This window comes from Engystomops pustulosus, chromosome 11 (assembly GCF_040894005.1).
Source record: "Engystomops pustulosus chromosome 11, aEngPut4.maternal, whole genome shotgun sequence".
NCBI lineage: Eukaryota > Metazoa > Chordata > Amphibia > Anura > Leptodactylidae > Engystomops > Engystomops pustulosus.
The window spans coordinates 75,958,414-76,242,614 of record NC_092421.1 but is presented as its reverse complement, the minus strand read 5'-3'; the positions used below and the strand labels follow the sequence as shown (position 1 = coordinate 76,242,614).

The following is a 284,201-nucleotide window of genomic DNA, read 5'->3' as shown; positions in this document are numbered from 1 at the left end:
TTAAATGCGGCGCCGAGGCGCCACAATCCGATCGTGTGCGCCAAAATCCCGGGGCAATTCAGGGAAAATCGGCGCAAATGGGAAATATTCGGGTAACATGTCGGGAAAACGCGAATCAGGCCCTTAGTAAATGACCCCCAATAAGTCCCTCGCATGATTGGCCCCACAATAATACATTATAATGAGGTGGAGAATAATTTAATTATATGCAAAACAGGAAGCGTATACATTTGATAATGCATAAAAAGCTCAAAAGTGTGAAGGGAGAAAGTTTGGATTTTTACCTGGTGCTGAGGGTGTTTATATCCAGCCCAGAGCGTGTGAGGAGCGCGGGGAAGTGCAGTATTAACCCCTTATGGGCTCATTTCTCGCTCTCCACCTTCAAAAATCCATAACTTTTTCATTTTTCCGTGTACAGACCTGTGTGAGGGCTTATTTTGTGCGTAACAAATTTTACTTTCCCGTGATGTTATTTATTATTCCATGCCGTGTACTGCGAAGCTGGAAAAAAATTCCAAATGTGGAAAAGTTGAAACAAAATGCATGTGCGTCACGTTCTTGTGGGCTCAACTTTTTTTTTTACGACTTTCACTGTGCACCCCAGATAACACGTCTACTTTATTCTTTGGTTCGGTGCGATCGCGGTGATACCACATTTATACAGGTTTTATTGTGTTTTAATACATTTTCAAAAATGAAACGAATGTGTACGAAAAAGAAAAATCTTCTGACGCTAAGAACTTTTTCATACTATGGGGTACGGAGCTCGGGGAGGTGTCATTTTTTTGCCGACGTTTTCATTGCTACCATTTTGAAGACTGTGCAACATTTTGATCACTTTTTATCAAATTTTTTATGTCATGTAAAAAGGTGTAAAAGTCGCATTTCGGACATTTGGGCGCCATTTCCTGTCTCGGAGGTCACCGCCGGTTAAAACGGGTTTTATATATTTTGATAGATCGGGCATTTTGGGATGCAGTGATACCTAGTGGGGCTCATTTACTTACCCGGTCCTGTCGCGATCCCGCAGCGCATTGTCCGACGTGGATTCGGGTCTGCCGGGATTCACTAAGGTCTGTGCGCCCGATATCCAGTATATGTGGCTGCTGCGCTGAGGTCCGCCGGAGTTCACCATCTTCTCCCCGGTGCATGTAAGTGCTGATCTTGCGACACTTTTTGTTCTTTAAATTCCGCGGTTTTTCCGAATCCGTTGGGTTGTCCGACGGCCACACCCTGACCCCATTTCTGTCGCGTGAAAGCCCTTAGTAAATGAGCCCCAGTGTGTTTGTGATTTTTACTGTTTATTATGTTTTATATCAGTTCTAGGGAAAGGGGGGTGATTTGAACTTTTAATATTTTATTAATTTTTTACATTTTTTTAACTTTTTTTTTTTTCACTATTTCTTAGACCCTCAGGGTACATTAACCCTAGATGGTCAGATCATTCCTACCATATACTGCAATACAACAATGAGCCACTGGCTCATTGTAATGGATATGCAGAAGCCATGTAGCCTTCGGGTCAAACGAAGACCCGAGGCTACCATGGCAACCGAACGCCGCTCCCTGATGAAGTTCGGGGGAGTGACGATCGGAGGTAACATGGCGGTGCCGCCATGATTTCAGTGCCGATGGCGACCGCGGGTGCTAGCGATGGATATTTGCTACAATATGCAGCAAAGCCCATCTCTGTATGAAGAGGACTCAGCACGTGAGTCCTCTTCATACACCCTTCACAGCTCAGTGGTAGATATATCGCAGAGCGTGAAGGGGTTAAATATGGCAGATTAATGAAACTGAATGTTAATGCACAGAGGAGAAGACCCCCTTAATACTGTATAAGGCCTCCTGTTGGAGCTTTCAGGATATTTATTCTAGTTACAAGACATTAAAAGCGAATTTGAGCCCTGCACTCATAATTATGAAACTATGGGGCACATTTACTTACCCGGTGCGTTGTCCGACGAGGATTCGGGTCGCTGCTGCGCTGAGGTCCACCGGAGTTCACCTTCTTTGTCCCGGTGCATGTAATTGCTGATCTTGTGACACAAATTCTTTTTTAAATTCTGCGGTTTTTCCGAATCCATCAGGTTGCCCGACGTGAAAGCCGGCGCCGATGCGACACAATCTGATCGCATGCGCTTAAATCCCGAGGCTATTCGGCGCAAATCGGAAATATTCGGGAAACCCGACGAAAGTGCGCGATTTGGACTCTTAGTAAATGAGCCCCATAATGTAGTGTAATCAGAAACCTGAAGCATAGATGATAGATATCAGGATTGGTAGTCCTCATTCCCTGCCTGGACTTTCTTATAATGTATGAAATGAGATTACCTGGGGCAATATCGATTTGGACCTGAAACAAATCTTACAGCAGAACACGTCCTCTCCGGTAATGTCGTGTTATCCGCTTATATTCTCCCATATCCCCACAGGTAAGATAGAGATCGAGGGGTTCTTTATCATTAGGCTCTACGTCTAATTTTGGAATTCCATTGCCCATCAGATTTATGAGAGAGGCCCTTTGGCCCTTTAATAAATGTTCTTGTGGTCTATTTTCTGTCTGGGATTTTTTTCTTCAAAATGTCACAAAAAAGTCTCAAAATGCATAAAAAGTCTCAGCACATAGACCATCAGGGGACAAGTTTGAGACTTTTTATAAGACTTTTTGCAAAAGTCTCTAGTCATGACTCTGGCTTTGGCTTTGCCCGGTGCTGCACTAGCAGCAGTTCTATGTTTAGGCCGGATTAATGAAGAGGTGTATATAGTCCTGTGAGACTTTTTAGCAGTGAAAAGTCTCAAAAACCCTCAATGTGACTACTTTGAGATTTTTTTACGCCAAAAAAGCCCAGGAAAACCGATGATAAATCACCGTCATGATCATCACCGTCAGCCTAGGGGTCAATATTGTCTTCATCCACATTATTGGATCCCTGTTTAAGTCTATAGAATGATAAAGTGACTCATCTCATGTCAGAATCTGCCCATTACCTGTAACCATTGGAGCACATCACAGCCTATCACTTACCTTCCAGATTACACCATGGATTACACCATGTGTAGTGGGTGCAGGATCTCCAGAAATAATATATAAAGGAACCATATAAAACATTCCAACTATGGGGGGATTTATGTCTTGTACCGTTATTTCCTAATATTGGGCGTAATAAGGTGAAGGAGGGGGAGAGGAGGATGAGGCTTCCTGCACCACATCAGATTTATGCCCGAAAATTAGATAAATTATTGCTAAAATGTCGCCATCTCTTACCGTAATCTGTGAGGATTAGAGATGAAATCACATTGTAATCCAGCACACAGGACGGATTAAAACTGACACATCAAATTGTGATTACAATTAAAACTTTTATAAAAATTGTACAAAATGAGACAAAAATGATGAAAGTGACTTTTGTATATTAAAGCGATAACTTTGTACAATTCACAAAATATTTCAGACAAATTTCTATTCCTTTTACAACCTCAATACTGATCGTTTTACTAATTTATGGATCAATGGGATCCTCAGAAATCCAACATTATTATTATTTAATATATTATTATTTAAGGTAGTTAGGGAGAAGGGCAACTTTGGGGGGAGAGTTATTTTTTATCATTCATTTATTTAATTTTTACAACTTTATTTTTAATTTTTTTAACTGTACAGGCGGTCCCCTACTTAAGGACACCCGACTTACAGACAACCCATAGTTACAGACGGACCCCTCTGCCCACTGTGACCTCTGGTGAAGCTCTCTGGATGCTTTACTATAGTCCCAGACTGCAATGATCAGCTGTAAGATGTCTGTAATGAAGCTTTATTGATTATTCTTGGTCCAATTACACCAATAATTTTGAAACTCCAATTGTCACTGGGGCAAAAGAAAAAAAATTGTCTAGAACTTCCATTATAAAATATACAGTTTCGACTTACATACAAATTCAACTTAAGAACAAACCTCCAGACCCTATCTTGTATGTAACCCGAGGACTGCCTGTACTGGGATATAACACTAACTAGTGCACTGTAATGTATTATAACTGTGAGACCTGGATTGGGCCTAATAGGCTTCCGTAGTTAGAAGTCTCTTCTCTCTCGAATCTCTGTGCAGGGCAGACGCAGCAGGCAGCAGGCTGTTTATAATATTCGGCCTACTGCTGCTGATCAATCCAGCACTATGAGTATGGATGAGTATGATGCTGATGTACCAAGGGCCCACTAATTTGGCCAAGTACAATGTTCTCCCGCCAGAGCCTGACCTTATCATGTAGGGGAAGCTGGATTCCCCTGGCACCTGAGTGGCTGGCTTTAGCTTGGCTTAGCATTAGACTTGTCACCGTCGCTTGGTCCAGGTGGAATAGGCCTTGTCCACGCCAGGCAGATCCAGCGAGGCAATTACCAGAAGAGAAGGAAGCCGCAGTATGGTGAAGGTCTCCCTCTGGGGCACTCCCGGTGTATGCCTGATGTAGGGATCCCCGGGTAGATGGTAGAAGGGAGGCCTGTGATGTTAGTGGCAGCCAGGGATCACACGGAGACAAGGTGAAGAACCTTAAACTCACAGTCTCTTTGTTCCAAGACTTCAATGAAACGGTAACAGGCTGAGGTAGATGGTTGGATGCAGTCTAGTAAAGGAAACTCAAAGCCTGGGTTCAGGAACATGGGGCTGGAGAAGGTAGAAGCCGCGGAGGAAGCAAGTTGCAAGGACATTACTCATAGATCCAGGCACTGTGGTAATATTATATTATGTAAATCAACTTTTAAATTATGCTAAGGAGCCTGATGGGTTGTTACCAGAGCCTTTCACTGCTAGAGATCCACAGGCTGTTATAATGAGCAGGACATTTCTCACACAACCCCCTTCTATCTCCTTCCACCCTGACCATAATACAATTGTATTATACTCTATAAATTCAATACTACCAATCCCAACATGTCTCAATCACTGGACATGACCCTAATACAATTGTAATATACACTATACAAAGAGAACTACAACCCCCAACATGACCTGACCAACCCCTTGACATAAACATCTGCTCATCACTACCCACCAGCCATGTGCTCCCTCTCCAGCAGAGGGTAGTGTACCCTCTGTACCCTCTTAGCTTTCTAGATATAACATCTCCTATTATAACACCCTGGGGATGGGAAATACACAGTCATCTTGGTGCTGGGTCATAAAGTTTGTGTTCCCTTTATTTTAAAATAAAAAATAATGAAAAACAAAAACTAAAAAAATTTATTTTCCCAGGCCCCTCCTTATATGAAGATGTCCAAAAATAAGATATTAGTAGACCTAAGCATGGACCAAAGGGTGCGATAAGTCTTTAGAGAAGGGCAGCGCTGAGCTGAATAACCGTCCCTGTGGTTACCTGCACATAACACTCGTCTAGAAACGTGTGATCTTTCCTATCAGTCGACGCAGAATGAAACCTGATGTGGGTTAAAGTGACATTGAGTAAGTGGACAACCTGCTCATGTAGAGATGTAAAACGGAGGGTTGTGGTCAGGGCCAAAATATACACGTTATACTCATTTACTAAAACATTTATATGTCTAAAAGCGACACGTCTACATATTCCCTCCCGATTACAGGCTTAGACTAGTTTTAGATTTTGGGATAAATATCTTTGAAAAATACACAAAACCATAACATTATGTAAATTTATTTTATTATAAATAGAATAGGTCCTCAAATCTTGCAAATACATGAGGTCTAACTTGTAGTAACCTGGTCTGACCACACCACTGAGAATGGCGCTGCCTGCTTCCCTATTCTCTGTGTGTGGGGGTGCTGGGGGCTGTACCCCGACTGATCCGATATTGAGGAGCTTCTCTATGGACTTGTTATCAATATTTTTACACCTCCTTCGCAGGAGGTGATGCTGAGGGCAGTCAGTGGGCAATGGGTTACATAGTTTTCCTGTCTGACGTGGTCGCTCCTGCCCTTGATGGTGGCGTTAGATGGTGGTCAATGAGGTTCACAATGGGAAAGTGGAATGGAGCGGCCGGATGACAGATGAAAGATGATATACTGGGGCACATTTACTTAGATTGTCGGAAACTGCACTAAAAGTTCTCTGTCCGTGTATAACGTTCGGTGCGACCGATTCATTAAGAACGTGCACCAGAATTCATAATCTGTCACTTCCCCGCACTGGTCTATATACTACTGACATCAGCCACTGCTGGTTAGTCTCCGGCTTGTGAACCACTGCTCCAGCCGATATACAAATGGCTCTGGGGTTTTCTTACCATCTGAGATGCCCACAGCATTGCACATTCGATATCACCTCTGATGATTGTGTTTTGTTACACATGAAACGCGTAGGACACTTGGCACATACATGCAATACAGGGATACTACACCTAGGATGGGGTCAAGTGTGGGACTGTCCTTGTCAGGGCATGAGCAACCAGGAGATTAGGGAACAGGTTAGGATAAGGGTGAGTCTGTGTCGACGAGACCTTTGACCCATTGGGGCACATTTACTAAGGGTCCGAATCAGAATTTTTACGATTTGCGCCAAATTGCCCCGGGATTTTGGCGCACGTGAGTGGATTGTGGAACATCGGCGCTGGCTTTCACGCGATAAAAATCGGGTGTCGTGGCCATCGGAAAACCCGACGGATTCGGAAAAAACGCTGAATTCTTTTAAAAAATGGTGTCGCAATAATCTCACTCACATACACAGGGACGAATGACCTTAGTGAATTGCCGGAAGACCCGAATCCTCGTTGGAGAACGCGCCGCTGGATCGCGACAGGACTGGGTAAGTGAATGACCCCCATTATCTCTTCCCCTACGAGTGCTCCCCTAAAAATGGCTCCTGGTAAGATCTATCCATTTTCTAAACCTTTGTAAAATGATGTGGTGTGGGATGGGGTTTGATGTACATGTTGATTCCGTCTACGTATGATAGATAAACGAATGTTTTAAATAGTCACAGTAAAAGTTACGTTTTATTGATCTCTTTGCTTTATGAATAGTTTGATACGAGAGTTCCAATTGGTTGTCAGCTTAGATCACCTGGTACTTCTCTCTTATTTCCTGCACTGGCCCGACAGAGTACACCAACTTTTTTATGGTGAACCTTTAACATAGGGCGTGCAACAAACTTTGCATTATAAACCTGGTGCATGGTCCGACTGAGCACCAGAACGTCCTCTAATGTGTGTCGCATGGTGGCCAGTGCAGCTGCCCCACAAAAGGGTCGGGTGTGGCACATTTGTGGTGCAGACACTTCTTAAATACCTGTGCAAGCAGTTTACAGCTAAAAGAATGTACAAAGTCCATCAGAAAACTGGTGCAAAACCCTTAGTAAATGTGCCCCATTGTGTCTTGGTTGGGTGGTAGATTGGGGAATCCTTAGGAATCTTGTAAAATACAAGCTTAAGAGTCAGGCAGTGACAATGTAACACATGGCTAAAGGCCACATTCAGATGACCATGTGCTCCCCTGGGGCTCCACTGGTAGCACACAGCCAGGAGGAGGAGGAAGGAGGGGTAAGCACTACTCACCCTTCCCCTCTCCATAGAAGGACTAGTGCTCATGCTGCAAATCCACCCAAATATAGGACACACGGCTTCCTAACTCGGCAGCTAGACACAGTGTGCCAATGGGTTAGAGATCACAGCCTTGTAACTAAGCCCTATGGTCAGGTTGAGCGTGGCAGTTACATATATACAAAATTAAATTGGATTAAATAGGACAAGCGCTATATTTTTTACGTACCCCCTTACGGTAGAGTTCGGTGCGGTGGCCAATGGGGCCATTCTTATGGATGACCATATTGCCCATTGTAGTGAATGTAGATGTGTGCCACCTGTATGAAAATGTTACGGTACGGGAAGTACACATCCGAATTAAGAATTTGCAACCGTTATTGTCATTTTTAAAACCTTGGCTGTTTAGTCATTACCTTCCCCCTCGTCAAATGTGTATCTTCCCACTTCATTTATAAATAGCTGCCCTAATTTTTGCACTAAAAGCTACAGTTTTTTGCATTTTAAAAAAATAATTTGTCCGCCATGCTAAACTACTTTTGTAAAACAAGGGCAAAGCAGGGAGAAGACCATGGTGGGAAAAACTGGGGATGTCTTGGCCGAAGAGATACTAAAACTTGCAATAGAAAGAGGCCTCTTCATAGTTCAAGGCCCACATGTCTGCGGGGGTTGGTATCTGACCGATAGAGCGGCTTCTATTACAGGTAGTCCCCGGGTTACATACAAGATAGGTTCCTTGGGTTTGTTCTTAAGTGGAATTTGTATGTAAGTCGGAACTGTATATTTTACAATTGTAGTTCCAGACAATTTATTTTTTTGGCCCAGTGACTATTGGATTTTCACTTTTTTTTTCTGTAATGGGACCAAGGCTTATCAATATAACTTTATTACAGACTCCTTACAGCTGATCATTGTAGTCTGAGACTATAGTAAATTATTCAGAGAGTTTCACTAAAAATTTCAGTGGGCAGAGGGGTCCGTCTGTAACTAGGGGTCGTCTGTAAGTCAGGTGTCCTTAAGTAGGGAACTGCCTATATAAAGATACAATGAGAAACAAATAGATAAGTGCTTAATGCAGAACATTGATATCAATAATAATACTGACAATAATAATTATTAATAATTAATAATAACAATGGTAATTAAGGTTTATAATTGTCTAGAAGATTATTTTTCTTACTATAAAATCTTCAAATGATCTTCATTTATGAGCAGACGTCACCAATGGCTGCTCAACAAATGTCTAACAAGTCCGACCCCTTTTCTAATTTTAAAAACCACAGAGGAAGTCGTATTATGCTTTTGTGATGAAGCGATTTGCGCATAACCTGGTGAATGTGTCATCTCCTGGGCTATTATAATCCTGCGCAATCTGATTTTTCATACTTTTTTACCATTTGCAAGTAACCGGGGGACGACATTCATTGTATTCACTCTATACGCGGTGATAAGAAGCATTTTATGAGTCGAGATCAGATCAAGGTAAATTTACTGGAAGTTTGACAAACTTTTATACATGTGTGTAGATATTGTGTATATATATTTTATACATTTAAAAAAAAAAAAAAAGTGCTTAGACTGAAGCTTTACATTTATTATTTGTAACTTTAAAATGTATTTTTGTCAATCATTTTGTTCTAGAAAAATCATTGTTAATTTTAGAGTTTTAAAACAGAAACTGTGTAAAAATGTTACATTTATTTATTATTTTTTTTATTTAACCCCTTAAGGACGCAGCCATTTTGCAGCTTAAAGCTCAGCCCCATTTTTTGGATTCTGACCTGCGTCGCTTTATATGGTTATAACTTTTGAACACTGTTACTTATCAAAGCGATTCTGAGAATGTTTTTTCCCCACATGTTGTGCTTCATTTTAGTGGTAAATTTTGGCTGATGAGATTTGCGTTTATTTACAAAAATAAAGAAATAATAATGATTTTTTTTGAGAAATTTGCCATTTTCAAAATTCGAAATCATCGCGTTTTCAGGCAGATAGATTTACCACCTAAATTAGTTGCCGAATAACATTTCCCATATGTCTACTTTACATTTTCATAATTTTTGAAATGGCTAGATAATTTATTTTGATGTCTCCCAGCTTCCAAATCGAATGTCGATTTTCTGTATTTTCAGAATTTACTATTTTGGGGATAAATACTGTTTTGAATTAAATTTTAAATATTTAGCATTAAAAAAAACCAATATAATCAACTCATTTTCAAATCTGCACCCCTCATACTTTCAGAAACAGCTTTTAGGAAGATTGTTAACCCCTTGAGATCTTCATAGTAATTAAATCAAAATGGAGGTGAAATGTAGAATGGTCAAATTTTGTCGGTTATACGTTCATTTAGCCCTAAAATTTACACATTTCCAAAAGATAAAAAGAGAAAACCCACCATACAATTTGTTCTGCAATTTCTACCGAGTACAGAGACCCCCCACATGTGGCCGTTACTCATTTTATGGGCCACAGCGAGGCGCAGAAGGGAATGAGCGCCCTGCAGCTGCCAGGATTTTTGTTTCCTCATTGGCCCCTTTTGTAGGCTATAAAATTTTCGCTTTTCCATTAATGGGGCCATGTGACGGCATTTTTTTTTCCGGGATGAGATGCTTTTTCCAGTGTTACCATTTTGGGGTTGGTATCCGCTATTATTGAAAATTTATCAACTTTTTTTTAGGAAGGGGGGGGGGAGCATCAATTCTGTACTGGATCTTTTACTCTTTTTTTTTTGTAGTTCCCGTTTAGCCTAATAATTCCATTATCTTTATTCTATGGGTCGATACAATTTTGGGGATACCAGACTTGAATATTTTTTCTTTCTAAATTTGCCATATAAAAATGTGGGGGAAAAAATCTATCATTTTTGCATTCCAGTCTTCTGAATGGCATAACATTTTTAAGTTTTTGGCTACAGAGCTGGTTGATGGCTTGTGTTTTGCGGAATATGTTGTACTTTTGCAACACTATCATTCTGGAGTACATATTTTTTTTATCAATTTTTATTGCATTTTTTGTGGGATTAAATAGTAAAAAATCATAACTTTTGGAAGAATTTTAGCAGTTTTTTTTACGGCGTTCATCGTGCGGGTTCAATAATTATTTACTTTTATTCTACAGGTTGTTACGGATGCGGTGATACTAAGTATGTGGGGTTTGTGTTATGATTTAGACTTTTTTTGTGCATAATGTTTCTCTTTATGTGTTTGGGGCTTATGGGAATTTTAATCAATTAATTAGTTAATTTTTATATTTAATAACATTTTTTTTTAACTTTTTTATCAGTTCCACCATGGGACATGAACAAGCAATCATCTTGTTCATGCTCATACATAGGCTGGCACTGTGACTTTAAGATGACGCCATCATACAGGCACTGCCTTCAGTGATTGGACCCCAGGGCTACCATAGGACCGACCGGTGCCCCCCCCCCCCCCCCGAAAGACGGCACGGGGGGCCAAACATGGGGGAATGACCCCCGGAAGGCAGTTTAAATGCCATGGTAGCACTGACCTCAGCATTTAACGGGTTAAACACTCGCAATCTGAGCCCACTCTGACCGCAGGTGTTACACTGGAATGTAGGTTAGTTACAGCCAGCACCTCATGTATCCCGATGCCGTAAAAAAATATGTATATTTCAAGTCCTTTCATCACTAAGCAGAGTGATAAACAGCTCTGTAAGATGATGTGACCTCCATATTTACCAAACCTAAACTCGATTTAGGTGGTTCAGACTGCAGAGTGACAAAAAAGTCTCCAAAAAGTGCTAGATACAAGCAGACCTGACCTTTAGGTTTGGCTCCATTCAGCAGCTACGCCTAACCCAGACATGTTGCTTGATGGGCTGCAGAGCCAATCACGTTCATTCTTAGTTGATAGGGGTGTTAAGCTGCCTGCCTGACTACCCTGCAGCCCATCAAGATACATTTGTGGGTCAGGCGAGGCTGCAGAATGAAAGAAGCTGAACCTAATGTTCAGATCTAGAAATAAGCAGACCCGACATCCAGGATTGAGCCTGGCCGCCCAACTTAGAATTCTGCCGGACCAATCCTAGCCATGGCTAAATGCTTAGGGCATTCCTTTACTGTATTGGCTGTCCGGGCACCAATCCAGAAACACATCCTAGTCGGGAGGGCGAACCCAACCGCCAAAGCCCAAACCTGGATGTCGGGTCAGCTCATCTCTATTTGGGTCCACTCTCTCTACTTTGGCCCCCTAAGAACTGCATCAGGGCCACTGCAGGGGACTACCTTATTGAAGAGATTGAGAGAATTATAAGATTGTGCAAATTTATCATCAGAACAAAATGGGGAAGGAAGCAGGCATTCAAAAGGGGGCTAAGCTGCAGGGATTTGGCCCAGTGACAATACGGAGAACGTATCATCTGCAGTCTATAGTGGATTTGTGGGGTTGCTCGGTTTTGGACTTCCTTTAATCTGTTATTGATGACCTGTCCTTAGCGTAGGGAAATATTTTTAGTATGAAGACCTCCTTAAGCCTTTAATTACAATTCAATATGTAGATAAATTAAGGGAGGAGGTGGAGAAAAAGCAGTTGTGGGGGATCCAGTATTTTCTTAGAACATGTCTATGAGGAGGAGACAGCTGATCGATGCGGGAGATTTTACTCCATCATTGCACTAAGTACAGAAAAGACCTTACCAGATGATTTGAAGACCTCAGCGTAATCACTTCTTACCATGTATCTTATCTATATCATAATGGGATCGACCATGCATATGGATGAACTGCTATTTTTAAAGGAGGGAAGAAGGGTCTTGTGCCTCCTAAAAAAGTAAGGACATATACTGGAATGGAGAGGTCTAACCCTTAAAAATAATTCCTTACATTTGTTTTTATCTCATTTTTTAATTTATGTTTTTATGATTCGCCTTTTAGAAAATTACAACTCACTTTCTGTCCGCAAAGTGAAATTTGGAACAAAATATGGAGAAGGTCACCTACTCTAAAGTAAACCTCAGGATAAACCATGGCCATCCATCCACACGGACACGGACGACCCAAGAAGGTAAAGCGAAATTAATATGAGAGGTTTTGGGAAACCCCAAAGGTCAAAGGTGAATCATGAACAGAATGATTATCATGTAGATTTTTTTCAATATAAAAGTAATTTAGGGCACAGTAATTCCTCGTAGTGTTGGAATACATATCATTTAATTGGTAATAAGAATATAAACTTTTGACTTTGCAAAAATGTGTCTTTCCCATTGGGACTTAGTGGACGGGCATTCCCTCCAACAGCCAATAGAAATGCTGTGATTTCCGGCAGCTGGATAGATTGCATTTTGTTCTTTGATATGTTTATTGTGGTAAGAAAAAAAACTAAAAAAAAGACAACAATATGATGTAATATGAATATCATATGAGTTGGAGCAGAACCTATCCCAGGGCACAGTGCCAACTCCATGTAAATGTAGATCGGAAATGGAATCCCAAAATAACCGGATTCACACTTTGTCAGTGGGCCAAATGTCTTTCCACCAAGTTCCTCTGCTCTATATACAATGTATGTTCCCATAAATTTGGAGAGGTAAATTACCGCTAAGCTGCTTTGCCCGGTAAGTGTCTATGTGATAGAAGATAGCAGATATTCTGCTGTAAGCAGTCTGTGTCCAGGTGAATGTGAATCTACCTAGAGTAGAGTGGATGTAGAGTGTATCTGGATGTACGTGTATGGTTCCTGATGAAGGTCGTAATCAATGGGTGGTGGCAGTGATAATTAGTGTATGGAAGAAGTGTGACTGTGTAGGTGAGCAAAGTGACTCTTTACAGTCGCACCCATAGTCATGTGAGCAGTAGAGGGGATCAGAGGGCTTTGTACGCTCCCCAGGGCTGTGCGTTTGTTTGGATTTTGGAGATTTTTTCTGACAAACTTGGTGGCAACAGTTGGATTGGTGGTGATTACCCTCACAAACTGTTTAGCAGCAATGGGAAACTTTCCGTTTTGTTATAGAACATTAAAGGGGTTGTCCGAGAGTTCTAAAAAAAAACCTAAAGGTTACCTTTCGGCGCCCTCCGGTGTCCCGCGCTGCTGTCGCTCTGGTCCGGGCGCCATGTAAACAAACATGGCCGCCGGAGCAGCCCTGGACTCAGCTTCCGGCTGGACCCGACAACCATCCGGCCCTGCGAAACGGGACGCTGTGAATAGGGACGAATAGGTGTGGCCGGCCACGGCCGTCCAGAAGCTGAATCCAGCGCAGCCGGAAGGTAAGTAGATCTTTATTTTTTAAGCAGCCCCCTCCGGCCACCTTTAGGTTTTTTTTCAGAATTCGGACAACCCCTTTAAGTGCTAGGTGATTAATGTCTTGTGGAATCCACGTGAGGAGTGTCCTCATTCTACAAGGACAAACGTAGGGATGGTTTTAGTAAGACATACATGCAAACAGCTATCCCCTCCTCTTGTTTTCCTTGTCTATCTTTCACTTGGCAAGTAACTGCTAAGATGGCGGCTACTTATAAGAAGCAGGATAAAGCCACCCTGATCAGCCTGTGTGAGAAGGAAGGCCTTGATGGGAATAAGAACATCAAAAAGATTCTTAAACAAAACCTGTTTATTTTTTTTCTCCAGGTTCCCAGTACATTGTATGGAATATTAAAAGCTACTAACATGTGTCCTTATTCAGTTGTACTAAAAAGAATTAAAAAATCCAAAAAGTTATCCTTTATAAAGGCAAAAATTCAAAAACAAAAGCAAATAAACAAACATTTTCTATTTAAAAAATGTGATAAGGTAAATGTCAGGGTCTCCGGTCTAGTTATCTGATAAATCTTGTTTTTACTGTTTTGCAGGAGCGCCCCCTGTGGTTTACGCTGACATACGGACAGCTGGGCCTCAGTATCATGTACCAGTAGATGATCCAGTAACAGGTATGTATATTCACAGTCAATAGAAAATGAAACCTTGCACAGCAGAATACTGCACCAAGTAGAGGTAATAGTCAACACACTCAAAACGAGCAATTCAAGAATCAGAGAAAAAAGTAGTGTGTCACTGACATGATTAGATTAAAAAAATATAACAAATTAAATTAATATTCAACACTGAACACAAACATGCATATAAAATCAATTAAAACTGTACCAAAGTACATACAATTGTCTACCATGTTATGCACTATGGTCGGTGCAAAAACAAGACACCTCCTGAATGGGTGGTATCCACCCAAAACCACCCCTAAACAATGAAAAGACACATATAAAGTGCAAGTGCATCTGTCAAGCTGCCATGGAAGTAAGGGTTAAGTGAATTAATGCCTACAATGTAAACATGGTAAGGAGACAATAGAGGTAATGGAGGCAAACCCTAGTACAGTGATGGCTAACCTATGGCACTGGTGCCAGAGGTGGCACTCAGAGCCCTTTCTGTGGGCAATCAGGCCATCACCGTAGATGACTCCAGATATCTTCCTGCAGTCCCAGACAGCCCAGGACTTGCTGTGCACAGAGCTATATTAAAGTGACAGTTCTACCTGAGACTATTTTCTGCTATATTGGTGTCCTCAGGGGCTGGTATCAATGAAAACTGTGACAGAGAAGGGAGTATAAATCACAAATTACATTTCTGTGTTGGCACTTTGCGATAAATAAGCGGGTCTTTGTTGTAGTTTGGGCACTCGGTCTCTAAAAGGTTTGCCATCACTGCCCTAGTACATATAACAAGTGACCTGGCAAACAAACCAGAGAAATAGCAGCATGCAGGCGGGGTGGTGGAATGATCAGGAGGTGGAGGGTTCCCCACGCGTTACGTCTCCTACTGGAGACTTCCTCAGGGGTATGTATATTCAGTAACAATTTTATGGACGCTTTCACCAGTAAGAGGTATTTTTGTAGACTTAATATTCATAGATTTTTTTTTTTGTTTTAGTAATTTGGATATTCTGTTTCAATTTTATCAATGCTGTGCAGTAACACAGAGGATGTAAGCGGCCATTTTGTTTCTGGAGGATATAATAGACTAATAACCAGAGTAGTAATATACTGTTATAATGGATAGATTTAGCTTTTGGCTTATCTTATGGGCATTATCCGTGTGACCCTGTTGGTATTTGGACTTTACTACAAAAAAGGATCACAAAACCTCAACCTCTTATTTGGGTGCTAATGATTTCTTGCCCTAGCAGGTCAGACACAGGGACCAGTGGGTCAGGCAGGGAGTAGTCACAGACAGGTTGGGGTTAGAGCAGATGGAGAGTAAGTAAAGTCCAAGTACAAGCCAAGGGTCAGGGCAGACAGGTTTGATCCATTCCCATGATAGGGGATAAAATCGGCAAAGGGGTGAAGGTCTGACACATAATTGCCCCAAATACAGCTTCAGGCAAGTACTGAGGATAGAGAGAAAATCTACACACCGGGTGTTCATAGTAACATTACAGAAACTAGAATTAGACCCATTATTAGAACCAGTAGTGCAACCGGTCAGTGTAAATTTATGAAAGTAATCCCCCACCAAAAAAAAGTATCATGGTACCTGTAATGTCCTTCTATGTGAGGTCTATTAACATCTTTTACATTGTATTGTAGGAGATCAGCAAAAAACCTCCACAAGCTGCAGATACAAAACTCTCCTCGTTGTCCTCCTCCTGGTCACTGTTGTCCTTTGTTGTGCTCTCTTCTATATGGGTAGGAGACATATACGATATTTATTATTACCCCGTTATGTTTATCGAATAATAGATATTACAAGGTCTAAATTGCAACACCGATAGAACCCAACAAGGAAATTAGGGTATTAAAGGGGCTCCAGACGTGACCTTCATTGTGGAGACACCTACCCCATATTCTGTAAATAGGGAATGTCTTGTTTAATACTCCGCCCCTTTAGGAGCTATTATCCAGCTAATAGTTATAGCAACAATGTAATTCTTTTTCTTGGTAAGTGATAAAGATATCTCATACATATCAGATCGGTGAAGGTTCGATTTTTAGGACTCCCGACGATAAGGTTTTTCTATCATTTTATGGGACCACAATCAAAACTGAAAGAATAGCTCCGTTCTCCATGTAGTGGCCAGTCCTGGAAACTGCATCATAATTCATAATAATTAAAGGGTTGTTTCAAGGCCCAGATTGTTATGGGTCTGACATGTGATACATGTGATGCCACCACCAATTACCTGATTTTAGCATCAGAATCAAAAGTGAGGATAGAACTTAAAAAACAATTGTTGTTCTTAAAGTCACCGGCCCAAGGAACATCAGTGAATTTCCTATTCAAATGATTATGAATTACGACGCAGTTGCCAGGGCTGACCACCACTTAGAGAATGGAGTTATTCTTTCAGTGTTGATTGTGATGCCATAAAATGATAGAAGAAGTTGATCAGTGGGGGTCCTAAAAGTCAAACCTTCACCAATCAGATACGTATGACCTTTCTTTATCACTTACCCCCCAAAAATAAAAGTGAAAATTGGTAGCAATAACTAACAGCCAAACCGGTTAGAACTATCTAATTGATGAGGGTCTTCAATCTACGACCCCCAGGGTCAGGGGTTATCCAAATACTCTTGAGTGTTCCACGCTCGACCTCATTAGTTCTACAGCGTAACGTATTGAGATGTTCAGTAATATTTGTTATCTTTTGGCGCTTTGGTGATTTTTTATCTTCCAGGTTATGTTCAAGGACCTGACAAGAACCTTTGGTGTGAAAAAATAAATGATTTCTGTCTGATTTCCAGCACCAATCCCGCAGGTAGGAGGAATATTACACTTATTATAGAGTAGCCTACATGGGGATAACCTGAGGGGGGGGGGGCAGAGAGTGCGGTCACACCCAAGTATCAGAGTCTCAGCGGATCCATAGGGTTTCCAGATGAAGAGACCGGTATCACACACAACTGGGGGCCGAGAAGCTTCATGTTATGGCACTGGTGGCCCATTATGTCTACCTGAAGAAGAACCATTTCTCACAGATTTCATGAGATGTTCTGGTTCCTCGATTCCTTGAGAAAGGAATTTCCCTGAGATATAACCTAAGTTCACATGAGGACACTAGAAAATAATACTAAATACTAAAGTTCTCGTTGTTGGAACAAAAAGAAACCACAAGAAGGCAGCACAACTCAAGAAAAACATCCGCAACAATCATTAGGTACGGAATGAGGTCAGGCTAGGCTTCTATACGGCACAGAACTGATTCTATCATCAGAGGAGTCCAGAAAACCCCATGAATGGTGCTTAATGTGGTCTCCACAGGCTATTAGAATACTAGTGCAGTATCTACAAGTGACTAAAATTCTCTTAATTTAACCCATTTGTGACCGAACTATTTTTAACAAATTTTCATTCTTTGTTTAAAGAGGACCTGTCACCCTGGAAAACCCACCCACCAAATGTGCCCCCCCATAATCCTCCCCCCAGCCCCTTTCTCCCTAGCAATTTTAAAAAAAGATTTATGTCCAGTAAATTCATTTAAACCGATCCGTACTTTTACTAAATAAGAGGTCGGACTGTGTATCCCGCGCGCTAGCAGTCGGCGGTATTCATTAGGGGGCGTGCCGACACACCCCCAGCACGCCCCTGCCAGCGGTCACATTGTAGGAGAAGCCGGCAGCATCGATCGCATCGCTGCCGCTGTAAATAAGCCGGCCGGTAATGTAAGTCCAGGCTGCGGCCCCAGCCACTGATGCAATGCTGCCGGCTTCTCCACCAATGTGACCGCTGGCGGGGGCGTGCTGGGGGGTCGGATCGGTTTAAATAAATTTACTGGACATAAATTTAAAAAAAAAAGGCTAGGGAGAAAGGGGCTGGGGGGAGGATTATGGGGGGCACATTTGGTGAGTGGGTTTTCCAGGGTGACAGGTCCTCGTTATGGGTCATAACTTGGTTTTTGTTTTTTTTTGCAATACTGTAAAACATGTTCCAGAATTTTTTTGGTGACACAAAAAAAGATAGTTAAAAATAAAAAGAGTTAAGGGACCTTTTTTTCCAGTTTTAGTTTTTTGGGGAGTTAAAGTTACAAAAACCGGTGAAAAAAATCTTCTTTGTAATCAATAGTTTATTTTTTTTTTCGGTTTTGAAATTATCTCAAAATGACCATTGTAAATTGTGAATTCCCCTGTGTGTGAAGTTTGTTTTGATATATAATATGTATCGTCTTGGAAAAACGGAGCAACTACTGTGATGTTTTTTATAGGGTAGTGGAGGATTTTTCTTATTTTATTGGGGAATGTTAATGTTTATTATTAAATGTTTATTAATATGTAATTTGTGTGTTTGTGTTTTAACTTTTATGTCCCCCATGAGGTCATAAAACACCCCTGGGGGACATTTTTTTAAATTTCTTTCCTTTTTTCACATCTGTTAGAGCCCCAGTTACAGGGGTACATGATCCCCTGTGGGGCCAGATATTGGATCAGAACTGGACCCAGCAGCTCTGATTAACCCTTACAGACCCATATAGGTCTGTAGTGCTGGGGGCAGAGCTAATAACCGCATCTCCCATCTCTCTGGGGTCTCCGGCTGTCTCTGATTACCAGTGTGAACAAATTAATAAAAAGGTTAAAAAAAAAATAAGAAAAACAAAAACTAAACTTACAAATCTTGCAGGGTGTCAGCTGTGTCCTTCTGATTGGATATCACATAAAGACGACTGCCATTACTTTTCACATAAAACAAGCAAGACGTGGGAGCAGAGTCGGGATCATTGTAGGACGATGGGAGGCGATCTAATGGTCATAAAGGATCAGGAGCAGCAGGTCCGGTGTCTGTATCATATACATATAATATCACATCCATTCTAAGTCTCATATCTGGAATGTTCTTCATTGTTACAGGATTTCATAAACAGAAATCTCCAACAGCCGGGATATTGGATCGGACTTCAGATTGATGGAGAAAAGCAGAGTTGGGTGGATGGAACACATTATAACATTAGCCTGTAGGTGATGGATGTTACTTATATGCATCTTATAGGGGACCTGACCATTTACAATACATACAGTCCAGTAACATACAGTATCTAAGGAATGTTCTGGTGAAAATAAGTGAGGGATCTAAAGAAACTCAACCCAAAAGTAGACAGTTCCATCCCTTTAAGGAGTGGGACTAGTTGAAACGTGGGCAGGTCCATGGGCGGGGCTTAAAAGGGTATTACCAATTGAACATTTACATTTAATTTAATTCATCTGCCCTATAGATACTTTTTTTTTAAATAATATTCAATTGAAAAAATGTGTCTGTGTGAAGATAATTTACCAAAAATGTAGTCTTTAGAAATGCTGTCCAGCTGTCCATGGATATGACCTATTTTGCATATGAATGGCCCGTGAGATGTTGCATGTCCTGTGGTGATGATTGCCGAGTCCAGGGGGTCAGAAAAATGTCCTAAGGTTTAATGCTGCACAAGATTCAAGTGTCTGGTGCTGGATGATAAATCTGTTGTAGTTTACGACTGTCTAGTTGTACTTTGCAACTCCTATTAGTTGGCTTACTTTTCACCAGAAAACTAGGACAAATTTATTTCGGGTCAGCAGTATTTTTTTGGCGCATGGTCCTTTCTGGTTTAAGACCACGCCCCTTGTCATAGACCACGCCCCTTTTGAAGTACTTGTCATAGGAGAGCCAGAAACCTGTCTAAACCCCTTTATAAATTAGTTTTTTTTGGCAAATTATGATGAAATAATTGGGTACACATATTAATAAATCTCCCCCCATTGTTTATTAAAAATAGACTAAAATCATAAAAGATTGCATGATCCCCCTGAGGACCTACACGTTTCAGACTTTGTAATTCAGTTCTAACTCGAGATCTGGGGGGTATAAACAGATGCCAAGCTAAAAAGAATAATAACCAGGTGTAACCCAATAATAGCGCATGCGCAGAACAAACATACCAGGCTTATGTTTATTATTATGTTTGTTATTAATTAATTCTCATAAATCAAAACCCTTTTTCAATATATTAATCATAACAAAATAAAAGACCATTTTAATAAGAGAAAAAGTAAAGAAAGGCATAGCAGACATGGCAGGTTTAAAGATAAGAAGCACAACAACTTATAGAATAAGAAAATGATATGGAGCAATGTCCCTCTAATACAAATATATAATATCTGTCCTGTTCTTGAGCCCCTTGGGATTCCTGCTTCCTGGTTATGCAGCTTGCCGGTTCTATTCCAGCCTCTAAAAGAAGCTGTAACCCTTTCAATACCTGTAATAGATAGATTAGACACATCACCTCTGTGTACATGCAAATAGGGAAGGCTGGAGACATTGTTATCTGAGGGTTTAGAGCCCATGAGTAAGAACTGAATTACAAAGTTTGAAAAATGTAGGTCCTTAGCGGGAATAATACAATATTATGTTATTTTAATCTATTTGTTATACAATATACAACATGTTTTAACAGTAAAGAAGCGAATGCCAGATTCCACATCTTCTCTCCAGAGAATAATCTTGTAGTAGTCCACGGAAGAGATGATGAGGTCACAGATTAGCAATTTTATAGACTCTGGATTGAGGAAGGATGGGATTCAGAAGAAGTTCTTGCATTGTATGTTGCACAAATAACTATATACCAGCCAAGAATATAATGCAGATGTAAATATATACCAGCCATGGATATAATGCAATTGTAACTATATATCAGCCATGAATAGAATGCAGATGTAACTATATACCAGCCATGGATAGAATGCATATGTAACTATATAGCAGCCATGAATATAATGCAGATGTAACTATATAGCAGCCATGAATATAATGCAGATGTAACTATATACCAGCCATGAATAGAATGCAGATGTGACTATATACCAGCCATGAATAGAATGCAGATGTAACTATATACCAGCCATGAATAGAATGCAGATGTAACTATATACCAGCCATGAATATAATGCAGATGTAACTATATACCAGCCATGAATATAATACAGATGTAACTATATACCAGCCATGAATATAATGAAGATGTAGCTATATACCAGCCATGAATATGCAGATGTAACTACATACCAGCCATGAATATAATTCAGATGTAACTATATACCAGCCATCAATATAATGCAGATGTAACTATATACCAGTCATGAATAGAATGCAGATGTAACTATATACCAGCAATAAATATGCCATGTGTATAAATATATGCAAGACATTAATATAAATATATACCAGAGCAAACTTTAAATAAATGTGATCATTTAGAGCAAAAAACTAACTGCATCACTTCTCCTAAAAATACCATTAAAGCGTAACAAAATGTTTGTTCTTATTCCTCAGGGTCCAGGTAACGACACAATCTCCCGGACGGTGCGTTGTTCTGAGTAAAACTGGTTATTACAAGGATAAATGCGATGATAACTACGGATGGATATGTCTGAAGAAAGCTCTGCAGATTGGTCCAAGCTGAGGCTCTGTTGCTCTGTTGTTGGTGGGGAGCATAAGATTTTGTGCATACTCCCTCCAGAGTCTTTGGTCCAAATATATAAATTGGGAAGTTGAATGGACTGTTGTCTTCTTCAAGTCAATAAGATCGTGAAGTAAGAGATCTCCTTATGGAGACTTTGCCAATTAAGGCCGCCTTGTAGGCGTATGGAGACTTATAGCCATTGATGCTCCACTAAGGGATTCTGAGAAATATTCAAATAGATATAGATGACCAAAGCAGAATAGATATATTGGTTTGGCTATAATCTCATTAGGCACAATAGGCTTTGTGAAAGTATCTATTGATGTTAATGTTGTTGCCTTTCATGGTAGCAAAAACTGACATTGTTTTCATTGTCCCATCTTGGAAAATGGATTTGCATATTTCCCAGAATCCCCTAGTGAAGCATCAATGACTGTAGGTTTCCACACGCCTACAAGACGGCCTTTATTGGAGGTTTCCATAAGGAGAACTCTTACTTCTTGACCCTAGTCAATAGCCTCTTTCTGAGCCAAGCCAGTTCCCTACCCTCTACTGAAGATATGCAACCACAGTGCATCACTATTTATCTAAATTTAACAACTTCATCACATAGAACCTGTTTCTTTTTTATGTACAACCATCCACCTTCCTACCAGAATAGCACAGAATAACTGTAGAATGTCCTTAGCACCTCTTGATTTGATAAGAAATGCAGAGAGTGAGCTCAGATAAAATATAAGAGTTTTAGTTGAATAAAAATGGTTTAATTAGCACCAAAAAGAAAAATATTACAAAGTATTTAAAGAAATAAAATAACACAGCAAAAAATAAGAGACAATAAGAAATTCAAAAGCAAAAATAAAATAAAGTTTCCCAAAATACAAAAATGTATGTGTGATGTGTGAAGAGAGCTCAGTGTGTGCAAGGTAAAGCTCTCTCCCTGACCCCTTGAATAGGACACTTTTTAACCCCTGAACTCACATAGACTTGTATTGTATGCCAAATTCCTCCATTAGACTTGCTCACATGTCTATATGGTAACATCTAGAGATGTTCGAGCATTAGGGTACTCGTAACTGCTCGTTGCTCGGACGAATACTTCGCCAGCTCGAGAAAATGGCGTTTTGATTTTTGGCGGCCAGAAACAGAGCCAATCACAAGCCAGGAGACTCTGCACTCCACCCAGCATGACGTGGTACCCTTACACGTCGATAGCAGTGGTCGGCTGGCCAGATCAGGTGACCCTGGAATAGACTAGCCCCTGCCTGCGCTGCTCGCATCATTCTCTGTCTGGATGCCGCTAGGGAGAGAGCTGCTGCTGGTCAGGGAAAGCGTTAGGGTGTTATATTAGCTTACTGTTAGGCAGGAGTGATTCTACAAGAACCCAACAGCCCTTGTTAGGGCTAGAATAGCGTTATATATATTTTTATTTTTTTGTTTGCTTGTGGCTGGGCTTGCTGGCACTAGTAGTGCAGCTAGTACCATATTGTGACGAATTTGCAGTGAGACTTGCGAACGTTATATTTAGCTCTTAGTGACACACATATCCATCTCAAACACCTAAGTGGGACAATCTATTAGGGGTTTGATTGAATTAGGCACAGTCTGCTTTTTTTTTTTTTTTCAAACTTAAAGTGACAGGCACACCACAAAATCCAGTTGTGTGCTGTCAGTGTAGGCTAGAAACTAGGCATACAAGAACCCAACCGGCTTTCTTAGGGCTACAATAGCGTTATATATATATATATTTTGTTGATTTGCTTGTGGCTGGGCTTGCTGGCACTAGTAGTGCAGCTAGTACCATATTGTGACGAATTTGCAGGGAGACTTGCGAACGTTATATTTAGATCTTAGTGACACACATATCCATCTCAAACACCTAAGTGGGACAATTTATTAGGGGTTTGATTGAATTAGGCACAGTCTGACAATTTTTATTTTTTTTTCAAAACTTAAAGTGACTTAGAATCTAGTTGTGTGCTGTCAGTGTAGGTTAGAAACTAGGCATACAAGAACCCAACAGGCTTTCTTAGGGCTACAATAGCGTTATATATATATATATATTTTGTTGATTTGCTTGTGGCTGGCCTTGCTGGCACTAGTAGTGCAGCTAGTACCATATTGTGACGAATTTGCAGGGGGACTTGCGAACGTTATATTTAGCTCTTAGTGACACACATATCCATCTCAAACACCTAAGTGGGACAATTTATTAGGGGTTTGATTGAATATGGCACAGTCTGACAATTTTTTTTTTTTTTGTTTCAAAACTTAAAGTGACAGGCACACCACAAAATCCAGTTGTATGCTGTTAGTGTAGGCTAGAAACTAGGCATACAAGAACCCAACCGGCTTTCTTAGGGCTACAATAGCGTTATATATATATTTTGTTGATTTGCTTGTGGCTGGCCTTGCTGGCACTAGTAGTTCAGCTAGTACCATATTGTGATGAATTCGCAGGGAGACTTGCGAACGTTATATTTAGATCTTAGTGACACACATATCCATCTCAAACACCTAAGTGGGACAATTTATTAGGGGTTTGATTGAATTAGGCACAGTCTGACGATTTATTTATTTTTTTTCAAAACTTAAAGTGACAGGCACACCACAAAATCCAGTTGTGTGCTGTCAGTGTAGGCTAGAAACTAGGCATACAAGAACCCAACCGGCTTTCTTAGGGCTACAATAGCGTTATATATATATTTTGTTGATTTGCTTGTGGCTGGCCTTGCTGGCACTAGTAGTGCAGCTAGTACCATATTGTGATGAATTTGCAGGGAGACTTGCGAATGATATATTTAGCTGACACACATATCCATCTCAAACACCCAAGTGGGAAAATTTATTAGGGGTTTGATTGAATTAGGCACAGTCTGACGATTTTTTTTTTTTTTTTCCAAAACTTAAAGTGACTTAAAATCCAGTTTTGTGCTGACAGTGTAGGTTAGAAACTAGGCATACAAGAACCCAACCGGCTTTCTTAGGGCTACAATAACGCTATATATATATTTTTTTTTATTTGCTTGTGGCTGGGCTTGCTGGCACTAGTAGTGCAGCTAGTACCATATTGTGACGAATTTGCAGGGAGACTTGCGAACGTTATATTTAGCGTGGGCGTCCAACTACTGGAGGGGTCAGAGGCCGTGTTCCTGGGCGGGGTGAGACTCCACCTGCTGATGAGGGAGCAGGGGAACGCCGCAGAGCTACACTCCCTAGGTTCATGTCTCAAGTTACTGGGACCAGTGGTAGAGCACTGTTGAGGCCAGAACAGTGCGAACAGGTGATGTCGTGGATTGCGGACAATGCTTCTACCGTTTGTCCACCAGTCAGTCTTCCACGCAGTCCACCCATGTCACCGAAATCAGCACACCTCCACCTCAGCCTCCTTCCCCCCAGTCTGCCCCCTCCCTGGAAAATTTGGCATTTGAACCGGCATACTCTGAGGAACTGTTTTATGGACCCTTCCCAGAGTCACAAACCACTTGTCCGGTTGGTGCTGAGCTCTTTTCCGATGCCCAGGTTTTCCACCGGTCGCAGTCTGTGGGTGATGATGACATTGTTGACGTAGTGGAAGAAGTGTGTAAAGAGGTGTCGGACGATGAGGAGACATGGTTGTCAGACAGTGGTGAAGTTGTTGTCAGGGCAGGAAGTCCGAGGGGGGAGCAGACTGAGGGATCGGAGGATGATGAGGTGACAGACCCAAGCTGGGTTGATAGGCCGGGTGAACACAGTGCTTGTGAGACGGAGGCGAGTCCTCGACGTGAACAGGTTGGAAGAGGCAGTGGTGGGGCCAGACGGAGAGGCAGGGCCAGAGCTGGTGCATCAGCGCCAAATGTTTCACGTAGTGAAGCTCCTGTGGCGAGGGCTAGATTTTCGGAAGTCTGGAGGTTCTTTAAAGAAACACCGGATGACCGACGGACTGTAGTGTGCAACCTGTGCCACACCAGGATCAGCAGGGGTTCCACCACTACCAGCTTAACCACCACCAGTACGCGCAGGCATATGAATGCTAAACACCCCACTCAATGGAACCAAGGCCTTTCACCTCCGGCCGGGCACACCACTGCTCTTTCCACTGTGTCATCTGCTGGCAGCCGCCCCACGGTATTCGGTCCCCAGCCGCCACTACTTTTCCCGATGTGCCGTCCCAGCCCTGCACCAGCACGTGTAAGACAACATCATCCGTGCCCTGACCAACGCCGTTTCTGACAAGGTCCACCTGACCACGGACACGTGGACGAGTGCTGCCGGGCAGGGCCACTCTATATCGCTGACGGCACATTGGGTTAACTCGGTGGAGGCTGGGACCGAGTCTGACCCTGGGGCTGGTCATATACTGCCGACGCCGAGGATTGCGGGGCCTACCTCGGTCCAGGTCTCTCAGGCCTACTATGCCTCATCCTCCTCCTCCCACCCCTCCTCCACCTCCTCCTCCGAATTACCATCCGTGGGCATGGCGCCATCAGTCGGTAGCTCTAGGCACAGCAGCAGTGCCGTCGCTAAGCGACAGCAGGCGGTGCACCAACTGCTGAGCCTAGGCGATAAAAAGCACACCGCCCAAGAGCTATTACAGGGCATCACAGCGCAGACTGATCTGTGGCTGGCACCGCTGAACCTGAAGCCTGGTTGTGTGTGACAACGGCCGTAACCTGGTGGCGGCTCTGCAACTCGGCAGACTGACACATGTGCCATGCCTGGCACATGTGTTAAATCTCATAGTTCAGCGGTTCCTCAAGACATACCCCAATCTCAGGAAGTCCAGCAGAGATGCTGCCACTCTCAGGGCAGCGCAGCGCTGCCTCCAACTGCCCGCTCACCGACTGTTGTGCGACGTGCCCACGAGGTGGAATTCAACATTAACCATGTTATCCAGAGTTTACCAGCAGCGCAGGGCGATTGTAGACTGCCAGATGTCAACTTCCACCAGAACTGGTAGTCAGGTCAGTCAGCTTCCTCAAGTCTACAATGAGGAGTGGACGTGGATGTCTGATATCTTTTAGGTGCTGAGTAACTTTGAGGAGTCAACACAGATGGTCAGTGGCGATGCCGCCATCATGAGCCTCAACATCCCGCTGCTTGGCCTGTTGAAAAACTCTCTGGTCAGCATGAAGTCAGAAGCTTTGCGCTCGTCACAAGAGATGGGGGAAGAAGATTCCCTTGTTGATAGCCAAAGCACCCTCAGGTCTGTTTCTCAGCGCATATCGGAGGAGGTGGAGGAGGATGAGGAGGAAGAGGAGAAGAATGTTGGCGAGACAGAAGAGGGGAGCATTGCTCAGTCCTTCACTGTTCAGCGTGTATGGGCAGAAGAAGAGGAGTTGGAGGAGTTGGAGGAGCAGGAAATGGACAGTCAGGCCAGTGAGGGGAGTGAATTCCTGCGAGTTGGGTCTCTGGCGCATATGGCAGATTTCATGCTAGGCTGCCTATCCCGTGACCCTCGCGTTCAAAGAATTTATTCCAGCACCGATTACTGGGTATTCACTCTCCTGGGTACACGCAAAATTTTCCCTGGAGAGGAAAGGAGTGTGAGAATGCATAAATACCTGCAGGCCCTGGTGCACAAGCTGAAACAGTATTTCCCTTCTGACAGCGCTAGCGGCAGAGGGCGTACTTCTGTGGGACAAGTAGCGAGGGAGAGTAGGCGAGCAGGCAGCTTTTTCAGCACTGGCAGGGGTACGTTTTACAAGGCCTTTGCCAGTTTTATGTCACCCCAGCAAGACACTGTCACCTGTCCCCAGTCTCGGCAGAGTAGGGCTGATCCTTACAGAAAGATGGTGAGGGAGTACGTAGCTGACCATACCATCGTCCTAAATGATCACACAGCTCCCTACAACTACTGGGTTTCAAAGCTGGACATGTGGCACGAACTGGCACTGTACGCCTTGGAAGTTCTTGCCTGCCCTGCCGCTGGCGTGTTTTCTGAGCGGGTTTTCAGTGCAGCTGGTGGCATCATGACCGATAAGCGTACACGCCTGTCGACTGACAGCGCTGACAGGCTGACGCTTATCAAGATGAATAAAGCCTGAATTTCTCAGGATTTCCAATCTCCACCAGGTGAAAAAAGCTCAACCTGAATAATGTATGCCCTCCTCCTCCTCATTGTCCTCCTTCTCCTCCTCTTTGTACACTAAAGCAGAGGAAACTGGCTATTTTTTTTGCCAACTATTGCCAACTGGCTCTAGCTATAGTACTCTATGTATTTAATTTTTTTGGAGGGCCACCTACCCGGTCCTCTGTTTTAAACAATTTTTGGGAGTGCCACATACAGGCACTCAATCTATTTAATTTTTCTGGAGGACCACCCACCTGCTCCTCTGGTTTGAAAACTTTTTTGGACATACAGGCACTATCAAAATTCAATTATCTCCATAGTAGCCTCCACACATCGTCTTTATAGCTTCCTCCACACGTTGTCTCCATTGCTACCTCCACACATCATCTCCATAGCTGCCTCCCAAAGTCGTCCATATAGCTGCCTCTTTACATCGTCCCCTTAGCAAACGAGCTGTGTCAGGCAGAATTTTGAGTTGTTTTCATGGCTTCCACATCAAACTTGTTAACTTTGTCACCACCCTGCTGTGTTATCCACAAAATATACTGGCAAACTTTTATCATTTACCGATATTATTTCAGCGCTTCTTGCGCATCTGTTTACATTCCCCTCACCCGCCATAACCCAAACTTATAAGAACAAGACTACACTTGATCTTATACAAAAGGTTCTTAGAAGTGCTGTTTGGGGAGGAGACGAGAGACAGGGGCTTGGACAGGCGAAAGCTCGCCTGGCAGCGGACCGCCAGCTCCATCCCAAGATCCAACTAACATAATTTTAACTGCAGCACCTTTAATCTACTACTACTTTACTGCCTCCATACATCGTCCCCTTATCAAAAGAGCTGGATCTCAGCCCATCTGTCGCCGCCATGCTGGAGACCTGAAGTTGCAATCATAGCAGCGCAATATGGATGCCCCATACTGTCGCTCTTAATCATGGAACCATTTCTGAAAAAACAATTAAAAATAGAACCGCTATGCTATTCCATTATTCCTAGGTGAAATATTCAAACAACCCCGCCTGCTTTGAAAATTATAATTTTTTCAAATTAAACGCTTCTGGCCCCCAGGCTCATCTTGGGTGGGGAGGAGCTGAGAGTAGGGGCTTGGACAGGCAAAAGCTCGCCTGGCAGCGGACCGCCAGCTCCATCCCAAGATTAGGCAGCCTCAGAGGCATCCATGCATGCTGCCCCTGCTGTTTCCTGTCCATTTTGCCTCCACGATCCTCCACAGCGTCCACCAATGTCTCCATGCTCAACTTTCAACTCTCTATACCCCAAACGCTGGAGCGCGAGAGGATATACAGCACATCATCCCCTTATCAAACGAGCTGTGTCAGGCAGAATTTTCAGGTGTTTCACCAGATACATAGTGGAACTCGGCGCATATGTCGCCGCCATGCTGGAGACCTGAAGTTTCAATCATAGCAGCGCAATATGAATGCCCCATACTGTCACTCTTAATCATGGAAGTCGTCTCCATGGCTGCCTCCCCATGTCGTCACCTTATCAAACGAACTGTGTCAGGCTCATATTTCGGGTGTTTCACCAGATACGTTATGGAACTTGGTCACTATTTGTTATCGACTAAATATACGGTCAACCTTTTGTTCACAGAGGAAATCATTTCAGCGCTTCTTGCTCACCTCCTTTGGTTCCTCTCTGCCACCCATTGGTTTGAAGCCTGAGTCCATTTAGGGTATGTCGCCATGACACTCTCTAGCCTGCCGCTGCTGCCGCTGCCTCTGCATGCCGTCCCCTATAGTGTCAGGGTCAATTATTGGATGTTTTAGATGCTATCTAGCCTCATTCAGTCACTCTGTAATGGCCATGCTGTTGCCCATAATTTTGGCTTAATGGTGCAATTAAGCAGCCTCAGAGGCATCCATGCATGCTGCCCCTGCTGTTTCCTGTCCATTTCCGTGGTGTTTCCACAATTTTCTGAGGTTCCCAGGTGTTTGGCCAAGCTTCCCTGTGCAGACCCTTGGTCCCCTTGAAAAATGCTCGAGTCTCCCATTGACTTCAATGGGGTTCGTTATTCGAGACGAGCACTCGAGCATCGGGAAAAGTTTGTCTCGAATAACGAGCACCCGAGCATTTTAGTGCTCGCTCATCTCTAGTTTTTATATATTAAATTCTTTTAATGCTAAACTCAAAAATATAATAACCGTTGCTGTACATTTTTATTGTGAAAAAATTATGAAGATTACATTATACTGAACAATTTGCAATAATTAATAAATTAAGAATTAATAAACAAGATGGCTGGCTCACATTAACAGGTTTCATAAACTAGTTATGTAGAAATCGTGTAACTACACATATGTCTCAAGGCTTCTCAATCACTTATTTTTCGCTTTCTCCAGTGGGGGGTGCATTACTTGTCTGATAACTCTTAATATAATATTCACTGTGTCAGCTCTCTGACAAAATATTCTAAAGTATTCATGATCTATAATACATGTATGATTAGTGACGTAAGGGATTACATTCTCAACTACACGGCAGCAAATTGACTCAATCCAACACCACCCCCACCCACAATTGTAAAACAAACTCGGCAGAGGCTTCAGAAAATACATTATACACTGCCCATTTATTACACCTGTTACCTCTCTGCAAGACAAGTCCGCAATGAGTGTCAAACAAAGTTTTCCACTCATTGCGAGTTGTCACAGTCTCTGGGGATTAGTCCCTTAGGACTAAGTAAGTGGACTCCCTGGACCACCGTGGGGGATAACAACACTAGCCGAAACCCGGGAGCGGAGTCTAAGTGAACTCCTGGTGTTCACCAGAGCCCGCCACAAAGCAGGATGGTCTTGCTGGGGCGGGGAGTCACCAGATCGCTCCGCGGGTGCGACTAGGCCCGCGGTGGCAGCCAAGGTAATGACACGGGGACCACGGGAAGGCAGGACCACGGGAAGGCAGGCAGGACCACGGGAAGGCAGGCAGGACCACAGGAAGGCAGGCAGGACCTCGGGATGGCAGACAGGACCTCGGATGGCAGGCAGGACCGCCACAGGACACCAGGACCGCCACAGGACACCAGGAACACGGGAACACCACAGAACACGGAAACAACACGGAACACGGGAATCACCATAGGAACACGAAAACACAGAGGGGTCTGGAAAGGCTCAGGAAGGCTTTCTCTCCAGTAGAATGACCTGAAGATCCGGCAGGGGATGCTGGGAGTCGCCAGGCTATATATCCGAGCCAGGAATGCCAGAGCCAATAAGGAGGACGCTGGCCCTTTAAGGCTGGGAGAAGTCACCCCTAGTGGCGGGAGCGCACGACTGCAGGGAAGAAGCATGCGGCCTACATGCTGGGAGCCAGAGTACAGGCCGGAGCCAGGAGAGGTAAGTGAGGACTGGGGGAGCGGGGACCGCGGCAGCAGGCAAGGGTGCACCCTCAATCCGTACCGAGGATCGCGGGTGTAACCGTGACACGAGTACAGTGTCTAGACAGAGAGGCGCCGGACGAGAGATACGCAAACTCCGTAGGGAGTTGCGTATACCTCAGTGCTAAGCAACAAAGGCCGGCGGCTTTGGCGGGCACTACGATGCTCTCTGTGCATGACGGAAGTGCGCAGGCGCAAGAACTCGGCCGAGTAGCCGAGTGACTAGAGACGCGTGTACAAACGGAGGTGGAGGAGGGAGGAATTTGGCGGGAGGGAGGAATTTGGCGGATAAGATACACCCCTTGCTTCCATCCATAGTTACCAGGTACCTGATAAAAAGTGTTTTTCTGCTTTTGTGAGGATCGATCTTGCTAACTGAACTAGGGGTGAGTGTGGGAAGTAAGGGCTCTATTGGAAACTGTCCTCAGCTCATTTTTTTGTAACAATGGTGAAAGGTTCCATTTAATCTCAGTTTCCGTCCTATTTTTAGCTGTCTATGGGTTACCACATTTTTGCAGATTGCATTCAGATTTACTTGTTTTTGTGGACGGTTTTTGCGTTCTGTTGTTTAGATACAATACACGTCCAGAAAATCATCGCAAGATTAAGTTTAAAGAAGACCTGTCACGAGACTTTTACCACCCAGAATAACAAAGCCTGCTCAGAAAGGGTTACGAGTCCTCCCCATATCACGTAAAATTATGTGCCAGTGGGGGACTGTACCTTAATTACAGTCGCTTTTCTGATATGCAAATTAGCTTTCCTGACTCATGTCTCCAGGCTTTTACTATTCTCTCTCCTGGGCTGTCAGTAAACTTTGCCCCATTATTCTGACTTGCATTACATTCATGTCGTGTGACCAGAGTGACATTATCGCAGGTCCTTTAGCCTCCTAATATTAGCAAACTGTACTCCATGTATGTGATCACATGAAATCACATAGTAAGGATGCATGAGGCATGTGGAGGAGTAGATGGGAGGGGCTGGCCAAGCAAGACACACACCCTCTGATTCCAGGCAATATAAAATAAAATTATAACTGGAGACCTGCTCCACCTGAACACCCCTGGTGCCTCATATTCCGCTCCCTTCGGAAACTAATCACCATATATTTTATTTTTGTTAGATTCATTTCCAGTCCATTCACTCCATGCCGATATGAAAATGAGTCTATGGTTGACCTGTACTCCACCAAATCCCCCTGCTTTATGCACCCTATTATAGCAGTGTCATCCAAGTAGTTTTGCATAAAACACTGACTTTAGTTAGTCAGCAGTATAAATGGGGAACAAAAACGGAGCCAGAACAGTTCCCTGAGAGGCACCAATATTACTCACAGCAACGTCAGACATGATGGGGCAAATTTACTTACCCGGTCCGGAGGAGATCCCAAAATGCACTGTGTCGCAATTCATGAAGATCGTGCGCCCGATATCCTGCATGTGTCGCTTCCTCTATCAGGTCTGACAGAGTTCACCTTCTTCTTCCCGGTGCATGTAAGTGCATTGCTTGCGACACAATTTGAAAGTTAAAACCTGTGGTTTGTCCGAATCCGTTGGATTGTCCAACGGCCCGGCCCCCGATTTGTGTCGGATGAAAGCTGGCGCGATTGCGCCAAAATCCGATCCCGTGCGACACAATTGCCTGCTAAATATTTGTCCCAGCGGTCCGATCCCTGGAAATGTTGGAATACCCGACGGAAATGCGGCCGCGGGACCCTTAGTAAACAAGCCCCGATGTTCCCAATTTGCAGTGACTGGAGGGACTATGAGACTCTTATGAGACTTTTTGCAAAAGTCCCAAGTCATGGATCTGGCTTTGCCCGGTGCTGCACTCGCAGTAGTTTTATGTTTACACCAGATTAATGAAGAGGTGTATATAGTCCTGTGAGACTTTTTAGCAGTGAAAAGTCTCAAAAAAAGGTTGAGACTTTTTTATGCAAATATGGCCAGGAATAGTAGTTCCTCCACTCCTGGCTTATCCTCCTGCTGCTCCTCCGGTAACATCCCCTCATGGACCACTCAATCATCCAAGATCAGCAACTCCCCCAAATATCATGATCATGTCCAGTGGTTGTGTCATGACCCCGATTCTGGTAGCACCCCCTCCAGGGCCACTCAATAGAATATAATAGAACAATACAGAGTAATATAATAACTCAGTTCATTCTCAAAGTTTCTATTCTTAAGAAATGGGGGAGATGTGGCTGGAAACTCTTGTGTTCTGCAGCAACAGCGACATCGCACTGACCACATAACACTATGGAGATGGGCGACACTGCAGACAGCACAGAGGAAGGACAAACCCACTTCTAACAAGTGTGACCTGAGACTCTGACCAACAAAGAAACAATAAAACTGGTAAATATAAGAAAACGAGAAAATTTAACAAAGTTGTGACCAGATAATATCTTAAAAGTCTTTGAAGGAAAGTATCACCCAACTTCACTCCTTTCTCTATCCACCGGTCAATGTCATTACACTGCACACAATTTTGAGCAGCGATGAGCAAAAAAAGGATGTGATAAGTGGAGACCTGTTATGGAAATGAAACTTCTCAATCTCCCGTAGATCACCGTGCGCCAGCATATGATAGCCCCCGCAGCTGCAAGTTCGCAGCCCGATACATCAAGAGGCTTCCTTCCGCCTCTTGATGTATCGGGGTAGACGGCTGCGCAACGATTTACCTACGCCGGCAGCATGAGTGCGCAGGCACGGGGACAGTAACGCCTCGCGCCGGCCCACTCCTGGCAGGCCGTGCCCTCGGCTCGGCCGGCTGCGCCCCCCTTTCACACCCCACTAGCGTGAAGGTGGCGGATCGGGGCAAATAATCACAAAAGCTAGCAATAAGCTAGCATTTGCGATTATTTCAGGGCCTCTGCACCACTGGCTTTGCACAGAGGTCCTGATAAATATGCCCCTGTATCTTTAAAGGAAATCTATCATTTGTTTTCATGCATTGTGAACCACACATAGAATCTATAGAATGCTGTAGCTACACTGATGCAGAAACATATCTTGCTCAATTCCAGTGCTGAGTGGTTTTGCTGAAAACAAACAATTATTAAATTAAGATAATGAGGCTCTGGTGCTCCTGTGACTGCCCCAGCGCTTCTCCTCTTACCCTAATTATGCCCTGCTCCAGAGAATGCTGTATTTACATCATTCAGCTGTGAGTCATCCAGCTCAGGTTGATTAGTCTGGACAGTTCAGGAAGCTCCATGTAATGTGTTTTTATAGGCAGCCTGCATGCCACCCAGATTTCCCAAGGTCCTGAAAACCACTCAGTTCAGGGATTGAACAAGATATGTTTCTGCATCAATGTAGCTACAGCATTCTCAAGATATGTTTGATTCACAATGCATAAAATCAAATTGTAGATTTCCTTTAGGAAAAGGAAATTTTTTCAGTAATTTATATGCATGAGCTAAGTATGACAGGCCAGAACTAAATTGCAGTCATGAGACATTCAGTTTATATGTAAATATTGTACATTCAATCAAGAATTCACCATCCAATAAGAGATTAACACAAAATATCAATACATCATTAAAACCCAATCAAAAGTAAGGGGCGTAAACATGGTGTTGTGGAAAATAAGGTACCTGACTACCCTACATTATCAGTTGTGGCCCCAGTTAGTCTTGGCATTAATTCTTCAAATTAAACAGAAACTGGGTTTTCCAGGTCTTGGTCAGTGACCTTGACCTCTTATGGGGTCAAAAGCAAATAATGAGAAAAGCTTAAGTAAGTATATTCGATAATATAGTATAAATGATCACAGCGCAAAAACAAGCGGTTACACAACAGAAAGTTATTTACATCAAAAGCATCCGGCAAATAACCAAAGGTCTACGCTAAGATCATTTGGAAACCTATTCTGTTGACTGTCATTGCCCTGAGAAAGCGCAGAGTGGCACGAAACGGCCCATCAGCTTTGCGGCACTACGTGCCTCCCTGTGTACCTGTTATATGAATAAAGAACACTGTTTACACCATTGCTGAGTGCCACTTTGTTTCTCTCCTTTTTGCGGATTCTACCTGTGATACTTGGAAGTTTTAGCACAAACACGGTGAAAGTATATAACTCCGCACTCATCCGCCATCTCCACTGTGCTGTGCTGTCCGACCCTGGTGCTAGCTGTGCCCATGCAGTCTCTGCCTCTATTTCTTGATCCTATTTTGTTGACAGTTACAGCGTCCACTGGTGTCCGGAGTCGGGCCGAACCAGATAAAATGGAGTATTGAAATGGAGGAAAATTACCAGAAATATACAGACGCACAACATTCAGTTGTGCGTCTGAAGTGAAAAAGTGAATTGGAAGTACAACACGTTTTGGGGGCGATCCATTCCCTTCATCAGGTCCAAATGACAACAGTCAAGCTAAATGACATGTGAAATGTAAAAGTGTAAAAAAAAACTAGTAAAAATATATAAATTAATAAAAATATATAAATATATATATATAAATAAATAAAAATATGCAAAAATGGAAAACATTAATTAGCTAAAATACAAAATATCTGTTGTATTCATATATTTTTATTAGCGTTTGACAGTTTTAGATTACATTTGTCTTTTACCTTGATTGCTGCCTTTTGGACCTGATGAAGGGAGCCGATCGCCCCTGAAACGCGTTGTACTTCCAATTCACTTTTTGAGAAATAAAATGTTTTGTATAACATTCAGTAGCGCATCCGTATATTTCTAGTAATTTTCCTCCATTTTAATAAAGGAAATATAGTCAGATATAACAGATATGAGAAATCAGATGTTTCCTGTCTTTCATCCTATACAAGATAGGAGGCTAAAATACTTATAAGTTTCAAGCATAAAGTGTTATTATATGCTAAAGCAGAAAGTTATGTTATTTTATAATTCAGTACATGGACTTATTCCATATCAGGACCAACTCTACATTATCCTGCAGGAAATATACTCTAGAAGCCTCCAGTTTAGGTTGTTTTCTGATGGACCTCTTGGGTTCAGTATTGGGTTAAACCAGGATCCTCTGGTACTCTGCTGGGGGAGTCTGACACGGGGTCTAGAGTTTCCTTCCATCTATAGAGATACAACCTCACACTGCTCTCTCTGCCTCCTGCTTGTAAGAGCTGACGCGGAAGTATCGAACTCACAGCCGGGACAGGGTGTAAGCTACATCCCATACTGTCCGATACATTGAGACTCTGCAGGACAGTATAGGAGGATGTTGGATAAGACAAAATACAATATACACAAATAATTTATTTCTTATGTATAGTCTACACAGCCTTCCAGATAAACTATTCCATCACAATGGGTTACCCGAATATTTCCGATTTGCGCCGATTGTACCTGAATTGCCCCGGGATTTTGGCGCACGCAATCTGATTGTGACACATTGGCACCGGCATGCGCGCGACGGAAATCGGGGGGCGTGGCCGAACAAAAACCCGAAAAAGTGTCGCTTGGGAAGCGCTTACCTTCACCTGGTCCAGCTCGGTGCATTCCGGCGCGTTGAGATGATTTTCAGCGCAGCAGCGCCACCTGGTGGACGGCGGAGGAACTACCTTCATAAATCCCGGACGGACCCGAATCCTGTGCAGAGAACGCGCCGCTGGATCGCGAATGGGCCGGGTAAGTAAATCTGCCCCATTATGTTAAACTTTATGTAGCTGAAAAAATTCCAATAATGGCAGCACAATATATTCAGAGATTCTGCTCCCTGCTGGTGATAGGAGACGGTGGAAGTGGACATTTCATATGGTTATTCTGTGCTATTCTGGTAGGAAGGTGGGTCAAGAATAGAGATGAGCGAGCACTAAAATGCTCGGGTTCTCGTTATTCGAGACGAACTTTTCCAGATGCTCGAGTGCTCGTCTCGAATAATGAGCCCCATTGAAGTCAATGGGAGACCCGAGCATTTTTTTAATAAAACTGAACAGTAAAAGAACAGTGCAAAAAAAAAAAAATCCAGATGTTTGCAGATGTTTTACTTGTAAGAACACATTGAAATAACACTATTCTTCACTTTCCAGGTGTTCGCGCGTGTCTCCCGCTAAGTTAGGAGATGTTCGGAACATCTGGAATGTGAAGAATAGTGTTCTTTCAATGTGTTCTGCACTTAAATGCTCCTGTGTTCACTGTTTTTAATGTTTTAATTCTATTCTTCACATTGCAGGTGTGCGCGCGTGTCTCCCGATAGGTTCGGAGATACGCGCGCACAGCTGCAAAGTGAAGAATAGAATTAAAACATTAAAAACAGTGAATACAGGACCATTTAAGTGCAGAACACATTGAAAGAACAATATTCTTCACATTCCAGATGGTCCGAACATCTCCGAACCTAGCGGGAGACACGCGCGAACACCTGGAAAGTGAAGAATAGTGTTATTTCAATGTGTTCTTACAAGTAAAACATCTGCAAACATGTGTAATATTTTTTTTTTACAATAAAAATACTTTTATTCAATTTATTTTATTAATTTACTGCTCGATCTCGAGCCGGCGAGATACTCGTCCGAGTAACGAGCCGGTCCGAGTATGCTAATACTCGACCGAGCAGTATACTCGGACGAGTATACTCGCTCATCTCTAGTCAAGAAGTAAGAGTTCTCCTTACGGAGACTTCCAATTAAGGCCGCCTTGTAGGCGTGTGGAAACCTACAGTCATTGATGCTTCACCAGGGGGTTCTGGGAAATATGCAAATACATTTTCCAAGATGGGACAATGAAAACGATGTCAGTTATTGCTACCATGAAAGGCAACAACATTAACATCAATAGATACTTTCACAAAGCCTATTGCGCCTAATGAGATTATAGCCAAACCAATATATCTATTCTGCTTTGGTCATCTATATCTATTTGAATATTTCTCAGAATCCCTTAGTGGAGCATCAATGGCTATAAGTCTCCTTACGCCTACAAGGCGGCCTCAATTGGCAAAGTCTCCATAAGGAGATCTCTTACTTCCCGATCTTTTTGTCTTGAAGAAGACAAAAATACATTCAACTTCCCAATTTATATATTTGGACCAAAGACTCTGGAGGGAGTATGCAAAAAATCTTATGCTCCCCACCAACAACAGAGCAACAGAGCCTCAGCTTGGACCAATCTGCAGAGCTTTCTTCAGACATATCCATCCGTAGCTATCATCGCATTTATCCTTGTAATAACCAGTTTTACCCAGAACAACGCACCGTCCGGGAGATTGTGTCGTTACCTGGACCCTGAGGAATAAGAACAAACATTTTGTTACGCTTTAATGGTATTTTTGGGAGAAGTGATGCAGTTAGTTTTTTGCTCTAAATTACAACATTTATTTAAAGTTTGCTCTGGTATATATTTATATTAATGTCTTGCATGTATTTATGCACATGGCATATTTATTGCTGGTATAAAGTTACATCTGCATTCTATTCATGGCTGTTATATAGTTACATCTGCATTCTATTCATGGCTGGTATATAGTTACATCTGAATTATATTCATGGCTGGTATGTAGTTACATCTGCATTCTATTCATGGCTGGTATATAGTTACATCTGCATTATATTTATGGCTGGTATATAGTTACATCTGCATTGTATTCATGGCTGGTATATAGTTACATCTGCATTCTATTCATGGCTGGTATATAGTTACATCTGCATTATATTCATGGCTGGTATATAGTTACATCTGCATTATATTCATGGCTGGTATATAGTTACATCTGCATTATATTCATGGCTGGTATATAGTTACATCTGCATTATATTCATGGCTGCTATATAGTTACATCTGCATTATATTCATGGCTGGTATATATTTACATCTGCATTATTATATTCATGGCTGGTATATAATACATTTGCATAATATTCATGGCTGGTATATATTTACATCTGCATTATATTCATGGCTGGTATATAGTTATTTGTGCAACATACAGTGCAAGAACTTCTTCTGAATCCCATCCTTCCTCAATCCAGAGTTTATAAAATTGCTAATCTGTGACCTCATCATCTCTTCCGTGTACTACTACAAGATTATTCTCTGGAGAGAAGATGTGGAATCTGGCATTCAAATAGATTAAAATAACATATTATTGTTTTATTCCCGCTAAGGACCTACATTTTTCAAACTTTTTAATTCAGTTCTTACTCATGGGCTCTAAACCCTCAGATAACAATGTATCCAGCCTTCCCTATTTGCATGTACACAGAGGTGATGTGTCTAATCTATCTATTACAGGTATTGAAAGGGTTACAGCTTCTTTTAGAGGCTGGAATAGAACCGGCAAGCTGCATAACCAGGAAGCAGCTGCACCAAATTTATAAAGGGGTTTAGACAGGTTTCTGGCTCTCCTATGACAAGTACTTCAAAAGGGGCGTGGTCTATGACAAGGGGCGTGGTCTTTGGCAAGGGGCGTGGTCTTTGGCAAGGGGCGTGGTCTTAAACCATAAAGGAACATGCGGCAAAAAAATACTGCTGACCCGAAATAAATTTGTCCTAGTTTTCTGGTGAAAAGTAAGCCAACTAATAGGAGTTGAAAATACAACTAGACAGTCGTAAACTACAACAGATTTATCATCCAGAACCAGACACTTGAATCTTGTGCAGCATTAAACCTTAGGACAATTTTCTGACCCCCTGGACTCGGCAATCATCACCACAGGATGGATGGAACTGTCTACTTTTGGATCGAGTTTCTTTAGATCCCTCACTTATTTTCACCAGAACATTCCTTAGATACTGTATGTTACTGGACTGTATAATATGTATGTATTGTAAATGGTCAGGTCCCCTATAAGATGCATATAAGTAACATCCATCACCTACAGGCTAATGTTATAATGTGTTCCATCCACCCAACTCTGCTTTTCTCCATCAATCTGAAGTCCGATTCAATATCCCGGCTGTTGGAGATTTCTGTTTATGAAATCCTGTAACAATGAAGAACATTCCAGATATGAGACTTAGAATGGATGTGATATTATATGTATATGATACAGACACCGGACCTGCTGCTCCTGATCCTTTATGACCATTAGATCGGCTCCCATCGTCCTACAATGATCCCGACTCTGCTCCCACATCTTGCGTGTTACATGTGAAAAGTAATGGCAGTCGTCTTTATGTGATATCCAATCAGAAGGACACAGCTGACACCCTGCAAGATTTTTAAGTTTGGTTTTTATTTTTCTTATTTTTTTTAGCATTTTTAAAAATTTGTTCACATGAATAATCAGAGACAGCCGGAGACCCCAGAGAGATGGGAGATGCGGTTATTAGCGCATCTTACTTCTCCGAGCCTCACACCATCGGGCTGCCCCCGGCACTACAGACCTATATGGGTCTGCAAGGGTTAATCAGAGCTGCTGGGTCCAGTTCTGATCCGATATCTGGCCCCACAGGGGATCATGTACCCCTGTAACTGGGGCTCTTACAGATGTCCCAGTTACAGGTAAAAAAAAAAAATGTGAAAAAAGGAAAGAAATTAAAAAAAAATGTCCCCCAGGGGTGTTTTATGACCTCATGGGGGGGGGGGATATAAAGTTAAAACACAAACACACAAATTACATATTACGGTAATAAATATTTAAAAATACACATTAATTTTGCCCAATAAAATAAGAAGAATCCCCACTACACTATAAAAAAACATCGCCGTAGTCTCTCCGTTGACGAGGGGAATTCATTTACAATGGTCCTTTTGAGTTAAATTGAAAACTGAAAAAAAAATACTATTCTTTACAAAGAAGATTTTTCTTTTCTCCAGTTTTTGTAACTTAACCCCCCCCCCCCAAAAAAAACTGTGAAAAATGGCAAAAAGGTCCATTAAGTTTTTTTTTATTTTTAACTACCACTATGTGTCACCAAAAAAATTCTGCAACATTTTTTACAGTATTGCAAAAAAACAAAAACAAAGTTATGACCCTTAAACCAAATATGAAAATGTGTTAAAAATAGTCCGTTCACAAATGGGTTAAATTAAAAGAATTTTAGTCACTTGTAGATACTGCACTAGTATTCTAATAGCCTGTGGAGACCACATTAAGCACCATTCATGGGGTTTTCTGGACTCCTCTGATGATAGAATCAGTTCTGTGCCGTATAGAAGCCTAGCCTGACCTCATTCCGTACCTAATGATTGTTGCGGATGTTTTTCTTGAGTTGTGCTGCCTTCTTGTGGTTTCTTTTTGTTCCAACAACGAGAACTTTAGTATTTAGTATTATTTTCTAGTGTCCTCATGTGAACTTAGGTTATATCTCAGGGAAATTCCTTTCTCAAAGAATCGAGGAACCAGAACATCTCATGAAATCTGTGAGAAACGGTTCTTCTTCAGGTAGACATAATGGGCCACCAGTGCCATAACATGAAGCTTCTCGGCCCCCAGTTGTGTGTGATACCGGTCTCTTCATCTGGAAACCCTATGGATCCGCTGAGACTCTGATACTTGGGTGTGACCGCACTCTCTGCCCCCCCCTCAGGTTATCCCCATGTAGGCTACTCTATAATAAGTGTAATATTCCTCCTACCTGCGGGATTGGTGCTGGAAGTCAGACAGAAATCTTTTATTTTTCCACACAAAAGGTTCTTGTCAGGTCCTTGAACATAACCTGGAAGATATAAAATCACCAGAGGGATAAAAGATAACAAATATTACTGAACATCTCAATACGTTACGCTGTAGAACTAATGAGGTCGAGCTTGGAACACTCAAGAGTATTTGGATAACCCCTGACCCTGGGGGTCGTAGAGTGAAGACCCTCATCAATTAGATAGTTCTAACCGGTTTGGCTGTTAGTAATTGCTACCAATTTTCACTTTTATTTTTTGGGGGGTAAGTGATAAAGAAAGGTCGTACATGTCAGATTAGTGAAGGTTTGACTTTTAGGACCCCCACTGATCAACTTCTTCTATCATTTTATGGCATCACAATCAACACTGAAAGAATAGCTCCATTCTCTAAGTGGTGGTCAGCCCTGGCAACTGCGTCGTAATTCATAATCATTTGAATAGGAAATTCACTGATGTTCCTTGGGCCGGTGACTTTAAGAACAGAATTGTTTTTTAAGTTCTATCCTCACTTTTGATTCTGATGCCAAAATCAGGTAATTGGTGGTGGCATCACATGTATCACATGTCAGACCCATAACAATTTGGGCCTTGAAACAACCCTTTAATTATTATGAATTATGATGCAGTTTCCAGGACTGGCCACTACATGGAGAACGGAGCTATTCTTTCAGTGTTGATGGTGGTCCCATAAAATGATAGAAAAACCTTATCGTCGGGAGTCCTAAAAATCGAACCTTCACCGATCTGATATGTATGAGATACCTTTATCACTTACCAAGAAAAAGAATTACATTGTTGCTATAACTATTAGCTGGATAATAGCTCCTAAAGGGGCGGAGTATTAAACAAGACATTCCCTATTTACAGAATATGGGGTAGGTGTCTCCACAATGAAGGTCACGTCTGGAGCCCCTTTAACACCCTAATTTCCTTGTTGGGTTCTATCGGTGTTGCAATTTAGACCTTGTAATATCTATTATTCAGTAAACATAACGGCGTAATAATGAATATCGTATATGTCTCCTACCCATATAGAAGAGAGCACAACAAAGGACAACAGTGACCAGGAGGAGGACAACGAGGAGAGTTTTGTATCTGCAGCTTGTGGAGGTTTTTTGCTGATCTCCTACAATACAATGTAAAAGATGTTAATAGACAGCACAGAGTAGAACATCACAGGTACCATGATACTCCAGCAGCTCATACAATAGATAGGAATATTTTTACACTCACCGGCCCAAGGTTGGAGGCTGCACTACTGGTTCTAATAATGTTTAAACCAAAAAGCAGAAATTCCACCACATTGCAATCATATGATAGTTAAAAAGTTAATTTTATTGTACAAATATCATAAAAATATCTATCCATTTAGACATATGCTCAGGGGGTCATAACCCTGGCTAGAAACGGCGAGGGTATGAATAAAAATGTGTTTTTATATTAATCAAGTGAGACAACATACATTAGAGTGATATATGGGAAGGAGCACAAAAAATTAATTAATCCAATAGTAAATGTTCTTGTGAGAAAGTGGAATGTTGAAAGCAGGTGCATCAGACCTTACCCATGAATAAAAGTCCCCACGCTGACCCCGACGTACGTTTCAGAAGGCTTGACGGCTGAAATGTACGTCGGGGTCGGCGTGGGGCCTTTTATTCATGGGTAAGGTCTGATGCACCTGCTTTCAACATTCCACTTTCTCACAAGAACATTTACTATTGGATTAATTAATTTTTTGTGCTCCTTCCCATATATCACTCTAATGTATGTTGTCTCACTTGATTAATATAAAAACACATTTTTATTCATACCCTCGCCGTTGCTAGCCAGGGTTATGACCCCCTGAGCATATGTCTAAATGGATAGATATTTTTATGATATTTGTACAATAAAATTAACTTTTTAACTATCATATGATTGCAATGTGGTGGAATTTCTGCTTTTTGGTTTAATTATTGTTTATGTATTCCACATCTCTGATATAATTCTTTGTATTGGCGGCAACTTTTTGCAAGGGATATAATTGTTGGGTTTCCTGGTTCTAATAATGTGTCTATTTCTAGTTTCTGTGATGTTACTATGAAGACCTGGTGTGCAGATATTCTCTATATCCTCAGTACTTATCTGAAGCTGTAATGGCGGCAATTATGTGTCAGACTTTCACCGATTTTATCCCCTATCATGGGGATGGATCAAACCTGTCTGCCCTGACCCTTGGCTTGTACTTGGACTTTACTAACTCTCCATCTGCTCTAACCCCAACTGTCTGTGACTACTCCCTGCCTGACCCACTGGTGCTTTTGTCCCTGTGTCTGACCTGCTAGGGCAAGTAATCATTAGGACCCAAATAAGAGGTTGAGGTTTTGTGATACTTTTTGTAGTAAAGTCCAAATGTTCTCACTGGGGTTAAGGACAAAATACCAACAGGGTCACACAGATAATGCCCGTAAGATTAGCCAGAAGCTAAATCCATCCATTATAACAATATATTGCTACTCGGGTTATTAGTCTATTAATTGGCCGCTTACATCCTCTGTGTTACGGCACAGCATTGACAAAATTGAAACAGAATACCCAAATACTGAAAAAAAAATAATTCTATGAATCTAAAGTGTAAAAAAATCCCTCTCACGGATGAAAGTGTCCATAAAATCCTTACCGTACCTGTTACTGGATCATCTACTGGTACATGATACTGAGGCCCAGCTGTCCGTATGTCAGCGTAAACCACAGGGCGCGCTCCTGCAAAACAGTAAAAACGAGATTTATCAGATGATAAGACCGGAGACCCTGACATTCAATAGAAAATGTTTGTTTATTTGCTTTTGTTTTTGAATTTTTGCCTTTATAAAGGATAACTTTTTAGATTTTTTTAATTCTCTTAGTACAACTGAATAAGGACAAATGTTAGTAGCTTTTAATATTCCATACAATGTACTGGGAACCTGGAGAAAAAAAATAAACAGGTTTTGTTTAAGAATCTTTTTGATGTTCTTATTCCCATCAAGGCCTTCCTGCTCACACAGGCGGATCAGAGTGGCTTTATCCTGCTTCTTATAAGTAGCCGCCATCTTAGCAGTTACTTGCCAAGTGAAAGATAGACAAGGAAAACAAGAGGAGGGGATAGCTGTTTGCATGTTGTAGAATGAAGACACTCCTCACGTGGATTCCAATAGACATTCATTACTTAAGCCAAGCACTTAAGCCAACAAATGGAAAGTTTCCCATTGCTGCCAAAAAGTTTGTCAGGGAAATCACCACCACTCTGACTGCGGCCACCAAGTTTGTCAGAAAAAATCTCCAAAATCCACACAAACGCACAGCCCTGGGGAGCGTACAAAGCCCTCTGATCCCCTCTACTGCTCAAATGACTATGGATGCGACTGTAAAGAGTCACTTTGCTCACCTACACAGTCACACTTCTTCCATACACTAATTATCGCTGCCACCACCCATTGATTACGACCTTCATCAGGAACCATACACGTACATCCAGATACACTGTACTCTAGGTAGATTCACATTCACCTGGACATAGACTGCTTAAAGCAGAATACTATCTTCTAGCACATAGACACTTACCGGGCAAAGCAGCTTAGCGGTAATTTACCTCTCCAAATTTATGGGAACATACATTGTATATAGAGCAGAGGAACTTGGTGGAAAGACATTTGGCCCACTGACAAAGTGTAAATTCGGTTATTTTGGGATTCCATTTCCGGTCTACATTTACATGGAGGTGCCTGTAAAGTGGAGAAAGAAGCACTGTGCCCTGGTGATAGGTTCTGCTCCAACTCATATCATATTCATATTACATCATATTGTTGTCTTTTTTTAGTTTTTTTTCTTACCACAATAAATATATCAAAGAACAAAATGCAATCTATCCAGCTGCCGGAAATCACAGCATTTCTATTGGCTGTTGGAGGGAATGCCCGTCCACTAAGTCCCAATGGGAAAGAGTCAAAAGTTTATATTCTTATTACCAATTAAATGATATGTATTCCAACACTAGGAGGAATTACTGTGCCCTAAATTACTTTTATATTGAAAAAATCTACATGATAATCATTCTGTTCATGATTCACCTTTGACCTTTGGGGTTTCCTAAAACCTCTCAGATTTATTTTGCATTACCTTCTTGGGTCGTCCTTGTTCTTGTGGATGGATGGCCATGGTTTATCCTGAGGTTTACTTTAGAATAGGTGACCTTCTCCATATTTTGTCTCAAATTTCACTTTGCGGACAGAAAGTGAGTTGTAATTTTCTAAAAGGCAAATCATAAAAACATTAATTAAAAAATGAGATAAAAACAAATGTAAGAAATTATTTTTAAGGGTTAGACCTCCCCATTCCAGTATATGTCCTTACTTTTTTAGGAGGCACAAGCCCCTCCTTTAAAAATAGCAATTCATCCATATGCATGGTCGATCCCATTATGATATACATAAGATACATAGTAAGAAGTGATTACGCGGAGGTCTTCAAATCATCTGGTTAGGTCTTTTCTGTACTTAGTGCAATGATGGAGTAAAATCTCCCCCATCGCTCCGCTGTCTCCTCCTCATAGACATGTTCTAAGAAAATACTGGATCCCCCACAACTGCTTTTTCTCCACCTCCTCCCTGACTTTATTTACATATTGAATTGTAATTGAAAGCTTAAGGAGGTCTTCACACTAAAAATATTACCCTACGCTAAGGATAGGTCATTAATATCAGGATCAATACCAGATTAGTGGAGGTCAAACAACGAGCAGCCCCACAAATCCACTGTAGTCTTCAGATGATACGTTCTCCGTATAGTCGCTGAGCCAAATCCCTGCAGCTTAGCCCCCTTTTGAATGCCTGTTTCTTTCCCCATTTTGTTCTGATGATAAATTTGCACAATCTTGTAGTTCTCGCAATCTCTTCAATAAGGTAGTCCCCTGCAGTGGCCCTGAAGCAGTTCCTAGGGACCCAAAGTAGAGATGAGCTGACCCGACATTCAGGTTTGGCTTTTGGCTTTTGGGTTCAACCTCCGACTTGGATGTGTTTCTGGATTGGTGGCCAGTAGAGATGAGCGAACATGCTTGTCCGAGCTTGATGCTCGGTCGAGCATTAGGGTACTCGAAACTGCTCGTTGCTCGGACGAATACTTCGCCCGCTCGAGAAAATGGCAGCTCCCGCCGTTTTGCTTTTTGGCGGCCAGAAACAGAGCCAATCACAAGCCAGGAGACTCTGCACTCCACCCAGCATGGCGTGGTACCCTTACACGTCGATAGCAGTGGTTGGCTGGCCTGATCAGGTGACCCTGGAATAGACTAGCCCCTGCCCGCGCTGCTCGGATCATTCTGTGTCTGGATGCCGCTAGGGAGAGAGCTGCTGCTGGTCAGGGAAAGCGTTAGGGTGTTCTATTAGAATAGTGTTAGGCAGGAGTGATTCTCCAAGAACCCAACAGCCCTTCTTAGGGCTACAATAACGTTATACTTTTTTTTTTTTTATTTGCAGCTAGTACCATATTGTGAGGAATTTGCAGGGGGACTTGCTACCGTTGTGTTTAGCTCTTAGTGACACACATATCCACCAAAGTGGGAAAATTTATTAGGGGTTGGATTTCAATTAGGCACAGTCTGCCATTTCCTTTTTTATTTTACGTTGATTTTGTTTAATAACTCAGCGTCATCTCATCTGGCATAGTAGTGTGCTTTCATACTTGGCTAGAAAATAGCCATAGGAGAATCCAAACGGCTTACTTACGCCTACAGTAGCGTTATATATATTTGATTTCTGGTTGATCTGCTGGTGGCTGTACTTGCTGCAGTGCATCTACTAGCAAATTGTGAGCAATTTGTAGTGAGACTTGCGACCGCTGTGTTTTGCGCTTAGTGACGCACATATCCATTGCAAAGACCGAAGTGGGAAAATTTATTAGGGGTTGGATTTCAATTAGGCACAGTCTGCCATTTCCTTTTTTATTTTACGTTGATTTAGTTTAATAACTCAGCGTCATCTCATCTGGCATAGTAGTGTGCTTTCATACTTGGCTAGAAAATAGCCATAGCAATAGGATAGCATCGTTTGGTTTTAAAAACTAAAAAACACAAAAAAAACCAAAAAAACACAAAAAAAGTTAAAAAAAAATTAAAGTTATAACTCTCATTTTAAAAATGTTTAACCCGAGGGCTAGGGGTAGAGGACGAGGGCGGGGACGTGGGCGTCCAACTACTGCAGGGGTCAGAGGCCGTGGTCCTGGGCGGGGTGAGACACCACCTGCTGATGAGGGAGCAGGGGAACGCCGCAGAGCTACACTCCCTAGGTTCATGTCTGAAGTTACTGGGACTCGTGGTAGAGCAATGTTGAGGCCAGAACAGTGCGAACAGGTGATGTCGTGGATTGCCGACAATGCTTCGAGCAATTTGTCCACCAGTCAGTCTTCCACGCAGTCCACCCATGTCACCGAAATCGGCACTCCTCCAGCTCCTGCACCTCAGCCTCCTCCCCCCCAGTCTGCCCCCTCCCAGGAAAATTTGCCATTTGAACCGGCATACTCTGAGGAACTGTTTTCTGGACCCTTCCCACAGTCACAAACCACTTGTCCGGTTGCTGCTGAGCAATTTTCCGATGCCCAGGTTTTCCACCAGTCGCAGTCTGTGGGTGATGATGACCTTCTTGACGTAGTGGAAGAAGTGTCTAAAGAGGTGTCCGACGATGAGGAGACATGGTTGTCAGACAGTGGGGAAGTTGTTGTCAGGGCAGGAAGTCCGAGGGGGGAGCAGACTGAGGGATCGGAGGATGATGAGGTGACAGACCCAAGCTGGGTTGATAGGCCGGGTGAACACAGTGCTTCTGAGACAGAGGAGAGTCCTCGACCAGAACAGGTTGGAAGAGGCAGTGGTGGGGCCAGACGGAGAGGCAGGGCCAGAGCTGGTGCATCAGCGCCAAATGTGTCAACTAGTGAAGCTCCCGTGGCGAGGGCTCTTGCGGCGAGGGCTAGATTTTCAGAAGTCTGGAGGTTCTTTAAGGAAACACCGGATGACCGACGGACTGTGGTGTGCAACATTTGCCAAACCAGGCTCAGCAGGGGTTCCACCACTACTAGCTTAACTACCACCAGTATGCGCAGGCATATGAATGCTAAACACCCCACTCAGTGGCAACAAGCCCGTTCACCTCCGGCCGTGCACACCACTGCTCCTTCCCCTGTGTCAGCTGATAGTCAGCCCCCTGCCCAGGACCCTGCCACAAAAACCCCATCGTCGCCTCCACGATCCTCCACAGCATCCACCAGCGTTCAGCTCTCCATACCCCAGACGCTGGAGCGAAAACGCAAATATAGTGCAACCCACCCGCACGCCCAAGCCCTTAATGTCCACATCTCCAGATTGCTTAGCCTGGAGATGCTGCCCTATAGGCTAGTAGAGACCGAGGCCTTTCGCAACCTCATGGCGGCGGCCGCCCCTCGGTATTCGGTCCCCAGCCGCCACTACTTTTCCCGATGTGCCGTCCCAGCCCTGCACCAGCACGTGTCAGACAACATCATCCGTGCCCTGACCAACGCCGTTTCTGACAAGGTCCACCTGACCACGGACACGTGGACGAGTGCTGCCGGGCAGGGCCACTATATATCGCTGACGGCACATTGGGTTAACTTGGTGGAGGCTGGGACCGAGTCTGACCCTGCGGCTGGTCATATACAGGATTGCGGGGCCTACCTCGGTCCAGGTGTTTCAGGCCTACTATGCCTCCTCCTCCTCCCACCCCTCCTCCACCTCCTCCTCCTCCGAATTACCATCCGTGGGCATGGCGCCATCAGTCGGTAGCTCTAGGCACAGCAGCAGTGCCGTCGCTAAGCGACAGCAGGCGGTGCTCAAACTGCTGAGCCTAGGCGATAAAAGGCACACCGCCCAAGAGCTATTACAGGGCATCACGGCGCAGACTGATCTGTGGCTGGCACCGCTGAACCTGAAGCCAGGCATGGTTGTGTGTGACAACGGCCGTAACCTGGTGGCGGCTCTGCAACTCGGCAGACTGACACATGTGCCATGCCTGGCCCATGTGTTAAATCTGATAGTTCAGCGTTTCCTCAAGACATACCCCAATCTGTCTGGTTTGCTCACGAAGGTGCGCCGCATCTGTGCGCATTTCAGGAAGTCCAGCACAGATGCTGCCACTCTCAGGGCAGCGCAGCGCCGCCTCCAACTGCCCGCTCACCGACTGTTGTGCGACGTGCCCACGAGGTGGAATTCAACACTGACCATGTTATCCAGAGTTTACCAGCAGCGCCGAGCCATTGTAGACTGCCAGATGTCAACTTCCACCAGAACTGGTAGTCAGGTCAGTCAGCTTCCTCAAGTCTACAATGAGGAGTGGACGTGGATGTCTGATATCTGTCAGGTGCTGAGTAACTTTGAGGAGTCAACACAGATGGTCAGTGGCGATGCCGCCATCATCAGCCTCACCATCCCGCTGCTTGGCCTGTTGAAAAACTCTCTGATCAGCATGAAGTCGGAAGCTTTGCGCTCGTCACAAGAGACGGGGGAAGAAGATTCCCTTGTTGATAGCCAAAGCACCCTTAGGTCTGTTTCTCAGCGCATATCGGAGGAGGTGGAGGTGGAGGAGGATGAGGAGGAAGAGGAGGAGAATGTTGGCGAGACACAAGAGGGGACCATTGTTGAGTCCTTCACTGTTCAGCGTGTATGGGCAGAAGAAGAGGAGTTGGAGGAGTTGGAGGAGGAGGAAATGGACAGTCAGGCCAGTGAGGGGAGTGAATTCTTACGCGTTGGTACTCTGGCGCATATGGCAGATTTCATGCTAGGCTGCCTATCCCGTGACCCTCGCGTTCAAAGAATTTATTCCAGCACCGATTACTGGGTGTTCACTCTCCTGGACCCACGGTACAAGCAAAATCTTTCCACTCTCATCCCTGGAGAGGAAAGGAGTGTGAGAATGCATGAATACCAGCAGGCCCTGGTTCACAAGCTAAAACAGTATTTCTCTTCTGACAGCGCTAGCGGCAGAGTGCGTAGTTCTGCGGGACAAGTAGCGAGGGAGAGTAGGCGAGCAGGCAGCTTGTCCAGCACTGGCAAGGGTACGCTTTACAAGGCTTTTGCCAGCTCTATGTCACCCCAGCAAGACACTGTCACCTGTCCCCAGTCTCGGCAGAGTAGGGCTGATCTTTACAGAAAGATGGTGAGGGAGTACGTAGCTCACCATACCATCATCCTAAATGATCACACAGCTCCCTACAACTACTGGGTTTCAAAGCTGGACATGTGGCACGAACTGGCGCTGTACGCCTTGGAGGTTCTTGCCTGCCCTGCCGCTAGCGTCTTGTCCGAGCGGGTTTTCAGTGCAGCTGGTGGCATCATCACCGATAAGCGTACACGCCTGTCGACTGACAGCGCTGACAGGCTGACGCTTATTAAGATGAATAAAGCCTGGATTTCTCATAATTTCCAATCTCCACCAGGTGAAGGAAGCTCAACCTGAATAATTTATCCACTCCTCCTCCTCCTCATTTTCCTCCTTCTCCTCCTCTTTGTACAGTAAAGCAGAGGAAACTGGCTATTTTTTGACAGGGCCCACTGGCTCTAGCTATAGTACTTTATGCATTTAATTTTTCTGGAGGGCCACCTACCCGGTCCTCTGTTTTAAAAAATTTTTGGAAGTGCCACATACAGGCACTCAATCTATTCAATTTTTCTGGAGGGCCACCTACCTGCTCCTCTGGTTTGAAAACTTTTTTGGACTGCCACATACAGGCACTATCCAAATTAAATTGTCTCCATAGCAGCCTCCACACGTTGTCTCCATTGCTACCTCCAAAAGTCGTCCATATAGCTGCCTCCATACATCGTCCCCTTATCAAACGAGGTGTGTCAGGCAGAAATTTGGGTTGTTTTCATGGATTCCACATCAAAGTTGTTAACTTTGTCGCCACCCTGCTGTGTTATCCACAAAATATACTGGCAAACTTTTATCATTTACCAATATTATTTCAGCGCTTCTTGCGCATCTGTTTACATTCCCCTCACCCGGCATATCCTAAACTTATAAGAACGCTACTACACTTGATCTTATACAAAAGGTTCTTAGAAGTGCTGTTTGGGGAGTAGCCTAGAGACAGGGGCTTGGATTGGCGAAAGCTCGCCTGGCAGCGGAGCGCCAGCTCCATGCGCATCATGCGCTTCTTGCGCATCTGTTTACATTCCCCTCACCCGCCATATCCCAAACTTATAAGAACGCTACTACACTTGATCTTTTACAAAAGGTTCTTAGAAGTGCTGTTTGGGGAGTAGCCTAGAGACAGGGGCTTGGATTGGCGAAAGCTCGCCTGGCAGCGGAGCGCCAGCTCCATGCCAAGATCCAACTAACATAGTTTTAACTGCAGCACCTTTAATCTACTACTAGTTCACTGCCTCCATACATGGTCCCCTTATCAAACGAGCTGTGTCAGGCAGAATTTTGGGTTGTTTTCATGGCTTCCATGTTAACTTTGTCGCCACCCTGCTGTGTAATCCACAAAATATACTGGCAAACTTTTATCATGTACCGATATTATTTGAGCGCTTCTTGCTCACCTCCTTTGGTTCCTCTCTGCCACCCATTGGTTTGAAGCCTGAGTCCATTTAGAGTATGTCGCCATGCCACTCTCTAGCCTGCCGCTGCTGCCGCTGCCTCTGCATGCCGTCCCCTATAGTGTCAGGGTCAATTATTGGATGTTTTAGATGCTATCTAGCTTCATTCTGTCACTCTGTCATGGCCATGCTGTTGCCCATAATTTTGGCATAATGGTGCGATTAAGCAGCCTCAGAGGCATCCATGCATGCTGCCCCTGCTGTTTCCTGTCCATTTCCGTGGTGTTTCCATCCTTTTCTGAGGTTCCCAGGTGTTTGGCCAAGCTTCCCTGTGCAGAGCCTTGGTCCCCTTGAAAAATGCTCGAGTCTCCCATTGACTTCAATGGGGCTCGTTATTCGAGACGAGCACTCGAGCATCGGGAAAAGTTTGTCTCGAATAACGAGTACCCGAGCATTTTAGTGCTCGCTCATCTCTAGTGGCCAGACAGCCAATACAGTAAATGAATGCCCTAAGCATTTAGCCATGGCTAGGATTGTCCAGGCAGAATTCTGAGTTGGACAGCTAGACTCAATCCTGGATCTAGCTCTAGATCTGAACATTAGGTTCGGCGTCCTTCATTCTGCAGCCTCCCCTAACCCACATATGTTGCATAATGGGCTGCAGGGCAGTCAGTCAGGCAGCTTTACACCCCTAGCAACCAGGAATGACCGTGATTGTCTCTGCAGCCCATCAAGCTACATGTCCAGGTCAGGCGTAGCTGCTGAACGGAGGAAGCCAGACCTAAAGGTCAGGTCTGCTTGTATCTAGCCCTGAGCACTTTTTGGAGACTTTTTTGTCACTCTGCAGTCCAAACCACCTTAATCGGGTTTAGGTTTGGTAAATATGGAGGTCACATCATCTTACAGAGCTGTTTATCGGGATGCATCGGGATACATGGGGTGCCGGCTGTAACTAACCTACATTCCAGTGTAACACCTGCGGTCAGAGTGGGCTCAGATTGCGAGTGTTTAACCCGTTAAATGCTGAGGTCAGTGCTACCATGGCATTTAAACTGCCTTCCGGGAGTCATTCCCCCACGATTGGCCCCCTGTGCCGTCTTCGGGGGGGCACCGGTCGGTCCTATGGTAGCCCTGGGGTCCAAACACTGAAGGCAGTGCCTGTATGATGGCGTCTATGACGTCATCTTAAAGGCACAGTGCCAGCCTATGTATGAGCATGAACAAGATGATTGCTTGTTCATGTCCCATGGTGGAACTGATAAAAAAGAAAAAAAAAAAATGTTATTAAATATAAAAATTAACTAATTAATTGATTAAAATGCCCATAAGCCCCAAACACATAAAGAGACACATTGGGGTAGATTTACTTACCCGGTCCATTCGCGATCCAGCGGCGCGTTCTCTGCGGTGGATTCGGGTCCGGCCGGGATTCACTAAGGTAGTTCCTCCGCCGTCCACCAGGTGGCGCTGCTGCGCTGAAGTTCGCTGGAATGCCCTGAAATTCACCGGCCAATACCTAGTGAAGGTAAGTGTAATTTTCGCGGCACATTTTTTGTTTTAAATGCGGCGGTTTTTCCGAATCCGTCGGGTTTTTGTTCGGCCATGCCCCCCGATTTCCATCGTGTGCATGTCGGCGCCGATGCGCCAAAATCCGATCGTGCGCGCCAAAATCCCGGGGCAATTCAGGGGAAATCGCCGCAAATCGGAAATATTCGGGTAACACGCCGGGAAAACGCGAATCAGGCGTAAATGACCCCCATTATGCACAAAAAAGACTAAATCATAACACAAACCCCACATACTTAGTATCACCGCATCCGTAACAACCCGTAGAATTAAAGTACCGTATATACTCGAGTATAAGCCAACCCGAGTATAAGCCGAGACCCCTAATTTCAACACAAAAAACTGGGAAAACCTATTGACTTGAGTATAAACCAAGGGTGGGAAATGCATTGGTTACAGCCTCCCAGTATATAGTCTGCCAGCCCCTGTAGCATACAGCCTATCCAGCCCCTGTAGAAGGAAAAAAAATAACACTGTACTCATCTTTCCGACGTCCCCCATAGGTCCTCTTCTGTCTCAGACTGTCTCAGACAGAAGAGGACCTATGGGTGACGTCAGAAAGGTGAATTTTGTCTTTATGTTTTTAGTTGACTCGAGTATAAGCCGAGTTAGGGTTTTTGAGCACAAATTTTGTGCTGAAAAACTAGGCTTATACTCGAGTATATAAGGTAAATAATTATTGAACCCAGACGATGAACGCCGTAAAATAAACTGTTAAAAATCTGCCAAAAGTTATGATTTTTTTCTATTTAATTCCACAAAAAATGCAATGCTCCGTCGCCAATCGGAAGACAGCAATGCAAAAATGATAGATTTTTTCCCCCCACATTTAGGGTTTTATGTGGCAAATTTAGTAAAACATAAGAAAAAAATATGCATGTTTTGTATCCCTGAAATCGTATCGACCCATAGAATAAAGATAATAGAATTATTAGGCTAAACGGGGAACACCAAAAAAAAAGTAAAAGATCCACAGAACAGAATTGATGCTTTCCCCCCTTCCTCAAAAAAAGTTCATAAATTTTCAACAATGGGAGATACCAAACCCAAAATGGTAACACTGGAAAAAGCATCTCATCCCATTAAAAAAAATGCCGTCACATGGCCCCAATAATGGAAAAGCGAAAATTTTATAGCCTACAAAAGGGGGCAACGAGAAAACTAAAATCCTGGCAGCTGCAGGGCGCTCCTTCTCTTCTGCCCCTCGCTGTGCGCCCATAAAACAAGTAACGGTCACTGTACTCGGGAGAAATTGCTGAACAAATTTTAAGGTGAGTTTTCTCTTTTTATCTTTTGTAAATGTGTAAATTTTAGGGCTAAATGAACGTATAACAGACAAAGTTTGACCATTTTAAATTTCACCTCCATTTTGATTTAATTACTATGAAGATCTCAAGGGGTTAACAATCTTCCTAAAAGCTGTTTCTGAAAGTATGAGGGGTGCAGATTTGAAAATGAGTTGATTATATTGGTTTATCAGTATTTATCAGTATTTATCCCCAAAATAGTAAATTCTGAAAATACAGAAAATCGACATTCGATTTGGAAGCTGGGAGACATCAAAATAAATTATCTAGCCATTTCAAAAATTATGAAAATGTAAAGTAGACAAATGGGAAATGTTATTCGGCAACTAATTTAGGTGGTAAATCTATCTGCCTGAAAACGCGATGATTTCGACTTTTGAAAATGGCAAATTTTTCAAAAAAATTCCACATTTTTTTCTTTATTTTTGTAAATAAACGCAAATCTCATCAGCCAAAATTTACCACTACAATGAAGTACAACATGTGGGGAAAAAACAGTCTCAGAATCGCTTTGATAAGTAACAGTGTTCAAAAGTTATAACCATATAAAGAGACGCAAGTCAGAATCCAAAAAATGGCGCTGAGCCTTAAGCTGCAAAATGGCTGCGTCCTTAAGGGGTTGAATAAAAAAAATTATAAATAAATGTAAAGTTTTTTTTACACAGTTTCTATTTTAAAACTCTGAAATACAACACAAGTTTTTTTTTGTTTAAAAAAAAATATATATATTTTAAATTACAAAAATAGAATTTGCACATTAAACCATGAGGTTTCTATTAGATGTGGCGCAGACTGTCACATACTACAAAGCTACAAACATAGAACCCAAACTAACAGACACCCTTCTCCTTCCTCTGGCTGGGGGAACGAGTGTTAACTTTTCACTTTCACAGTGATTTTTTTTCAGAGTGTTTTACCTAAAATTTTTATATCTTATGTGAAATGATAACTTTGCGAATGAGAAAGGGTTAGAAAATCGTTTTCCCGATTCCTCTTGTGGGGTTGGTCCTCATGAGATCAGATTTTTTCATAGCATTAATGTTTTTTATGTTTGTACTAGAAGATATTTTACATTTTGAAAAAAAAATCCCTACTAACTGACCTTTGTGTATGAAGGTACCCGTATATACTCGAGTATAAGCTGACCCGAGTATAAGCCAAGACCCCTAATTTTACCACCAAACACTGGGAAAACCTATTGACTCGAGTATAAGCCGAGGGTGGGAAATGCATTGGTCACAGACTCCCCCACCCCAGTATATAGCTAGCCTGCCCCCAGTAGTATACAGCACTGTCCAGCCTGCCCCCAGTAGTATACAGCACTGCCCAGCCTGCCCCCAGTAGTATACAGCACTGCCCAGCCTGCCCCCAGTAGTATACAGCACAGCCCAGCCAGCTCCCAGTAGTATACAGCAGAGCACAGCCAGCCCCCAGTAGTATACAGCCCAGCCAGCCCCCAGTAGTATACAGCACAGCCCAGCCTGCCCCCAGTAGTATACAGCACTGTCCAGCCTGCCCCCAGTAGTATACAGCACTGCCCAGCCTGCCCCCAGTAGTATACAGCACTGCCCAGCCTGCCCCCAGTAGTATACAGCACAGCCCAGCCAGCTCCCAGTAGTATACAGCACAGCCCAGCCAGCCCCCAGTAGTATACAGCCCAGCCAGCCCCCAGTAGTATACAGCCCAGCCAGCCCACAGTAGCATACAGCACAGCCCAGCATTAAAAAAAATAATAAACTTATATACTCACCCTCCGATGGCCCCGATGTGCAGCGCTGCTCCCCCGATGTCCGCGCGGCTCGTCTTCTGGCTTCCGCGCCCATCTTCTGTACATCGCGGGAGAAAAAACATGGCGGCGCCCAGCACAATGGTGGAGAAGACAGAAGAGGAACCGGGAAGCCAGAAGACGAGCCGCGCGGACATCGGGGGAGCAGCGCTGCACATCGGGGCCACCGGAGGGTGAGTATATAAGTTTATTATTGTTTAAGTATTTTTTGTGGGGCGTATTGACTCGTGTATAAGCTGAGGGGACGTTTGTCAGCACATTTTTTGTGCTGAAAAACTCGGCTTATACATGAGTATATGCGGCCTTTGGTTTACTTACATTGACTACTTCTCCGCAATACGACAGAATAGTGAGTCATGGGTCATTACAAAAATAATTGTGGGAGTGTTATGGGGTTAACTGCCAGGAAAAAAAATAAAACAATTTTCATATTTTAATAGATTGGGATTATTGTAAAGTGACGATGTTCATCATCTGATTTGTTTATTTATTTTATACCATTTATAACAAAAGGGGGTGATTTGAAGTTTTGGTTTTAATTAATTTAAATTTTTTTGTGAATACTTTTTGAAAAGATTTTTAGACCCTTTGTATACTAGAACCCTAGGGGGTCTGATTGATCCTGACTAGAGATGAGCGAGCACTAAAATGCTCGGGTACTCGTTATTCGAGACGAACTTTTCCCGATGCTCGAGTGCTCGTCTCGAATAACGAACCCCATTGAAGTCAATGGGAGACTCGAGCATTTTTCAAGGGGACCAAGGCTCTGCACAGGGAAGCTTGGCCAAACACCTGGGAACCTCAGAAAAGGATGGAAACACCACGGAAATGGACAGGAAACAGCAGGGGCAGCATGCATAGATGCCTCTGAGGCTGCTTAATCGCACCATTATGCCAAAATTATGGGCAACAGCATGGCCATGACAGAGTGACAGAATGAAGCTAGATAGCATCTAAAACATGCAATAATTGACCCTGACACTATAGGGGACGGCATGCAGAGGCAGCGGCAGCAGGCTAGAGAGTGGCATGGCGACATACCCTAAATGGACTCAGGCTTCAAACCAATGGGTGGCAGAGAGGAACCAAAGGAGGTGAGCAAGAAGCGCTCAAATAATATCGGTACATTATAAAAGTTTGCCAGTATATTTTGTGGATTACACAGCAGGGTGGCGACAAAGTTAACATGGAAGCCATGAAAACAACCCAAAATTCTGCCTGACACAGCTCGTTTGATAAGGGGACCATGTATGGAGGCAGTGAACTAGTAGTAGATTAAAGGTTCTGCAGTTAAAACTATGTTAGTTGGATCTTGGCATGGAGTTGGCGCTCCGCTGCCAGGCGAGCTTTCGCCAATCCAAGCCCCTGTCTCTAGGCTACTCCCCAAACAGCACTTCTAAGAACCTTTTGTATAAGATCAAGTGTAGTAGCGTTCTTATAAGTTTAGGATATGGCGGGTGAGGGGAATGTAAACAGATGCGCAAGAAGCGCTGAAATAATATTGGTAAATGATAAAAGTTTATTAGTATATTTTGTGGATAACACAGCTGGGTGGCGACAAAGTTAACAACTTTGATGTGGAATCCATGAAAACAACCCAAATTTCTGCCTGACACACCTCGTTTGATAAAGGGACGATGTATGGAGGCAGCTATATGGACGACTTTTGGAGGTAGCAATGGAGACAACGTGTGGAGGCTGCTATGGAGACAATTTAATTTGGATAGTGCCTGTATGTGGCAGTCCCAAAAATTTTTCAAACCAGAGGAGCAGGTAGGTGGCCCTCCAGAAAAATAGAATAGATTGAGTGCCTGTATGTGGCAGTCCCAAAAAGTTTTCAAACCAGAGGAGCAGGTAGGTGGCCCTCCAGAAAAATTGAATAGATTGAGTGCCTGTATGTGGCAGTCCCAAAAAGTTTTCAAACCAGAGGAGCAGGTAGGTGGCCCTCCAGAAAAATTGAATAGATTGAGTGCCTGTATGTGGCAGTCCCAAAAAGTTTTCAAACCAGAGGAGCAGGTAGGTGGCCCTCCAGAAAAATTGAATAGATTGAGTGCCTGTATGTGGCAGTCCCAAAAAGTTTTCAAACCAGAGGAGCAGGTAGGTGGCCCTCCAGAAAAATTGAATAGATTGAGTGCCTGTATGTGGCAGTCCCAAAAAGTTTTCAAACCAGAGGAGCAGGTAGGTGGCCCTCCAGAAAAATTGAATAGATTGAGTGCCTGTATGTGGCAGTCCCAAAAAGTTTTCAAACCAGAGGAGCAGGTAGGTGGCCCTCCAGAAAAATGGAATCGATTGAGTGCCTGTATGTGGCAGTCCCAAAAAGTTTTCAAACCAGAGGAGCAGGTAGGTGGCCCTCCAGAAAAATAGAATAGATTGAGTGCCTGTATGTGGCACTCCCAAAAATTGTTTAAAACAGAGGAACGGGTCGGTGGCCCTCCAGAAAAATTGAATAGATTGAGTGCCTGTATGTGGCACTCCCAAAAATTGTTTAAAACAGAGGACCGGGTCGGTGGCCCTCCAGAAAAATTAAATGCATAAAGTACTATAGCAAGAGCCAGTGGGCCCTGTCAAAAAATAGCCAGTTTCCTCTGCTTTACTGTACAAAGAGGAGGAGAAGGAGGAAAATGAGGAGGAGGAGGAGTGGATCAATTATTCAGGTTGAGCTTCCTTCACCTGGTGGAGATTGGAAATTATGAGAAATCCAGGCTTTATTCATCTTAATAAGCGTCAGCCTGTCAGCGCTGTCAGTCGACAGGCGTGTACGCTTATCGGTGATGATGCCACCAGCTGCACTGAAAACCTGCTCGGACAAGACGCTAGCGGCAGGGCAGGCAAGAACCTCCAAGGCGTACAGCGCCAGTTCGTGCCACATGTCCAGCTTTGAAACCCAGTAGTTGTAGGGAGCTGTGTGATCATTTAGGACGATGGTATGGTCAGCTACGTACTCCCTCACCATCTTTCTGTAAAGATCAGCCCTACTCTGCCGAGACTGGGGACAGGTGACAGTGTCTTGCTGGGGTGACATAAAGCTGGCAAAAGCCTTGTAAAGCGTACCCTTGCCAGTGCTGGACAAGCTGCCTGCTCGCCTACTCTCCCTCGCTACTTGTCCCGCAGAACTACGCACTCTGCCGCTAGCGCTGTCAGAAGGGAAATACTGTTTCAGCTTGTGCACCAGGGCCTGCTGGTATTCATGCATTCTCACACTCCTTTCCTCTGCAGGGATGAGAGTGGAAAGATTTTGCTTGTACCGTGGGTCCAGGAGAGTGAACACCCAGTAATCGGTGCTGGAATAAATTCTTTGAACGCGAGGGTCACGGGATAGGCAGCCTAGCATGAAATCTGCCATATGCGCCAGAGTACCAACGCGTAAGAATTCACTCCCCTCACTGGCCTGACTGTCCATTTCCTCCTCCTCCAACTCCTCCAACTCCTCTTCTTCTGCCCATGCACGCTGAACAGTAAAGGACTCAACAATGGTCCCCTCTTGTGTCTCGCCAACATTCTCCTCCTCTTCCTCCTCATCCTCCTCCACCTCCTCCGATATGCGCTGAGAAACAGACCTAAGGGTGCTTTGGCTATCAACAAGGGAATCTTCTTCCCCCGTCTCTTGTGACGAGCGCAAAGCTTCCGACTTCATGCTGATCAGAGAGTTTTTCAACAGGCCAAGCAGCGGGATGGTGAGGCTGATGATGGCGGCATCGCCACTGACCATCTGTGTTGACTCCTCAAAGTTACTCAGCACCTGACAGATATCAGACATCCACGTCCACTCCTCATTGTAGACTTGAGGAAGCTGACTGACCTGACTACCAGTTCTGGTGGAAGTTGACATCTGGCAGTCTACAATGGCTCGGCGCTGCTGGTAAACTCTGGATAACATGGTCAGTGTTGAATTCCACCTCGTGGGCACATCGCACAACAGTCGGTGAGCGGGCAGTTGGAGGCGGCGCTGCGCTGCCCTGAGAGTGGCAGCATCTGTGCTGGACTTCCTGAAATGCGCACAGATGCGGCGCACCTTCGTGAGCAAATCTGACAGATTGGGGTATGTCTTGAGGAAACGCTGAACTATCAGATTTAACACATGGGCCAGGCATGGCACATGTGTCAGTCTGCCGAGTTGCAGAGCCGCCACCAGGTTACGGCCGTTGTCACACACAACCATGCCTGGCTTCAGGTTCAGCGGTGCCAGCCACAGATCAGTCTGCGCCGTGATGCCCTGTAATAGCTCTTGGGCGGTGTGCCTTTTATCGCCTAGGCTCAGCAGTTTGAGCACCGCCTGCTGTCGCTTAGCAACGGCACTGCTGCTGTGCCTAGAGCTACCGACTGATGGCGCCGTCCCACGGATGGTAGTTCGGAGGAGGAGGTGGAGGAGGGGTGGGAGGAGGAGGAGGCATAGTAGGCCTGAAACACCTGGACCGAGGTAGGCCCCGCAATCCTCGGCGTCGGCAGTATATGACCAGCCCCAGGGTCAGACTCGGTCCCAGCCTCCACCAAGTTAACCCAATGTGCCGTCAGCGATATATAGTGGCCCTGCCCGGCAGCACTCGTCCACGTGTCCGTGGTCAGGTGGACCTTGTCAGAAACGGCGTTGGTCAGGGCACGGGTGATGTTGTCTGACACGTGCTGGTGCAGGGCTGGGACGGCACATCGGGAAAAGTAGTGGCGGCTGGGGACCGAATACCGAGGGGCGGCCGCCGCCATGAGGTTTGCGAAAGGCCTCGGTCTCTACTAGCCTATAGGGCAGCATCTCCAGGCTAAGCAATCTGGAGATGTGCACATTAAGGGCTTGGGCGTGCGGGTGGGTTGCACTATATTTGCGTTTCCGCTCCAGCGTCTGGGGTATGGAGAGCTGAACGCTGGTGGATGCTGTGGAGGATCGTGGAGGCGACGATGGGGTTTTTGTGGCAGGGTCCTGGGCAGGGGGCTGACTATCAGCTGACACAGGGGAAGGAGCAGTGGTGTGCACGGCCGGAGGTGAACGGGCTTGTTGCCACTGAGTGGGGTGTTTAGCATTCATATGCCTGCGCATACTGGTGGTAGTTAAGCTAGTAGTGGTGGAACCCCTGCTGAGCCTGGTTTGGCAAATGTTGCACACCACAGTCCGTCGGTCATCCGGTGTTTCCTTAAAGAACCTCCAGACTTCTGAAGATCTAGCCCTCGCCGCAAGAGCCCTCGCCACGGGAGCTTCACTAGTTGACACATTTGGCGCTGATGCACCAGCTCTGGCCCTGCCTCTCCGTCTGGCCCCACCACTGCCTCTTCCAACCTGTTCTGGTCGAGGACTCTCCTCCGTCTCAGAAGCACTGTGTTCACCCGGCCTCTCAACCCAGCTTGGGTCTGTCACCTCATCATCCTCCGATCCCTCAGTCTGCTCCCCCCTCGGACTTCCTGCCCTGACAACAACTTCCCCACTGTCTGACAACCGTGTCTCCTCATCGTCGGACACCTCTTTACACACTTCCACTACGTCAAGAAGGTCATCATCACCCACAGACTGTGACTGGTGGAAAACCTGGGCATCGGAAAATTGCTCAGCAGCAACCGGACAAGTGGTTTGTGACTGTGGGAAGGGTCCAGAAAACAGTTCCTCAGAGTATGCCGGTTCAAATGCCAAATTTTCCTGGGAGGGGGCAGACTGGGGGGGAGGAGGCTGAGGTGCAGGAGCTGGAGGAGTGGCGATTTCGGTGACATGGGTGGACTGCGTGGAAGACTGACTGGTGGACAAATTGCTCGAAGCATTGTCAGCAATCCACGACATCACCTGTTCGCACTGTTCTGGCCTCAACAGTGCTCTACCACGAGTCCCAGTAACTTCAGACATGAACCTAGGGAGTGTAGCTCTGCGGCGTTCCCCTGCTCCCTCATAAGCAGGTGGTGTCTCACCCCGGCCAGGACCACGGCCTCTGACCCCTGCAGTAGTTGGACGCCCACGTCCCCGCCCTCGTCCTCTACCCCTAGCCCTCGGGTTAAACATTTTTAAAATGAGAGTTATAGCTTTAATTTTTTTTTTACTTTTTTTTGTGTTTTTTTTTTTTTTTGTGTTTTTGAGTTTTTAAAACCAAACAATGCTATCCTATTGCTATGGCTATTTTCTAGCCAAGTATGAAAGCACACTACTATGCCAGATGAGATGACGCTGAGTTATTAAACAAAATAAACGTAAAATAAAAAAGGACAAATGGCAGACTGTGCCTAATTGAAATCCAACCCCTACTAAATTTTCCCACTTCGGTCTTTGCAATGGATATGTGCGTCACTAAGCGCAAAACACAGCGGTCGCAAGTCTCACTACAAATTGCTCACAATTGGCTAGTAGATGCACTGCAGCAAGTACAGCCACCAGCAGATCAACCAGAAATCAAATATATAACGCTACTGTAGGCGTAAGCCGTTTGGATTCTCCTATGGCTATTTTCTAGCCAAGTATGAAAGCACACTACTATGCCAGATGAGATGACACTGAGTTATTAAACAAAATAAACGTAAAATAAAAAAGGAAAAATGGCAGACTGTGCCTAATTGAAATCCAAGCCCTACTAAATTTTCCCACTTTGGTGTTTGAGGTGGATATGTGTGCCACTAAGAGCTAAACACAACGGTAGCAAGTCCCCCTGCTAATTCCTCACAAAATGGTACTAGATGCAAATAAAAAAAAAAAAAAGTAGAACGTTATTGTAGCCCTAAGAAGGGCTGTTGGGTTCTTGGAGAATCACTCCTGCCTAACAGTAAGCTAATAGAACACCCTAACGCTTTCCCTGACCAGCAGCAGCTCTCTCCCTAGCGGCATCCAGACACAGAATGATCCGAGCAGCGCGGGCAGCGGCTAGTCTATCCCAGGGTCACCTGATCTGGCCAGCCAACCACTGCTATCGACGTGTAAGGGTACCATGTCATGCTGGGTGGAGTGCAGAGTCTCCTGGCTTGTGATTGGCTCTGTTTCTGGCCGCCAAAAAGCAAAACGGCGGGAGCTGCCATTTTCTCGAGCGGGCGAAGTATTCGTCCGAGCAACGAGCAGTTTCGAGTACGCTAATGCTCGAACGAGCATCAAGCTCGGACGAGCATGTTCGCTCATCTCTAATCCTGACATATACTGCATTCCTACAGTATTGCAGGATACGGGGATTTCCCTACCTATTCATGAAATTTTTTTTTACTGACTATCAAACTATATTTTCAGGTTTTCTTAGTAATCTTCAACTTTACTTTAAGGCAACTCTTTCTCTTACACGTTGTAGGCTGTTGTATATAATACAGGCGGTTCCCGAGTTATGTACAATATAGGTTCTTTAGGTTTGTTCTTAAGTTGAATTTGTATGTAAGTCGGAACTGTATATTTTTATAATTGTAGCTCCAGCCAAAAATTTTTTGGTCTCTGTGACACTTGGATTTTAAAACTTTCAGGTTGTCGTAAGAACCAAGATTAACAATAAACTAGGGGTCGTATGTAAGTCGGCTGCTCTTAAGTCGGGGACTGCCTGTAGTTATAAAGTGTAGTGGAGACAGCTTAAAAGTGTAAATTTAATTTTGGAAAACCCAGGATGTATGTGGATTACGCAAACAGAACATTGAGGGACACTTGTGGTCAGAGTACTAGCGTTATGGGAACCTTCAAACTAACAAAAATCTCTAAATAACGACTTTTAGTCTAAAATAGACATTTGTTTTAGTACCTATATTGGTGGGTAGACAAATGCCTTTTTTTTAACTAAAGCCGTACCTCATAAGCACTATAAAGAAGCATTTTATGTGCATTTTTTTTCATATATTAACCCCTTACCGACATGTGACGTAATAGTACGTCACATGTCGGGTCCCGGTGCATGGAGAGGGCTCGCGGGCCGAGCCCTCTCCATAGCTGGTAAGATGTCCTGCTGATCGCCGCCGGCAAAGGGATCTGGGGATCGTCGCTCCCCGTGACATCATCAGGGAGCGACGATCCGTCGCCATGGTAACTTAAGGTCTCACGAAGACCCGAAGCTACTTCGGGTTAACCCATGCTTTACAATGTGCATGGGTTAACCCGAAGTACTGTAATATGGCAGTATATGGTAGGATCGATCAGACAACCTAGGGTTAAAGTACCCTAGGGAGTCTGAAAAATAGTAAAAATAAAAAAAAGTAAAAAAAAAATATATAATAAAAAAAACCTAAAAATTCAAATCACCCCCCTTTCCCTAGAACTGATATAAATATAAATAAACAGTAAAAATCAAAAACACATTAGGTATCGCCGCGTCCAAAAATGCCCGATCTATCAAAATATAATAGCGGTTTTTCACTGCGTTTAGCCCCGTAATGGAAAATCTCGCCCAAAGTCGAAAATGGCACTTTTTTGCCATTTTAAAAAAAATAAAAAATTCTATAAAAAGTGATCTAAAGGTCGTACAGTCCTAAAAATGATAACATTGTAAACGGCATTAAAATCCGCAAAAAACAGCACCATCCACAGCTCGATACACCAAAGTATAAAAAAGTTATTAGCGCCAGAAGATGGTAAAATCCCCAAAAAAACTTATGTACAGGAGGTTTTAATTTTTTTTAAATGTATGAAAACATTATAAAACCTATACAAATTTGGTATCCCCGTAAACGTGCCGACCCAAAGAATAAAGTAGACATGTCATTTGGGGCGCTCAGTGAAATCCATAAAATCCAAGCCCACAAGAAAACGGCACAAATGTGGTTTTTTACCAATCTCACTGCATTTGGAATTTTTTTCCTGCTTCCCAATTACACGGCCTGGAATATTAAATACCATCATTTTGAAGTGTAATTTGTTACGCAGAAAAAAAGCCATCACACAGCTCTTTACGTGGAAAAATAAAAAAGTTACAGTTTTTTGAATGTGGGGAGTGAAAAATGAAAACGCAAAAACGAAAAAGGGCTGCGGCGGGAAGGGGTTAAAATATTTATATACATAAAAACAAAATAATGTTTATTTTTAATTTATTACACTTTCGTTGTGATTAGAGATGAGCGAGCACTAAAATGCTCGGGTACTCGTTATTCGAGACGAACTTTTCCCGATGCTCGAGTGCTCGTTTCGAGTAACGAGCCCCATTGAAGTCAATGGGAGACTCGAGCATTTTTCAAGGGGACCAAGGCTCTGCACAGGGAAGCTTAGCCAAACACCTGGAAACCTCAGAAAAGGATGGAAACACCACGGAAATGGACAGGAAACAGCAGGGGCAGCATGCATGAGGCTCTCTGAGGCTGCTTAATCGCACCATTATGCCAAAATTATGGGCAACAGCATGGCCATGACCAGGGGCGGACTGGCCATTGTACCCACCGGGAATTTTCCCGGTGGGCCGGTCGGTCCTGGGCCGGTCTGGGGCCGGTCCGGAGCTTCTCCGGGGCCGGCCCGCACTCCCTCCCTACAACTTTTGATTTAATCTATAGTACCTGCATCGTACGATCGTACGATGCAGGTACTATTAATTAGTACACAGACGCAGCGCAGCACCGCTGCTTCTGCGTCTGTGTATACATTCAGCTACACAGGTCGCGCAATTGACTTCATTGCGCGACCTGTGTAGTGTGGAGGAGGCTGACTTACCAGCTGTCAGCTGTCCAGTCGCCTGCCTCCGTGTAGCTCCGCGGCTTGGTGTAAGAGGCGCGGAGCAGTGACGTCACTATCCCGCGCCTCTGCACCAAGCCGCCGAAGACCGAGGGAAGACGGGAAGAAACCTGCTCCAAAGAGGTGTGTATTATGTGTTTTTTGTTTTTTTTTAAATTATAGAATGGGGGGCTTTATTGTATATCGGGGAGGGGGGGGGATTCATTATATGACAGGGGGGCTTTATTGTATATCGGGGAGGGGGGTGATTCATTATATGGCAGGGGGGCGCTATTCTATATCTGGGACTGGCAGGGGGAATTAATTATATGGAAGGGGGGCATTTTTCTATATCTGGGGCTGGCAGAGGGCATTAATTTTATGCCTGAGGCGGCCAGGGGGCATTATTGTATATCTGGGGCTGGCAGGGGGGCATTAATTATATGGTGGGGGGCATTATTCTATATCTAGGGCTGGCAGGGGGGCATTAATTATATGGTGGGGGACATTATTCTATATCTGGGGCTGGCAGGGGGCATTAATTATATGTCTGGGGCAGGGGGGGGGGGCATTAGTCCATATCTAGGGCTGGCAGGGGGCATTAATTATATGTCTGAGGCGGGCAGGGGGCATTATTATATGTCTGGGGCGGGCAGGGGGCATTAATTATATGGCGGGGGGCATTATTGTATATCTGGGGCTGACAGCGGGCATTAACTATATGTCTGGGGCGGGGGGCATTATTCTATATCTAGGGCTGGCAGGGGGCATTAATTATATGGCGGGGGCATTAATGTTTATCTGGGCCTGGCAGGGGGCATTTATTATATGTCTGAGGCGGGCAGGGGGCATTATTGTATATCTGGGGCTGGCAGGGGGCATTAATTATACGTCTGGGGTAGGGGTGGGGGGGATTATTCTATATCTGGGGCTGGCAGGGGGCATTAATTATATGTGTGGGGCGGGCAGGGGGTATAATTTCTATGTCTGTGGTAGGTTTGGGGCATAAATTCTATGTCTGGGGTAGGCTGGGGCCATTAATTATATGTCTGGGGTAGGGGTGTTACATTATGGTGCACTATTTGTGTGGTACTAATATTTCAGGGGGCTCTATTACAGTATTTGGGGCACAGTATAGGTGGTAGCAGAAGAAGGGACAATGGGAAAGTGCAGAACATAAGACGTCTGTGTGGTAAACTCTGCAGGAAAGCTGTGTACCTGGAGGAAGAGACAAGGAGATGGTGGAACTAATGGAGAAGATGAGGAACGAGTACAATCCGAGGAAACGTCACCTGATGTCTCTGGATGTAATAGGTGAGGATCTTGTGTGTTTTCTGTAGCTGTATATGGTAAATACTGATTTTTTTCATGTTCGCTTCTGTGTATATATGTAGTATTATAGTAGTTATATTCCTGTACATAGGGGGCAGTATTATAGTAGTTATATTCCTGTACATAGGTGGCAGTATTATAGTAGTTATATTCTTGTACATAGGGGCAGTATTATAGTAGTTATATTCTTGTACATAGGGAGCAGTATTATAGTAGTTATATTCTTGTACATAGGGGCAGTATTATAGTAGTTATATTCCTGTACATAGGGGGCAGTATTATAGTAGTTATATTCCTGTACATAGGTGGCAGTATTATAGTAGTTATATTCTTGTACATAGAGGCAGTATTATAGTAGTTATATTCTTGTACACAGGGGACAGTATTATAGTAGTTATATTCCTGTACATAGGGGGCAGTATTATAGTAGTTATATTCTTGTACATAGGGAGCAGTATTATAGTAGTTATATTCTTGTACATAGGGGCAGTATTATAGTAGTTATATTCTTGTACATAGGGGACAGTATTATAGTAGTTATATTCCTGTACATAGGGGCAGTATTATAGTAGTTATATATATATAGTAGTTGGCTTGTGTATGGGAGAAGGTATTGTAGTAGTTTTATTTTGTATATAGAAGGCAGGATTGAATGTGTTATTGTAGCATTATTCTTGTACATAGGAGGCAGTATCAATATATTATTTCTCTGAATTGTACATGTATGGCACAGGGGAAAGCTATTTAAGGCTTATCGGGTTGTGTGTTTGCATCATTTACTAATCGACAGGTCACATTCTTTGCTCATTAGATTCACTTACTAGCAAAAGATGTTATTGTTTTGCATTAAGGCCATCTACCAACAATTTGTCTGTTATAACCCCACCCACTTTATCTGACCACACCCACTTGTTTTGACTCTGCCCGTTAAATGGGGCCACTTTTATATTTTTTTCCAGGGCCATTTTAAATTCCCAGTCCGCCCCTGGCCATGACAGAGTGACCGAATGAGGCTAGATAGCATCTAAAACATGCAATAATTGACCCTGACACTATAGGGGACGGCATGCAGAGGCAGCAGCGGCAGGCTAGAGAGTGGCATGGCGACATACCCTAAATGGACTCAGGCTTCAAACCAATGGGTGGCAGAGAGGAACCAAAGGAGGTGAGCAAGAAGCGCTCAAATAATATCGGTACATGATAAAAGTTTGCCAGTATATTTTGTGGATTACACAGCAGGGTGGCGACAAAGTTAACATGGAAGCCATGAAAACAATCCAAAATTCTGCCTGACACAGCTCGTTTGATAAGGGGACCATGTATGGAGGCAGTGAACTAGTAGTAGATTAAAGGTGCTGCAGTTAAAACTATGTTAGTTGGATCTTGGCATGGAGCTGGCGCTCCGCTGCCAGGAGAGCTTTTGCCAATCCAAGCCCCTGTCTCTAGGCTACTCCCCAAACAGCACTTCTAAGAACCTTTTGTATAAGATCAAGTGTAGTAGCGTTCTTATAAGTTTGGGATATGGCGGGTGAGGGGAATGTAAACAGATGCGCAAGAAGCGCTGAAATAATATCCGTAAATGAAAAAAGTTTTCCAGTATATTTTGTGGCTTACACAGCACGGTGGCGACAAAGTTAACAAGTTTGATGCGGAATGCCCTGTAATAGCTCTTGGGCGGTGTGCCTTTTATCACCTAGGCTCAGCAGTTTGAGCACCGCCTGCTGTCGCTTAGCGACGGCACTGCTGCTGTGCCTAGAGCTACCGACTGATGGCGCCATGCCCACGGATGGTAATTCGGAGGAGGAGGTGGAGGAGGGGTGGGAGGAGGAGGAGGCATAGTAGGCCTGAAACACCTGGACCGAGGTAGGCCCCGCAATTCTCTGCGTCGGCAGTATATGACCAGCCCCAGGGTCAGACTCGGTCCCAGCCTGCACCAAGTTAAGTGTAGTAGCGTTCTTATAAGTTTGGAATATGGCGGGTGAGGGGAATGTAAACAGATGCGCAAGAAGCGCTGAAATAATATCCGTAAATGGTAAAAGTTTGCCAGTATATTTTGAGGATTACACAGCAGGGTGGTGACAAAGTTAACAAGTTTGTTGTGGAAGCCATGAAAACAACCCAAAATTCTGCCTGACACAGCACGTTTGATAAGGCGGCCATGTATGGAGGCAGTGAACTAGTAGTAGATTAAAGGTGCTGCAGTTAAAACTATGTTAGTTGGTTCTTGGCATGGAGCTGGCGCTCCGCTGCCAGGCGAGCTTTCGCCAATCCAAGCCCCTGTCTCTAGGCTACTCCCCAAACAGCACTTCTAAGAACCTTTTGTATAAGATCAAGTGTAGTAGCGTTCTTATAAGTTTAGGATATGGCGGGTGAGGGGAATGTAAACAGATGCGCAAGAAGCGCTGAAATAATATCCGTAAATGGTAAAAGTTTGCCAGTGTATTTTGTGGATAACACAGCAGGGTGGCGACAAAGTTAACAACTTTGATGTGGAATCCATGAAAACAACCCAAATTTCGGCCTGACACACCTCGTTTGATAAAGGGACGATGTATGGAGGCAGCTATGGAGACAATTCAATTTGGATAGTGCCTGTATGTGGCAGTCCAAAAAAGTTTTCAAACCAGAGGAGCAGGTAGGTGGCCCTCCATAAAAATGGAATAGATTGAGTGCCTGTATGTGGCAGTCCAAAAAAGTTTTCAAACCAGAGGAGCAGGTAGGTGGCCCTCCAGAAAAATGGAATAGATTGAGTGCCTGTATGTGGCAGTCCAAAAAAGTTTTCAAACCAGAGGAGCAGGTAGGTGGCCCTCCATAAAAATGGAATAGATTGAGTGCCTGTATGTGGCAGTCCAAAAAAGTTTTCAAACCAGAGGAGCAGGTAGGTGGCCCTCCAGAAAAATGGAATAGATTGAGTGCCTGTATGTGGCAGTCCAAAAAAGTTTTCAAACCAGAGGAGCAGGTAGGTGGCCCTCCATAAAAATGGAATAGATTGAGTGCCTGTATGTGGCAGTCCAAAAAAGTTTTCAAACCAGAGGAGCAGGTAGGTGGCCCTCCATAAAAATGGAATAGATTGAGTGCCTGTATGTGGCAGTCCAAAAAAGTTTTCAAACCAGAAGAGCAGGTAGGTGGCCCTCCATAAAAATGGAATAGATTGAGTGCCTGTATGTGGCAGTCCAAAAAAGTTTTCAAACCAGAAGAGCAGGTAGGTGGCCCTCCATAAAAATGGAATAGATTGAGTGCCTGTATGTGGCAGTCCAAAAAAGTTTTCAAACCAGAGGAGCAGGTAGGTGGCCCTCCATAAAAATGGAATAGATTGAGTGCCTGTATGTGGCAGTCCAAAAAAGTTTTCAAACCAGAAGAGCAGGTAGGTGGCCCTCCATAAAAATGGAATAGATTGAGTGCCTGTATGTGGCAGTCCAAAAAAGTTTTCAAACCAGAGGAGCAGGTAGGTGGCCCTCCATAAAAATGGAATAGATTGAGTGCCTGTATGTGGCAGTCCAAAAAAGTTTTCAAACCAGAGGAGCAGGTAGGTGGCCCTCCATAAAAATGGAATAGATTGAGTGCCTGTATGTGGCAGTCCAAAAAAGTTTTCAAACCAGAGGAGCAGGTAGGTGGCCCTCCATAAAAATGGAATAGATTGAGTGCCTGTATGTGGCAGTCCAAAAAAGTTTTCAAACCAGAGGAGCAGGTAGGTGGCCCTCCATAAAAATGGAATAGATTGAGTGCCTGTATGTGGCAGTCCAAAAAAGTTTTCAAACCAGAGGAGCAGGTAGGTGGCCCTCCAGAAAAATTGAATAGATTGAGTGCCTGTATGTGGCAGTCCAAAAAAGTTTTCAAACCAGAGGAGCAGGTAGGTGGCCCTCCAGAAAAATTGAATAGATTGAGTGCCTGTATGTGGCACTCCCAAAAATTGTTCAAAACAGAGGACCGGGTCGGTGGCCCTCCATAAAAATTAAATGCATAAAGTACTATAGCTAGAGCCAGTGGGCCCTGTAAAAAAATAGCCAGTTTCCTCTGGTGGAGATTGGAAATTAGGAGAAATCCAGGCTTTATTCATCTTGATAAGCGTCAGCCTGTCAGCGCTGTCAGTCGACAGGCGTGTACGCTTATCGGTGATGATGCCACCAGCTGCACTGAAAACCCGCTCGGACAAGACGCTAGCGGCAGGGCAGGCAAGAACCTCCAAGGCGTACAGCGCCAGTTCGTGCCACATGTCCAGCTTTGAAACCCAGTAGTTGTAGGGAGCTGTGTGATCATTTAGGACGATGGTATGGTCAGCGACGTACTCCCTCACCATCTTTCTGTAAAGATCAGCCCTACTCTGCCGAGACTGGGGACAGGTGACAGTGTCTTGCTGGGGTGACATAAAGCTGGCAAAAGCCTTGTAAAGCGTACCCTTGCCAGTGCTGGACAAGCTGCCTGCTCGCCTACTCTCCCTCGCTACTTGTCCCGCAGAACTACGCACTCTGCCGCTAGCGCTGTCAGAAGGGAAATACTGTTTCAGCTTGTGCACCAGGGCCTGCTGGTATTCATGCATTCTCACACTCCTTTCCTCTCCAGGGATGAGAGTGGAAAGATTTTGCTTGTACCGTGGGTCCAGGAGAGTGAACACCCAGTAATCGGTGCTGGAATAAATTCTTTGAACGCGAGGGTCACGGGATAGGCAGCCTAGCATGAAATCTGCCATATGCGCCAGAGTACCAACGCGTAAGAATTCACTCCCCTCACTGGCCTGACTGTCCATTTCCTCCTCCTCCAACTCCTCCAACTCCTCTTCTTCTGCCCATACACGCTCAACAGTGAAGGACTCAACAATGGTCCCCTCTTGTGTCTCGCCAACATTCTCCTCCTCTTCCTCCTCATCCTCCTCCACCTCCTCCGATATGCGCTGAGAAACAGACCTAAGGGTGCTTTGGCTATCAACAAGGGAATCTTCTTCCCCCGTCTCTTGTGAGGAGCGCAAAGCTTCCGACTTCATGCTGACCAGAGAGTTTTTCAACAGGCCAAGCAGCGGGATGGTGAGGCTGATGATGGCGGCATCGCCACTGACCATCTGTGTTGACTCCTCAAAGTTACTCAGCACCTGACAGATATCAGACATCCACGTCCACTCCTCATTGTAGACTTGAGGAAGCTGACTGACCTGACTACCAGTTCTGGTGGAAGTTGACATCTGGCAGTCTACAATCGCTCGGCGCTGCTGGTAAACTCTGGATAACATGGTCAGTGTTGAATTCCACCTCGTGGGCACGTCGCACAACAGTCGGTGAGCGGGCAGTTGGAGGCGGCGCTGCGCTGCCCTGAGAGTGGCAGCATCTGTGCTGGACTTCCTGAAATGCGCACAGATGCCGCGCACCTTCGTGAGCAAATCAGACAGATTGGGGTATGTCTTGAGGAAACGCTGAACTATCAGATTTAACACATGGGCCAGGCATGGCACATGTGTCAGTCTGCCGAGTTGCAGAGCCGCCACCAGGTTACGGCCGTTGTCACACACAACCATGCCTGGCTTCAGGTTCAGCGGTGCCAGCCACAGATCAGTCTGCGCCGTGATGCCCTGTAATAGTTCTTGGGCGGTGTGCCTTTTATCGCCTAGGCTCAGCAGTTTGAGCACCGCCTGCTGTCGCTTAGCGACGGCACTGCTGCTGTGCCTAGAGCTACCGACTGATGGCGCCGTGCCCACGGATGGTCGTTCGGAGGAGGAGGTGGAGGAGGGGTGGGAGGAGGAGGAGGCATAGTAGGCCTGAAACACCTGGACCGAGGTAGGCCCCGCAATCCTCGGCGTCGGCAGTATATGACCAGCCGCAGGGTCAGACTCGGTCCCAGCCTCCACCAAGTTAACCCAATGTGCCGTCAGCGATATATAGTGGCCCTGCCCGGCAGCACTCGTCCACGTGTCCGTGGTCAGGTGGACCTTGTCAGAAACGGCGTTGGTCAGGGCACGGATTATGTTGTCTGACACGTGCTGGTGCAGGGCTGGGACGGCACATCGGGAAAAGTAGTGGCGGCTGGGGACCGAATACCGAGGGGCGGCCGCCGCCATGAGGCTGCGAAAGGCCTCGGTCTCTACTAGCCTATAGGGCAGCATCTCCAGGCTTAGCAATCTGGAGATGTGCACATTAAGGGCTTGGGCGTGCGGGTGGGTTGCACTATATTTGCGTTTCCGCTCCAGTGTCTGGGGTATGGAGAGCTGAACGCTGGTGGATGCTGTGGAGGATCGTGGAGGCGACGATGGGGTTTTTGTGGCAGGGTCCTGGGCAGGGGGCTGACTATCAGCTGACACAGGGGAAGGAGCAGTGGTGTGCACGGCCGGAGGTGAACGCGCTTGTTGCCACTGAGTGGGGTGTTTAGCATTCATATGCCTGCGCATACTGGTGGTAGTTAAGCTAGTAGTGGTGGAACCCCTGCTGATCCTGGTTTGGCAAATGTGGCACACCACAGTCCGTCGGTCATCCGGTGTTTCCTTAAAGAACCTCCAGACTTCTGAAAATCTAGCCCTCGCCGCAGGAGCCCTCGCCACGGGAGCTTCACTAGTTGACACATTTGGCGCTGATGCACCAGCTCTGGCCCTGCCTCTCCGTCTGGCCCCACCACTGCCTCTTCCAACCTGTTCTGGTCGAGGACTCTCCTCCGTCTCAGAAGCACTGTGTTCACCCGGCCTCTCAACCCAGCTTGGGTCTGTCACCTCATCATCCTCCGATCCCTCAGTCTGCTCCCCCCTCGGACTTCCTGCCCTGACAACAACTTCCCCACTGTCTGACAACCATGTCTCCTCATCGTCGGACACCTCTTTACACACTTCTTCCACTACGTCAACAAGGTCATCATCACCCACAGACTGCGACTGGTGGAAAACCTGGGCATCGGAAAATTGCTCATCAGCAACCGGACAAGTGGTTTGTGACTGTGGGAAGGGTCCAGAAAACAGTTCCTCAGAGTATGCCGGTTCAAATGGCAAATTTTGCTGGGAGGGGACAGACTGGGGGGGAGGAGGCTGAGGTGCAGGAGCTGGAGGAGTGGCGATTTCGGTGACATGGGTGGACTGCGTGGAAGACTGACTGGTGGACAAATTGCTCGAAGCATTGTCGGCAATCCACGACATCACCTGTTCGCACTGTTCTGGCCTCAACAGTGCTCTACCACGAGTCCCAGTAACTTCACACATGAACCTAGGGAGTGTAGCTCTGCGGCGTTCCCCTGCTCCCTTATCAGCAGGTGGTGTCTCACCCCGCCCAGGACCACGGCCTCTGACCCCTGCAGTAGTTGGACGCCCACGTCCCCGCCCTCGTCCTCTACCCCTAGCCCTCGGGTTAAACATTTTGAAAATGAGAGTTATAACTTTAATTTTTTTTTTACCTTTTTTTTGTGTTTTTTTTTTTTTTGTGTGTTTTTTAGTTTTTAAAACCAAACGATGCTATCCTATTGCTATGGCTATTTTCTAGCCAAGTATGAAAGCACACTGCTATGCCAGATGAGATGACGCTGAGTTATGAAAAAAATAAACGTAAAATAAAAAAGGAAATGGCAGACTGTGCCTAATTGAAATCCAACCCCGGGCCCTAATAAATTTTCCCACTTCGGTCTTTGCGATGGATATGTGCGTCACTAAGCGCAAAACACAGTGGTCGCAAGTCTCACTCCAAATTGCTCACAATTTGCTAGTAGATGCACTGCAACAACTACAGCCACCAGCAGATCAACCAGAAATCAAATATATATAACGCTACTGTAGGCGTAAGTAAGCCGTTTGGATTCTCCTATGGCTATTTTCTAGCCAAGTATTAAAGCACACTACTATGCCAGATGAGATGACGCTGAGTTATGAAAAAAATAAACGTAAAATAAAAAAGGAAATGGCAGACTGTGCCTAATTGAAATCCAACCCCGGGCCCTAATAAATTTTCCCACTTCGGTCTTTGCGATGGATATGTGCGTCACTAAGCGCAAAACACAGTGGTCGCAAGTCTCACTCCAAATTGCTCACAATTTGCTAGTAGATGCACTGCAACAACTACAGCCACCAGCAGATCAACCAGAAATCAAATATATATAACGCTACTGTAGGCGTAAGTAAGCCGTTTGGATTCTCCTATGGCTATTTTCTAGCCAAGTATTAAAGCACACTACTATGCCAGATGAGATGACGCTGAGTTATGAAAAAAATAAACGTAAAATAAAAAAGGAAATGGCAGACTGTGCCTAATTGAAATCCAACCCCGGGCCCTAATAAATTTTCCCACTTCGGTCTTTGCGATGGATATGTGCGTCACTAAGCGCAAAACACAGTGGTCGCAAGTCTCACTCCAAATTGCTCACAATTTGCTAGTAGATGCACTGCAGCAACTACAGCCACCAGCAGATCAACCAGAAATCAAATATATATAACGCTACTGTAGGCGTAAGTAAGCCGTTTGGATTCTCCTATGGCTATTTTCTAGCCAAGTATTAAAGCACACTACTATGCCAGATGAGATGACACTGAGTTATGAAAAAAATAAACGTAAAATAAAAAGAAACTGGCAGACTGTGCCTAATTGAAATCAAACCCCTAATAAATTTTCCCACTTTGGTGTTTGAGGTGGATATGTGTGTCACTAAGAGCTAAACACAACGGTAGCAAGTCCCCCTGCTAATTCCTCACAATATGGTACTAGCTGCACTACTAGTGCCAGCAAGCCCAGCCACAAGCAAATAAAAAAAAAAAGGATAACGTTATTGTAGCCCTAAGAAGGGCTGTTGGGTTCTTGTAGAATCACTCCTGCCTAACAGTAAGCTAATAGAACACCCTAACGCTTTCCCTGACCAGCAGCAGCTCTCTCCCTAGCGGCATCCAGACACAGAATGATCCGAGCAGCGCGGGCAGGGGCTAGTCTATCCCAGGGTCACCTGATCTGGCCAGCCAACCACTGCTATCGACGTGTAAGGGTACCACGTCATGCTGGGTGGAGTGCAGAGTCTCCTGGCTTGTGATTGGCTCTGTTTCTGGCCGCCAAAAAGCAAGACGGCGGGAGCTGCCATTTTCTCGAGCGGGCGAAATACTCGTCCGAGCAACGAGCAGTTACGAGTACCCTAATGCTCGACCGAGCATCAAGCTCGGACGAGTATGTTCGCTCATCTCTAGTTATATCTAGAAAGCTAAGAGGGTACAGAGGGTACACTGCCCTCTGCTGGAGAGGGAGCACATGGCTGCTGGGTAGTGATGAGCAGATGTTTATGTCAAGGGGTCAGGTCATGTTAAAAATTGTATAATAAATTGTATTATGGTCATGTCCAGTGGTTGGGACATGTTGGGAGTGGTAGTATTATGCATATTGGGGGACATGTATCTTTATTTCTGCTAGTTAAATTGTCTCATCTTTTGTCGTTATTGCGACTTTTCACTGCGACTTCTGCTGTCATTTTTTTAAGTCCGCCTTGGTCTGCACCTTGTGCCTTATGTATCTTTGTTTTCCAGATGTTCTGTGTAACTTTTCACTTACGTATCACTTATTTCTGTGACTTTTTTGGCGCAAATCTGCACCTAGTCCAGGGCAGGTGCAAAGGAAGGATTTTTTTCATGGACCCTGTTTTAACATGTAAATTGGAATTATTTCACATGCTTTAAATATTTAAAATTTTGCCCATTAACCTCTTTTTTTGAAAATTCCCAAATTTTTGCATTTACATTTTTTTTAAAAAAAAATTATTGGTTACTTCTAAGGGTGAGGTCACACGTTGCATTTTAATTGCAGGGAGGAGAGTTGATTTGCATAATTACATTACTGTTAACATTTGCGTTTACATAACGCTATATAAACGCGACATTAAATGCAAGTATGCTCTTTATAATAGCCTGTGGATCTCTAGCGCTGAAAGGCTCTGGTAACAACCCATCAGGCTCCTTAGCATAATTTTAAAAGTTGATTAAGATAATAAGATTATAAGATGACCACAGTCACGGTGCCTGGATCTATGAGTAATATCCTTGGTGTGTCATGATGGATTTTGATTGTAGATTTCCTTTAAAGGGTATATGAGAGCCATACAGAACCATCATACCCTTGTATATGATTCACTGGAGACTTGTCCTCACACTGCTGTGCTTCTCTGTAAGACTGCAGCCAGTGTTAGGTATCTAGGTAACCAGTGTTAAAGGGGATTTTATGTAAATATATCTTTTTCTATGATGTAAGTAGCAGCAGTACTGTGAAAAACCGTTTTCTATTCTGGGTTTGTACCTTCTCCAGGTGCAATAGGGGTGTGTCCAGATTTATCAATGCATAGAGTATGGTGTGTAATGGGTAAAAAAATGTAACTTTTCTGGTGAAAAAATTTAGTGGAACCGTTACAAGTGTTTATTCAGATACCTCATGTGATTGCTGCCGCACAACTGATTCATGTAGTATTTTGCTTTTTTTTAACAGGTTAAGGATAAAGGAAGAGAATGCTTGTGTAATGGCCCGCTGGTCGTGACATTACGAACCTAAGCTATGTTGGTGAAGTGGATCTAAGAGTTCTGAGAGAGACTTCGCTTAGACTTCTCACTGTGAATACACCACCTGCTACAGTTTCCATCCGAGAGCAACCTCCCTCCATCAGGTCTGCAGCTCTGATTCCGTATATAGAGCTTTCCCTAAGCTTCCACATTCTACAGCCCCATGTTCCTAAATCTAGTGCTAGTTAGTTACAACATATCCTCCACACCCCAAAGTTCTCCCTACTTAACCTTCATCTCATGTCCTGAGATAAGTATATCCTATATGAGGACATTGCTGCTGGTGATGTCAGTACAGGAGTAGGTCTGGCCCTCACAAGGCTTCCATGTTCTGGGTTGATGACCACTAAGGCAATCTACTAAGGACATGGCCACCAGACCTGCTGTTCTTGGGACTTTAAGACCAGTAGATTGGCTCCCATCGTCCTACAATGATCCCGGCTCTGCTCCTGGGATGTTCTGTAGTTTGTTACATGTGAATAGTAATAACAGTCATCTCCATGTTGGATCCAATCACCAGGACACAGAGGAGAACCTACAAATAAAATAGTAAAAATGTAGGGTATCCTCATCATTGCAAAAGTGAAATGTTATTTTCAGAAATAAGTAAGATTCCGATTAGACATACAGGACCACGCATGGGTCCTGTCTCTTTCCTTCCTTCTTGGCTGGAGATGTCCTGATATCAACACAACATGTTAAAGGGGCAGCTGATGCAGCGCTTCTTCGAGTTTTCACTTGTTCGCGCTCCCACTCATTCTCCTTCTCTTACACCTACTGCCGCCATTTTAAAAAACAGAATAAAGGTAGGAGTGTAGGAGGAAACCGGAGGACCCGGAGGAAACCCACGCAAACATGGAGAGAACATACAAACTCTTTGCAGATGTTGACCTGGATAGGGCTTGAACCCAGGACCCCGGCGCTGCAAGGCTGTAATGCCAACCACTGAGTCCCAGTGCTTCTTCATTCCTTCTAAACTAATGCAAACATTATAGGGGCAACAAAAATGAAAGTCTAAGCTATGGATTTAGTACACGTGCAATATGACAGTGTATTGTAGGAAATATGGACGACACATGGTCTGTGTTTCTCAGACTGAACACCTAAAAATTTCTCTAAACAAGGGAAATCCTGGAGATGAATATCTTTTTAGACCTACCAGGAGATGAGTTTACGAGGCTCAGTCTTAGCATATGACATGTCAGCGTCCTGCAGATCCATGGTGTAATCTGGAAGGTAAGGGATAGGCTGTGATGTGCTCCAATGGTTACAGGTAATGGGCAGATTCTGACATGAGATGAGTCACTTTATCATTCTATAGACTTAAACAGGGATCCAATACTGTGGACGAAGACAATATTGACCCCTAGGCTGACGGTGATGATCACACCTGTTCAGGATAGAGCCCAGGGGGGTTATTTATCATCGGTTTTCCTGGGCTTTTTTGGCGTAAAAAAATCTCAAAGTAGTCACATTGAGGGTTTTTGAGACTTTTCACTGCTTATCAGTCTCACAGGACTATATACACCTCTTCATTAATCCGGCCTAAGGATAGAACTGCTGCTAGTGCAGCACCGGGCAAAGCCAAAGCCAGATCCATGACTTGAGACTTTTTATGCATTTTGAGACTTTTTTGTGACATTTTGAAAAAAAAAATCCCAGACAGAAAATAGACCACAAGAACATTTATTAAAGGGCCAAAGCCACTTTCATTAATCTGATTGGCAGATTGTGGGGGTATGGGAGAATATCAGCGGATAACACGACATTACCGGAGAGGACGTGTTCTGCTGTAGGAATTGTTTCAGGTACGAATCCATATTTCTCCAGGTAATCTCATTTCCTACATTATGGGGCTCATTTACTAAGGGCTCCGTGACACTTTAGTCGGGTTTCCCAATGATTTCCGATATGTGCCAAATTGCCCCGGGATTTTGGCACACGCAATCGGATTTTGGCGCATTGGCGCCGGCTTTCACGCTGTCGGACAACGCGACAGATTCGGAAAAACCATGGAACTCCGGCGGACCTCGGCGCAGAAGCGACACCTGCAGGAAATTGGACGCACGACCTTAGTGCATCCCGGCAGACCTGAATCCTCGTCGGACAACACACCGCAGGATCGCGACTGGACCGGGTAAGTAAATGTGCCCCATAGTTCCAGAATTATGAGCGCAGGGCTCAAATTCACTTTTAATGTCTTGTAATTAGAATAAATATCCTGAAAGCTCCAACAGGAGGCCTCATACAGTCTTAAAGGGGTCTTCTCCTCTGGGCATTAATATTCAGTTTCATTAATCTGCCATATTTAACCCCTTCACGCTCTGCGACGGATATATCCACCACGGAGCTATGAAGGGTGTATGAGGAGGGCTCACGGGCTGAGCGCTCTTCCTACAGAGATGGGCTGTACTGCATATCGCAGCAAAGACCCATCGCTAACACCATGTTACCTCCGATCGTCGCTCCCCTGAAAGTCATCAGGGGGCGGCGATCGGTTGCCATGGTAGCCTTGGGTCTTCGTTTGGCTCATTGTAATGTATAGTGTACAGAAATGCCATAAACTGCAATACAGAAGTATTGCAGTATATGGTAGGAACGATCTGACCATCCGGGGTCAATAAACCCTAGAGGGTCTAAGAAATAGTGAAAAAAAAAGTTTAAAAAATGTAAAAAATGTATAAAATATTAAAAGTTCAAATCACCCCCCTTTCGCTAGAACTGATATAAAACATAATAAACAGTAAAAATCACAAACACATTAGGTATCGCCGCGTCCCAAAATGCCCGATCTATCAAAATATAAAACCAGTTACGGCCGGCGGTGACCTCCGAGACGGGAGATGGCGCCCAAATGTCCGAAATGCGACTTTTACACCTTTTTACATCACATAAAAATTGGAATAAAAAATGATCAAAATGTCGCACAGACCTCAGAATGGTAACAATGAAAACGTTGGCAAAAAAATGACACCTCCTCCACCTCCGTACTACATAGTTTGAAAAAGTTCTTAGCGTCTGAAGATGGCAACATTTTTTTTTTACTTTTTCGTACACATTCCTTTAATTTTTAAAAATGTATTAAGACGCAATAAAACCTGTATAAATGTGGTATCACCGCGATCGCACCGAACCAAAGAATAAAGTAGACGTGTTATCTTGAGTGTACAGTGAAAGTCGTAAAAAAAAAAGTTGAGCCCACGTGTGCGTCACGCACATGCGTTTTGTTTCAACTTTTCCACATTTGGAATTTTTTTCCAGCTTCCCAGTAGACGGCATGGAATAATAAATAACATCCCGGGAAAGTAAAATTTGTTGCGCACAAAATAAGCCCTCACACAGGTCTGTACACGGAAAAAATGAAAAAGTTATGGAATTTTGAAGGTGGAGAGCGAGAAATGAGCCCATAAGGGGTTAATAATGCACTTCCCTGCGCTCCTCACACGCTCTGGGCTGGATATAAACACCCCCAGCACCAGGTAAAAATCCAAACTTTCTCCCTTCACACTATTGAGCTTTTTATGCATTATCAAATGTATACGCTTCCTGTTTTGCATATAATTAAATGACTCTCCACCTCATTATAATGTATTATTGTGGGGCCAATCATGCGAGGGACTTATTGGGGGTCATTTACTAAGGGCCCGATTCGCGTTTTCCCGACGTGTTACCCGAATATTTCCGATTCGCACCGATCTTCCCTGAATTGCCCCGGGATTTTGTCGCACGCGACCGCATTGTGGCGCATCAGCGCTGGCATGCACGAGACGGAAATCGGGGGGCGTGGCCGAATGAAAACCCAACGGATTCAGAAAAACCGCCGCATTTAAAGGGGACCTACCACCACGATTCTACCTATAAAGGTAGAAGTGGTGGTAGGTGGATAAATGGGACGTAAGGATAGCCCTTTTTGGGCTAATCCTTACGTCTCGGCTATCCCTTTGTAAACTTTAATGACTTTATATGCTAATTTTTTTAAGCGGCTACTGGGGCGTGGAGTAGCCGGACATGAGGCTACCGTCGCGGCTACTCCACGCCCCAGTAGCCTTGTTCCTCCAACTACCAGGTAATCTTCGGCGCGCAGCTACCAGCTGCGCCCTCGTGCGAATACCCTGCGTTCTGCGCATGCGAGGCCGGCGCTACTGCGCATGTGCAGAACGCCGGGTACTCGGCCGAGGGCGCGCAGCTACCAGGAGCTGCGCGCCGAAGATTACCTGGTAGGCGGAGGAACAAGGCTACTGGGGCGTGGAGTAGCCACGACGGTAGCCTCATGTCTGGCTACTCCACGCCCCAGTAGCCGCTTAAAAAAAATTTGCATATAAAGTCATTAAAGTTTACAAAGGGATAGCCGGGACTTAAGGATTAGCCCAAAAAGGGCTATCCTTACGTCCCATTCATCCACCTACCACCCGTTCTACCTTTATAGGTAGAATCGTGGTGGTAGGTGCCCTTGTGGTGGCAGCGCCACCTGGTGGACGTCGGAGGAACTATCTTAGTGAATCCCGGCCGGACCCAAATCCACCACAGAGAACGCGCCGCTGGATCGCGAATGGACTGGGTAAGTAAATCTACCCCATTGTATATTATGTGTATATCACATAAATTTTACATACAAGCCCCCCCTCCCCTTTACATATCTGTGATAGATTTTTGACCTGTTATTATGAATATATCCATTTTTGCCAGTATCTATTTTTGTTTATATACATATTTTTATGCTACTGCTTATAATTAATCGGATCTTTCATTGCCATTTTTTGGATACGAGGTATTGATTCACTTAATATATTTCATTATTTATTCCATTTTTAGTTTCTCCACTTCCCTATGGCTGCAGGTTGTTTTTGCCTTTTATATCATTTTACTCTGTTATATGTATATTCCTATTTCTGTAGCAGTTGAGAAAGGGGTAGTTCCTCAAAACGCATTGTGACTCTCTATGACATTAGCAATAAATTACTCTTGAACTATCTTCATTGCTCTGAGTGCGGAACCCTGTTATCTCCAAAATCTGAATATCAACTTTTAGTCAAAGGGGAAAATTTATCTTAATTTTTTCTATTTTGAATTTTCTATGTACCCCAGTCGGACCCCTCGTCGCTCCCCGATGTGACCTGAGTAGCCTGCCGCGCATGGTCGGACTGACCGCTGAGTGCCACAATGAGTGATCTGTTAGACCCTTTACTATGGATAGGGCCCATCTCTGTGGGGGGTCCCATCACTGAGTCCCCCACCAATCAGCAAGTTAGACCCTTTACTGTGGATAGGGCCCATCACTATGGGGGTCCCATCACTGAGTCCCCCACCAATCAGCAAGTTAGACCCTTTACTGTGGATAGGGCCCATCACTATGGGAGTCCCATCACTGAGTCCCCCACCAATCAGCAAGTTAGACCCTTTACTGTGGATAGGGCCCATCACTATGGGAGTCCCATCACTGAGTCCCCCACCAATCAGCAAGTTAGACCCTTTACTGTGGATAGGGCCCATCACTATGGGAGTCCCATCACTGAGTCCCCCACCAATCAGCAAGTTAGACCCTTTACTGTGGATAGGGCCTAACTTGTTTTGTGGAAAAACCCCTTTAAACTGGAAGGAAAGGGAAAGTTTAAAAGAATCGTTGAAACTTGAGCCGTAGGATTGGGGGTTCCGCCCGTGTAGGAAATTTTGTTCACACAATGATATTTAACATAAACACAAGACACAATAACGGAATGAATATTTATTAGTTTCTTCATCATATAAACGTCTACAGGAGAGGACGATGAGTATTCAAGTGCTGGAGCTTCATGTATGAAGAGAGGCCACAAATCCTGGAATTATTCTTCATATTTACCTGCAGGCAAAAAATTGGGAAAATGTTATTTTCTGATAGGACCCCACATGTAGCAGAGATAAATATTGCATATAACTGGCTGGACTGCATTTTGGGTACTGGATCTTAAAAATGTTATAAAAATATGGTGCTCTACAAGTTCTTGATCTTCGAGGCTCTGACCGCTGGGATCCTCACCTCTCATTGGTTTCATTGAATTTTGAAGGCAACAGCAAGATTCTAGATCCAACGGATTTATGTTCTGGTTCTGTGTCGTTACGGATATGGAACATATTAAAATATTAGGGGTCCCAGTGATCAGTTGCCCATAAAAATAAAGAATTTACGTGTTCAAGGGTAACAGCATAATGTTAGTGGAATAGCTCCTGTATCTACTGGACTCATGGGCACTTTATGTGATGGACAAAACTTATGGGGTCCAGCTCAATTTCTTTAAAGACCAATCTTTCTATTTGGACATCTCAAATGGACAGTACACATAACATGGACATCCAGCGTGCTTCCAGCGTATCCAAGTGTCCCTAGTTATGGCCATGAGTAAAGGCGCGTGCAGACCCCAGAACACGTTGTTGGTCCATGTTACATGAATTGTCCATTCGAGTCGTATAAATAAAGAGATTGAACTTTAAAGCAATTGATCTGAACTAAGGGCCGGATTAAAAGGGTGGGAATGTGGGGCGTGTGCCCAAGGGCCCCCACCGCTTTGCCCTTCAGGGGCCCCCACCAAGTGTGCTTGATTGAGGCAGGCTGTATATAGATGTATTACTAAGGTAATTACTGATGGGGTGAGGTGGCTGTATGTAAATGTATGTATTTTGGGGGAATTGTGAATAGTGAGCTGAAGGAAGTGTTTGTATGCTACATTCAGTAGGGGCCTCCAGCAAATTTTGCACCCAGGGGCCCCCACCAACCTTAATCCAGCCCTGTCTGAAGCTAATAACTTTTGTCTATATTAGGACCTTGGAGAAGAGGAGTGGTCTGTACTCCAGACAGGAAACCTCTCACCAGATTTTACCCCACTAAACGTCTAGCCTCCTCAGGTAGGGGATGAAATCTCCTTTCTAGAATTCCCTTTTCTTATGTGAAATCACTGTAAAAAAAACTCACCTAAAGTCAGGTAATATGACTCTTCTCACCTCATTTTCACATGAGATGAGTCAAGTTGCATAGTGGTTGCATGGGGTGGGTTATTTCAGATCCCCCTATCTTTGGTTCTGTAGCACCTAGAAACATGCTATTGGTGTCATATTAAAGATAAGAATCTCATCTTTCAGGACTGGCCATACAGGCAGTTAATAAATAGTTGGGGTCTAGATCTTTATCTACAGCTTGCATTTCCAACTGTGTCTATAGCTGTCTGTATCTGTGGTTCTGTAGCTCAAACACGTTGCCCACATTTACTAAGGTCCTGGCGCCAGTTTTCTGTCGGGCTTTGCACGTTCTTTTCAGTGCAAACTGTTTGCACACTTAAAAAGTGTCTGTGCCCCATTTGTGTCGCACGTGACCCTTTTGTGGTGCGGCTGCACTAGGCATTATGCAACACAAATTTCTGCACTGAAGGGGGCGCTCCGGTGCTCAGTTGGACCGTGCAAAGTCTGACAGAATTGTGTTGCACGGCCTATGTAAAAGGTGCCAAAAAAAAAGTTGGCAGACCAGTGCAGGGGACCCCAGATTCATGTAGAACAGGCGCCATAATTACTGAATCTGGCGCCCCCTGCACACAACACAGGACACTGCACACTACACAGGACACTGCACATAGTACACAGGACCCTGCACATAGTACACAGCACACTGCACACTACACAGGACACTGCACTGTTCTTAGTAAATGTGGGTCAAGGTCTCTGAAAGAGGAGATTCTTATCTTCTATATAACATACACAGGATGTTTCTAGGTGCTATGGAACTGAAATGACCCAACCCCTGAAACCATCAAAAGTGACTCATCGGGGCACATTTACTTACCCGGTCCAGTTGCGATCCAGCGGCGGGTTCTCCGGTGCTGATTCGGGTTCTGCCGGGAGTCACTAAGGTCCGTGCGCCGATATTCACCTGGTGTCGCTGCTGCGCCGAGGTCCACCGGAGTTCACCTGCTTTTTTCTGGTGTATGTGAGTGCTTGATCTTGCGACACAAATGGCTTTTTAAATTCCGCGGTTTTTCCGAATCCTTCGGGGTGGCCGTCGGCCACGCCCCCCATTTCTGTCGCGTGAAAGTCGGCGCCGATCGTGTGCGCCAAAAATCTATTGCGTGCGCCACAATCCAGTGAAATACAGCGCAAAGCGGAAATATTCTGGAAAACCCGACGGATTCGCGGCTGCGGACCCTTAGTAAATGTGCCCCATCATGTATAAAATGGGGTGAGAAGAGTCACACCAGATGTCCCTAAATGTCTATGATACTTGATTTTCTCTTCTCATTAGGCATCCATAACTGATATTATATATAGAATTGATTGTATATATGTGATCTATAATCTCCAAGAATCCAGAACTTCGCTAGGATGCGTCTGGCATTAGGATCAGGTGAATGAAGATACTGGTGATACCGGGCATAACCCGGGACAGAGAGATCATGGATTTCATTGAGCGTTTTCCTTTATGCCCTATTGGGGCAATTAGACATCATCCGGGAGGAGGAGGAGGTCCCTGATATAGGAAGGTTTTGGAGAGATCTTGTCACCAGGAAATTTCCTTTCTAGAATTCCCTCTTTTATATCAACTCTCACCCATTTACCTTTAAAAAAATCACCCCCAGAGTCAAGGGAATGTGACCTCACCTCCAGGAGGTCACTGGGTGGAGCAGGGGTGACAGACGACCGCGGCACCAGTCTCCTCTGTAACAAGAAGATCGGAAGATGAGCAAAAATCCAGAATGTACTCTATAGGCACATCTGTAATATAATCTATAATATAATCTGTAATATAATCTGTAATATAATCTATAATATAATCTGTAATATAATCTATTATTTAATCCATAATACAATATCTATATATCTATAACTCCACCACAGTATTATACATGTTATATGTCATATCAGGGCTGGGTGATATAATGAGCCGTGCACCTGTGTGACATCACATGACTAGGGGTATAATGAGCCGTGCACCTGTGTGACATCACATGACCAGGGATATAACAAGCCGTGCACCTGTGTGACATCACATGACCAGGGATATAATGAGCCGTGCACCTGTGTGATATCACATGACCAGGGATATAACAAGCCGTGCACCTGTGTGACATCACATGAACAAGGATATAGCAAGCGGTGCCCCTGTGTTACATACATGACCAGGGATATAACGAGCCGTGCACCTGTATGACATCACATGACCAGGGATATAGCAAGCGGTGTCCCTGTGTTACATCACATGACCAGGGATATAACGAGCCGTGCACCTGTGTGACATCACATGACCAGTGATATAGCAAGCTGTGCACCTGTGTAACATCACATGACTGGGGATATAATGAGCCGTGCACCTGTGTGACATCACATGACCAGGGATAGAGCAAGTTGTGCACCTGTGTGATATCACATGATCAGGGATATAGCAAGCCGTGTACCTGTGTTGCATTGCATGATAAGGGATATAATGAGCCGTGCACATGACCAGGGATCAGTGTTTATCCATAGGAAGTAAGCAATGAAGCTTCCTATAGAATGACAGTTCATGCTTGTGCAGGATATTTCAGTAGGCACAGGCCTCTTGATGTATCCGTCGTGTGTCTGTGCCACTGGGTATAACCACATCAGGTTAGTTGGTGACAGGTTCCAATAGCCTGTGCTACGCTGATTTTCAAAATTGCTTTTGTCATAATTCTGAATCATTTCATTACTTATAAAACTTTATTTTACATTACCTCACTTCCTGCCCACAACATGTGGTGAGTCTCGAGGGGATTGCAGCTGCAGCCTGTGTGCCTGTGTCTCAGTCTCCACATGCATTTTTCTCTCCTCTACGCCATCCCCCTCCCTCAATGCACATGACGGGAAGAAGGGAGGAGGAAGGTAGTGGCATGAGTGTGTAGGAGTGTAGACTGACACAGGCACACACAGGCTGTAGCTGCCACCCCATCTCCCCTCCCCCAGGACTCACCACATGCTGCTGACGTGGATCCAGGTAATGTGAAATAAAATTTTATAAAGTAGCAGAAGTACAGAATGCTAAAAGACATTTTTAAAATCAGCATAGCATAGGAAACTGGAGCCTGTCACCAACATTCCGGGTTACAGGTTTGCTTTATGTTATAGAAAGATTTTCCAAAAGTGATATATCATGAGAAAATGTCTGAAGAGCTGTATGTTAAGATGTTCTGCAGCAGCTGAATTGGTTCTTACCTTGCGCATAGTAGTTCCGGATATAAGCATATGTTGGTTGGAAGTTCTGCACCCTTGTCCCCATCTGCAGGGTTAAACTCAAGTAGATAACATTTCTGGAGACCTGTCAATGGGACGAGCATTATCAGCCGGGCATACAGTGTATCCTGCTCCTTGTACGCACAATGCAGACAGATCTCTATATAACTAGATTCAGATTTCACCATGGATTTAACTTTGCATTTACCGTATATGACATATCATCAATCTAGATACAGCTTAGTGTCTGACCCCGATGTACCGCCATATGGGTATGTCTCCCGGTAGCCCTTCCAGCCAAATCATCGCATCCTGTATATTGTAACCTTCTCATATTTACGTCTATGGAAAGGGAAGATAACTCACCGAGTCCAGATAGATGATGATGTGTTTGTTTCGTGCCTCCACTTTGGGCACCCTTTTTTTCAGCTATAAGAAAAAAAAATACAAAAAAAATTTATGTAAAGGTTCCTTAGAGGGAGAGTCTATTCATTGCGCCAAAGGCACTTGTTGGGAACTCTTTTTGAAAATGTTTGTCAAACAGTTCTATGGAGTTTTGGACCTTGGCCACTCTCTTTATATTGGAATAAAGGGGTCCACGTTTATCATGGCTTGTTGGCCTGAAAACCTGTGCACAATTCCTGGCGCAGAGTGACTCCGCCCTACATGGCAGTTGGACGGGGAGGTGGGTGGTGCTGGGTTGTTCAGTGGGCAGGCGGGTGTTGCTGCCCTGTGCCAGTACACTGCTCATAACCTGTTCCTGTTGAGGCGTGGGCTAGGGTGCACTTCTTTGCAAGGTCGGACTTGGAAGTAGGGCCGGTGTTAGGGGGTGGCAAACTGGGCATTTGCCAAGGGCCCCCTGTCCCAAAGGAGTGGACTTTTGTGGGCAGAGGATGTACTGCTCCTTTAATACCCCTTGGTTGAATGCACGGGTGAAGGTGCTCCTGCCCAGGGCCCCACTTTGTCTAAAATCGTCCCTGCCTGGAAGTAGCTGCCCACTAGGGGTTATTTTTTGGATGTGGCTATCGTTACACTTTACCTTCAGTAATGACTTGTGTAATATACACTCACCGGCCACTTTATTAGGTACACCATGCTAGTAACGGGTTGGACCGCCTTTTGCCTTCAGAACTGCGTCAATTCTTCGTGGCATAGATTCAACAAGGTGCTGGAAGCTCCTCAGAGATTTTGTTCCATATTGACATGATGGCATCACACAGTTGCCGCAGATTTGTCGGCTGCACATCCATGATTCTGCACATCCAGAATCTCCCATTCCACCACATCCCAAAGATGCTCTATTGGATTGAGATCTGGTGACTGTGGAGGCCATTTGTGTCCAGTGACCTCATTGTCATGTTCAAGAAACCAGTCTGAGATGCTTCCAGCTTTATGACATGGCGCATTATCCTGCTGAAAGTAGCCATCAGATGTTACAGGGTACATTGTGCTCATAAAGGGATGGACATGGTCAGCAACAATACTCAGGTAGGCTGTGGCATTGTACCAAGGGGCCCAAAGAGTGCCAAGAAAATATTCCCCACACCATGACACCACCACCACCAGCCTGACCCGCTGATACAAGGCAGGATGGATCCATGCTTTCATGTTGTTGACGCCAAATTCTGACCCTACCATCCGAATGTCGCAGCAGAAATCGAGACTCATCAGACCAGGCAACGTTTTTTCAATCTTCTACTGTCCAATATCGATGAGCTTGTGCAAATTGTAGCCTCAGTTTCCTGTTCTTAGCTGAAAGGAGTGGCACCCAGTGTGGTCTTCTGCTGCTGTAGCCCATCTGCCTCAAAGTTCGACGTACTGTGTGTTCAGAGATGCTCTTCTGCCTACCTTGGTTGTAACGGGTGGAGATTTGAGTCACTGTTGCCTTTCTATCAGCTCGAACCAGTCTGCCCATTCTCCTCTGACCTTTGGCATCAACAAGGCATTTCCGCCCACAGAACTGCCGCTCACTTGATGTTTTTTCTTTTTCGGACCATTCTCTGTAAACCCTAGAGATGGCTGTGCGTGAAAATCCCAGTAGATCAGCAGTTCTGAAATACTCAGACCAGCCCTTCTGGCACCAACAACCATGCCACCTTCAAAGGCACTCAAATCACCTTTCTTCCCCATACTGACGCTCGGTTTGAACTGCAGGAGATTGTATTGACCATGTCTACATGCCTAAATGCACTGAGTTGCCGCCATGTGATTGGCTGATTAGAAATTAAGTATAAGAAATAGGTAAGTACAAGTTTCCTTCTTTCTGGAGAAGAGCTAATTTGCATAGAACACTCCCAACATTCCACAGATCTCCTCAAATCTTGCCTCTACCAGTGACATACAGGGCCGGATTAAGGTTGGTGGGGGCCCCTGGGCACAAAATCTGGTGGAGGCCCCCATTGAGTGTAGCATGTATACACGACCTCCTGCTCACTTTCCACTATCCCAGCTGTAACACAGCTACATACAGCCGCCTCGCCCCCAGTAACACAGCTACATACAGCCGCTTCATCCCCAGTAACACAGCTACATACAGCCGCCTCACCCCCAGTAACACAGCTACATACAGCCGCCTCGCCACCAGTAACACAGCTACATACAGGCGCCTCGCCACCAGTAACACAGCTACATACAGCCGCCTCATCCCCAGTAACACAGCTACATACAGCCGCCTCGCCCCCAGTAACACAGCTACATACAGCCGCCTCACCCCCAGTAACACAGCTACATACAGCCGCCTCGCCACCAGTAACACAGCTACATACAGCCGCCTCGCCACCAGTAACACAGCTACATACAGCCGCCTCATCCCCAGTAACACAGCTACATACAGCCGCCTCGCTCCCAGTAACACAGCTACATACAGCCGCTTCATCCCCAGTAACACAGCTACATACAGCCGCCTTACCCCCAGTAACACAGCTACATACAGCCGCCTCGCCCCCAGTAACACAGCTACATACAGCCGCCTCGCCCTCAGTAACACAGCTACATACAGCCGCCTCGCCCCCAGTAACACAGTTACATACAGCCGCCTCGCCCCCAGTAACACAGCTACATACAGCCGCTTCATCCCCAGTAACACAGCTACATACAGCCGCCTCACCCCCAGTAACACAGCTACATACAGCCGCCTCGCCACCAGTAACACAGCTACATACAGCCGCCTCGCCACCAGTAACACAGCTACATACAGCCGCCTCGCCCCCAGTAACACAGCTACATACAGCCGCCTCGCCCCCAGTAACACAGCTACATACAGCCGCTTCATCCCCAGTAACACAGCTACATACAGCCGCCTCGCCCCCAGTAACACAACTACATACAGCCGCCTCACCCCCAGTAACACAGCTACATACAGCCGCCTCACCCCCAGTAACACCGCTACATACAGCCTCTTCATCCCCAGTAACACAGCTACATACAGCCGCCTCACCCCCAGTAACACATCTTTATATCTACCTTCACCCCTACCAGATATGCAGTCCCATGTAACATACACCTCAGCCCGCACAGCCACACACACACATTCACTGTATAGAGCATATACATACATACCATATACACAGCATATACAAAAACACACATCATATATATACATATATTTTAAGGTGTATATGCTGATATAAATTTATGCGCGTATAAATACAGCATATACATATATACACAACAGATGCATATATACACATATATACACAGCATATACACAGTAGATGCATATATACACATTTATACACAGTATATACATATTTAGGGCTCATTTACACGGCCGTCTGGGGGGACGTACATACGGCCGCAAATTTGCGGCCGCATATATGTCCCCATAGAGGGCAATGGCGGGCCGGCAGCTGTAGGGTGCTGATCCGCGCTGTAAACCGCAAAAAGATAGAGCATGCTCTATCTTTTTACGAGTGTGCGGCCGTGCGCCGCTGTTTTCTATGGAGGGAGAAGGGATCACCTCCTCCTCCTATCCAGCACACGGCGGTATACCCGCATGGCGGACATACCGCGCGTGAATGTACCCATACACAGTATATACACAGTAGATGCACATATACAGAGTATATACACAGTAGATGCACATATACAGAGTATATACGCAGTAGATGCACATATACACAGTATATACACAGTAGATGCACATATACAGAGTATATACGCAGTAGATGCACATATACAGAGTATATAGGCAGTAGATGCACATATACACAGTAAATACACAGTAGATGCACATATACAGAGTATATACGCAGTAGATGCACATATACAGAGTATATACGCCGTAGATGCACAAATACAGAGTATATACGCCGTAGATGCACATATACAGAGTATATACACCGTAGATGCACATATACAGAGTATATACGCCGTAGATGCACATATACAGAGTATATACGCCGTAGATGCACATATACAGAGTATATACGCCGTAGATGCACATTATACACAGTATATACGCAGTAGATGCACATATACAGAGTATATACACAGTAGATGCACATATACAGAGTATATACGCAGTAGATGCACATATACAGAGTATATACACAGTAGATGCACATATACACAGTAAATACACAGTAGATGCACATATACAGAGTATATACGCAGTAGATGCACATATACAGAGTATATACACAGTAGATGCACAAATACAGAGTATATACGCCGTAGATGCACAAATACAGAGTATATACGCCGTAGATGCACATATACAGAGTATATACGCCGTAGATGCACATTATACACGCCGTAGATGCACATTATACACAGTATATATGCAGTAGATGCACATATACAGAGTATATACACAGTAGATGCACATATACAGAGTATATACGCAGTAGATGCACATATACAGAGTATATACACAGTAGATGCACATATACACAGTATATACGCAGTAGATGCACATATGCGCAGTATATACACTGTACATACACATATACACTGTATATACACATATACACTGTATATACATATATATACACCTACATATACACACACAAATGCATATTTACACACAAATACATATTTACACACAAATACATTTTTACACACAAATACATATTTATATACTTACAGTTCCAGCCAGGGACTGTTCGTGGCATCAGACGGGTGTTCAAGCGGGGTGGGGGGGCCGCGGCCCGTACAGCTGCTTGTACGGGCGCGGGGGGAGGTTTAATGCCGCCGGCCGGACTGTTGCTTGTACCGGTGCGGGGGGGTGCCGCGGGCCGGACTCTTGCTTGTAAGGGCGCGCGGGGGGGGGGGGGTGTTTTGTCTGTTGTGGCGCGGGCCGGACGGGGGGGTTGTCGTGCCGCGGGCCGGACGGGGGGGGGGGGGTTCGCATGTTAGGAGGGGCGGGGGGACCGTGTTCGGGTGGGTGGAGTGGCTGAGGGTGGGTGCTTTTTCGGGCGGGGGGCGGCGGGAGTTGCTTGTTCGGCCGGGGGAGGGGAGCGGTGTTCAGCCAGGTGCTTTTTCCGGCGGGGGGAGTTGCGGAGGGCGGGGGTGGCGCAAGTACAAGCGGGGCTACTTGGATGGCCGTGCGTGTGGGCGGGCGTGGAGGCGGTCAACTTTTCCGGGGGGGGGGGCATGTGGCTCAGCGTTGCAGGGGAATTGGCGGAGGGCTGGCATGGGGCGGTAGGGTTGAACATGCAAGCAAATGGGCGGGTGGGGAGGCTGTGACCTGTGCCGGGGGGCGGGAAGGTGGCACTGGCAGTCTCCTGTGCCGGGGTTCAGGGAGATGTCGGCTCAGGAGGGGAGGCGCAGGGGGTGGCAACTGGTGGGGGCCCCCTGGGGGGGCAAGATGGTGGGGGCCCCGGGGCTCGAGCCCCGGGAGCCCCGGCTATAATCCGGCCCTGATGACATAGCTTGAGAAGGTGCAGAGGATGTGGTTGTATCTGGGCCCAGGGGGATTAGCACGTCTCTTCCTCGTATTAGGAGAACTACAGTACCGCAAAGCCCAGTTCCCATTGGAGAAAGTCTCGACTCCATTGTTACATTGAAGCTTTCTCTCAATATACAGAGCAGATCTATAGATGGGGGAGGGTCAGATGTGTTGCTTATTTCATTACAAAGCTGCACGTCAGGACATGAATGGTTCCAGACAGTAAGTTCTGCACATATGTGGGTTGTAAAAAGCGCTGATTCTGGATATTTACCTCCAACATAGACTGGTACTCAGGGGTGTAGCCAGAAGGCAGCGCCAGGTCTATTATAGCCATGTTTGACTCACTGTGAAGACCGTTATAACTGCAAATAGAGAAAATTAAACAAGAACGTGAAGTGTGCGGTAGACTAGTGATATTTAAAGGGGTTGTCCACTTTCAGCAAATAATTGATATTGTTTGAATTGTATAACTTTACATTCCACAAAGTCATTCAATTTTCTGTATCAATTCCTTACACTTTTCTAGATCTCTGCTTGCTGTCCTGCTATAGAAAGCTTTTATGCATATTTCCAGTGGTTAGAAATCTGTCCATGGTCATGTGATGTCACACAGGTGCACGGCTCATTATATCCCTGGTCATGTGCTGTCACACAGGTGCACGGCTCGTTATATCCCTGGTCATGTGATGTCACACAGGTGCATGGTTCATTATATCCCAGGTCATGTGATGTCACACAGGTGCACAGCTCATTATATCCCTGGTCATGTGATGTCACACAGGTGCACGGCTCGTTATATCCCTGGTCATGTGATGTCACACAGGTGCACTGCTCATTATAACACACGGCTCTGGTTACTCTCTGTAATACTAACAAGCAGTGCACCTGTGTGACATCACATGACCATGGACAGATTTCTATCCACTGGAAGCAAGAAGCTTTCTATAGCAGCACAGCAAGCAGAGATCTAGAAAACCGGGAGGAATTGATACAGAAAGTATATTGGAGAATTGTATAAATTTTCATTACACAAACCATATCAATTATTTGCTGAAAGTGGACAACCCCTGATGTAACAATGAGGTATAGTAAATAGAGATGTTTCAGGCTCGTATCTTCTTCTGATGCCAGTAGGATGCGGTATGAAAACTGGTTCAAAGACTCGAGTAAAAACGACCTACCTGCTTTCAGTTGACCATATAACACGAATGTATCCTACCATGATATGACCACACAGTGACACAATTATTTTTATTACTAATAATGATTCTTTATTTATATAGCGCACACAGATTACGCAGCGCTGCACAGAGCTTGCCGAACCAGTCCCTGTCCCCAATGGGGCTCACAATCTAATCAACCTACCAGTATGTTTTAGAGTGTGGGAGGAAACCGGAGGACCCGGAGGAAACCCAAACTGCAAACACAAAGAGAACATACAAACTCTTTGCAGATGTTGACCTGAAAGGGACTTGAAACCAGAACCCCAGCGCTACAAGGCTGTAATACTAACCACTGAGCCACTGTGCTGCCCTAACTATATAACCATAGGGCTGACTATATTTGCTGTATACACGCTGTGACCATTGCACCGGGCTTGCTACGTACCTAACATTTATGTGCAGCGGGATGGTATAGGCCACTCCATCCACACAGCTCTCAGGAGGAGTAGACACCGACATGAGGAAAGCAGAGTCATCGTTCTTCACTGGAATATTGAAGTCCACAGTGGTCTGCAGGAAGACACGGTCACAAGTAGTTAATTCAACTTGAGAAATGTGGGATTCAGCCTGTGGTTGGAAAGTCTTGTCTTGATATTGTAAAGTAAAAGTGAAAAACAAGAAGATAATCCAAAGAAGCAGTAAGAGAAAATAATGTATTGTTAAAGGGAACCTGTCATCAGGAAGGTCAATATGAGTCATCTTCTCCTCAATTACTCCTCCTCACTCGCCCCTCCCCTCCCTCAGACTCTCCCCCAACTTACGCTAGCTCCCTGCCACAAGCAATTCTTGTTTGAACTGGGCCCCTTCTCCCTCTGGACTCACAACACACTGCTTACAGGGAGCCAGGTAATGTGAAAGAAACAATAAAAAAGCAGTGGAATTATTCACAATGCACAACAAAGGCATTTTTTTTTAAATCAACATGCCAGAGGCTATTGGAACCTGTCATCATGTAAAAATGACCTTCTTGATGACAGTTTCCCTTTAAAGGGTGACCAAGATGACTGACCACTCAACCACCAGGCTGCCCACCTTCGTTATGGTGTATACTGGGATATTTGTTATTTTCCTTTTAACAATTATATATACTCGAGTATAAGCCTAGTTTTTCGGCACAAAAATGTGCTGAAACCCCAAACTCGGCTTATACTCGAGTAAAAAAAATTTATATTTTACCAGGTTTTTGTGGTAAAATAAGGGGCCTCGGCTTATACTTGGGTCGGCTTATACTCGAGTATATACGGTACTTACTAAAATTCAAAGAGATCACGAACAACTCAAAGTCTTACGGTAATCCTCCATCGTTATACTATGTTTTAGAGTTGGCTTCGTTTTCGGTGGGTCAAGTTGTGTGTTGAGCAATCGCGGTTTCATGTGGACATTGCCTCCATCCAGCGAAGCTGTTTAAAGGGATCCTGACTCTGCTACTTGAATGACTTGTGCTTTACAATAAAAAAAACTATACATTACCTGAATCAAGACGCAACCCTTCCCACTGACGGTCACGCTGTACTCTCCAGGTGTGGCGAGAGGTTGGCTCTGCGGCAAGATTCTGTTCTCAGAGCCAAGAATGAATTCTTTGACCATCGTATCTCCTGCCTTGACTTGGACAACGTTATTGGCATCTTTTCGGTGCACTGTGGCGCCATAAGCTGTCATGGCCTGAAGAGCCACCGCAGTGTCCTGAAGAAGATCAACACAGGAGGTCAACAAGGGCTAGAACATCACTAGTATAAAACGACCAACATAGAGCAACGACTCCCAACAGTATCTCTATAACATTACGCAGAACATGACTCGATTCATCCTAAACTTGATCTTCATGATTCCGGTTTGATACCAGAACTTGTTTCTGACAATTGTTAGTTCTAAGGATGTTATCGCCAGTATATTACCCATGTGTTACTGTACGCTCCGTCGGCACTTTGATGCTGAGATATCCAGCGAGCAATCTGGGACGTGTAGCTGTCATCTGCGGGGCGTGGTAATCCTCTTGTGTGTAAGGAGAGTAGTACATAGGCAGTGATCTCTATTTGTACAGATAAAGCTCGTTGAGAGAATGTATCAGAGGTCGGCATGTTCGGTTTGTTCTTCTCCTCCCAGTGAATGGTTCCCCCTGGAATATATGGAGTAGGAGGAACATTTTCATATTAGTTCTCCATGTAACACTTCAGGCCATTACATTATCGCACCATAAACTGGTTAGGTTAAAAGTTCTCCTTGCTGTAGATTTAAGAAAATCTAAAGACTGATGTGCAACACCCCTGCCAATGCGCATGGCAGAGGAGTGGTTGCGAATAAGCCCCTTGTTCCATTCAGTACACCAAGAGGTAATATGCAGCGGTAGATACTGCCTGGATAGGCAAGGGTTAATATTATTGCATACTGTTATCATCCAATTACATGCTTCATTGTAAACCAGAATGTGATTGGAGAGTGAGCCACCACCTGACCAGAGGGAACAACAAAACCTCTGGACAGGAAGTGACAAGGTCTCTTGGAACCTAGCTCCTGACAGAGGAGAATCTCTTGGGATCCAGCTCCTGACTAAGGAGCATCTAGATCATCTACCTGAGCACAGGCAGTGAGAGATACCATGTCAGTCCACCATCAGGGTTGACACTCAACCAATCCAGGACTAATGCTGCAGCTTCCAGCAATTGGACACAGCTAAATCCCAGCCTGCATCTGCAACCGGGCTGGTGACCAAACTCCTGTGGTTCACTCTCCAAGATCACTCCCAGTAATCCGACCATCTATAAGGAATCGTTTAGGCCGTTGCCTGCTGTTGGTTCAAATAAAGAACTGTAAGTTATTTTTGCACAACGTTGCCTCCGTCTGGTCCCTGCTACGGCTGTCACCATAAAGGGCGCCCCATCTATCATCCACAGACACTAAGGGGTTGCCCAAGGGAGAACCAGTACATCAGTCTCTCCCTCATCTAATTTCTTGCACACACCACCTGCTGTAGGACAGCCCTCCGATCCCCATACCAAGCACCGTGACATCAGTGTGCCTAGGCCGCAATTGCCAGTCACTCCGGTATTCTGGGCCCTGGCTCCCTCCAGGCCCCAAGAAAAAGGCTAGGCCCCGGTGGGGGACGATGCAGATGTCTGCTGCTGGCCACACTTCTCTATGTCTCCTTGCTTTGTGATTTCTAAATCTTTTTGTTTGTCCTCAACCCCAACCAGCACCTTGAATATTGCCTGTCGGCTGCCTGCACTAACCTATGTCTTGTCTCTTGAAATCTGTTGGATTACCGCCCGCCCTGAACCTGGACTGTCTCTAACTATTTTCTGCTTGATCCCAGGTACTTTGCACCGTTGCCCTTTGACCCACCTGGGTCACCTGTTACTCAACCTGACAACCTACAAACTCATCTACTTCTTTCCTTTTCACCCTAGTCATTTATAATACTGGAAATTTGGAGATGTGCCTGGGGCTTGAGGATTTCCGGGGGGGCCACGACCACCTAAACCAACCACCAAATTATGCCTTGTATATATGATTAGAAGAAGGGCCTACTCGCTTATTTTAATCACCCGATGACACTTTTGGATACAGAAGCCCTTCTAGGATCTCCACGGGACCTCCAAGGGTCTTTAAACATATGTCACAATTTTAAATATAGGGAAAAAGAAATAAAAGTGATGGCCGCTAAGCACAGAATTTTTTGTGTCCTAAGCCAGGCACTATGGGGCAGATTTACCCGGTCCATTCACGATCCAGCGTCGCGCGTTCTCCGTCAAGGTTTTGGGTCTTCTGGCGACTCACTAAGGTAGTGCGCCCTATGTCCACCAGGTGTCGCTGCTGCGCTGAAGTCCGACGGAGTTCGCTGGAGACCACCATCCTATCTTGGGTGCAGGTAAGCGCGTGTCAAGCGGCACATTTTTTTTTTTTTACATTCCGCAGTTTTTCCGAATCCGTCGGGTTTTCCGACGGCCACGCCCCCCGATTTCCGTCACGTGCATGCCAAAAACCCTGCGCAAATCAGTAATTTTGGGGAAACCCGACGAAAAATAGTGATTCGGGCCCTTAGTAAATGACCCCCATTGTCCCATAGATTCTTATCCGATCCTATTCATACAGTGGCCCCTATTATTCTTCCATTTCATATTGTGGCCCCTGTCCTCCTTCCCATTCATATTATAGCTCTTGTCCTTCTGCACTTGACATTTTGGCTCCTTCCTCCTCCTCTGCTGTTGTTATTCGTGGATCTGGAGCGGACGGTCTCGATGAGGTCATCACATAGCACCTTCTGGCCTCTGTTGCCCAATGTTAATATAGGGAGTGGACGGCTTCCTTCATCATCATTGTGATAGACTCTTTATCAGGACGCAGATGGAGTCAAAGTCCCGGGAAGGACCCAAAATCCAGGACCATATGGCAAGATCCAGACCCTTTGTAATAATCAATGCCCTGGTACCATAGGTAAACAATAAATTAGGTAGATTGAAGACACACAATTTTAAGAAAGCCGAATGTTCTCTGCTCCAACCATTGATAGAGCTTAATACAAGAACCATCCATCCAAGAAACTACATGTGCCCGGAAAGCCAATCTACATGAGTGACTACAGCATCATGTAATGGAGGGTTCAGTGACTGTAAGTGACCGTACCTTCCTCCTTCTGCAGACTTTTCAGCTTGTTAAACATTGCGTTGCTCCTCTCCTCATCCTCAGCTGCCCGGAAGATATAGAACATGAATGCAGTATTATAGACCGTTAGATCCCTCTGAGAGGCTTCTCCAAGGAAAGTTAAGGCTTCACGGAGCAGAGTGGCCTTATCATACAACAAATGAAATTCAGGATCAGGATAAAGACAACACTACAGGTGTCCTATACAATTACAATAGGTAACATCCCCAAATCCTCCATGTCATGGCCAACATATACGGTGACACTATGGTGCAGGAATAATACTGCTACGATATCCCCTTTTTTGCCCACGGCATTTGCTATTCTCGATGAAAGTAAATCTTTTTGAAATTTCTTATGCACAATCGTAGTTACGGGGGCGTCGCCTGAGGGGGTCGGAGAGTGCAATCACACATGGGTGCTATCATTCATCCAAGAGGGAGTATCACTGGGCGAGGGAACATTTTTTTAAAAATTAACAAATAGAGGTAGGAGTTTTTCATGAAGAATCTTGGTTTTAGAGGACTACAGGGGAATGTATACTGATTTTCAAGACATCTTTCAGAGTGAAAAGATACCGTCCCACATTGAATCTTTCGAAAAATTTGGCAAGGCTTCTCCGAGGTTTATCCAATTTATTGTAGTTATCTCTGGTACTTGTTCCTTAGGGCCAGACAATGGGGGGATTTATTGCTGGCCTTTTCCCACCAGGCGTAATATATCCCTGGGCAACTCCGCCCTACTTTGTAGCTCTGATGTGATCACCAGTGGCGCAACCTGAAGCTGTCGGGTCCCAGTGCAAAATGTGTGCCAGACCCCCAATGATCTGTTTATAGTACTAGTCCTCTTATATAGAAAATGTACACCATATGGGCCCCTAGACCTCTTGGACCTGGTTGCGACTTTACCCTATACATCCATTCAAGTTACGCCGCTGGTTTTCACCCATAAGCAGAGGATACATACAGAAATACTGTGTAATTCACACCCACAGGTCCAGAATTTCTGTTCAGCAAATATTGGGTAAATATAAAGAAATATCTACAGTGTGTAATGGGATAAAGGAAATAACTTACAGTCCCTGGCAAAGAGGTCTTCATCAAAAATCCTGCCATTGCCGCAGTAAAGCTGATGTCATCATCAGCTCCGTCCTAAAACGTGAAGCAAGAAATATACATAATGGATACATGCAAATGGCAGTTCTTGTAGTGGGGTCCTGTATCAGTGCCCCTTGGATACGGTCATAGACATGCACCTATATATAGACTTATACAGTCCCTTAACCATATTAACTGCATAATATATATTGTGGCACCAAAAAATACTCACCCCCAGTGCAGCGTTAAATCGGTCTCCTTGTGCTGTGAAACCCCCATTTGGATTCTTCAGTCTTTCAAGATAGATTAAGGCTTGGTTCAGTATGCTCTCTTCAACAAAAGTGTAGGGTTTCAGCATCACAAATGCCTCACATACACGGAGAGTCAACCTGAATACACAAAAAAATAGCCAAATGTGAGAGGGCAGGATATAACTGTTACTCCATCCAAAATTACATTTTGCCTTCTCAATAAATAATATTTATATACCTTATATACCTCGATGATACTCTACATTTTCAAAATTTGAATGGATTTTTAGGGTAATGAATACAGAATGCGCTGTCTTATATGAAACACTTGGATAGTCTTAGTACAGATTGTAAATGAGTGCTAAAAGGAGTATGAAAGCTTCAAAGTTGTACTTGGTAGTGCCCCAATACAACTCAAAGAGTGACTAAACCATTGAAGATAATTTTTTTGTTCAAGAAATAAATAGTGCAGGCGATAATAGTAAACTTTGTAACAGACTTTATTAATATAATCTATTGCATTATACTGCTCTTTCTCCTGCAGTGAGCAGTGTATCTGAAAGACTTCAGAAACCTGTCCTTCTCAGACAGATAAGGAGGCTAATAATTAACTGTATCCATACCCAGGGAATAGTTCCCTTGATGTTTCAGTTCTTTGAGGGGCTTACACTGTCCAGGGACAGAGAAAACGGAAAGATAGGGGGAATGGAATTTCTAGCAAGGGTCATGTGAATCAAAGGTTCAAACTCCCGAGCAGGGATTATGCATTTTGAGGGAGAACCTTCCTCTTTGTCAGATCTGTGATACTTGGTGGCAAGTTCCCTACTCGTTGGACCTCATCTATTTCTCCTAAAGATGCCATGGCATGTGTAAGTTTCTGTGGTGAAGACCTCAGTGTACACAGACTTTGTCAACGAGGTACAAAGAGCGGGGAAAGTTACCACCAAGTAGTACAAAGGTCAGCTGACTAAGAGGGAGGTTCTTCCTCAAAATGTATAATCCCTGTTAAGAAAAGGCTCTGTTTCCCGTAATCACTGTTTTATGATCTTCACCTTTGCTCGAATTCCTTTCTGGCCTTCTGGCCCCTATCTGTCCAATTTTGCAAATTATTTGATGACCTCCCACGGGATGAATACTGTAGAAACTGTGCAGCCACTACTATAAATGGCCTCCCTATTGCCCCAAGCCTGCTAACTGCAGGCTAAATTTCTGCTCTGCTCTGATTAAATGACAATGGGAGCACAATATCTACTTGTTATCTCCACATTTTTGTAAAGAGACAAGTCATTAGACCTTTCATCTTGATCAACACAAACTGGATAAGTAAGGAAGAAAGGCAGGGGAAAAGAAGGGCACATGAAAAGATTTCTTTAATAAAGTACATTACAAAGTTTACTATTATCATCTGCATTATTCATTTATAAAATGTTGTCAAATGTTTGGTTACAGTTTTTCCTATTGAAAAACTCCATGAATACATTTACATAACAATCCACTTCCTACTTCATTATCTTACCATGAACTGCCTTTACCTCCGGGAAAATTGCTAAAACTCCCTTCTGGAGTGAGGTAACGAATCTGCCTTCTGTAAGCTAGAACAATGAGAGGAATTTCGTGTTATATAGCAGTACCCATCATTAACCTGAAAAATTTACAGATGTGTCCTCCTCATTGGTCACCCTTGATTGATGTGTCTGTGGTGCCCTTGAGGCACTTTAGGCCCCTCAATTTACTATCCAGGTCTGATGTGCTATATCGTGTTATTCAAATGCTGAAAAATGCTTTTGATGTGCCCAAATAATGCCTTTCATCATGATAGTCAACCCCTACACATATTGTAAAGATTATAGATATGTACATATAGATATAGATGCTATATTACCAGTTCCCATATGGTCCACAATTCTGGATCTAAGCTCCTTTGTCAGACGACCGGTGGTTTCCAGATATTTATGAACATGAATCAATACGATCAAAATGCCAACATTCTGTTCACCAGAACCGATGGGCTCCTTCAACACTGACTCGGGATTGGTCAATGCGTGACCCGAAATGTCTCCTGTGAAGATAAAAGAAAGTTATAAAATGGTGAAACATATGGATTCTATCAGATGGCATATACACAGTATCTGGATATTTAATGCCTAAGCAGGTCTATGTGAAAGCCAGAGCATCAGCCTACTTTTAACCCCTGAAGGACCACTTCTTTTTCCATTTTTTTTTGCTTTTCCATTTTACCTTTCAAGATCGGGGGGGGGGGGGGTGGGAATTATAAATTCTGTCGCAACCTCGACAGTCAGCATCTGAGATCAGACTACGGAAAGCATAGCAATGTGCACCCTCTTTTTAAAATTTTTTTTATTTCAGACCATTTTTTTCCTGGTCTGTTTTGCGCCAAAATTTGCGCCTAAAAATGCCGGCAAACTCCACATAAATGTGGCGGATGATGTGGAAAATATAGGCCACGTCTACTTGCACCAAAAAAGACGGACGAGTCGGGATAGTCGTAAACAACTATTCTTTCTTGCTCCAACTCATTATAAATGATCCGCAACAATTATGTGCCCAAAAAAATTGTGAGTTCCCGACACTTTTTTGGCGCAGATACGGCAATACATCTGCCCCCATATGTTTCATGTATGCCTGCATCATCCTCTGTCCGTCTGCCCTTGAGTGCAGCTGAGGATGATCTGATAGTGTCAGTATGTTTCATTCTGCCTCTTCCTAGTCTGAACACTGGTGTATTCATTCTCCTGGCAACATTAATTGATTTGCACCACACCCATCTGTCTCCTGCAAACTTTGCTCTAGTTCACTAATAGTCGCACGCAATTCTTTTTTGGCGCAGTTGCCCTGGCTTCCATGCAACACAAATTGGGGGCGGGCCGTCGGACAACCCGACTGATTCAGACTGAGCGCGAGATTTAACTTTCAAATTGTGTAGCAAGCCCAAGCACTTAGGGGAACTCCGAGGGCCTGAGCGGGGAAGCAACACATGCAGGATATCGGCGCACAATCTTATTGAATCGCGGCATACACGCATTATACACGGACAATGCACTTTCTGTGAGCTCCAGGGGATGGGTCAGTAAATGAGCCCCAATGTCTCCCAAATCCCACTGCCAACCAGACTGACATCAGAATTCTGATCCAACTACCATACATGAAATCGATTCTTCTATAAGGTCTTCAGAATCAGTACTCTTTTCAGTCTATAGTGTTGTACTTGGCTAGCTTTGTTATCCTGTTCTCTCATTCTTGACTATCCATTTGCCTAGTAATTTTGTACTGCATTGTCCTCTTTCTTTTGACCCATATTTGGCTTCATTGTCTAGTGACAGTGTAGTTCGTACCAGAACCACAAAGTTGAGGTTCATACTGAACCTTTTGAATTTGGATTTCTCCTGGTCTCAAACTTAATCAGAAGTTTGGGTCTGTGTCTAGGTTTGGCTTCCCCTCGCTGCTACACCAGTGATTGATGCTAGCTCTTTAGAAGTCACTGACAAAGCCATAACGGCTTTTAAATGGCTAGTGTCGGCACCAGCATAGTGCTGCTATGATATCATAGGAAACAGCACTCCTCAATCGCCGATGTTACTGGTTGGACCTTTACAGGTGTTTTGAATTTGGGTTTGTCCGAACTTATCCAAACGCAAATTCTAATGGATCTGTTCATCACTAGTGATTAACCTTTTCTCTTTGTATTGTCTTATCTTTATATTTGTGTTTTCCCTTAGTTACAGGTAGGCAACAGTGTGAGTAGGCAAGGTCAGCTGGGAAGGGGATTAGCCTCAGGGCCCACTGTCTGTGGCTGCAGCCTGTGACTCTCTGGTGGATAGTGGGTCGGTGCAGGGCGTTCCTGACCCCACGCCTGCGCACTTGCTACAGCTGGGAAATTTTCACTTGTGGAAAAGTCGCGGGCTGCGTTTATTTCTATGCCAGACAGGGCCTGGCATAGAGATAAGCTCTGCTCAGAACCCGGGCAGATACATTAAGAGGCCGAGCGCCAGCGGATGATAAATAAACCCCCGTGTCTTTAATTTTTTTAGTAATACAAATGTTTGATTAGCCCGTACTAATCTTTTTCTTAAAGTAACAGAGAGCTGTTTTTTTGTGACTAATTTTTTGCAAATGTTAATCAAAAATTTGCGCCATTTTTAGACATCAACATATGGATTCTTCAGATAAATCTGGCACAACAAAGGAGTGAATGTTGTTGAGTTTTTTAGTCGCCAAAAAGTGCAAATCCACAAATTGCGCACAAAAAAGTCATAAAGAGGAGAGCAAGAAAAATGGAAAACAATTGGATAAATCCCCCCTGTAATTATACTCTATAGATGAAAAGAAAGGGTGTAATTTTTGGCGCACGGCTTGGTGCCTATTTCCCTCCTTATGCCACCTCCAAGCCAGGGGGGTGCCCGGCAGTGGAATGGGCCAGCAGGGGAGTGGAGTTTGAGCCCTTGAACTTTTGTTCAACAAATTTTTTTGAAATTATTTTTTAAACCATCAACATTTGAGGGAGAATAGCGGTATATGTGTTTTTTTTTTATTTTTGAATACATTTTTTGTACTGATTGCTTTCCATGGGCAACTAAAACAGTTCTGCTCTCAGACACTTCTAATAAATCCGCCCCCTTGAATTTAAAGGAGTCAATTGTGAAAATAACCCCAACCAAATAAAAAATGATTTAGTTTTCGGGCTAATCAGGGAACATGTGTTTTCACCTCAATGAAATCTTTAGACTAAACAGAAGTCTTTTTCATCCTTATACTCATAGGTTCTAGTGTAATGTGTGGCTGGACTATCCTAGTGAGTGAGAACCAGTGGCTCTTCTGTACTCACCTATTGCAGTAATTTTTGCTTTCACTGAATCTGGCACGGAATTATCAGGAATTGAAATGCTGATGGGAATCACTTCATTTGTATCTGAAAACGAACAGAAATGCATTTGTTCATCTACAGTAATATAAAAACTTACATGTGGCTACATTCACATTACATTTTATGGATACATTCGGGGTATACGCCATGAAAGCTCACGTCTGCCTCTGTGTGTGCAGTGTTCATCATATCCAGCAGGAAACTCGGAATGGAAAGACGCAGACGCATTTTTACTTCCTGCTCCCTCCTGCTGATGGGCTGATACTCAGCAAAAGCCATAATAGCTTATGGGGGACAGATGCAACTGTATGGTATCCATCCCCAGCCTCCACTGAGTGTGCACTCTGGGATGCCCCTAGTTATGCCACTGACCAAGTAAGAACAGTCACATCACTAAAAAAACAACCCGAACAGTGGAAGTAACCAATAACAATTGATGCCGACTTTTACTCCCCCTCCTACTTCCTGGGGGGGGGGGGAGGAGCCAAACCAGACAATTTATCCCACTGTATGAACAAACAGTGGGATATATATATACATCCTAGCCCCCCCCCCCCCTTGTACAGAAATGTCCATAATTCTCCCAATACAGGTTCACAATGTGATGAGAATGTAGCCTTATTATCAAGACCGGAACAGTAGTGACCATGTGAAATGTCCAGGAGAACCTCTATTGTTACTAAAGCTTTATGTCCGAGGTCGGGAGGCTTGTGTAGGAACAATATGCAAAATCAAACATTTGGGCAAGTATCACACATTTTGATAATAATGTTAAAGGGAATCTACCACCATGAATCTACCGATAAAAGGTAGATTGGGTGGTAGGTGGATCTATAGGACGTGAGCTCCGGCTTCGAAACAGTGACCGCACAGACGTGGGCCTGCTCTACTGCGCATGCGAAGACAGCAGGTTTGTCAGACGAGGTAGCTGCGCGCCGAAGATTTCGGGTAGGAGGAACAAAGAGGCTACTGGGGCATGGAGTAGCCGCACTGTGTAGTCTCAGCTCCGGCTACTCCACCCCCCAGTAGCCGCGTTAGAAAATTTACATATTCTGATAATAAAAGTTATAAAAAAAAGTGCAGGGACATGAGGATTAGCCCTTAAAAGGTCTATCCTCACGTCCTATAGATCCACCTACCACCCGATCTACCTTTATAGGTAGATTTGTGGTGGTATGTTCCCTTTTAAGCTCTTTAATATGAATGAGAAGAGGCAATGTATAAAGCAGCTAAACACTGAGAAAGGCGACAGACATTTTCCACTTGACGCATTGCGGAACATGGGAATAGAAAACCATAGAAGTTACGACAAATATAAGCAGATCCCCTAATTCTCATACACTGCCGTTTCCTGCTTTTACGTGAATCTTAGTGGAAGTTATATGTTCTTACCGTGGACACATACAAAGGTGCTCTTGGTGGCTTGTTTGGGCATGCCCTCCGCCTTAAGAAAAAAGGTACAAACATGGTCATTTATGGTAATAAATTTGCATATTTTTAGCAATAACGACCACAGTTAGAAACCTAAGGATCCTAGTACATAGGAGGACATCTATGAGACAATAGAATCTCAGGATTTTCCTATTGGTAAGTCCTTGGCTTAGCGTCCAAGCCTAGTGCCCAAAAAACTCACAGCAGGTCCTATTCTAATCTGTGTTTGAGGATCAAAAAGTCCTATAGAAGTCAACGGGGTTGTGAAAAAACGGATTGCACACAGTTGTACAAGGCTTTACGGACGTTTTTGTGGTTGGTTGGTGGGCAACAATCACATGATCTTAATGGGTCGGCTTCCTGGTAAACACGGATTACACATGGATTACATACGGACCAACTTTGTGGACATACAGCAGTGACACAGGTTAAATACGGATCACACACGGCCCACAAATACGGGGTCATTACAGCCGTAGATTGCGGACGTAGAAAAATAGCTGATCATGTGCGGGAGGGCTATGAAGCAGGATTTTCGGAATTTGTATAAAAATATACGATGCAAACAGTCGAGGTGGAAAGACCCTCCTTTATCCGCTCTTATATCTTATGCTGCACTCTGATAGACAACCTGGCGAAGCCACCATGTCGAGAAGTCATATCATTATGATAGGAATGAAGTATCCAAGACATCATGGTGGACCCCGTCTTCTTTGGGACTACTTCCATTTACTATGGATATTTTGTCTGAAAAATCTCCATAGAAGGCGACAACCATTGGAGACTGTAAAACATCCTGGAATACTTATTTGCATATTTTCCAAGCGTCCCCTAGTGGAGCATCAATGGTTAGAAGTCTCCATAAGGAGAACTCTGACTTCCTGAAACGCGTTTATATAGTGAGTCCTATACAAAACTACATAGTGATTTTTTTTGTATTTTTTTTATAGTATGAATTAGAAATGACCATACCTCTACAATGAGTGGGCGCTCAAAGGTATCTTTTCGTGGGGGTTCGTTAGGGTCAGCTGGACCCTCACATGTATCTCCAATGTGGACAGTTTCTCCTGTCACCCTCATAGGCATCTGACCTGAAGAAAGTGGAAGCATATACATTAGGGGGTTATGTTCTGTAGACCTGACCATAGGATACAGGTTTGGGGTGGTTTTGTCATGGTTAAAAATAAAATGAATTACATAAAAAATAGGAGGGTGGTCCCTCCGGCATTCCACAAAATGAATGATGGGATTATTGATGGGATTGCTTCATAAAGGTCTCATCAAGGACCACAATAGGTCTGGTCTGAATAAAGCAGTAAGCACGGAGTGACTATTCCTTAAGAGACTCTAATTTTATAGTTTTGGGTGACCGGATGTGAGTAGACTGGAACTTACCTACAGAGTTGGCTTTCATTTTATAGATGAATGAGGCTCTTTCCCCGGAGCAAACACATTTCTCATTGTCCTCATCCATTGCTTCCACAGTAAAGTCGTCAGAAGGTTCCATTTGTACGCGCACCTACAAAACCAAATGATGACTACGATGTTATATATGGGTCACATTAAATAAAGAAGCAGCTACTTAGTGCAATACTTAGGGTCTACAATCTTGGTTTGGTTCTGACCAATAATCCCGAAAACTCTACCCAGAAAACAAAATGTGACAATGTATTAGCCATGAAAGGTCAACAACATCTCTGGTTCCCTCCATCGGTGTCTCCATTGTCTTAGTTTCCTCCATCATTGGGAGCTTCCTAATATGGCCTCAGTTTTTGTCACAGAAGCTTCACAGATGCCTCCTCTATTGGCCGCGGTCAGGGGTGCAGGGGGTGCATATTTATGACTTACCGTATAGGCAGTTCCCTAAGGAAAAACCTACAAAAATACATAATTTTGGACACATTCTGAGTTCCTTGTTAGGCAAATTATATATTTAGTGATTACCATAACAATTGATTCATACACTGTGGGTTGTAGTCACTTAAAGGGAACCTGTCACCAGGATTTACCTCACTCACCTACTAGTCCCCTCAGGTAGGTTATAAAGTGTCCTTTCTACAATTACCTCTATTATGTGATTTCTCCCCTGTTTACTTATTAAAAAATCTCTCCCAAAATCAGGAAAATATGACTCTTCTCACAGCATTTTCACATGAGATGTGTCAAGTTTAGTGGCTCCAGGGACAATGTTACTTCACAGGCCTTTATCTATAGGTTCTATAGCACCTATAGTTTTTTAAGTCATATTAAAGATAATAAAAAAAATTTAAACATTAAATCTCTTAGAGGAAACAAAAATTATAGATATTTTCCCCACATTAGATCTTGTTCTGTAATTTTAGTAAAACGTAAGAAAAAATTCCTACGTAAGACATCGCCATAATCATTCTGACCCGGAGAATAAAGATAACATGTTATTCAGGGTGTTTGAGAAACACCAAAAAAAATTTCAAAAATTCAATTACAGAATTAATGTTTTTTTTTTTCTACTCCACCTAAACACAAAAAAAGTTAATACGTTTTCATCTCTAGGGCAGAGCCACCTCAAAATAGTGTCACTGAAAATGCATCTCCTACTGTAAAAAATAAGCCTTCATGTGGACATATTAAGGGAAAAACAAATATTTTATAGTTCACAAAAGTGCAGCATTGAAGAAACAAAAAAAACAAATTGTGTAGGGCAAAACTACAATACTACAATATACAATGGGGCAGATTTACTTACCCGGCCCATTCGTGATCCAGCGGCGGGTTCTCTGCGCTGGATTCAGGTCCGGCCGGGATTTATGATGGTAGTTCCTCCGCCGTCCACCAGGTGGCGCTGCTGCGCTGAAAAGCATCTGAACGCACTTCAATACACTGAGCTGGACAAAGTGAAGGTAAGCGCGTCCTAAGTGACACATTTTCGTTTTTTTAATGCGGCGGTTTTTCCGAATCCTTCGGGTTTTCATTCGGCCACGCCCCCCGATTTCCGTTGCGTGCATGCCAGCGCCGATGCGCCACAATCCGATTGCGTACGCCAAAATCCCGGGGCAATTCAGGGGAAATCACCACAAATCGGAAATATTCGGGTAACACGTCAGGAAAACGCGAATCGGGACCTTAGTAAATGACCCCCATTATGTCACTTATATAAAGTGCAATATCTTACGAAAAAACTTTCAAAATCACTAAGTTGAAGTATTCAAAAGTTCTAACCATACAAAGCGACTGGTCAGATTACAGAAAAATTGGTCTGAACCTTAACGTTGTTGCGTCTTGAAGGGGTTAAAGGAAATCTTCCATGAGGAATCTACCATCACAAATAGACCTGATGATAGATTCCTCCTGCCTCTGCCCTAATCTGTAGTTTAATAATCCTGGAACCTAATCTAAATGGTTAAAAAAAACTTTATTTTAGTAATATGTAAATTAACTACAGGGGCTACTGGGGCGTGTACTAGCCTGGACGGGCAGCGGGAGTCCCCGACCCAGTAGTCTCTGTAGTTAATTTACATATTACTTAAATAAAAGTTTTTAACAGTTTAGTGTCAGGTTCGCATGGGGAGAATGCTGGGACTTCTGGTTCTTCTCGTGGTGCTAGCAGTGTTCTCCAACCTCCGGCGCGTCTCCGTGCAAACTCCACCTCTCATCCGCTACCAGCGGTCTCTGGTGCGCGCTCTGGGCAGCAGCTGCTAAGATCTCGCGCTGTCTAGGGGTTGTGTTCTGAACTGCTGGGACTTGTGGTACCTCTGCATAGTGCCTGCTATTGTGCTTGGTTATTCTGCACCATGAGGGGTTAATTCCCAGAAGTTGTCCAGCTCCTATCAGGTTCTGGAGGTTCTGGCTGCATAAATTGCAGCCTCACTGGTCACCTGTGCCAGTGTCTGAAATCCCTTCATCACTCGCTCTCTGCATTAGGTGTGACTTGCTCTGCATCTGTATTGTTGTGATCTCGGCTAGTTTTTGACGTTGACCCTTTTGCTTACTGATTTTGCTCTTGACGTTCCCTCTCTTTGTGACTCCGGCTAGTTTACTACTCTATTGTGTTTTATGTTTGTCAGTCTGTTTGTGTTTTCCCTTCCCGCACTTATCCAGTGTATTCCGAGTCTTCAAGTAGTCGCCCCACGGTTTAGCGTTGGGGGGGGGGCTATAGGAAGGGACAGAGGTTGGGGCAAGTCTTCTGTGTTACCCAATCCTAACAGTTAGGTTCCAGGGTAACTAAATTACAGATTAGGGCAGAGGCAGGCAGGATGAATCCATCATTATGGTAGGCTTCCTATAAGTGTGCCCCCATTGATTTGGTGCACTGGAGGTGGGATTTGCCAGGTTTAATGATGAGACATTTTGAGTCCAAAATGTCTACTAGATGTCAAAGAGGACCCAATACTGTTCTTCTTCCCCAAGAAGCTTCTAGTACCAGATGTAGGAAGCTCCTCCAGACTTTTAGGGGCTGGAATATTCATACCGCCCAGGGCCAATGGAGGTCTTAATCTTCCCCTGAGTAGACGCCATGGAAGCGTATCAAGTAAATCCACGTGGATGGAAGGTTTACTACAACTGGCCAGACCAATACCATAATCTGTTAGATGTATGGTTGAGCGTGGATTTACCCTTAAAGCAACTTTGGGGGACACACAAAGTGGTGAGGTGCACCCATTTCTCTCTGATCTATTTTTAAAATTAGAAGGACGAATATCGGTATCCTACATATGATGCTGATCCAATTTAAGACTACGCATTAGAAGAAGAAGAAGCTCCCAAAACTAATTCAGGGTCCCAAAAATTAAAAGTTCATCCAAAATATTGTCGTAGGTAAGACAACAATTTAGTATTTGTTGCACAAGTCCTGTAAGACCCCCATCCCTCTGGCTCCGCCCCTGAGGAGCAGAAATTAAATCCTCACCTTCATACAACTTTCCATGTAATTGAACACTGTAGCTTTAAGCATTAGGCTTTCTCCACGAATCATGGAATATGGAGAAGCCATTTCAACGAAAAATGTGAGGAAGGAGGTCATTTTGGCCACTTCTTTGGTCATTCCAAAGCCCTCCGCGGGACTTAAACAGATCAAGTCCCCGTTCCATTGAGTGATGGTGCCAGGAACCACCGTTGGCACGGAGAGTGAACCACTTTCACTGCAAAAGTGTAAAACAATGTATCATATCGGTTCAAGCCTTATTGCAGGGCAAGTTTTTAGATGGCCCCTATTTGGGGTACATACTGTAAATATAATTGATTTATTTTTAAAAAAAGATAAAAAAGAAACACCAGTTCTACCTTTGTTTTTTTGTGTTGTTTCTTTTGTTTTTTTGTGTTTTAAATTTGGTGCCCTTCCCGGTGTGACGTAACAATCATTTAACCTTCATTTTACACATTGCTGTGATTACAGTGATTTTGTATAGTTTTTATGGTTTCTTAGAGTTAGGTTTTTTTAGGTTAATGTTAACCTTTTAATACCTTAAAGGACATCTATCACCAGGATGGAAGACAGTATGCAAATGAGCCTGAGGGGTTCCAGATTACATTAACACATATGGAGCCTGGAGCCCCTTAGGCTTATTTGCATACAGTCCTTCATCCTGGTGGTAGATGCCTTTTAAATGCTGGCCTGTGCATGTGTGCAGCCATATTGGATTAGATAATCTCCCCCATGACCACATAGGGCGGTGGGGGGTCTGTTTTTATGACTCTTGGATGCTTGATGGCTTTCACAGAACGAATTGATCTAATGCAGATGCATCTGGTTGATAATATATTGTAATACACGTATATTGTAGTACATTTGAAGACCAATTAGTCCCCTTGGGGTTCAAACATTGTAAAAATTTTTTTTTTTAAAATATGTAAGATTCAACCCCCTTTTCCCTGGTAGGCACATACAAATGAAAAAAAACATACACATGTTAGGTATAGTCATGAGCCGATACGATAAAATTGGGATTTTGCCAAGGTTGACCGAACCGGAATTTAGGAAATTCTGTTCGGATGTTACCGTAACTGTTTAAATGGAGCTGGCAGAGTCCCCAGTGGCATTTACATTACTCTGCCGGCTGCGCTATATGCCGTCGTTTTGGGGAAGATTCTCCCTCCCGCAGCAATTTAATGGCAACTTTAAAGAGTTGACAACCACCGCAGATCAGTGGCAGCACCAACTGTGGGCTTAAACTGTGGGGGCTGTTACTGGCCCCGTACTTCTACACTAGGTCCACTCAACACTAGTTAGGAAACCATGCAATCCAAAGTTCCAAAATATAAAATATATATCTAAAAAATATCTTTTTCCACATGGTTATACAGTAAATCGATGCTTTTTTCACCATAAATATTTTAATACAAAGTCATCAAGAGGATGTATAGGTCCCAAAATGTTATCACTCAAAACCTCAACCCATTCAGAAGAAATGACACCACACAGTAGAGGAAGTATAAAAAAAAGTTATGGGGGTTAGAATACGGCAATGTGGGGAAAACACTAAATATTACAACCTAAAAAAAATAAAATAAATTGGTAACTCTTTGATTGTATTGACCCAAAGAGTAAAGGGGATGTGTCATATGGAGCGGAGAGAAAACCGTCAAAATTAAACCCTTACGAAAAAAAATGGAGCTTACTGAAGTTCGGTGACTTCTCTCTTTTCTAATTGTGACCCTAAAATAAAGAATATATAGCCCTCCCCCGCCGTGTTGTGCCCGTATCGGCAGGTTTCACTGACCCTGCAGTACCTCCCACAACCTGTGGACATCCATGGCAGAATTTTTTAATTCACTTTCATTATTTCAGTCACTACTGATCAATGTTACCATTGGTTATCACATTCTTACCCAGTCTCTATTATATCAAACTTCCAGACCTCAGGAAAGGATTTCCTCTCACTTTCTATCTGAGTAGCTACCCCACCCTGATCATCAGAGACGCCGTCAGCAACGGCCGCCATAGGTCTCATTACTGGGGAAACAAAATATTTTGAAAGTCATTGAAAATAATAGTTTGCATCTAGTTTTAAAACATATTGGGGTCATTTCTAAAGATTACCTTCCGAGGCGGCAAAGTTCAAGTTCCCAGAAAATCCACCATCGAAAAAAATTGGTGGTCTGATGAAGGAAGACTGTGTACACAATATAGGTTTATTCAGTGTTATATCTGTCATCATAATGACGCCAGCCTCCTGAAAGACAGAAACATGTATCACAGTTATGAAAGGAGACGGCTATAGGGGTCCTCCCCCACATCTCCTCATTGATACTTTGAGCTTTCCAATCTTCCAAGGCTTTTCCATTCTCCTGCAATTTCTTGGAGGCCCCTAGAAAAAAGGGAGACAGGGCAGATTTCCAGAGACAGGTCGAATCAAAGGGGTTGTGTGAGTCTTTAAAATGGGGTTATGCACAATCCCTTATGTCAGTGGGACTTGTGCACAAAACTGTGGGGCAGATTTACTTACACGGTCCATTCGCGATCCAGCGGCGCGTTCTCTGTGGTGGATTCGGGTCTTCCGGCGATTCACTAAGGCAGTTCCTCTGACGTCCACCAGGTGTCGTTGCTGCGCTAAAGTTCCCCGAGGCCCGCCGGAGTTCATGATGCTATACTTGGTGAAGGTAAGCGCGTGTCCCGCGACACTTTCTTTTAAAAAAATGCGGCGGTATCTCCGAATCCGTCGGGTTTTCGTTCGGCCACGCCCCCCCAATTTCCGCCGCGTGCATGCCGACGCCGATGCGCCACAATACGATCGCGTGCGCCAAAATCCCGGGGCAATACAGGAAAAATCGGCGCAAATCGGAAATATTCGGGTAACACGTCGGGAAAAAGCGCATCGGCCCCTTAGTAAATGACCCCCATTGTCCGTGTATAATGCCCTGTGCCGCGGTTCACTAAGATAGTGTGCCCGATATCCTGCATGTGTCGCTCCCCACTCAGGTCCGACAGAATTCACCTTCTTCTTCCTGGTGCATGTAAGTGCTTGGGCTTGCGACACATTTGAAAGTTAAATCCTGCGCTCAGTCAAAATCAGTCGGATCGTCCGGCGGCACGCCCCCCCCTTTTCTGTCGCATGAAAGCCGACGCAGCTGCGCCACAATCCGATCGCATGCGACACAATCCCCTGTTAAATACCTGCCACAATCTTGCAAAACTCTAAAACGTCAAAAAATCCAACGAAAGTGCGGCCACGGGATCTTAGTAAATAAGCCCCATTGTGTTTCATTCTGACACTGCTAGTGATAACACTGGTTTACCCTTGCTGGCTACCTTCAATGATTTTGCACCACATCACATTCATGTTCTTCACTTATGCTCGGGTTCTTCAGTAGTAAACTGTAGTGATTGACAGTCAATCACTTTCCAAACCAGGACTATGATTTTTTTTATAAGCTGCTCCTGGTGAGTATTCTGTGCCTGCTATTGACCCAGTGGACCCAGTCCATTATTCATAACTGGACCCTCTGCTCTATTATTATATATATTACATATAGTGTAAATGGATACAGTATATACTGATAGCAGTCACTGATACTCTGTGGTGAGATGTCAGTGTGTACTGAAGCCATTGGGTCATTAACATATCAAAAGGCTTTGAACAGTAAGAAGCCACCATGAACCAGGTGTGAGATTCCCTGCACACACTGGGGTCTATCCTAAGAGGGTCTTAGGGTGGAGTTATAAGGGGTAGGGAAGGGACTACACACAAGGATATTTAAGCATGGTAAAAACAGAAATCACGCTCTTCTGGCTTTATACGTGTACCTATAGATATTCCAGGTGTTATGTGTTTTACCATATATATACATAGCTAAGTGTTTACAGTGAGTGTGTATATATTAGTGTAACTACATGTATAACCTGTAGCCGTATCCCATTCACGCGTGGATCTGTGCCCTGCATGTGTATTGGAGGAGTAGATATATAGATGCTATTGTGCATGAGTCTCTATATGTACATGTATATGGTCAGGTACTGGATGTGACTCCTGCTTCAGGGTATATCCAGGAGCTTCTGTAGTGTTAGAATATATTGTATATACGTACACATTACTGGGGCCAGGAAAAGAGGTTTGTGTGTAGTTGTGTTCTCTATGTATCTTGTATTGTATTTTATGTAGTTACTTTGTCACATGTATGTTGTTAGTAAAGTCTTTTTGTATATAAGTATCTGCGAGGGTTGTATGTTATTCCTGTGATATATGAAGGACTGGAGTGGGTGCTTATGGTAAATAGCACAGACTAAGGGGCTGGACAGAACCACTGAAGCCTAGAGGAACAGAATAGAAACCCAATCCCCAAATCCCCTTTATCAATGGCGAGCCAGGCCCAAATGTCATGATCCATCTATATTAGGATATAGTGATGAAATTGTTGTTATACTGTGGACTTAGGTTATTAGACTGGGTAGGTTCGGACAGGTAGCACAGTTTCATCTGAGGCCTAGTATGAGTGTGGTTATTGGCAGCGAATCTATATGAGTTCAGTTCTTAGGATTCTGGTTGTTTTCTGTTATCAGACCCTTGTGAGGTGACCCGGGTGTCAGGGTCTTTGCTTTGTATAGTCCTTAGTACAGGAGTAACACAGATCGCAGGGATACAATGACTGGCAAAGTGGAACATGTGACTTTTGAAAAGTTAAGTAAACATACCGTATTTTCCGGACTATAAGGCGCACATAAAAGCCTAGGATTTCCTTAGAAATCCAAAGTGCGCCTTATAGTCCGGTGCGCCCTATGTATGGAGGGGGGCAGCGGGGACCTATGTAAGTGGGGTCCGCTGCCCCCCTCCATACATAGGGCGCACCGGACTATAAGGCAGACCACGCGACACGAACAACTTCTGCCGCGTCGGTCTGCAGTTCCCGCTGGAGATCTGCTGTCTCCGGTAGCGGGGACCTATGTAAGTAGGGTCCGCTGCCCTCCTCCATCCCCCTTCCCCGCTCACCTCTCCGGTCGCTCCGTCTCCGCTCTGCCACGCCCCCGAACCTCCGCCACGCCCCCGGCCACCCTGCGCCTTATAGTCCGATGCGCCTTATATATGCAGGGCCGGTTCTAGACAAAGTGGGGCCCTGGGCAAAACTAAAAGTGGGGCCCCAAAATAAAACTATTTTATGACCAGTCACTGTCAGCAAGAGGCTCCTTTAGTATGGTAAAACAAACTGTAATATGGGAGAATTTTATAGGAGATAGATAAATGATAGGGAGATTTATGGGCAGCATGTTGGCTCCGTGATTAGCACTACAGCCTTGCAGCGCTGGTCAACATCTGCAAAGATTTTGTATGTTCTCTCTGTGTCTGCGTGGGTTTCCTCCGGGTCCTCCGGTTTCCTCCCACACTCCAAAAAATTACTGGTAGGTTGATTAGACTGTGAGGCCCATTGGGGAGAGAGACCGATATTTTCTGAAAGCAGACACTTGCCCCATTTTCAAAATTGCATCAAAGATTTTATAGACATTGACGCCTTCATGCAATTTTGATTCAAATTGAAACATTTTATTAAAAATACTTAAAATTTGACTTTGATGGCAAAAAATTTGATCCAAACAAGGACATTTGTAGAGTTCACAAATGTGCCCTATTGATATGTTCACATGAATAGATCCACATAATATCACTAAAACTGTAATAACTAGATATCTGCTTTTCAGCTAGACATTTTTAGACAGTCACAACCTGCAAAATATATCAATAAAACAGAATAAAAAGTAAAGGCGCCATAAAACCTATAGAATTTTGAAAGCAGACAACCAGGCGATGCATTTGGCAATTAACATTCAAAATTTCCTCTAAAATACAGGCAGTCCCTGGGTTACGTACAAGATAGGGTCTGGAGGTTTGTTCTTAAGTTGAATTTGTATGTAAGTCGAAACTGTATATTTTATAATTGTAGAACCAGACAAAAAGAATTTTGGCCCCAGTGACAATTGGGGTTTAAACATTTTTTGCTGTAATTGGACCAAGGATTATCAATAAAGCTTCATTACAGACACCTTACAGCTGATCATTGCAGTCTGGGACTATAGTAATGTATCCAGAGAGGTCACCAGAGGTCAGAGGGGTCTGTCTGTAACTATGGGTTGTCTGTAAGTCGGGTGTCCTTAAGTAGGGGACCGCCTGTATGTACAAATCCAGATACTTATATAAAGAAAATATACTTTCCTAAAACAGTAAGATGTGAGGAGAGCATACCTACCCCACTCCAATATATTCACCAAAATATGCAGAAAAGGGAACTGCAGAAAATTCACACAGATCTATCATTGTCTGTTCCTTACACAATGGTAACCCAAATAAATAACTATATATCCATAAACCAAGCTAATGAGATAATAAAAGTAACTTTTAGATGTCACCATTGTATTATCCGCACAATAACAGAACCCTCCGCGCTTCATAAGAATGAGAGTGACAAGTCATAACATAGGTGGAAATAATGGAGGATGGTGGGAAATAAAAACTTTATTCCAGGACATGTGTGTTTTTGGTGTTACATATAACTTTATGGACATGTTCTGGTCGCGGTGTAGTCACATTAGGCAAAGAGAATTGAATGTTCATCGTATCAGTCAATTTTCCCAACAAAAAAAACCTCACAAAATAAAAGGGAATAAGAGAGAATGGGCCACATTTATCACTTTTGTGCGCCTAAGTGTAGTAGTTGCGCCTAAATTCTGGCGCACTGTTTTCCAGAATTATCACAAGCTACAACCATCTGTGATAAGGTAATTTCCTGCCTCTTATTAATCACTTTACTTTAACACAGTTTAGGCGCAGTTTAGGCGCAATGTTAGATTCGGGCACTTACATGTGATCCTGCTACAAGCTCCTCTCTGCTTCTCCCACAGCCCAGAATGAAGATAACACTCACAGCAGCACCCAGGTGTGTGACACCCAGCACACAGTGACCTCCTCAGCAGGGGCTTCTCCTGGAGGGGATCCCCCAGTGCTGATCTCCTGCTGCACCCCTGTAATTCTGCTCAGTCCCCTCTGAAACACTGGTGATACTGTGCAGAATTACATGGGGGACACTTGTCAGTACTATGTGCAACATTCTGTAACGTTCTCTTCTCTCTTGCTTTGAGCTCAGGATTCTGCAGAATGTTTTCTAAATAGAAGGTGATGAACTGTAAATAGAGTCTGCAGCTCCTGTCTGCAGAGTATCTCATGTCTGTATTATATGTTCTAGTGTCTGCAGAGTATCTCATGTCTGTATTATCTGTACTAGTGTCTGCAGAGTATCTAATGTCTGTATTATATGTACTAGTGTCTGCAGAGTATCTCATGTCTGTATGATCTGTTCTAGTGTCTGCAGTGTCTGGCTGATCTTTGCTGCTAGAAATGAGCTGTTCTGCAAAGGGGCTCAGTGCTTTCTTCTCAGTTAACGCCAGCTTCGGGCTGGAGTGTTTTTGCGCCTAAATGAAAAGTCGCAAGTGATGAATATCATTACGCACAGCAAAACATCTGGATTGCTAGGATAAATGAGGGAAAGCTGGTTATTTTTGCTGCGCAGCTAGTTTGGCATTTAGTCGCAAAAATGGCACAAAAACGGTGTGCCTGAATGAAAAGGCGCAAAAACAACAGAAAAAAACGATTGATACATGTGGCCCAAAGTGTGTTCTTAGATTTGCATAGAGAAGGGTTAAAAATATGAATATTAGTTGATATTATCCCTTCTCAAAATGTAGTACTAGAAACATATAAAGTGAATATTTCCATTATCTGTGAGGTGCAGCAGCTCCTGTGTGCAGCTAATTCTCCTTGCAGCCTGATTGCTAAGAATCTGGAGGGGGGGAGACATTTCAGGGGGCTGTATCTCTGGCTCTGTGACACATAGAACCTCACTTCTTTTTTCCTATGAAAGAAGAAAGTCTCCTCTTTTATATGAATCTAAATTTGTTTTTCTAAAATGTAGGAAAACTGAGATATTTATATATAAAAATGGCACCTGATATTCTCACTTTAAACCTGAATATCTCTGGATCCATAGCACCTAGAAACAAAATTCAAGATTCATTTGAAAGAAGAGATTCTCCCCTTTCTCCCTGAGGGCCCTGGGCAATTGCCACCTTTGCCTACCCATAGCGCCGGCCCTGTATATATGGAATAATTCCATATATAAGGCGCATCGGACTGATGCACCTTATATTCCGGTGTGCCTAATGGCCCGGAAAATACGGTAGTTCGTTTAACCCTGTGTTATCTAAGAAAGAGGAGTCTATTGAGCTGCTATGGGAATCCCTGGTAGAGCAGGCGAGTTCCTATGATAAGTTGCATATTGCTAAGCGCAGTGTACTGAACCAGACATCTAAGAGGCTCCACATGATGGCGAAGCTTGTGTGTGTTTTTGAGGAGGCCATTAGTAAGATGGAGAAGGTAGAAGACAAAGGATCAAAGGTTCCTGAAGATTTGCATTGCAATTGTTGTAAGGAAGGGGTTAAACGGCTGTGCAGCTTAGAGACACAACTAGAAGAGCACATGGAGGCTATAAAAGAGAGGGATAGCCGCATGCACACCCTGCAGTCTCAGGTCGCTGAGAAGGAGAAGCATTATGCAGATGTGGATAAGGTGTTTATACAGTTATACATGGAAATAACCGAATATAAGCAAAAAGCAGCAACTACTGAGGTGATTATTGACAACTTGAAATGTGAAATAGCAAAAAGGGATGAGATCATCTGTAGCAGGCAGACGTCCATCAAAGAGTCTTTGCCCACGAAACAAGTTTGTGTTTTGAGTGCAAACAGGGGGAGAGATGAGACTGAACCTGCGGCTGCTACAGATCACTCCACACCCCGGCTTGTTACTAGGCCTGGACTAGTGGGCAGTGGAGTAGATGGAGGGACAAGCATTGCTGGTGGGATAAATGGAGGATTAGAGGGCGACTCAGAGACGTCACTGATCAGCCATAACCTGCGGCTGCTACAGATCACTCCACACCCCGGCTTGTTACTAGGCCTGGACTAGTGGGCAGTGTAGTAGATGGAGGGACAAGCATTGCTGGTGGGATAGATGGATGATTAGAGGGCGACTCTGAGACGTCACTGATCAGCCATAACTTGCGGCTGCTACAGATCACTCCACACCCCTGCTTGTTACTAGGCCTGGATTAGTGGGCAGTGGAGTAGATGGAGGGACAAGCATTGCTGGTGGGATAGATGGAGGATTAGAGGGCGACTCTGAGACGTCAGTGATCAGCCATAACCTGCATGTGTGTGACAGTAATGTACAGGAAGCACAATCTTCCCATAAGATGGAGAGGATGCAATATCTGTTGAATATATGTAAATATATCCCGAGCTATGATGAAAATTTTGATCCTTTCACTTCATGTGACACGTTTGAAGGTTATTGTAAGAAATTTTCTGTTCCAATGGAACATCGCATGGAGCTGTTCAAGCTATGGCTACCAGCACATCTTTACCAAAGATATGAGGCCATAGGGAAAGCAGCCCCCAGTAATGGCCAATTTCATGATGAGGGAGACAGACTTTCCATCCTCATGAAATTGGTAACAGGGCATTTGGATGTCACCCCAGACATGCTGGTTAACTTCAGACTAACCATCTATGATGAGCCCTTGTCTCTGTGTGGGAGGTTTGAAGTTATGTATAGAAAGGTGACTAAGAATCATAGTCCAGGAACCCCACAAGGCATGATCCGCATGTTTGTGGAGAAGTTTCCATATCTTGATACCACAATTAGATTGAATGCAGCTAAAGGAGCTTCACTCATGGAGGCTGCCCTGGTGATAGAACAGGTCAGACAGGATCTACTCAAAGATAGAAGGTCTATAAAGATCAGGAAACAGATAGCAATTCACCCCAAACTGCAAGAAACCCATGTACAAAAGAAAGCATCTCCCAGCCAAATACTGAGGAAGTGGGGGAGTGTTAGGTGTTTTCACTGTTTACAGTATGGACATATAAAGAGGTTCTGTCCACAAAGGGTTAACCTGTATGAACGGGGGATGGTCTCACAAAATCAGGGGGACAAATGTGTGGCTTCACATGGAGCAGGACCACACAACTGTACAACAGACAGCCCTACTGGGAATCTGCTGCAATAGGCTTACGGCTGGGGATCCATAATATACTTGGCCAAAATTAGTAAAATCATGGATTCCCCTTATTATAGCCAGGTTGTGTATTGTAAACCTCATTAGCTCTCATTGCTTGGTGATGAGATTCTATCACCTAGAGGGGGGAGGGAGGAGGTTTACTGTCCCTGAACATGTGCAAATAGAGTGTTAATGAGGTCCAGTCCTTTTGTTTTCAACAGCTCAGAGGAGCAGAAGTACAAGGAAAGTGTATTGTTAAATGTCCTGAAGTCAGGCCTCTGCCTGTAAAGACAAAGGTGTTAATCGCAAATAACCAATTTGGTCTTTTCTTTATGTTTGTATATTTGTGTTGGCAATATGATGGTTGTTAAGCTAAGGTGGTACACCGAACTCTCTGCTCTCAGTGATTGGATATTCACCTGGTAACATGGTGGACAGTTACAAAATAATATCCACTAAGATTTATTGTATAATCTCTCTAATTTCTGGCACCAATTAAAATTTGGGTAGAGGGGTGATTACCTGCCCCTGTCTAAGTGCAATAGGTCTCAGGAAAGAAAGTGGTCAACTATCTCTAGGACCTATGGAGCGTACAGTGTAATTCGCTAGCAAAGTCCGCGGCGCAGCCAATAGTCCGTGGGGCATAGCTCTCGCTATTGGGGATTCTGCAGGGAGTGGGTAAAACCACGGTGAACTGCAGAGGCGCATTGATGGTACAAAGACTGTTCAGTCGGACGCGGGTCTTTTAAGCTGCCGGTCAAAGGGGAAGCACCATAGTAGTGAGATTCCCAGCCTTGGTTTATACCGTGTGATCTGAAGGTGCCAGGTATACAGTATATAAAGCTTGCTTTTTGCTAACCAATGTCTTAGTGGTATATCTGAGGTAAAGGTTCTGTCCACAGGGGGAGAACATCATGTCTCCTGATTGATGAGGTGAGAATAAACCATGGTGGATGTACATAGAATAAATGTATTGCAGGGTGAGTTCTGTATCATGTGACAATCACTGAGGATTCCTCCTCTATGCAGTATCCTCTTCCATTGATCATTCCAGGTGGAGACACACAGAGAAGCAGCGAGTGTCTGTCTACTGAAGGAAGTGCAACTAGCCAATCCCTCTTCTACAAAGATGGAGCGAAAGCTGGAACCATCCATCCAAAGACCGGGCCAAAGATGCAAATGAACTTGTGATGTGCACTCAAGACCATATGGACTGTGACCTCTAGATGAAATATAATCTTAATGTCTTTCAGTTTTTTACTTTACACCCATACATTTTGGTTGTATTTGTCTTTATTTTGTACTTAGTTTGTTTTATTTTATGTCAAACATCAATACATAGAAGAGCAGACTCCAGCATAGTGTGTCAGGCGTCTGACATCAGGGGGAGATGTTACAGGGGACATTATTCATAACTGGACCTTCTGCTCTATTATTATATATATTACATATAGTGTAAATGGATACAGTATATACTGATAGCAGCCACTGATATTCTGTGGTGAGATGTCAGTGTGTACTGAAGCCATTGCTCATTAACATATCAAAAGGCTTTGACAGTAAGAAGTAAGATTCCCTGCACACACTGGGGTCTATCCTGAGAGAGTCTTAGGGTGGAGTTATAAGGGGGTGGGCAGGGACTACACAAAGGAATATTTAAGTATGGTAAAAACAGAAATCACTCTCTTCTGTCTCTTGCTTCCTGGCCCCCCCGGACGAGCAGCACTTAACTGTCAGGTTCGCTAGGGAGAATGCTGGGACTTCTGGTTCTTCTGGTGGTGCCAGCAGCGTTCTCCGAACCCCGGCGCGTATCCGCGCAAACTCCACCTCTCGTCCTGGGCAGCGGCTGCTAAGATCTTGGAGTTGCTGGGACTTGTGGTACCTCTGCTTGGTGCCTGGTTGTTCTGCACCATGAGGGGTTAATTCCCAGAAGCTTTCCAGCTCCTATCATGTTCTGGAGGTGGGGTTCTGGCTGCATAAATTGCAGCTTCACTAGTCACCTGTGCCAGTGTTTGAAATCCCTTCTCCACTCGCTCAGCATTAGGTTTGACTTGCTCTGTATCTGTATCTGTATCTGTATCGTTGTGACCTCGGCTCGTTTTTTGACATTGACTCTTTGCCTTCTTGACGTTCCCTCTCGTTGTGAGTCCGGCTAGTTTACCATTCTTTTGTGTTTTATGTTTGTCAGTCTGTTTGTGTTTCCCTTCCCGCACTTATCCAGTGTATTCCGAGTCTTCAAGTAGTCGCCCCACGGTTTAGCGTGGGGGGGCTATAGGAAGGGACAGAGGTTGGGGCAAGCTCAGGGCACACTATCCCCTGTCTTTTGTGTTACCCAATCTTAACAGAAACACTGGCCACACATAGGTCTGCATCCTGTATCCGACCTGCTACATTCTCTCCTCCCATGGAGCCTCTGTCAGCTGCGGTCGCTCAGGTCCAGACCCTAACTCAGCATGTTCAGAGTCTGTCTGCCCGTCTTCAAATGCAGGTTTCGGGGCAGACAACACTGTAGGCCCCACCGCCACCTGCACCAGAACCTAAGGTTCCTCTCCCTGACTTGTTTTTTGGTGACCGTAAGAAATTTTTTTCATTTAGGGAGGGATGTAAACTTTATTTTTCTTTACGCCCTCACTCATCGGGCACCGAGACACAAAGGGTGGGTGTGGTCATTTCTCTTTTGCACGGTGATCCGCAAAACTGGACCTTTTCTCTCCCACCTGACTCTCCATCCCGCTCTTCTCTTGACGCTTTGTTTTCTGCTTTAGGCCAGATTTATGATGAACCTGACCGCCGAGAACTGGCAGTTTCCCACCTTAGATCTCTGTGTCAGGGAAAATTGACGGCGGAAGAGTATTGTGCCCAATTCAGACAGTATGTGACTGACTCGCAATGGGACGACTGTGCCTTAAAAGACCAATTTATGTCCGGACTGTCAGACCGAGTACAGGACTTAGTCTTATCTTATGCCGAGCCTCAGACATTAGATGATGCTATGACTCTGGTCATCCGAGTTGATCGTCGCCTAAGATCCAGGCGATCACCTCGGGTGTCCTCTGACTGTGAGCCAGCGGCCAGTCTGTCTACAGGTAATCCAGAATGGGAATCCATGGAGCTGGATAGCATCTCTCCTGCACAGCGAAAGCAACATCGAATAAGACGCCATCTTTGTTTCTGCTGTGGAAGTCCTGATCATCAGATACACGCCTGTTCCAAGAGGCAGCAGCAGGAAAAACTTCCGCTCCTAAGCAGTAGTCGGGGGGACTGCTTAGGAGCTCAGGTACTCCCAGTTGTGTCTAGAATGTATTTACCTTGTACGGTTAAGTTTCAATCTGTTTCCTGTACTGGTCGCGCCTTTTTGGATTCAGGTGCTGCGTCTAATTTAATCGATTATAATTTTGTCTCTCAGTTTTGCATGTCATTGATTCCATTATCCACTCCTATCCAGATGTCGGGTGCGGATTTGACCCTCTACAGGCAGGGTTGATTAAATTCCGAACCCCGCAGATAAAGCTTATGGTAGGAGCTATGCATGTAGAATGGTGTTCTTTCCTAGTTATGGAAAACTTGTCTGAAAATGTAATTCTTGGTCTACCCTGGCTCCGGATCCATAATTCGGTAATTAATTGGGAAACTCTGGAGCTGGTTCATTGGGGTCCTCACTGTAAGGATCACCTGACCAGAGTTTCATTATGTACAGTAGTGGCGGAAGATCAGAGTCTTCCAGGTTTTCTCTCGGATTACTCAGATGTGTTTTCAAAGCCCTTGTCCCAAGTCCTTCCTCCTCACAGGGAGTTTGATTGTAAAATTGACCTTCTTCCTGATACTAGATTGCCAAAGGGTCGTATATATAACCTGTCAGTACCAGAACGGGAGGCACTGAAGAGTTATATTGATGAGAGTTTGGCAATCGGACATATCCGTCCCTCTGAGTTGCCCACTGGGGCCGGGTTCTTTTTTGTTGAGAAAAAAGATTGTGGTTTACGGCCGTGTATTGATTATCGAGAATTAAATAAGATAACGGTAAAAAACTCAGGTCCTCTCCCCTTGATCCCGGATCTCTTAAATCAGGTTTCTGGGGCCCAAGTTTTCTCTAAATTAGATCTCAGAGGGGCTTATAACCTGATTCGGATCCGAGAAGGGGATGAGTGGAAGACCACATTTAATACACCTTTGGGACACTTTGAATACCTGGTTATGCCCTTTGGTTTGAGTAATGCCCCAGCGGTTTTTCAAGGGTTTATGAACTCCATCTTTCATGATTACATTGGTGTGTTTATGGTGGTGTATCTAGACGATATTTTGATTTTCTCTCCTGATATGGTTTCTCACCAGCAACATCTACACCAAGTACTTACCAGGTTGCGCAAAAACAACCTCTTCGCTAAGCTGGAAAAGTGTGTTTTTTGCGTCCAGAAGGTTTCCTTCTTAGGTTATGTTGTGACTCCCTCTGATGTACAGATGGATCCGAGTAAGGTTCAGGCGCTCACGGACTGGGTTCGGCTTACCAATCTTAAGGCCTTACAACGTTTTTTAGGTTTCGCTAACTATTATCGGAACTTTATAAAGAACTTTTCCGTGATCGCCAAACCCCTCACGGATCTGACCCGTAAGGGTGCTGATCCGAACAATTGGTCCCCTGCCGCTTGCTCTGCGTTTGAAACTTTAAAAGCGGCATTCTCGTCAGCCCCAGTTTTGGTTCAACCTGACCTCTCTCTACCGTTTGTTGTGGAGGTTGATGCCTCCGAGGTTGGAGTAGGTGCAGTGTTGTCTCAGGGGTCCTCCACTCTCACCAGACTTAGGCCCTGTGTATATTTCTCTAGAAAGTTTTCTTCTTGTGAGAGGAATTATGATATTGGTAATTGAGAGCTCCTTGCCATTAAGTGGGCATTTGAAGTCTGGCGGCACTTTTTGGAGGGAGCTCTTCATCCGATAACTGTGCTCACGGATCATAAGAACTTAGTATATTTGGATACTGCTAAGCGCTTGAACTCACGTCAGGCTAGGTGGGCCTTGTTTTTCTCTCGCTTTAATTTTGTGGTCACCTACCGACCTGGGTCAAAAAATGTGAAGGCTGATGCCTTGTCCCGTAGCTTTGGGACTCCTGAGCTTCCAGAGGCTACTGACAGTAATATTTTGTCTCCAGGGGTTGTGCTGGCAGCTGTCTCCTCCCACCTCTCCTCTCAAATTTTAGCAGGACAAAGATCTGCACCTAAAGACCTTCCGGAAGGCAAATTATTTGTTCCTCTTTCTTGTCGTTTGAGAGTGTTGGAGGAGACGCATTGCTCGGTATTGGCAGGTCATCCGGGAATGCGGAGTACCTTGGATCTCTTAAAGAGAAGTTACTGGTGGCCTCACATGACTAATGATGTGCACGCATTTGTCCAAGCCTGTCAGGTCTGTGCGCGAGGAAAGACTCCCAGGAGACGTCCTGAGGGGCCTCTTCTTCCGCTTCCAGTTCCCACCAGGCCGTGGTCTAAAGTGTCTATGGATTTTGTCACTGATCTGCCAGCATCTCAAGGCTGTACAGTGATTTGGGTAGCAGTGAACCGTTTCTCTAAAATGGGACACTTTGTTCCATTAAAAAAGTTACCTTCAGCTGAAGAATTAGCTGAATTGTTTATACAGAATATTGTACGCCTCCATGGTATACCAGATGATATTGTGTCAGATAGGGGCGTACAATTTGTTTCCAAATTTTGGCGAGCATTTTGTTCTAGACTGGAAGTTAATTTGTCGTTCTCGTCGGTGTTTCACCCTGAGTCTAATGGTCAGTCCGAGAGAATGAATCAGGAGATGATTAGATATCTGCGACTCTTTGTCTCGGACAGTCAGGACCAGTGGGTGAAATTCCTTCCGTTGGCAGAATTTGCTATTAATAATCACTGTAGTTTGTCCACACAGGTATCTCCGTTTTTCTGCAATTATGGTTTTCATCCTCGTTTCTCCTTTTCATCTGTGCCTGTCTCTGATATTCCTCGAGCGGAAGCTATTACATCCAAGTTGCGCTCGCTCTGGTCACAAGTTCGGGAGAATATTCAGAGGGCACAAAATTCTATGGTCCAACAGACTGAAAGAAGGCGCATTAACTCCGATACGTTTGTGGTGGGGGATAAAGTGTGGTTATCCACGAAAAACCTTAAATTGAAGGTCCCCTCTTTGAAGTTTGCGCCCAGGTTTGTAGGTCCGTTTGTTGTTACTCATATTGTTAACCCGGTTTCCTTCAAGATTACACTTCCAGCAGGGTGGCGAGTTCATAACACCTTCCATAAGAGTCTTCTGAAGCGCTATGTTGAGCCTGTTTTGCCTCTTCCTGACCCTCCTTCTCCATCTATTGTGGAGGGGAATCTGGAATTTGATGTGGAAAAAGTTGTGAATTCCAGATGGGTAGGTAACTCCCTGCAGCACCTGGTCCATTGGAAAGGTTTTGGTCCTGAGGATAGTTCTTGGGTTCCGGCTAGAGATGTTCATGCTCCACGGTTACTCAGGTTATTCCATCAGGACTACCCTCAGAAGGCATCTTTAAGATCTAGGGGTCCGAAGGCCCCCCGTCAGGGGGGGTACTGTCAGGTTCGCTAGGGAGAATGCTGGGATTTCTGGTTCTTCTGGTGGTGCCAGCAGCGTTCTCCGACCCCCGGCGTGTATCCGTGCAAACTCCACCTCTCGTCCTGGGCAGCGGCTGCTAAGATCTCGCGCTGTCTAGGAGTTGCTGGGACTTGTGGTACCTCTGCTTGGTGCCTGGTTGTTCTGCACCATGAGGGGTTAATTCCCAGAAGCTTTCCAGCTCCTATCAGGTTCTGGAGGTGGAGTTCTGGCTGCATAAATTGCAGCTTCACTAGTCACCTGTGCCAGTGTTTGAAATCCCTTCATCACTCGCTCTCAGCATTAGGTTTGACTCACTCTGTATCTGAATCTGTATCGTTGTGACCTCGGCTTGTTTTTGACATTGACATTTTGCCTACTGATTTTGCTATTGACGTACCCTCTCGTTGTGACTCCGACTAGTTTATCATTCTTTTGTGTTTTATGTTTGTCAGTCTGTTTGTGTTTCCCTTCCCACACTTATCCAGTGTATTTCGAGTCTTCAGGTAGTCGCCCCACGGTTTAGCGTGGGGGGGCTATAGGAAGGGACAGAGGTTGGGGCAAGCTCAGGGCACACTATCCCCTGTCTTTTGTGTTACCCAATCTTAACATTAACATATATTGTGTGTGCTTTCTGTGTATGTATATAACTTTATAGTACTTATTATAATATAGTAGACTTTATACGTGTACCTATAGATATTCCAGGTGTTATGTGTTTTACCATATATATACATAGCTAAGTGTTTACAGTGAGTGTGTATATATTAGTGTAACTACATGTATAACCTGTAGCCGTATCCCATTCACACGTGGATCTCTGCCCTGCACGTGTATTGGAGGAGTAGATATATAGATGCTATTGTGCATGAGTCTCTATATGTACATGTATATGGTCAGGTACTGGATGTGACTCCTGCTTCAGGGTATATCCAGGAGCTACTGTAGTGTTAGAATATATTGTATATACATACACATTACTGGGGTCCAGAAGGGGTCAGGAAAAGAGGTTTGTGTGTAGTTGTGTTCTCTATGTATTTTGTATTGTATTTTATGTAGTTACTTTGTCACATGTATGTTGTTAGTAAAGTCTTTTTGTATATAAGTGTCTGCGAGGGTTGTATGTTACTCTTGTGATATCTGAAGGACTGGAGTAGGTGCTTATGGTAAATAGCACAGACTAAGGGGCTGGACAGAACCACTGAAGCCTAGAGGGACTGAATAGAAACCCAATCCCCAAATCCCCTTTACCCGGTATCCTGTTTATTTTCTGTAATTTTGACCTTCTGCCTTTATTCAGACTATTCTTCTGCCTTGCAATTTTGTACTGTGCTTGCCCTCTTTGTTGTAGACTGGAGACTAAACTTCTGTGATTGTGTTGTCGTTTTATATCTCCATGTTTTGCCCTAACTGGCAATGGTAAGAAAGCCAAGTAGGCAGGGACAGCTGAGAAAAAGGTTTAGTCTCAGGACCTACTGTCTCTGTTTGTATATATATATATATTTATTATACATACTTTATGGTTAGTAAAACAAGTCCTGCCCTGGACCTTCAACTGGCCCAGTCACTGGCAGTTGCCACTCATAACTAAGTTAGGGTTAACTCCTGCAATCGGTGCCAGCATCGATCGAAGGTGTTACTGGGGTTTGGTAAAGATTCTACACCAGAACCCAAACAGACCCATACTTTTAATACTTGTCACTGGTAGTAACACCACTTTTTAGACTTTGCGTTTTAACATTGGCCTTTTGTAAAACAAAGCTGATAGTTTCCACCATCCACAGTGAATGTTGACACCGGACGATGCCTCCACCTGCTACTTTTTACAATGTCGTAGCAATAGCATATACCAGCATCCATGTAAAGAAATACATTACTCATGCTCAATTCTTGATATGCGTCTCGTTCATTCGGAAAGTCAATAAGTGAATAGTACAATCCGTCAATAAGAAACTGATTGTCATTTTTAATGCAAGAAGGAGGAGGAGGAGCTACATTGTATCCTTCGATGTTGTATCCATTCTGGCTAATGTGTTTTAGAGATGAATAGACCTAAAAGAACAACAGATCACTTAGAAAGCGATAGTTCTAATGCAGGGAACTACCTGGTCACAACATCCATCACAGTCCATCAGAGGAAGGTCCTTCTCATCACCACCCTCTGTCTTTATAGAGATTGTCCCCTCATGTAGAGCTAATAAAAATGCATGTTCCGTAGAACGTATCATCAATAAGACCAGTTTATTGTGATTAGGGCCAAATTATTTCCTAAAATATTTTAGAGCTTGATATTTGGGGCCCATTACCGTTCCAATAAGGTCTTTTGATACACTGGTGACCATTTGAGTCTGAATCTTCATATGAAACCTAAACTTGAGTTTTATTATAATAAATCAAATAAACTGGTAAGTGTTGTCAAATTTTCAGATGAATCAATGCCATCTGGTAATGCTTAGAGGATTATGTAAGTCCAATGAGACGCCACACACCTAGAAAGGCAGTCATCGAAAAGAGAACCTGTCGTCAGCAACTTAAAAAACCTAAAAAAACACTACCAGAATATGGTCAAGCAGCGCAACACCTACTTATTGTTTCTTTTAATGATCCAAAGAAGTTACATCATCCAGAAAAGTCAAGGAGGAGGAGAGTTTAACAGTGAAGTCAAGGTGGGGAGCACTGAAAGCCTCCTCCTCATGCTTTTGACTTCAGGAGATCTGGTTAGTGATGTCTCTGGATGCAGGACCATTAATTACAGTGAAGGGGCTTTCTGAGGGAGAGAACTCGGCTTCAGTGTTAAAATCTCCGCCTCCTTGACTTTATATAACCAATTTTCATTGCACGTCAAAGTAGATTTTCTCGATGATTCCACCACACTGGGTCATAAAAGAAACATGATCTCGCAGGTGTTTGACTGCTTGACAATATACTGGTAGTGGTGTTTTAGGTTAATTTCTGCTGACAGGTTCCCTTTAAGCAGACGTAGCAGATTGTGTCCACAGTATATACCTTGCTATACTACTCAGTCATCATCTATGTACTTTTTTGTATTGGCGCCATCAAGATAAACTCTTTCAGATGCTCCACAGCTACTGGTGACCACATCAAATTATTTGTGCAGTATCAATAGTGTCACTGATTCTCGGAGAAAAGAACATAAAGAATGGAAGGTTATCTTTCAGCTCTTCTTACCATTGCAGGTGTGAGAGCCTGGTCTTGGCGTAGAAGTGAAAGACTCGAATCCATGATTCTCATGGCGCACAAGGAACGTGGAGCTGATGTGATTTCTACGTTAATAGGGGCACCGGGAGCAGCTTTTTCTTCAGAGAAATTCATGGATACCTGTTCAAAAGAGATAGGAATTCTAAGATTAAGAAATTTGTCATTATTACTAGAGTCAACCAGGCTGTCTACTAGGAAAATGTCCAAAGTGTTTTCATATAGTGATGGACCAATCTGATTCTTTGTTACCCAAGACCAGGGCTGCATCTGCCATGAGGCAGGATGAAAATCTTGCTTCAGGCAGCAGATATCAGAGGCGGCAAAATGCCAGCCTGGATGATTTTGGAGGCAGCCCATGACCTGATCTATCACCCAGCAGATGTTCCTGCTCACTGCTCTCTGCTCACCCCTGCATAGGTCATACACTATTTAGTTAGGATCCTTTTAGCTATCAGCCAATTAACCCCTCAAGCCACCATGATGTTCCCCAACATTATGGGCAGCAGTGCATAAAGACACCATGACATTGTGGAACATCATGACTTCTGTCTGTCACTTGGACAAAACCCAAGGTATCAGGATTAAAGATGCTATAGTTTCTGAGAGCCAAGGCTCTGAGCAACATGTCGGGGGAGGAATAGAAGTCCCCCCCCCCCCCACCTCAAGCGATTACTGTAACTGGTCATTTAGTACAGACAGACAAATCCCAGCAAAAAGCAGCTTTCCCCGTCTGAACTTCCAGTATCAGCATCTGATCTCCTCATTCTCCTTCACAGAGAAAGGACATCAGATGCCTACAGTGACCCTCCACACCATAAATCACACCACATCACATACAATTAACCCCTTCACTGCCCAGCTGCATACCTCTTCCATCTGTGCTCTCCTCTACAATTTGATTTAACTTTGAAAAAAAAACCTAAAGGGTTAAAAAATAAGCCCCATAAAGACTTTTTGAATAATTTAAGGGGTGTAGTTTCTTAAATGGTGTAATTTAGGTTTTGTTATTTAGGTCCATTAAAATCACATGAGAAATGAGATTGCCCCTGACAAAATGAATTTGGAAATTTTCTTGAAAATAGCTACTAAATATAAAAAGCCTTTTACCATCCAGACATATGATAGGATTAAGCCAAAACCAGTATATCTATTCCAGAAGGAACAGACTTCCAACCGTAGACAGCGCTGTATGATGTTTCGACCTGATTGGGTCTCCTCAGTAGAGCGTAGGGAACTGGTTTGGCCGAGTGAGAGGCTTGTGACTAGGGTCAGACAGTAGGTGATCTCCTTATGGAGAGATTGCCAATTAAGACCACCTTAAAGGCGTGTGATAATCCAACATTATGTTTTTAGACTTCTTGTAGGTCATACTTGGTGTTAAGGGGTTTTGCCTTTCAAGTTCCATTTAACACCTCGGAAAACATATTTGCATACTTCCAAGTAAAATAGAGGAGCTTTTAGTGGTATCTAGCCCTGTGTGATAGCAGGAGCCAGGCATGGGCTTCTTTATACTCTACAGACCAGGCCACTAGTGGAAATGAGTGACTCACACGGACAGCCTTGACATCCTATGGGAGTAGTAAATACTGTAAATTGAATACTACCCAAACAAGATACCCTATAAGAGGATGAACTGATTACTGACCTAAGTTGTCAGGTTCTACATCTAGACCAGGGGTCAGGAACCTTTTTGGTTGAGTGAGCTATAAGCGCCACATATTTTAAGCCGTTCAATATGTTTAAAGATATTTAATTTATTGCATTGGCGGAATCTTATAGACTTCCATGGGTCCACGTATTGCATCCACAGTAACATGAGAAATAATTTGAGTGGATTTCTCAGCGTATTGTTGTGAAATATGCGCAGAATTTTTTTTGGATCCAGCAGATTTTATCTGCCACTGATTTAGCAGCAGATGAAATCAGTACAGGGTGAATTATTGTTTTTTTCTGTAAATAGGACCCCTCCAACAGCCCTAACCCAGGGCTCCCCTGGAATAAAGGCCTTACTTTTGAGGGAGGTCCTATATATTGTTGTATTTTTTTCGGGGTTGCTTCAGGGAGCTTTTTTGGGGGGAAACACTGTAGAAATTATAGTCTGTCACTGATCTGTTGCTTTGTGTATAATGACACATCCTAAGGTGAACCGTGGGTCCAGTATTCATGCCTGCTATAATAATCACCTTTATACTGTATCTGCAGTTATGTGGGCAGCCAGGGGGTTCTGGAGTGTCCTGCAAGCAGATGGAAATGGTGCTTCTCGCGGCTAGACGCAGGTGCCGAGTCAGTGAAGCAGGCGGTTGGACCATGGAGGTAGTGATGGAAAATGTAGTCTGAGCACAGTGCCACTCATCTCTGCCACCAATGGAGACTATACCAGCTGAAAACTACCAATACCAGTGTGCACCACGAGAAGCCCGTTGGAGCGCGAGGCATGGATCCATCCTATTGACAGATAGGAGCCCTGTCTGGGAGCTAGATGCGCCATCAAAAGATCCACATCTGGCTCGCAAGGCATTGGTTTCCGACCTTCCTTATCCTAGACCTCTCGCCTCCCCAGGATGCCATATTAAATTAAAAAATATTGCAATAAAAACATTGTAAAAATATTTAACTTTGATCACTGATGGATTGCAAAGAATTTCTCTTTACCTGGTGCCTGAAGCATTTCTCTGTATTGAGGCGCAGAGTGTCGGTCACAATCTCGTTCTCCAGCATAGTGTACACGACAATAACAATAAGTGGGGCATGGTCTGCAGTTACCTTTACCGGGATGGCAAATTTACCTTGGAGAGCTGAAAAGTGGCATAGGAATAAAGAGATCATTAGAAGATATGTACATGATTAGAGAGAGTTGGGCGATTTTGACGTGGTAGAACTTGACTGGCCAGCACAAAAACTTATCAAACATCTTTGAGACCATTTGGAAATAAATTATGAGACAAGTCCTCTCGTTTTACATTAGTCTCTACCCCAAACCTCTAAGGTTCCTGTCACGGGTGCCCCTGTGATCCATGTCACGGATCGCGGGCACACCCATGCCCTTCTCTGTGGCGCGGCTCCCCACGGTCCAAACTCACCTCTCCACGCTCCTGCTCCCGTCCGGCCTATACTGCCTGTGGGTCCCTGCTCCCTAGGGCTCGTGCGCGCCACATCTCAGAGATTTAAAGGGCAAGCGCATTGCTGATTGGCGCTGGCACTTCCGGGTTTCCTTAAAGGCCCGCTGTTCCCATGTTTCCCAGCCGGATCTTTAAGCTTCCTAGCAAGAAGAGAAAGCTTCCTTTGAGTTCCTTTGTTTGTTCCAGTGTTTCTGTTCCTTGCCCGTTCCTGTGTGATTCCTTGTTGCTGACTTCGGATTTGGACTTTGACCTTGCATGTCTGCTGCCTGCCCTGACTGCTCGCTGACTTCGATTGGGCTCCGATTCTGTACCACTAACTTGGCTGCCACCGCCGGCTAGTGACACCTGTGGAACGACCTGGTGGTATGCTGCCGCAGAGGTGGTCCAGAAGGTCCACTGATCCTGAACCCTGACAGTTCCTGAAAGAGTAGAAACTGTTTTGGGTGGACTTACTCCATTTTAATGGAGTGTAACTTTTTACACCTAATTAACATTGATGGTTATGTTATATAGAATTGTTTCCCATAAATGCTTTCCTCATCCAATCCCTTCCTTGGTTGAACTGCATGGAAATGTGACTTTTTTCAACCATATAAACTATGATACTATAATACTATGAATGTTGGAGGTTTCAGGACATGATCAAGCCAAAGAAGCTCGGATAGGTTTGGCATGTACAGGGCCCAATACTTTTGTCCAAATACTGTAGCTAGATGATAGATGGTCTACCATAGATCATTTTAACTTATCTGTCATGGTTTAGTTAAGTCCATCTACAGAGTGATACTTACAGTCTACTGGGACGGAACCAAAATTTATAATAGTAGTCCTGGACATTATCTGCAATTTAATGAAAACAGCCTTAATGTATGGAGCGAAATTATAACAATCAAATTTTCAAATTATAACATTTTATTAAGAGAACAATTTTAGATACAATTTTCTGAAACTGGAAATAACTGTGTTGACTTTTTTTGGGCAATTTAGACAATTTTCTATTTTAGGCACAATAGATCACTCTAATAAAAAAAAACAAGTGTCCAATCTAATCCCTGCCGCAGAACATGGCAGTGCTACTCAGTCCAATCATCGTTCATTCATGAATTGGACCTCTTTCGTACAAAATAAATGGTGGGCAGTCCCATGGACAGTCCCATATCCTTCCTGGGATTGCCACAATAAGGGTAAGAATCTATTGTTCTTAATGATTGAGGCTACTGTCATCTCTAGGACAACCATTTAACAGCTCTTCTCTTGGCACTTACCATATAATTGAAACTTGTGCCGGTTTCACCTTCCTGAAGTCCGGATTTACTAAATATGTACTTGGCTGAAAGAGTATGCGTCTTTCCACACTCAAGATCCTCTTTAGGTCTTTCTACATGCACAAAGCTCCCAGACCGCGAATAGTGGCGCTTTATCGCGTAGTAGTCGGTGGAATAAGTGGGCACAATAAAGTTGGAATCATAACATTGTTCGGAATTCTTGAAAATGACCTTGGGAGATGAGAGACAATACAAGGCTAAGTATTTTAATGCAATGATCGGTGGAGATGTCTAGAATCCCCACCACACTCCGTGTAGGTTTTCATACTCATCTGCCTCTTAGCAAAGCATTGTCAACAGAAGACATGACATACTGTATCATACATTGAAGATTAACATTTTGAATAAGGGCCCTGAAGATCCTTAGTAAGCTTATTACCATATAACCACAAAATAGGAACGTAGGCTGTGAGCTGAAACGTTCTTAAGTCGCTACCCAGACCGGCTGGAAGGTCCATCATTGTCGTCCACTTACCTGAATATTGGCTTCCGATTGTTTCAGTTCAGATGTATCAATGTAGTAATGGGCTTTGCCATTGCCATCTGTGGTCATATTATAGATGGTCTCGCCATTTAACTGCAGTTCGATTGTCTGGTCGCTCATTGGATTTTGAAGACCATCTTCTGCAGTAACCTGAAAAATGACCCAAACAATGACTATTATCATCGACAATATTTTCATGTGTGATTATTAGCTGTGGGCAGAAATTTCTTTGGTAAGTTAAGTCTTAATATGTCTGGGTGGTGGAACTGCTGACATGGAGAGTGATGGTGGATAGCTGAAAATGTATGTTCCTTCAGCTTTCGCTGGTTTTGATCTGATAGGGTTCCGACTCTGTTCCAAAGGCATTCCAGATACTCTCCTATGAGTGCTCCTCTAGTGTTTTAGCGGTGTTTCTTTCCATATAAAGCTATAATCCTATAGCTCTGAACCAGCTGTACGCCGACAATTCTCGGTAGTAACGTGAATGTTACTGTATTTCTGGCTATGCTCAGGCACCAGTGTCGGACTGGCCCACTAAAGTACCAGAGGATCCTCCGGTGGGCCCTGGCTCAACCCATCAGAAAACACAACAATTTGGAGGCTGCAAGAGTATATTTCCTCGGGGATAATGAAGAGTGGGCCCCCAAATTGATTTTCTCTGGTGGTCCTAAGGAAACCCAGTCCGACACTGTCAGGCACAGTTAGAGATGTTCATCTACAGAATTCTGGCTATGGCTCCATAATAGCTTCTATAGAGTTTTAGGTGTTTCCCTATAACAGTGGTGGTGAACCTTGGCATGGGTCCATATGGGTCCCAGGCACAGAGTTTGCCAGACAAGACCTCCTATAGTCCCAGGAAGCCCAGTATGTGCTGCTTTCAGCACTATTTTAAAGCGACTCATCATTAACTGCAGGAGAAGTGATAAAGTGTGGACACAGCTGGATCACCATTAGAGCCCCACGATTCTACCTGTTTGAGGGACTTTCTCCTTTTTTTGTATTGTATTGGTGTTCCCTGGCCACCAATACAATTAAAAGTGGTGACAGAGCAGGAAGCAATAAGTTAATGCTTAAATTGTTGTGTTGTCACTTGAATAAGTGGGTTTTAGTTGTAGTTTGGGCCTTTGGTCCCTAAAAGGTTCACCATCACTGGCCTATTACATCCAGGGTCTGCTTCTGTGTAATATAAAGTAGTATCATACATCTAAGGGCTTATTCACACAGCCGTTGGGGGACTTATATATGGCAACCAGGGCCGGATTAAGGTTGGTGGGGGCCCCTGGGTGCAAAATCTGGTGGAGGCCCCCACTGAGTGTAGCGTACACATACGTCCTCCTGCTTCCTTTCCACTATCCAAAGAGTAACACCACTACATACAGCTGCCTCGCCCCCAGTAACACAGCTACATACAGCCCCCTCCCCCCCCAGTAACACAGCTACATACAGCCCCCTCACCCCCAGTAACACAGCTACATACAGCCCCCTCCCCCCCCAGTAACACAGCTACATACAGCCCCCTCGCCCCCTGTAACACAGCTACATACAGCCGCCTCACCCCCTGTAACACAGCTACATACAGCCGCCTCACCCCCAGTAACACAGCTACATACAGCCGCCTCATCCCCAGTAACACAGCTACATACAGCCGCCTCACCCCCTGTAACACAGCTACATACAGCCGCCTCATCCCCAGTAACACAGCTACATACAGCCGCCTCACCCCCAGTAACACAGCTACATACAGCCGCCTCATCCCCAGTAACACAGCTACATACAGCCGCCTCATCCCCAGTAACACAGCTACATACACCCACCTCGCCCCCAGTAACACCGCTACATACAGCCGCCTCACCCCCAGTAACACAGCTACATACAGCCGCCTCATCCCCAGTAACACAGCTACATACAGCCGCCTCATCCCCAGTAACACAGCTACATACACCCACCTCGCCCCCAGTAACACCGCTACATACAGCCGCCTCATCCCCAGTAACACAGCTACATACAGCCGCCTCATCCCCAGTAACACAGCTACATACAGCCGCCTCATCCCCAGTAACACAGCTACATACACCCACCTCGCCCCCAGTAACACCGCTACATACAGCCGCCTCATCCCCAGTAACACAGCTACATACAGCCCCCTCACCCCCAGTAACACAGCTACATACAGCCGCCTCACCCCCAGTAACACAGCTACATACAACCGCCTCATCCCCAGTAACACAGCTACATACAACCGCCTCACCCCCAGTAACACAGCTACATACAGCCGCCTCATCCCCAGTAACACAGCTACATACAGCCGCCTCACCCCCTGTAACACAGCTACATACAGCCGCCTCACCCCCAGTAACACAGCTACATACAGCCGCCTCACCCCTAGTAACACAGCTACATACAGCCGCCTCATCCCCAGTAACACAGCTACATACAGCAAATCATCCCCAGTAACACAGCTACATACAGCCGCCTCACCCCCAGTAACACAGCTACATACAGCCGCCTCACCCCCAGTAACACCGCTACATACAGCCGCCTCATCCCCAGTAACACAGCTACATACAGCCCCCTCACCCCCAGTAACACAGCTACATACAGCCGCCTCACCCCCAGTAACACAGCTACATACAACCGCCTCATCCCCAGTAACACAGCTACATACAACCGCCTCACCCCCAGTAACACAGCTACATACAGCCGCCTCATCCCCAGTAACACAGCTACATACAGCCGCCTCACCCCCTGTAACACAGCTACATACAGCCGCCTCACCCCCAGTAACACAGCTACATACAGCCGCCTCACCCCTAGTAACACAGCTACATACAGCCGCCTCATCCCCAGTAACACAGCTACATACAGCAAATCATCCCCAGTAACACAGCTACATACAGCCGCCTCACCCCCAGTAACACAGCTACATACAGCCGCCTCACCCCCAGTAACACAGCTACATACAGCCCCCTCGCCCCCTGTAACACAGCTACATACAGCCCCCTCACCCCCTGTAACACAGCTACATACAGCCGCCTCACCCCCAGTAACACAGCTACATACAGCCGCCTCACCCCCAGTAACACAGCTACATACAGCCGCCTCACCCCCTGTAACACAGCTACATACAGCCGCCTCACCCCCAGTAACACAGCTACATACAGCCGCCTCACCCCCAGTAACACAGCTACATACAGCCGCCTCATCCCCAGTAACACAGCTACATACAGCAAATCATCCCCAGTAACACAGCTACATACAGCCGCCTCACCCCCAGTAACACAGCTACATACAGCCGCCTCACCCCCAGTAACACAGCTACATACAACCGCCTCATCCCCAGTAACACAGCTACATACAACCGCCTCATCCCCAGTAACACAGCTACATACAGCCGCCTCATCCCCAGTAACACAGCTACATACAGCCGCCTCACCCCCAGTAACACAGCTACATACAGCCGCCTCATCCCCAGTAACACAGCTACATACAGCCGCCTCATCCCCAGTAACACAGCTACATACACCCACCTCGCCCCCAGTAACACCGCTACATACAGCCGCCTCATCCCCAGTAACACAGCTACATACAGCCCCCTCACCCCCAGTAACACAGCTACATACAGCCGCCTCACCCCCAGTAACACAGCTACATACAACCGCCTCATCCCCAGTAACACAGCTACATACAACCGCCTCATCCCCAGTAACACAGCTACATACAGCCGCCTCATCCCCAGTAACACAGCTACATACAGCCGCCTCACCCCCAGTAACACAGCTACATACAGCCGCCTCATCCCCAGTAACACAGCTACATACAGCCGCCTCATCCCCAGTAACACAGCTACATACACCCACCTCGCCCCCAGTAACACCGCTACATACAGCCGCCTCATCCCCAGTAACACAGCTACATACAGCCCCCTCACCCCCAGTAACACAGCTACATACAGCCGCCTCACCCCCAGTAACACAGCTACATACAGCCGCCTGGCCCCCAGTAACACAGCTACATACAGCCGCCTCATCCCCAGTAACACAGCTACATACAGCCGCCTCTCCCCCAGTAACACAGCTACATACAGCCGCCTCATCCCCAGTAACACAGCTACATACAGCCGCCTCATCCCCAGTAACACAGCTACATACAGCCGCCTCATCCCCAGTAACACAGCTACATACAGCCGCCTCACCCCCAGTAACACAGCTACATACAGCCGCATCACCCCCAGTAACACAGCTACGTACAGCCAAATCATCCCCAGTAACACAGCTACGTACAGCCGCCTCATCCCCAGTAACACAGCTACATACACCCACCTCGCCCCCAGTAACACCGCTACATACAGCCGCCTCATCCCCAGTAACACAGCTACATACAGCCGCCTCACCCCCAGTAACACAGCTACATACAGCTGCCTCGCCCCCAGTAAGGGCACATTCACATGGCCATCTGCGGGGACGTACATGCGGCCGCAAATTTGCGGCCGCATGTACGTCCCCATAGACGGCAATAGCGGCACGGCGCAGATGCGGTGCCACACATGTGTGGCACCGATCCGGCCCGCACACCGCAAAAAGATAGAGCATGCTCTATCTTTTGGCGTGTGTGCGGCCGTGCGCCGCTATTCTCTATGGAGGGAGGAGGGGCCACCTCCTCCTCCTCTCCAGCACACGGCGGTATGCCCGCACGGCGGGCATACCGCTGTGTGAATGTACCCTAACACCGCTACATACAGCCGCCTCATCCCCAGTAACACAGCTACATACAGCCGCCTGGCCCCCCAGTAACACAGCTACATACAGCCGCCTGGCCCCCCAGTAACACAGCTACATACAGCCGCCTCGCCCCCAGTAACACAGCTACATACAGCCCCCTCACCCCCAGTAACACAGCTACATACAGCCGCCTGGCCCCCAGTAACACAGCTACATACAGCCGCCTGGCCCCCAGTAACACAGCTACATACAGCCGCCTGGCCCCCAGTAACACAGCTACATACAGCCGCCTCTCCCCCAGTAACACAGCTACATACAGCCGCCTGGCCCCCAGTAACACAGCTACATACAGCCGCCTCACCCCCAGTAACACAGCTACATACAGCCGCCTCACCCCCAGTAACACAGCTACATACAGCCGCATCACCCCCAGTAACACAGCTACATACAGCCGCCTGGCCCCCAGTAACACAGCTACATACAGCTGCCTCGCCCCCCACTAACACCGCTATATACAGCCGTCTCACCCCAGTAACACAGCTACATACAGCCGCCTCATCCCCAGTAACACAGCTACATACAGCCGACTGGTCCCCAGTAACACAGCTACATACAGCCGTCTCGTCCCCAGTAACATAGCTACATACAGCGCCTCATCCCCAGTAACACAGCTACATACAGCCGCTTCATCCCCAGTAACACAGCTACATACAGCCGCCTCACCCCCAGTAACACAGCTACATACAGCCGCATCACCCCCAGTAACACAGCTACATACAGCCGCATCACCCCCAGTAACACAGCTACATACAGCCACCTCACCCCCAGTAACACAGCTACATACAGCCGCCTGGCCCCCAGTAACACAGCTACATACAGCTGCCTCGCCCCCCAGTAACACCGCTACATACAGCCGTCTCACCCCAGTAACACAGCTACATACAGCCGCCTCACCCCCAGTCAAACATCTTTACATCCTTCACTCGTACCAGATATACAGTCCCACATAACATACACCTCAATCCACACAGCCATGCAGTCCCAAGCAGTGGTGTAAATAGGAGAGATTGGACCCCATAGCAGATTTCTGCATGGGGCCCCCCTTCCCCTTAAAAAAATATAAACATATGTCGGCTGCATTCACATAAACGTGTGGTGGCCAGACTATCGCCTGGCAGGCACATGTTGGGCGTTGTGGAGAGGAGGAGAGGTGATCGCAGCTCACCACTCCCCTCTCCATAGAGAATAGAGCTGCATGGTCGTTCTTACGGCCATAGATAGAGCACGCTCTCTCTCTTTTGCGGCCACAGCACGAAACAGTGAGTACTCGTTGTGCTCACCGTACCGAGCCCAGGCGCTATAGATGCCTATGAGGGAAGTATATCCGGTAACAAATTTGCAGCCAGATATACGCCCCCCATACGTTCTTGTGAATGTACCCTTATACAGACATGTTTATACAATTACACACTGATATATACATACCATTATATACACTTAGATACACACAAATAAAGTTCTACACACGTATACTTGCACCCATATATACACACAAGTATACACTTACACACATTCAGTATATAGAGCTTATAAATACATACCATATACACAGCATATACAAAAACAACATCATTCATATATATATAAATGTGCACATATATATGCTTATGTAAATATATGCGTGTATAAATACAGTAGATGCATACACAGTATATACATATATACACCTATACACAGTATATACATATATACACATATACACAGTAGATGCCTACATACACAGTATATACATATATACACATATACACAGTAGATGCCTACATACACAGTATATACATATATACACATATACACAGTAGATGCCTACATACACAGTATATACATATATACACATATACACAGTAGATGCCTACATACACAGTATATACATATATACACATATACACAGTAGATGCCTACATACACAGTATATACATATATACACATATACACAGTAGATGCCTACATACACAGTATATACATATATACACATATACACAGTAGATGCCTACATACACAGTATATACATATATACACATATACACAGTAGATGCCTACATACACAGTATATACATATATACACATATACACAGTAGATGCCTACATACACAGTATATACATATATACACATATACACAGTAGATGCCTACATACACAGTATATACATATATACACATATACACAGTAGATGCCTACATACACAGTATATACATATATACACAGTAGATGCCTACATACACAGTATATACATATATACACAGTAGATGCCTATATACACAGTATATACATATATACACAGTATATACATATATACACAGTATATACATATATACACATATACACAGTAGATGCCTATATACACTGTATATACACATATACACTCATATACATATATACACATATATACACACAGACAAATACATGTATATACTTACCCCCGGTGACCGGCCGTGGCGTCAGGCTGGTGTTCGGGCGGGGGGTGTCGGTCGGTTGCTTGTTCGGTCGGCGGGGGGGGGTGTTGCTTGCTCGGCCGGGGAGGAGGGGTGGCGGGTGCTTGTTCAAGCGGAGGGAGCAGGGGGCGGGGCCGGGCGGGAGCGGGGTTGCTTGCGCGGGGTGAGCCGGCGGGGCGGGGCGAACCGGCGGGGGGGGGCATTGTTGGATAGCGGGGGTTGGGGGGCCATAGCGGGGGATGGGGGGCCAGGAGCCGGCTACCTGTGTCGGGGGGGGGGGGGGGGGGAGGCGGAGTCACCTGTGCCGTGCGGGGCGGGCGGCTCCGCCATGCTGTAGTTTGTAATGCTGGGGATGCCATGCAGGGGGATGGGCGAGCTGGGAAACTGTTACCTGTGTCGGGGGGAGCGCGCTTGCGGAGGCGAAGTCACCTGTGCCGTGCGGGGTGGGCGGCGATGGGCGGGCAGCGGGCGGCTCCGCCATGAAGCGTTATGGACGGGCGGGGAGGCCATGCAGGGGGATGGGCGAGCTGGGAGGCGGTCACCTATGCAGAAAGATGGGCGTGGAGGCGATCACCTATGTCTAGGGGCGGCGGGCGGCTCAGGAGAGTGTGCGCGGGAGGAGCGGGGGTGCGGTCTGGTGGGGGCCCCTAGGGGGGGCAAGATGGTGGGGGCCCCGGGGCTCTAGCCGCGCGAGCCCCGCCTATAATCCGGCCCTGATGGCAACATATAAACGTTGGATATAGGTCCCCCATAGGCCGGCGATGGGCGTGCGTCGTCGTATGGAGCTTTATGGTGCAGCACACCGTACCGTACACTGTACCGTTCCCTAGCCGCTAAAAGATAGGACATGTCCTATCTTTTCCCAGTATACGGCACTGTGCCCCATGTTTCTCTATGCAGAGGGGCGAGCAGCGCTTAGCCCCTCCTCCTCTCCCCGGTCCCGACGTGTGCCGCCATACTACGGTACGGTGTTGCACAAGTTAATGTGAATGCAGCCTTAAAGTAGAAGGCATTGCAGATAATTGACTAATACGTCCACTACCTCCACCATCCTAAATATTTCCCAAACTTGACCTTGAATTCACAGACAGGAGTCCGAGAACCATCAGAGTAGATATGACATCCTAAAAAATGGAGGGTTTCAATAAAATCGGACTCACCTCTACATAAAAAGGAAGTTTTGGTTTGTAAACAGGATCCATGTTCTCACGGTTAAAAGACACGCGACCCATCTGGCTAGTAATGCTGATGAATCTTGACTCAGTCACTTGGATTCCTTTGAAGAGTGATTCAAAAACATTTTGATAATTCTGTTACAGAACTAAGGGGGCTTTTTTTTCCTATTACACACAGGGCCGGTGCCAGCACTGGGCATAGCTGGGCAAGTCCTGGGGCACAGAGCTGCTGGGGCACATAAGGCTGTAGGTAAGGCATCCACGGGATATATATAGGATGTGAGGGGACTTTTTGGGATGATAAGCTAGAGAATATTTTAAGGAACAGGAGACTGTTTTAGTTTCAGAATTTTTAATTCTGCCATGTGAGTTCACTGCAAAGGGGCCCACTAAGGCTCTGTCACCGAGGGGCCCACTGAAAACTGGAGGCGACCCTGGTAACCCATCTGCTTCCTAATGTCACATGACCATGGACTGATTTCTATCCATATAAAGTAGAGGCATTCAGTGTCTTAAAAGGAAAACTAACCTCTCAGATGCGGTGGGCAGGTTTGACCTTGACCTCTAAATTGTCTTTAACCCCTTCCCGACATTTGACGTAATAGTACTGCATCGCGGGAGGTGCGTTCCCGCAAAATGCAGTACTATTACGTCAAGCTTCTGGCGCCGGCTCCTGAACGGAGCCGGCGCCAGAAGCTGCGGGTGTCGGCTATATATTATAGCTGACACCCGCCTCTAACACCCGCGATCGGAGATTTCTCCGATCGCGGGTGTTAACCCCTAACACGCCGCGGTCGCGCTGACCGCGGCGTCTTAGAGGCATTTAAAAGGTAATAAAAACTGAATCGGACCCCCCCCGCGGCGCTTACCGGGGGGGTCCGCTGCTCCGATCGCAGCCCCGGGACTGCCGGTGCCCGGGGCTGCGAGATCTTGATCCGGAAGCCGGGTCCTGCCTTCTGGCAGGACCCGGCTGTAAGACACTGGGCATGCGCAGCATGCTCAGTGTCTTACATTGCACAGTGCAATACATCTGTATTGCACTGTGTAACCTGTAAAAAAAGCTTGAACAAGTGATCAGAAGCTTAGATGTCAGTCACTGTAAAAAAAGTAAAAATAAATAAATAAATAAAGGTTTTTTACAATAAAAATAAATAATAAAAGAAAGTGAAAGTCCCCCCAAACACCACATTTCCCTTTACACAAGTAATAAAGTATAAAAAACACTAAATCACGAAAAAACCCCACTTATTTGGTATCGCCGCGTCCGTAACAATCTGTACAATAAATCCTAATCCTAATTGGACCCGCTCGGTGAACGTGGTAAAAAAAAAAAAACAAAAACTTGCCAAAAATTTAAACTTTTTATCAAATTGCTTTACAAAAAATGTTCTAAAAAGTGATCCGAAAAAGTTACAAGCACCAAAATGATACCAATAAAAAGAGCAACTTGTCACGCAAAAAATAAGCTTACAACCAGCTCCGTAAACCAAAAAATACTATAATTATGCCGCTATAAACATGGCAATACTAAAACAAATTCAATTTTTTCTATTCTAGTTTTCCTTCAATAAAATTGGACAAATAAAAATAAAACTATATATATGAGGTATCACCGTAATCGTAGTGATCCGTAGAATAAAGATAATATATTATTGTTATGCTACAATGAACACCCCCCCCAAAAAAATGCTAAAAATCCAAAACAAGAATTGAAGATTTTATTTTCCTCCACACGTAAAAAGTTAATAAAATTGCTTCAATAAGCTAAAAACCCACTAAAATTAAGTTTTTTTTACAGTGCATCTCATCTCGCAAAAAATAAGCCCTTATTTGTCTAAATTGCTTAAAAAATAAATAAAGATTGTATAGCCTATTCCCAACGAGCGTTGTTATAGAACGGTGCGGCGAGTAGTGACTTTCCAACACCGGTCAGGGTAAGACGGCGGCTGTTCACTGATCGGGGTAAGACGGCGGCTGTTCCTCACAGCCATCCATCCTGCCCCATGGACCAGAAGGGTTACGTTCCCCCCACACACCCCCAGTTTATTATCGCTGCTATTGGCTCATCAATTCAGACGAACCAATAGCAGCAAATTTACTTATGACGTCAGTAATACCGGTCACCATGTCTGTAGACACGGTGATCGGGGCAGGGTGGCGGCTGTTCCTGACAGCCACCAATTTTGCCTTGCGGTCCAGAGGGGTTTTGTTGCCCCCCTCTGTCCATGTTTGCCGCTATTGGCTGGTCGATTTGGTCCAGCCAAAAGCAGCAATATTCGTCACAATGGGCATCGCTAGGGTGAATAAGAGCAACACTTGGTGATAATTTCCCTACTAAAACGAAGAAAAGCGCTGGCCGTGCACATTGTTCAGATGATGCTGTACAACTCTTACGTGCTGTTCCAATGTGCATGTCCTGCCGTATCATTTCTCAGTTTTCAAGAGGAACATATTAGGAAACTAATATTGGGACAAGAAGGACGGGGCCCCAGTATCTCTGGTTTAGATGTTTCTGTGTTTTGCCAGGACAGCATTTTCCCGGTGAATTCTGCTGCTTCTAATGGTAGGACTCAATAAAGAGTCTGTTCCAAAAGAGGAGTTAGGATGGACACTACATACTACTAAGAGACCTGCGACACCTCCAGAGTGACAAAAGTTTAGTTGGTCCCCTGGTATATTCTACCTCCTTATACACTAGACATTCACAATTCACGCCCAACCTATTGTGAATTAATTTCAGTAAAATGAATAATTGTAACAACTGTTATGTCCCGTTGCTCCCTATACCCCTCCATTATTTCATAAGGGGCGCCACATAACGGGCACTGAACTTTCCAGAAATAATTGAAATTTCCATCTTGGACTCCATTGCACATCATATTTGGAAACCACCTATATGTTCAAAATGCTCATTTCACCACGTGTATTACACTACACCACATATTACACCTTGCTAAATTCCCCAAGGGGTGAACATTCAACAATTAGGGTCACTTTTCGGGTTTTCCTCTGTTTTGGTACCACTACAGCTCTCCAAATGTATCCTGACACATGTGCAGGATTTCTTGCAAATTTGGCCTCTAAAAGACAAACATCCCTCTTTTCCTCTACTGTACCCCCATAAAGCATTTTATATGCACATGTGGGGTACTTCTACACTCGGGAGAAATAGTTTTACACCTTTTTTGGGGTTATTTAATATATTATCCCTTGTGGCTTACATAAATTAGGGGTAAAGTGACATTTATAGGAAAATTTTCACGTTTTTAATGATTAGGGCCTAATTGGATCATTCACCTGTAGGGGCAAATACATATATTACACATTGCAAAATTCTCTAAGAGGTGTGAATTCAAAGATTAGGGTCACTTTTCGGATTCTTATCTGTTTTATACCACTAGGGTTCTCCAAATGCATGTCAAACATTTCTGTCAAATTTGGCTTCTAAAAGGCAAACATTCCCCTTTCATTTTACTGTGCGCCCATACAACATTTTATATACACATGTGGGGTACTTCTACACTCGAGAGAAATAGGTTTACACATTTTGAGGGGTTATTACATTTTTTTTATCCCTTGTGGCTATAAAAAATTAGGAGTAAAATGACCTTTATAGGAAAATGTTCACCTTTTATCTATTTAAGTCCTAATTAAATCAAACACCTTTACGGACAAATACACATATTACACCTTACTAAATTCTCTAAGGGGTGTGCTTTCCAAAATGGTGATACTTGTTGGGGTTCCCCTCTGTTTTGGTACCACTACGGCTCTCTAAATGCATCCTGACATATGTAAAGGATGTCTGTCAAATTTGGCTTCTAAAATGCCAACGCCCCTCTTTCCCTTCTGAGCTTCACTGCGTACCCATACAACATTTTATTTGCATGTGTGGGGCAATTTTATACTCGGGAGAAATGCTAGTACACATTTTTTGGGGTTGTTTCATCTTTAATGCCTTATGGGATACAAAAATTAGCCGTAAAAGTGACTTTTTTGGGAAAATGTTCACCTTTTTCCTTTTAGGGACCTAATTGAAGCAAACACCTGTAGGGGAAAATACACATATCACACCTTGCTGAATTCTCCAAAGGGTGCACTTTCCAAAATGGTGACACTTGTTGGGGTTCCCCTCTGTTTTGGTACCACTAGGGCTCTCCAAATGCATCCTGACACATGTAAAGGATGATTATCAAATCTGGCTTCTAAAAGGCCAAAGCCCCTCTTTCCCTTCTGAGCCCTACTGTGTACCCATACAACACTTTATATGCAAAAGTGGTGCAGTTCTGTGCTTAGGAGAAATAGTTTTACACATTTATGGGGGTTGTTTCATCTTTTATCCCTTGTGGCTTACAAAAATTTGGGGTAAAAGTAACTTTTTTGAGAAAATTTTCACCTTTTTTCACTTTTGGGGCCTAATTGAATCAAACACCTGTTGGGGAAAATACACAAATTACACGTTGCTAAACTCTCCAAGGGGTGTACTTTCCAAAATGGTGTCTCATGTTGGGGCTTTCCACTGTTTTGGTACCATTATGGCTCTCCAAATGCATCCTGACACATGAAAACTTTTTCAGCCATATTTGCCCTGCAAAAACGAAACAACGCTCTTTCCATTCCAAGAGCCCCCCTGTGCCCGTACAGCAGGGTACAGTGACAAAATGGGTATTGGCATACTCAAGAGGAATTGCCCTCAACATTGTAAAATGCATTTTCCTTTTTAACCCATTGTGAAGGTGCAAATTTTAGTGTTCAATGAATCTATAGTGAGATAAAATTACATTTCTCTAATTTCACTTTCATTTATCTTTCACCCTCATGAAACGCTCAAAGGGTTAACAAAATTCCCAAAGGTTGTTTTGAATATTTTGAGGGGTGTAGTTTCTAAAATGGTGTAATTTGTGGGGGTTTTCTGTCAAGTAGGCCTTATAAAGTCACTTCTAACTAAATTGACCCTCCAAAAGTAGGTTTTGATGATTTTCGTGAAAATCTGAAAAATTGCACCTAAAGTTATAAGCCTCCTAACATCCAAAATAAAGGAAGAGATGTTTGAAAAATGATGCCAAGTTAAAGCAGACATATGGAAAATGTTAGTTATCAAGTTATTTTAGTGATATGACCAACTTTCCAAAAAGCAGAACATTTTGAATTTGGAAAAAATTGTTTTTCTCAAAATTTTTGCCAAATTTCCATTTATTTCATAAATAAATACTAAATATATTGATTAAATTTCTCAACCAGCATGAAGTACAATGTGTCACGAAAAAACAATCTCAAAATCAACTGGATATGTTAAAGCTTTCCAAAGTTATAACCACTTAAATAGACACATGTCAGATTTTAAAAAATGGGCCGTGTCAGGAAGGTGAAAAGTGGCTTCAGCGTTAAGGGGTTAAACAAAAACAATAAGGAGCCAGCGACTATCAGTAACTTGTATCTAACATAAAATGCCCTACAGGGCCGCATCTGCCTTGAGGGGAGATGAAAATTTCGCCTCGGGCGGCAGATTGCGGACCTCTTTAAGAGCGGCATTTTGCCGCTCCAATTTTGGCGATTCGGGCACCTGTCGGCCGAATCGCCCACATTTTTTAAGAAACAGGTGCAATTTACATGTGGAGCGATACAGCGCCTTTCCGGCTGCTGGCGTCGCTCTGTACAGTGCAGCGACACAGGCGGCGGTTGATGATGTCACGCCGCCTGTGTCACTCAGCGGAGCCGCGGCTGCCAGAAGAGCCGCGGGGAGATGGGAGCCGCGCGCTGTGGGAGCCCCCTGCCGCGAGGTAAGTATAAGTTTTATTATTTTTATTGTCCAATTATTAATTAAATGTGACCATATATATATTAGGGGGCGATTACTGCTGTAACGGGGGGGGGGGGGGATCTTCTATATATACTTAAATGAGGCCAGATTCCTTTTTTTACTGAGGGGCGGGGGGGGGGGCTGTATATATTTATATGGGGGGCCAGATTCTGTTTATTCCGGGGGGGCTGTATATATTTATATGGGGGACCATATTCTGTTTATTCTGGGGGACTGTATATATTTATATGGGGGGCCAGATTCTGTTTATTCTGGGGGCTGTATACATTTATATGGGGGGCCGTATTCTGTTTATTCTGGGGGGGGCTGAATATATTTATATGGGGGGCCGTATTCTGTTTATTCTGGGGGGGCTGTATATATTTATATGGGGGGCCAGATTCTGTTTATGCTGGGGGGGCTGTATACATTTATATGGGGGACCATATTCTGTTTATTCTGGGGGGGCTGTATATATTTATACGGGGGGGGGGGCGTATTCTGTTTATTCTGGGGGGGCTGTATATATTTATATGGGGGGCCAGATTCTGTTTGTTCTGGGGGGCTGTAAATATTTATATGGGGGACCAGATTCTGTTTATTCTGGGGGGTGTATATATTTATATAGGGGGCCATATTCTGTTTATTCTGGGGGGGGCTGTATATATTTATATGGGGGGCCAGATTCTGTTTATGCTGGGGGGGGGGGCTGTATATATTTATATGGGGGACCATATTCTGTTTATTCTGGGGGACTGTATATATTTATATGGGGGGCCAGATTCTGTTTATTCTGGGGGCTGTATACATTTATATGGGGGGCCGTATTCTGTTTATTCTGGGGGGGGCTGAATATATTTATATGGGGGACCAGATTCTGTTTATTCTGGGGGCTGTATACATTTATATGGGGGGCCGTATTCTGTTTATTCTGGGGGGGGCTGTATATATTTATATGGGGGGCCAGATTCTGTTTATGCTGGGGGGGCTGTATACATTTATATGGGGGACCATATTCTGTTTATTCTGGGGGGCTGTATATATTTATACGGGGGGGGGCGTATTCTGTTTATTCTGGGGGGGCTGTATATATTTATATGGGGGGCCAGATTCTGTTTGTTCTGGGGGGCTGTAAATATTTATATGGGGGACCAGATTCTGTTTATTCTGGGGGGTGTATATATTTATATAGGGGGCCATATTCTGTTTATTCTGGGGGGGGCTGTATATATTTATATGGGGGGCCAGATTCTGTTTATGCTGGGGGGGGGGCTGTATATATTTATATGGGGGACCATACTCTGGTTATTCAGGGGGGCTGTATATATTTATATGGGGGCCCGTATTCTGTTTATTCTAGGGGGCTGTATATATTTATATGGGGGACCATACTCTGTTTATTCTGGGGCGCTGTATATATTAATATGGGGGGGCAGATTCTGTTTATTCCGGGGTGGGCTGTATATATTTATATGGAGCCAGATTCTGTTTATTCTGGGGGGGCTGTATATATTTATATGGGGCCAGATTCTTATTTTCCTGGGGCAGGGGGGGGTGTATATATATATATATGGGGCCAGATAATGTTTATAGTGGGGGGGGGGCTATAAAAATAAATTATATATATATATTCATTAGGGGGTGCTATATATTTACATTAATCAGGGTAGCACTCTATATAAATTTACATGGAACATAATAACAGGGTGGGATATATTAGTCATAAGATACAATAGATTACTTTGCATCATGTAAAACAAATGTTGGCGGGGGGGGGGGCTGTATTAATAAATTGGGGGTGTTGTATATTGATGTGCTGTACTTGCTATAATTCCAGTAGAATAAATATGTAAGAAGGGATGTTTTATATGTGTGGAGTGTGCGGTCAGTTGTTTTGTGAGGGGTATATATTATTTAGGAGCGCAGTGTTGTTATCCAGGAGACTTTATACTGTAAGTGACTGTGGTATTTTTAGGGACACCGGGTGGAGATGCTGCACGGAGCTGAAGATATCTGGCCGTGAATTCGCCTTTGATACCTCATGGATTGGAGAACCCGGAATAAAGTCCTCCTGATGGAAGAGATTGTCAGCTATAAGGTACTAGATGCCACTAATGACTCCCAGAACCTGTAGTCAGTCACACAGTGTCAGTGCGCTGTCTGTAGGGATGTTAATTGTTAAAAGTTTTCAGCATTTACTGAACAGGGAACGGCGGGGGGGGGGGGGCGAGTTGCGGGGGGGAGCATTTAATATTCGCCTCAGGCAGCAAATATGCTAGAATCGGCCCTGATGCCATATGTCAAGTCTTGACATCTACCGTACATGCACAGCAACATCACAACTCAAAGTGTTATCATGGTCATCACCCTAGCCTGAGATGATTAACCGTCTAAGACCTTAAACATAAGTAAAAACATTTGTTGGCAACATTATCATTGTTACAAAAGGACAAGACTGGGAATGTCTCGAAGCATCAGCAAGGCCGGTACATGACATACCTGAAGCGTTTTCTGTTACAGTTACTTGGAGAGTAAATCTCATTTCGTATCCTGGCCGATCGAGTTGGAAAATTCTTAGATCAATTTCTCCATTCATTGTCCCCTTGGAATCCAACTGTAAAGCAGATGAACATCCAAACCTTTAATATCATCCAAGGCATCGGCCACACTGACCTGCATGGACAGCACCGCGTGACTCCTGTAGGACTCAAGCTCCTCAGGAGATCTAACATGGAATGTTCGAAAGGAATGTCATAAAATGTTACTTTATGGATCACTTTGGACTACTCAAGGGGTCCCCATCAGTTTTCGTTCTTACACCGATGTACAGGAATCTAGACTTCAATGCAATGAGGACGCAAGGCCACCACCTTTTCAAGCCATCTTCATGAAGATGACCGGTGGCTCATGCAAAGCAGAAGACACAGATACCAAATCCCACTGATTTTACTCCAAGGAGGTTGAGATTAATATACAGACGGTCCCCTACTTAAGAACACCCGATTTACAGATGACCCCTAGTTACAAACGGACCTCTGGATGTTGGATATTTACTGTACTTTAGGCTACTATAAAGGGCTATAACAGTTATCACAGGCGTCTGTAATGAAGCTTTATTGTTACAATTATAAAATATACAGTTCCGACTTACATACATTTCAACTTAAGTACAAACTTTTATCTTGTACTGCCTGTATATGAGAAGATATACATGGGACTTACTTTTCCAGTGGAGGTAGTGAAGAGACCATCAGGGTTCCTGTTGCAGGCGTTGCCTATGTAATAATTTATTGGTGCTCTTCTTAATTTTATGTCCACATTCCCGGGGACTGGCTCGCCATATGTGTACCTAAGACAGAAGACAAGAAGCTCCATCACTAACTGGAGACTATGGGGCACATTTACTTACCCGGCCCATTCGCGATCCAGCGGCGCGTTCTCTGAACAGGATTCGGGTCCGGCCGGGATTTATGAATGTAGTTCCTCCGCCGTCCACCAGGTGGCGCTGCTGCGCTGAAAAGCATCTGAACGCCCTGGAATTCACCGAGCTGGACCAAGTAAAGGTAAGCGCTTCCCAAGCGACACATTTTCGGTTTTTAAATGCAGCGGTTTTTCCGCATACGTCGGGTTTTCGTTCGGCCACGCCCCCCGATTTCCGTCGCGCGCATGACGGCGCCGATGCGCCACAATCCGATCGCCAAAAACCCGGGGCAATTCAGGTACAATCGGCGCAAATCGGAAATATTCGGGTAACACGTCGGGAAAACGCGAATCAGGCCCTTAGTAAATGACCCCCTATAAGTATATCTGGGGACCTCAGGTCACATTGACCTCACCAATTTGATTTGAGAGCCTACACCAAGTGCCCAAAGTGTTAGAACATTATAAAGGTGGATTCGTGAACAATACTTTTTGTAGGACAATGTAGGACATTACGGAGAAGGACCTCTATGTCGGTATGATTCGATGTACCATATTTTTCAGACTATAAGGCGCACCATCGATAAATGCCTGCTAAAACATCTAGTTTCATATATAAGGCGCACCGGATTATAAGGCGCACCATCAATAAATGCCTGCTAAAACATCTATGTTCATATATAAGGCGCATCTGATTATAAGGCGCACCTGATTATAAGGATGAATGACCAGCAGGTGGCAGACCTGTGCACAGTGCAAGGCAGCTGTTGTCTGTAAGTACGGTTCATACATAAGGCGCATCTGATTATAAGGCGCACTTGATTATAAGGGTGAATGACCAGCAGGTGGCAGACCTGTGCACAGTTCAAGGCAGCTGTTGTCTGTAAGTACGGTTCATATATAAGGTGCACTGGACTATAAGGCGCACCTTTGATTCCTGAGAAAATCAAAGGATTTTTTTGTGAGCCTTATAGTCCAAAAAATACGGTATTTGCTGTCGGCAGCTGAGATCCGCTCCTTATATAGAAGGATGCGTCTCCTATAAGAGTTACTTACTTTGCAGTGACTTCGATTGTTAAGATCGTGTCCAGGATGGTTATGGATTTGGGAGCTGAAATGTCTGTACCAAAGTTAGGCACAACTGAAAGACAAGAGATTGGACACTGTAATAATAATTCTACATAAATCACTACATCACTAGAAGTATTTTTTATTCTCGTTATTGTTTGGCTTAATGATATAATCACAGATGTAACCAATGAAATACAAGAAAGTTGCTAATGTGACGTGCAGCAGCTTAGAGCACAGCAGTGTAAATACTGCCCCCATAGCACTACAATCCTGGAATATAGATTCGTATTTCATAGTCCTGCTGCTACTAATAACATACTTAAAGGTGTGATTACACATTTTTCCAGAGACAATACATAACAGTGACAACAGAGAGCACAACAGTGTAAAGACACAACCCCAGTGCACTTGGAGACACTGCAATCCTGGAATATTATTCCATATTTCACAGTCCTGCTGCTACTAACAACATACGTAGATGTGTGATTACACATCTCTCCAGGGCCAATATATAACAGTGACAACAGAGAGAACAACAGTGTAAGGACACGTTTCCAGTGCCCTTGGAGAAGCTGCAATCCTGGAATATTATTCCATATTTCATAGACCTGCTGCTACTAATAACACATGTAAAGGTGTGGTTACACATCTCTCCATGGCCAATACATAACAGTAACAACAGAGATCACAGCAGTGTAAGGGCATGCCCCAAGTGCACCTGAAGAAGCAGCAATCCTAGAATATGAATCCATATTTCACAATCCTGCTGCTACTAACAACATACATAAAAGTGTGATTACACATCTCTCCAGGGCCAATACATAACAGTGACAACAGAGAGCACAACTGTGTTAAGACATGCCCCCTGTGCACTTGGAGAAGCTGAAATCCTGAATTATGAATCCATATTTCACAGTCCTGCTGCTAACAACAAACATAAAGGTATGATCACACATCTCTCCAGTGACCATATATAACAGTGTAAACAGAAAGTAAAACAGTGTAAGGACATGCCCCCAGTGCACTTGGAGAAGCTGCAATCACAGTCCTGCTGCTACTAACAACATACATAAAAGTATGATTAGACATCCCCTCATGGACAATACCTAACACTGGCTGTATTCTGCATGGTTACACCTGGCAACAGATTCCATTTTAGATACAGAATAGGAAGTACTGATATTATTTGCTCGCCAATGGAATGGGCTATAGTCAAAATTCTGACAAGTCATGAAAACTGGCATCTATTATAGGATGGGGATAATAGTAATAATAATAATTCTGTTAGCGCACACAGATTACCCAGCGCTGCACAGAGCTTGTCACATCAGTCCCTGTCCCCATGGGGCTCACAAACAAATCAGGTATGTTTTGGAGTGTGGGAGGAAACTGGAGGACCCGGAGGAAACCCATACAAACACATGAGAAGTGTTGGAATTTATGTGGTTACAATAACAAAAGGTAGTGGAAAAGTCCAACTGGAAAAGACCAAGTACTTACCATATTCATCGACATCAAAAGATCTTGATACTAAGTTTCCAGACTGTGGTTGAGCTTGTATTGTGTAGGATCCGAGATCGGGGTCATCGCTTACATTGAAGGATATGGGGAGAATGCTATTTGAGGTTTGCTTGTCCTTCCACTCAAAGAGACGGCGTCCAGAGGGATTCTGGGTACAAAATGTAGAACGAAAAAAAAAATATATCATCAATATACCCGAAGAACCGATGCAAATTATGATGGTTATTGCCTTGAAGGTCAAGTTCCTCGGGGGCCGTCTCACCTACCACAAGACATTCTGGATTGGTCTTAATCTTGACACTTTCTTGCCGTAAACAATAACTTGGTGGCTTCAAATGGCTTTTTGGTCAGCAAAGCTTAAGTTGACACTTAACAAAAGCCATTGAAAGTGTCGTGTGAACAGGCGGCAAGAGAAAATGCTGTGTTTGTCGACATTTTGCCGAACCAGCTAGCAGCATTAGTCATGATGGATCATACCATCAGCTATGATAATACTATAGTATGGCAGCAATCTCATAGCTTAGTAAAAACTAAAAATGTAGTAAATTCCTCTTACAGATGACAAATGTGATGAAAAACTCCAACCTCTTATATCTTACCGTTACGGAGATCAGTGGATACTATAAGAGAAAAAAAAGAAAATTACATACCTACTGGTAAAGTTTAAAAACTACTAGAATTATGTTGCTCATAGACAAAATATAACTAAAATAGTATTTTTACATATAACTACTACTGTTACACTGCCCCTATATACAAGATCTATAATACTGTCCCCTATGTACAAGAATATAACTACTATAATACTGCCTCCTATGTACAAGAATATAACTACTATAATACTGCCCCCTATGTACAGGAATATAACTACTATAATACTGCCCCCTATGTACAGGAATATAACTACTATAATACTGCCCCCTATGTACAGGAATATAACTACTATAATACTGCCCCCTATGTACAGGAATATAACTACTATAATACTGCCCCCTATGTACAAGAATATAACTACTATAATACTGCCCCCTATGTACAAGAATATAACTACTATAATACTGCCCCCTATGTACAAGAATATAACTACTATAATACTGCCCCCTATGTACAGGAATATAACTACTATAATACTGCCCCCTATGTACAGGAATATAACTACTATAATACTGCCCCCTATGTACAAGAATATAACTACTATACTACTGCCCCCTATGTACAAGAATATAACTACTATAATACTGCCCCCTATGTACAAGAATATAACTACTATAATACTGTGCCCTATGTACAAGAATATAACTACTATAATACTGTGCCCTATGTACAAGAATATAACTACTATAATACTGTGCCCTATGTACAAGAATATAACTACTATAATACTGTGCCCTATGTACAGGAATATAACTACTATAATACTGCCCCTTATGTACAATAATATAACTACTATAATACTGCCCCCTATGTACAGGAATATAACTACTATAATACTGCCCCCTATGTACAAGAATATAACTACTATAATACTGCCCCCTATGTACAAGAATATAACTACTATAATACTGCCCCCTATGTACAGGAATATAACTACTATAATACTGTGCCCTATGTACAAGAATATAACTACTATAATACTGTGCCCTATGTACAAGAATATAACTACTATAATACTGTGCCCTATGTACAAGAATATAACTACTATAATACTGCCCCTATGTACAGGAATATAACTACTATAATACTGCCCCTTATGTACAATAATATAACTACTATAATACTGTCCCCTATGTACAAGACTATAACTACTATAATACTGCCCCCTATGTACAAGAATATAACTACTATAAAACTGCCCCCTATGTACAAGAATATAACTACTATAATACTGCCCCCTATGTACAAGAATATAACTACTATAATACTGCCCCTTATGTACAGGAATATAACTACTATAATACTGCCCCCTATGTACAGGAATATAACTACTATAATACTGCCCCCTATGTACAAGAATATAACTACTATAATACTGCCCCTTATGTACAAGAATATAACTACCGTATTTTTTGGACTATAAGACGCACATTTTTTTCCCCAGAAGATGGGGAAAAAACTGTGGTGCGTCTTATAGCCCAAATGTACTGAGTGCCGGCGTCTCAGCCCTCCACTGCAGGAGAGAATGGAGGACAGCACATGGCAGTAAGCGCAGGGGCAGTGCTGAGCTCGGCTCCACAAAGCTGCTGCCTCTTAGTTTCTATGAGCAGCAAGCTCATGCAGGGCACACAGACTGTGACACCACTTCCAGGTTATCAGATGAAGGGAAGCAGAAGCCACGCCCCCTCAGCACGGAGCTCTCACTGTGACTGATGCCGGACAGGTCACTGTCCAGAGTCCTAGCTGCTCTGCTGTAGGGCCATCAAATAACACTAAAGAGGGGACAGGACCTGTGACCAGTACTGGAGTCTCTGCTCCTGTGCCTGCTGTGCTGTGCTCACAGGTGTGTGAAACTGAACAATTCCCAAACAGTGCTTGTACAAGGTCACAGGAGCTTACAGTCTATGTCACCCCCTGTGTCCCCTTCTCCTCATAGATTGTAAGCTCTTGTGTTCATTGTACAAGCATTGTCACCTCCTGTGTCTCCTCCTCCTCATAGATTGTAAGCTCTTGTTACCATTGTACAAGCGCTGTCACCTCCTGTGTCCTCCTCCTCATAGAGTGTAAGCTCTTGGGCCATTGTACAAGCATTGTCACCTCCTGTCCTCCCCTCCTCATAGATTGTAAGCTCTTGTGACCATTGTACAAGCACTGTCACCTCCTGTCCTCCCCTCCTCATAGATTGTAAGCTCTTGTGACCATTGTACAAGCACTGTCATCTCCTTTGTCTCCTCCTCCTCATAGATTGTAAGCTCTTGTTACCATTGTACTAGCACTGTCACCTCCTGTGTCCTCCTCCTCATAGATTGTAAGCTCTTGTGACCATTGTACAAGCATTGTCACCGCCAGTGCCCCTCCTCCTCATAGATTGTAAGCTCTTGTGACCATTGTCACATATACAGCCCTGGCAACTCTTGAGACCCCCTGACTACGTGCCAGCATAAATCTATCTAAAGAGCCATAATTCCCATCACTAATTCTGCCCCCAACACTGGTTGGCTGAGCTTGGTGCTAGCCCATCAGTGTTGGGTCAAAGGAACCACAACCCCCCCACCACCACCACCAAGTGTTCTGTGTAGTGCTGAATCAGACAGAACACTTGTACTGTCAGCACGGGAGTCATCCTTCAGCATCAGGTAACAGTGTCCCATAAAATGTCCCCTAATAAAGTCTTCCCATTAATTGTCCCCGAACACAGTACACTTCACCAAATGTCACACAATGACCCCTAATAAAAGTATCCCATACACAGTCCCCTTAGGCTACATTCACATAAACGTGTGCCCGCCGTACGTAGCACGTTGGGCACACGTTGATACCCAGGAGGGGGGTTGGGCTGCTCGCCCCTACCCCTTTCCAAAGAGAAACATGGCTGCACCGCCCCGTAAGGCGCTGCTACTTTACTGTTACTTTATTAAATATTTTAGCACACTATTTGGGGAAAAACAAATTTTTTTCATATTTTTCCACCTCTAAAACCTAGGTGCGTCTTATGGTCCAGTGCGTCTTATAGTCCGAAAAATACGGTAGTATAATACTGCCCCCTATGTACAAGACTATAACTACTATTATACTGCCCCCTATGTACAAGAATATAATTACTATAATACTGCCCCCTATGTACAAGAATATAACTACTATAATACTGCCCCCTATGTACAAGAATATAACTACTATAATACTGCCCCTATGTACAAGAATATAACTACTATAATACTGCCCCCTATGTGCAAGAATATACCTACTATAATACTGCCCCCTATGTACAAGAATATAACTACTATAATACTGCCCCCTATGTACAGGAATATAACTACTATAATACTGCCCCCTATGTACAGGAATATAACTGCTATAATACTGCCCCTATGTACAGGAATATAACTACTATAATACTGCTCCCTATGTACAAGAATATAACCACTATAATACTCCCCCCTATGTACAAGAATATAACTACTATAATACTGCCCCCTATGTACAGGAATATAACTACCATAATACTGCCCCCTATGTACAGGAATATAACTACTATAATACTGCCCCCTATGTACAGGAATATAACTACTATAATACTGCCCCCTATGTACAGGAATATAACTACTATAATACTGCCCCCTATGTACAAGAATATAACTACTATAATACTGCCCCTATGTACAAGAATATAACTACTATAATACTGCCCCCTATGTACAAGAATATAACTACTATAATACTGCCCCCTATGTACAAGAATATAACTACTATAATACTGCCCCCTATGTACAGGAATATAACTACTATAATACTGCCCCCTATGTACAAGAATATAACTACTATAATACTGCCCCCTATGTACAAGAATATAACTACTATAATACTGCCCCCTATGTACAAGAATATAACTACTATAATACTGCCCCCTATGTACAGGAATATAACTACTATAATACTGCCCCCTATGTACAGGAATATAACTACCATAATACTGCCCCCTATGTACAGGAATATAACTACCATAATACTGCCCCCTATGTACAGGAATATAACTACTAAAATACTGCCCCCTATGTACAAGAATATAACTACTATAATACTGCCCCCTATGTACAAGAATATAACTACTATAATACTGCTCCTATGTACAGGAATATAACTACCATAATACTGCCCCCTATGTACAGGAATATAACTACCATAATACTGCCCTCTATGTACAGGAATATAACTACCATAATACTGCCCCCTATGTACAGGAATATAACTACTATAATAATCCCCCTATGTACAAGAATATAACTACTATAATAATCCCCCTATGTACAAGAATATAACTACTATAATACTACCCCTTATGTACAAGAATAACAAAAATTTACTTACCCCGAAATTTTCTTTTCCTGGAGTCCAGGGGCAGCACACACAAATGGGTTTTAGTCCTCTAGAACCAATCAGATAGAGACAGGTTACCAAGCAGTACACATGTATTCAATTAACTAGTTAAGGAGCCCTATAAGAGGGTGGAGGAACTAGGAGACAGTGTATTATTATAAAGCAATATAAATAAGGGAGGGAAGCATGTGCTGCCCCTGGACTCCAGGAAAAGAAAATTTCGGGGTAAGTAAATTTTTGTTTTCCTGATCGTCTCAGGGGCAGCACACACAAATGGGATTTGTAAAGCAGTACCGAAAAATTCTATGGGTGGGCCACATGTTTGTAGCTTAAGCACTGCACTGCCACAGAGTGCCTTCTGCTTAAGAGATAGTCTAGCCTAATAATATTTGACAAAGGTTAAAGATGACGACCATGTTGTGGCCTTGTCCACTTTGTCCATGACATAACTCTGTTCAAGAGGTAGCTGTAGGCTGTATAGAAGGAATCCTTATCTCTGAGATAGCATGTATACTGTAGTGTTCTTCTATGGTGGCCTTAGACCACCTGCTTAGAGTGACAACTTGCCCTTTGCCCAGTTATTGGGAGCACTGGAATAGGAGGCAAAAAAAATAACGGAAGATCATTTTTTAAGGGAAGACATCAAGAACTGCTATTCTTAAATCTTTAGTGTGGAGACTTCATTAATCCTAACAAGAGGCCTGCAGATAAAAGGAAGCATAATTTTTTTTTTTTTTTTTTTTGGAAAAAAATCTGGCATTGATACCCAGATGAGGAAGTCATCTAAATTTTTGAAGTATGGACCTTAGATTAATGTATCCTGTAGTTCAATAACCCGCCTGGCTGCGGTGATGGCGGTCTGAAGAATACTTTAAAGGTGAGGGACCTTTCCGTAACAGTTCTGATAGGGCCCTGTATAGGGCTGAGAAGACAACCGATAGCTCCTTACAGGAAGGACAGCAGAACTTAAGGTTTTGAAGAATTATTATTATTAATTTGAAGAAGATATGCAGTAGATGCCATTGTTGAGAATTTGATTGAGATTTAGTCGAGATTTTTTTTTTTTTTTTTTTTAAGATTTCTGGATCAAAGTTGATGAAGATTTGAGCCTCTTTCATACTCCGTTAGTCTTTTCACCATGGGCAGTCTGTAGGGTAATAGTGACCCCAGGATATGATCGCAGTTGTGACATGATCACTGCATCAGCCTTCAGGCAATTAGCTGCCGAGTGTGTGGATGAGGATGGTGTACGCTCTTTTTGGAGAGCAGGTCCCCTGTTGCTGGCAACTTACAGTACCTCCCTTTTGACAGCGACCGTGGCAGGCCCTGTGGAGCCAACGAGGCGGGAAGACATAGTCTTTGTCCTTACCTCTTCTGAAACTGTTCAGAACATTTGGACCAAGGGAGTAGGAAAGCAACATGTACACCAGAGCCTGGTTCCACTTAAAAAGGAAGTCCGTCAATTGCCAATGTATGGCTGAAATGACTTACATTTTTGGTAGTTTTGGATTTCCGCATGACGCTATGGCATCTGGATAGGGAAAAACCTCATTTGACCATTACACCATTATAACTGATGAGTTGAGACTCCATTCTTTCGGGTGGCATGGCTCATAGCCCAGAATATCCACAGTGGTGTTCTATAATCTTTTAATGTGACCTGCAGATGTACTGTGCAGAAGATCTTCTGTCTGTGCCATCATCCTTACATTAGCGGGCTAAGTGATAGCTTTTCAAGCCCACCGCTTGCTCAGAGAATATGGTTAGTCCGTTGTCTAACTGGACTGGGTGGTGACAGTGGAGAAGGTACTGAAAGTGGAGGAAAGGGCTTTACTGCCCTAAAGTTCTTTTAGGATTTTGAGATTCATCATCTTGTTTGCCCCACTTCTTCTTAGTCCACAGATGACTAACATGGGCACCCCAACCCTCAGAGGAGGCATCTGATGCAAGTCCCTATCGGAGATAGGAGACCAGAGTATTTTGGATGATTGAGTTTGAGATTTCTACCGTCTTTTCTGGTGTTTGAAGAGCCCTTTATAGGCTTGAGAGGAATGTCGTGTCCCTTGTTCCACTTTGTCTGAAGATTAATCTGCAGAATTCCAGTATGAACCTTAGTTCAGAGTAGCACATCTATATAAGATGTCAGATACCCCAACAGGGTGAGCGCACTGTAACCCTGGGATGTGATATACAGCTTCTTACTTACCTCTGGATGGCCCCCACTTATTCTGGGGTTACTTTCACCAATTAAGGTGTTTATTTAAGAAGCTCAAACCTCGGTGACTGACGGGACACAAAGTAAGATTTCTTTGCATTAAACACGAATCTCAGAATCTGACACAATTGGAGAAACTTCTAAAACATGGGATTGGAGTAGAGGTTCTGAGGAAGCTCTTATCAGCCGGCTGTCTGGATACTCCACCATTGTGATACCCTGATTCTCAGGGCTGCCATGAAAAACCACTGCCAAAAAAAGAAAAACTGGAGATGCAATCTTTTGGATCTGGTTTGAATCACTACACAACTTTCCCCTGTGAGTAGACAGGGAACATTGAGGCTACAGTGACTAGATAGTCCTCTTTAACCTCTTAACGCTCAGCGTCCGATATATCGGACGCTGAGCGCAGTGACTTAGCGCTCAGCATCCGATATATCGGACGCTGAGCTGATGCCGGTTCAGCTCAAGATCTGAGCCGAACCGGCATCGAGAAAGACGGGGTGCCGGCTGTGACTGATAGCCGGCACCCCAGTGTAACACCCGCGATCGGAGTTGTCTCCGATCGCGGGTGCTTAACCCGTTAAATGCCGCGGTCAGCGCGACCGCGGCATCTAACATGTATCTGGGGGATCTTTCCCCCACGATCGGCCCCCCCGAACCGTTTTCGGGGTGCGCCGATCGTTGCTATAGTAACTCTGGGGTCCGATCTGGACCCCAGAGTTACCTGCAAGAATTGCCAGTAAGATGGCGTCTGTGACGTCATCTTACTGGCAGAGTGCCAGCCTATGCAAGTGCATAGGCTGACACTGATAATACTCTGCAATACATCAGTATTGCAGAATATTAGCATGAAGAAGCAATCAGATGATTGCTTCTTCATGTCCCATGGTATAAAAGTGAAAAAGTAAAAAAAAAAGTTATTCAATAAAAAAATAAAGTCATAAATCACTAAAAATGCCCCAAACCCCCAAAACATATAAAGAGACATATAACTCAAAAAAAAAAAGTCTAAATCATAAGACAAACCCCACATATATAGTATCACCGCGTCCGTAACAACCCGTAGAATAAAAGTAAATCATTATTGAACCCGCACGATAAACGCCGTAAAAAAAAACTGTTATAAACCCTCCAAAAATTATGATTTTTACCTTTTCAATCCCACAAAAAATGCTATAAAATGTGATCAAAAAACCATATGTACTGCGACATGATACTGGTGCAAAGTACAACATGTCCCGCAAAAAACAAGCCATCAACCAGCTCCGTAGCCAAAAAAGTAACAAAGTTATGCCACTTGGAAGACGGCAATACATAAATGATAGATTTTTCCCCACATTAGGGTTTTGTTTGACAAATTTAGTAAAACGTAAGAAAATATATTCATGTCTGGTATCCCCGTAATCGTATCAACCCATAGAATAAAGATAACAGGATTATTAGTCTATACGGTGAACACCAAAAAAAAAAAGAAGTAAAAAATCCAGTACAGAATTGATGCTTTTCTACTCCTGTCCTCAAAAAAAGTTCCCAAATTTTCAACAATAGGTGATACAAACCCCAAAATGGTAACATTGGAAAAAGCATCTCATCCCGCAAAAAAAATGGCATCACATGGCCCCAATAACGAAAAAGCAAAAATTTTATAGCCTTCAAAAGGGGCCAATGAGGAAACTAAAATCCTGGCAGCTGCAGCGCCCTCCTTCCCTTCTGCGCCTCGCTGTGCCCCCATAAAACAAGTCACAGCCACATGTGGGGGGTCTTTGTACTCAGGAGAAATTGCAGAACAAATTGTATGGTGGGTTTTCTCTTTTTATCTTTTGGAAATGTGTAAATTTTAGGGCTAAATGAACGTATAAGGGAACAATATGACCATTCTAAATTTCACCTCCATTTTGATTCAATTACTATGAAGATCTCAAGGGGTTAACAATCTTCGTAAAAGCTGTTTCTGATAGCTTGAGGGGTGCAGATTTGAAAATGGGTTGGTTATATAGGGGGTTTTGATGCTAAATATGTAAAATTTCATTCCAAACTGTATTTATCCCCAAAATAGTCAATTCTGAAAATCCGGAAAAGCGATATTCTTTTTGTAAGCCGCGTGACATCAAAATAAATTATCCAAACATTTCAGAAATTATGAAAATGTAAAGTAGACAAATGGGAAATGTTATTCAGCAACTTATTTAGGTGGTAAATCGATCTGCCTGAAAACGCAATGATTTTGAATTTCGAAAATGGCAAATTTTTCCAAAAATTTATCATATTTTCTTTTTTTTTGTAAATAAATGCAAAACTTAACTGCCAAAATTTACCACTAAAATGAAGTACAACATGTGGGGAAAAAAACAATCTCAGAATCGCTTTGATAAGTAACAGTGTTCAAAAGTTATAACCGTATAAAGCGACGCAGGTCAGAATCCAAAAAAATCGGGCTGAGCCTTAAGCTACAAAATGGCTGCGTCCTTAAGGGGTTAATTAGAAGAGCCATTGCAGACTGGATCGCTTTAATCCTGAATTTGACCCCTTTTATTTATTTACTGAATGCGGAGAGAAAAAAATGAGGGTCTATACAAAAAATAAGATGTCAGCCGGTAGAGTTCTCTGGACACTGAGGTGCAGCCTCCTGTGATGACTGATGTCCCCAGTTGTCTGATGGTAGTTCCTGACTACTGAGAGTAATACTTCTGAGGTCTTCCTCCCCACCTCATGTATGTGGAGCTCGGCGTCACATGACAGTAGGACTGGTAATAGGAAATCTTCTCCTGGAAGAGAAAGCGTCTTCTTGCTTAGCCAGAGACTTCTGCTGCCTCCTAAAGACTCCGCTATGGAAACTGTGGAGCTTCACTCCCTGACCTTCACTTCAGCTTTCCAGGGTCATCTGCAAATTGAGGTTCAGACATGGATTCTGGCTGGAACAGACTTCAGAAGTTGTTCTTAAAAACACCATTTCCATCCTATTACCTGACTCATAAGGCTCTTTTAGCCGTACTGGTGAGGGTAAATGACTTACTCACCTGGATACGGCGAGGCTCTCCTGTATCAGAGATAATCTGTTTGAGACTTGATGAGATGCAATCTTTTCAGTATTCATCTAATACACCAGAACAAGCGGCTCAGCCCGAGCCACTTGGGGCAGAAGGCAGGGAGACTTTACACAGCAGCAGAGGAGGTAGAGGACTTCTTCAGTACAGGGACTGTTTTACGGACTAGGGAACGCCGATTCTTCAGCGGGAACATAGCTTTGTGAGGCGCCTTAGTAACAGGAGGATCCTTAATTATAAGAGATTTGACTTCAATGTACATCTTTGAATGTAGGCTCCGGTTTATATGTATAATCCACTCCTCTAGGATGGGGGCCCCTACTAGAACTTTATCTTGTGTAACATAATATTCATCATTATCAGATTCCCCAGAACAAGACTCCTCTTCAGAGCTCTATGGTGACTTCAGAGGCCGCTGCCCCTTGCCCCATGATATAGATCCACTATAAATGTCCTCTGTTAGATGTGTGAATCAGGACTAATAAGCTTTTAGTTTTCATTATCAGGAGGTGCAGAGACTATGCTTAGCTTAGAGAAGGTTTCTTGCTGAGCTCCTGTGAGGCGACATCTGCTATAAAACAGAACAAAACAAGGGTTAATCACCCGTTCTGACCAGGCATTTCTAGCACTAATGCAAGCAGAGAGTGCACATAATATCGCCATTACGTATCCACACAGGAGACTGTGACCGGGGGTGCATGATAACAGCGCCCCGCTATACATCCAACACAGGAGCGAAGGCACTATGAGACAGGGAGTGCATGATAACAGCACCCCGCTATACATCCAACACAGGAGCGGAGGCACTATGAGACAGGGGGTGCATGATAACAGCACCCCGCTATACATCCAACACAGGAGCGGAGGCACTGTGAGACAGGGGGTGCATGATAACAGCACCCCGCTATACATCCGACCCAGGAGCGGAGGCACTATGAGACAGGGGGTGCATGATAACAGCACCCCGCTATACATCCAACACAGGAGCGGAGGCACTATGAGACAGGGGGTGCATGATAACAGCACCCCGCTATACATCCAACACAGGAGCGGAGGCACTATGAGACAGGGGGTGCATGATAACAGCACCCCGCTATACATCCAACACAGGAGCGGAGGCACTATGAGACAGGGGGTGCATGATAACAGCACCCCGCTATACATCCAACACAGGAGCGGAGGCACTGTGAGACAGGGGGTGCATGATAACAGCACCCCGCTATACATCCAACACAGGAGCGGAGGCACTATGAGACAGGGAGTGCATGATAACAGCACCCCGCTATACATCCGACCCAGGAGCGGAGGCACTATGAGACAGGGGGTGCATGATAACAGCACCCCGCTATACATCCAACACAGGAGCGGAGGCACTATGAGACAGGGGGTGCATGATAACAGCACCCCGCTATACATCCAACACAGGAGCGGAGGCACTATGAGACAGGGGGTGCATGATAACAGCACCCCGCTATACATCCAACACAGGAGCGGAGGCACTGTGAGACAGGGAGTGCCTATATAGCATTTATACATCTAATAACAGCAGATGCATTAATCAATAGTGTATAATAACATCAAATATAGGGGCTGCGGCACTATGTGCATAATATCATAGCATCTTACACATCTAATAGCAGCTGATGCACTACGACACAGGGAGTGCATAATAATAACACCATGCTATACATGTAATATGGGGGATGAGACCCTATGTAACAGAAGTGCATTACATCATAGATTTTTATGCATCATATAAATCCAATACAGGAGCTGAGGCCTTATCAAAGGAAGCTGGGAATCCCAGCCAGTCTCCCATTCTGGCACCTGCCAGGCCTGGAGCTGCTTAGCAGTAGTGATCTGACGAGAGAAAGCACACACAGGTTAGAAAGGATCTGGAGTGTAACATAACATAGCATCCTATATATGTAATATAGTAGCTAGGGGTAACCAGCGAGTGCATAACATAGCATCCTATATGTATAATATAGCAGCTAGAGGCAACCAGCAAATGTATCATAACACAACATAGCATCCTATATGTATACTATAGCAGCTAGCATAGCATTCTATATGTGTAATATAGCAGCTAGCATAGCATTCTATATGTGTAATATAGCAGCTAGCATAGCATTCTATATGAGTAATATAGTAGCCTGAGGCATGATGTAACAGCGAGTTGTACATATAACCTTATACATTTGATACTCGCGCTGCAGCACTATAAAGCAGTGAGTGCCTATAACATCGCATTAGGACACAGCCCTCCTATATATATCCTGCAGAGGTATACAAACCTATATAGGAGCAGCAGCACTGTGTAGCAGGGAGTGCAGGCCTGGACAGCAGTAATCAGCGCAGTGTGAATACACACCAGGGAGCATGAGCATAACAGGAGCCATTTCTTACCTCAGTAAGCAGAGGGCCGCGTTGCTGGCAGAGAGCAATCTGCATATTGTGGCGCCGGAACATCAAACTCCAGACGCCAATTGCGTCACATCCGGTCCTCAGCCACAACTCCCTGGCGCCAGAAAGGGAACACCACATCCGGTGCTGTAATCATGGCATCACACAGGCCCGGCCTCCCCTCACCTGAAGCGTCACCTCCGGACTCCTCGGGCTGAGGCACTTCCGGTCCGGCTCCCGCCATGGAGGTAGGCGGGGCTTGCAGTAGTGTGACGTAGGCGGCCTTCATCTCCTCTGGAGGCCATTACAGCCTTGCGGGTATCGAAACCCTGGGAGGGCAGGCGTGTACCGAGGCTCAACACTGCCCATGTTTAGGCTGCTGAAACAGTGGCCGTCTCAGTACACCATCGCGTCTGAGCAACATGGGACACCCCACTGTGTGCAGCGCGGACACAAGAACAGCAGCAGCATAGGTCCTGTCTGTATCTTTGACCTTGAGAAAGAAAAAATACACTGTCTCCTAGTTCCTCCGCCCTCTTATAGGGCTCCTTAACTAGTTAATTGAATACATGTGTACTGCTTGGTAACCTGTCTCTATCTGATTGGTTCTAGAGGACTAAAACCCATTTGTGTGTGCTGCCCCTGAGACGATCAGGAAATAACTACTATAATACAGCTCCCTATGTACAAGAATATAACTACTATAAAACTGCCCCCTATGTACAAGAATATAACTACTATAATACTGCCCCTATGTACAAGAATATAACTACTATAGTACTGCTCCTATGTACAAGAATATAACTACTATAATACTGCCCCCTATGTACAAGAATATAACTACTATAATACTGCCCCCTATGTACAAGAATATAACTACTATAATACTGCCCCCTATGTACAAGAATATGACTACTATAATACTGCCCCCTATGTACAGGAATATAACTACCATAATACTGCCCTCTATGTACAGGAATATAGCTACTATAATACTTCCCCCTATGTACAGGAATATAACTACTATAACACTGCCTCCTATGTACAAGAATATAACTACTATAATACTGCCCCTATGTACAGGAATATAACTACTATAATACTGCCCCCTATGTACAGGAATATAACTACTATAACACTGCCTCCTATGTACAAGAATATAACTACTATAATACTGCCCCTATGTACAGGAATATAACTACTATAATACTGCCCCTTATGTACAAGAATATAACTACTATAATACTGCCCCCTATGTACAAGACTATAACTACTATTATACTGCCCCCTATGTACAAGAATATAATTACTATAATACTGCCCCCTATGTACAAGAATATAACTACTATAATACTGCCCCCTATGTACAAGAATATAGCTACTATAATACTGCCCCCTATGTACAAGAATATAACTACTATAATACTGCTCCTATGTACAAGAATATAACTGCTACAATACTGCTCCTATGTACAAGAATATAACTACTATAAAACTGCCCCCTATGTACAAGAATATAACTACTATAATACTGCCCCTATGTACAGGAATATAACTACTATAATACTGCTCCCTATGTACAAGAATATAACTACTATAATACTTCATCCCTATGTACTAGTATATAACTACTATAATACTGCTCCTATGTACAAGAATATAACTACTACAATACTGCTCCTATGTACAAGAATATAACTACTATAAAACTGCCCCTATGTACAGGAATATAACTACTATAATACTGCTCCCTATGTACAAGAATATAACTACTATAATACTTCATCCCTATGTACTAGTATATAACTACTATAATACTGCTCCTATGTACAAGAATATAACTACTACAATACTGCTCCTATGTACAAGAATATAACTACTATAATACTGCCCCCTATGTACAAGAATATAACTACTATAATACTGCCCCCTATGTACAAGAATATAGCTACTATAATACTGCCCCCTATGTACAAGAATATAACTACTATAATACTGCCCCCTATGTACAGGAATATAACTACTAAAATACTGCCCCCTATGTACAAGAATATAACTACTATAATACTGCTCCTATGTACAAGAATATAACTACTATAATAGTGCCCCCTATGTACAGGAATATAACTACTATAATACAGCTCCCTATGTACAAGAATATAACTACTATAAAACTGCCCCCTATGTACAAGAATATAACTACTATAATACTGCCCCTATGTACAAGAATATAACTACTATAGTACTGCTCCTATGTACAAGAATATAACTACTATAATACTGCCCCCTATGTACAAGAATATAACTACTATAATACTGCCCCCTATGTACAAGAATATAACTACTATAATACTGCCCCCTATGTACAAGAATATAACTACTATAATACTGCCCCCTATGTACAAGAATATGACTACTATAATACTGCCCCCTATGTACAGGAATATAACTACCATAATACTGCCCTCTATGTACAGGAATATAGCTACTATAATACTTCCCCCTATGTACAGGAATATAACTACTATAACACTGCCTCCTATGTACAAGAATATAACTACTATAATACTGCCCCTATGTACAGGAATATAACTACTATAATACTGCCCCCTATGTACAGGAATATAACTACTATAACACTGCCTCCTATGTACAAGAATATAACTACTATAATACTGCCCCTATGTACAGGAATATAACTACTATAATACTGCCCCTTATGTACAAGAATATAACTACTATAATACTGCCCCCTATGTACAAGACTATAACTACTATTATACTGCCCCCTATGTACAAGAATATAATTACTATAATACTGCCCCCTATGTACAAGAATATAACTACTATAATACTGCCCCCTATGTACAAGAATATAGCTACTATAATACTGCCCCCTATGTACAAGAATATAACTACTATAATACTGCTCCTATGTACAAGAATATAACTGCTACAATACTGCTCCTATGTACAAGAATATAACTACTATAAAACTGCCCCCTATGTACAAGAATATAACTACTATAATACTGCCCCTATGTACAGGAATATAACTACTATAATACTGCTCCCTATGTACAAGAATATAACTACTATAATACTTCATCCCTATGTACTAGTATATAACTACTATAATACTGCTCCTATGTACAAGAATATAACTACTACAATACTGCTCCTATGTACAAGAATATAACTACTATAAAACTGCCCCTATGTACAGTAATATAACTACTATAATACTGCTCCCTATGTACAAGAATATAACTACTATAATACTTCATCCCTATGTACTAGTATATAACTACTATAATACTGCTCCTATGTACAAGAATATAACTACTACAATACTGCTCCTATGTACAAGAATATAACTACTATAATACTGCCCCCTATGTACAAGAATATAACTACTATAATACTGCCCCCTATGTACAAGAATATAGCTACTATAATACTGCCCCCTATGTACAAGAATATAACTACTATAATACTGCCCCCTATGTACAGGAATATAACTACTAAAATACTGCCCCCTATGTACAAGAATATAACTACTATAATACTGCTCCTATGTACAAGAATATAACTACTATAATAGTGCCCCCTATGCACAGGAATATAACTACCATAATACTGCCCCCTATGTACAAGAATATAACTACTATAATACTGCTCCCTATGTACAAGAATATAACTACTATAATACTGCCCCCTATGTACAAGAATATAACTACTATAATACTGCCCACTATGTACAAGAATATAACTACTACAATACTGCTCCTATGTACAAGAATATAACTACTATAAAACTGCCCCCTATGTACAAGAATATAACTACTATAATACTGCCCCTATGTACAGAAATATAACTACTATAATACTGCTCCCAATATACAAGAATATAACTACTATAATACTTCATCCTTATGTACTAGTATCTAACTACTATAATACTGCTCCTATGTACAAGAATATAACTACTACAATACTGCCCCCAATGTACAGGAATATAACTACTATAATACTGCCCCCTATGTCCAAGAATATAGCTACTATAATACTGCCCCCTATGTACAAGAATATAACTACTATAATACTGCCCCCTATGTACAAGAATATAACTACTATAATACTGCCCCCTATGTACAGGAATATAACTACTAAAATACTGCCCCCTATGTACAAGAATATAACTACTATAATACTGCTCCTATGTACAAGAATATAACTACTATAATAGTGCCCCCTATGCACAGGAATATAACTACCATAATACTGCCCCCTATGTACAAGAATATAACTACTATAATACTGCTCCCTATGTACAAGAATATAACTACTATAATACTGCCCCCTATGTACAAGAATATAACTACTATAATACTGCCCACTATGTACAAGAATATAACTACTACAATACTGCTCCTATGTACAAGAATATAACTACTATAAAACTGCCCCCTATGTACAAGAATATAACTACTATAATACTGCCCCTATGTACAGAAATATAACTACTATAATACTGCTCCCAATATACAAGAATATAACTACTATAATACTTCATCCCTATGTACTAGTATCTAACTACTATAATACTGCTCCTATGTACAAGAATATAACTACTACAATACTGCCCCCAATGTACAGGAATATAACTACTATAATACTGCCCCCTATGTCCAAGAATATAGCTACTATAATACTGCCCCCTATGTACAAGAATATAACTACTATAATACTGCCCCCTATGTACAGGAATATAACTACTATAATACTGCCCCCTATGTACAAGAATATAACTACTATAATACTGCCCCCTATGTACAAGAATATAGCTACTATAATACTGCCCCCTATGTACAAGAATATAACTACTATAATACTGCCCCCTATGTACAGGAATATAACTACTATAATACTGCCCCCTATGTACAAGAATATAACTACTATAATACTGCTCCTATGTACAAGAATATAACTACTATAATACTGCCCCCTATGTACAGGAATATAACTACCATAATACTGCCCCCTATGTACAAGAATATAACTACTATAATACTGCTCCCTATGTACAAGAATATAACAACTATAATACTGCCCCCTATGTACAAGAATATAACTACTATAATACTGCCCCCTATGTACAAGAATATGACTACTATAATACTGCCCTCTATGTACAGGAATATAGCTACTATAATACTGCCCCTATGTACAGGAATATAACTACTATAACACTGCCTCCTATGTACAAGAATATAACTACTATAATACTGCCCCTATGTACAGGAATATAACTACTATAATACTGCCCCCTATGTACAAGAATATAACTACTATAATACTGCCCCTTATGTACAAGAATATAACTACTATAATACTGCCCCCTATGTACAAGACTATAACTACTATAATACTGCTCCTATGTACAAGAATATAACTACTACAATACTGCTCCTATGTACAAGAATATAACTACTATAATACTGCCCCCTATGTACAGGAATATAACTACCATAATACTGCCCTCTATGTACAGGAATATAGCTACTATAATACTGCCCCCTTGCTGGGAGGTTGTGTTAGAGCTGAGCTCCTGAGTCTCCTGATGTCTGGAGCGAGCCCAGGGCGGGGCCACCCTGGGTGGGGAGATTCCCCAAGCAAGGCCCAGGCTTCCAGGCCTACACCGGGAGAAAACTCCCATACAATTTCTACAAGGGATGGAAATCCCAGAGTCATTTGTAAGGAAGAAAGTCAGCAGAATATGGATGTTCTAAAGAAGATACAAGAAAACAAAGTGAGTGAAGCAATGAAGGAAGTGAGTCCCAGGCCCGGCCAGCATGGAGCAGCACAGGTGGTGAGTGCAGGACGAGCAGCAGGTGCACAGCCCCCCACTCCTGCACCCAGACAGAGAAGAACGTCCCTGGAGAGACAAACCCTGCAAGAGAACTTACAGCAGAAGGATGTGGTGTCCAGCATGGCCGCTACAGGCCGCACAAGATCTACAGCTAAGCCGCTGAGTGTCCCTGCACAGTGTGAACAGGCCTCAAGCTCTGCCACTGCAGGCAGAAAGACTGGAGCAGCAAAGGAGACGGGTGCTCCTAGACCACCTGGAGCAGCACCCCGACCAGCACAGCAGGGGAAGGAGACCGTGCGAGCGCCTGAGCTGAGGCTAGCAGAGGAGATCCCAGGACTGGTAAGGAGGCTGGGGGAGCTTAGCCACCATAAGGAAATGCTGCAGATGCAGATAGACTGTATGTATAACCTGAAAACTGCGCATCCAGAGAGTAAGAGACTGTATGATACCAAGCTGCACTCACTGAGCATAGAGCTGGCACAGGTGGTGAGGGACATGGACTGTGTTCTGGAGAAGATGGGACCCCTGGCCGAGACATATCGGAATAGGGAGCGCTTCTCGCAGCAGAAGCAGAGCTGTGACCCCAGACCCAAGATCCCAGATGTGCCCCGTGTTACAACACCTTTACTGAAATCCGCTAGCTTCTCCTTCCAAAAGGGACAGTCGCAGGATCAGCCGCAGACCTCTGCAGCAGTCACTGAGGAGCACGAGGATGTGGTACAACAAGTCCCAGCAGTGACTGCGCAGCAGCAAGACAAAGCATTTTCCTCTGTGTGTCAGACTGATGCACTGTCCCAGGAGATCTGTGCTGCTGTGACCGAAACTGGGGACACTGGGGGACATTCTGATGAACCTGAGGGGTTGGGGGATGGAGGGGACCCTCAGTCTGTCTGGGATATGCAACCATCTAATAATAGCATAGAGGTGGATGGGGCGCAGGGGGTTGTACAGGATGATGTATGTGATTTCCCCCCTCTAACATCAAGCCCCCCAAATAAGTCAGATCCCCCTAGATTAGACCCTCCCCCTAATAGCCAGAGTGAACCCCGTCAAGAGCCTCCTAGAAATGCCTGGAGCCGCGGCGCTCCCTCCTTTACCTCCAGTGCACAATACTCCGGGCAGGCGTTTAAGAGGAGGAACGTGGTGCGCTTTAAGAACAGAGGCGCTAAGGAAGATAATGCCAAACTAAATTGGGAAGAGAAGTTGGAAACCGGAAATGTAAAGGTTCAGCGATGGAAGAACTGGAGGCTGACCTATAGAGAAAGGGTTACTCTGCTGAAGACTTACCTGGTCCCTGTCTTCCTCTACGTCTCTGTCGTCTTTCCTTTGCCAGAATCTTTCTCCGCTAGGCTCTTTAGCCTGTTCTTCCAGCTTTTATGGGGGAACAGGTTGAACCCAGTAAAAAGAGGGATCACCTACCTGCAGAGGAGAGAGGGTGGGCTGGATATGTTAAATCCAAGGGTCTTTTTTGACTCCATGTTTCTGAAAGTTAATTTTGGAAGCCTGGACTCAAATAATGGTCTCCTGTGGGTAAGTAGTGTCAGGGACTGGATATTGCCTTTTGCAGAGTCTTGGGTGCGAGGCGGCAGTCTCAAGAGGGGTCGGTGGACTCCTGGCTTCCTCCCCCAGTGTCTGGAGTATGGTCTCAGGTGTGTGAAAAAGTGGAGAATAAATAAGACCTATCTGGAGAGTAAGACCAGGAAGGACCTTTATATGAGTGTCTGTAGGACCTTTTATACTTTACAGCCAGCTCTGAGGGACTGCACAACGACCACATTGCAGAAAAGTCTGAAGCTCCTCAATAGTCCTAGGCTTCCTGCAAAACTATTCGACATCGCCTGGTTATCACTGCACGGGAAGCTTTTTGTTAGGGGCAATTTAAAGTTTTTGAGTGTCTCAGACCGTATGTGCCCCTTGGGTTGTCAGCAGGAGGAGACGATGCAGCACTTCATTACCGAGTGCCAGGGAGGGAGGCAGATATGGCAGGAGGTGTCCCGCAGGCTTAGGATACCAAGACTGCAGTCTCTGACCTACCCGGACATAATCTATGGGGTGACACCATAGGTAGCCGGCATCGACAGGGGGACCATGTACCTGATCATCACGGTAACTAAGTACTACCACTGGCACACCAGGACCAGAGTGTCCGTCCATAATGAGTCCTTCCAGCACATGACCGCAGTCACACAGATACTGTCAGAGCTGAGGTGGATCCGATCATTAGAGTTCAGGAAAAAGAGTGAGAATGTTCAGTTATGGAGGAACATAAATCTACAGTGATGGATTATATGTCATGGAATTCTGTTTATTTCTTTTTTTCCCTTATTACCAGTGATGGACTTTTTAATTTGAAGTTACTCTAAATTCATTATTTTGCTGATGTGTTTGATCTTTGTTAAATAATTGTTTTATTTTTCATTCTGACAAGAATGTATTGTAAATTTTTGTTTGTTTTTACTAATAAAAATTGCCCCCTATGTAAAGGAATATAACTACTATAACACTGCCCCCTATGTACAAGAATATAATTACTATAATACTGCCCCCTATGTACAAGAATATAACTACTATAATACTGCCCCCTGTGTACAAGAATATAGCTACTATAATACTGCCCCCTATGTACAAGAATATAACTACTATAATACTGCTCCTATGTACAAGAATATAACTACTACAATTTACTGCTCCTATGTACAAGAATATAACTACTATAAAACTGCCCCCTATGTACAAGAATATAACTACTATAATACTGCCCCTATGTACAGGAATATAACTACTATAATACTGCTCCCTATGTACAAAAATATAACTACTATAATACTTCATCCCTATGTACTAGTATATAACTACTATAATACTGCTCCTATGTACAGGAATATAACTACTATAATACTGCCCCCTATGTACAAGAATATAACTACTATAATACTGCTCCTATGTACAAGAATATAACTACTATAATACTGCTCCTATGTACAAGAATATAACTACTATAATACTGCCCCCTATGTACAAGAATATAACTACTATAATACTGCCCCTATGTACAGGAATATAACTACTATAATACTGCTCCCTATGGACAAGAATATAACTACTATAATACTGCCCCTATGTACAGGAATATAACTACTATAATACTGCCCCCTATGTACAAGAATATAACTACTATAATACTGCTCCTATGTACAAGAATATAACTACTATAATACTGCTCCTATGTACAAGAATATAACTACTATAATACTGCCCCCTATGTACAAGAATATAACTACTATAATACTGCCCCTATGTACAGGAATATAACTACTATAATACTGCTCCCTATGTACAAGAATATAACTACTATAATAATTCATCCCTATGTACTAGTATATAACTACTATAATACTGCTCCTATGTACAAGAATATAACTACTACAATACTGCTCCTATGTACAAGAATATAACTACTATAATACTGCTCCCTATGTACAAGAATATAACTACTATAATACTGCCCCCTATGTACAAGAATATAGCTACTATAATACTGCCCCCTATGTACAAGAATATAACTACTATAATACTGTCCCCTATGTACAGGAATATAACTACTAAAATACTGCCCCCTATGTACAAGAATATAACTACTATAATACTGCTCCTATGTACAAGAATATAACTACTATAATACTGCCCCCTATGTACAGGAATATAACTACCATAATACTGCCCCCTATGTTCAAGAATATAACTACTATAATACTGCTCCCTATGTACAAGAATATAACTACTATAATACTGCCCCCTATGTACAAGAATATAACTACTATTATACTGCCCCCTATGTACAAGAATATAGCTACTATAATACTGCCCCCTATGTACAAGAATATAACTACTATAATACTGCCCCCTATGTACAGGAATATAACTACTAAAATACTGCCCCCTATGTACAAGAATATAACTACTATAATACTGCTCCTATGTACAAGAATATAACTACTATAATACTGCCCCCTATGTACAGGAATATAACTACCATAATACTGCCCCCTATGTTCAAGAATATAACTACTATAATACTGCTCCCTATGTACAAGAATATAACTACTATAATACTGCCCCCTATGTACAAGAATATAACTACTATTATACTGCCCCCTATGTACAGGAATATAACTACTATAATACTGCTCCCTATGTACAAGAATATAACTACTATAATACTTCATCAATATGTACTAGTATATAACTACTATAATACTGCCCCCTATGTACAAGAATATAACTACTATAATACTGCCCCCTATGTACAAGAATATAACTACTATAATACTGCCCCCTATGTACAGGAATATAACTACTATAATACTGCCCCCTATGTACAAGAATATAACTACTATAATACTGCCCCCTATGTACAAGAATATAGCTACTATAATACTGCCCCCTATGTACAAGAATATAACTACTATAATACTGCCCCCTATGTACAGGAATATAACTACTATAATACTGCCCCCTAGGTACAAGAATATAACTACTATAATACTGCTCCTATGTACAAGAATATAACTACTATAATACTGCCCCCTATGTACAAGAATATAACTACTATAATACTGCTCCCTATGTACAAGAATATAACTACTATAATACTGCCCCCTATGTACAAGAATATAACTACTATAATACTGCCCCCTATGTACAAGAATATGACTACTATAATACTGCCCCCTATGTACAGGAATATAACTACCATAATACTGCCTTCTATGTACAGGAATATAGCTACTATAATACTGCCCCCTATGTACAGGAATATAACTACTATAACACTGCCTCCTATGTACAAGAATATAACTACTATAATACTGCCCCCTATGTACAAGACTATAACTACTATTATACTGCCCCCTATGCACAAGAATATATTTACTATAATACTGCCCCCTATTTACAAGAATATAACTACTATAATACTGCCCCCTATGTACAAGAATATAGCTACTATAATACTGCCCCCTATGTACAAGAATATAACTACTATAATACTGCTCCTATGTACAAGAATATAACTACTACAATACTGCTCCTATGTACAAGAATATAACTACTATAAAACTGCCCCCTATGTACAAGAATATAACTACTATAATACTGCCCACTATGTACAAGAATATAACTACTATAATACCGCCCCCTATGTACAAGAATATAATTAATATAATACTGCCCCTATGTACAGGAATATAACTACTATAATACTGCTCCCTATGTACAAGAATATAACTACTATAATACTTCATCCCTATGTACTAGTATATAACTACTATAATACTGCTCCTTTGTACAAGAATATAACTACTATAATACTGCCCCCTATGTACAAGAATATAACTACTATAATACTGCCCCCTATGTACAGGAATATAACTACTATAATACTGCCCCCTATGTACAAGAATATAGCTACTATAATACTGCCCCCTATGTACAAGAATATAACTACTATAATACTGCCCCCTATGTACAGGAATATAACTACCATAATACTGCCCCCTATGTACAAGAATATAACTACTATAATACTGCCCCCTATGTACAAGAATATAACTACTATAATACTGCCCCCTATGTACAGGAATATAACTACTATAATACTGCCCCCTATGTACAAGAATATAACTGCTATAATACTCCCCCCTATGTACAAGAATATAACTACTATAATACTCCCCCCTATGTACATTAATTAAAACATTAAAAGAACCCACATAAATGGAAGAATATTATGGGGGTGGAAAATTTTCATATCTCAGAACAATTTACTTACTGTTTCCTCCACAGGTTTTAGGTCATTATCCAATGCAATGAGATTGAGTTTCACTGTAAAATAAACATTCCTAATAAATACTGTTTAATAAAATATTTTTCTCTTTCTAAAAATTCTAAATATGTTTTGCTGATAATATTTAGCTCTTCTTGTCCATGGAAAGCACAATCTTCTAGTAGAGTAGTTGAGGGGTCATGAGGGAGGGGCAGCTCTAGGAGCCAATCAGCCTTGGCCTTATTATTTACAGATGACAAGTACCCTCTCTATGAGTCTGTGAACCTACCTTGCTGTCCGGGCTTGTATATGGACCTTTCTAACTGCATCATTGTGAATTTGCCATCAGGAGCCACCACTACGGCATTACGTGACGTATACCTGTAGTTGGTTCCGACTGCGCTCAACGACAGAAAGACTGGGGCAGGTTTTAGCAGAACCGGGACCTGACGAGAAAAATCAAGGTAAAAAAAAATAATAAAACATGAATGGAAATGTCTTCATGGGAGTAAAAAAACATTCTAAAAAATGTACAGTATTAATAACAATAATAATAATCTTTATTTATATAGCGCCATCAAATTCCGTGGTGCTTTACAAAACAACAGCATTCACCTGAATGAAGGAGCACAAGTCAATGGAGCCGAGAAATTCCATAAATGGATTCAAATGATATGTGAGTGCTAATGTGGCGATTTCTTTTGGTCAACATTCACTTATTCTTGGATTATTTACATATTTTTCTTTAGAACTTATTTTTTAGCATAATACAAAACAGCTGTCAGGCTCCAGGGGTAGTGCACCCACTGGACCACGGTGGGCGAAGACACAAGCCGACATCTGGGACCGGAGTCTTTCTGCGGCTTGCCACCACCAGGTCGTTCCGCAGGTGCGACTTCGTCCGTGGTGGCAGCCAAGGCAAAGTACAGAGTCGGTAGGCAAGTTTGTGGTCGGGGACAGGCAGGAGGTCAAGACAGGTGGCAGAGGTTCAGGGTCAGATGCAAAGCAGAAGGTCAAGGCTGGGAGTGGAACGGCGGAAATGGGATCAACGGCACAGAGCATGAAGATCCGGCAGGGAATGCTGGAAGAAGCCGGCATTTAGCCATTTCCTAAAAGGACCAGCACCAATCAGAGGTGCACTGGCCCTTTAAATCTTCTTAAGCCGGAGCGTGCGTGCCCTAGGAGATGGGAACATGCTCGCACAGCCCCCGGACGGAAGTCAGGAATGATTAGAGGTGAGTGTGGGGTGCAGGGGCACACGGAGGATCATGGGTGAGGCCGCAACCCAAGACGTGGATCGTGGGAGCACCCATGACAACAGCTCTATGTAAGGTGGGTGCCTAAATTATGGCAGCTTGTGTACATGTATACTCACAGCTTGGATATAGTTGCTCAGCTCCATGTATGTTGCACACATAGGGGGCCATTTACTAAGGACCCGATTCGCGTTTTCCCGACGTGTTACCCGAATATTTCCGATTTGCGCCGATTTCCCGGGGGGCGTGGCCGAACGAAAACCCGACGTATTCGGAAGAACCGCCGCATTTAAAAATGGAAAATGTGTCGCTTGGGACGCTCTTACCTTCACTTGGTCCGGCTTGGAGAAATTTAGGGCATTCGGATGCTTTTCAGCGCAGCAGCGCCACCTGGTGGAAGGCAGAGGAACTACCTTAGTGAATCCCGGCTGGACCCGAATCCACCGCAGAGAAGGCGCTGCGGGATCGCGAATGGGCCGGGTAAGTAAATCTGCCCCATAATGTATTATTAATAGTGATGAGCGGACCCAGACCACAATGTTCAGTCAGAGGTCCGAGTTTGGTTCACCACCCCCCGCCGGTAACACACGTCACTGGCATGTGTTACTGGTAGATGATCAGAACTATTTAAAAGGTTAACACCCGTGATTGGTTCGACTGAAACCACCATACCCAAACTGCACTGATGGGTTCGCTCATCACTAATTACAAGCGATAATACAACAGTTATATCCGGTGACATTTGCTCTGATTGTAGTGAGAGTGAAGTAAAAGGAAAATTATGCAACCCTTGCTGCTGCACATTTCTCCGTAGCCTCAGTTACTTCACTATAGTCTGATCTAATGCCACATCCGACTTTCAAAAGTCAATGAGCTCCTAAAGGAAGGAGGAGAAACAAATGGCAGCTTGTGTCATAAATCTCAGTGCACTGAGTAAGGTTCAAGGTTTTACAAGGCTGCCAAAATTGACTTTAATTTGAAGGAACTCAAAGTTCTAGCTAATGGGCCTAGTCACATCTCCAACTACTCTGACCACTGCATCTGTAGACCTGAGAACTCACCTGGAATTCAGGGCACTTGAAGGTGTCCACAGGTGGGATTTGCTCTTTGAGGATTGTATGGTTCACACCGCTGACCTCAAGGATGATCTCAACATTGATAGGTTCAGTATGACGCTTCACATCTAAGCATCCCTTTCCCATGGTCCCGCTCCTCAGCAGAACAGGAATGGTGAAGGAACACTGTCTGCAAAGAAACAAGACACGTAATTAGGAATAAGATGGATAACAATCAAAGTCACAAGGCGCCCCCAAAGGGTCAATATGAAAAGTAGACCATCTGAAAAGTTGCTTCGCGAAGAAGTACAGAGCCAAACGACTGATGGCAAGAGAAGTCAATGAATGAATTAGTGTTAGTTCAGTGACAAAACCGCAGGCATGGAGTGGTAGAGCCTTAGAGTGGTATGTGACCACCAAAAAGTCTTTGTAGGATGTAATAGATGGAGATATTGAAGTGAGACACCTCTAAGGTTTGGCTTGTGTGGTGAGTGTTACCGCCCGTTCCCATACCGTTTTGATAGCCCCTAGGTGCATAGCCGTTGGGCTAATGACTACGTGGCTAGCAGTCTGAATACAATAACAGGTGCTTGGCCCCTTTAATTGGAGGTTGTTCTTCCCTCTCTCCATTTATCAGAGGGATGTGCTGGGGGCGTGGCTAGTAAGAGGTGGGCGGTACAAGAGGTGGGCACATGCTGACATACTATGAACAGCAGAGACTCACCCTCATTTTCATATCTTTTTTTATATCTTTTTTGTGTAGTTTTTGTCACAGCGGGCGGTTTTTTAGGGGTAACACTGCTCTACATGCCCTTACACATGGCAGGCATACAGGGGGGTATCTGGTGTTATGTAAAGTGGAATGGTTAAAAGTGTGTATATATTCAAACAAAGAAATGGTTAAATTATCAATGGTTCCAATAAAGCTGTGGCCGACCCCGAGTCAACCCACTATTGAGAATGGTTAAGCAATGGTTTCTGTGTGGTTATTTATATTTGGGGTATGCGGTATTACAGGGGCCAATCCGGCTCCGGGTTAGGAAGTGTTTATTATTGGAGCAGTCTCGGTGGAGGTTACCTTGGGTATTGTCGAAGTAAGGCCTTGAAATAATCCCTGTGTCAGGCCGCCCTGCAGTCCACACTTAGAGTATCTAAACCAGTCGGTGTGACTGGGATGATGTATTGGAGAAGATTAGAGATGAGCGAACATACTCGTCCGAGCTTGATGCTCGTTCGAGCATTAGCGTACTCGAAACTGCTCGTTGCTCGGACGAATACTTCGCCCGCTCGAGAAAATGGCAGCTCCCGCCGTTTTGCTTTTTGGCGGCCAGAAACAGAGCCAATCACAAGCCAGGAGACTCTGCACTCCACCCAGCATGACGTGGTACCCTTACACGTCGATAGCAGTGGTTGGCTGGCCAGATCAGGTGACCCTGGAATAGACTAGCCCCTGCCTGCGCTGCTCGGATCATTCTGTGTCTGGATGCCGCTAGGGAGAGAGCTGCTGCTGGTCAGGGAAAGCGTTAGGGTGTTCTATTAGCTTACTGTTAGGCAGGAGTGATTCTCCAACAACCCAACAGCCCTTCTTAGGGCTACAATAACGTTATACTTTTTTTTTTTTATTTGCAGCTAGTACCATATTGTGAGGAATTTGCAGGGGGACTTGCTACCGTTGTGTTTAGCTCTTAGTGACACACATATCCACCTCAAACACCAAAGTGGGAAAATTTATTAGGGGTTGGATTTCAATTAGGCACAGTCTGCCATTTCCTTTTTATTTTACGTTTATTTTTTCATAACTCAGCGTCATCTCATCAGTGTGCTTTCATACTTGGCTAGAAAATAGCCAAAGGAGAATCCAAACGGCTTACTTACGCCTACAATAGCGTTATATATATTTTATTTCTGGTTGATCTGCTGGTGGCTGTCCTTGCTGCAGTGCATCTACTAGCAAATTGTCAGGAATTTGGAGTGAGACTTGCGACCGCTGTGTTTAGCGCTTAGTGACGCACATATCCATCGCAAAGACCGAAGTGGGAAAATTTATTAGGGGTTGGATTTCAATTAGGCACAGTCTGCCAGTTTCTTTTTATTTTACGTTTATTTTTTCATAACTCAGCGTCATCTCATCAGTGTGCTTTCATACTTGGCTAGAAAATAGCCATAGCAATAGGATAGCATTGTTTGGTTTTAAAAACTAAAAAACACAAAAAAAACCTAAAAAATACAAAAAAAACAAAAAAAAGTTAAAAACAAAATTAAAGTTATATAACTTTCATTTTCAAAATGTTTAACCCGAGGGCTAGGGGTAGAGGACGAGGACGAGGGCGGGGACGTGGGCGTCCATCTACTGCAGGGGTCAGAGGCCGTGGTCCTGGGCGGGGTGAGACACCACCTGCTGATGAGGGAGCAGGGGAACGCCGCAGAGCTACACTCCCTAGGTTCATCATGTCTGAAGTTACTGGGACTCGTGGTAGAGCACTGTTGAGGCCAGAACAGTGCGAACAGGTGATGTCGTGGATTGCCGACAATGCTTCGAGCAATTTGTCCACCAGTCAGTCTTCCACGCAGTCCACCCATGTCACCGAAATCGGCACTCCTCCAGCTCCTGCACCTCAGCCTCCTCCCCCCCAGTCTGCCCCCTCCCAGGAAAATTTGGCATTTGAACCGGCATACTCTGAGGAACTGTTTTCTGGACCCTTCCCACAGTCACAAACCACTTGTCCGGTTGCTGCTGAGCAATTTTCCGATGCCCAGGTTTTCCACCAGTCGCAGTCTGTGGGTGATGATGACCTTCTTGACGTAGTGGAAGAAGTGTGTAAAGAGGTGTCCGACGATGAGGAGACACGGTTGTCAGACAGTGGGGAAGTTGTTGTCAGGGCAGGAAGTCCGAGGGGAGAGCAGACTGAGGGATCGGAGGATGATGAGGTGACAGACCCAAGCTGGGTTGAGAGGCCGGGTGAACACAGTGCTTCTGAGACGGAGGCGAGTCCTATAGCAGAACAGGTTGGAAGAGGCAGTGGTGGGGCCAGACGGAGAGGCAGGGCCAGAGCAGGTGCATCAGTGCCAAATGTGTCACGTAGTGAAGCTCCCGTGGCGAGGGCTCCCGCGGCGAGGGCTAGATTTTCAGAAGTCTGGAGGTTCTTTAAGGAAACACCGGATGACCGACGGACTGTGGTGTGCAACATTTGCCAAACCAGGATCAGCAGGGGTTCCACCACTACTAGCTTAACTACCACCAGTATGCGCAGGCATATGAATGCTAAACACCCGAATCAGTGGCACCAAGCCCGTTCACCTCCGGCCGTGCACACCACTGCTCCTTCCCCTGTGTCAGCTGATAGTCAGCCCCCTGCCCAGGACCCTGGCACAAAAACCCCATCGTCGCCTCCACGATCCTCCACAGCATCCACCAGCGTTCAGCTCTCCATACCCCAGACGCTGGAGCAGAAAAGAAAATATAGTGCAACCCACCCGCACGCCCAAGCCCTTAATGTCCACATCTCCAGATTGCTTAGCCTGGAGATGCTGCCCTATAGGCTAGTAGAGACCGAGGCCTTTCGCAACCTCATGGCGGCGGCCGCCCCTCGGTATTCGGTCCCCAGCCGCCACTACTTTTCCCGATGTGCCGTCCCAGCCCTGCACCAGCACGTGTCCGACAACATCATCCGTGCCCTGACCAACGCCGTTTCTGACAAGGTCCACCTGACCACGGACACGTGGACGAGTGCTGCCGGGCAGGGCCACTATATATCGCTGACGGCACATTGGGTTAACTTGGTGGAGGCTGGGACCGAGTCTGACCCTGCGGCTGGTCATATACTGCCGACGCCGAGGATTGCGGGGCCTACCTCGGTCCAGGTCTCAAAGGCCGACTATGCCTCCTCCTCCTCCCACCCCTCCTCCACCTCCTCCTCCGAACTACCATCTGTGGGCATGGCGCCATCAGTCGCTAGCTCTAGGCACAGCAGCAGTGCCGTCGCTAAGCGACAGCAGGCGGTGCTCAAACTGCTGAGCCTAGGCGATAAAAGGCACACCGCCCAAGAACTATTACAGGGCATCACGGCACAGACTGATCTGTGGCTGGCACCGCTGAACCTGAAGCCAGGCATGGTTGTGTGTGACAACGGCCGTAACCTGGTGGCGGCTCTGCAACTCGGCAGACTGACACATGTGCCATGCCTGGCCCATGTGTTAAATCTGATAGTTCAGCGTTTCCTCAAGACATACCCCAATCTGTCAGATTTGCTCACGAAGGTGCGCCGCATCTGTGCGCATTTCAGGAAGTCCAGCACAGATGCTGCCACTCTCAGGGCAGCGCAGCGCCGCCTCCAACTGCCCGCTCACCGACTGTTGTGCGACGTGCCCACGAGGTGGAATTCAACATTAACCATGTTATCCAGAGTTTACCAGCAGCGCAGAGCGATTGTAGACTGCCAGATGTCAACTTCCACCAGAACTGGTAGTCAGGTCAGTCAGCTTCCTCAAGTCTACGATGAGGAGTGTCTGATATCTGTCAGGTGCTGAGTAACTTTGAGGAGTCAACACAGATGGTCAGTGGCGATGCCGCCATCATCAGCCTCACCATCCCGCTGCTTGGCCTGTTGAAAAACTCTCTGATCAGCATGAAGTCGGAAGCTTTGCGCTCGTCACAAGAGACGGGGGAAGAAGATTCCCTTGTTGATAGCCAAAGCACCCTCAGGTCTGTTTCTCAGCGCATATCGGAGGAGGTGGAGGAGGATGAGGAGGAAGAGGAGGAGAATGTTGGCGAGACACAAGAGGGGAGCATTGCTCAGACCTTCACTGTTCAGCGTGTATGGGCAGAAGAAGAGGAGTTGGAAGAGTTGGAGGAGGAGGAAATGGGCAGTCAGGCCAGTGAGGGGAGTGAATTCTTGCGCGTTGGGACTCTGGCGCATATGGCTGATTTCATGCTAGGCTGCCTATCCCGTGACCCTCGCGTTCAAAGAATTTATTCCAGCTCCGATTACTGGGTATTCACTCTCCTGGAGCCACGGTACAAGCAAAATCTTTCCACTCTCATCCCTGGAGAGGAAAGGAGTGTGAGAATGCATGAATACCAGCAGGCCCTGGTGCACAAGCTGAAACAGTATTTCCCTTCTGACAGCGCTAGCGGCAGAGTGCGTAGTTCTGCGGGACAAGTAGCGAGGGAGAGTAGGCGAGCAGGCAGCTTGTCCAGCACTGGCAAGGGTACGCTTTACAAGGCTTTTGCCAGCTTTATGTCACCCCAGCAAGACACTGTCACCTGTCCCCAGTCTCGGCAGAGTAGGGCTGATCTTTACAGAAAGATGGTGAGGGAGTACATAGCTGACCATACCATCGTCCTAAATGATCACACAGCTCCCTACAACTACTGGGTTTCAAAGCTGGACATGTGGCACGAACTGGCGCTGTACGCCTTGGAGGTTCTTGCCTGCCCTGCCGCTAGCGTCTTGTCCGAGCGGGTTTTCAGTGCAGCTGGTGGCATCATCACCGATAAGCGTACACGCATGTCGACTGACAGCGCTGACAGGCTGACGCTTATTAAGATGAATAAAGCCTGGATTTCTCATAATTTCCAATCTCCACCAGGTGAAGGAAGCTCAACCTGAATAATTTATGCACTCCTCCTCCTCCTCATTTTCCTCCTTCTCCTCCTCTTTGTACACTAAAGCAGAGGAAACTGGCTATTTTTTGACAGGGCCCACTGGCTCTAGCTATAGTACTTTATGCATTTAATTTTTCTGGAGGGCCACCTACCCGGTCCTCTGTTTTAAACAATTTTTGGGAGTGCCACATACAGACACTCAATCTATTCAATTTTTCTGGAGGGCCACCTACCTGCTCCTCTGGTTTGAAAACTTTTTTGGACTGCCACATACAGGCACTCAATCTATTTCATTTTTCTGGAGGGCCACCTACCTGCTCCTCTGGTTTGAAAACTTTTTTGGACTGCCACATACAGGCACTCAATCTATTTCATTTTTCTGGAGGGCCACCTAACTGCTCCTCTGGTTTGAAAACTTTTTTGGACTGCCACATACAGGCACTCAATCTATTTCATTTTTCTGGAGGGCCACCTACCTGCTCCTCTGGTTTGAAAACCTTTTTGGACTGCCACATACAGGCACTCAATCTATTCCATTTTTCTGGAGGGCCACCTACCTGCTCCTCTGGTTTGAAAACTTTTTTGGACTGCCACATACAGGCACTCAATCTATTTCATTTTTCTGGAGGGCCACCTACCTGCTCCTCTGGTTTGAAAACTTTTTTGGACTGCCACATACAGGCACTCAATCTATTCCATTTTTCTGGAGGGCCACCTACCTGCTCCTCTGGTTTGAAAACTTTTTTGGACTGCCACATACAGGCACTCAATCTATTCCATTTTTCTGGAGGGCCACCTACCTGCTCCTCTGGTTTGAAAACTTTTTTGGACTGCCACATACAGGCACTCAATCTATTTCATTTTTCTGGAGGGCCACCTACCTGCTCCTCTGGTTTAAAAACTTTTTTGGACTGCCACATACAGGCACTCAATCTATTCCATTTTTCTGGAGGGCCACCTACCTGCTCCTCTGGTTTGAAAACTTTTTTGGACTGCCACATACAGGCACTCAATCTATTTCATTTTTCTGGAGGGCCACCTACCTGCTCCTCTGGTTTGATAACCTTTTTGGACTGCCACATACAGGCACTCAATCTATTCCATTTTTCTGGAGGGCCACCTACCTGCTCCTCTGGTTTGAAAACTTTTTTGGACTGCCACATACAGGCACTATCCAAATTAAATTGTCTCCATAGCAGCCTCCACACGTTGTCTCCATTGCTACCTCCAAAAGTCGTCCATATAGCTGCCTCCATACATCGTCCCCTTATCAAACAAGGTGTGTCAGGCAAAAATTTGGGTTGTTTTCATGGATTCCACATCAAAGTTGTTAACTTTGTCGCCACCCTGCTGTGTTATCCACAAAATATACTGGCAAACTTTTATGATTAACCGATATTATTTCAGCGCTTCTTGCGCATCTGTTTACATTCCCCTCACCCGCCATATCCCAAACTTATAAGAACGCTACTACACTTGATCTTATACAAAAGGTTCTTAGAAGTGCTGTTTGGGGAGTAGCCTAGAGACAGGGGCTTGGATTGGCGAAAGCTCGCCTGGCAGCGGAGCGCCAGCTCCATGCCAAGATCCAACTAACATAGTTTTAACTGCAGCACCTTTAATCTACTACTAGTTCACTGCCTCCATACATGGTCCCCTTATCAAACGAGCTGTGTCAGGCAGAATTTTGGGTTGTTTTCATGGCTTCCACATCAAACTTGTTAACTTTGTTGCCACCCTGCTGTGTAATCCCCAAAATATACTGGCAAACTTTTATCATTTACCGATATTATTTCAGCGCTTCTTGCGCATCTGTTTACATTCCCCTCACCCGCCATATCCCAAACTTATAAGAACGCTACTACACTTGATCTTATACAAAAGGTTCTTAGAAGTGCTGTTTGGGGAGTAGCCTAGAGACAGGGGCTTGGATTGGCGAAAGCTCGCCTGGCAGCGGAGCGCCAGCTCCATGCCAAGATCCAACTAACATAGTTTTAACTGCAGCACCTTTAATCTACTACTAGTTCACTGCCTCCATACATGGTCCCCTTATCAAACGAGCTGTGTCAGGCAGAATTTTGGGTTGTTTTCATGGCTTCCATGTTAACTTTGTCGCCACCCTGCTGTGTAATCCACAAAATATACTGGCAAACTTTTATCATGTACCGATATTATTTGAGCGCTTCTTGCTCACCTCCTTTGGTTTCTCTCTGCCACCCATTGGTTTGAAGCCTGAGTCCATTTAGGGTATGTCGCCATGACACTCTCTAGCCTGCTGCCGCTGCCTCTGCATGCCGTCCCCTATAGTGTCAGGGTCAATTATTGGATGTTTTAGATGCTATCTAGCTTCATTCTGTCACTCTGTCATGGCCATGCTGTTGCCCATAATTTTGGCATAATGGTGCGATTAAGCAGCCTCAGAGGCATCCATGCATGCGGCCCCTGCTGTTTCCTGTCCATTTCCGTGGTGTTTCCATCCTTTTCTGAGGTTCCCAGGTGTTTGGCCAAGCTTCCCTGTGCAGAGCCTTGGTCCCCTTGAAAAATGCTCGAGTCTCCCATTGACTTCAATGGGGCTCGTTATTCGAGACGAGCACTCGAGCATCGGGAAAAGTTCGTCTCGAATAACGAGTACCCGAGCATTTTAGTGCTCGCTCATCTCTAGAGAAGATGCTATGGTCCACAAATATATACATATAGTAGATATTTATTTAGAAGATTATGGGGCAGATTTACCTACCCGGTCCATTCGCGATCCAGCGGGGCGTTCTCTGCAGTGGATTCGGGTCCGGCGGGATTCACTAAGGCAGTTCCTCCAACGTCCACCAGGTGTCGCTGCTGCGCTGAAGTTCCCCGAGGCCTGCCGGAATGCACTGAAGTTCACCGGCCTATTCCTGTTGAAGGTAAGTGGCGCGACCTTTTTGTCCCTTTTGTCCCGCGACCGGATTGTGGCGCATCGGCCCCGGCGTGGCCGTACAAAAACCCGGTGGATTCGGAAAAACCCGCCGCATTTTAAAACAAAAGTGTTGCTTGTCCCGCGCTTACCTGCACCCGGTCTGGCATGGTGAACTTCAGTGAACTCCGACGAACTTCAGAGCAGCAGTGACACCTTGTGGACATCGGGCGCTCTACCTTAGTGAATCGCCGGAAGACACGAATCCTCCAATGAGAACACACCGCTGGATCGTGAATGGACCGGGTAAGTAAATCTGCCCCAGTGTATCTAAGATTCCTCCTTACTGATGCCCAAACTGGTTTCTCTCACCGGTCTCCCCTGACACGCCTGAGCCGGCTGTCAACTACATCAGGACTACACCAGGAGGTAGCAGCCTTGAGTACTCAATGCATCAAAGTCCACATCCCTACATAAGGGGTCAGTGGGAACATACCAATAAGTACACCAGGATCACACTCTTAGGATTGAGCCAAGTCCATAACACATCACTTATATACACTATAACTATGCTCCTCGGGGGCGGTTCTCAAAAAAAAAAAATTCAATTCTCCTCTTGGCCCAAGGAATCCCAGGACAAACTTAAAGTTAAGCCAAAATTCATAAATCTAGAATTTACTCTCAGAGACAATAGCCATCAGGATCACATTGCATCCCGTATAGTCATCTAATTCATATAGATAGATAGGAGATAGATAGATAGATAGATAGATATGAGATAGATAGATAGATAGGAGATAGATAGATAGATAGATAGATAGATAGATAGATAGGAGATAGATAGATAGATAGATAGATAGATAGATAGATAGATAGGAGATAGATAGATAGATAGATAGATAGATAGATAGCTTTATTGTTGAAAAAACACCTGTTCCTGGTGATGTGATGTCACACAGGTGCACGGCTCAATATATCCCTGCTCATATGATGTCACACAGGTGCACGGCTCAATATATCCCTGTTCATGTGATGTCACACAGGTGCACGTCTTGTTATACCCCTAGTCATGTGATGTCACACAGGTGCACGGCTCATTATATCCCTTGTCATGTGATGCCACACAGGAGCATGATATAACGAGTCGTGCACCTGCACGACACCACATGACCAGGGATATAACGAGCTGTGCACCTGTGTGACATCACATGACCGGTTTCTATCCACAGGAAGTAAACTATGAAGCTTCCTGTTGAATAGCAACAATCAGATCTAGAAAACCACGAGGAATTGATACAGGAAGTATAAAGGAAAATTGTGCAACTTTGTATTATACAAACAATATTGATTATTTGCTGAAAGTGGACGACCCCTTTAAACCCTTAGTGGCCAGAAATAATAATATGACACTGAAAATTATAACATTGACAGTAAATGAGGAAATCTATGGACAATGTTTCTGGATAATATTTTATCTTGGGACATAATGGTTTCTATTCAGGTAAATCTCACATTCTCTCCTGCTCCCTGGCAGGTTATAAGATCCTCCTTTCATCAGCCATTGCTTCCCTCCGCTCAGCCCCCAGCAGGGACAATACTAACCCATTCACTGCCTACACCACGTGAAGCTGTGTTACTATCCCCCCCCCCCCCCCCCAAACCAATCTATGAGAAGGACAAAATGGAGCGAAAACCCCCAGAAATACAAGTAATCATGGCTGGAGAACCTCCCGTGGTGCCTACAAGGAGAGACTGGGATGGCAACCTGGTGCCTACAAGGAGATACTGGGATGGCAACCTGGTGCCTACAAGGAGATACTGGGATGGCAACCTGGTGCCTACAAGGAGAAACTGGGATGGCAACCTGGTGCCTACAAGGAGATACTGGGATGGCAACCTGGTGCCTACAAGGAGATACTAGGATGGCAACCTGGTGCCTACAAGGAGAGACTGGGATGGCAACCTGGTGCCTACAAGGAGAGACTGGGATGGCAACCTGGTGCCTACTAGGAGATACTGGGATGGCAACCTGGTGCCTACAAGGAGATACTAGGATGGCAACCTGGTGCCTACAAGGAGAGACTGGGATGGCAACCTGGTGCCTACAAGGAGAGACTGGGATGGCAACCTGGTGCCTACAAGGAGATACTGGGATGGCAACCTGGTGCCTACAAGGAGATACTGGGATGGCAACCTGGTGCCTACAAGGAGAGACTGGGATGGCAACCTGGTGCCTACAAGGAGAGACTGGGATGGCAACCTGGTGCCTACAAGGAGAGACTCGGATGGAAACCTAGTGCCTACTAGGAGATACTGGGATGGCAACCTGGTGCCTACAAGGAGAGACTGGGATGACAACCTGGTGCCTACTAGGAGATACTGGGATGGCAACCTGGTGCCTACAAGGAGATACTGGGATGGCAACCTGGTGCCCACAAGGAGATACTAGGATGGCAACCCGGTGCCTACAAAGAGATACTAGGATGGCAACCTGGTGCCTACAAGGAGATACTGGGTTGGCAACCTGGTGCCTACAAGGAGATACTGGGATGGCAACCATAGTATTAGGGCTCATTCACACGGCCGTCTGCGGGGACGTACATGTGTGGCACCGATCCGGGCCGCACACCGCAAAAAGATAGAGCATGCTCTATCTTTTGGCGTGTGTGCGGCCGTGCGCCGCTATTCTCTATGGAGGGAGGAGGTGTCACCTCCTCCTCCTCTCCAGCACATGGCGGTATGTCCGCACGGCGGGCATACCGCTGTGTGAATGTACCCTTAGTAGGGATGTGGAGATTTATATTAAGCGAAGTACCTGTTGAAAGTGAAGAAGATAAAACCTTCTGCAAACACATCATTCACACATCTACATTGTGAGCCACATTTATGAGGAGTGAAGAACATTCACTGTGAGCTTCTAAGGATCCTACTCCACAAGGAAGTAGTAAAGAAGTGCATCCTACGAGTAACCACAAGCCTTTGAAAGAAATGCTAAAACATATTTTACAGTAGTAAGTAGTCCTATGTCAATGATGAGATCCTGGGCACCTGAAGAACCTTGGATTATTAGAGAACTTATTATTATTATTCCATTTGAATAATTTTATTCTGAGAGAGGAATAACTTAATCTTTAAGAATCGAAGAACGTTCTCCAAGGAACCATTGTAGGAAGTGACTTTCTCAATGAGTAGTGAAGAACCTTATCCTAGGACTTTTGATGAACCTCACTGAGTTATGAAGAACCTTAAGGATCATGAGTACTGAAGCATTTTGGCTTCTGACTAGCAAAGAACCCCATGAATGACAGAGAAGTGAAGGACCTTATCCCATGCAAAGTAATAAACTTTATCCTCTGAGCTGTGTGATACTTCCTGTAAAGCTTGTCCTGTGTGATACCAACTGCAGACCCCGTCCTATCTAAAACTGCCTAAAGAGCTCGGCCCTATATGATGCTGCCTATAAAGCTCGTCCTGCGGGATGCTGCCTATAAAGCTCGTCCTGTATGATGCTGCCTATAAAGCTCGTCCTGTATGATGCTGCCTATAAAGCTCGTCCTGTGTGATGCTGCCTAAAGAGCTCGGCCCTATGTGATGCTGCCTATAAAGCTCGTCCTGTGTGATGCTGCCTATAAAGCTCGTCCTGTGTGATGCTGCCTATAAAGCTCGTCCTGTGTGATGCTGCCTATAACGCTCGTCCTGTGTGATGCTGCCTATAAAGCTTGTCCTGTGTGATACTGCCTATAACGCTCGTCCTGTGGGATGCTGCCTATAAAGCTCGTCCTGTGTGATGCTGCCTATAACGCTCATCCTGTGTGATGCTGCCTATAGCGCTCGTCCTGTGTGATGCTGCCTATAAAACTTGTCCTGTGTGATGCTGCCTATAAAACCTGTCCTGTGTGATGCTGCCTATAACGCTCATCCTGTGTGATGCTGCCTATAGCGCTCGTCCTGTGTGATGCTGCCTATAAAGCTCGTCCTGTGTGATGCTGCCTATAGCGCTCGTCCTGTGTGATGCTGCCTATAAAGCTCGTCCTGTATGATGCTGCCTATAAAGCTTGTCCTGTGGGATGCTGCCTATAACGCTCGTCCTGGTGGATGCTGCCTATAACGCTCGTCCTGGTGGATGCTGCCTATAACGCTCGCCCTGTGGGATGCTGCCTATAACGCTCGTCCTGGTGGATGCTGCCTATAACGCTCGTCCTGTGGGATGCTGCCTATAACGCTCGTCCTGGTGGATGCTGCCTATAACGCTCGTCCTGTGTGATACTGCCTATAAAGCTCGTCCTGTGTGATGCTGCCTATAAAGCTCGTCCTGTGTGATGCTGCCTATAAAGCTCGTCCTGTGTGATACTGCCTATAAAGCTCGTCCTGTGGGATGCTGCCTATAAAGCTCGTCCTGTGTGATGCTGCCTATAAAGCTCGTCCTGTGTGATACTGCCTATAAAGCTCGTCCTGTGGGATGCTGCCTATAAAGCTCGTCCTGTGGGATGCTGCCTATAAAGCTCGTCCTGTGTGATACTGCCTATAAAGCTTGTCCTGTAGGATGCTGCCTATAAAGCTCGTCCTGTAGGATGCTGCTTATAAAGCTCGTCCTGTATGATGCTGCCTATAAAGCTCGTCCTGTATGATGCTGCCTATAAAGCTAGTCCTGTAAGATGCTGCCTATAACGCTCGTCCTGTGGGATGCTGCCTATAAAGCTTGTCCTGTGTGATGCTGCCTATAACGCTCGTCCTGTAAGATGCTGCCTATAACGCTCGTCCTGTGGGATGCTGCCTATAGAGCTTGTACTGTGTGATGCTGCCTATAAAGCTCGTCCTGTATGATGCTGCCTATAACGCTCGTCCTGTGTGATGCTGCCTATAACGTTCGTCCTGTGTGATGCTGCCTATAACGTTTGTCCTGTGGGATTCTGCCTATAACGCTCGTCCTGTGTGATGCTGCCTATAAAGCTCGTCCTGTGTGATGCTGCCTATAACGCTCGTCCTGTGTGATGCTGCCTATAGAGCTTGTCATGTGTGATGCTGCCTATAACGCTCGTCCTGTAAGATGCTGCCTATAAAGCTCGTTCTGTGTGATGCTGCCTATAAAGCTCGTCCTGTATGATGCTGCCTATAAAGCTCGTCCTGTAAGATGCTGCCTATAAAGCTCGTCCTGTGTGATACTACCTATAAAGCTTGTCCTGTGGGATGCTGCCTATAACGCTCGTCCTGGTGGATGCTGCCTATAACGCTCGTCCTGTGTGATGCTGCCTATAAAGCTCGTCCTGTAAGATGCTGCCTATAAAGCTCGTTCTGTGTGATGCTGCCTATAAAGCTCGTCCTGTATGATGCTGCCTATAAAGCTCGTCCTGTAAGATGCTGCCTATAAAGCTCGTCCTGTGTGATACTACCTATAAAGCTTGTCCTGTGGGATGCTGCCTATAACGCTCGTCCTGGTGGATGCTGCCTATAACGCTCGTCCTGTGTGATACTGCCTCTAACGCTCATCCTGGTGGATGCTGCCTATAACGCTCGTCCTGTGTGATGCTGCCTATAAAGCTTGTCCTGTGTGATGCTGCCTATAACGCTCGTCCTGGTGGATGCTGCCTATAACGCTCGTCCTGTGTGATACTGCCTCTAACGCTCGTCCTGTGTGATGCTGCCTATAACGCTCGTCCTGTGTGATGCTGCCTATAAAACTTGTCCTGTGTGATGCTGCCTATAAAACTTGTCCTGTGTGATGCTGCCTATAACACTCGTCCTGTGTGATGCTGCCTATAACGCTCGTCCTGTGTGATGCTGCCTATAACGCTCGTCCTGTGTGATGCTGCCTATAAAACTTGTCCTGTGTGATGCTGCCTATAAAACTTGTCCTGTGTGATGCTGCCTATAACACTCGTCCTGTGTGATACTGCCTATAAAGCTTGTCCTGTGTGATGCTGCCTATAACGCTCGTCCTGTGTGATGCTGCCTATAACGCTCGTCCTGTGTGATGCTGCCTATAAAGCTCGTCCTGTAAGATGCTGCCTATAAAGCTTGTCCTGTGGGATGCTGCCTATAACGCTCGTCCTGTGTGATGCTGCCTAAAGAGCTCGTCCTGTGTGATGCTGCCTATAGTGCTCGTCCTGTGTGATGCTGCCTATAAAGCTCGTCCTGTAAGATGCTGCCTATAAAGCTTGTCCTGTGGGATGCTGCCTATAACGCTCGTCCTGTGTGATGCTGCCTAAAGAGCTCGGCCCTATGTGATGCTGCCTATAAAGCTCGTCCTGTGTGATGCTGCCTATAAAGCTCGTCCTGTGTGATGCTGCCTATAAAGCTCGTCCTGTGTGATGCTGCCTATAACGCTCGTCCTGTGTGATGCTGCCTATAAAGCTTGTCCTGTGTGATACTGCCTATAACGCTCGTCCTGTGGGATGCTGCCTATAAAGCTCGTCCTGTGTGATGCTGCCTATAACGCTCGTCCTGTGGGATGCTGCCTATAAAGCTTGTCCTGTGTGATGCTGCCTATAAAACCTGTCCTGTGTGATGCTGCCTATAACGCTCATCCTGTGTGATGCTGCCTATAGCGCTCGTCCTGTGTGATGCTGCCTATAAAACTTGTCCTGTGTGATACTGCCTATAGCGCTCGTCCTGTGTGATGCTGCCTATAAAGCTCGTCCTGTATGATGCTGCCTATAAAGCTTGTCCTGTGGGATGCTGCCTATAACGCTCGTCCTGGTGGATGCTGCCTATAACGCTCGTCCTGGTGGATGCTGCCTATAACGCTCGCCCTTTGGGATGCTGCCTATAACGCTCGTCCTGGTGGATGCTGCCTATAACGCTCGTCCTGTGGGATGCTGCCTATAACGCTCGTCCTGGTGGATGCTGCCTATAACGCTCGTCCTGTGGGATGCTGCCTATAACGCTCGCCCTGTGTGATGCTGCCTATAACGCTCGTCCTGTGTGATGCTGCCTATAAAGCTTGTCCTGTTTGATGCTGCCTATAAAGCTCGTCCTGTGTGATGCTGCCTATAAAGCTCGTCCTGTGTGATGCTGCCTATAAAGCTCGTCCTGTGTGATACTGCCTATAAAGCTCGTCCTGTGGGATGCTGCCTATAAAGCTCGTCCTGTGTGATGCTGCCTATAAAGCTCGTCCTGTGTGATACTGCCTATAAAGCTCGTCCTGTGGGATGCTGCCTATAAAGCTCGTCCTGTGGGATGCTGCCTATAAAGCTCGTCCTGTGTGATACTGCCTATAAAGCTTGTCCTGTAGGATGCTGCCTATAAAGCTCGTCCTGTAGGATGCTGCCTATAAAGCTCGTCCTGTATGATGCTGCCTATAAAGCTCGTCCTGTATGATGCTGCCTATAAAGCTCGTCCTGTAAGATGCTGCCTATAACGCTCGTCCTGTGGGATGCTGCCTATAAAGCTTGTCCTGTGTGATGCTGCCTATAGAGCTCGTCCTGTGTGATGCTGCCTATAACGCTCGTCCTGTAAGATGCTGCCTATAACGCTCGTCCTGTGGGATGCTGCCTATAGAGCTTGTACTGTGTGATGCTGCCTATAAAGCTCGCCCTGTATGATGCTGCCTATAACGCTCGTCCTGTGTGATGCTGCCTATAACGTTCGTCCTGTGTGATGCTGCCTATAACGTTTGTCCTTTGGGATTCTGCCTATAACGCTCGTCCTGTGTGATGCTGCCTATAAAGCTCGTCCTGTAGGATGCTGCCTATAACGTTTGTCCTGTGGGATTCTGCCTATAACGCTCGTCCTGTGTGATGCTGCCTATAAAGCTCGTCCTGTGTGATGCTGCCTATAACGCTCGTCCTGTGTGATGCTGCCTATAACGCTCGTCCTGTAAGATGCTGCCTATAAAGCTCGTCCTGTGTGATGCTGCCTATAAAGCTCGTCCTGTAAGATGCTGCCTATAAAGCTCGTTCTGTGTGATGCTGCCTATAAAGCTCGTCCTGTATGATGCTGCCTATAAAGCTCGTCCTGTAAGATGCTGCCTATAAAGCTCGTCCTGTGTGATACTACCTATAAAGCTTGTCCTGTGGGATGCTGCCTATAACGCTCGTCCTGGTGGATGCTGCCTATAACGCTCGTCCTGTGTGATACTGCCTCTAACGCTCATCCTGGTGGATGCTGCCTATAACGCTCGTCCTGTGTGATGCTGCCTATAAAGCTTGTCCTGTGTGATGCTGCCTATAGCGCTCGTCCTGTGTGATGCTGCCTATAACGCTCGTCCTGTGTGATGCTGACTATAAAGCTTGTCCTGTGTGATGCTGCCTATAAAGCTTGTCCTGTGTGATGCTGCCTATAACGCTCGTCCTGTGTGATGCTGCCTATAACGCTCGTCCTGTGTGATGCTGCCTATAAAACTTGTCCTGTGTGATGCTGCCTATAAAACTTGTCCTGTGTGATGCTGCCTATAACACTCGTCCTGTGTGATACTGCCTATAAAGCTTGTCCTGTGTGATGCTGCCTATAACGCTCGTCCTGTGTGATGCTGCCTATAACGCTCGTCCTGTGTGATGCTGCCTATAAAACTCGTCCTGTGTGATGCTGCCTATAAAACTTGTCCTGTGTGATGCTGCCTATAACACTCGTCCTGTGTGATACTGCCTATAAAGCTCGTCCTGTGTGATGCTGCCTATAGTGCTCGTCCTGTGTGATGCTGCCTATAAAGCTCGTCCTGTAAGATGCTGCCTATAAAGCTTGTCCTGTGGGATGCTGCCTATAACGCTCGTACTGGTGGATGCTGCCTATAAAGCTCGTCCTGTGTGATGCTGCCTATAAAGCTCGTCCTGTGTGATACTGCCTATAAAGCTCGTCCTGTGGGATGCTGCCTATAAAGCTCGTCCTGTGTGATGCTGCCTATAAAGCTCGTCCTGTAAGATGCTGCCTATAAAGCTTGTCCTGTGGGATGCTGCCTATAACGCTCGTCCTGGTGGATGCTGCCTATAACGCTCGTCCTGGTGGATGCTGCCTATAAAGCTCGTCCTGCGGGATGCTGCCTATAAAGCTCGTCCTGTGGGATGCTGCCTATAGCGCTCGCCCTGCGTGATGCTGCCTATAAAGCTTGTCCTGTGTGATGCTGCCTATAAAGCTCGTCCTGTAAGATGCTGCCTATAAAGCTCGTCCTGTATGATACTGCCTATAAAGCTCGTCCTGTGTGATGCTGCCTATAACGCTCGTCCTGTATGATACTGCCTATAAAGCTCGTCCTGTGTGATGCTGCCTATAAAGCTCGTCCTGTGTGATGCTGCCTATAACGCTCGTCCTGTGTGATGCTGCCTATAAAGCTTTTCCTCTATGATGCTGCCTATAAAGCTCGTCCTATGTGATGCTGCCTATAAAGCTCGTCCTGTATGATGCTGCCTATAAAGCTCGTCCTATGTGATGCTGCCTATAGAGCTTGTCCTGTGTGATACTGCCTATAAAGCTCGTCCTGTGGGATGCTGCCTATAGCGCTCGTCCTGTGTGATGCTGCCTATAAAGCTCGTCCTGTGTGATGCTGCCTATAACGCTCGTCCTGTGTGATGCTGCCTATAACGTTTGTCCTGTGGGATTCTGCCTATAAAGCTCGTCCTGTGTGATGCTGCCTATAACGCTTGTCCTGTGTGATGCTGCCTATAGAGCTTGTCATGTGTGATGCTGCCTATAACGTTTGTCCTGTGGGATTCTGCCTATAAAGCTCGTCCTGTGTGATGCTGCCTATAAAGCTTGTCCTGTGTGATGCTGCCTATAACGCTTGTCCTGTGGGATTCTGCCTATAACGCTCGTCCTGTGTGATGCTGCCTATAGAGCTTGTCATGTGTGATGCTGCCTATATCGCTCGTCCTGTATGATGCTGCCTATAAAGCTCGTCATGTGTGATGCTGCCTATAAAGCTTGTCCTGTGTGATGCTGCCTATAACGCTTGTCCTGTGGGATTCTGCCTATAACGCTCGTCCTGTGTGATGCTGCCTATAGAGCTTGTCATGTGTGATGCTGCCTATAACGCTCGTCCTGTATGATGCTGCCTATAAAGCTCGTCATGTAGGATGCTGCCTATAGAGCTCGTCCTGTGTGATGCTGCCTATAACGCTCGTCCTGTGGGATGCTGCCTATAACGCTCGTCCTGTGGGATGCTGCCTATAAAGCTTGTCCTGTGTGATACTGCCTATAGAGCTTGTACTGTGTGATGCTGCCTATAACGCTCGTCCTGTATGATGCTGCCTATAAAGCTCGTCCTGTATGATGCTTCCTATAACGCTCGTCCTGTGTGATGCTGCCTATAAAGCTCGTCCTGTGTGATGCTGCTTATAACGCTCGTCCTGTGTGATGCTGCCTATAACGCTTGTCCTGTGTGATGCTGCCTATAACGCTTGTCCTGTGGGATTCTGCCTATAACGCTTGTCCTGTGGGATTCTGCCTATAACGCTTGTCCTGTGGGATTCTGCCTATAACGCTTGTCCTGTGGGATGCTGCCTATAAAGCTCGTCCTGTGTGATGCTGCCTATAAAGCTCGTCCTGTGTGATGCTGCCTATAACGCTTGTCCTGTGTGATGCTGCCTATAACGCTTGTCCTGTGGGATTCTGCCTATAACGCTCGTCCTGTGTGATGCTGCCTATAGAGCTCGTCCTGTATGATGCTGCCTATAAAGCTCGTCCTGTAAGATGCTGCCTATAAAACTCGTCCTGTGTGATGCTGCCTATAAAGCTTGTCCTGTGTGATGCTGCCTATAAAGCTTGTCCTGTATGATGCTGCCTATAAAGCTCGTCCTGTAAGATGCTGCCTATAAAGCTCGTCCTGTAAGATGCTGCCTAGAAAGCTCGTCCTGTGTGATGCTGCCTATAACGCTCGTCCTGTAAGATGCTGCCTATAAAGCTCGTCCTGTAAGATGCAGGCTATAAAGCTCGTCCTGTGTGATGCTGCCTATAAAGCTCGTCCTGTGTGATGCTGCCTATAAAGCTTGTCCTGTGTGATGCTGCCTAAAAAGCTTGTCCTGTGTGATGCTGCCTATAAAGCTTGTCCTGTGTGATGCTGCCTATAAAGCTTGTCCTGTGTGATGCTGCCTATAACGCTCGTCCTGTAAGATGCTGCCTATAAAGCTCGTCCTGTAAGATGCTGCCTATAAAGCTCGTCCTTTAAGATGCTGCCTAGAAAGCTCGTCCTGTGTGATGCTGCCTATAAAGCTCGTCCTGTAAGATGCTGGCTATAAAGCTCGTCCTGTGTGATGCTGCCTATAAAGGTCGTCCTGTGGGATGCTGCCTATAAAGCTTGTCCTGTGTGATGCTGCCTATAAAGCTCGTCCTGTGGGATGCTGCCTATAAAGCTCGTCCTGTAAGATGCTGGCTATAAAGCTCGTCCTGTGTGATGCTGCCTATAAAGCTCGTCCTGTGTGATGCTGCCTATAACGCTCGTCCTGTGTGATGCTGCCTATAAAGCTCGTCCTGTGGGATGCTGCCTATAAAGCTCGTCCTGTAAGATGCTGGCTATAAAGCTCATCCTGTGGGATGCTGCCTATAAAGCTTGTCCTGTGTGATACTGCCTATAAAGCTCGTCCTGTGTGATGCTGCCTATAAAGCTCGTCCTGTGTGATGCTGCCTATAAAGCTCGTCCTGTGGGATGCTGCCTATAAAGCTTGTCCTGTGGGATTCTGCCTTTAAAGCTCGTCCTGTGGGATGCTGCCTATAAAGCTTGTCCTGTGTGATGCTGCCTATAGAGCTTGTCATGTGTGATGCTGCCTATAACGCTCGTCCTGTATGATACTGCCTATAAAGCTTGTCCTGTGTGATGCTGCCTATAGAGCTTGTCATGTGTGATGCTGCCTATAACGCTCGTCCTGTATGATACTGCCTATAAAGCTCGTCCTGTGTGATGCTGCCTATAAAGCTCATCCTGTGTGATACTGCCTATAAAGCTCGTCCTGTGTGATGCTGCCTATAAAACTCGTCCTGTGTGATACTGCCTATAAAGCTCGTCCTGTGTGATGCTGCCTATAAAGCTCGTCCTGTGTGATGCTGACTATAACGCTCGTCCTGTATGATGCTGCCTATAACGCTCGTCCTGTGTGATGCTGCCTATAAATCTCGTCCTGTGTGATGCTGCCTATAAAGCTCGTCCTGTGTGATGCTGCCTATAACGCTCGTCCTGTATGATGCTGCCTATAAAGCTCGTCCTGTAAGATGCTGCCTATAAAGCTCGTCCTGTGTGATGCTGCCTATAAAGCTCGTCCTGTGGGATGCTGCCTATAAAGCTCGTCCTGTATGATGCTGCCTATAAAGCTCGTCCTGTAAGATGCTGCCTATAAAGCTCGTCCTGTGGGATGCTGCCTATAAAGCTCGTCCTGTGTGATGCTGCCTATAAAGCTTGTCCTGTGGAATGCTGCCTATAACGCTCGTCCTGTAGGATGCTGCCTATAAAGCTCGTCCTGTAAGATGCTGCCTATAAAGCTCGTCCTGTGTGATGCTGCCTATAAAACTTGTCCTGTGTGATGCTGCCTATAAAGCTTGTCCTGTAGGATGCTGCCTATAAAGCTTGTCCTGTGTGATGCTGCCTATAAAACTTGTCCTGTGTGATGCTGCCTATAAAGCTCGTCCTGTAAGATGCTGCCTATAAAGCTCGTCCTGTGTGATGCTGCCTATAAAGCTTGTCCTGTGGAATGCTGCCTATAACGCTCGTCCTGTGTGATGCTGCCTATAAAGCTCGTCCTGTGGGATGCTGCCTATAAAGCTCGTCCTGTGTGATGCTGCCTATAAAGCTTGTCCTGTGGAATGCTGCCTATAAAGCTCGTCCTGTAAGATGCTGCCTATAAAGCTCGTCCTGTAAGATGCTGCCTATAAAGCTCGTCCTGTGTGATGCTGCCTATAAAGCTTGTCCTGTAGGATGCTGCCTATAAAGCTTGTCCTGTGTGATGCTGCCTATAAAGCTCGTCCTGTAGGATGCTGCCTATAAAGCTCGTCCTGTAAGATGCTGCCTATAAAGCTCGTCCTGTAAGATGCTGCCTATAAAGCTCGTCCTGTGTGATGCTGCCTATAAAGCTTGTCCTGTAGGATGCTGCCTATAAAGCTTGTCCTGTGTGATGCTGCCTATAAAACTCGTCCTGTGTGATGCTGCCTATAACGCTTGTCCTGTGTGATGCTGCCTATAACGCTCGTCCTGTGGAATGCTGCCTATAAAGCTTGTCCTGTGTGATGCTGCCTATAACGCTCGTCCTGTGGGATGCTGCCTATAAAGCTTGTCCTGTGTGATGCTGCCTATAGAGCTTGTACTGTGTGATGCTGCCTATAAAGCTCGTCCTGTATGATGCTTCCTATAACGCTCGTCCTGTGTGATGCTGCCTATAGCGCTCGTCCTGTGTGATGCTGCTTATAACGCTCATCCTGTGTGATGCTGCCTATAGCGCTCGTCCTGTGTGATGCTGCTTATAATGCTCGTCCTGTGTAATGCTGCCTATAAAGCTCGTCCTGTGTGATGCTGCCTATAACGCTCGTCCTGTGTGATGCTGCCTATAACGCTTGTCCTGTGGGATTCTGCCTATAACGCTCGTCCTGTGTGATGCTGCCTATGGAGCTTGTCATGTGTGATGCTGCCTATAACGCTCGTCCTGTATGATGCTGCCTATAAAGCTCGTCCTGTGTGATGCTGCCTATAAAGCTTGTCCTGTGTGATGCTGCCTATAAAGCTTGTCCTGTGTGATGCTGCCTATAAAGCTTGTCCTGTGTGATGCTGCCTATAAAGCTCGTCCTGTGTGATGCTGCCTATAAAGCTCGTCCTTTAAGATGCTGCCTAGAAAGCTCGTCCTTTGTGATGCTGCCTATAACGCTCGTCCTGTAAGATGCTGCCTATAAAGCTCGTCCTGTAAGATGCTGGCTATAAAGCTCGTCCTGTGTGATGCTGCCTATAAAGCTCGTCCTGTGTGATGCTGCCTATAAAGCTCGTCCTGTGGGATGCTGCCTATAAAGCTCGTCCTGTAAGATGCTGCCTATAAAGCTTGTCCTTTGTGATACTGCCTATAGCGCTCGTCCTGTGTGATGCTGCCTATAAAACTCGTCCTGTGTGATGCTGCCTATAAAGCTCGTCCTGTGTGATACTGCCTATAAAGCTTGTCCTGTGGGATGCTGCCTATAACGCTCGTCCTGTGTGATGCTGCCTATAAAGCTTGTCCTTTGTGATACTGCCTATAACGCTCGTCCTGTGTGATGCTGCCTATAAAACTCGTCCTGTGTGATGCTGCCTATAACGCTCGTCCTGTGTGATGCTGCCTATAACGCTCGCCCTGTGTGATGCTGCCTATAACGCATGTCCTGTGTGATGCTGCCTATAACGCTCGTTCTGTGTGATGCTGCCTATAAAGCTTGTCATGTGTGATGCTGCCTATAACGCTCGTCCTGTGTGATGCTGCCTATAAAACTTGTCCTGTGTGATACTGCCTATAAAGCTCGTCCTGTGTGATGCTGCCTATAACGCTCGTCCTGTGTGATGCTGCCTATAACGCTCGCCCTGTGTGATACTGCCTATAAATCTTGTCCTGTGTGATGCTGCCTATAGCGCTCGTCCTCTGTGATGCTGCCTATAAAACTTGTCCTGTGTGATGCTGCCTATAACGCTCGTCCTGTGTGATGCTGCCTATAATGCTCGTCCTGTGGGATGCTGCCTATAACGCTCGTCCTGTGTGATGCTGCCTATAACGCTCGTCCTGTGTGATGCTGCCTATAACGCTCGTCCTGTGTGATGCTGCCTATAGCGCTCGTCCTCTGTGATGCTGCCTATAAAGCTCGTCCTGTGTGATGCTGCCTATAACGCTCGTCCTGTGTGATGCTGCCTATAACGCTCGTCCTGTGTGATGCTGCCTATAACGTTTGTCCTGTGTGATGCTGCCTATAACGCTTGTCCTGTGTGATGCTGCCTATAAAACTCGTCCTGTGTGATGCTGCCTATAACGCTCGTCCTGTGTGATGCTGCCTATAACGCTCGCCCTGTGTGATGCTGCCTATAACGCTCGTCCTGTGTGATGCTGCCTATAACGCTCGTTCTGTGTGATGCTGCCTATAAAGCTTGTCATGTGTGATGCTGCCTATAACGCTCGTCCTGTGTGATGCTGCCTATAGCGCTCGTCCTATGTGATGCTGCCTATAAAGTTCGTCCTGTATGATGCTGCCTATAAAGCTCGTCCTGTGTGATGCTGCCTATAAAGCTCGTCCTGTGGGATGCTGCCTATAAAGCTCGTCCTGTATGATGCTGCCTATAAAGCTCGTCCTGTAAGATGCTGCCTATAAAGCTCGTCCTGTGGGATGCTGCCTATAAAGCTCGTCCTGTGTGATGCTGCCTATAAAGCTTGTCCTGTGGAATGCTGCCTATAACGCTCGTCCTGTAGGATGCTGCCTATAAAGCTCGTCCTGTAAGATGCTGCCTATAAAGCTCGTCCTGTGTGATGCTGCCTATAAAGCTTGTCCTGTGGAATGCTGCCTATAACGCTCGTCCTGTAGGATGCTGCCTATAAAGCTCGTCCTGTAAGATGCTGCCTATAACGCTTGTCCTGTGTGATGCTGCCTATAACGCTCGTCCTGTGGAATGCTGCCTATAAAGCTTGTCCTGTGTGATGCTGCCTATAACGCTCGTCCTGTGGGATGCTGCCTATAAAGCTTGTCCTGTGTGATGCTGCCTATAGAGCTTGTACTGTGTGATGCTGCCTATAAAGCTCGTCCTGTGGGATTCTGCCTATAACGCTCGTCCTGTGTGATGCTGCCTATAAAGCTCGTCCTGTGTGATGCTGCCTATAGAGCTTGTCATGTGTGATGCTGCCTATAACGCTCGTCCTGTATGATGCTGCCTATAAAGCTCGTCCTGTGTGATGCTGCCTATAAAGCTTGTCCTGTGTGATGCTGCCTATAAAGCTTGTCCTGTGTGATGCTGCCTATAAAGCTTGTCCTGTGTGATGCTGCCTATAAAGCTCGTCCTGTGTGATGCTGCCTATAAAGCTCGTCCTTTAAGATGCTGCCTAGAAAGCTCGTCCTGTGTGATGCTGCCTATAACGCTCGTCCTGTAAGATGCTGCCTATAAAGCTCGTCCTGTAAGATGCTGGCTATAAAGCTCGTCCTGTGTGATGCTGCCTATAAAGCTCGTCCTGTGTGATGCTGCCTATAAAGCTCGTCCTGTGGGATGCTGCCTATAAAGCTCGTCCTGTAAGATACTGCCTATAGCGCTCGTCCTGTGTGATGCTGCCTATAAAACTCGTCCTGTGTGATGCTGCCTATAAAGCTCGTCCTGTGTGATACTGCCTATAAAGCTTGTCCTGTGGGATGCTGCCTATAACGCTCGTCCTGTGTGATGCTGCCTATAAAGCTTGTCCTTTGTGATACTGCCTATAACGCTCGTCCTGTGTGATGCTGCCTATAAAACTGGTCCTGTGTGATGCTGCCTATAACGCTCGTCCTGTGTGATGCTGCCTATAACGCTCGTCCTGTGTGATGCTGCCTATAACGCTCGTTCTGTGTGATGCTGTTTATAAAGCTTGTCATGTGTGATGCTGCCTATAACGCTCGTCCTGTGTGATGCTGCCTATAAAACTTGTCCTGTGTGATACTGCCTATAAAGCTCGTCCTGTGTGATGCTGCCTATAACGCTCGTCCTGTGTGATGCTGCCTATAACGCTCGCCCTGTGTGATACTGCCTATAAATCTTGTCCTGTGTGATGCTGCCTATAGCGCTCGTCCTCTGTGATGCTGCCTATAAAACTTGTCCTGTGTGATGCTGCCTATAACGCTCGTCCTGTGTGATGCTGCCTATAATGCTCGTCCTGTGGGATGCTGCCTATAACGCTCGTCCTGTGTGATGCTGCCTATAACGCTCGTCCTGTGTGATGCTGCCTATAGCGCTCGTCCTCTGTGATGCTGCCTATAAAGCTCGTCCTGTGTGATGCTGCCTATAACGCTCGTCCTGTGTGATGCTGCCTATAACGCTCGTCCTGTGTGATGCTGCCTATAACGTTTGTCCTGTGTGATGCTGCCTATAACGCTTGTCCTGTGTGATGCTGCCTATAAAACTCGTCCTGTGTGATGCTGCCTATAACGCTCGTCCTGTGTGATGCTGCCTATAACGCTCGCCCTGTGTGATGCTGCCTATAACGCTCGTCCTGTGTGATGCTGCCTATAACGCTCGTTCTGTGTGATGCTGCCTATAAAGCTTGTCATGTGTGATGCTGCCTATAACGCTCGTCCTGTGTGATGCTGCCTATAGCGCTCGTCCTATGTGATGCTGCCTATAAAGCTCGTCCTGTGTGATGCTGCCTATAACGCTCGTCCTGTGTGATGCTGCCTATAATGCTCGTCCTGTGGGATGCTGCCTATAACGCTCGTCCTGTGTGATGCTGCCTATAACGCTCGTCCTGTGTGATGCTGCCTATAGCGCTCGTCCTCTGTGATGCTGCCTATAACGCTCGTCCTGTGTGATGCTGCCTATAACGCTCGTCCTGTGTGATGCTGCCTATAACGCTCGTCCTGTATGATGCTGCCTATAACGTTTGTCCTGTGTGATGCTGCCTATAACGCTTGTCCTGTGGGATTCTGCCTATAAAGCTCGTCCTGTGTGATGCTGCCTATAGAGCTTGTCATGTGTGATGCTGCCTATAATGCTCGTCCTGTATGATGCTGCCTATAAAGCTCGTCCTGTGTGATACTGCCTATAAAGCTCGTCCTGTGTGATGCTGCCTATAACGCTCGTCCTGTGTGATGCTGCCTATAACGCTCGTCCTGTGTGATGCTGCCTATAAAGCTCGTCCTGTATGATGCTGCCTATAAAGCTCGTCCTGTGTGATGCTGCCTATAACGCTCGTCCTGTGTGATGCTGTCTATAACGCTCGTCCTGTGTGATGCTGCCTATAAAGCTCGTCCTGTATGATGCTGCCTATAAAGCTCGTCCTGTATGATGCTGCCTATAAAGCTCGTCCTGTGTGATGCTGCCTATAACGCTCGTCCTGTGTGATGCTGCCTATAACGCTCGTCCTGTGTGATGCTGCCTATAACGCTTGTCCTGTTGGATTCTGCCTATAAAGCTCGTCCTGTGTGATGCTGCCTATAGAGCTTGTCATGTGTGATGCTGCCTATAACGCTCGTCCTGTATGATGCTGCCTATAAAGCTTGTCCTGTGTGATGCTGCCTATAACGCTCGTCCTGTGTGATGCTGCCTATAAAGCTTGTCCTGTGTGATACTGCCTATAAAGCTCGTCCTGTGGGATGCTGCCTATAAAGCTCGTCCTGTAAGATGCTGGCTATAAAGCTCGTCCTGTGTGATGCTGCCTATAAAGCTCGTCCTGTGTGATGCTGCCTATAAAGCTCGTCCTGTGTGATGCTGCCTATAAAGCTCGTCCTGTGTGATGCTGCCTATAAAGCTCGTCCTGTGGGATGCTGCCTATAAAGCTCGTCCTGTGGGATTCTGCCTTTAAAGCTCGTCCTGTGTGATGCTGCCTATAACGCTTGTCCTGTGGGATTCTGCCTATAAAGCTCGTCCTGTGTGATGCTGCCTATAGAGCTTGTCATGTGTGATGCTGCCTATAACGCTCGTCCTGTATGATACTGCCTATAAAGCTCGTCCTGTGTGATGCTGCCTATAAAGCTCATCCTGTGTGATACTGCCTATAAAGCTCGTCCTGTGTGATGCTGCCTATAAATCTCGTCCTGTGTGATGCTGCCTATAAAGCTCGTCCTGTGTGATGCTGCCTATAAAGCTCGTCCTGTGTGATGCTGACTATAACGCTCGTCCTGTATGATGCTGCCTATAACGCTCGTCCTGTGTGATGCTGCCTATAAATCTCGTCCTGTGTGATGCTGCCTATAAAGCTCGTCCTGTGTGATGCTGCCTATAACGCTCGTCCTGTATGATGCTGCCTATAAAGCTCGTCCTGTAAGATGCTGCCTATAAAGCTCGTCCTGTGTGATGCTGCCTATAAAGCTCGTCCTGTGGGATGCTGCCTATAAAGCTCGTCCTGTATGATGCTGCCTATAAAGCTCGTCCTGTAAGATGCTGCCTATAAAGCTCGTCCTGTGGGATGCTGCCTATAAAGCTTGTCCTGTGTGATACTGCCTATAAAGCTCGTCCTGTATGATGCTGCCTATAAAGCTCGTCCTGTGTGATGCTGCCTATAAAGCTCGTCCTGTGGGATGCTGCCTATAAAGCTCGTCCTGTGTGATGCTGCCTATAAAGCTTGTCCTGTGGAATGCTGCCTATAACGCTCGTCCTGTAGGATGCTGCCTATAAAGCTCGTCCTGTGTGATGCTGCCTATAAAGCTTGTCCTGTAGGATGCTGCCTATAAAGCTTGTCCTGTGTGATGCTGCCTATAAAACTCGTTCTGTGTGATGCTGCCTATAACGCTTGTCCTGTGTGATGCTGCCTATAACGCTCGTCCTGTGGAATGCTGCCTATAAAGCTTGTCCTGTGTGATGCTGCCTATAACGCTCGTCCTGTGGGATGCTGCCTATAAAGCTTGTCCTGTGTGATGCTGCCTATAGAGCTTGTACTGTGTGATGCTGCCTATAAAGCTCGTCCTGTATGATGCTTCCTATAACGCTCGTCCTGTGTGATGCTGCTTATAACGCTCATCCTGTGTGATGCTGCCTATAGCGCTCGTCCTGTGTGATGCTGCTTATAATGCTCGTCCTGTGTAATGCTGCCTATAAAGCTCGTCCTGTGTGATGCTGCCTATAACGCTCGTCCTGTGGGATTCTGCCTATAACGCTCGTCCTGTGTGATGCTGCCTATGGAGCTTGTCATGTGTGATGCTGCCTATAACGCTCGTCCTGTGTGATGCTGCCTATAACGCTTGTCCTGTGGGATTCTGCCTATAACGCTCGTCCTGTGTGATGCTGCCTATGGAGCTTGTCATGTGTGATGCTGCCTATAACGCTCGTCCTGTATGATGCTGCCTATAAAGCTCGTCCTGTGTGATGCTGCCTATAAAGCTTGTCCTGTGTGATGCTGCCTATAAAGCTTGTCCTGTGTGATGCTGCCTATAAAGCTCGTCCTGTGTGATGCTGCCTATAAAGCTCGTCCTTTAAGATGCTGCCTAGAAAGCTCGTCCTGTGTGATGCTGCCTATAACGCTCGTCCTGTAAGATGCTGCCTATAAAGCTCGTCCTGTAAGATGCTGGCTATAAAGCTCGTCCTGTGTGATGCTGCCTATAAAGCTCGTCCTGTGTGATGCTGCCTATAAAGCTCGTCCTGTGGGATGCTGCCTATAAAGCTCGTCCTGTAAGATGCTGCCTATAAAGCTTGTCCTTTGTGATACTGCCTATAGCGCTCGTCCTGTGTGATGCTGCCTATAAAACTCGTCCTGTGTGATGCTGCCTATAAAGCTCGTCCTGTGTGATACTGCCTATAAAGCTTGTCCTGTGGGATGCTGCCTATAACGCTCGTCCTGTGTGATGCTGCCTATAAAGCTTGTCCTTTGTGATACTGCCTATAACGCTCGTCCTGTGTGATGCTGCCTATAAAACTCGTCCTGTGTGATGCTGCCTATAACGCTCGTCCTGTGTGATGCTGCCTATAACGCTCGCCCTGTGTGATGCTGCCTATAACGCTCGTCCTGTGTGATGCTGCCTATAACGCTCGTTCTGTGTGATGCTGCCTATAAAGCTTGTCATGTGTGATGCTGCCTATAACGCTCGTCCTGTGTGATGCTGCCTATAAAACTTGTCCTGTGTGATACTGCCTATAAAGCTCGTCCTGTGTGATGCTGCCTATAACGCTCGTCCTGTGTGATGCTGCCTATAACGCTCGCCCTGTGTGATACTGCCTATAAATCTTGTCCTGTGTGATGCTGCCTATAGCGCTCGTCCTCTGTGATGCTGCCTATAAAACTTGTCCTGTGTGATGCTGCCTATAACGCTCGTCCTGTGTGATGCTGCCTATAATGCTCGTCCTGTGGGATGCTGCCTATAACGCTCGTCCTGTGTGATGCTGCCTATAACGCTCGTCCTGTGTGATGCTGCCTATAACGCTCGTCCTGTGTGATGCTGCCTATAGCGCTCGTCCTCTGTGATGCTGCCTATAAAGCTCGTCCTGTGTGATGCTGCCTATAACGCTCGTCCTGTGTGATGCTGCCTATAACGCTCGCCCTGTGTGATGCTGCCTATAACGCTCGTCCTGTGTGATGCTGCCTATAACGCTCGTTCTGTGTGATGCTGCCTATAAAGCTTGTCATGTGTGATGCTGCCTATAACGCTCGTCCTGTGTGATGCTGCCTATAGCGCTCGTCCTATGTGATGCTGCCTATAAAGTTCGTCCTGTATGATGCTGCCTATAAAGCTCGTCCTGTGTGATGCTGCCTATAAAGCTCGTCCTGTGGGATGCTGCCTATAAAGCTCGTCCTGTATGATGCTGCCTATAAAGCTCGTCCTGTAAGATGCTGCCTATAAAGCTCGTCCTGTGGGATGCTGCCTATAAAGCTCGTCCTGTGTGATGCTGCCTATAAAGCTTGTCCTGTGGAATGCTGCCTATATGCTCGTCCTGTAGGATGCTGCCTATAAAGCTCGTCCTGTAAGATGCTGCCTATAAAGCTCGTCCTGTGTGATGCTGCCTATAAAGCTTGTCCTGTGGAATGCTGCCTATATGCTCGTCCTGTAGGATGCTGCCTATAAAGCTCGTCCTGTAAGATGCTGCCTATAACGCTCGTCCTGTAGGATGCTGCCTATAAAGCTCGTCCTGTAAGATGCTGCCTATAAAGCTTGTCCTGTGTGATGCTGCCTATAAAACTCGTCCTGAGTGATGCTGCCTATAACGCTTGTCCTGTGTGATGCTGCCTATAACGCTCGTCCTGTGGAATGCTGCCTATAAAGCTTGTCCTGTGTGATGCTGCCTATAACGCTCGTCCTGTGGGATGCTGCCTATAAAGCTTGTCCTGTGTGATGCTGCCTATAGAGCTTGTACTGTGTGATGCTGCCTATAAAGCTCGTCCTGTATGATGCTTCCTATAACGCTCGTCCTGTGTGATGCTGCCTATAGCGCTCGTCCTGTGTGATGCTGCTTATAACGCTCATCCTGTGTGATGCTGCCTATAATGCTCGTCCTGTGTGATGCTGCCTATAACGCTCGTCCTGTGTGATGCTGCCTATAACGCTTGTCCTGTGGGATTCTGCCTATAACGCTCGTCCTGTGTGATGCTGCCTATGGAGCTTGTCATGTGTGATGCTGCCTATAACGCTCGTCCTGTATGATGCTGCCTATAAAGCTCGTCCTGTGTGATGCTGCCTATAAAGCTTGTCCTGTGTGATGCTGCCTATAAAGCTTGTCCTGTGTGATGCTGCCTATAAAGCTTGTCCTGTGTGATGCTGCCTATAAAGCTCGTCCTGTGTGATGCTGCCTATAAAGCTCGTCCTTTAAGATGCTGCCTAGAAAGCTCGTCCTGTGTGATGCTGCCTATAACGCTCGTCCTGTAAGATGCTGCCTATAAAGCTCGTCCTGTAAGATGCTGGCTATAAAGCTCGTCCTGTGTGATGCTGCCTATAAAGCTCGTCCTGTGTGATGCTGCCTATAAAGCTCGTCCTGTGGGATGCTGCCTATAAAGCTCGTCCTGTAAGATGCTGCCTATAAAGCTCGTCCTGTAAGATGCTGCCTATAAAGCTTGTCCTTTGTGATACTGCCTATAGCGCTCGTCCTGTGTGATGCTGCCTATAAAACTTGTCCTGTGTGATACTGCCTATAAAGCTTGTCCTGTGGGATGCTGCCTATAACGCTCGTCCTGTGTGATGCTGCCTATAAAGCTTGTCCTTTGTGATACTGCCTATAACGCTCGTCCTGTGTGATGCTGCCTATAAAACTGGTCCTGTGTGATGCTGCCTATAACGCTCGTCCTGTGTGATGCTGCCTATAACGCTCGTCCTGTGTGATGCTGCCTATAACGCTCGTTCTGTGTAATGCTGTTTATAAAGCTTGTCATGTGTGATGCTGCCTATAACGCTCGTCCTGTGTGATGCTGCCTATAAAACTTGTCCTGTGTGATACTGCCTATAAAGCTCGTCCTGTGTGATGCTGCCTATAACGCTCGTCCTGTGTGATGCTGCCTATAACGCTCGCCCTGTGTGATACTGCCTATAAATCTTGTCCTGTGTGATGCTGCCTATAGCGCTCGTCCTCTGTGATGCTGCCTATAAAACTTGTCCTGTGTGATGCTGCCTATAACGCTCGTCCTGTGTGATGCTGCCTATAATGCTCGTCCTGTGGGATGCTGCCTATAACGCTCGTCCTGTGTGATGCTGCCTATAACGCTCGTCCTGTGTGATGCTGCCTATAGCGCTCGTCCTCTGTGATGCTGCCTATAAAGCTTGTCCTGTGTGATGCTGCCTATAACGCTCGTCCTGTGTGATGCTGCCTATAACGCTCGTCCTGTGTGATGCTGCCTATAACGTTTGTCCTGTGTGATGCTGCCTATAACGCTTGTCCTGTGTGATGCTGCCTATAAAACTCGTCCTGTGTGATGCTGCCTATAACGCTCGTCCTGTGTGATGCTGCCTATAACGCTCGCCCTGTGTGATGCTGCCTATAGCGCTCGTCCTGTGTGATGCTGCCTATAACGCTCGTTCTGTGTGATGCTGCCTATAAAGCTTGTCATGTGTGATGCTGCCTATAACGCTCGTCCTGTGTGATGCTGCCTATAGCGCTCGTCCTATGTGATGCTGCCTATAAAGCTCGTCCTGTGTGATGCTGCCTATAACGCTCGTCCTGTGTGATGCTGCCTATAATGCTCGTCCTGTGGGATGCTGCCTATAACGCTCGTACTGTGTGATGCTGCCTATAACGCTCGTCCTGTGTGATGCTGCCTATAGCGCTCGTCCTCTGTGATGCTGCCTATAACGCTCGTCCTGTGTGATGCTGCCTATAACGCTCGTCCTGTGTGATGCTGCCTATAAAGCTCGTCCTGTATGATGCTGCCTATAACGTTTGTCCTGTGTGATGCTGCCTATAACGCTTGTCCTGTGGGATTCTGCCTATAAAGCTCGTCCTGTGTGATGCTGCCTATAGAGCTTGTCATGTGTGATGCTGCCTATAATGCTCGTCCTGTATGATGCTGCCTATAAAGCTCGTCCTGTGTGATACTGCCTATAAAGCTCGTCCTGTGTGATGCTGCCTATAACGCTCGTCCTGTGTGATGCTGCCTATAACGCTCGTCCTGTGTGATGCTGCCTATAAAGCTCGTCCTGTATGATGCTGCCTATAAAGCTCGTCCTGTGTGATGCTGCCTATAACGCTCGTCCTGTGTGATGCTGTCTATAACGCTCGTCCTGTGTGATGCTGCCTATAAAGCTCGTCCTGTATGATGCTGCCTATAAAGCTCGTCCTGTATGATGCTGCCTATAAAGCTCGTCCTGTGTGATGCTGCCTATAACGCTCGTCCTGTGTGATGCTGCCTATAACGCTCGTCCTGTGTGATGCTGCCTATAAAGCTCGTCCTGTGTGATGCTGCCTATAACGCTTGTCCTGTGGGATTCTGCCTATAAAGCTCGTCCTGTGTGATGCTGCCTATAGAGCTTGTCATGTGTGATGCTGCCTATAACGCTCGTCCTGTATGATGCTGCCTATAAAGCTTGTCCTGTGTGATGCTGCCTATAACGCTCGTCCTGTGTGATGCTGCCTATAAAGCTTGTCCTGTGTGATACTGCCTATAAAGCTTGTCCTGTGTGATGCTGCCTATAACGCTCGTCCTGTGTGATGCTGCCTATAAAGCTCGTCCTGTATGATGCTTCCTATAACGCTCGTTCTGTATGATGCTGCCTATAAAGCTTGTCCTGTGTGATGCTGCCTATAACGCTCGTCCTGTGTGATGCTGCCTATAAAGCTCGTCCTGTGTGATGCTGCCTATAACGCTCGTCCTGTATGATGCTGCCTATAAAGCTCGTCCTGTGTGATGCTGCCTATAACGCTCGTCCTGTGTGATGCTGCCTATAAAGCTCGTCCTGTGTGATGCTGCCTATAACGCTCGTCCTGTATGATGCTGCCTATAAAGCTTGTCCTGTGTGATGCTGCCTATAACGCTCGTCCTGTGTGATGCTGCCTATAAAGCTCGTCCTGTGTGATGCTGCCTATAACGCTCGTCCTGTATGATGCTGCCTATAAAGCTTGTCCTGTGTGATGCTGCCTATAACGCTCGTCCTGTGTGATGCTGCCTATAAAGCTCGTCCTGTGTGATGCTGCCTATAACGCTCGTCCTGTATGATGCTGCCTATAAAGCTCGTCCTGTGTGATGCTGCCTATAACGCTCGTCCTGTGTGATGCTGCCTATAAAGCTCGTCCTGTGTGATGCTGCCTATAACGCTTGTCCTGTGGGATTCTGCCTATAAAGCTCGTCCTGTGTGATGCTGCCTATAGAGCTTGTCATGTGTGATGCTGCCTATAACGCTCATCCTGTATGATGCTGCCTATAAAGCTCGTCCTGTGTGATGCTGCCTATAAAGCTTGTCCTGTGTGATGCTGCCTATAAAGCTTGTCCTGTGGGATGCTGCCTATAAAACTCGTCCTGTGTGATGCTGCCTATAAAGCTTGTCCTGTGTGATGCTGCCTATAAAACTCGTCCTGTGTGATGCTGCCTATAAAGCTCGTCCTGTGTGATGCTGCCTATAATGCTCGTCCTGTATGATGCTGCCTATAAAGCTTGTCCTGTGTGATGCTGCCTATAACGCTTGTCCTGTGGGATTCTGCCTATAAAGCTCGTCCTGTGTGATGCTGCCTATAACGCTTGTCCTGTGTGATGCTGCCTATAACGCTCGTCCTGTGGGATGCTGCCTATAAAGCTCGTCCTGTGTGATGCTGCCTATAAAGCTTGTCCTGTGTGATGCTGCCTATAAAGCTTGTCCTGTGGGATGCTGCCTATAAAGCTTGTCCTATGTGATGCTGCCTATAAAACTCGTCCTGTGTGATGCTGCCTATAAAGCTTGTCCTGTGGGATGCTGCCTATAAAGCTTGTCCTATGTGATGCTGCCTATAAAGCTTGTCCTGTGTGATGCTGCCTATAAAGCTCGTCCTGTAAGATGCTGCCTATAAAGCTCGTCCTGTGTGATGCTGCCTATAACGCTCGTCCTGTAAGATGCTGCCTATAAAGCTCGTCCTGTAAGATGCTGCCTATAAAGCTCGTCCTTTAAGATGCTGCCTAGAAAGCTCGTCTTGTAAGATGCTGCCTATAAAGCTCGTCCTGTAAGATGCTGGCTATAAAGCTCGTCCTGTGTGATGCTGCCTATAAAGCTCGTCCTGTGTGATGCTGCCTATAAAGCTCGTCCTGTGTGATGCTGCCTATAAAGCTCGTCCTGTGGGATGCTGCCTATAAAGCTTGTCCTGTGTGATGCTGCCTATAAAGCTCGTCCTGTGTGATGCTGCCTATAAAGCTTGTCCTGTGTGATACTGCCTATAAAGCTTGTCCAGTGGGATGCTGCCTATAACGCTCGTCCTGTGTGATGCTGCCTATAAAGCTTGTCCTTTGTGATACTGCCTATAACGCTCGTCCTGTGGGATGCTGCCTATAGAGCTTGTCCTGTGTGATGCTGCCTATAGCGCTCGTCCTGTGTGATGCTGCCTATAAAACTCGTCCTGTGTGATGCTGCCTATAACGCTCGTCCTGTGTGATGCTGCCTATAACGCTCGTCCTGTGTGATGCTGCCTATAACGCTCGTCCTGTGTGATGCTGCCTATAACGCTCGCCCTGTGTGATGCTGCCTATAACGCTCGTCCTGTGTGATGCTGCCTATAACGCTCGTTCTGTGTGATGCTGCCTATAAAGCTTGTCATGTGTGATGCTGCCTATAACGCTCGTCCTGTGTGATGCTGCCTATAAAGCTCATCCTGTGTGATGCTGCCTATAAAGCTTGTCCTGTGTGATGCTGCCTATAAAGCTCGTCCTGTAAGATGCTGCCTATAAAGCTCATCCTGTGTGATGCTGCCTATAAAGCTTGTCCTGTGTGATGCTGCCTATAAAGCTCGTCCAGTGGGATGCTGCCTATAACGCTCGTCCTGTGTGATGCTGCCTATAAAGCTTGTCCTTTGTGATACTGCCTATAACGCTCGTCCTGTGGGATGCTGCCTATAAAGCTCGTCATGTAGGATGCTGCCTATAGAGCTTGTCCTGTGTGATGCTGCCTATAGCGCTCGTCCTGTGTGATGCTGCCTATAAAACTCGTCCTGTGTGATGCTGCCTATAACGCTCGCCCTGTGTGATGCTGCCTATAACGCTCGTTCTGTGTGATGCTGCCTATAAAGCTTGTCATGTGTGATGCTGCCTATAACGCTCGTCCTGTGTGATGCTGCCTATAAAACTTGTCGTGTGTGATGCTGACTATAAAGCTCGTCCTGTGTGATGCTGACTATAACGCTCGTCCTGTGTGATGCTGCCTATAACGCTCGCCCTGTGTGATGCTGCCTATAACGCTCGTCCTGTGTGATGCTGCCTATAACGCTCGTTCTATGTGATGCTGCCTATAAAACTTGTCCTGTGTGATGCTGCCTATAGCGCTCGTCCTGTGTGATGCTGCCTATAATGCTCGTCCTGTGTGATGCTGCCTATAACGCTCGTCCTGTGTGATGCTGCCTATAACGCTCGTCCTGTGTGATGCTGCCTATAACGCTCGTCCTGTGTGATGCTGCCTATAACGTTTGTCCTGTGTGATGCTGCCTATAATGCTCGTCCTGTGTGATGCTGCCTATAACGCTCGTCCTGTGTGATGCTGCCTATAACGCTCGTCCTGTGTGATGCTGCCTATAAAACTTGTCCTGTGTGATGCTGCCTATAACGCTCGTCCTGTGTGATGCTGCCTATAATGCTCGTCCTGTGTGATGCTGCCTATAACGCTCGTCCTGTGTGATGCTGCCTATAACGCTCGTCCTGTGTGATGCTGCCTATAAAACTTGTCCTGTGTGATGCTGCCTATAACGCTCGTCCTGTGTGATGCTGCCTATAATGCTCGTCCTGTGTGATGCTGCCTATAACGCTCGTCCTGTGTGATGCTGCCTATAACGCTCGTCCTGTGTGATGCTGCCTATAATGCTCGTCCTGTGTGATGCTGCCTATAAAACTTGTCCTGTGTGATGCTGCCTATAACGCTCGTCCTGTGTGATGCTGCCTATAACGCTCGTCCTGTGTGATGCTGCCTATAACGCTCGTCCTGTGTGATGCTGCCTATAACGTTTGTCCGTTGTGATGCTGCCTATAAAGCTTGTCCTGTGGGATTCTGCCTATAAAGCTCGTCCTGTGTGATGCTGCCTATAGAGCTTGTCATGTGTGATGCTGCCTATAAAGCTCGTCCTGTATGATGCTGCCTATAAAGCTCGTCCTGTGTGATACTGCCTATAAAGCTCGTCCTGTGTGATGCTGCCTATAAATCTCGTCCTGTGTGATACTGCCTATAAAGCTCGTCCTGTGTGATGCTGCCTATAACGCTCGTCCTGTGTGATGCTGCCTATAAAGCTCGTCCTGTGTGATACTGCCTATAAAGCTCGTCCTGTGTGATGCTGCCTATAAATCTCGTCCTGTGTGATACTGCCTATAAAGCTCGTCCTGTAAGATGCTGCCTATAAAGCTCGTCCTGTGTGATACTGCCTATAAAACTCGTCCTGTATGATGCTGCCTATAAAGCTCGTCCTGTAAGATGCTGCCTATAAAGCTCGTCCTGTGGGATGCTGAAGATGCTGCCTATAAAGCTCGTCCTGTGGGATGCTGCCTATAAAGCTTGTCCTGTGGGATGCTGCCTATAATGCTCGTCCTGTATGATGCTGCCTATAAAGCTCGTCCTGTAGGATGCTGCCTATAACGCTCGTCCTGTGTGATGCTGCCTATAGCGCTCGTCCTATGTGATGCTGCCTATAGCGCTCGTCCTGTGTGATGCTGCCTATAGCGCTCGTCCTATGTGATGCTGCCTATAAAGCTCGTCCTGTATGATGCTGCCTATAAAGCTCGTCCTGTAAGATGCTGCCTATAAAGCTCGTCCTGTGGGATGCTGCCTATAAAGCTCGTCCTGTGTGATGCTGCCTATAAAGCTTGTCCTGTGGAATGCTGCCTATAACGCTCGTCCTGTAAGATGCTGCCTATAAAGCTCGTCCTGTGTGATGCTGCCTATAAAGCTTGTCCTGTGGAATGCTGCCTATAACGCTCGTCCTGTAGGATGCTGCCTATAAAGCTCGTCCTGTAAGATGCTGCCTATAAAGCTCGTCCTGTGTGATGCTGCCTATAAAGCTTATCCTGTAGGATGCTGCCTATAAAGCTTGTCCTGTGTGATGCTGCCTATAAAACTCGTCCTGTGTGATGCTGCCTATAACGCTTGTCCTGTGTGATGCTGCCTATAACGCTCGTCCTGTGGAATGCTGCCTATAAAGCTTGTCCTGTGTGATGCTGCCTATAACGCTCGTCCTGTGGGATGCTGCCTATAAAGCTTGTCCTGTGTGATGCTGCCTATAAAGCTCGTCCTGTGGGATGCTGCCTATAAAGCTCGTCCTGTGGGATGCTGCCTATAACGCTCGTCCTGTGGGATGCTGCCTATAACGCTCGTTCTGTGTGATGCTGCCTATAAAGCTTGTCATGTGTGATGCTGCCTATAACGCTCGTCCTGTGTGATGCTGCCTATAGCGCTCGTCCTATGTGATGCTGCCTATAAAGCTCGTCCTGTATGATGCTGCCTATAAAGCTCGTCCTGTGTGATGCTGCCTATAAAGCTCGTCCTGTGTGATGCTGCCTATAAAGCTCGTCCTGTGTGATGCTGCCTATAAAGCTCGTCCTGTGTGATGCTGCCTATAAAGCTCGTCCTGTGGGATGCTGCCTATAAAGCTCGTCCTGTGTGATGCTGCCTATAAAGCTTGTCCTGTGGAATGCTGCCTTTAACGTTTGTCCTGTGTGATGCTGCCTATAAAGCTTATCCTGTAGGATGCTGCCTATAAAGCTTGTCCTGTGTGATGCTGCCTATAAAACTCGTCCTGTGTGATGCTGCCTATAAAGCTTGTCCTGTGTGATGCTGCCTATAACGCTCGTCCTGTGGGATGCTGCCTATAAAGCTTGTCCTGTGTGATGCTGCCTATAGAGCTTGTACTGTGTGATGCTGCCTATAAAGCTCGTCCTGTATGATGCTTCCTATAACGCTCGTCCTGTGTGATGCTGCCTATAGCGCTCGTCCTGTGTGATGCTGCTTATAACGCTCATCCTGTGTGATGCTGCCTATAATGCTCGTCCTGTGTAATGCTGCCTATAAAGCTCGTCCTGTGTGATGCTGCCTATAACGCTCGTCCTGTGTGATGCTGCCTATAACGTTTGTCCTGTGTGATGCTGCCTATAACGCTTGTCCTGTGTGATGCTGCCTATAAAACTCGTCCTGTGTGATGCTGCCTATAACGCTCGTCCTGTGTGATGCAGCCTATAACGCTCGCCCTGTGTGATGCTGCCTATAACGCTCGTCCTGTGTGATGCTGCCTATAACGCTCGTTCTGTGTGATGCTGCCTATAAAGCTTGTCATGTGTGATGCTGCCTATAACGCTCGTCCTGTGTGATGCTGCCTATAGCGCTCGTCCTATGTGATGCTGCCTATAAAGCTCGTCCTGTATGATGCTGCCTATAAAGCTCGTCCTGTAAGATGCTGCCTATAAAGCTCGTCCTGTGGGATGCTGCCTATAAAGCTCGTCCTGTGTGATGCTGCCTATAAAGCTCGTCCTGTGTGATGCTGCCTATAAAGCTTGTCCTGTGGAATGCTGCCTATAACGCTCGTCCTGTAGGATGCTGCCTATAAAGCTCGTCCTGTAAGATGCTGCCTATAAAGCTCGTCCTGTGTGATGCTGCCTATAAAGCTTGTCCTGTGGAATGCTGCCTATAACGCTCGTCCTGTAGGATGCTGCCTATAAAGCTCGTCCTGTAAGATGCTGCCTATAAAGCTCGTCCTGTGTGATGCTGCCTATAAAGCTTATCCTGTAGGATGCTGCCTATAAAGCTTGTCCTGTGTGATGCTGCCTATAAAACTCGTCCTGTGTGATGCTGCCTATAACGCTTGTCCTGTGTGATGCTGCCTATAACGCTCGTCCTGTGGAATGCTGCCTATAAAGCTTGTCCTGTGTGATGCTGCCTATAACGCTCGTCCTGTGGGATGCTGCCTATAAAGCTTGTCCTGTGTGATGCTGCCTATAAAGCTCGTCCTGTGGGATGCTGCCTATAAAGCTCGTCCTGTGGGATGCTGCCTATAACGCTCGTCCTGTGTGATGCTGCCTATAACGCTCGTTCTGTGTGATGCTGCCTATAAAGCTTGTCATGTGTGATGCTGCCTATAACGCTCGTCCTGTGTGATGCTGCCTATAGCGCTCGTCCTATGTGATGCTGCCTATAAAGCTCGTCCTGTATGATGCTGCCTATAAAGCTCGTCCTGTGTGATGCTGCCTATAAAGCTCGTCCTGTGTGATGCTGCCTATAAAGCTCGTCCTGTGTGATGCTGCCTATAAAGCTCGTCCTGTGTGATGCTGCCTATAAAGCTCGTCCTGTGGGATGCTGCCTATAAAGCTCGTCCTGTGGGATGCTGCCTATAAAGCTCGTCCTGTGGGATGCTGCCTATAACGCTCGTCCTGTGTGATGCTGCCTATAACGCTCGTTCTGTGTGATGCTGCCTATAAAGCTTGTCATGTGTGATGCTGCCTATAGCGCTCGTCCTATGTGATGCTGCCTATAAAGCTCGTCCTGTATGATGCTGCCTATAAAGCTCGTCCTGTGTGATGCTGCCTATAAAGCTCGTCCTATGTGATGCTGCCTATAAAGCTCGTCCTGTGTGATGCTGCCTATAAAGCTCGTCCTGTGTGATGCTGCCTATAAAGCTCGTCCTGTGGGATGCTGCCTATAAAGCTCGTCCTGTGGGATGCTGCCTATAACGCTCGTCCTGTGTGATGCTGCCTATAACGCTCGTTCTGTGTGATGCTGCCTATAAAGCTTGTCATGTGTGATGCTGCCTATAACGCTCGTCCTGTGTGATGCTGCCTATAGCGCTCGTCCTGTGTGATGCTGCCTATAAAGCTCGTCCTGTATGATGCTGCCTATAAAGCTCGTCCTGTAAGATGCTGCCTATAAAGCTCGTCCTGTGGGATGCTGCCTATAAAGCTCGTCCTGTGTGATGCTGCCTATAAAGCTTGTCCTGTGGAATGCTGCCTATAACGCTCGTCCTGTAGGATGCTGCCTATAAAGCTCGTCCTGTAAGATGCTGCCTATAAAGCTCGTCCTGTGGGATGCTGCCTATAAAGCTCGTCCTGTGTGATGCTGCCTATAAAGCTTGTCCTGTGGAATGCTGCCTATAACGCTCGTCCTGTAGGATGCTGCCTATAAAGCTTGTCCTGTGTGATGCTGCCTATAAAGCTTGTCCTGTGGAATGCTGCCTTTAACGTTTGTCCTGTGTGATGCTGCCTATAAAGCTTATCCTGTAGGATGCTGCCTATAAAGCTTGTCCTGTGTGATGCTGCCTATAAAACTCGTCCTGTGTGATGCTGCCTATAAAGCTTGTCCTGTGTGATGCTGCCTATAACGCTCGTCCTGTGGGATGCTGCCTATAAAGCTTGTCCTGTGTGATGCTGCCTATAGAGCTTGTACTGTGTGATGCTGCCTATAAAGCTCGTCCTGTATGATGCTTCCTATAACGCTCGTCCTGTGTGATGCTGCCTATAGCGCTCGTCCTGTGTGATGCTGCTTATAACGCTCGTCCTGTGTGATGCTGCCTATAATGCTCGTCCTGTGTAATGCTGCCTATAAAGCTCGTCCTGTGTGATGCTGCCTATAACGCTTGTCCTGTGGGATTCTGCCTATAACGCTCGTCCTGTGTGATGCTGCCTATGGAGCTTGTCATGTGTGATGCTGCCTATAACGCTCGTCCTGTATGATGCTGCCTATAAAGCTCGTCCTGTGTGATGCTGCCTATAAAGCTTGTCCTGTGTGATGCTGCCTATAAAGCTTGTCCTGTGTGATGCTGCCTATAAAGCTTGTCCTGTGTGATGCTGCCTATAAAGCTTGTCCTGTGTGATGCTGCCTATAAAGCTCGTCCTGTGTGATGCTGCCTATAAAGCTCGTCCTTTAAGATGCTGCCTAGAAAGCTCGTCCTGTGTGATGCTGCCTATAACGCTCGTCCTGTAAGATGCTGCCTATAAAGCTCGTCCTGTAAGATGCTGGCTATAAAGCTCGTCCTGTGTGATGCTGCCTATAAAGCTTGTACTGTGTGATGCTGCCTATAAAGCTCGTCCTGTAAGATGCTGCCTATAAAGCTTGTCCTTTGTGATACTGCCTATAGCGCTCGTCCTGTGTGATGCTGCCTATAAAACTCGTCCTGTGTGATGCTGCCTATAAAGCTCGTCCTGTGTGATACTGCCTATAAAGCTTGTCCTGTGGGATGCTGCCTATAACGCTCGTCCTGTGTGATGCTGCCTATAAAGCTTGTCCTTTGTGATACTGCCTATAACGCTCGTCCTGTGTGATGCTGCCTATAAAACTCGTCCTGTGTGATGCTGCCTATAACGCTCGTCCTGTGTGATGCTGCCTATAACGCTCGCCCTGTGTGATGCTGCCTATAACGCTCGTCCTGTGTGATGCTGCCTATAACGCTCGTTCTGTGTGATGCTGCCTATAAAGCTTGTCATGTGTGATGCTGCCTATAACGCTCGTCCTGTGTGATGCTGCCTATAAAACTTGTCCTGTGTGATACTGCCTATAAAGCTCGTCCTGTGTGATGCTGCCTATAACGCTCGTCCTGTGTGATGCTGCCTATAACGCTCGCCCTGTGTGATACTGCCTATAAATCTTGTCCTGTGTGATGCTGCCTATAGCGCTCGTCCTCTGTGATGCTGCCTATAAAACTTGTCCTGTGTGATGCTGCCTATAACGCTCGTCCTGTGTGATGCTGCCTATAATGCTCGTCCTGTGGGATGCTGCCTATAACGCTCGTCCTGTGTGATGCTGCCTATAACGCTCGTCCTGTGTGATGCTGCCTATAGCGCTCGTCCTCTGTGATGCTGCCTATAAAGCTCGTCCTGTGTGATGCTGCCTATAACGCTCGTCCTGTGTGATGCTGCCTATAACGCTCGTCCTGTGTGATGCTGCCTATAACGTTTGTCCTGTGTGATGCTGCCTATAAAGCTTGTCCTGTGTGATGCTGCCTATAAAACTCGTCCTGTGTGATGCTGCCTATAACGCTCGTCCTGTGTGATGCTGCCTATAACGCTCGCCCTGTGTGATGCTGCCTATAACGCTCGTCCTGTGTGATGCTGCCTATAACGCTCGTTCTGTGTGATGCTGCCTATAAAGCTTGTCATGTGTGATGCTGCCTATAACGCTCGTCCTGTGTGATGCTGCCTATAGCGCTCGTCCTATGTGATGCTGCCTATAAAGCTCGTCCTGTGTGATGCTGCCTATAACGCTCGTCCTGTGTGATGCTGCCTATAATGCTCGTCCTGTGGGATGCTGCCTATAACGCTCGTCCTGTGTGATGCTGCCTATAACGCTCGTCCTGTGTGATGCTGCCTATAGCGCTCGTCCTCTGTGATGCTGCCTATAACGCTCGTCCTGTGTGATGCTGCCTATAACGCTCGTCCTGTGTGATGCTGCCTATAACGCTCGTCCTGTATGATGCTGCCTATAACGTTTGTCCTGTGTGATGCTGCCTATAACGCTTGTCCTGTGGGATTCTGCCTATAAAGCTCGTCCTGTGTGATGCTGCCTATAGAGCTTGTCATGTGTGATGCTGCCTATAATGCTCGTCCTGTATGATGCTGCCTATAAAGCTCGTCCTGTGTGATACTGCCTATAAAGCTCGTCCTGTGTGATGCTGCCTATAACGCTCGTCCTGTGTGATGCTGCCTATAACGCTTGTCCTGTGTGATGCTGCCTATAAAGCTCGTCCTGTATGATGCTGCCTATAAAGCTCGTCCTGTGTGATGCTGCCTATAACGCTCGTCCTGTGTGATGCTGTCTATAACGCTCGTCCTGTGTGATGCTGCCTATAAAGCTCGTCCTGTATGATGCTGCCTATAAAGCTCGTCCTGTATGATGCTGCCTATAAAGCTCGTCCTGTGTGATGCTGCCTATAACGCTCGTCCTGTGTGATGCTGCCTATAACGCTCGTCCTGTGTGATGCTGCCTATAAAGCTCGTCCTGTGTGATGCTGCCTATAACGCTTGTCCTGTGGGATTCTGCCTATAAAGCTCGTCCTGTGTGATGCTGCCTATAGAGCTTGTCATGTGTGATGCTGCCTATAACGCTCGTCCTGTATGATGCTGCCTATAAAGCTCGTCCTGTGTGATGCTGCCTATAAAGCTTGTCCTGTGTGATGCTGCCTATAAAGCTTGTCCTGTGTGATGCTGCCTATAAAGCTTGTCCTGTGTGATGCTGCCTATAAAGCTCGTCCTGTGTGATGCTGCCTATAACGCTCGTCCTGTATGATGCTGCCTATAACGCTCGTCCTGTGGGATGCTGCCTATAACGCTCGTCCTGTATGATGCTGCCTATAAAGCTTGTCCTGTGTGATGCTGCCTATAACGCTCGTCCTGTGTGATGCTGCCTATAAAGCTCGTCCTGTGTGATGCTGCCTATAACGCTCGTCCTGTATGATGCTGCCTATAAAGCTTGTCCTGTGTGATGCTGCCTATAACGCTCGTCCTGTGTGATGCTGCCTATAAAGCTCGTCCTGTATGATGCTTCCTATAACGCTCGTCCTGTATGATGCTGCCTATAAAGCTTGTCCTGTGTGATGCTGCCTATAACGCTCGTCCTGTATGATGCTGCCTATAAAGCTTGTCCTGTGTGATGCTGCCTATAACGCTCGTCCTGTGTGATGCTGCCTATAAAGCTCGTCCTGTGTGATGCTGCCTATAACGCTCGTCCTGTATGATGCTGCCTATAAAGCTTGTCCTGTGTGATGCTGCCTATAACGCTCGTCCTGTGTGATGCTGCCTATAAAGCTCGTCCTGTGTGATGCTGCCTATAAAGCTCGTCCTGTGTGATGCTGCCTATAACGCTCGTCCTGTGTGATGCTGCCTATAAAGCTCGTCCTGTGTGATGCTGCCTATAACGCTTGTCCTGTGGGATTCTGCCTATAAAGCTCGTCCTGTGTGATGCTGCCTATAACGCTCATCCTGTATGATGCTGCCTATAAAGCTCGTCCTGTGTGATGCTGCCTATAAAGCTCGTCCTGTGTGATGCTGCCTATAAAGCTTGTCCTGTGGGATGCTGCCTATAAAGCTTGTCCTGTGTGATGCTGCCTATAAAACTCGTCCTGTGTGATGCTGCCTATAAAGCTCGTCCTGTGTGATGCTGCCTATAATGCTCGTCCTGTATGATGCTGCCTATAATGCTCGTCCTGTATGATGCTGCCTATAAAGCTTGTCCTGTGTGATGCTGCCTATAACGCTTGTCCTGTGGGATTCTGCCTATAAAGCTCGTCCTGTGTGATGCTGCCTATAGAGCTTGTCATGTGTGATGCTGCCTATAACGCTCGTCCTGTATGATGCTGCCTATAAAGCTCGTCCTGTGTGATGCTGCCTATAAAGCTTGTCCTGTGTGATGCTGCCTATAAAGCTTGTCCTGTGGGATGCTGCCTATAAAGCTTGTCCTATGTGATGCTGCCTATAAAACTCGTCCTGTGTGATGCTGCCTATAAAGCTCGTCCTGTGTGATGCTGCCTATAAAACTCGTCCTGTGTGATGCTGCCTATAAAGCTTGTCCTGTGTGATGCTGCCTATAAAGCTCGTCCTGTGTGATGCTGCCTATAAAGCTCGTCCTGTAAGATGCTGCCTATAAAGCTCGTCCTTTAAGATGCTGCCTAGAAAGCTCGTCCTGTAAGATGCTGCCTATAAAGCTCGTCCTGTAAGATGCTGGCTATAAAGCTCGTCCTGTGTGATGCTGCCTATAAAGCTCGTCCTGTGTGATGCTGCCTATAAAGCTCGTCCTGTGTGATGCTGCCTATAAAGCTCGTCCTGTGGGATGCTGCCTATAAAGCTTGTCCTGTGTGATGCTGCCTATAAAGCTCGTCCTGTAAGATGCTGCCTATAAAGCTCATCCTGTGTGATGCTGCCTATAAAGCTCATCCTGTGTGATGCTGCCTATAAAGCTTGTCCTGTGTGATACTGCCTATAAAGCTTGTCCAGTGGGATGCTGCCTATAACGCTCGTCCTGTGTGATGCTGCCTATAAAGCTTGTCCTGTGTGATGCTGCCTATAGCGCTCGTCCTGTGTGATGCTGCCTATAAAACTCGTCCTGTGTGATGCTGCCTATAACGCTCGTCCTGTGTGATGCTGCCTATAACGCTCGTCCTGTGTGATGCTGCCTATAACGCTCGTCCTGTGTGATGCTGCCTATAACGCTCGCCCTGTGTGATGCTGCCTATAACGCTCGTCCTGTGTGATGCTGCCTATAACGCTCGTTCTGTGTGATGCTGCCTATAAAGCTTGTCATGTGTGATGCTGCCTATAACGCTCGTCCTGTGTGATGCTGCCTATAAAACTTGTCCTGTGTGATACTGCCTATAAAGCTCGTCCTGTGTGATGCTGACTATAACGCTCGTCCTGTGTGATGCTGCCTATAAAGCTCATCCTGTGTGATGCTGCCTATAAAGCTTGTCCTGTGTGATGCTGCCTATAAAGCTCGTCCTGTAAGATGCTGCCTATAAAGCTCATCCTGTGTGATGCTGCCTATAAAGCTTGTCCTGTGTGATGCTGCCTATAAAGCTTGTCCAGTGGGATGCTGCCTATAACGCTCGTCCTGTGTGATGCTGCCTATAAAGCTTGTCCTTTGTGATGCTGCCTATAATGCTCGTTCTGTGTGATGCTGCCTATAAAGCTTGTCATGTGTGATGCTGCCTATAACGCTCGTCCTGTGTGATGCTGCCTATAAAACTTGTCCTGTGTGATACTGCCTATAAAGCTCGTCCTGTGTGATGCTGACTATAACGCTCGTCCTGTGTGATGCTGCCTATAAAGCTCATCCTGTGTGATGCTGCCTATAAAGCTTGTCCTGTGTGATGCTGCCTATAAAGCTCGTCCTGTAAGATGCTGCCTATAAAGCTCATCCTGTGTGATGCTGCCTATAAAGCTTGTCCTGTGTGATGCTGCCTATAAAGCTTGTCCAGTGGGATGCTGCCTATAACGCTCGTCCTGTGGGATGCTGCCTATAAAGCTCGTCATGTAGGATGCTGCCTATAGAGCTTGTCCTGTGTGATGCTGCCTATAGCGCTCGTCCTGTGTGATGCTGCCTATAAAACTCGTCCTGTGTGATGCTGCCTATAACGCTCGTCCTGTGAGATGCTGCCTATAACGCTCGCCCTGTGTGATGCTGCCTATAACGCTCGTCCTGTGTGATGCTGCCTATAACGCTCGTCCTGTGTGATGCTGCCTATAACGCTCGTCCTGTGAGATGCTGCCTATAACGCTCGCCCTGTGTGATGCTGCCTATAACGCTCGTCCTGTGTGATGCTGCCTATAACGCTCGTCCTGTGTGATGCTGCCTATAACGCTCGTTCTGTGTGATGCTGCCTATAAAGCTTGTCATGTGTGATGCTGCCTATAACGCTCGTCCTGTGTGATGCTGACTATAAAGCTCGTCCTGTGTGATGCTGACTATAACGCTCGTCCTGTGTGATGCTGCCTATAACGCTCGCCCTGTGTGATGCTGCCTATAACGCTCGTCCTGTGTGATGCTGCCTATAACGCTCGTTCTATGTGATGCTGCCTATAAAACTTGTCCCGTGTGATGCTGCCTATAGCGCTCGTCCTCTGTGATGCTGCCTATAAAACTTGTCCTGTGTGATGCTGCCTATAACGCTCATCCTGTGTGAGCTCGTCCTGTGTGATGCTGACTATAACGCTCGTCCTGTGTGATGCTGCCTATAAAGCTCATCCTGTGTGATGCTGCCTATAAAGCTTGTCCTGTGTGATGCTGCCTATAAAGCTCGTCCTGTAAGATGCTGCCTATAAAGCTCATCCTGTGTGATGCTGCCTATAAAGCTTGTCCTGTGTGATGCTGCCTATAAAGCTTGTCCAGTGGGATGCTGCCTATAACGCTCGTCCTGTGTGATGCTGCCTATAAAGCTTGTCCTTTGTGATGCTGCCTATAATGCTCGTTCTGTGTGATGCTGCCTATAAAGCTTGTCATGTGTGATGCTGCCTATAACGCTCGTCCTGTGTGATGCTGCCTATAAAACTTGTCCTGTGTGATACTGCCTATAAAGCTCGTCCTGTGTGATGCTGACTATAACGCTCGTCCTGTGTGATGCTGCCTATAAAGCTCATCCTGTGTGATGCTGCCTATAAAGCTTGTCCTGTGTGATGCTGCCTATAAAGCTCGTCCTGTAAGATGCTGCCTATAAAGCTCATCCTGTGTGATGCTGCCTATAAAGCTTGTCCTGTGTGATGCTGCCTATAAAGCTTGTCCAGTGGGATGCTGCCTATAACGCTCGTCCTGTGGGATGCTGCCTATAAAGCTCGTCATGTAGGATGCTGCCTATAGAGCTTGTCCTGTGTGATGCTGCCTATAGCGCTCGTCCTGTGTGATGCTGCCTATAAAACTCGTCCTGTGTGATGCTGCCTATAACGCTCGTCCTGTGAGATGCTGCCTATAACGCTCGCCCTGTGTGATGCTGCCTATAACGCTCGTCCTGTGTGATGCTGCCTATAACGCTCGTCCTGTGTGATGCTGCCTATAACGCTCGTCCTGTGAGATGCTGCCTATAACGCTCGCCCTGTGTGATGCTGCCTATAACGCTCGTCCTGTGTGATGCTGCCTATAACGCTCGTCCTGTGTGATGCTGCCTATAACGCTCGTTCTGTGTGATGCTGCCTATAAAGCTTGTCATGTGTGATGCTGCCTATAACGCTCGTCCTGTGTGATGCTGACTATAAAGCTCGTCCTGTGTGATGCTGACTATAACGCTCGTCCTGTGTGATGCTGCCTATAACGCTCGCCCTGTGTGATGCTGCCTATAACGCTCGTCCTGTGTGATGCTGCCTATAACGCTCGTTCTATGTGATGCTGCCTATAAAACTTGTCCCGTGTGATGCTGCCTATAGCGCTCGTCCTCTGTGATGCTGCCTATAAAACTTGTCCTGTGTGATGCTGCCTATAACGCTCATCCTGTGTGATGCTGCCTATAATGCTCGTCCTGTGTGATGCTGCCTATAACGCTCGTCCTGTGTGATGCTGCCTATAACGCTCGTCCTGTGTGATGCTGCCTATAACGCTCGTCCTGTGTGATGCTGCCTATAACGTTTGTCCTGTGTGATGCTGCCTATAAAGCTCGTCCTGTGTGATGCTGCCTATAACGCTTGTCCTGTGGGATTCTGCCTATAAAGCTCGTCCTGTGTGATGCTGCCTATAGAGCTTGTCATGTGTGATGCTGCCTATAACGCTCGTCCTGTATGATGCTGCCTATAAAGCTCGTCCTGTGTGATACTGCCTATAAAGCTCGTCCTGTGTGATGCTGCCTATAAATCTCGTCCTGTGTGATACTGCCTATAAAGCTCGTCCTGTGTGATGCTGCCTATAACGCTCGTCCTGTGTGATGCTGCCTATAAAGCTCGTCCTGTGTGATGCTGCCTATAAAGCTCGTCCTGTGTGATGCTGCCTATAAATCTCGTCCTGTGTGATACTGCCTATAAAGCTCGTCCTGTATGATGCTGCCTATAAAGCTTGTCCTGTGGGATGCTGCCTATAACGCTCGTCCTGTAGGATGCTGCCTATAAAGCTCGTCATGTAGGATGCTGCCTATTGAGCTTGTCCTGTGTTATGCTGCCTATAACGCTCGTCCTGTGGGATGCTGCCTATAAAGCTTGTCCTGTGTGATGCTGCCTATAAAGCTCGTCCTGTATGATGCTTCCTATAAAGCTCGTCCTGTGTGATGCTGCCTATAAAGCTCGTCCTGTGTGATGCTGCTTATAACGCTCGTCCTGTGTGATGCTGCCTATAACGCTCGTCCTGTGTGATGCTGCCTATAACGCTCGTCCTGTGTGATACTGCCTGCAGAGCCTGTCCTGTGTGATACTGCCTATAAAGCTCGTCCTGTGTGATGCTGCCTATAACGCTCGTCCTGTGTGATGCTGCCTATAACGTTTGTCCTGTGTGATGCTGCCTATAACGCTTGTCCTGTGGGATTCTGCCTATAAAGCTCGTCCTGTGTGATGCTGCCTATAGAGCTTGTCATGTGTGATACTGCCTGTAAAGCTCGTCCTGTGTGATGCTGCCTATAACGCTCGTCCTGTGTGATGCTGCCTATAACGCTCGTCCTGTGTGATGCTGCCTATAATGCTCGTCCTGTATGATGCTGCCTATAAAGCTCGTCCTGTGTGATGCTGCCTATAACGCTCGTCCTGTGTGATGCTGCCTATAACGCTCGTCCTGTGTGATGCTGCCTATAAAGCTCGTCCTGTATGATGCTGCCTATAACGCTCGTCCTGTGTGATGCTGCCTATAACGCTCGTCCTGTGTGATGCTGCCTATAACGCTCGTCCTGTGTGATGCTGCCTATAAAGCTCGTCCTGTGTGATGCTGCCTATAACGCTTGTCCTGTGTGATGCTGCCTATAGAGCTTGTCATGTGTGATGCTGCCTATAACGCTCGTCCTGTATGATGCTGCCTATAACGCTTGTCCTGTGTGATGCTGCCTATAAAGCTTGTCCTGTGTGATGCTGCCTATAAAGCTTGTCCTGTGTGATGCTGCCTATAAAGCTCGTCCTGTGTGATGCTGCCTATAACGCTCGTCCTGTAAGATGCTGCCTATAAAGCTCGTCCTGTAAGATGCTGCCTATAAAGCTCGTCCTTTAAGATGCTGCCTATAAAGCTTGTCCTGTGTGATGCTGCCTATAAGGCTCGTCCTGTAAGATGCTGCCTATAAAGCTCGTCCTGTAAGATGCTGGCTATAAAGCTCGTCCTGTGTGATGCTGCCTATAAAGCTCGTCCTGTGTGATGCTGCCTATAAAGCTTGTCCTGTGGGATGCTGCCTATAAAGCTCGTCCTGTAAGATGCTGGCTATAAAGCTCGTCCTGTGTGATGCTGCCTATAAAGCTCGTCCTGTGGGATGCTGCCTATAAAGCTTGTCCTGTGTGATGCTGCCTATAAAGCTTGTCCAGTGTGATGCTGCCTATAACGCTCGTCCTGTGTGATGCTGCCTATAAAGCTTGTCCTGTGTGATACTGCCTATAAAACTCGTCCTGTGTGATGCTGCCTATAACGCTCGTCCTGTGTGATGCTGCCTATAACGCTCGCCCTGTGTGATGCTGCCTATAACGCTCGTCCTGTGTGATGCTGCCTATAAAGCTTGTCCTGTGTGATGCTGCCTATAAAGCTCGTCCTGTGTGATGCTGCCTATAAAGCTCGTCCTGTAAGATGCTGCCTATAAAGCTCGTCCTTTAAGATGCTGCCTAGAAAGCTCGTCCTGTAAGATGCTGCCTATAAAGCTCGTCCTGTAAGATGCTGGCTATAAAGCTCGTCCTGTGTGATGCTGCCTATAAAGCTCGTCCTGTGTGATGCTGCCTATAAAGCTCGTCCTGTGTGATGCTGCCTATAAAGCTTGTCCTGTGGGATGCTGCCTATAAAGCTCGTCCTGTGGGATGCTGCCTATAAAGCTTGTCCTGTGTGATGCTGCCTATAAAGCTCGTCCTGTAAGATGCTGCCTATAAAGCTCATCCTGTGTGATGCTGCCTATAAAGCTCATCCTGTGTGATGCTGCCTATAAAGCTTGTCCTGTGTGATACTGCCTATAAAGCTTGTCCAGTGGGATGCTGCCTATAACGCTCGTCCTGTGTGATGCTGCCTATAAAGCTTGTCCTGTGTGATGCTGCCTATAGCGCTCGTCCTGTGTGATGCTGCCTATAAAACTCGTCCTGTGTGATGCTGCCTATAACGCTCGTCCTGTGTGATGCTGCCTATAACGCTCGTCCTGTGTGATGCTGCCTATAACGCTCGTCCTGTGTGATGCTGCCTATAACGCTCGCCCTGTGTGATGCTGCCTATAACGCTCGTCCTGTGTGATGCTGCCTATAACGCTCGTTCTGTGTGATGCTGCCTATAAAGCTTGTCATGTGTGATGCTGCCTATAACGCTCGTCCTGTGTGATGCTGCCTATAAAACTTGTCCTGTGTGATACTGCCTATAAAGCTCGTCCTGTGTGATGCTGACTATAACGCTCGTCCTGTGTGATGCTGCCTATAAAGCTCATCCTGTGTGATGCTGCCTATAAAGCTTGTCCTGTGTGATGCTGCCTATAAAGCTCGTCCTGTAAGATGCTGCCTATAAAGCTCATCCTGTGTGATGCTGCCTATAACGCTCGTCCTGTGTGATGCTGCCTATAACGCTCGTCCTGTGTGATGCTGCCTATAAAGCTTGTCCAGTGGGATGCTGCCTATAACGCTCGTCCTGTGTGATGCTGCCTATAAAGCTTGTCCTTTGTGATGCTGCCTATAATGCTCGTTCTGTGTGATGCTGCCTATAAAGCATGTCCTGTGTGATGCTGCCTATAACGCTCGTCCTGTGTGATGCTGCCTATAAAGCTTGTCCTTTGTGATGCTGCCTATAATGCTCGTTCTGTGTGATACTGCCTATAAAGCTTGTCCTGTGTGATGCTGCCTATAAAGCTTGTCATGTGTGATGCTGCCTATAACGCTCGTCCTGTGTGATGCTGCCTATAAAACTTGTCCTGTGTGATACTGCCTATAAAGCTCGTCCTGTGTGATGCTGACTATAACGCTCGTCCTGTGTGATGCTGCCTATAAAGCTCATCCTGTGTGATGCTGCCTATAAAGCTTGTCCTGTGTGATGCTGCCTATAAAGCTCGTCCTGTAAGATGCTGCCTATAAAGCTCATCCTGTGTGATGCTGCCTATAAAGCTTGTCCTGTGTGATGCTGCCTATAAAGCTTGTCCAGTGGGATGCTGCCTATAACGCTCGTCCTGTGGGATGCTGCCTATAAAGCTCGTCATGTAGGATGCTGCCTATAGAGCTTGTCCTGTGTGATGCTGCCTATAGCGCTCGTCCTGTGTGATGCTGCCTATAAAACTCGTCCTGTGTGATGCTGCCTATAACGCTCGTCCTGTGAGATGCTGCCTATAACGCTCGTCCTGTGTGATGCTGCCTATAACGCTCGTCCTGTGTGATGCTGCCTATAACGCTCGTCCTGTGTGATGCTGCCTATAACGCTCGTTCTGTGTGATGCTGCCTATAAAGCTTGTCATGTGTGATGCTGCCTATAACGCTCGTCCTGTGTGATGCTGACTATAAAGCTCGTCCTGTGTGATGCTGACTATAACGCTCGTCCTGTGTGATGCTGCCTATAACGCTCGCCCTGTGTGATGCTGCCTATAACGCTCGTCCTGTGTGATGCTGCCTATAACGCTCGTTCTATGTGATGCTGCCTATAAAACTTGTCCTGTGTGATGCTGCCTATAGCGCTCGTCCTCTGTGATGCTGCCTATAAAACTTGTCCTGTGTGATGCTGCCTATAACGCTCGTCCTGTGTGATGCTGCCTATAATGCTCGTCCTGTGTGATGCTGCCTATAACGCTCGTCCTGTGTGATGCTGCCTATAACGCTCGTCCTGTGTGATGCTGCCTATAACGCTCGTCCTGTGTGATGCTGCCTATAACGTTTGTCCTGTGTGATGCTGCCTATAAAGCTCGTCCTGTGTGATGCTGCCTATAACGCTTGTCCTGTGGGATTCTGCCTATAAAGCTCGTCCTGTGTGATGCTGCCTATAGAGCTTGTCATGTGTGATGCTGCCTATAACGCTCGTCCTGTATGATGCTGCCTATAAAGCTCGTCCTGTGTGATACTGCCTATAAAGCTCGTCCTGTGTGATGCTGCCTATAACGCTCGTCCTGTGTGATGCTGCCTATAAAGCTCGTCCTGTGTGATGCTGCCTATAAAGCTCGTCCTGTGTGATGCTGCCTATAAATCTCGTCCTGTGTGATACTGCCTATAAAGCTCGTCCTGTATGATGCTGCCTATAAAGCTTGTCCTGTGGGATGCTGCCTATAACGCTCGTCCTGTAGGATGCTGCCTATAAAGCTCGTCATGTAGGATGCTGCCTATTGAGCTTGTCCTGTGTTATGCTGCCTATAACGCTCGTCCTGTGGGATGCTGCCTATAAAGCTTGTCCTGTGTGATGCTGCCTATAAAGCTCGTCCTGTATGATGCTTCCTATAAAGCTCGTCCTGTGTGATGCTGCCTATAAAGCTCGTCCTGTGTGATGCTGCTTATAACGCTCGTCCTGTGTGATGCTGCCTATAACGCTCGTCCTGTGTGATGCTGCCTATAACGCTCGTCCTGTGTGATACTGCCTGCAGAGCCTGTCCTGTGTGATACTGCCTATAAAGCTCGTCCTGTGTGATGCTGCCTATAACGCTCGTCCTGTGTGATGCTGCCTATAACGTTTGTCCTGTGTGATGCTGCCTATAACGCTCGTCCTGTGTGATGCTGCCTATAACGCTTGTCCTGTGGGATTCTGCCTATAAAGCTCGTCCTGTGTGATGCTGCCTATAGAGCTTGTCATGTGTGATACTGCCTGTAAAGCTCGTCCTGTGTGATGCTGCCTATAACGCTCGTCCTGTGTGATGCTGCCTATAACGCTCGTCCTGTGTGATGCTGCCTATAATGCTCGTCCTGTATGATGCTGCCTATAAAGCTCGTCCTGTGTGATGCTGCCTATAACGCTCGTCCTGTGTGATACTGCCTATAACGCTCGTCCTGTGTGATGCTGCCTATAAAGCTCGTCCTGTATGATGCTGCCTATAACGCTCGTCCTGTGTGATGCTGCCTATAACGCTCGTCCTGTGTGATGCTGCCTATAACGCTCGTCCCGTGTGATGCTGCCTATAAAGCTCGTCCTGTGTGATGCTGCCTATAACGCTTGTCCTGTGTGATGCTGCCTATAGAGCTTGTCATGTGTGATGCTGCCTATAACGCTCGTCCTGTATGATGCTGCCTATAACGCTTGTCCTGTGTGATGCTGCTTATAAAGCTCGTCCTGTGTGATGCTGCCTATAAAACTCGTCCTGTGTGATGCTGCCTATAAAGCTTGTCCTGTGTGATGCTGCCTATAAAGCTTGTCCTGTGTGATGCTGCCTATAAAGCTCGTCCTGTGTGATGCTGCCTATAACGCTCGTCCTGTAAGATGCTGCCTATAAAGCTCGTCCTGTAAGATGCTGCCTATAAAGCTCGTCCTTTAAGATGCTGCCTAGAAAGCTCGTCCTGTGTGATGCTGCCTATAAGGCTCGTCCTGTAAGATGCTGCCTATAAAGCTCGTCCTGTAAGATGCTGGCTATAAAGCTCGTCCTGTGTGATGCTGCCTATAAAGCTCGTCCTGTGTGATGCTGCCTATAAAGCTTGTCCTGTGGGATGCTGCCTATAAAGCTCGTCCTGTAAGATGCTGGCTATAAAGCTCGTCCTGTGTGATGCTGCCTATAAAGCTCGTCCTGTGGGATGCTGCCTATAAAGCTTGTCCTGTGTGATGCTGCCTATAAAGCTTGTCCAGTGTGATGCTGCCTATAACGCTCGTCCTGTGTGATGCTGCCTATAAAGCTTGTCCTGTGTGATACTGCCTATAAAACTCGTCCTGTGTGATGCTGCCTATAACGCTCGTCCTGTGTGATGCTGCCTATAACGCTCGCCCTGTGTGATGCTGCCTATAACGCTCGTCCTGTGTGATGCTGCCTATAACACTCGTTCTGTGTGATGCTGCCTATAAAGCTTGTCATGTGTGATGCTGCCTATAACGCTCGTCCTGTGTGATGCTGCCTATAAAACTTGTCCTGTGTGATACTGCCTATAAAGCTCGTCCTGTGTGATGCTGCCTATAACGCTCGTCCTGTGTGATTCTGCCTATAACGCTCGCCCTGTGTGATGCTGCCTATAACGCTCGTCCTGTGTGATGCTGCCTATAGCGCTCGTCCTCTGTGATGCTGCCTATAAAGCTCGTCCTGTGTGATGCTGCCTATAAAACTTGTCCTGTGTGATGCTGCCTATAATGCTTGTCCTGTGGGATGCTGCCTATAACGCTCGTCCTGTGTGATGCTGCCTATAACGCTCGTCCTGTGTGATGCTGCCTATAGCGCTCGTCCTCTGTGATGCTGCCTATAAAGCTCGTCCTGTGTGATGCTGCCTTTAACGTTTGTCCTGTGTGATGCTGCCTATAACGCTTGTCCTTTGGGATTCTGCCTATAAAGCTCGTCCTGTGTGATGCTGCCTATAACGCTTGTCCTTTGGGATTCTGCCTATAAAGCTCGTCCTGTGTGATGCTGCCTATAACGCTTGTCCTGTGGGATTCTGCCTATAGAGCTTGTCATGTGTGATGCTGCCTATAACGCTCGTCCTGTATGATGCTGCCTATAAATCTCGTCAAGTGTAATACTGCCTATAAAGCTCGTCCTGTGTGATGCTGCCTATAAATCTCGTCCTGTGTGATACTGCCTATAAAGCTCGTCCTGTGTGATGCTGCCTATAAAGCTCGTCCTGTAAGATGCTGCCTATAACGCTCGTCCTGTATGATGCTGCCTATAAAGCTCGTCCTGTAAGATGCTGCCTATAAAGCTCGTCCTGTGTGATGCTGCCTATAAAGCTCGTCCTGTGTGATGCTGCCTATAACGCTCGTCCTGTATGATGCTGCCTATAACGCTCGTCCTGTGTGATGCTGCCTATAATGCTCGTCCTGTATGATGCTGCCTATAAAGCTTGTCCTGTGTGATGCTGCCTATAACGCTCGTCCTGTGGGATGCTGCCTATAAAGCTCATCCTGTGTGATGCTGCCTATAAAGCTCGTCCTGTGGGATGCTGCCTATAACGCTCGTCCTGTGGGATGCTGCCTATAAAGCTTGTCCTGTGTGATGCTGCCTATAAAGCTCGTCCTGTGGGATGCTGCCTATAATGCTCATCCTGTGGGACGCTGCCTATAACGCTTGTCCTGTGTGATGCTGCCTATAACGCTCGTCCTGTAAGATGCTGCCTATAAAGCTCGTCCTGTGGGATGCTGCCTATAAAGCTTTTCCTGTGTGATGCTGCCTATAACGCTTGTCCTGTGTGATGCTGCCTATAACGCTCGTCCTGTAAGATGCTGCCCATAATGCTCATCCTGTGGGACGCTGCCTATAACGCTTGTCCTGTGGGATTCTGCCTATACCGCTCGTCCTGTGGGATGCTGCCTATAAAGCTTGTCCTGTGTGATGCTGCCTATAAAGCTTTTCCTGTGTGATGCTGCCTATAACGCTCGTCCTGTGGGATGCTGCCTATAACGCTCGTCCTGTGTGATGCTGCCTATAACGCTCGTCCTGTGTGATGCTGCCTATAAAGCTCGTCCTGTGTGATGCTGCCTATAACGCTCGCCCTGTGTGATGCTGCCTTTAACGCTCGTCCTGTGTGATGCTGCCTATAACGCTCGTCCTGTGTGATGCTGCCTATAACGCTCGTTCTGTGTGATGCTGCCTATAACGCTCGTCCTGTGTGATGCTGCCTATAAAACTTGTCCTGTGTGATACTGCCTATAACGCTCGTCCTGTGTGATGCTGCCTATTGCGCTCGTCCTGTGTGATGCTGCCTATAAAGCTCGTCCTGTGTGATACTGCCTATAAAGTTTGGCCTGTAAGATGCTGCCTATAAAGCTCCTCCTGTGTGATACTGCCTATAAAGCTTGTCCTGTGTGATGCTGCCTATAAAGCTCGTCCTGTGTGATGCTGCCTATAAAGCTCATCCTGTATGATGTTGCCTATAAAGCTCGTCCTGTGGGATGCTGCCTATAGCGCTTGTCCTGTGTGATGCTGCCTATAAAGCTCGTCCTGTGTGATGCTGCCTATAATGCTCATCCTGTGGGACGCTGCCTATAACGCTTGTCCTGTGGGATTCTGCCTATACCGCTCGTCCTGTGGGATGCTGCCTATAAAGCTTGTCCTGTGTGATGCTGCCTATAAAGCTCGTCCTGTGTGATGCTGCCTATAAAGCTTGTCCTGTGTGATGCTGCCTATAAAGCTTTTCCTGTGTGATGCTGCCTATAACGCTCGTCCTGTGGGATGCTGCCTATAAAGCTCGTCCTGTGTGATGCTGCCTATAACGCTCGTCCTGTGTGATGCTGCCTATAAAGCTCGTCCTGTTGGATACTGTCTGGAGACCTTGTCCTATGTGATGCTGCCTATAACGCTCGTCCTGTAGGATGCTGCCTATAAAGCTAGTCCTGTGTGATACTGCCTGCAGAGCTGATCCTCGGTGTTACTGCCTGCAGAGCTGGTCCTGTGTGATACTGCCTGCAGAGCTCATCCTGTGTGATACTGCCTGCAGAGCTCGTCCTGTGTGATACTGCCTGCAGAGCTTGTCCTGTGTGATACTGCCTGCAGAGCTCGTCCTGTGTGATACTGCCTGCAGAGCTCATCCTGTGTGATACTGCCTGCAGAGCTGGTCCTGTATGATAATGCCTGCAGAGCTAGTCCTGTGTGATCCTGCCTGCAGAGCTCGTCCTGTGTGATGCTGCCTGCAGAGCTGGTCCTGTGTGATACTGCCTGCAGAGCTCGTCCTGTGTGATACTGCCTGCAGAGCTCGTCCTGTGTGATACTGCCTGCAGAGCTCGTCCTGTGTGATACTGCCTGCAGAGCTAGTCCTGTGTGATACTGCCTGCAGAGCTAGTCCTGTGTGATACTGCCTGCAGAGCTAGTCCTGTGTGATACTGCCTGCAGAGCTAGTCCTGTGTGATACTGCCTGCAGAGCATGTCCTGTGTGATAATGCCTGCAGAGCTCGTCCTGTGTGATACTGCCTGCAGAGCTGGTCCTGTGTGATAATGCCTGCAGAGCTAGTCCTGAGTGATAGTGCCTGCAGAGCTGGTCCTGTGTGATACTGCCTGCAGAGCTCGTCCTGTGTGATACTGCCTGCAGAGCTAGTCCTGTGTGATACTGCCTGCAGAGCTAGTCCTGTGTGATACTGCCTGCAGAGCTCGTCCTGTGTGATACTGCCTGCAGAGCTCGTCCTGTGTGATACTGCCTGCAGAGCTGGTCCTGTGTGATAATGCCTGCAGAGCTAGTCCTGTGTGATACTGCCTGCAGAGCTGGTCCTGTGTGATACTGCCTGCAGAGCTGGTCCTGTGTGATACTGCCTGCAGAGCTCGTCCTGTGTGATACTGCCTGCAGAGCTAGTCCTGTGTGATACTGCCTGCAGATCTCGTCCTGTGTGATACTGCCTGCAGAGCCTGTCCTATGTGATACTGCCTGCAGAGCTCATCCTGTGTGATACTGCCTGCAGAGCTCATCCTGTGTGATACTGCCTGCAGAGCTCATCCTGTGTGATACTGCCTGCAGAGCTCGTCCTGTGTGATACTGCCTGCAGAGCTCGTCCTGTGTGATACTGCCTGCAGAGCTGGTCCTGTGTGATACTGAATGCAGAGCTCATCCTGTGTGATACTGCCTGCAGAGCCGGTCCTGTGTGATACTGCCTGCAGAGCTCGTCCTGTGTGATACTGCCTGCAGAACCTGTCCTATGTGATACTGCCTGCAGAGCTCATCCTGTGTGATACTGCCTGCAGAGCCGGTCCTGTGTGATACTGCCTGCAGAGCTTGTCCTGTGTGATACTGCCTGCAGAGCTAGTCCTGTGTGATACTGCCTGCAGAGCTAGTCCTGTGTGATACTGCCTGCAGAGCTAGTCCTGTGTGATACTGCCTGCAGAGCTCATCCTATGTGATACTGCCTGCAGAGCTGGTCCTGTATGATAATGCCTGCAGAGCTAGTCCTGTGTGATACTGCCTGCAGAGCTCGTCCTGTGTGATACTGCCTGCAGAGCTGGTCCTGTGTGATACTGCCTGCAGAGCTAGTCCTGTGTGATACTGCCTGCAGAGCTCGTCCTGTGTGATACTGCCTGCAGAGCTGGTCCTGTGTGATACTGCCTGCAGAGCTCGTCCTGTGTGATACTGCCTGCAGAGCTAGTCCTGTGCGATACTGCCTGCAGAGCTAGTCCTGTGTGATACTGCCTGCAGAGCTCGTCCTGTGTGATACTGCCTGCAGAGCTCGTCCTGTGTGATACTGCCTGCAGAGCTGGTCCTGTGTGATACTGCCTGCAGAGCTGGTCCTGTGTGATACTGCCTGCAGAGCTAGTCCTGTGTGATACTGCCTGCAGAGCTAGTCCTGTGTGATACTGCCTGCAGAGCTAGTCCTGTGTGATACTGCCTGCAGAGCATGTCCTGTGTGATAATGCCTGCAGAGCTCGTCCTGTGTGATACTGCCTGCAGAGCTGGTCCTGTGTGATAATGCCTGCAGAGCTAGTCCTGTGTGATACTTCCTGCAGAGCTCATCCTGTGTGATACTGCCTGCAGAGCCGGTCCTGTGTGATACTGCCTGCAGAGCTCGTCCTGTGTGATACTGCCTGCAGAACCTGTCCTGTGTGATACTGCCTGCAGAACCTGTCCTGTGTAATACTGCCTGCAGAGCTGGTCCTGTGTGATACTGCCTGCAGAGCTAGTCCTGTGCGATACTGCCTGCAGAGCTAGTCCTGTGTGATACTGCCTGCAGAGCTAGTCCTGTGTGATACTGCCTGCAGAGCTCATCCTGTGTGATACTGCCTGCAGAGCTGGTCCTGTATGATAATGCCTGCAGAGCTAGTCCTGTGTGATACTGCCTGCAGAGCTCGTCCTGTGTGATACTGCCTGCAGAGCTGGTCCTGTGTGATACTGCCTGCAGAGCTAGTCCTGTGTGATAATGCCTGCAGAGCTAGTCCTGTGTGATACTGCCTGCAGAGCTAGTCCTGTGTGATACTGCCTGCAGAGCTCGTCCTGTGTGATAATGCCTGCAGAGCTCGTCCTGTGTGATACTGCCTGCAGAGCTGGTCCTGTGTGATAATGCCTGCAGAGCTAGTCCTGTGTGATACTGCCTGCAGAGCTCGTCCTGTGTGATACTGCCTGCAGAGCTGGTCCTGTGTGATACTGCCTGCAGAGCTCGTCCTGTGTGATACTGCCTGCATTGCTAGTCCTGTGTGATACTGCCTGCAGAACCTGTCCTGTGTGATACTGCCTGCAGAGCTCATCCTGTGTGATACTGCCTGCAGAGCTGGTCCTGTGTGATACTGAATGCAGGGCTCATTCTGTATGATACTGCCTGCAGAGCCGGTCCTGTGTGATACTGCCTGCAGAGCTAGTCCTGTGTGATACTGCCTGCAGAGCTAGTCCTGTGTGATACTGCCTGCAGAGCTCATCCTGTGTGATACTGCCTGCAGAGCTGGTCCTGTATGATAATGCCTGCAGAGCTAGTCCTGTGTGATACTGCCTGCAGAGCTCGTCCTGTGTGATACTGCCTGCAGAGCTCGTCCTGTGTGATACTGCCTGCAGAGCTAGTCCTGTGTGATACTGCCTGCAGAGCTCGTCCTGTGTGATACTGCCTGCAGAGCTGGTCCTGTGTGATACTGCCTGTAGAGCTCGTCCTGTGTGATACTGCCTGCAGAGCTGGTCCTGTGTGATACTGCCTGCAGAGCTAGTCCTGTGTGATAATGCCTGCAGAGCTAGTCCTGTGTGATACTGCCTGCAGAGCTAGTCCTGTGTGATACTGCCTGCAGAGCTCGTCCTGTGTGATAATGCCTGCAGAGCTCGTCCTGTGTGATACTGCCTGCAGAGCTCGTCCTGTGTGATAATGCCTGCAGAGCTAGTCCTGTGTGATACTGCCTGCAGAGCTCGTCCTGTGTGATACTGCCTGCAGAGCTGGTCCTGTGTGATACTGCCTGCAGAGCTCGTCCTGTGTGATACTGCCTGCAGAGCTAGTCCTGTGTGATACTGCCTGCAGAACCTGTCCTGTGTGATACTGCCTGCAGAGCTCATCCTGTGTGATACTGCCTGCAGAGCTGGTCCTGTGTGATACTGAATGCAGGGCTCATTCTGTGTGATACTGCCTGCAGAGCCGGTCCTGTGTGATACTGCCTGCAGAACCTGTCCTGTGTGATACTGCCTGCAGAGCTCGTCCTGTGTGATACTGCCTGCAGAGCTGGTCCTGTGTGATAATGCCTGCAGAGCTCATCCTGTGTGATACTGCATGCAGAGCTAGTCCTGTGTGATACTGCCTGCAGAGCTCGTCCTGTGTGATACTGCCTGCAGAACCTGTCCTGTGTGATACTGCCTGCAGAGCTCATCCTGTGTGATACTGCCTGCAGAGCCGGTCCTGTGTGATACTGCCTGCAGAGCTTGTCCTGTGTGATACTGCCTGCAGAGCTAGTCCTGTGTGATACTGCCTGCAGAGCTGGTCCTGTGTGATACTGCCTGCAGAGCTGGTCCTGTGTGATACTGCCTGCAGAGCTAGTCCTGTGCGATACTGCCTGCAGAGCTAGTCCTGTGTGATACTGCCTGCAGAGCTAGTCCTGTGTGATACTGCCTGCAGAGCTCATCCTGTGTGATACTGCCTGCAGAGCTGGTCCTGTATGATAATGCCTGCAGAGCTAGTCCTGTGTGATACTGCCTGCAGAGCTCGTCCTGTGTGATACTGCCTGCAGAGCTGGTCCTGTGTGATACTGCCTGCAGAGCTCGTCCTGTGTGATACTGCCTGCAGAGCTCGTCCTGTGTGATACTGCCTGCAGAGCTGGTCCTGTGTGATACTGCCTGCAGAGCTCGTCCTGTGTGATACTGCCTGCAGAGCTAGTCCTGTGTGATACTGCCTGCAGAGCTAGTCCTGTGTGATACTGCCTGCAGAGCTCGTCCTGTGTGATACTGCCTGCAGAGCTGGTCCTGTGTGATACTGCCTGCAGAGCTGGTCCTGTGTGATACTGCCTGCAGAGCTCGTCCTGTGTGATAATGCCTGCAGAGCTGGTCCTGTGTGATAATGCCTGCAGAGCTAGTCCTGTGTGATACTGCCTGCAGAGCTCGTCCTGTGTGATACTGCCTGCAGAGCTGGTCCTGTGTGATACTGCCTGCAGAGCTCGTCCTGTGTGATACTGCCTGCAGAGCTAGTCCTTTGTGATACTGCCTGCAGATCTCGTCCTGTGTGATACTGCCTGCAGAGCCTGTCCTATGTGATACTGCCTGCAGAGCTCATCCTGTGTGATACTGCCTGCAGAGCTCATCCTGTGTGATACTGCCTGCAGAGCTCGTCCTGTGTGATACTGCCTGCAGAGCTCGTCCTGTGTGATACTGCCTGCAGAGCTCATCCTGTGTGATACTGCCTGCAGAGCTCGTCCTGTGTGATACTGCCTGCAGAGCTCGTCCTCTGTGATACTGTCTGCAGAGCTCGTCCTGTGTGATACTGCCTGCAGATCTTGTCCTGTGTGATACTGCCTGCAGAGCTCGTCCTGTGTGATACTGCCTGCAGAGCTCGTCCTGTGTGATACTGCCTGCAGAGCCCCACTCCCCTTTTTTACTATATGTAATATAATATAATAAGAATATCCTGTGACTTACGGCTTGGATCTCCCTCCAGCGATGAGGAGAGCCAGGCTCAGGATCATCCCCGTCAGATACATGATGACAGCCAGGTAGAGATGTCACCTGCAGCTCGTTGCACTTCACCTGCTTATAAGCACCTGGGAAAGGGCGGGGACTTCCTTCTATATCTCTGCATTATGGGAGTAAATCCTGTACAAGTCACTTAGATTCTCCTCATCACAGAAAGAAACAAACCTCCACATAAAGGATCTGTTCACGAGCAACAAGGAAATACTTCATCCCAACAGTAAAACTACAATATTCAGAAGTTGTTTGTGTCAGTGACAGGAACATGAAGATCCCAAATCCCTCAGGGTTCATGGTCACAAACCAGATGATCCAGAATTGATCGTCTTTGAATAAATGCAAATTATTTGGGGTAAAAAAAAAATAATTTGCATTATGTGCATTTTTTGTATATATTATTCTTATATGTTGTGTGTATTCAGTCATAATACCAGTCGGAATGCAAAAAAGGTGCATGTCCCTTTAAAATCTGATTGCAAAGTGTTGGGTAATCTTGGTGGAGACCATTATCCCACCCAACCTGGTCGTTATTGGACTTGATACTGAGCATGGAAGCCAGCCGGGTCGATTGAAGTTGTCGAGGCCTTTAGGCAAACACTTGATGGGGACCTCTTCACCACCTCTGGAACCCATTCTCCATCAAACTGCTGCTGTACACCTTATATTTGTGTCCATAGTAGTTATAGACACAACTTATATTATGGGCACTTATGGAGTGATAGGTCCGGTGTGCCGATGCACAATGGGACCCACCATTCATGTGGGATATATAATACTGGTATCTTCCTACAGTATGGGGCACATTTCTTAAGGGTCAGCGGACCGCATTTTCATCGGGTTTCCTGATGATTTCAGAATTCCGCCGCATTTAACAGCGGATTTTGGCGCATCTGTGCCGGCTTTCACGAATCGGGGGGTGGGCAGTTGGACCATCCGACGGATTCGGACAACGCGCTGGATTTTACATTGCAAATTGTGTTGGAGGACACGCACTTACATACACCGGGAAGAAGAAGGTGAACTCTGGCGGACCTCAGTGGGGGAAGCGACACATGCAGGATCTCGGGCCCACAATGTTGGTGAATTGCGCCGGACTTCATCCTTGTAGGACCGTCCGAATCAGGGACCGGGTAAGTAAATGTGGATTTAGGGTGAACCACCTATGGCAATGCACCTGGTCATCATCAATGACCAAGAGCAAGAGAAGAAGATGACTTCTATTTCTACTGTTATAGTCCTGAGCACCACAGTATTAAGTTGATGGGGCACATTTACTTACCCGGTCCCTCAGAGTTCCCAAAAGTGCATTGTCCAACGACAGTGCACTCTGCCGCGATTCACTAAAATCCTGCACCCGAGATCCTGAATGTGTCGCTTCCCCGCTCAGGTCCACCGGAGTTCACCTTCTTCTTGGTGCATATAAGTGCATTAGATGCGACACAATTTGCATCTTAAATCCCGCGCTCAGTCTGAATCAGTTGACCAGAATTCCCCGACCAGAATTCCCCGGAGTGGCGTGTCAAGTCTCTATATTTCCCACACCCCTGGCTTTCTTTGATAGGGTTACAGTAGACCATTATGCTTTGTTTTATGGTTTTAAATTCATGGTTTATGAGTTAATGTTTGCAGGTCCTCAATTTGAAATTATCACAATGTCCACCAATTAAGGTGATTGACTAACAAAGAAGGCGGGTATGGGCAAGGCATTAGCTACCCGTATCAACATTGAGGTAGAGGGGGCACCGTGAAACTGACCAACGACTTAGATGTCAATGATGGAATTCTAATCCACCACCACCCCCTCTGCAGGCAGTATCACACAGGACGAGCTCTGCAGGCAGTATCACACAGGACGAGCTCTGCAGGCAGTATCACACAGGACGAGCTCTGCAGGCAGTATCACACAGGACGAGCTCTGCAGGCAGTATCACACAGGACCAGCTCTGCAGGCAGTATCACACAGGACCAGCTCTGCAGGCAGTATCACACAGGACCAGCTCTGCAGGCAGTATCACACAGGACGAGCTCTGCAGGCAGTATCACACAGGATGAGCTCTGCAGGCAGTATCACAGTCTGAATCAGTTGGATCGTCCGATGCAAGCCCCCGATTCCTGTCGCATTAAAGCAGCGCAGCTGCGTCAAAATCTTATCGCGTGCAACACAATCCACTTCTAAATACCTGTCACAGCGGGGCAAATCCCGAAAATTTTGGGAAGTCCACGGACCCTTAGTAAATAAGCCCTAATGTGTCTTCCTCTAATCCAAGCTGGAAAAGGTCCGGTGACCAGCGGTTTAAAGGGACAGTCCCCCCATTGTTTCTTGGAGCAAGAGAAGAAGGTCAATATCTTCCTTTCTAAATAAAATCCATAAATCTAAATATAGAAAAGGACGGACCCATGAAGTTGGGGGAGCCTGGCATGACGCGGCCAAGGGGGAGGGAGCAGTAACCATGGGGAGGGATTGTCAGAGGCGCGAGTTGTCAGGGGGAGGAGTTTATATAGGCTGCATGGAAGAAAAGAGCAGCCATTTTGTGCCATCAACTGAAGAGTCCCGCCCACCCGCCCTAGTATAAAGAGGGTTTACTTAGGGATAAGGAGGGCTATTTTGTCACGGCAGCTTAGGGCAGGAGGAGGAGGAAAGTCCTTGAAGTTGGTGGAGCTACAAGGGGGAGCGGGGGAGAACATGGCGGCTAGTTTTCTTCTGAATGACGTGCCATGCCTAGGGGTATGGCGGTATGGACTCCTGCTGGGTGCTGTCCCAGGGAGTGAAAAATTGGGAAAAGCCATCTGCAGGATTTGGTGCCCTCGAACCCGGAGGTGGCAGGTGAGGGTAATAGCGAGTAGAAGAGCTGAAGGGCGTTTGTATTTGGAGCTCCACGGACCTTCCCCTTACTTTGGGTACATTATTATTAGGGGAAAATGTTAGGGGAGGATTCTTGTCCGAGTCTTTCTTTAGGTCTTATCGGTCAGTCTGGTTGCAGCGGAGAAGGGAAGAGCGACCAGAATTCCCCGGAGTGGCGTGTCAAGTCTCTATATTTCCCACACCCCTGGCTTTCTTTGATAGGGTTACAGTAGACCATTATGCTTTGTTTTATGGTTTTAAATTCATGGTTTATGAGTTAATGTTTGCAGGTCCTCAATTTGAAATTATCACAATGTCCACCAATTAAGGTGATTGACTAACAAAGAAGGCGGGTATGGGCAAGGCATTAGCTACCCGTATCAACATTGAGGTAGAGGGGGCACCGTGAAACTGACCAACGACTTAGATGTCAATGATGGAATTCTAATCCACCACCGCCACCACCACCCCCCCCCCCCCACCCGCCAAAAAAAGGATTTAAAAGGACTTGGACGGCACAGCGAAAGTCATAAAAACTAAGCCCAGAGGGGGGCTTTTTCCCAGTACAGGCAGTCCCCGGGTTACATACAAGATTGGTTCTGTAGGTTTGTTCTTAAGTTGAGTTTGTATGTAAGCCAGAACCGTATACTTTATTATTGTAACCCCAGTCCAAATTTTTTTGGTCTCTGTGACAATTGAATTTTAAAAATGTTGGATTGTCATAAGAACCGGGATAAACAATAAATCTTAATTACAGGCACCATTGATAACTGTTATAGCTGATTATTGTAGCCTAAGACTAAAGTGCAGTAAATTACCAAAATCCAGAGGTCCGTTTGTAACTAGGGGTCGTATGTAAGTCAGGTGTTCTTAAGTAGGGGACCGCCTGTATATAAAAACTATATGAAAATATATAGAGTAGAAGGAAGGAAGAAGCGAAATGAGGACAAATGAAATAATGTGCCAACTATGGGAACATAACCTCCTGGTGATATCTCCAAGGAAAACAAAAACAAGTAGATCTTTGACGCATCTCAGTGTCCCGGCCAAAACAGATAAACAATGCATATACATACAGAGAACTGGATGTCCAAAGAGGTTTCTGACTCTTCTAAAATGAAGTCTAAAAATCTACACTTTTGGAGGCTACTGTGGAGATTTTGATGTTGGGTGGGTCTTAACTGTATGAAGTCTTCACCGAAATATAGAAGATGCTTGAGGTTTACCCAGTCACAACAAGCATCTGCTCTTGATTTATTGGTTGCTTAATGTAATGTCCTCAAAGTTAAACTCAACAAAAAAGTCTGTTCCCTTCCATCTGTTTACTCAGGACCTTTCTCCTAAGACAATAACATTCTTCTTATCTTTCCTGTCGGATTCTTCTAAAATTGTCTAAAGTCTTCGGCATTAATGGTAGCATGGGATGGTACATAATGGCCATTTACATTACAGGTAGCCTGTCTTCTCCTGGATCGAATCCTCAAATGGGTAGATACCAGATACCAGAACATTACTCTAGTCATGGCCAAAGCAGGACATCAACCCAACGGCAGATCTGGTGTCTGCTTCATGTGACACATGTCTACAACATTATCCAGCATGTTTGGTTTGGTGGTGGACTAGAGATGATCTGTGGGAACATATCTCTTAAAGCTCACAAAGACATCCAGGTTATAACCACTGGTACCAGGACTGCTACTCAGTACTGGAAGGAAATCTTTAGACCCGTTGTCAGGTCAGTGGTTAGGCTGTTGCAGTGGATGCTGTTCAGCGTCTAAGTATGTCGGCAGCTTCTCGACAATGTAGGAATTGATGCCGCTGACTAGTTCTTAAATTCCCTGGATCTTAAACCAGTTAATCACCTCTGGGACATTGTGATACAACACCACCAATGAGCACCACTTAGTGTCCAGGTGCTTTTTGGTGTCCTGTTTTGTGGTCTAGGAGGTCCCAGGACACCGCAATATTGGCGCTTATCTACTCACCCGCATTTCTGTGGGATTTTCCGACCTTTCGGGGATCGCACCGCCGGGACAAGGAATTTAAAAGGGGATTGTGTTGCACCTGACCGGATTTTGGCGCAAGCGCGGCGGCTTTCACGCAACACAAATCAGAGGGCAGTGCCGTCGGACGATCTGACAGATTCGGACTAAGCGTGGTAGTTAACATTTAAATTTGTGTCGCAAGACAATGCACTTACATACACCGGGACGAAGATGGTGAACTCCGGCGGACCTGATTGGGGAAGCGACACAAGCAGGAAATCGGGCACACGATCCTCTTGAATCACGGCAGATGTGCATTTTGGCAGACATTCCGGATCGGGGATCTCGCAGGACCTGGTAAGTAAATGTGCCCCAATGTGTCCTTGAAATAGCAAGTGATAGGCTGTGACATTTCAGAGGCCTTAATAGCTTCACTTCAGGTAGTTGATGTCTATGGGGGACACGTATTTAATAGAGATGAGCGAACATACTCGTCCGAGCTTGATGCTCGTTCGAGCATTAGCGTACTCGAAACTGCTCGTCGCTCGGACGAGTATTTCGCCCGCTCGAGAAAATGGCATCTCCCGCCGTTTTGCTTTGTGGCGGCCAGAAACAGAGCCAATCACAAGCCAGGAGACTCTGCACTCCACCCAGCATGACGTGGTATCCTTACACGTCGATAGCAGTGGTTGGCTGGCCTGATCAGGTGACCCTGGAATATACTAGCCCCTGCCCGCGCTGCTCGGATCATTCTATGTCTGGATGCCGTTAGGGAGAGAGCTGCTGCTGCTGCTGCAGGGATAGCGTTAGGGTGTTATATTAGCTTACTGTTAGGCAGGAGTGAGTATACAAGAACCCAACAGCCCTTGTTAGGGCTACAATAGCGTTATATATTTTATTTATTTTGTTTGCTTGTGGCTGGGCTTGCTGGCACTAGTAGTGCAGCTAGTACCATATTGTGAGTAATTTGCAGGGAGACTTGGGACCGTTGTGTTTAGCTCTTAGTGACATACATATCCACCTCAAACACCGAAGTGGGACAATTTATTAGGGGTTTGATTTCAATTAGGCACAGTCTGCCAGTTTCTTTTTATTTTACGTTTATTTTTTGATAACTCAGCGTCATCTCATCTGGCATAGCAGTGTGCTTTCATACTTGGCTAGAAAATAGCCATAGGAGAATCCAAACGGCTTACTAAGGCCTACAATAGCATTATATATATTTTATTTCTGGTTGATCTGCTGGTGGCTGGCCTTGCTGTAGTGCATCTACTACCATATTGTGAGGAATTTGCAGTGAGACTTGGGACCGTTGTGTTTAGCTCTTAGTGACACACATATCCATCTCAAACACCAAAGTGGGACAATTTATTAGGGGTTTGATTTCAATTAGGCACAGTCTGCCATTTTCTTTTTATTTTACGTTTTTTTTTTGATAACTCAGCGTCATCTCATCTGGAATAGCAGTGTGCTTTCATAGTTGGCTAGAAAATAGCCATAGCAATAGGATAGCATCGTTTGGTTTAAAAAAAAAAAAAAACACAAAAAAACCAAAAAAAACACACAAAAAAATTTAAAAAAATGTACAGTTATAACTTTCATTTTCAAAATGTTTAACCCGAGGGCTAGGGGTAGAGGACGAGGGCGGGGACGTGGGCGTCCAACTACTGCAGGGGTCATAGTGATAGGCTGGGCGGGGTGAGACACACCCTGCTGATGAGGGAGCAGGGGAACGCCGCAGAGCTACACTCCCTAGGTTCATGTCTGAAGTTACTGGGACTCGTGGTAGAGCACTGTTGAGGCCAGAACAGTGCGAACAGGTGATGTCGTGGATTGCCGACAATGCTTTGAGCAATTTGTCCACCAGTCAGTCTTCCACGCAGTCCACCCATGTCACCGAAATCGGCACTCCTCCAGCTCCTGCACCTCAGCCTCCTTCCCCCCAGTCTGCCCCCTCCCAGGAAAATTTGGCATTTGAACCGCCATACTCTGAAGAACTGTTTTCTGGACCCTTCTCAGAGTCACAAACCACTTGTCCGGTTGCTGCTGAGCTCTTTTCCGATGTCCAGGTTTTACACCGGTCGCAGTCTGTGGGTCATGATGACCTTCTTGACGTAGTGGAGGAAGTGTGTAAAGAGGTGTCCGACGATGAGGAGACACGGTTGTCAGACAGTGGTGAAGTTGTTGTCAGGGCAGGAAGTCCGAGGGGGGAGCAGACTGAGGGATCGGAGGATGATGAGGTGACAGACCCAAGCTGGGTTGATAGGCCGGGTGAACACAGTGCTTCTGAGACGGAGGCGAGTCCTATAGCAGAACAGGTTGGAAGAGGCAGTGGTGGGGCCAGACGGAGAGGCAGGGCCAGAGCTGGTGCATCAGCGCCAAATGTTGCCCGTAGTCAAGCTCCCGTGGCGAGGGCTAGATTTTCAGAAGTCTGGAGGTTCTTTAAAGAAACACCGGATGACCGACGGACTGTGGTGTGCAACCTTTGCCAAACCAGGATCAGCAGGGGTTCCACCACTACTAGCTCAACTACCACCAGAATGCGCAGGCATGTGAATGCTAAACACCCCACTCAATGGGGCCAAGCCCGTTCAACTTCCGGCTGGGCACACCACTGCTCCTTCCCCTGTGTCATCTGCTAGTCAGCCCCCTGCCCAGGACCACGGCCCAAAAACCTCCCGTGCGAAAACCCTATCTTCACCTCCACGATCCTCCACAGCATCCACCAGCGTTCAGCTCTCCATACCCAAGACGCTGGAGCGCAAAAGGAAGTATAGCGCAACCCACCCACACGCCCAAGCCCTCAACGTCCACATCTCCAAGTTGCTTAGCCTGGAGATGCTGCCCTATAGGCTGGTAGAGACCGAGGCCTTTCGAAACCTCAAGGCGGCGGCCGCCCCTCGGTATTCGGTCCCCAGCCGCCTCTACTTTTCCCGATGTTCCATCCCAGCCCTGCAAAAGCACGTGTCAGAGAACATCATCCGTGCCCTGACCAACGTCATTTCTGACAAGGTCCACCTGACCACGGACACGTGGACGAGTGCTGCCGGGCAGGGCCACTATATATCGCTGACGGCACATTGGGTTAACTTGGTGGAGGCTGGGACCGAGTCTGACCCTGGGGCTGGTCATATACTGCCGACGCCGAGGATTGCGGGGCCTACCTCGGTCCAGGTCTCAAAGGCCTACTATACCTCCTCCTCCTCCCACCCTTCCTCCACCTCCTCCTCCGACGAATTACCATCCGTGGGCATGGCGCCATCAGTCGGCAGCTCTAGGCACAGCAGCAGTGCCGTCGCTAAGCGACAGCAGGCGGTGCTCAAACTGCTGAGCCTAGGCGATAAAAGGCACACCGCCCAAGAGCTATTACAGGGCATCACGGCGCAGACCGATCTGTGGCTGGCACCGCTGAACCTGAAGCCAGGCATGGTTGTGTGTGACAACGGCCGTAACCTGGTGGCGGCTCTGCAACTCGGCAGACTGACACATGTGCCATGCCTGGCCCATGTGTTAAATCTGATAGTTCAGCGTTTCCTCAAGACATACCCCAATCTGTCTGATTTGCTCACGAAGGTGCGCCGCATCTGTGCGCATTTCAGGAAGTCCAGCACAGATGCTGCCACTCTCAGGGCAGCGCAGCGCCGCCTCCAACTGCCCGCTCACCGACTGTTGTGCGACGTGCCCACGAGGTGGAATTCAACATTAACCATGTTATCCAGAGTTTACCAGCAGCGTAGAGCTATTGTAGACTGCCAGATGTCAACTTCCACCAGAACTGGTAGTCAGGTCAGTCAGCTTCCTCAAGTTTACAATGAGGATATCTGTCAGGTGCTGAGTAACTTTGAGGAGTCAACACAGATGGTCAGTGGCGATGCCGCCATCATCAGCCTCACCATCCCGCTGCTTGGCCTGTTGAAAAACTCTCTGGTCAGCATGAAGTCGGAAGCTTTGCGCTCGTCACAAGAGACGGGGGAAGAAGATTCCCTTGTTGATAGCCAAAGCACCCTTAGGTCTGTTTCTCAGCGCATATCGGAGGAGGTGGAGGAGGATGAGGAGGAAGAGGAGGAGAATGTTGGCGAGACAGAAGAGGGGAGCATTGTTCAGTCCCTCACTGTTCAGCGTGTATGGGCAGAAGAAGAGGAGTTGGAGGAGGAAATGGGCAGTCAGGCCAGTGAGGGGAGTGAATACTTGCGCGTTGGGACTCTGGCGCATATGACTGATTTCATGCTAGGTTGCCTATCCCATGACCCTTGCGTTCAAAGAATTTATTCCAGCACCGATTACTGGGTATTCACTCTCCTGGACCCACGGTACAAGCAAAATCTTTCCACTCTCATCCCTGGAGAGGAAAGGAGTGTGAGAATGCATGAATACCAGCAGGCCCTGGTGCACAAGCTGAAACAGTATTTCCCTTCTGACAGCGCTAGCGGCAGAGGGCGTACTTCTGCGGGACAAGTAGCGAGAGAGAGTAGGCGAGCAGGCAGCTTTTCCAGCACTGGCAGGGGTACGCTTTACAAGGCCTTTGCCAGTTTTATGTCACCCCAGCAAGACTCTGTCACCTGTCCCCAGTCTCGGCAGAGTAGGGCTGATCTTTACAGAAAGATGGTGAGGGAGTACGTAGCTGACCATACCATTGTACTAAATGATCACACAGCTCCCTACAACTACTGGGTTTCAAAGCTGGACATGTGGCACGAACTGGCGCTGTACGCCTTGGAGGTTCTTGCCTGCCCTGCCGCTAGCGTGTTGTCCGAGCGGGTTTTCAGTGCAGCTGGTGGCATCATCACCGATAAGCGTACACGCCTGTCGACTGACAGCGCTGACAGGCTGACGCTTATCAAGATGAATAAAGCCTGGATTTCTCCGGATTTTCATTCTCCACCAGGTGAAAGAAGCTCAACCTGAATAATGTATGCACTCCTCCTCCTCATTGTCCTCCTTCTCCTCCTCTTTGTACACTAAAGCAGAGGAAACTGGCTATTTTTTGCCAGGGCCAACTGGCTCTAGCTATAGTACTCTATGTATTTAATTTTTCTGGAGGGCCACCTACCCGGTCATCTGTTTTAAGCAATTTTTGGGAGTGCCACATACAGGCACTCAATCTATTTAATTTTTCTGGAGGACCACCTACCTGCTCCTCTGGTTTGAAAACTTTTTTGGACTGCCACATACAGGCACTATCCAAATTAAATTGTCTTCATAGCAGCCTCCACATGTCGTCTTTTTAGCTGGCTCCACACGTTGTCTCCATTGCTACCTCCACACGTCATCGCCATAGCTGCCTCCAAAAGTCGTCCATATAGCTGCCTCCATACATGGTCCCCTTATCAAACGAGCTGTGTCAGGCAGAATTTTGGGTTGTTTTCATGGATTCCACATCAAACTTGTTAACTTTGTCGCCACCCTGCTGTGTAATCCAGAAAATATAATGGCAAACTTTTATCATTTACCGATATTATTTCAGCGCTTCTTGCGCATCTGTTTACATTCCCCTCATCCGCCATATCCCAAACTTATAAGAACGCTACTACACTTGATCTTATACAAAAGGTTCTTAGAAGTGCTGTTTGGGGAGTAGCCTAGAGACAGGGGCTTGGATTGGCGAAAGCTCGCCTGGCAGCGGAGCGCCAGCTCCATCCCAAGATACAACTAACATAGTTTTAACTGCAGCACCTTTAATCTACTACTAGTTCACTGCCTCCATACATGGTCCCCTTATCAAACGAGCTGTGTCAGGCAGAATTTTCAGGTGTTTCACCAGATACATAGTGGAACTCGGCCCATCTGTCACCATGCTGGAGACCTGAAGTTTCAATCATAGAAGCAATATGGATGCCCCAGTAGTCACTCTTAATCATGGAAGTCGTCTCCATGGCTGCCTCCCCATGTCTATTATAAAGATATTATTTGGCACAAAATTACTACAATAGTGGAACACACTAGACTCCCCAGGATGTCCAGTATCAGCAGCATATAAAAAGTAAAACGAGCCACTAGAAAAGGTTTCGTTTAAAAATTTTTTTGCTTTTATATATTTCTTTTTCACAAATTAGTTACAAAGATATAAACATGTCAATAGGGTTTTCTTTTTTATCATTTTTGAGGTATTACCTCTGAGTCCTTTATCACATATGTTTTGGGTTGCAAGCAATTCCCATTCTTAGAGTTTCACTGTACCGTGGCTTTGTAGAGACTTCTCACAGGTGGGTTTTAAGCAGAGGAGTAGATCTTTCCATCAGTCACTTCTTAGCAGAGAGAAAAACACACTCGCATGATTCTTGTGACGTTTCGGAGGTCACGCCTCCTTCCTCAGACATGCGCATCTCTAGCTTTCTCTTCTATTTATACAAAAATAGCCGGAACTTTAGTTACACTTCAAAACATATACTTAAATCTAAATTATTTACAATTCTTGCACAATTAATACATATATATGACAAACAATGCATAAGAGAGCATTTCTCTTCTTCCTTTCTAAATGTTGTGTGGAAGAAGTGAAATGTTATTTAACCCCCCCAACGTAGGGGGAGGGGTGAAGGACTGACAGCGATCAAAGAAATACATTAAAGTTACATTCTTCGTTTATTCCATTTGGATTTAGCGTTTCAAATTTATATATCCAATGGACTTCCCGTTGGAGTAGGCGTCTTTTTAGATTCTCTTTATCATATGCTTCGACTTCCTCTAGTACTGTCCATTTCAGTTCAGACACATTGGGGGTCATTTACTAAGGGCCCGATTCGCGTTTTCCCGACGTGTTACCCGAATATTTCCGATTTGCGCCGCTTGTACATGAATTGCCCCGGGTTTTTGGCGCACGCGATCGGATTGTGGCGCATCGAGGCCGGCATGCGCGCGACAGAAATCGGGGGGCGTGGCCGAACGAAAACCCGACGTATTCGGAAAAACCGCCGCATTTAAAATCCGAAAATGTGTCGCTTGGGGAGCGCTCACCTTCACCTTCTATGGGATGGTGCATTCCGGGGCGTTAAGATTATTTTCGGCGCTGCAGCGCCACCTGGTGGACGGCGGAGGAACTACCATCTTAAATCCCAGCCGGACCCGAATCCTGTGCAGAGAACGCGCCGCTGGATCGCGAATGGGCCGGGTAAGTAAATGTGCCCCATTGGGGCAAATTTACTTACCCGGCCCATTCGCGATCCAGCGGCGCGTTCTCTGCTCTGGATTCGGGTCCGGCCGGGATTTAATAAGGTAGTTCTTCCGCCGTCCACCAGGTGGCGCTGCTGCGCTGAAAGTAAACTCATCGCGCCGGAATGCACCGAGCTGGACCAGGTGAAGGTAAGCGGTCCTTATGCGACACATTTTCGGTTTTTAAATGCGGCGGTTTTTCCGAATACGTCGGGTTTTCGTTCGGCCACGCCCCCCGATTTCCGTCGCGCGCATGCCAGCGCCGATGCGCCACAATCCGATCGCGTGCGCCAAAATCCCGGGGCAATTTAAGTACAAGCGGCGCAAAACGGAAATATTCGGGTAACACGTCGGGAAAACGCGAATCGGGCCCTTAATAAATGACCCCCATTATGTCTATGTTCAAAGAAGTGTCTAGCTAGTGATGTTTCGTAATGTTTCTTACCCTTTTCATTTCCTTCTTTTGTTGTTTTTATTAAATTTTTTTCTCCTAATTCTTAATGGCCGACCTATGTTCATTAATGCGAATTTTTATTTGTCTAGATGTTTGTCCTATGTATGCCTTTCCGCAAGGACATTTAATCATATAAATTACATTTTTACTGTCACAGGTAAATCTATTTTTAATATGAGTTAGGGTTCCTTTTCTTGGATGGGAGATCTTATCTCCTCTGATTATAGAACTACAATTCTGGCATGCGAGGCATGGGAACGTTCCAGTATGTCTCGGACGCAAGAATTCTTGTTTGGACAATTTTTTCTTTTTTATATCCGCTCTTACAATATGATTTGCTATAGATTTACCTTTTTTATATACAAACTGTGGGCGATCTACAAATAGCTTTTTATATTTTTGATCACATTTTAATAAATCCCAGTGTTTTAGTATTGTTTTCCTAACTAAGTTAGCGTGATTATCATATGTGGAGACAAACATATGACATTTCTTTTCTTTACTTTTGGGTTTTGTCAAGCGTAGCTCTTTATTGTCTAATTTGCTCACTTCATTTGCTGTATTAGTTAGATTTACGTAATCATATCCTTTTACTTCGAATTTCTTTATCAGTTCTTTCTTGTGTTTTTCGTATTCATTATCCCTATCGCAAATGCGTCTTAGACGTGTGAACTGTCCCCTAGGGATCCCTTTAAACACTTTAGGATTATGAAAACTTTTTCGATCGAGCAAATTATTTCTATCTGCTTCTTTTGTAAATAATGTAGTAGAGACTTTATTATCCTCCGTTCTCTGTACTAATACATCCAAGAAACTTATTTCGTCTTTATTTATTTCACATGTAAATTCAATTAACCTGTGTTGGGTATTAAGAAATCTAACCCATTCTTTCAGTTCATCTTCTGTACCTCCCCATGCCACAAACACGTCATCCACGTATCTAAGCCATAGCTTAGCGTGGTGGCTATGTCGGTGGGTGGGGAGGGACAGATTTTCAAAGAAGGACATAAAGATATTAGCCAGGCTTGGTGCCACAGGAGACCCCATTGAGGTCCCCTGTAATTGTAAATAAAAATCTGAATCGAACCTAAAGTAATTCTTTTTTAAGATAATTTCCAACAGACTAATCAGAAACTTAATTTTCATATTTGAAAGTTTAGCATCTTCACATAGTTTTTCACGTATAATTTCAATACATTCATCGGTCGGAATATTTGTATACAGACTTTTAATGTCTAATGTACATAGAAAAGTAACATCTTTTAGGTCCAGAGATTGAATACTTCTCAAAAAACTGCTAGTATCTGTCAGGCAACGTGGTAATTTTTTAACTATAGGTTGAAGGAAGCTATCAATATAAGTAGCAAGGGGACTAAAAAGGGAATTAGTTCCAGAGACGATTGGTCGTCCTGGAGGGTTTTTGGCATCTTTATGTAATTTGGGAAGTAGATACAGTAGTGGAATTCTTGGGGTTTCGTTAGTCAAACATTTTGCTACGGTTTTGTCAATGACATTCAATAGCAGTGCTTCTTCTATCAGTTCGTCTATTTCTCGTTTGAAAATCTCAGTTGGATCACCTTGCAGTTTTCTATATACCTGCTTATCAGACAATTGAGAAAGGGCTTCCTCAATATAAAATTTTTTGTCTAGAATGACAGTTGCACCCCCCTTGTCGGCTCTTTTAATTATAATACTATCGTCGGCTGACAGATTCTGTAGCGCCCTGTATTCATCTCTGGTTAAATTAGATTTTTTCTTACTGTTCTGTTTTTGATTCCACTTTTCCGTTACCTCTTTTATGACAATTTGCTGAAAACTTTCTAGCATGGTAGACGGAACTGTGGGATCAAATGAACTGCGATTACAAGATTTCAATACAGTATTGTCTGTCTGATTTGGTTTACTTCCCTCATTATCAAAAAACATTCTTAGTCTTAGGCTACGACAGAATTTATAAAAATCTACCATGAAATCAAATGTATCGTTTTCGTGGGTTGGAACAAAATTCAGTCCTTTGTTTAAGACTTGGCGTTCAGTATCAGTGAGTGTCCGTGAGGACAGGTTTACTACTAAGTCTTGTTTTTGGGTTTGCTGCGTTTTTTTGTATTGGTTTCTTTGTCTGTGTCCGTTTGTGAGTCGGTTGTATCTGTAGTATTTTTCTTCTTTTCTAAAAAATCTTTATTATTTGTGTTTTTTGATGACCGTAGAGTCATACGTTCTTTATTCCTTGGGTTGGAAGTATTTTCGATAGAATTCGAATCAGATGTAGAAATGTCTCTTTTCCTATAGTTTTTTCGTATGTTTCTTCTTTCTTCTGCCCAAGTGTAGACTTTATTGTGTAGATAGTCTTGTGTATCCCTCTCAAATTTTTGCAATTTGTTCTGTAAAATATTCATACGTAGACTATCGATATTTTTTTGTAATTCTTCTTGTAACTGGTTATATTGTGTCTCTGGTGTATTTGTTTTCAGTTGTTCTTCGATATTTTTAATGTCTTGTGCATTTTTTTCCATAGCAATTTGTAGATGTTGAATTGTTAGTAACATTAAATCCATTGAGTATCGATTGCTAATGGCAAACCATTTTTGCAAGTATAGCGCATCATCTTTCAAAAAAATGGGGCGTAAGGTGGTTCTCATTCCTCTAGGGATCCGCTGAACTTTCATATATTCAGTAAGAGTGGAAGCATGTAGAAGGAGGCTTGTTTCTTTTTTTCTCAGGTGTTCTAATTTCTTTGGGAGGTCCGTTTTAGTGTTAGTTTTTGCCTTTTCCAGGGTGAGTCCAGCTGATTCAGCTGATCGCATAATTAAATTCCTTTCTGCCTCTGTGAAGGTAAAAGTCTCTGCCATATTTTCGGTCAGTTTTGAAATCTCTTCAAAGGACATTTTCAGTGCCAGTATAGGGAAATATACAGTCTATTATAAAGATATTATTTGGCACAAAATTACTACAATAGTGGAACACACTAGACTCCCCAGGATGTCCAGTATCAGCAGCATATAAAAAGTAAAACGAGCCACTAGAAAAGGTTTCGTTTAAAAATTTTTTTGCTTTTATATATTTCTTTTTCACAAATTAGTTACAAAGATATAAACATGTCAATAGGGTTTTCTTTTTTATCATTTTTGAGGTATTACCTCTGAGTCCTTTATCACATATGTTTTGGGTTGCAAGCAATTCCCATTCTTAGAGTTTCACTGTACCGTGGCAGTAAGAAAAAATCTAATTTAACCAGAGATGAATACAGGGCGCTACAGAATCTGTCAGCCGACGATAGTATTATAATTAAAAGAGCCGACAAGGGGGGTGCAACTGTCATTCTAGACAAAAAATTTTATATTGAGGAAGCCCTTTCTCAATTGTCTGATAAGCAGGTATATAGAAAACTGCAAGGTGATCCAACTGAGATTTTCAAACGAGAAATAGACGAACTGATAGAAGAAGCACTGCTATTGAATGTCATTGACAAAACCGTAGCAAAATGTTTGACTAACGAAACCCCAAGAATTCCACTACTGTATCTACTTCCCAAATTACATAAAGATGCCAAAAACCCTCCAGGACGACCAATCGTCTCTGGAACTAATTCCCTTTTTAGTCCCCTTGCTACTTATATTGATAGCTTCCTTCAACCTATAGTTAAAAAATTACCACGTTGCCTGACAGATACTAGCAGTTTTTTGAGAAGTATTCAATCTCTGGACCTAAAAGATGTTACTTTTCTATGTACATTAGACATTAAAAGTCTGTATACAAATATTCCGACCGATGAATGTATTGAAATTATACGTGAAAAACTATGTGAAGATGCTAAACTTTCAAATATGAAAATTAAGTTTCTGATTAGTCTGTTGGAAATTATCTTAAAAAAGAATTACTTTAGGTTCGATTCAGATTTTTATTTACAATTACAGGGGACCTCAATGGGGTCTCCTGTGGCACCAAGCCTGGCTAATATCTTTATGTCCTTCTTTGAAAATCTGTCCCTCCCCACCCACCGACATAGCCACCACGCTAAGCTATGGCTTAGATACGTGGATGACGTGTTTGTGGCATGGGGAGGTACAGAAGATGAACTGAAAGAATGGGTTAGATTTCTTAATACCCAACACAGGTTAATTGAATTTACATGTGAAATAAATAAAGACGAAATAAGTTTCTTGGATGTATTAGTACAGAGAACGGAGGATAATAAAGTCTCTACTACATTATTTACAAAAGAAGCAGATAGAAATAATTTGCTCGATCGAAAAAGTTTTCATAATCCTAAAGTGTTTAAAGGGATCCCTAGGGGACAGTTCACACGTCTAAGACGCATTTGCGATAGGGATAATGAATACGAAAAACACAAGAAAGAACTGATAAAGAAATTCGAAGTAAAAGGATATGATTACGTAAATCTAACTAATACAGCAAATGAAGTGAGCAAATTAGACAATAAAGAGCTACGCTTGACAAAACCCAAAAGTAAAGAAAAGAAATGTCATATGTTTGTCTCCACATATGATAATCACGCTAACTTAGTTAGGAAAACAATACTAAAACACTGGGATTTATTAAAATGTGATCAAAAATATAAAAAGCTATTTGTAGATCGCCCACAGTTTGTATATAAAAAAGGTAAATCTATAGCAAATCATATTGTAAGAGCGGATATAAAAAAGAAAAAATTGTCCAAACAAGAATTCTTGCGTCCGAGACATACTGGAACGTTCCCATGCCTCGCATGCCAGAATTGTAGTTCTATAATCAGAGGAGATAAGATCTCCCATCCAAGAAAAGGAACCCTAACTCATATTAAAAATAGATTTACCTGTGACAGTAAAAATGTAATTTATATGATTAAATGTCCTTGCGGAAAGGCATACATAGGACAAACATCTAGACAAATAAAAATTCGCATTAATGAACATAGGTCGGCCATTAAGAATTAGGAGAAAAAAATTTAATAAAAACAACAAAAGAAGGAAATGAAAAGGGTAAGAAACATTACGAAACATCACTAGCTAGACACTTCTTTGAACATAGACATAATGGGGGTCATTTATTAAGGGCCCGATTCGCGTTTTCCCGACGTGTTACCCGAATATTTCCGTTTTGCGCCGCTTGTACTTAAATTGCCCCGGGATTTTGGCGCACGCGATCGGATTGTGGCGCATCGGCGCTGGCATGCGCGCGACGGAAATCGGGGGGCGTGGCCGAACGAAAACCCGACGTATTCGGAAAAACCGCCGCATTTAAAAACCGAAAATGTGTCGCATAAGGACCGCTTACCTTCACCTGGTCCAGCTCGGTGCATTCCGGCGCGATGAGTTTACTTTCAGCGCAGCAGCGCCACCTGGTGGACGGCGGAAGAACTACCTTATTAAATCCCGGCCGGACCCGAATCCAGAGCAGAGAACGCGCCGCTGGATCGCGAATGGGCCGGGTAAGTAAATTTGCCCCAATGGGGCACATTTACTTACCCGGCCCATTCGCGATCCAGCGGCGCGTTCTCTGCACAGGATTCGGGTCCGGCTGGGATTTAAGATGGTAGTTCCTCCGCCGTCCACCAGGTGGCGCTGCAGCGCCGAAAATAATCTTAACGCCCCGGAATGCACCATCCCATAGAAGGTGAAGGTGAGCGCTCCCCAAGCGACACATTTTCGGATTTTAAATGCGGCGGTTTTTCCGAATACGTCGGGTTTTCGTTCGGCCACGCCCCCCGATTTCTGTCGCGCGCATGCCGGCCTCGATGCGCCACAATCCGATCGCGTGCGCCAAAAACCCGGGGCAATTCATGTACAAGCGGCGCAAATCGGAAATATTCGGGTAACACGTCGGGAAAACGCGAATCGGGCCCTTAGTAAATGACCCCCAATGTGTCTGAACTGAAATGGACAGTACTAGAGGAAGTCGAAGCATATGATAAAGAGAATCTAAAAAGACGCCTACTCCAACGGGAAGTCCATTGGATATATAAATTTGAAACGCTAAATCCAAATGGAATAAACGAAGAATGTAACTTTAATGTATTTCTTTGATCGCTGTCAGTCCTTCACCCCTCCCCCTACGTTGGGGGGGTTAAATAACATTTCACTTCTTCCACACAACATTTAGAAAGGAAGAAGAGAAATGCTCTCTTATGCATTGTTTGTCATATATATGTATTAATTGTGCAAGAATTGTAAATAATTTAGATTTAAGTATATGTTTTGAAGTGTAACTAAAGTTCCGGCTATTTTTGTATAAATAGAAGAGAAAGCTAGAGATGCGCATGTCTGAGGAAGGAGGCGTGACCTCCGAAACGTCACAAGAATCATGCGAGTGTGTTTTTCTCTCTGCTAAGAAGTGACTGATGGAAAGATCTACTCCTCTGCTTAAAACCCACCTGTGAGAAGTCTCTACAAAGCCACGGTACAGTGAAACTCTAAGAATGGGAATTGCTTGCAACCCAAAACATATGTGATAAAGGACTCAGAGGTAATACCTCAAAAATGATAAAAAAGAAAACCCTATTGACATGTTTATATCTTTGTAACTAATTTGTGAAAAAGAAATATATAAAAGCAAAAAAATTTTTAAACGAAACCTTTTCTAGTGGCTCGTTTTACTTTTTATATGCCTCCCCATGTCGTCCCTTTATCAAAAGAGCTGTGTCAGGCTAATTTTTCGGGTGTTTCACCAGATACGTTATGGAACTTGGTCACTATGTCGCCACCATGCTGTGTTATCGACTAAATATACCGTCAACCTTTTGTTCACATAGGAAATCACTTCAGCGCTTCTTGCTCACCTCCTTTGGTGAAACCTGAGTCCATTTCATAGTTTCATAGTTTATACGGTTCAAAAAAGACACTTGTCCATCAAGTTCAACCAAGGAAGGGAAGGGATTGGATGAGGAAGGGATTTAGGGGAAACAATTCTATATAACATAACCATCAATGTTATTTAGGTGTAAAAAGGCATCTAGACCCTTCTTGAAGCTCTCTGCTGTCCCTGCTGTGACCAGTGCCTGAGGCAGGCTATTCCACAGAGTGACAGTTCTCATAGTAAAAAAGCCCTGTCGCCTCCGGTGATTAAACCTTGTTTTCTCCAGACGGAGACAGTGCCCCCTCGTCTTTTGATTTGATCTAATCTGAAACAACTTACCACCATATTTTTTGTATGGACCATTCATATATTTAAATAAATTAATCATGTCCCCTCGTAGTCTTCTCTTTTCCAGACTAAATAAATCTAGTTGTTTTAATCTTTCCTCATAACTAAGACCCTCCATACCCCTTATCATTGTTGTGGCTCTACGTTGAACCCTCTCCAGTTCCAGGGCATCCTTTTTATGGACCGGTGCCCAGAACTGGACAGCATATTCCAGGTGAGGCCGAACCAGTGCCTTGTACAGGGGTAATATTACATCATTACAGGGGTATGTCGCCATGACACTCTCTAGCATGCTGCCGCTGCCTCTGCATGCCGTCCCCTATAGTGTCAGGGTCAATTATTGGATGTTTTAGATGCTATCTAGCTTCATTCTGTCACTCTGTCATGGCCATGCTGTTGCCCATAATTTTGGCATAATGGTGCGATTAGGCAGCCTCAGTGGCATCCATGCATGCTGCCCCTGCTGTTTCCTGTCCATTTCCGTGGTGTTTCCATCCTTTTCTGAAATTCCCAGGTGTTTGGCCAAGCTTCCCTGTGCAGAGCCTTGGTCCCCTTGAAAAATGCTCGAGTCTCCCATTGACTTCAATGGGGTTCGTTATTTGAGACGAGCACTCGAGCATCGGGAAAAGTTTGTCTCGAATAACGAGTACCCGAGCATTTTAGTGCTCGCTCATCTCTAGTATTTAAGCTTTTTTTTTCTTTGGATTATAATTGAGACTTTTGGAAGGTCTTTTTTTCGCCTTACGTATGATCATGCCTTTTTTCTTGTGATAAATGTTTAGTTTTTTTTGTCCTGGTAGGTGAAACTTTTGGCTTTTATTTGAGACTTTTTGTTGCAAATGTCTCAAATCCACATGGACAAAAGCCCGGGGGGGGAGGGGGTTTATATACCGGAGTGGACACTACTGTAAATTTGGGATTTGAGGCTGTGGCCTGCATCGTTAAGTACTATAGTCACACCCCAGGGAGATGACGACACATGAGGCTGCGGTCACAAGTGGCGTTTTCAAATGCATCATAACAGCTGAGAAGAGGAGATTCACCTAATTGCATTGCCTCATGTTACCCCATGTTAACAGCAATGTAATTAGGCAAATCTGCTCCTCTCAGCTGTTTTGATGCAATTGAAAACACATGTGTTAATGCCACGTGTGAACGCACCCTTAGGGCGGTGGCACATGTGGCGTTTTGAACCCGTTTTTAGGCAGTTTTAAGCAGTCCGTTAAAAACACAAGCAGTTTTTGAAAATGCATCTGTCTTTTGACCATTTTGTCCGCTTTCCAAGTATCTTGATTAAGATAATTGGGGAAAAAACGGTCAATAAAATGTGAATGCAAAAAAAAACAAAAACAGCCCAACAGGTTTACCTGCAAAATTCTAAACATTTAACCCCTTCGTGCACCCTGACGTGATACTACGTCATAGGATAGGATGCGGGTCGTTCCCGCACCTTGACGTAGTATCACGTCATGGCGATCACCCCGGCTCAGAAGCTGAGCCCGGGCGATCGCCGCGGGATCCCGGCGGTACGCGGTAGCCGAGATCCCGCAGTAACAGCCAGGATCGCAACTATCGCGATCCCGGCTGTTTAACCCTATAGACGCCGCGGTCATTGTGACCGCAGCGTCTACAGTGAATCGCCGCGACGACGCATGGCACGGAGGTGCCGATCGTTGCCATGGCAACCCTGAAGCCCAATAAGGACCCCAGGGTTGCCTTTACTAGAAGCCTGTTAGGATCGTGCTGTAAGCACGATCTAACAGTGCTGATGTCAGCCTATGCAGAATGCATACCCTGACTATGTAATATGCTGCAATACATTAGTATTGCAGTATATTACAATGAACAAGTGATCAAATGATCCTAACTTGTTCATGTCCCACCCTGGGACAAAATAAAACAGTAAAAAAAAGTTTAAAAAAAAAAAAGTGCAATTAAAAAAAATTATTAAAAAAGAATAAAAGTCCCTTGAAGTCCCATCCCATGCAATTACCCAATAAAACATAAAAAAGTGAAAATCACCAAGAAAACACAACATATTGGGCATCACAACGTCCGTTACAACCGTACAATAAAATAAAATCGTCACTGAACCCTTACGGTGAACGGCGTAAAAAAAAAACACAAAAAAACGTGCAAAAATTATGAAATTTTCACAACTGACCTCATGAAAAGCGCATAAAAAGTAATCAAAAAGTAAAATGTACCCTGACATGATACCAAGAATAAGTACAGCTTGTCCCGCAAAAAAATAAGCTATAAACCAGCTCTGTATACAAAAAAATATAAATGTTCTGCCCATTGTTACATGGCGATACAAAAACAAGCAGATTTCTCACAAAATGAGTTCTATATTCTGCAAAACAAGTTAACCATAAAAAAATGGGGTATCGCCGTAATCGTGATGACCCGTAGAATAAAGATAACACATTATTTTTTTGGTACGGTGAACGTCCGGTGAAGAAAAATGCTAAAAACCATTAAGAAGAATTAATGATTTTTTTAACCACCACCAAGAAAGAGTTAATAAAATCTGATTATTAGCTATTGAGCCCCCCCGTAAATGATGTCCCTGAAAAGTGGATTTCATCCTCAAAAAAAAATAATCCCCCATATGTCCAAATTACAAAAAAAATAAACATTTTATAGCCTGTACAATGTGACATTGCAGATCTGCTCTGAATGGCGCAGCTTCCCTTCTATGCCTGGACGTGCGCCCATACAGCAGTCATCACCACATATGGGGCATCCTCATACTCGGGAGAAATTGGGTATCAAACTTTGTGGAGTTTTTTGTCATTTAATACTTTGTAACGGTTTAATTTTTGGCCAAAATTAATATATTGTCTAAAAAAATGACAGCTTGTAAATTACACCTCCATATTGTTTTAACCCATGTGAAGCATCTAAAGGGTTAACACACTTCTTAAAGTTGATTTTTTACACATTGAGGCGTGTACATGGGGTTTTACTGCTGTTTAGGCCTCTCACAGTCAGTTAAAGCTGAGGAGGTGCCTCTAAATAAGGGTTTTGGCGATTTTCATAAAAATTAGAAAAATTGCACCCAAAATTCTGAACCTCCTAACAACCTAGAAAATAGAGAGGATGCATAAAACCCTGTGCCGATATAAAGCAGACATTCGGGAAATGTTAGTTATAAAGTTACTTGGGTGCTATGACTATCTGCCTGAAAAGCAGAAAATTTTGAACTTTGAAAATGAAAGATTTTCAGAAATTTTTGCCAAATTTCAATTTTTTTCATAACTAAACACAAAAGATATCATCAAAATTTTAATATTACTTTGAAGTACAATGTGTGACGGTAAAAGAATCTCAAAATCCCCCGGATATGTTAAAGTGTCAAAAAGTTATAACCTCCTATAATGACACAGGGCAAATTTTAAAAATCAGGCCTGGTCCTAAAGGTCTAAAATGGCAAAGACACGAAGACATGGAATAATTCCAATTTACGTCCAATTCACCTCTGAACATGCCCTGGACCAGGTGCAGATTTGCGCCTGAAGAATTGCAAAAATTTACCAAAAAAGTGATACATAAGTGAAAAATCGCACAAAACATGTGGAAAATAAAGATACATAAGGCTCAAGGCGCAGATCAAGGTGCACTGGAGAAACGACAGCAAAAGTCACTGTGAAAAGTCGCAAAAACAATAAAAGTTGCAAAAATTTTACAAATAAACTTAACAGAAATAAAGCTACTTTTCCCCTTACTGTATGGAGAGCTTATTCCGGATAAGGATTGTTCTCCCCACTATGGACCACATGACATCAGCCTTATGGGGTATTTTGCCTTCTTTTGGGCCAGCACAGTAGAATGATAAGTTTGGCTTGGTGGACTTGATGGACTTGCTTCTTCGTGTAACCCCATTTAGATTCTACACGTGAGAACCTTGGATACCAATAATTTCCATGATAAGCTTCTCTGTACATTGTTCTGACTTCACAAATGTTATTGTTTTTGCAGATTGATTTATGTGGATTGATTTTCTTGGAATTGACGGCTCAAATCATATCCAAATAACCTCTATGGGATGTATTGTTCTATAGGATTATGAAATGAAGTTGGGTAAGTTCCGATGTGCGGATGCGTCCCCCGTCACTAATGGATTTCCATTGAATGAGTTTTGGAATGGAAACACCTTCGTAATCACACATAATACATTTCTTTATGTTAAATGCTCTAATGGCATTTTGACAATAAGCTCCGAGTTGTGCCAGGGGGTAGGAATTTGTCCTCTAAAGCCAATAATGTTTGGTAATCTGTTGCACGTGAGTTATTTACTTATGTCAAGAAGGGTTTAATGCTATAGGGATACAGAGCACAGACACAAGAAGAGTCCTATGGGCCTTAGTGCAAAGTTAAGACCTTGGACCATTACTTAAGTACTTAACCGGTTAAGGACCGGGCCCTTTCCTGTTTTTTCATGTCCATTTTTCACTCCCCACCTACAAAAATCTATAACTTTTTTATTTTTACACGTAACGAGCTATGTGATGGCTTGTTTTCTGCGTAACAAATTGCACTTCAAAGTGATGGTATTAAATATTCCATGCCATGTACTCGGAAGCGGGAAAAAAATTCCAAATGCAGTGAAAATGGTGAAAAAACGCATTTGCTCCATTTTCTTGTGGGCTTAGATATTACGTCTTTCACTGAGCACCCCAAATGACATGTCTACTTTATTCTTTGGGTCGGTACGATTACGGGGATACCAAATTTGTATAGGTTTTATAATGTTTTCATACATTTACAAAAATTAAAACCTCCTGTACAAAAATTATTTTTTTGATTTTGCCAACTTTGGGCACTAATAACTTTTGTATACTTTAGTGTATGGAGCTGTGGGTGGTGTCATTTTTTGCGAAATTTGACAATATTTTCAATGATATCATTTTTAGGACTGTGCGACCTTTTGATCACTTTTTATCGATTTTTTTATATTTTTCAAAATGGCAAAAAAGTGGCATTTTCGACTTTGGGCGCTATTTTCCGTTACAGGGTTAAACTCATTGAAAAACGGTTATTATATTTTGATAGATCGGGCATTTTCGGACGTGTCGATACCTAATGTGTTTATGATTTTTACTGTTTATTTATATTTATGTCAGTTCTAGGGAAAGGGGGGTGATTTGAAATTTTAGGTTTTTTTATTATAATTTTTTTTTTTTGTTAAACTTTTTTTTTTTTTTTTTTTTACTATTTTTCAGACACCCTAGGGTCCTTTAACCCTAGGTTGTCTGATCGGTCCTATCATATACTGCCACACTACAGTATGGCAGTATATGGGGATTTTCCTCCTCATTCATTACAATGTGCTATCAGCACATTGTAATGAAGGGGTTAAAACAAAATAGCCTCGGATCTTCGGAAGACCCGAGGCTACCGTGGAGACGGATCACCACTCCCCGATGACGTCACGGGGAACGGCGATCCCAGGTAAGATGGCGGCCGCTGTGATAACACCCGCGATCGGTGTTAGCACTGATTGCGGGTGTTACCGGTAAGCCTTTGCTGCAATATGCAGCAAAGACTTACCGGCTATGGAGAGGGCTCAGCCCGTGAGCCCTCTCCAAGCAGCGTGACCCGACCGCCGCCGTGAATACACGGCGGGCGGTCGTGAACCGGTTAATCCTCTGGCTAAACGCTCCCACCCTAAAATACAATGGAGGAGTCCTACACTTGTCAGTTGTTAGATAAAAACATATTCTATATTATAACTAGAGATGAGCGAGCACTAAAATGCTCGGGTGCTCGTTATTCGAGACGAACTTTTCCCGATGCTCTGAGGCTGCTTAATCGCACCATTATGCCAAAATTATGGGCAACAGCATGGCCATGACAGAGTGACCGAATGAGGCTAGATAGCATCTAAAACATCCAATAATTGACCCTGACACTATAGGGGACGGCATGAAGAGGCAGCAGCGGCAGGCTAAAGAGTGTCATGGCGACATACCCTAAATGGACTCAGGCTTCAAACCAATGGGTGGCAGAGAGGAACCAAAGGAGGTGAGCAAGAAGCGCTGAAATGATTTCCTATGTGAACAAAAGGTTGACGGTATATTTAGTCGATAACACAGCATGGTGGTGACACAGTGACCAAGTTCCATAACGTATCTGGTGAAACACCTGAAAAATGAGCCTGACACAGCTCGTTTGATAAGGGGACGACATGTGGAGGCAGCCATGGAGACGACTTCCATGATTAAGAGTGACAGTATGGGGCATCCATATTGCGCTTCTATGATTGAAACTTCAGGTTTCCAGCATGGCGGCGACAGATGGGCCGAGTTCCATTATGTATCTGGTGAAACACCTGAAAATTCTGCCTGACACAGCTCGTTTGATAAGGGGATGATGTGCTGCATATCCTCTCGTGCTCCAGCGTCTGGGGTACAGACAGTTGAGAGTTGTACATGGAGATATTGGTGGACGCTGTGGAGGATCGTGGAGGCAAAATGGACAGGAAACAGCAGGGGCAGCATGCATGGATGCCTCTGAGGCTGCCTAATATTGGGATGGAGCTGGCGGTCCGCTGCCAGGCGAGTTTTCACCTGTCCAAGCCCCTGTCTCTTGGCTCCTCCCCACCCAAAATGGGCCTGGGGGCCAGAAGCGTTTACTTTGAAAAAATTATAATTTTTTGAATATTGGGGTTTTTTGAATATTTCAACTAGGAATAATGGAATAGCATAGCGGTTCTATTTTTAATTGTTTTTTCGGAAATGGTTCCATGATTAAGAGCGACAGTATGGGGCATCCATATTGCGCTGCTATGATTGCAACTTCAGGTCTCTAGCATGGCGGCGACAGATGGGCCGAGTTCCATTATGTATCTGGTGAAACACCCGAAAATTCTACCTGACACAGCTCGTTTGACAAGGGGACGATGTATGGAGGCAGTAAAGTAGTAGTAGATTAGAGGTGCTGCAGTTAAAACTATGTTAGTTGGATCTTGGGATGGAGCTGGCGGTCCGCTGCCAGGCGATCTTTCGCCTGTCCAAGCCCCTGTCTCTCGGCTCCTCCCTACCCAAAATGGGCCTGGGGGCCAGAAGCGTTTTCTTTGAAAAAATTATAATTTTCAAAGCAGGCGGGAGCTACAAACAGCACTTCTAAGAACCTTTTGTATAAGATCAAGTGTAGTAGTGTTCTTATAAGTTTTGGTTATGGCGGGTGAGGGGAATGTAAACAGATGCGCAAGAAGAGCTGAAATAATATCGGTAAATCATAAAAGTTTACCAGTATATTTTGTGGATAACACAGCAGGGTGGCGACAAAGTTAACAAGTTTGATGTGGAAGCCATGAAAACAACCCAAAATTCTGCCTGACACAGCTCGTTTGCTAAGGGGACGATGTATGTAGGCAGCTATATGGACGACTTTTGGAGGCAGCTATGGAGATGACGTGTGGAGGTAGCAATGGAGACAATGTGTGGAGGCAGCTAAAAAGACGACGTGTGGAGGCTGCTATGGAGACAATTTAATTTGGATAGTGCCTGTATGTGGCAGTCCAAAACAGTTTGCAAACCACAGGAGCAGGTAGGTGGTCCTCCAGAAAAATTAAATAGATTGAGTGCCTGTATGTGGCAGTCCAAAAAAGTTTTCAAACCAGAGGAGCAGGTAGGTGGCCCTCCAGAAAAATTAAATAGATTGAGTGCCTGTATGTGGCACTCCCACTAATTGTTTAAAACAGAGGATCGGGTAGGTGGCCCTTCAGAAAAATTAAATACATAGAGTACTACAGCTAGAGCCAGTTGGCCCTGGCAAAATATAGCCAGTTTCCTCTATTTTAGTGTACAAAGAGGAGGAGAAGGAAGAAAATGAGGAGAAGGAGTGCATAAATTATTCAGTTTGAGCTTCTTTCACCTGGTGGAGAATGAAAATCCTGAGAAATGCAGGCTTTATTCATCTTGATAAGAGTTAGCCTGTCAGCGCTGTCAGTCGACAGGCGTGTACGCTTATCGGTGATGATGCCACCAGCTGCACTGAAAACCCGCTCGGACAACACGCTAGCGGCAGGGCAGGCAAGAACTTCCAAGATGTACAGCGCCAGTTCGTGCCACCCAGTAGTTGTAGGGAGCTGTGTGATCTTTTAGGACGATGGTATGGTCAGCTACGTACTCCCTCACCATCTTTCTGTAAAGATCTGCCCTACTCTGCCGAGACTGGGGACAGGTGACATAAGTGTCTTGCTGGGGTGACATAAAACTGGCAAAGGCCTTGTCAAGCGTACCCCTGCCAGTGCTGGACAAGCTGCCTGCTCGCCTACTCTCCCTCGCTACTTGTCCCGCAGAAGTATGCCCTCTGCCGCTAGCGCTGTCAGAAGGGAAATACTGTTTCAGCTTGTGCACCAGGGCCTGCTGGTATTCATGCATTCTCACACTCCTTTCCTCTCCAGGGATGAGAGTGGAAAGATTTTGCTTGTACCTTGGGTCCAGGAGAGTGAGTAATTGGTGCTGGAATAAATTCTTTGAACGCGAGGGTCACGGGATAGGCAGCCTAGCATGAAATCTGCCATATGCGCCAGAGTACCAACGCTCAAGAATTCTCTCCCCTCACTGGCCTGACTCTCCATTTCCTCCCCCTCCAACTCCTCCAACTCCTCTTCTTCTGCCCATACACGCTGAACAGTGAACAATCGTCCCCTCTTCTGTCTCGCCAACATTCTCCTCCTCTTCCTCCTCATCCTCCTCCACCTCCTCCGATATGCGCTGAGAAACAGACCTGAGGGTGCTTTGGCTATCAACAAGGGAATCTTCATGCTGACCAGAGAGTTTTTCAACAGGCCAAGCAGCGGGATGGTGAGGCTGATGATGGCGGCATCACCACTGACCATCTGTGTTGACTCCTCAAAGTTACTCAGCACCTGACAGATATCAGACATCCACTCCTCATTGTAGACTTGAGGAAGCTGACTGACCTGACTACCAGTTCTGGTGGAAGTTGACATCTGGCAGTCTACAATCGCTCTGCGCTGCTGGTTAACTCTGGATAACATGGTTAATGTTGAATTCCATCTCGTGGGCACGTCGCACAACAGTCGGTGAGCGGGCAGTTGGAGGCGGCGCTGTGCTGCCCTGAGAGTGGCAGCATCTGTGCTGGACTTCCTGAAATGCGCACAGATGCGGCGCACCTTCGTGAGCAAATCAGACAGATTGGGGTATGTCTTGAGGAAACGCTGAACTATCAGATTTAACACATGGGCCAGGCATGGCTCATGTGTCAGTCTGCCGAGTTGCAGAGCCGCCACCAGGTTACGGCCGTTGTCACACACAACCATGCCTGGCTTCAGGTTCAGCGGTGCCAGCCACAGATCAGTCTGCGCCGTGATGCCCTGTAATAGCTCTTGGGCGGTGTGCCTTTTATCGCCTAGGCTCAGCAGTTTGAGCACCGCCTGCTGTCGCTTAGCGACGGCACTGCTGCTGTGCCTAGAGCTACCGACTGATGGCGCCATGCCCACGGATGGTAATTCGGAGGAGGAGGTGGAGGAGGGGTGGGAGGAGGAGGAGGCATAGTAGGCCTTTGAGACCTGGACCGAGGTAGGCCCCGCAATACTCGGCGTCGTCAGTATATGACCAGCCCCAGGGTCAGACTCGGTCCCACCCTCCACCAAGTTAACCCAATGTGCCGTCAGCGATATATAGTGGCCCTGCCCGGCAGCACTCGTCCACGTGTCCGTGATCAGGTGGACCTTGTCAGAAACGGCGTTGGTCAGGGCACGAATGATGTTGTCTTACACGTGCTGGTGCAGGGCTGGGACGGCACATCGGGAAAAGCAGTGGCGGCTGGGGACCGAATACCGAGGGGCGGCCGCCGCCATGAGGTTTCGAAAAGGCCTCGGTCTCTACCAGCCTATAGGGCAGCATCTCCAGGCTAAGTAATCTGGAGATGTGGACGTTGAGGGCTTGGGCGTGTGGGTGGGTTGCACTATACTTCCTTTTGCGCTCCAGCGTCTGGGGTATGGAGAGCTGAACGCTGCGCATGGAGACATTGGTGGATGCTGTGGAGGATTGTGGAGGCGAAGATGTGGTTTTCGCACTGGAGGTGTTTGGGCCGGGGTCCTGGGCAGGGGGCTGACTAGCAGAGGCAGCAGATGACACAGGGGAAGGAGCAGTGGTGTGCCAGGCCGGAGGTGAACGGGCTTGGTGCCATTGAGTGGGGTGTTTAGCATTCATATGCCTGCACATACTGGTTGTAGTTAAGCTGGTAGTGGTGGAACCCCTGCTGATCCTGGTGTGGCACAGGTTGCACACCACAGTCCGTCGGTCATCCGGTGTTTCTTTAAAGAACCTCCAGACTTCCGAAAATCTAGCCCTCGCCACGGGAGCTTGACTACGTGAAACATTTGGCGCTGATGCACCAGCTCTGGCCCTGCCTCTCCATCTGGCCCCACCACTGCCTCTTCCAACCTGTTCTCGTCGAGTACTCGCCCCTGTCTCAGAAGCACTGTGTTCACCCGGCTTATCAACCCAGCTTGGGTCTGTCACCTCATCATCCTCCGATCCCTCAGTCTGCTCCCCCCTCGGACTTCCATCCCTGACAACAACTTCACCACTGTCTGACAACCGTGTCTCCTCATCGTCCGACACCTCTTTACACACTTCTTCCACTACGTCAACAATGTCATCATCACCCACAGACTGCGACCAGTGGAAAACCTGGGCATCGGAAAAGAGCTCAGCAGCAACCGGACAAGTGGTTTGTGACTCTGGGAAGGGTCCAGAAAACAGTTCCTCAGAGTATGCCGGTTCAAATGCCAAATTTTGCTGGGAGGGAGCAGACTGGGGGGAAGGAGGCTGAGGTGGAGGAGCTGGAGGAGTGCTGATTTCGGTGACATGGGTGGACTGCGTGGAAGACTGACTGGTGGACAAATGGCTAGAAGCATTGTCCGCAATCCACGACATCACCTGTTCCCACTGTTCTGGCCTCAACAGTGCTCTACCACGAGTCCCAGTAACTTGAGACATGAACCTAGGGAGTGTAGCTCTGCGGCATTCCCCTGCTCCCACATCAGCAGTTGGTGTCACACTCCACCCAGGACCACGGCCTCTGACCCCTGCAGTAGTTGGACGCCCACGTCCACGCCCTCGTCCTCTACCCCTAGCCCTCGGGTTCAACATTTTCAAAATTAAAGTGTAAACTGTAAATTTTTTTGGATTTTTTTGTTTTTTTGTGGGTTTTTTTTTTTACTAAACGATGCTATCCTATTGCTATGGCTAGTTTCTAACCTACACTGACAGCACACAACTGGATTTTGTACTGTGCCTGATGACTTTGCTTTTTTTTTTTTAATTTTATTCTCTTTATTCAAAATTTTTCTTTAAATTACCACACCAACATACAAAACATCAGGAAGGCAACAACTGTTAACTATACATTGGTCGTAGGAATACACAGACAATTTTATACTTCGTTTATCATCGACCATATTCCACAAGTTATATTCATCATCCTGTTCCTTCCGCTGATTAAATCTTACCAAATATAACCCCCTCACCCCAATCCCCCCACCCTACTCGGCAAAAGCAAAAAAAAAAAAAAAAAACATTGTTGGACTCTGGGGCTCTGGATTCTACAGAATTAGCACGGGTACCAATATGTAGGTGTTTCAGGAGAATTTGGGATTGGGTTAAAAAGCACTTTGAAATTAATAACAGCACAACACAGGCACCATTATGGAATAATCTCTACTTAAAAGAGATGAGGCACTTTGAGGGGCGTAACTTTTGGGAGGGCAGGGGGATTGATCAGATTTCACATATTTTTTCGGACGGCAGATTGATATCTTTTGATATGATGAAAGACGCACATAAATTAGAGGATAAATACTATTTTCAATATATACAGTTGCACCATAGGGTGAATAGTGTAAGAGAAAGACAATGGGGCAGATATACTTACCCGGCCCATTCGCGATCCAGCGGCGCGTTCTCTGCTCTGGATTCGGGTCCGGCCGGGATTTATGAAGGTAGTTCCTCCGCCGTCCACCAGGTGGCGCTGCTGCGCTGAAAATCATCTCAACGCGCCGGAATGCACCGAGCTGGACCAGGTGAAGGTAAGCGCTTCCCAATGCGGCGGTTTTTCAGAATACGTCGGGTTTTCGTTCGGCCACGCCCCCCGATTTCCGTTGCACACATGCCGGCGCCAATGTGCCACAATCCGATCGCGTGCGCCACAATCCCGGGGCAATTCAGGTACAATCGGCGCAAATCGGAAATATTCGGGTAACACGTCGGGAAAACGCGAATCGGGCCCTTAGTAAATGACCCCCAATATTTAAAGGTAGAAAAGCACCATACAGTGGAATTTTTGGGTAATATAAAAGGAAAGAAAAAATCACTTTCAAAAATATATAGATACTTGTCAAGCAGTTTTTACGATGGTATGAAACATAGTAGTAAAATAAAATGGGAAGAGAATATTGGTACCCTATCAGATACTCATTGGGCAAGCATATTGCAGAATGCGGGTAGCATGGTTAGCTCTGAATCCCACAGATTAATGCAGATTAAAATACTATATAGATTATATTACACCCCAAAACAGATAAACCATTTTAAGAAAAAGCAGACAGAAATATGCCTCAGATGTCAAGAAATAAGCGCAGACTTTCTACACATGGTTTGGAATTGTCGGAGGATTTTGCAATTTTGGGAAGAAATTTATATAGAGGTTGTAAAATTCTCAGGATTAGACATCCCAAAGACACCAGATGTTCTGGTGCTTGGAAATACAACAGAAATAAAGGGGTCTAGAAACCAAATACAATGGCTATTAACTGTATTACAGATTGCTAGAAGTATGTTGATTTATGGTTGGAAATCATCCAGCACCCCCGACATTAAAGAGTGGCATAATAGAGTGAATAGAATTAGAAACATTAGAAAAAATAAAGTATGGAGCAGCACGGAAAGAGGGGGCATGGAAAAAAAAGATGGTTATGTGATGTGGAGGAGGATTCCCAAGGTCAATAAGAATAATACATTTTTTATTTTTTTTTGTGCCTGATGACTTTGAGTTATAAAAAAAAATAAAACTAAAAAATAAATCAGCAGACTCTGCCTAAGTCAATCAAACCCCGGTGTTTGAGATGTGTGTGTCACTAAGAGCTAAATAGAACGTTCCCAAGTCTCTCTGCAAATTCCTCACAATATGGTACTAGCTGCACTACTAGTGCCAGCAAGCCCAGCCACAAGCAAATAAAAAAATATATATATAACGTTATTGTAGCCCTAAGAAGGGCTGTTGGGTTGTTGTAGAATCACTCCTGCCTAACACTATTCTAATATAACACCCTAACGCTTTCCCTGACCAGCAGCAGCTCTCTCCCTAGCGGCATCCAGACACAGAATGATCCGAGCAGCGTGGGCAGCGACTAGTCTATCCCAGGGTCACCTGATCTGGCCAGCCAACCACTGCTATCGACGTGTAAGGGTACCACGTCATGCTGGGTGGAGTGCAGAGTCTCCTGGCTTGTGATTGGCTCTGTTTCTGGCCGCCAAAAATCACAACGGCGGGAGCTGCCATTTTCTCGAGCGGGCGAAGTATTCGTCCGAGCAACGAGCAGTTTCCAGTACGCTAATGCTCGACCGAGCATCAAGCTCGGACGAGTATGTTCACTCATCTCTAATAAAAACCTGTTGTTTAGTAAACTAAAATGTATTTGAAAATTAGATAAATATTGTGAATATAATTTTTTTTAATGTCTTTCTTTCAGGTTACATCACAAGATGCATTTACTGCATGGGTACACGGGTACCTAGGAATGGAAAACAGACGACCCATTCCTTCATGTGTCGTACATTTAGTATGTTCAGCATTTCCAGACCCGGACAATGAATACATGGGTTACAGAGCAAACAACGACGGGGCGGCCGAGTTCATGGCTTTTGAATGAAGCACTGTTAATGGCCATCAACCAACAGAATCAATGTGGGTAAAACTATTGATATGTTTGTCTCAGCCAGTACTGTCCTCTGTATTATAGTTTATCCAAAAAAAAAATAAGCTTGATAGCTTACATCAAACCATCTTTGTCCAAGAACACTCATGTATGGGAGTAGCTAATGATAATGTGGAAATTGAGTGTTGCTCAACAAAAAGCTGATCATTAACCCAATTAGTGACTGTACTGGCTGAAACAAACATGTTAGTAATAGACATAGGGGGTCATTTACTAAGGGCCCAATTCGCGTTTTCCCAATGTGTTACCCGAATATTTCCGATTTGTGCCGATTTTCCCTGAATTGCCCTGGGATTTTGACGCAATCGGATTGTGGTGCATCAGCGCTGGCATGCACGCGACAGAAATCGGGGGGCGTGGCCGAACGAAAACTTGACAGATTCGGAAAAACCGCCGCATTTAAAAAAAAAAAATTGTCGCTCGGGACACGCTTACCTTGGTCCGGCTCGGTGAATTCCAGTGCTCTCCGATGCTTTTCAGCGCAGCATCGCCACCTGGTGGACGTCGGAGAAACTACCTTAGTGAATCCCGGCCGGACCCGAATTCACCGCAGAGAATGCGCCGCTGGATCGCGAACGAACCGGGTAAGTAAATCTGCCCCATAGATTGGTTATAATTTACTTGAAGTTTTTTCAAAAATCCAACGTCACTTTAATATTTAATCATTTATATTGTAAAATTATTCTACATGTTTATTTTTTCTTGTTGCATTTATTTAAAAAGTTCATATTAAATTTATGGAATGAAACAAGCATACCACTGGATGAAACATTTATTTTAATAACATAATTTAAAAAAAAAGTCAACACATTTTGAATCAATAATCACAAATCCACTCAACCATTTTGGCTTTACTTTACTTGTTCACATAATTTTTAATAAAAAAAAACTTTGATAGGAAAAAAAAACTTTGATAGGAATGACTATAAACACAACCGTGAATAACAAAACCTGCAATCCCACAATTTTTACCCTTTGGGATAATCAACTTTGTTCTTTCGGTGCCAATAAGTTCAATGTTTTTCCGCTTGACTTTGACTGTTGCTTGCTCTCGTCCAGTATTAAAATTGGGGGTCATTTACTAAGGGCCCGATTTGCGTTTTCCCGACGTGTTACCTGAATATTTCCGATTTGTGCCGATTTCCCCTGAATTGCCCCGGGATTTTGGCGCACGCGATCGGATTGTGGCGCATCTGCGCTGGCATGCACGCGACGGAAATCGGGGAGCCGTGGCCGAACGGAAACCCGACGGATTCGGAAAAAACGCCGCATTTAAAAAGCAAAAATGTGTCGCAGAGCTTGCACTTACCTTCACTCAGCCCGGCTCGGTGTATTCCAGTGCGTTCCGATGGTCTTCAGCGCAGCAGCGCCACCTGGTGGACGTCGGAGGAACTACCTTAATGAATCCCGGCCGGACCCGAATCCACCGCAGAGAACGCACCGCTGGATCGCGAATGGGCCGGGTAAGTAAATCTGCCCCATTGTGTGTAAGTACCGCCAGCTTTGTTCTTGCTTCCATTGCGTCGACTCCAAAGTGGATTCTTTTAGTACGGTACTTCAATGCCATACTATGAAAGCATTCAAGGGCACCAGTGTGGCAATTGTGTACCAAGTTTGCCAAATCATCTAGAAGTTGTTGATTTGTCACAACTTTTGCAATATATTTGTATGGCGGGGTATCAGGATTTAACCACAACACCTTTTTATCATCTGCATCAGGAGTTTCCAAGGGACCATGCGCACATGCAGTGTACAGCTTTCCTTCCCAAGAATGGACATTTGAAATATGGTATAACAAAGACAGCCATTTTTCTCTGAGAAGCTCAACACTGGGGCAGATTTACTTACCCGGTCCATTCCCGATCCAGCGGCGCGTTCTCTGCGGTGGATTCGGGTCCGGCCTGGATTCACTAAGGTAGTTCCTCCGATGTCCACCAGGTGGCGCTGCTGCGCTGCAGTCCGCTGAGGCCTGCCGTAATGCACTCAAGTTCACCGGCCTATTCCTGGTGAAGGTAAGTGTAAGCCTCGCGACACTTTTTTTTTTTTTTAAATGCGGCGGTTTTTCCGAATCCGGCGGGTTTTCATTCGCCCACGCCCCCCGATTTCCGTTGCGTGCATGCCAGCGGCGATGCGCCACAATCCGATCGTGTGCGCCAAAATCCCGGGGCAATACAGGGAAAATCGGCGCTAATCGGAAATATTCGGGTAACACGTCGGGAAAACGCAAATCGGGCCCTTAGTAAATGACCCCCATTGTCTTCACATGTTTGTAGACACCACCAAAAATGCAACTTAATTTTTTACTGGCCTGGGTCAGCTTTTTTTTTAATAGACTTTGCATAGTGCCAGACATCAAACTGATGTATCATTTTTGGGTATTTTGCTTCATTACTTTGCAAATGCTGACATGACGGTCAGACGCAAAAAGTTTTATCCTATAGCCCTGATCAATAATCCATTCCATGCAATCACCAATGAACACTGCTGTCACACTGGCCGTCTCCTGAAATACATAAATTTTTTTCTTGAAGGTTGTTGAATAATTGACTCTGCTCCTTTTTCCATGAAATATTGATCGCTGGGAACAGGAAAAGTGATTGGTATCTGTAATAGGTAGTCTCCGATGTGTTGACAATGTGTTGAGTAAAGTCAGGAACTCTTTAATTTTTTGAAAATTCAATCCGCTGAACAGAATGGCTGAGGCTTATAACATATTACCTGAAGCATATTGTCCAATTTTGGGTTGTGTTTCCATAATGTTGAAAGCATGCCCCTTGGAACACCTTGCCCTAATTAAACAGTAGCTTCCATCAAATTTTTTGGTTACATGTTCAACAAGGCTTGCACAATTGATATATTTTTGACATTTAACTTTATATAACAATTGGTCCAGACATGATTCAAAAATTAAAAGTTTCCGTTCTGTAACTTGTTCAGCTTCACTCAGATTAGATCCAAATTGTGATGTTGGCATTTGTTGGTTGTCTCCAATGATGGAATCCATTGGATTCAATTCTGATTCATTTAATGTCTGTTCCAGGGGGCAAAAATCTTTGTCCTTCATATCATCTTGAATTTCGCTTTGTGCAAAAAAATTATGAGCTTGTAT

General features: G+C 45.3%; 2 protein-coding genes across 5 annotated transcripts; one reads left to right on the top strand and one right to left on the bottom strand.

The window, feature by feature from the left end:
• Positions 1-17,144: 17,144 nt before the first annotated feature.
• Positions 17,145-21,961, top strand: LOC140106612 (CD209 antigen-like protein A). Its single transcript, XM_072131139.1, has 4 exons — positions 17,145-17,215; positions 19,072-19,220; positions 19,299-19,402; positions 21,748-21,961. Exons 2-4 carry the CDS (start codon positions 19,179-19,181, stop codon positions 21,875-21,877), a joined length of 276 nt encoding a protein of 91 aa, XP_071987240.1. The 5' UTR covers positions 17,145-17,215; positions 19,072-19,178; the 3' UTR covers positions 21,878-21,961.
• Positions 21,962-84,165: 62,204 nt separating this feature from the next.
• LOC140105828 (ovostatin-like) lies at positions 84,166-247,602 on the bottom strand. 4 transcript variants are annotated; one of them, XR_011850649.1, is made up of 36 exons: positions 247,491-247,602; positions 184,718-184,901; positions 182,690-182,846; positions 182,407-182,459; positions 158,608-158,628; positions 157,988-158,156; positions 156,473-156,557; positions 155,219-155,345; positions 154,496-154,610; positions 146,182-146,297; positions 137,806-137,964; positions 137,271-137,501; positions 136,797-136,845; positions 135,539-135,681; positions 132,857-133,006; positions 131,549-131,719; positions 115,092-115,224; positions 114,881-115,004; positions 112,962-113,193; positions 109,472-109,595; positions 109,049-109,167; positions 108,038-108,089; positions 106,607-106,690; positions 103,646-103,822; positions 103,280-103,355; positions 101,745-101,901; positions 101,492-101,566; positions 100,398-100,560; positions 97,673-97,893; positions 97,248-97,460; positions 96,163-96,287; positions 94,826-94,916; positions 89,028-89,090; positions 88,644-88,746; positions 87,032-87,131; positions 84,166-84,294 (listed from the first exon to the last, which is right to left on the bottom strand). XR_011850649.1 is itself a non-coding variant. In XM_072129929.1 (36 exons), the coding sequence occupies exons 1-35, from the start codon at positions 247,550-247,552 to the stop codon at positions 87,085-87,087; spliced, it is 4,371 nt and encodes a 1,456-aa protein (XP_071986030.1). In that variant the 5' UTR covers positions 247,553-247,602; the 3' UTR covers positions 84,166-84,294; positions 87,075-87,084. The 4 variants fall into 4 exon arrangements, 1 of the variants encoding a protein (XP_071986030.1); XM_072129929.1 differs by having other exon boundaries at positions 87,075-87,131; XR_011850650.1 differs by lacking the exon at positions 131,549-131,719.
• Between the last annotated feature and the right edge of the window lie 36,599 nt (positions 247,603-284,201).

What these genes read in the sequence shown, in the direction of transcription:
- LOC140106612 (XM_072131139.1), top strand. Translation starts at nt 19,179, where the DNA reads ATGGGAGGCGATCTAATGGTCATAAAGGATCAGGAGCAGCAG. An exon ending in TAAAGGATCAGGAGCAGCAG is followed by an intron (nt 19,221 to 19,298) that starts GTCCGGTGTCTG and finishes TCATTGTTACAG; the next exon opens with GATTTCATAAACAGAAATCT. An exon ending in ACACATTATAACATTAGCCT is followed by an intron (nt 19,403 to 21,747) that starts GTAGGTGATGGA and finishes CTTATTCCTCAG; the next exon opens with GGTCCAGGTAACGACACAAT.
- LOC140105828 (XM_072129929.1), bottom strand. Translation starts at nt 247,552, where the DNA reads ATGTATCTGACGGGGATGATCCTGAGCCTGGCTCTCCTCATCGCTGGA. An exon ending in TGTAACAGAAAACGCTTCAG is followed by an intron (nt 146,298 to 154,495) that starts GTATGTCATGTA and finishes CACTCTTCAAAG; the next exon opens with GAATCCAAGTGACTGAGTCA. An exon ending in GAACTTTGCCGCCTCGGAAG is followed by an intron (nt 115,005 to 115,091) that starts GTAATCTTTAGA and finishes TTGTTTCCCCAG; the next exon opens with TAATGAGACCTATGGCGGCC.